The 223490-nt window shown below is 32.5% G+C and overlaps 4 protein-coding genes and 2 long non-coding RNA genes across 10 annotated transcripts; 2 read left to right on the top strand and 4 right to left on the bottom strand.

Moving 5' to 3' along the window:
- The first annotated feature begins 89224 nt into the window (after positions 1-89224).
- Positions 89225-175635, top strand: LOC129918085 (MDS1 and EVI1 complex locus protein EVI1-B). 2 transcript variants are annotated; one of them, XR_008772923.1, is made up of 3 exons: positions 89225-90539; positions 169511-171330; positions 175532-175635. XR_008772923.1 is itself a non-coding variant. In XM_055998438.1 (2 exons), exon 2 carries the CDS (start codon positions 169684-169686, stop codon positions 171139-171141), a length of 1458 nt encoding a protein of 485 aa, XP_055854413.1. In that variant the 5' UTR covers positions 89225-90539; positions 169511-169683; the 3' UTR covers positions 171142-172216. The 2 variants fall into 2 exon arrangements, 1 of the variants encoding a protein (XP_055854413.1); XM_055998438.1 differs by lacking the exon at positions 175532-175635 and having other exon boundaries at positions 169511-172216.
- Positions 128137-174029, bottom strand: LOC129918099 (uncharacterized). Its single transcript, XR_008772926.1, has 3 exons — positions 173696-174029; positions 173502-173632; positions 128137-128690 (listed from the first exon to the last, which is right to left on the bottom strand). It is a non-coding gene; the product is annotated as an uncharacterized LOC129918099 (long non-coding RNA).
- A 2421-nt stretch (positions 175636-178056) lies between the features above and the next one.
- On the bottom strand, positions 178057-186397 carry LOC129905642 (polypeptide N-acetylgalactosaminyltransferase 3). The gene is made up of 8 exons (XM_055981171.1): positions 186074-186397; positions 185910-186001; positions 185627-185807; positions 181111-181596; positions 180918-181050; positions 178986-179228; positions 178405-178926; positions 178057-178345 (listed from the first exon to the last, which is right to left on the bottom strand). The coding sequence occupies exons 1-8, from the start codon at positions 186205-186207 to the stop codon at positions 178196-178198; spliced, it is 1941 nt and encodes a 646-aa protein (XP_055837146.1). The 5' UTR covers positions 186208-186397; the 3' UTR covers positions 178057-178195.
- Positions 186398-187651: 1254 nt separating this feature from the next.
- On the bottom strand, positions 187652-189861 carry LOC129920299 (uncharacterized). The gene is made up of 3 exons (XR_008773224.1): positions 189747-189861; positions 189595-189674; positions 187652-188369 (listed from the first exon to the last, which is right to left on the bottom strand). It is a non-coding gene; the product is annotated as an uncharacterized LOC129920299 (long non-coding RNA).
- Positions 189862-189899: 38 nt separating this feature from the next.
- LOC129920283 (dual specificity protein phosphatase 13) lies at positions 189900-212748 on the top strand. 4 transcript variants are annotated; one of them, XM_056001636.1, is made up of 6 exons: positions 189903-190055; positions 205050-205073; positions 209353-209522; positions 209678-209806; positions 209899-209996; positions 211263-212748. In XM_056001636.1, exons 3-6 carry the CDS (start codon positions 209365-209367, stop codon positions 211466-211468), a joined length of 591 nt encoding a protein of 196 aa, XP_055857611.1. In that variant the 5' UTR covers positions 189903-190055; positions 205050-205073; positions 209353-209364; the 3' UTR covers positions 211469-212748. The 4 variants fall into 4 exon arrangements, with proteins under 4 accessions (XP_055857604.1, XP_055857611.1, XP_055857585.1 ...); XM_056001610.1 differs by lacking the exon at positions 189903-190055 and adding an exon at positions 193833-194406; XM_056001629.1 differs by lacking the exon at positions 205050-205073 and having other exon boundaries at positions 189900-190055.
- Positions 212749-214645: 1897 nt separating this feature from the next.
- Positions 214646-223008, bottom strand: LOC129921341 (uncharacterized). Its single transcript, XM_056003140.1, has 6 exons — positions 222378-223008; positions 220266-220422; positions 215859-217156; positions 215472-215799; positions 215117-215410; positions 214646-215052 (listed from the first exon to the last, which is right to left on the bottom strand). Exons 1-6 carry the CDS (start codon positions 222509-222511, stop codon positions 214804-214806), a joined length of 2460 nt encoding a protein of 819 aa, XP_055859115.1. The 5' UTR covers positions 222512-223008; the 3' UTR covers positions 214646-214803.
- Positions 223009-223490: the final 482 nt, after the last annotated feature.

The following is a 223490-nucleotide window of genomic DNA, read 5'->3' as shown; positions in this document are numbered from 1 at the left end:
GAGTTCCTTGGAAAATTCTACATCAATTTCATATAAGTTTTCTCTATAAATTATGAGACATAAAAAAGTTCTAGCGACATGAAAAAGTAGAAGCCAAATTCGCACCCGTGTGCCTATCACGTCACAAAAAAGAGGTATGCCTACAGAGGGTTTATTATTAAAATCTTTGCATTACCTTAAGAGATTCCAAGTTGACAAAATTATGTTTTCAAAATTTCTTTGAATCAATACACATTTCAGTTTTGTCTTACCTATATTTTTTATAGAATATTATTTCTATCTTTAAAAAAAGCTGATCAAAACCAATTCTTTTTCTTATTTGCAAAAATTAATATGCGTGATTCCTCGCAACATTAAACTCCATCCATGTTGCTGCCAGTAAAATATTTTGCTTCCTACTTTCGAACCGATATTTCGATGAAAACTCAATTAGTGGCGATAAATCATTACGCTACGTGAAAAGTGTGGCTTTGTACCGCATCCTGCCATGTTCACTATACGCGTACATGTTTGCCATGTTGTCCGCCTTCTTTTTCATTCTGCCAACCAACAAAACAAAAACCAAAAAACACATATACAAGTCCCAATTAAATAACCTCGCTCACTTTTTTTTGGTCTCCATCCAGAGAAGAAGTCTCCATTATACTTCAATTGTTAAGTAGTATCTTCACTGGCAAAAGATTAAGTGTGTGATAACGGAAGCGGCAGCGCAGTGGCAACAACAGTAACAGCGCAGGAGTATCTCCTTCGGACAGATGAGTGAATTCCATGATGGAGTTGCAATTCGTATCGGACCATGCGGACTTCATTTATAATTGAGTAATCTTATCTTAAAACTTGAGCTTGAACAATAAATAAGTCGTGTGTGTAGGTAAACAACTGACTGCTGGATATGGTGGAATTCGACCTAACCAAGTCATCCGCCTGCGAGTGTGACCCACATTTCCATCAGTTGCAACCCAAGATGGATAACCTGCTATCTGCCAACCAACAATCATTCAAGTGAGCAACCTGACAAAGTGTATTACTTTTTTTCAGTTCCTTAATCTTTGGACTTTCAAAATATCGTATTTTTTTTGGAACACAATCATCTGCATTCGACCGACAGCAGTCGCTTCCATTTGAGATATCTTTTTTGTTTTTGTTTTGGGGATTTGCCATTTCCTTGGGAAGACCCTGAGATAACTCATCGAATACAAATTAGTTGTTGGACTTTGCCTTTCATTTTTGTTGGTTGGTCCTTCACACATCGATTGAATGAATAAATGAATGAAGCAAAGAAACTGGAGATTGTAAATGGAAGCATCTTCATTTCGATTAAAGTGGTTCTTGTGGAAATCAATAAAAACGGTATTTGGACCTTTCCCCTTTTTGTCTTACAAAGAGAAGTTATTTCGTATTTTTATAAATAATATAAATTTTTGCACATTTTTGGAAGATTTTTGTTTCGTCTTTCAAGCTTAGAAGAATTGTTTCGATTTTATAACTTCATCATAAAAGACTTCACTGCTTCAGAAAGATAAAAGTTTTAAAGGCCTTACAATGTTGTAAGTCATAACAACATTTCTCTAGAAGTTAAAAACTCACCGAACCCTCTCTGAATGTGAAGATCCATATCATCAATGATCTTTTATGTCTTGGTAAAATTTATTTCATTCACAGTTTTTTGTAAGATTTCAGATAAGACCTACAAAGTGTGAAGAATGTTAACCCATTCCTTCAGAGGACTCACTCAAGGAATTGTGAACTATGTTTTCCTATACCTACACTCGTAGGTAAACAACACAAACAATGACATGATCTCGCCCTTACTCCAACAAAAAAATGACATAACTTTGCATGCCACAAGCACCAGTCTTTACCTTTTTTTTTGTTCAATCCTGATGGTGTCCCATAAAATATTGTCATGTAAACTGGAATATAGCCTCGCATATGGAAGATATGGCACACAGAAAATAATATTCTCCTATAGACTATGCATACTCCATAGGTGCTCCAAATATCCGGACACACGACCAACGTGTTCTTCACTTGCTCGCGCGCATACACACCGTCAACCATCGACCACCGACAATTGCGCGATCGAATTGGAGTACCAACACCAACACAAAGATACTCTCCGTCTGGATCAAGCAGTTATGGAACCAAAACTTCATTCCTCACCACAGTAAGTAAATTGAAAAAAAAAAAAAAAAGACTCAACAAAACCCCCTTTACCACCTTTAAACAACAGCAACAACTACAAGCAAACAACCACCCATAACACAACGTCACTCCCCTGTCATGGCAGAGGGTCTCCAGCTTTTCAAACGAAAGTAGTTTATTTGTTCTCGGAGCTTGGAGTTTACTTTTTTTTTTTGCTTAGCCTTAAGGTCTCCAAACGTTAGCTAACAACTCATGTAGCCGTCGTCGTCAATAGAATGGCTGAATGTTTTTTTTGCCCAGCTCTTCATCGCTGATATAGCCCATACGATACCGAGAGACAACCATATGGGCCACACCCATGCCCGAGGGTAAATTTAAACCTCATGAGGTCGGTTTTGCATCTCGCGAATACAAAAACAAACCACCACCCGACCCCAGTCAACCACCAGTAAGTCAGCCCAGCCAGCTAAGCGCTAGATAGATAGAGCAGCGCACATAACCTGGATTGAAAGCTTTTAGCTTTGTCTATGTTGGAGCATCGGACAGTAACGAAAATTCATGAGTGAATTTAGTCAGTCTGAGGGTTTCAGGAGGAAAAGTCCCTTTGATATGTAATGTTTTTTTTTTCTGTTTGTATGTAATGTTTTCGCAACTTGTTTTACATCTGGCATCGATATTTTTTGTTAAAACCTGTATAATCTTTACAATGGACATGTTCATAAACTTTAGGGATTAAATATTTTGTCAAGTTTTGCGTCTCCGATTGGTTAGCTGTCAAAAAAATCCTTCCAATTTAGGCAATATAATTGAAAATCTCCCTAACTCGATTTACTGGTTAACTTAAATTTCCGTTCAGATTTTGTCCCTAATGTTTTCTGAACGTGTCCATTTTCATTATGAACAGTTTAAACAAAAGAGCTGAGAAACAAACTTATTTTTTTTTTTACCGCAGAAAATATTCAAAAAAACAACTATTCATCGAACTATACATCGAACAAAAAAAAAAAATATTAAAAAGACCAAAATTATTATACAAGACATTTTGATTTTGTAAGGACCGAAATAGGTTTGCTTCATATAATAGACTTTTTCGGTCTAAGAATTTGGTGTTTCTCTTTCGCTCTCAAGCAGTTATTCTTCCTGCCTGCAACATTTTTCTTCAATTTCTGCACTCGTTAACCATCTAACCACCTATTAATTTTTGTTTGACCACCCGCAGTTTTCAAAAACATTGTTTTTGAAAAGTTGGAACACAAGAGAATATTACCTCCGAAAAATATATTTTTTTCAAATGTTATTAAGGTTCACACACAAACACTTTCCATGCATTTTTAATAAAGGGATTTCACATGATCTTCACATTGTGTTTTTAGATAATGATCAATTTAAAAAAAAAAAATAAAAAATAGATGTGGTCTTCAAAAAGGTCCTCTTTAAAAGTTGATCAATCAAATATAAAAATATTTGTAGGATTTGCTCAAAAAAATATAAAAGGTGATCAAAAGTTTTCATTTAAATTGTTTTCTTTAAGGTATCTACAATTTAACAAAGATTTGAAACTTTTCGGTGCCAAGTTAACGCCTTTCTTTCTTAATTTGAGTTAAAAATAATTGTTCGTAAGCGTTTTCTGAAATCATGGCTAAGTGGTATCAACCTTGCAGATATAGAGTTACTGTAGAACAGTTTTATTGGTAAGCATAAATACATGAATAACCCAGTAAAATGCCCTTATTTTATTTAGGGACAATCTGTATATTAATCAATCGATATAATGTTTCCACTTTTGGCTCCTCAACCATTTTTTACATCTATTATCCATATTTTGTTTTTTTTTTTATTGAAACATGAAAATATAGCATTTTCGAAAACTAATATTATAAACGAAAGAGCTGAGAAACAAACTTGTTTTTGTGACTGCTGTGAATATTCAATATACGACTATTCTTTCGAATAAAAGATAAATACCAACCATCGAGAAAAATTATATTAGGTGAAAGCTGAAAGGTTAAAATGTTTTTGGAGAAGTACCAACCCTTATTAATTTTCACAAAAAAGTTCAACATAATTGAAACCAGGATACAACCGTTGATTGTTAAATGAATTCTTTCCATAACAGTCCTTGGTCCTCCTTTGGCGGTTATATTATAAAGGAGATTAAGCCTTTTGATATATAGAGAATTTATATTATTATAGTCATAATTTACAACTTCACGAAGTCAAAATAAAATAATTAATCCAGCCCTGTTAAAAACAACATCATCATTGCTCTACCACACCGCGTTGCACGTAAAAAAGAAAAAAAAAAAAAAACTGTCTGATTGGCTTTGCAATAGAGGGAAAATAAATCGCAACTATACTCCGAAATGTATATAAAACAAGAGAGATACATTTATCTATGAATAGAAAAACGAGCTACTTTACGTGCGCTGTTAAATTGGGATTAGATGATTTGCGTTGCCGTGGAGGAATTCGCCTACAAAAATACTCGCCTGCACGGTGTAACCCGTTTTGGTAGTGTTGGTGGTAGATACTGACCGGACAGACGCGCCGGACGATTGTTGGACATTAAAGACAGATAGCCTCTTGCCCGTTTGTTGTACTCTCCACACAGTTAGTCGCCCAGCCGAACATTAATCTTTTTTTTTTTATTTTATTTTATAATTATTAGATATTCAGTTCACTTTCAGTTTCAATGTTTTGAAAATAAAATAAAAAAAATTAGATCTCGTTTGGATCTGCATACATACTTAACTAAGAGATAAATAGTCATTATTGTATCTATTCTATATGGAAAGATGCTGGGCAGCAACAAACGATAGCCTGATGAAACCGAAAGTTTGCGAAGGAGTTGCTGTTCTGCCTTTTTTGTGCGAATTGAATACCGCCTTCGCGATGAAAGGCTTATTTTTAAACTCTTTAATGCGGAAGCTCTTTTGAATTGTTGAAGATTCTATTAAGCTGTTGACAGCCCACAGATTGAATTTTGAAAAAAATAACCACAATGTTTGTATTTCAGTAAAAAAAGGATCAAATGGTTAAGTATTTCGTAATGATCCAACAAAATTGACATGAATTCAAATAAATAAACCAAAATAAGCAAACGAGCTCTTTATAATTTACAAATACGGTGACCATCTGATCAAGAAAATGAAGATAAGGTACATCTGCCTTGAAATATATTCATTTTGAACTTCTGGCTATCAAAAACTATCAAAAACTCAATACAAAAATAAACACACCTGGTCACCCTAATTTGCACATACAAATGATATAAAAGCAAACGTTGTTTTATGAATATTTATACTCCATTAAAGTCTTAGATATATTGGAACTCAGCAAAATGATAGAAGTGCGACAGGCTTATGTTTTTTTTTCTGCCTGCCAGTCTGTCTCAGCTTCACTTTTTAGATTTAACTAAAAACTATATGTAGATGTAGCTGTGCCAAACTAGCACCAATCTAGAGCAATTATGTAAGAGCGAAGACACGCGAGCGGCACGGGACAATATATCATTTTCATTTTCACTTTCGGTATATCGATATCGGCCAGCCGTATCGCCAAAGTCGTATCGTTATAAAGGATTTTATAGTGCATACACAACTTGAACTACATTCACTCTCGTGCCAGCTTTGTATAGGTTTATGGTATCGTTGATCGCACCGTAAAGCCATTTTTTTGATTTTATATCCTACTTGTCCACTTAGCCAGAGATATTCAAATTAACAGCATCAGGTTGATTCTTCTACATTTTTTTGTGGGGGCAAAAGAGGGGAAGATGAAATGTTGCATAGAGATGATATTTGGCATGGAATTTGGTTTGTTAAGCTTGAAGTCATTAGTCTTTTTTTATGTGCTACAGGTGAGATGTGGAATGGAAAATAGAGTTGATGAAATATATTTGGTTTTTTTGATTTTGTAAACTAAACAATTTTCCAATTCAATGTTTTCCTAACATTATTTCTTTTATTTATTTATTTATGTCACAGCAAAATTTATTCCCTTTACAAAATTGAACAAATGGTAATAAATAAATTCAATACAAAATATTTCCGCTTGATCTAGTTAAGGTTTCTTATCGAAGTTTCAAAATTCATTGATATTACATTTATTAATATTACTGCAGCTTTTCAAAAATAAATAAAAAATTTTAGCCAAAATTAAAAAAAAAGTTTTTTTTTTTATTTTTTAATAAGAAGGTCTTGAAATGGTAACGGAGTTACGAATAACAGAGTTACGCGCGACAGAGTTACGGCCGTCAAAGTTACGCGAAACCGAAGTTACGAAAAACTAGAGTTACGAATTCTAAAGTTATGTTAAGCTATGACATGTGATTTTTGGGTTGGCAACAATTGCAACAACAGTTCACCACACCAAAATAACGTCTGTAAAAAAAGGGGTGGTTTGGTTATTGTTTTAATATAAATAATAACAAAGTGGGTATTACAAAATACGCTATGAATAATTATATGTCCCCCAAACTTACATAAGTATACTCATGTTTTTTTTTTCTATTTCAACGTTTTTGCAATCTTCTCACAAAAACAAAACTTATCTATACCTATCCAATCAAAATTTTACAAGATTAAATAACACCCATTTTCGCTTTACTCATTCAGTTCTGACCAATGAGAAAAATGTTAATCTCTTGTTTGTATTTCCATAATTCCAAGTCGTTCCTCGCAATTGTTTCCAACCCAAAAATCACATGTCATAGCTTAACATAACTTTAGAATTCGTAACTTCGGTTTCGCGTAACTTTGAAGCTCGTAACTCTGTCGCCCGTAACTCTGGTATTCGTAACTTCGTCGGTTTCCCGAAGGTCTTTACTTCACTTTTGTAAACCTCTTATTAGGAATGAATTTAAATCCTTTATGGAACAAAGATGAGCAAAGTTAGTTATAGTTGTTTGTATATAAGACGCAGAGAATTCTAAGTTCTTTATACAAAAATAAGTTTAAGGACCACTTACGCTTATAAAAGGATAAAATCTGACTTAGGTGCTTTTTGACGTTAAAAATTATTTGCACCGGACATTTCTTGACGAAAAATCATGAAATTGTGCATTGAAGCATGGAGAATAAGGAAAGAGCTACAAACTGCCAATTATTTTGCTAAGTATTTTGATTGAAAATGGTGATGGACAGAACTGAAATAGAAATAGAATTAGCGTTTTTTTAACTTTATATATGCATGCTCTCAAGCTACAAATTTAGCTTAGTTGATGTTAAAAAGGTGTTCGATCTTAGATTTAGGTACACTGTTCATATTCAATAGAAAAAATTTAAGATTTAAAAAAAAAAAAACAACTGCAAAAATTGAAAAATTTTAAAAAACACACTTTTAGACCTATTACCCTAGTAAAAATGGAGTTTCACCCGAAAACACTGCTGCACCACGTCCGAATTATTTTAAAAATTTCTAAACCGCCGCTCCACCGCTGCACCACGTCCGCTACATTTAGTTTTGAATGAAAAATTCTGTGCACCGCTACCGCACCAAGTCTGTAACAGGATCAAAAATTCTATTCTCGTAATTATACAAAAAATGTTTAAGTCATTTTCAAAGATATTTTGACTTAAACAACAAATTGCCAGTTCGCACAAAAGTGACTTGGTGGTCGAGTAGTTAAGGCGTTGGACTTCTAATATTGAAAGTGCTCTGGATACTCAGGTTCGAATCTCCTTTTAGTCGTCGGTAGTTTTTTGTTTTATTTTTCATTAATCCAAAATTATGTACAGCGAATTTTTCATACAAAATGAAATTGTGTGGACGTGGTGCAGTCGTGGTGCGGCGCACAGTGGTTCCCTCATGGAAAAAACCCAAAAAAGTGAAACAATTTTCTCAATTTTTTTGATTTGGTTTTTCGATTAACAATATATTTAAATACAGAATGCAATCAATTTTAATTTTTTGCATAGCCCTGGTCCCGAGTATACTTAGCTCAAACTAGATTCTTTAAGATTTTCGAAATTACGTTCTTTTTTTCTGCAACTTTTGACGATTTTTTTTTAAAGAATAGAGCTTTTTTTTAAAAAAAAAAAAGTATGTAGTGTTGTTAATGGTATATTTGTCCTTAAGTCTACATTTACCGTTTGTTGAATTTGCTTTTGAATCTGAAAAACCAGAATATTATATAAAGACACCTCTAGAGCGAGTAGTTTTTACTCTTTGTCAGCCTATAAAAAAAAAACTCCACGATGCTCCACGTTCATTTTAGTATTAATTTAAAGCTTATGATATATACTATTTATGGTGTTAAAACAAATGACCCATTTTGACCCATTCTCCCGTAAGAGCTTCTTGAGTGTAGCAATGCGTGTCACTCAAACAGCACTTGAAATCGGTATTATCGTTTCTAATTTAACGGCTTTTTTGATAAAATTAATTTTTTTACATTATAAGAGGTCTATGTAGTCATCACTGATAAGCCAAAAAATAAAGAAAAATCAAACATTTTCCAAAAAAGGAAAAATATCCAAAAACGATATGAATTTTTTTTTTTTTCAAAATTTAACTTTTTTTTTAAATTGTAATTTTCTTTGGTTTATCTAAAATTTAAACGGTGTTTAATAATAAAATGTTCAAATAAACTCAAAAGAATTTGATTTTGCTCATAATCACCCATAGTTATAAAACAGCGGCACATTTTCTAAAAACCCATAAAAAGGCCTTTTTTGATAGCTTTTCTAAAATGATCTCAAATGCAAGAAAACATTTTTTTAACAAATTAAACTTAATTTATTTGTAGAGAATTAAATGAAATTTTCAAATGTATCCTTAAATTCTCTTTAAAAAGATCCGTTGTTGAGATATTGATAGTCAAAGTCAAAAGTATGGTTTTTGGTGTGATGACTGATATTGCAATCTAAATTGTAAATGGTAGAAGTTTGAAACAAAAAGAATCTTAAGGCCAAATAGTTCTAAAAATAAAAATCATTTTTTCGCTTTTTTTAGAGAAAAGTAAAAACAAAAAAAAAATTGGAAAATTTTGGTATTTGAATAATTCCAAAGATTTAGCTATTTTACCATTAGAAATAAAATATTTAGTTTAAAAATAGAGGAATGTAGCTTTCAATGCTTTTTGTTTTGTCATGATACGATCATTTTTATACTATCTATCGAAAATCACTACAAAAATCACAATTTTTTTTTTGTTCCCTTAATTTTTTGGGCTAGTTTAGTAAGTATAAATTTAAGGTGCTATAATACTTATGAAACTTTTTAATTTTTTGCTTTCTGAAAAACCTTCTCTTTCTTTCAATCAAATCAGTCTACCCGTTCGGTTTTTATAGATTTTTTCTACTTACTCCATAGAAGGGAACCACTGTGCGGCGGTGGTCCACCGAATTTTTCATTCCAAATGAAATGGTTCGATGGTGGTGCCCCGAAATTTTCCGCAAAACAGTGGCGCTGTTGCAGCTGTGCGGCGGTCAGGAATGTTGCAATTATGCGTGTTAAAGGAAATTCCTTGGTGTTTGAAGGCTCTTCCCGATTATGATTAAAAAGTTTCCAAAACATGTGACATCTGCAAAGTGCACTGGAACCTCATAATATTGATCAAACCAACAGTTTGTTGAATATCGATCACCCACTTCATCTGCTATTCATATAGATACATAATTCGAGAAGTTTTTTGACAGCAAGGGCGATGTCAGAAAATTTTTATTATATTATCCGTATATGAAATATTACCGTTAGAAAATGCAAAAAAAAAACAGCAATATTTCAAAAACGGAAACTAATAAAATTTTTCTAACATTCGAGTTCAGCACCCTTAAAAACTTCAGAAAAGTTTATTTTGGTTTTTAATTTTGTAGACCAGTGCTATTAGACTTGCTTTGCGAAGTAAGAGGTATACCAGAAAAGCCAAATGTGACGTCCTAAATGGATGAAAATTCTCCGATGAATTCAAAGTTGAAAGTGGAGTTAGACAAGGATTTATACTGTCTCTAATTTTTTCTTTAGTTAGTTTCTTCCAAAAAGCTCTTCAAACTTCAAAAGCCTAAAGGGAATAATCTAACATAGTTACAAAATCCATAGTCTGTTAGTTTTCTTTTAAGCTAAGGTCTTTGTTAGCAAAATAATTCAGTTCTAGAAAATGTTCCGGAAAAAAACTTAATGCCCTACATTTAATAATAAAAAAAAAACCGAAGAACCATTGCATTACAAACTTCTTGATTTCTGATAAAAAAAGTACTAAGCTTTGGAAAAAGAAGTCTAACCACTGCTGTGCAGATTGTAAATAACCAAATCCAAACTTATGAGTTATTTTCAAGTCCCACCCAACCCATTGGCCAAGAAGTAGCCTTACCGAACCATTAGTGTTATAACTTTGACTTGCAAAAGCTGCCAAACTACAGCGCTTTGTGCACAAAAATGCCAACGAGTATGAGTCACATACAAAACACAAAAATTAACCATCAGCAGCAATTGGCCATCGCCCAAACGCCACAGCCACATCCAGCACTGAAGAATGTTAGCCTTGCCGCGCAAAAAGCCATGTCGCGGTCGGTTTGGTTTCGGATCGCGTTATTTATCTGTTTTATTAATTACATCCCGTTTTGGCCGTTTCATACGTGTTGCGTCGTCTCTTGGTTGTTTTGGTTGTTGTTTTCATCCAGAGCCATGCAGGCGCTTAGTTCCGCACACACAGAGGCAGACAGGCCAATTCAACAATGACTTTGGTCCGTCGCTTCGCGTTCGCATTGCCCGTCTCCGTGTGTGCAGCTCGTTTGAAATGAAATTTCGCAAAAATCGCATCTAATGACCGTGTGCTCTCGGCTCGGATTCGGGGTTCGGGTATGGGCCGCAGACTGCAGTGCCGCATACCAAAGCGCAGCCCCGCATCCATCCGATTCGATCTAATCCAATATCCATTATAGAGACGATTGCAAAATCAATTTTCGATCAAAAGCAAAGAAAAAAAAGAACCCAAGCAACCATCTGTGTATTATATCAACGTCCGTCCTAGATGTTGGCAAAGTCATTGAACATAACCATTAGCGGGAGTCCTCGCAAAGCGACGTCCATTCAGTATCAACATATCCGTCGTGCGCCTCTGCAGCGACTCACTCACTTGGAATGAAAAATGCATATCAGATAGACGTGGCGATAGTGCGCAGCAGTTTGGCGGCAGAGTAGTGGCAGGGCAGAGCAGAAACCGCAACAGTTCTTCACTAAGCATATTGCGCGCTGTCGCTACTTCCATCTGCAGAGGTATGTAGGTACCTTAATTTCATGATGCAGTCAAACTGCCGCGCAGTTGAAGGCACCACCTAGAGGAACGAGCTATTGGTTTCCTTGCAGCAGATTGCTGCAGCCAATTCAGTAAGCTGCACCGGTACTCTCCGGTACTTTGAAACTACTGCTGCCACGGCCCGGCCCGGCCATTAGGCCAAAGCGATTTTCCTGCGCACAACGAACGGAGTAAGTGTCGCTGCGAGGCGGGCGGTGAGCGCAGGCTGCATCTGGTTGAAGGTATTCTACAATGCTGCCTCCGAAGTTACGAAATACTATATAGCTCGTTTCTAGTACTGACCACACCTTGTCTTCGACGAGAAGAAGCATACTCGTCGTCGTAGTCGAAGTTAAAGTCGTCGTTGTTGTACTCTGGTGCAACGCGCGCACTTGGTACGATTTTGATTTTTGTTCGCGGTTCCGAGGCTCCACATGGTTGCACTATTTATAGTGAAGCATTTTAGTTTATGGTCTGCAGCTACCGCAGCTGCCCGCCCAACCGAGCAGAGCAATATGTATCATTCCACTTTCGCAAGAGATACCCATTCACAAATTGGAGGCATAAATATTGCGTTTTTTGTACCTCTCTTTTTGTTTTTGTTGTTTTTTTTATATGTTTTTCTTATGAGTCCTAGATGATACCGTAGAGTAGCTGTAATGGCTGCCAATGGAGTTTGGTGAAATATTTGTGTGTGCTCTATAAATTTCCGGATGATTGCTGAGGCATGTTCACGCCATTTATTGGCAAATCATATACCAAAAGTAACTTACGACTCAAAGACTGAGTCTTTCTTGTCTATTGGAGTTGCAAAGAGCAAATAGTATTTTAATAAATACTTTAAAAGTATTTTAGGGGCAAACAGATCAACAAACAGTTATACTAAAAAGTAAAGACTTTATTTTCAGAAAATTGCTATAAATTTGCTGTTTATTGGTATTAACAAAATATAAGGAATAAATAAATCAATAAAGGCCACAATCTTACATAACTTATAATTTGTTTTTAAATTATTATTTGAAAAAAATCACAAGATTATTGAAAAAGTGTTCTTGGAAATCTGAGAAATATACTCTACTTTAAAAATGTATAAAAATAACAATTGCAATAACTATTCAAGATTTGAAATACCTACTATTGCATTTAATACTACTGCATAGTTTTTTTTTTTTTTTTAGTATGCCAGAAATGTTTGTTTGTTTTTGTTGATTCATACTATTTTGAGACATTTCTATTAATAGAAATATTTAAATTTTGGTGTCAAAATTATGTATGAGCCAAAATTTAGATTCGGAAATTCTGTATTTTAAAATTCTGTAAATACAAAATTCTAGATTTCAAAATATTGTACTTAAAAATTCTGTAAATGATAAAAGAAAAATTGTTGTGATTGTGAAAAAATGTAAAGGTTAAAAATTACACAATTCCAAACAGCAGAATAATGGTTTTGCAGAATTTTGAAAAACTGAATTTTGGATTTAAAGAATAAAGATCCTTTCCCTAATAGACTTTATTTTAAAAGTTTTTAAAATTTTTAAAACTTTAAACGATCATATTTTGACTCAAGATATATTCGAGATACTTTGGGTTCTTGATTTTGACCTTCACAGATTATTTTGGTTAAAATCATCGAAGTGGTTGTTAAAACATAAATTAGGAACAATGAAGCGTATGGAACGTTTTTGGAATCAATTTACGCTAAATCTAATTATGTTTATAAGTTTTAAAAGTTTTGTTCGCAATAAAATTTTAGTTGAGATTTTTTTTTTGAAGAGAAATCGCTATTTAACCCTATTCTACTGAACACTTTTTTGATTTTTTGGCAAATAACACATAGTGAAAAATTGGCCCCAATACTTTTTGATGCCTAATTATGTCAATGTGTTTTGAAAAAAAGTATTGAAAATTGTATTTTTATGTTAGGTGACTACTAGGCATTAACATGTGAACCAATTTACTGTTCAAACTGTTATAAATTAATGATATTTATTTTTTTATAGTAACACTCGACAAAAAGCTGAATTCTTATAATTTATATGAAATATGTTGAATTTGGGTATGGTTTGTTTCGTTTTTCTTATTTCGGTTTTTGATTGTTTCGTCTAAGTCGATTCGCTATTTTATTGTTTCGTATTTTTGTTGTTTAGTTTTTTATTTATTTCGTTTTTCCTTATTTCGACAAACGTATAGACCGTTTTCTTATGACTTCGTTTTGAGTTTATTTCATTATTGATTACTTCGTTTTTTCATTATTTCGTTTTGGAATTAAGTCGCCTTTGGTTTACTTGGACTTTTATTGTGCCCATGATTATGAAAGTGGACTAAGTCACTTTTTGCATTGTTTGAAGAAAAATAAAATAAAATAATTCTAAAACAACTGATTTACGAATTTATTCTTTATGATAACGCAGTGGAGCAGTAACGCAGTTGTTAATATCTAATTACCTATACCTACTAGCATAAAACTCGATAAAAGAATAACAATAATTAAAATTTTGTCTATATTTATCTCTCAAATGCAGCAATTAAGTGGCCACGCAGTAAACACTCGCACCTCTTTCAGTGACTTTAAAGTTTTTAATTTATCTAGCTTATTATTCCTGACAAATGTCTACAATTTATTTGGAGACTTACAACAAGTCAAACTAAACGAGGTACCAACATTATATTAAACTACATTAACTTATGGTTATTTTTACATGGTAACGCAGGAGACCTATTATTTTATGTGAAATAAGCGTTTACCAGAATTGGATTAAAGTTAAAAGCTCATTACTTTGGTAACAATGTTCAACACCATATACGAGATATTAATAAAATTTCATCTTTATTTCATCAGATTGATCGTCTGTGACAGCAATAATTTGTATGAAAAACAACTGCGTTACCAACCATAAATTTTGAGGGTTGGGGTCGAAATTCTGTATGTTGCAAAATTCTGTATTCAAAATACTGTATGCCAAAATACTGTATGTCAAAATTCTGTGTGTGCAAAATGCTGTAGGAACAAAATTCTGAAAGTCAAAATTCTGTATAGCAAAATTCTGGTTGGTCAAAATACTGTATTTCAAAATTCTGTACATCAAAATTGCCGTACAGAATTTTACAAAACAGAATTTTGCATGTCAGTATTTTGTTCATACAGTATTTTGACGTACAGAATTTTGTATTTACAGTATAATGACGTACAGAATTATGGTATTACAGTATTTTGACCCCACAGAATTTTGTCGTACAGAATTTTGACAAGCAGAATTATGACCCGCTCCCAAATTTTGAACAATACAAACAAAATTTGGTTCATAGGTATAGGTATTCTATTTTGTTATTTACGTAAATATTGTGTTTTATTTAAACTCGCTCTTCACTTTTTCCACTAATTTGTTCCTACTTTTAAAGTGTAATTCAAACAATGGGACAAATTTTTGGGTAAAAAATAGTATTTTGGTTCCCTCCTTGTGACATTCCGCGTCAGTCGTGAAAGAGGGGAAAATAATGTAGATATATCAAAAGCCATCGACAAAGTTTAATTTTTACATTCAACAGAGAAAATGAACTTGAATTGGTCATACATTGAAAAACTCATAAAAAAACCAGCGAAACACACCTTTGATTGGAATCCTTAAGTAAATCGTAGAAAATTTTAGTTACGGAATAAATACTATATTTTAAAAGCAATCCATGTTTGGGGTCTTGCCTCAAAAAATGCATTCACAAAATTAGAATAATCGCTAAGTAATTTGGGGTAAGAACTAACAATTGCAATTACTGCATTAAACTCCTATTAAGATATTTTCCACATCGAAATGACAAAAAAAAAAAACAATTTGTGTTTGCTAAAAATTCGAACATAATAACCGTGGGCAATTACATTGTAATTCAATTTTACATTTAAAGTTACATTTAAAAATGTTAAACTCGATGTAATTGTCAAGCCAAAAATTCATTAACAAAAAAAACACACATCCTGCCAAATAAAATCAGTTTCGAAGAAAAAACGCAACTATTGCAAAAGGTTACACATTTTTTTTTTTTTAGCTCACTGCCAAACAACAATGAAACCTTTAAGACCTCTCCAAGTGTAATATACCACAATTTGCCGTGTATGATTGTTAATTTAAATTCGCTTAAGACACCCAGGTGCACAATATAATTTCACCACCACCACATCTAAAACATAAAACAGAATATTTATCTGCTGTTGGGCGCCTTCCTCTACAATACCATCCATATTATACATATCTATCGCAGAGCTCCAGGTCGTTTTCCAGCTACAAACTTATACTACTCGCATATACAGATGTATAAAACGCGCGCAAAACACCATGTATGTTGCAACAGAGCGAGTGTCTCCCCCAACAAAAAAGTTTAGGTAACTATGCCATTGCTGCAGCCAGGGCGTTGTTAGCCTATTTCGCAGCTGCAACACCATCACTTCAATTCCAAACCAATCCTATCTATTTCATCGGAGTGTTTATTTTTATTATTATTATTTTTTTTTTTTTTTAATTTTATTACAGCGAGTATCGCTCTCTCGGTGTGCCAGCAAGCTGGCCGTTCTTATCTTATGGTAAGAGGTATCCACTTCGCAACGCGTGATTATTGGATTGGGTGTGGCAATGTGCCCGGCGCTAACTACTCTACGGCACTTTGAGACTCACTGTATAATGTATGCACGTTGTCCACTATCAAGGTCGATTAGAAGTTATGCAAAAAAAAAACAGAAAATAATAAAACTAACAAGAAGTTGCAATTCCGGACGTCAATCTACTCTTAAAAAGCGCGTCCTTCGGTGCCGTGAAATAACGCCGAGCGAAATAACGCCGAATTCCAAAATTCGGCGTTATTTCACTTTACAAAAGCGAAATAACGCCGAATTTCAACATTGGGCCTTATTTCACAATTATAAAGTGAAATTACGCCGATTCGGCGTTATTTCACTTTTTCAGTGAGGCAAATCCTGCTAAGTGGAGCTTAGGAAAAATTTCTATGTAACCACCTGCAGTCAGTTTTGTATTGAAATGCCATATTCTTGGCACAGGGACATAAGGCCCATGGAATAACAGCCACTATTTATTTGTGGGGCTTACGTCCCGCTTGAGTGAGACATAAGTTCCAAATTAAATGTGGGGCTTATGTCAAACTCAGGTTGGACAAAAGACCCACAAATAAAGGATGGGCGTTATGTCTCACTAACAAAGAATTTACAAATTATTGGGATTGCAGCAGAGCAGCATGCTCTCAGCCTCCAAACATATTTCACTGTTTATAAACCTAAGTATCCTGGGTTTTATTGTTTTATTTATGTGTATACCAAACAACAAAGATATGTTTGTGTTATAACTTGGCAAACGCGAAGCGAAAAAAAAATTTCTTACATGAGAATCTATTTAATTTTTGGAACCCAAACGCGAAGCGGAAAAAAAATTTTGCCCACGGGAGAATCAATTTTGAGGTGTGAAAATAAAAATTCGCGCGAATTTTTATTTTCACACCTCAAAATTGATTCTCCCGTGGGCAAAATTTTTTTTCCGCTTCGCGTTTGGGTTCCAAAAATTAAATAGATTCTCATGTAAGAAATTTTTTTTTCGCTTTACTTTCCACCAATTAAAACAGGTGGGATCTATTTGTTTCTTATCATTATCTTATTCAAAGTTTCTTTTGCATTTAAAGAATCTGGAACAAAACGCGAATAAAATATAACAAAAGTTATAATTGTTCATTATTGTTTTATATTTCGAAAAGCGTGGGGCTTACCTATGTCCCACTTAAATGAAAAATATATGGAGCTTATGTCCCACTCAAGCGGGATATAATTCTTAAATTAAATGTCAACCCACTCAAGTGGAACATAACTCCCATAAATAAAAAGTGGATGCTATATCCCTGGGCCTTTTGTCCCTGCGACATGTTTTTGTACCTTTTTGAGACTAATCTGTTAATGTATAAATAAGAGGCACATAAGATAAAAAACTTTTTTGGAACCTATACCTCGATTGGATGGACATAAGTCCCAAATTGGTATTGGGGCCATTCTGCCTTTATAAATTAGGACCTTATATGCCTTTGAAAATAAAAAAGGTTAGCATTTTAATATACGGGTCGACTTAGGTCCACTTCTATGCTCACTTTTCTAGCATTCGGCCTTATTTCTCACTTGGGACTCGGCGTTATTTCACTTTGACAAAGCGCAATAAGGCCGAATGTTGAAATTCGGCGTTATTTCGCTTTTGTTAAGTGAAATAACGCCGAATTTTGGAATTCGGCGTTATTTCGCTCGGCGTTATTTCACGGCACCGCGTCCTTCAATTAAAAGTTAAGGAATCATAATCTTATCGCTTTAATCTTAATGCACCCCCAAAGAAAAACAACTGCAATCCATTAGAATATTTTACGCCAAATATAAATTCAAATTTGTTTTGTTCTAAATTTTATAATAAAATCATCAGCAATTGTGGATAAAATGATCCAAAACTTATCCCCGTGCGCGATATTCCTCACCCGTATTATATGCACACAAGTTCATCTCTCTCACAAACTATATCGGAATGGAAGCAGAAACTCTGCGATGATCACGATTTTTGCAGCGCGAGGTGACTTCACGGAATTATAAGCATTTCTCATAATAACTTTATTACAAATCACTTAGGACCATAATGGGCCTCTGTTTAGAGGAGAGGAATGAATACAAAAAAAAAAAAAAGTGAACTCAACAGAGCACACAAAAAAAATAAAAAAAAAACAAAACCGCATCATCATCATCATAATCATCATCCCAGAAATCCAAGATCATGCACGTGACTGGGGATTCATTTTGTAATGGGATCACCCCCCAACAATGGAATGATTTATTGCGAAATTTTTCAAAGTCTTAACATTGGCGCTTGCTCTGAAAATGTATTTTTGTTCTGCTCTTGTTTTTTTTTTTTTTCTCTGATTTTTCTACCCGAAATCTGTTGATCGTGAGGATTGAGCTGTTTGTGAAATCAGCACATACGATTAACAAAGATACCCTTCAAGATTGTCTTTTGTGTAAATCAACCATAAACTTTGAATTACCATTGATTTGTCAAATAAAATCGATTCGAAAAGTGGTGTGGTTTCTGTTGATATATAGTGAAACAAAAGAGCTGAGCAGCGAACTTGATTTTTGTTAACATTGAGAAGGATTTTATATTGATTCTTTTTCTAGGGCTTTGTCATTGTATTGAGTAGTCATATTGATGAAGAAATAATAAAATACAGTTATGACACATGGGGACTTGTGGGGGTTTAAAGGAGACATTTGGGGGATTTTTGAAGAAAAATTGGATTTGTATCTAAATTTGACAAACAACTAGATTAAATATTCTAACTTTTTTGCAAATGCAATTAAATGAATCATAATAAAAGATTGATTTTCAGTACAAACAAAAGAGCTGAGCAGCAAACTTTTATTTGTTTGTTTGTTTCTTCTCTAGTTACGTGCTAAACGAATATATAATTGGATCACTCGCTTGACGCATAATTCAAAGCAGCACGTAATTTCAATCTGGAGAAATTAAGACATCAACACAGTTCAGTCAAATAACGCTGATTATTGACAATATATTTTATAAAAACTACCGTCTGCTCTGGTAATGCTCGCATTACGTTCGATTGCACATTGGACATCGTAAAATTGAATTTAATTTTCACATTATTTTCATTTTATGATATGAGAGTTCGCACCGCAACATTTTTTTTTTTTTTACTATATAATACTCGTGTTGCTTTAAAGCTATAGTCGAGCTTAACGTTGGCTGCTGGTGGTGGTAGTATTGGTTTGTAAGTCGATAGACTTTATAGACCAGCTTATCGCACTATCCGCATCAAGATTCCAGATAGATGTACGTACGTGTAGGTATAGAAAAATATAAAGTGCGCTCCGGTTAAACAACGGTAGAGTGTGTATACGCTTGGCTATAACTGGTCTAACAAAGTACATACACCGACAGGCAAATATTCTTTTTCGATGGTCAGTTTTTAGTCGACGACAGACAACTACTATTGAAATTGTCCAGTATTGGAGAGGACGAGGGCAAATATACACAGTGGACCAGTTTATTTAACTTTTGGACATTTTTTGTGAGGTCTTTACTGTTATACCCTTATAATTTTAATTAACGTCAATAACAGAATGGAAAACAAAAAAATATGAAATTTCTTCTTTCTTTTAAGTTATCAAAACTCTCTTACTAAATATATTTATCAAAAGATTTCTTATCGCCGACTTTTCACGTAAAATATGCCAACCATTTAAAATAGTTCCCTAGTGCATAAACTCTTTTTACCAACACATTGATAAGAACAACGAAGAAAAAAATAACAAAAATAATAAAAAATTATTAAAATTATTTTTATTTTAAGTGGAGTGATTGAATATAATTCAATATAAGTTCAAGTGACCTCAACTCCAAAAATTTATAAAGCGTTTCGCCCAGGTACGACAGTGGGCTCATCAGTTAGATCTGTCGTACCCTTACTAAGACGCCTTAGAAAGTGTGAACTATAAGCAAAATAAAAAAAAATTAAATTTCATTAAATTTAATTGTCTATTTTAGAGAAAAGCTTGTTCAACTTGTGTCCCACTGTTTGTGATCGAGTTGTTTCATATAAGCTGCTGGATATAGCTCCACCATAGCAGGGCCTTCCATCGGTTGGCAACGAGGAAGCTGCGGAGTAAAGCTATGTGCTCTGCTCTGCTCTACAACACCACGATGTGTCTCTAAATATGGATCTCGCATAGAGTGCACACTGCGTGGAGTGCTATAATTCTGTAAAATGATTATCCAATCTTCGCTTAATTATTATTGTAGTTAAGTTAATTAGTTTGCATTAGCTTCAATATAAATTACATTGGTTTTTTTTTTCTTTTCAAAATATGGGCAGTGCTTGTATATGTGTCTTGAAGCACTATTGCTGCCATCACTAAATTGAACGATTCAATAAAGCTTGTGAACTTTAAGCAGGTTAAAAATGTAACGCAAGTTCTATACAGCTATTGGGAGAGGTTCAATGAATATTATATTTGTAAGCTGCTCTTGGATGTGAGATATTTACTTGTGTATGCATGTGAAACTACCGTTAGATTGAAGTAAAGTATAGAAAGTGCTTTGATTTGATATTATTGATTAAGCCACTTATAATTCATATGAAAGAGTGCAGCAACAGTAGCAGCGGCGGCGGCGCGGCGTGATATCATCATCTTTTGTTTTAATTCTTGAAAGTCACCCAGGCAATTAAAGTGAAGCATGTAATTGGTGTCTATAATATACGTACACCGCCAAAGAGAGTGAAATGAAGAAAATTAATTATTATCAAGAGTGATGGAGATAGAGATGACCGACCGTATGATTGCTGCATGATTTTTTTTTTCACTTTTTTAGTTTTAAAGTTATTTGCTCGGAATTTGATTTTGATGGACGTTTTTTTTTTGCTTTACTTTCACTTTAATTGAACGTATTTTTTAGCTTGGGTCTGATTTACATGCTCTGGCATTTTTGATCGCTTTCAATGTGTTCATTTACCATTATATAGTCAAATATTTTTTTAGATTTGTCAAACTTAAATTTAAGTTATTTTTTTTTTATATTTGAAAATTAAAACAAAAATATTTGGGGACAATTACATTTAGACATTTCTTGTTTTTAGTTTTTTAAGGAAAACCTTCAAAAAAGGAGCATAATCCGAGTAAAAATGGAATTCCGCCGCTGCACCACCTCGGAGCACTTTTTGATCGTCGCACCTACGCCGCACCACGTTCGCACTATTATCAGAAATTTCTATTGTGCCGCATGATCACCGCACCAACGCTGCACCACGTCCGCACCATTTCATTTTGAAGAAAATAAGATTCTATTCGCGTACTCATACAAATGTTTAAGTCGTCTTCAAAGTTATTTTGACTTAAGTAATAAATTGCCAGTTCGTACAAACATGACATTGTTATCGAGTGGTTAAAGCGTTGGCTTTCTAATTGAAAGTGCTCTGGATACTCCTTCTCGTTGGTAGTTTTTTTTTTTTTTAATTTTCAATAATCCAAAATTATGTATCCTGGTGTGGCGAATTTTTCATACAAAATTAAACGGTGCGGACGTGGCGCAGTCGTGGTGTGGTAGTTAAAAAAATTTTTAAATTGTGCGGACGTGGTGCGGCGGTGTTGCGCCGAAAGTTTGCACCAAACGGCGGTGCGGTGCAGCTTTAATGCTGCTTTATTTATTATTTTCACTAAAAATTCAGTTTCTATTTTTACTCTCGAATGAATTTGAAAAAGGTTAAATAATAAATCCCAACTAAAATATAATATTTAACCTACCAGGTATTTATAAATTTAACAAACTTCTTTACTTGAGTCTTTCCCCATAAATACCCTTTACAGATAAATTCTAACTTAGCCTATTTAATCCTATTCCAACTCACAATTTTTTTTAAATTTTTTTAGCATTTTTAAACTGTTTCCTTGGCACAAAATAAATTCCACACGCACATTTTCTTCTTACACATCTTCGTCTGAATCTGATTCTGATGATTATGATGGCGGTAAACCCCGCCATATCCATCCGTGACGTGACAATAATTTATGGGCCTTGATTTGATGGTATTCCTCGGCGCATGTCACATTTATCATATCGAAAAGAAAAGAGTTAAGCTAGTAAACACCGAGCATTTGCGCACTCGCATAATCAAATCAAAAATACTTTTGTTGGCTAGATGAAGGTGAAACGAAGGCGCAATGGGAGAAGAGCTCTTTGGCGAGAATCAACAATTTGCACCGCAATCCGACTTAAATCTCCCTCAAAACGCCAAAATCAAAAAGAAGTTATCTTAACTTTATGGCAACAGGAAGACGCTGACAACACAACTGCCCTCCTGTTGTACATTTATACGAGAGAGTTGTTGTCTGGGAGAAGACGCGCGACAACATCTCCTCCAAGGACTAGAGCTCTGTGGTGTATAAGATGGAACAGTGCTGGTAATGCGACTACGGTGACAACAATCAACGGAATATAATCGTATTTCTTGGAGACCCGTAAAACCAATTCCTCTATTTTGCTCTCGTCCGCCTCCACCTCCAGTTTGCACCACACCGCACCGTACCGCCTGCCATCCGCATCATCATCGTGATCAAGTCAGCCATCCAGATCTCGCCACCTTTATATGAAGCTAAAAGCAGGCATCTCACATGCATGTTCTTCAGCAAAAGAGTCTCCCTAGGCTTAGGAAAATTTATGTTGATGCGTGGGCTTGAATTATGTCTCGAATGTCATCATGAGATTCAATGCGAGAGCGTTTTGCATAAATTTAGCAAGTACAACGCAAAGAAATTAGTTCCATCACAGTCTTCTCTGTGGTTCGTGCGCTGAGCTGCTCCACAGTCCTAGGATATACCTACAACATTTGTATTCAGAGTGTGCTAGATGCAATGTACGAGCATATAGTATTAATGTATGTAGGTATGTTTGTTTGTTGCGAATGCTTGAAAAAAAGGACAATGTTCAAAAATTGTTGTAAGTCTTGTATGTGGATGGGTAAATATATTGTACGACGATGATGACTGCAAAAGAGTTTATTTCTTTTTCTGCGAAATCAACTTTTTTTGTAATACCAAGTCGCACAGTTTTATAATTGAATATTTAGTGTTGGTTACCAGCAGTTTTTCCTCCTCCTCTAATTTGTTTGCTTAACAAATAAATTAAGAAATTATAAAAAAAAAATACATAGATTTTGTTTGCATATTTAATTTACAATTTACATTACATTACTTTGCATAATAATGTTGAGGAATTCACAAATTAATCAAATGCGAATACTTGCAACCGTTTGCAAAACTAAATGGCTCAGCTTCTGGTAAAATTGCGAACACTTGTAACCGTTTTCCGACAATGGTGATCATTTGCTACCACTTGCGATTAAAAAGAATCTGAGTGAGACCCCTTTGCAAGCACTGATGATAATTTATTGCAATTTATTGCCATTTATTGCGAAAGCTTGCATCTCCAAAATAATAGTTACAAGAACTTGACCTGCTTGCAAAATGCAAAAAGGTTAAGAATATTATTCACAATGAAATGCGATCAAGTGCGAACACATGCGAAAACTCTACAAATTCTGGTGATACACTTACGATTTTTCCCATGCTCACTTATAACTCCTGCGAAGGTTCGCAAATTATTAATATAACTTGTCTCTTTATATAGCTTGTCACTTTTAAGGGCTTTTAGCTGCTTGAAAAATCCTTTAATATTGCTTGCAAGACATTTTACGATGGAAATAGTTTGAAAGTTGCGAGTGCTTCGCAATACTCCTTGTTAATAATTTCTGGGCTTAAAATCTAAAACAAATATAGAATTAAAAGGTTTGAAAAAAGTAAATGGAATTCAATCAATCCAACATTCCGCAACACGTTATCGAATCCTTTTGGATCGCTTGCGAAATCTCATGCGAGGACTTCAAAGGTGAGTTGCGATTAATAAACAACCCACATTTTGGTATTCCCAATTACTATTTAATTTATTATTAAAGCCTGTTGATGAATGGTCTTAGCAAAAGAGTTCTTAAAGACTGACTCAAAAGATTTTTGAACATCCTTTGTATAATTTTTATTTCGTTCTAAAGTATTCCAATTCGATGTACAACACGTAACGTGTATCAATCCCGGCTTCGCTTCAGATGGCATTTCTAAAATTTCATCTTTTCTGTTACATTTGAGATTTGTTCAAAGAATTCTCTCCAAATGACATGATTGCCGCAAAGGTCTTCGATTGCAATGCAATTTAATTTAGAGCCTGCGAGCTGAATTTCGGTTATTTTTCTATTGCTGTTTGGCTAGATCGATATTCCCTTGTAATTGGTTCACAATTTCCTTTTCCCGACAACGACTTTAGACTGATGAAACTTTCGCCCGTTTAATTTAGGTAGAGCACAAGAGTATATCGGTACATCCTGATTGCACAAAAAAAAAAAAACGACCAACTACTCCCGGAGGATGCGCAAAGAAAAGCAGCCGCTGTCTCTATCAAATTTGTTGCATCTGCACATAAAGTTCGTCGTTCGCGTTGTTCGTGGGCCAAACTGATGCAAAGTCTATAATGGATATGCAAAAAGATCGAAGCTATTCTGGCATGTAACGAACTGACATCTGCGCGTTCACTTGTTCCATAGACTTTGTCTCTCTGCCGAACTTCGCGTTGCCCTCACTTCACCGCCACCACCTCGCGCCGCCCTCAAACTCTCTGGGGGTCTTTATGGATCAAAGAGGTACGCGTGATAACCAATGGGCATAAATAAATTCCGCCAAGAAATGTCTATAATAGCTCTATAGTTGGGTCAATCTGCTGCGCAGCCGTAGCAGCAGCCATCTATTACGAGGGCATACACAACAGAGGCGCATAGCATCGTTAAAATCGTATACTCGAGCTATTTTGTGGCTAAATAAAAAAACAAGACCTAGCGAGCACTATTATAGCCGTTATTTGAATTTGTTTTGTTTCCTCTTTTTTTTTTTCTTTTTTTGATTTATTTTCTTATGAGCTATGGTAACACAAAACGAAGTTTCATTTGTTAAACGTGAAGTCGTATTCCATGTGGAATATGATTTCCGACATGTCTATTAAATAATAAAGACTCAAATGATGTACGCGAGTTCAAGCCTATTTAACAAACAAACAAACTATTAAAGAGTCTTTAAATTTTCCTTTTTTACAATTTTAATGAGTTAGCGCTAAAACTTATTTGAAAACCGAAACTAAATGGTTAAAATCAATTAAAGCAGATAAATAACGATGGATATGTGTGTGCATACATCCAATGCAACAACTGTATTTTTTAGAATTCTTCCTAAGGTAGTTGAAATGCCCCTATTTTATTATATTATTTACAAAAAATTGTAAAATTTTAACTGCTAAGGCAAACAGAAGACATTTAACCAATTAAGATTATGTAAGTACTCAAAGTTGGGTACTTCGAAGGACTTCGATTTGGTTGTTGGTAAAAAAAAAAAGAGTGTGTGTACACATGTACACGCGACTGAAGTTATACTTCTCATTCAGTATATGTAAATGAATTTCATTTGATATTTTTAATTTCTATTATGAAGTAATTAATCCACACTTAGTTTTTTTTACATTTTTATCAAGTGAACAATAAATTAATTCTTTCATCCTCCTTGCGTCCATGTAATTTTCAATTTATTCTGTGAAATTTACTCATGTTGTGGGGATCAGACCGTACGGTATATGGTTAACGAAAGTAAATGAATTGCGCATAAAATGTGCAATATGGTAATTTTAATTGTGTGTGCTTCAGCACTAGTAGTAGCAATATGGAACTGGCAGGGTTGCTACAAAGCTCAAAAGTTAGCTGAGCTCAGTTCACAGCCCAGCTCAAATTTTGAGCTAGCTCACTTTTGAGCTATGTACCATAGCTCAGCTCATTTGAGCTGAGCTGATGCACTGTGGGCTAGAACGCTATTTTAGCTGGAATTAATTATAAAAATTCACGAAATCGTCTAAAATTGCAATTTAAGGCATTTAAATGGTGTCGAATGATATAATAATGATAATTTTATGGCACAACAGATTCTAATGGTAAGAACAACACCAAAAATAAGCGAGTTATTATGTTAAATGAGGTTTTCAAATTTACAACACATATAATTGGTCTAAAAACAAAAAAATGGGTTCTTTGAAGTTTGAACGCATCAAATTCGAAAATGGTATCATTGAAGCGAACAAAAGTTGTTTTTGCTTATTATGGAATATAAAATGTTAATGGAAATAACAAAATCGTTATTTGAAAACATTCAACTCGTTTTCTTTTCATCGTAAGTAGTTTTTCTGAATATTTTGCTCCCTATAATTTCGGAGTTACAGCGAAAAAAGTTTGCTCTTGTAGGACATAGTTTTATATAAAACATAAAGCCATATAGGCTAGCTACTTTTTAAAATTATTTCTAGAGTGTGCCTACGCGTGCCTTTTTTTTTAAAGCTTAGGAACATTCGTTTTATATGAAATCGGTGCTAGTAACATACTTTACTTTAAAATTTATACACAAAAGTTCAATATAATAACAATTTATTAGCAAATACTATATTAAGATACATCACTCATTAATAAACTAGCAAAATTTTCACAATCAATCCGTTAAAACAAACTCAGTAAACGAATATCTGGATAGAGGAAAAAGTGGCCTGTTTTGTTTTTTTTTCGAAAAATTGCTTTCGACCGTGTTTTTTAGGTAGCCAATAAATGTTTTGACCTCAACTTTTAATGAGAAATTATAACTAGTCCATTTATCTATCGAATGAGACCAAAATTATCAATTTTGGAAGAAGTTGACATTTTTAATTAATTCCAGCTAAAATAGCGTTCTAGCCCACAGTGTGATGGTTGAGCTGAGCTGTTGGGTAAGCTGAGCTGTCGTTGAGCTAAGGTAAAGTGAGCTGAGCTGAGATGTGATGGGTGAGAGGATACATTGATTTTTATTTGGAAAATATAATGAAATATGAAGATATTTTAAACTTTTATAAAACACCATAGCTTTAGATGTTTGGTTCTAGTTATTAATGGAATTATTTTAACACATGGATATTTTTATAAATAAAACAGATAATTTTTCGTGATCTTTTTTCTTGGGTTTTTAATAGTAAATGTATTTCTATTTTTTTAGTAAAATATTTCTTTTTTTATCATAAAAAAAAATTCCGGTACATAGCCCAGTCATTTTAGTCATTTTTAAGCCCAATCTGCGGAAAAATTCCTACTGGGCTGAATTTTGGTATACAGCTTAATGACGGCTTTGTTATGAAGATGTGAAAAATCGACATTGATATCGTGTCCGCGTTAAGAGTTATAGGGGTCAAAAGGTCACAAAAACTGGTTTTTCACGATTTTCAGCAAAACGGTAAGTCTTATCAAAAAATTTTCAATGCAAGAATTGTAGACCAGATTATTATATATAAAAAGTGTCATGACACTTTTTTTCCTAAGACCCACCGTTTCTTAGGTATAACGATTCAAAAAGTTGAAGTTTAGTTGTAATCGTCATAATCCTATTCCTGAAAAAAAACTCCTAACTGAAAAGTTCCTGAAATTTCATTATTTTTTTAGCTTGAATTTCGTTCCTCAACTGTTAAGAATATGGGGAAACCAAAAAAAATAGAAATTTTCGCCATTTTTCCGATTGGGGCCCTTTTCCCGAAACCATTTCCCTGGGAATTTTTGTTTAGAATATGTCTGAAAATATACAGGGTGTGCAATAGAGAATGGACAACCCTAAAACGGCTTATAGCTACACTTATGATTGTTCTAAAAACAGATTGAAAAAAGTTCTATCGCAACCAGTTATTAAAATATGGACTTTTTTTCGTTCAGTGTATTTTAAATTTTATCATCTTATGTTTTCGCTCACTACAACCACAAATGAATGAATTTTATTTATTTCTTTTTTTTTTATCATTTTCTACAGTAATTATATGAGTACAAAAAAGCTTTAAAAACTGCATAGCTATTGCACATTTTCGTAAAGAAAATTTTGAAATCTGTTTTTTGATGCAAAATGTAAAAAAAGTATTTTATGAAAAATTTTAAACATCTGTGGTATAAAATAAATCTATAGAAACCTAAGTGGCCAACTTTCTTAAAAATATTCTCCTTATACCAGAATATTTTTAAGAAAGTTGGCCACCTAGGTTTCTATAGATTTATTTTATACCACAGGTGTTTAAAATTTTTCATAAAATACTTTTTTTACATTTTGCATCAAAAAACAGATTTCAAAATTTTTTTTACAAAAATGTGCAATAGCTATGCAGTTTTTAAAGCTTTTTTGTACTCATATAATTACTGTAGAAAATGATAAAAAAAAAAGAAATAAATAAAATTCATTCATTTGTGGTTGTAGTGAGCGAAAACATAAGATGATAAAATTTAAAATACACTGAACGAAAAAAAGTCCATATTTTAATAACTGGTTGCGATAGAACTTTTTTCAATCTGTTTTTAGAACAATCATAAGTGTAGCTATAAGCCGTTTTAGGGTTGTCCATTCTCTATTGCACACCCTGTATATTTTCAGACATATTCTAAACAAAAATTCCCAGGGAAATGGTTTCGGGAAAAGGGCCCCAATCGGAAAAAATGGCGAAAATTTCTATTTTTTTTGGTTTCCCCATATTCTTAACAGTTGAGGAACGAAATTCAAGCTAAAAAAATAATGAAATTTCAGGAACTTTTCAGTTAGGAGTTTTTTTTCAGGAATAGGATTATGACGATTACAACTAAACTTCAACTTTTTGAATCGTTATACCTAAGAAACGGTGGGTCTTAGGAAAAAAAGTGTCATGACACTTTTTATATATAATAATCTGGTCTACAATTCATGCATTGAAAATTTTTTGATAAGACTTACCGTTTTGCTGAAAATCGTGAAAAACCAGTTTTTGTGACCTTTTGACCCCTATAACTCTTAACGCGGACACGATATCAATGTCGATTTTTCACATCTTCATAACAAAGCCGTCATTAAGCTGTATACCAAAATTCAGCCCAGTAGGAATTTTTCCGCAGATAAAACCTAAAATTACTGGACTAACAATCCGATTTTTCGACTTTTTTCAAAATTCCGTTTGAAAGTTGGGGTACATTTTTTTTTTTCGAAAAATCCCCGAATCTTTGAACGCTCCTGGAAGCTAAACCGCTTGAGAGCAATTTTTGGGAGTGATGCCAAATGATAGCTTGTGTCATTGTCCTACGCTTTGCACATTATCAGATTTTTAAAAAATCGCCTTCCATGTTAAACCACCACATCATGCCTTTTTTTTCAGAATCGTGCCTATTTTTTTTTACTTTTAAGTTCTCCCGGTTTGAGAACGCGTGCACCTACAGGGATGGGAGTTGTACCCAAATGTAGGTTAGAGTCCCCGCTACCTTTTGGCATCAAAACTTTTATTTTCATTTTCTTCAAAATTCCGCGATATAGGCGTTGGAAGTTGGGGGCACGAAAAAACTTCTGGGAGCTGAACGCTTATATTCTCAGCTATCCAATAGTAATATAATCCGGTTTTTCGATTTTTTTCAAAATTCTGAGAAAATCGTGTTTGAAAGTAAGGGTAAAATTTTTTTCGAAAAATCCCCGAATCTTTGAACGCTACTGGAAGCTAAACCGTTTGAGAGCAATTTTTGGGAGTGATGCCAAATGATAGCTTGTGTCATGGGCCTACGCTTTGCACATTATCAGATTTTAAAAAAATCGCCTTCCATGTTAAACCGCCACATCATGCCTATTTTTTCAGAATCGTGTCTATTTTTTTTTTACTTTTAAGCTCTCCCGGTTTGAGAACGCGTGGACCTACAGGGATGGGAGTTGTACCCAAATGTAGGTTAGAGTCCCCGCTACCTTTTGGCATCAAAAATTTTATTTTCATTTTCTTCAAAATTCCGCGATATAGGCGTTGGAAGTTGGGGGGCGCGAAAAAACTTCTGGGAGCTGAACGCTTTGATCTAGAGACAGGGAAATGGTGCCATATGAAAGCTTATATTCTCAGCTACCCAATAGTGGTATAATCTGGTTTTTCGATTTTTTTCAAAAACCCGAGAAAATCGCCTTTGAAAGTTGGGGTAAAATTTTTTTTCGAAAAATTCCCGAATCTTTGAACGCTCCTAGAAGCTAAACCGCTTGAGAGCAATTTTTGGGAGTGATGCCAAATGATAGCTTGTGTCATGGGCTTACGCTTTGCACATTGTCACATTTTTAAAAAATCGCCTTCCATGTTAAACCGCCACATCATGCCTATTTTTTCAGAATCGTGCCTATTTTTTTATTACTTTTAAGTTCTCCCGGTTTGAGAACGCGTGGACCTACAGGGATGGGAATTGCACCCAAATGTAGGTTAGAGTCCCCGCTACCTTTTGGCATCAACATTTTTTTTTTTTTCATTTTCTTCAAAATTCCGAGATATAGGCGTTGGAAGTTGGGGGCGCTCACTTTCAGCTCAGCTCAAATGAGCTGAGCTATGGTACCTAGCTCAAAAGTGAGCTAGCTCAAATTTGAGCTGAGCTGAAATGTGAGCTTTTTGCAACCCTGGCAACTTGCAACATGGAAATTACCACATGCAACTTGTCACATGCAACTTACCACACGCAACTTGCCACATGCAGATTGCCACATGCAACTTGCCACACGCAACTTGCCACATAAAACTTGCCACATGCAACTTGCCACATGCAACTTGCCACATACAACTTGCCACATGCAACTTGCCACATGAAACATGTAACTTGCAACGTGTTGTGTGTTTTATGTTTGCCGTACTGCGGCGTACTGCATTTTTAAATACTAAAGTACTGACTACTCTAAAGGTGAAACGACAGCCCTGCTACCCAGGGTGATCGCGTCATAATCCCTTTGACATTCTTGTCAAAAAGTAAATTTTCATACTCACCCTCCCATAAGAAGTATAACTTCAAAAATTGACGGAAATTTGGGAAGAACCAACAATTCAGAGATTTCATAAAATTATTGCGAATTAAGAATTTCAGTTTTTTTTTGTCGTGGAAACAAAACATAAAACATCCTTTGGGTTAAAGGCGGTTTTTTTGAGCGGAGGAAACATACTTTATACTCCATTGATTGAGAAATCGTACACAAATGAAATCTTGTTATAATGTTACATTAGGACAGATTGAATCGTTTATTTCAGAAACGACATAAGTCCATGAGCATAAACTTTTCAGGATCAGCAAAAAACTGTTTTTTACTTAAAATTCCACAACACTTCAAGTTGAGAGTATGCTGAGTTATAATCTAGCCTAAGATGCATTTAGAAACCTTTAAAATTTAAACTTTTTTAGGTCTGAGCGGGTTTTTAAGCCTTTAAAGTCGCTGGACTTATGTCGTTTCTGATCAAAATGAAATTTTTACTTGCTCTATAGGGCAAGTATTGGTTTCGTGTCGAAAAAAAAATTGAGAATTCCGAAAAAGTGGGTCTCGCAATTCCGTCCGTGCGTCTGTACGTCTGTGCGTCTGTGCGGTTGTGCGTCCATCTGTATACACATTTCCACAGCCTTAACATGTGGACGGATTTTCTTCAAATTTGGTACAGATGATTTTTATGGAATTCTGAAAGTTAGTTTTTTTTTGTTTTTTTATATCTCGTTTAGAACGTATACCACCCATACAAAAAAATACGATATTGCGAATTTATCGAAAACAGCTCTAACGATTTTGATTAAACTTTGTATACGTAATATTTAAAGCAGTGACAATAAAACTGCATTTTTATTTTTTCTCAAAAAAGTCAAATAACAAAAAAAAAAATTTTCATTTAACAAAATTTTGCCCTAAATGTCGGCTCTTCCCCAAATATCAATTTTGTTTTATTTTAGTGCCAGCTTTTAAAATCTACAAGTAGACTAACATAAAATTGCTTTGGTTTTTTGGTTAAACTTTTGTTTTTATTTAGCTATAGCTTTCGAACCCTGCTATCAATTTTAATAAATAAAATAGCAGTAGATAAAGTAAATCTTTCCCTTTTTGTAAATGTATAACTTAAAGGCTTGCGTGTCATGATGTTTGCCAAAATAATTTAAAACAGGTAAAATGTCATATAATTCAAGAGTTAAAAATGCTGCCACTTGGAAAAAGTGGACTTATGTTGTTTCTGAAACAAACGATTCAATTATTTTAGAGGGTATTTCTTTGGAAGAATGAAAATATAGAGATTTTGAAATAAATTTTATTTGCAGCTATTCTTGGTCTTTAATATAAAATCGAAATCAGAAATTAAGAAAACAGATCAATGATAGTTACTGTAAGTTGCTTACTGTTGAAGAAATACTTTTTTTTTTGTTTCAAATTTTCAAAATATATACACATTTTTTGTCAATATCGTAGGAGTCGCGCAAAGGCTCGAGATTTTTTTTTTTTTTCAAGGGTATACCTACTGACTCTTGTAAGAAATTGATAAAGCCTTTCTTTATTGCCATGAAAAAGTACATCTCGGCTTACCTGTCGGCAAATATTAGGTCCCTTTCATTCTTGCAAATAAATAACACGTACACAAAAATGATTAAGAATTGTTATTCATTGGGTTTGGTTCCTTCATGGGGTGTTGTAGGTAGGGGAGAGTGGGGCTAAATGTAACAGGGGTAAGAATTAACAGCTAAAAAAAGCGATGTTCCTTTCAATATTAAGAAACGCGTAAAGGAGAAAAATGCTCAATTTTTGCATATCTACCGGCACATTTTCTTCAAATGAAGATTAGACGACAGGGTTAGAAGTTACACTAGTGGTGCCCAAAAAATGCATGTTTGTAACTTTTTTTTTAAATTTTATTTTTGGTCTACCTCTTTACCCGAAAAAGATAGAGTGCTAAGTGTTTTTTTGTTATATGCAACTGTGTTTTGGCTCAAATTGCGTGTATATGTTATGTCTATATCAGTTTGGCTTTTTTTTTAAATTGATTTTATGTGCCAAATTTCATGCTGGGGCTAGTTGTAACATTTTTCCGGGGCAAGTTGTACCATGTAAAAACCTACCTATACTGAAAAATTGTTTACCTAATATAATTTACAACCCTGAATATGAATGCTTGTAATTGAATTTGTATTTATTTTGAAATTGGAAACACATTTTTGAACCACCACTTGAATTCATAAAGCTTATAAAACAATTTATGAATTTTAATAACTTTTATTTAAGACTACTGTCAAATTTTCTCTGGAAATCTTGGATTTGCTCCACTTTTTACAAATTTGCACCAAAATTTCATGACTGAGGTTTGTTTTTATTGTTATTAATTAAAAATAAATAAATATAAACAAATAAAGGTATTTTTCTCTTATTTTTAGTTCTTGGTACAACCTACCCCGGTATGTGTTACACTTTGCCCCGTATGTGGGGTAAGTTGAAACAACACGATTTTTTTTTTGGAAGCTTTATTTTTCAACATTACCGTTATGTTTTGCTAAATTTTTATGATGGATCTTGGAGCTAAAACATGGGTCTTTAATTTAAAAAAGGTCTGGTTGACCCACTTTCAAATTTGTAGGAGAACCATCGATTTTAGAAAAAAGTGTTACATTTGGCCCCACTCTCCCCTACTACAAATTTCTTTATTTTTTAAGAGCCGTTTTTGATTACTCAAGACGTTCTAGAGGAAAAATTATTTTTTACTGTAATTATTTGTGACAAATATAACCGTTTCTAAGATTAAGATTCGCTTATTTATCACGCATAAATTGTCTCTTTTAAACAAAAGAGCTGACCAGCGAACTCTTTTTTAAAATTTGTTTTTCTGAACTTAAAAAAAAGTTAAATTTTAAAGTTCAAGTGACCACAACTCCAAAGCGTTCCACCCAGGTACGACAGTGGGCTCATCAGTTAGATCTGTCGTACCCTTACTAAGACGCCTTATTTTGGAGTTGAGGTCACTTGAACTTTAAAATTGAACTACCTATATTCAATCGCTCCACTTAAAATAAAAATAATTTTTGTTGTTTTTATATAAAATTTAAAATTTAGAATAATACAAAAAAATAATTTTACTCTGATATTTACCAAGTCACAAAAAGTGAGTTTAGAGATATACTAAACTCATTTTTTGTGACTTGGTTCATATCAGCTATGAGTATATAAATAAATTGTCATGACAATTTTTAAGGCGTTCGAGGTTGTGTTTTCTTTTTATATACCTTTTTTTTATGAAAGCTTTAACTGAACTTAATCCCGTGTCACATAAATTTGTTTAATTCAACGATATTCCTTGTTGCTATACGACCAGTCCTGGAGACTTGCTTCAATGTGGTAATAATCCATATATTACCTTCTATTGCATATATTCCATTACTTAAAACCAAATACGTGATTTAAGCATTTAATCATCTTTGTGCGATATGATCCATTTAAACTTTTTATTGCTGAACCAACAACTTAATCTTCCGACAAGATGGAATTTATTTTCTTCAATAATCTTTTAATCTTCTCTTAAATATAAACAAAAAAACAGACATCATAAAATATATTATTTTACTGATGCACAGCTTCTCGAGATGTTCATTACTTTAAAAGCATTTAACCTCATAATAATAGCCTCAAGTGATCATGATCAACGGTGACCACAAAATAAAGTCAAGAAAAATTAACCCAAACTGTCATCCAGCTTGACTTTCTTTCAGGCATTTTAATCAATCTAAATCATATTGATCTTGCTAAAAGAAATACAAAAAATCCTTTTATTATTATTACTTTTAATCTTAATTCAAAATGTCTTCGGAAGCTTCATTTAATTAAAAACAAAAAAAATAAAATAAATGTCCAGCTACAGCATTACAGTAAACCATGCGACACTTTCCGCGCTACGAATTCCAATGATGAGGGAAAGCGTACATTTAGTTGAATAAACACGTTTTCCGCATAGTCTTTTACTCTGACACTGACAGCCTCTCGGTCTGCAATAACTTTTGCTTTCAATATTATTTGCAGCCAGGGTGTGATCCGAGAATCGAGAACTGCGAGAATTGCTGAAGTCGTTGTTGGGAGAAGAGAAATTTGTCTTCTCTTTAGAAACACTCTTAAGACCAAGAAGTATTCTCAATAACGGTGCTACAAACAGTTAAACAAAAAGCTCCATCATTAAATCCGTTATACTCTTGTTTTTGATTATTTTCGAGTTTTAACCTCAAGTCTTTTGTTTTCATGCTCTCCTATATTATATTTATTTTTAACGACGAGATCAGGCAAAGAAAGAGAGAGGGAGAGACACAGACGCAAAAGCAAAATCAAACTCAAAAAAGGCTGCATGGATAGATGATGAAGGCGGTAGTCAAAGTTGCTGTATCATGGACCACAAAACCCAACCGAAAGGAACGCGGTGGAATGGGGCAAAGGAGGAGCAGGCAGGCGATACTCCTGTGTGGACGGGGATGAAGTGAATGTCTCAAACTACTCTTCTATGGCACCACACCCATGTCATGATGTGGATTGTGATTACATTTTCATTTAATTTTTTTCACCTTGGTTGTTGGCTGGCGTGCGATTTTCTTCATTGTAAGTTCATACGTATATACGAGTGCAACAACAAAATATAGCAAATATAGCAACGATATACACACATAAAAGATACATTTTATTATTTTTTATTTATTTATTTTCTAAATCGACTATGAAAAATCTTGTTTTTGCTCTTATTTCCTTCAATTCTTGTTTGGCCCGTTTGCTTTTCTTTGTATACATTTGGTTTGGTTTTATTGCTGAGTGACTTCTTGTTTGTTTATTTTCCGATAAAATGTGTTTTTTTTTTCTTCAATTTCTGTTATTCATTCTTTTTATTTTATATTTGCTTACGTACTAACACTTTTACTTTTAATCAATTTATGTATTAGGGGCTACTGTTCACTTTTACTCTTGCGATAGTTATTTTTAAATTGAAAACTGGAGCTTATTATGGTATCGTTAGTGATTGATTTTATTTGATTGGTTGTGTGTGATAATTTTATTTTTGTTTTGTTGTTTCTTTTTTTGTTTAAGGACATGTGTGATGGAAGGTGTTTTTAGACACTTGCTGATTTGTTTTGACGATAATTAGTTGAGGTTTTTGCAATTTGTTGTTCTTTGTTGTAGTCATTAGCACAGCAACATTATTTTAAAAGGTGTTTTTATTATATAAGAAAGAAGAGAGTTTGGAAGAAATAAAAAAAAAAAAATAGATACATTCGACTTATTTAGGTTTTTTTTTGTTTGAGTGTTTTGGGAATTGCTCAAAGAATTTGAAAGGGGCATACATATATGTATCTAGAAATTGAAGCTGTGCAAATAAAAAAAAAAATATTATTTTCAAAAGAATCGCACAGTTAAGAAACACAACTTTTTTTCTTATTTTGAATTATGTAAACCAAAATTAAAAGAAAAAAAGATTAATAAAATTATATCTGCAGCATTTGATATTTTTAATTTAAGGCTCTTAAATGTTTATTTAAATGGTTTACATCATTTAACGTAAAATTTTAAATTGTAATAGCCATTGCCATTATGAGTAATTTGATAAGTTATTTACTACATATATTGAGAATATACTTAATCAAACTGAAATAGAAATTGTTTTTGAAAATAATGTTTATAAAATATTAAAAAATATATTAAATCTGATATAGATTTTCAAACAATACTGTGGTATTTAATAAAGTCAACATTAAAAATAAGTGTTTGCATTTATTAATCTAAACCCTATAAAATTCAGTTTTTTTTTTATTTTGAATCATTAGATCGGATCCGCAGGCTAGTGCCTGACATAAGGGAGTTTGGAAAAAGCAAAGAAATCACGCCAGTAAGTCAAAAAGAATCTCAATGAAAATCTTTTCTATCAAAAAAAGCCCAAAGTGATCACATATCAACAAAAGAGAATTTTCCGAACGTTGGCATCTTTTTCCATTTATAAACACATGAACGTTTCAAACATTTAAAATTTTTTTTCCAAAACTACAGTTGCAAAATCCATATTTTTGTTTTTTTTTTTTAAGAAAATTTTCAATTAAAAAAAATATTTCTTGCCAAAACAAAATTTCATTAAAAAAATATTTATTAAAACTGAAAAAAAATGCATTAATTAAAATATTTATTCCAACCCAAATAATTTGAATACAAAAAAAAAAAATCTTATTGCAGATACATAATTTTCTGCATTGCAAATAGAATATTCATTGTGCATTAATAGTTTTTTTTTTTTAATTAGTAGAATTTCTTTTGATTTTGATTACAAACAAAAAATGAAAAATATTTAAAGAAAAGGCTTCTAAATTTTCAACCAAGAAACTTTGAATGCTTATTAAACAATTAATTGTTTAAATGTAAATAATCTATTATCAATTATGTATATTCATTGAAGTGACATTAACTTTGTATTTTTATATTTACATAAATGTCACTAATTTTATTTTGCATTAATTAATGAAAATAATGTATAATTAAATTATGGATTCCTATATAATATTGTTTTCAAAATAAAATAATATATAATAAAAAAATAATATATGTATAATAAAAAAAAAAAAAAATAACAACAATATCGAACACAATGTAATAGTCAAAATTGTAAGAAATTCGAAGAATATAAAAAAAATATTTAATGCACTCATTTGGCATAGTTTTTTTTTTCAATGCAGAAAATTTTATATTTACATGTTTTTATTGCATTTTTTTTTATTTGCTACTTTTTTAATTGTAATGGAAAGAAAATGCAGAAATAAATAAATTTTAAAACCTTGGGAACAAACTCAAAAACATGTTTGTTTGCATTTTCTAGCATTTTTTTTGAAAACAGACCTATGATTTTTTTTTAATTATGTTTTTATGTGTGTCAAATCATAATTTCTTAAAAATACCAAATTTTTTGTTTGGAAAATGTTTGAAAGTTTTTATTTATAAATTATTTGTTTGAAAAATGGAAATTTTATATTATAAAAAAAATATTTTTTTAAATGGCTCTTACGATTATCAAAAAAAAAAAAAATATATATATAAACATATACAATTTTTTGCTATACAAGTAAATCCTTAAAAATTTCATTTTTTTTATATTAATAATTCTTTTATGAATTTTAACATACAAAACTTGAAGATTCGACATTTTTTTATATTTTAAAAAGATATATTTCAACAATAAAGTATTTTAAAAACAGCAAGCAAGACTAATTTGAAATGTGTCAAGATATGCACCTTTAAACAAGAAATAACTCCCCTATTTGAAGTCATGAATACGAATAAACCAAACCATAATATTCGAAAGTTTTTTTGAAATATTTTTAAAAAATCCAAAAATATACTTATTTTTATATAGTTTAGTCATTTAGAAAAAAATTGGAAATGAATAAAACGGTCTCATGACACGTACTCAATGACTCAAAAACTAAAAGAGTCGATGTGATTTCAATTTCTATGTTTCTATTTGCTTAATGTTTCTTGGATCAATAAATTGATCTATTTCCCAATTTTATATGCGTTTGCACTGTTTGCGATTGTTTACAATCTTGTGGTAACTCAAAAATATTAAATCTTAAAATATCACTAGTAAACAAGCTTAATATTTTCTTGTTTTAATGAAATAGATTTATAGACTTTAAATAGTTTATTGTTTACAATATTGAAAAATTTCTAATCGGTGAAGTCATTATATTACAAACCCATCTTTAAATACTCCTATTTTCTTGTTAGATTTGAATTTATTTCAAATATGTTCCAAATCGTACTTTCAATAGCATTAGCACATAATTTCAAACTGCTAATGATAGTCTAGTTCAATTCTAGTGTTTTTATTGATTTATCTGTCAAGATATCGCACAACTACACCAAAGGCGGACACATCTTACAAAAAAAAATAAATGACAAGACCTAACATAGCAAGAGGATCACAACGAAATAGTACATACAATGTTGGGAGGGGGCCATCAGGGTACCAGGGTGTGTTGATTGCACTCGTGCGCAAAGAGATCCCCCCGAACTAGATTGCGCCAAAGGTAACGCCATCTTAAGCTAAAAACCATGTGTAAAAGAAAAAGAGTTTTAAAATATTAAAAAAAAGCAAAAATAAAATCAAAAAGAAGTAAGTAGAAAAAGCATAGAAGAAGAAGAAGACAAAACAGAAAACGCGCTGCGCAAATTGGGCAGGGGCACGAATATATATTTTTCAGCTGCGCCAAAGGCGAATTCACCTCTGCGATGCACTTCGGCTGCTGTTGTTGCACTCTCTTTACTGTGTGTTGCATCTAAGCTACTACTATATTGCCGCACTGCTGCTGATGTTGCTGCACTTCTGGCGTACGTATACGTATAAACAACACAACACAACACAACAACGATGAACGAATAGAGCTCTCGATAGGAGACATAAAAGTAATGAAGTGCGCGGGTGTGGTCGCCATTATTGCGCCGCAAATAGCGGTACTCAAGGTTGTGCTATGGTACGTTTCATTTAATTGCATTGCAGCCGGCGCGCTGCGGCGATCTGCAATATTGCTGTGGGCTATGCTTTGCTCTTTCAGCTTCAGCCCAGCCACCAAACCGGGTTCTCCATCAGCATCCAGTTGAGTTGTGTGGTGTGTACGGGAATGATTACGATTAGGAGTCGCAGTTGTCGAAAGTACTTGGAAAGTATCATTTTTGGTACTTTTTTTCACTGTTGATAACAAAACAGAGATTTCAGAGAGGATTAGCAGGGCATAGTGACCTACGCTATTAGTTTTGTAGTTAAGTTAATTGAATTGGCAATTCCCGACTTAAAGTTAGGTCTCACAAAGTCTCTAAAAAATCCCCTCTCAAGAGAGAGAAATAAAAAAGTTTCCGTCAATACCAGGCTACTTATGGAAGGGGGAATTATTAAAAATGTGGGCCCTGCGACGTCTGGTAACCTCTGTTTTATTGTTGGAACTTGTGAAATAAGCTAAATGTTAAGATAATTCAGAAGTAGAAGACCGTACTTTGAAGAAGTATTATTTCCAGAATTCCTTTAGCGACAGCACTGGCACTACTTTAGCAAGCATATTAAGCATCTGTATCTGCATCCACAAGATATACCGAGATACTCTAGCTATAATAGCTGTAGGGTTTCCTAAGCGCTCTCCGTGCTAGCCTGGCCTGGCACACTGGTTCAAAATGATTATGAAATCGCACGAGCGGTCTTCACCAGGAATTTCTTTGTTGGTTGTAACGTTTCGTTGGTATAGTTCGTCGACGGCGGTAGATACCCGTACATATGATCTGCCACATATTCATAGCTGTGTGTGTATCTAATGCGCGAGGACCAGGTTAAGACCTGGGGATGATGGGAGAGGATGGTGGAGCAATGCTGCTGCTGGGCTAAAACATGGCATGTCGTTCTTAAGATCGGCGGGCAAGTCGTGTGGCGTGTATGTAAGCTATATGTAGAGCGATGTACCCCTGTAATGACCGCACAACTGTTAACTAGTTCAATTTAAATTATTTCAAAGCTGACGCGTAACAAAGTTTTTTAATTGAACAAATATTTGGCTGTTGGCTTTAAGTGCTCAATGCTGATGCTGTTCACATATTTCTTAACCAACAAAACCGAGTGGCGTTGCATACTAAATGATGAATATATTGATTGATTGATTGGGTCTGTATTGTTGCAGTTCTCGAGTGGGAGGAAATTTTGGAGCTTATCCATTTAGCAAACTATACTATGGGGTATTGCAGCATCCGTTATAGCTGTGGCTATTGTTGGGAAGAGTGCTGCCCCTCGGAGTTGGCTTAAATTCTATCTATTCAATTAATGATATCGGCGGTATAGTGTTGGGGCTTGGGACCACTACTCCCCGCGATGCGATTTCCATTCAAAATCTGTGCTGGGCTGCCGAAACCCAAACACCAGCAGAGAGCACTTTGGGTTGAATGAAAATTGCACGAAATCTGATCATCAGCCTGCGATTCGGTATGATTCAGTGTGGTTGAATGAGTATAGTTTTTGTTAGGTTACTAGTTACTGGGCTGATGGTGTTGCTGGATGAGTACCTTCATTCCCGTTTGAGAGACAGAAGAAGGAGTGGCAGCAGTAGCTTATTGTGGAAGACCTTTGAGGTCTAAGTTCTTTACAAATTGCTATAATAGATAGATTCCAATGTGCTGTGGATGTATGAATATTACCACTCTGCTGTTATGCCTTGGCTGGTGTATTGATTTTCTTTCGCATTCTCCCTGGATGCCAGTAGTAGTTGTTGTTGATGCAGCAGCTGTGCTAGTAGTTTGGTATACTGCTGATGATGCTTCTGCTTTTGCTTCTATTACTGCTGCTGTTTATAGCTACTCGTAGGTTGCAACTTTATGCTGGTTGCTGCTGCCGCCGCCGAATTTGAAAGATGTTTTACCGAATCAAAATACAACAAGACGATGAAAGCTATGTGATGTTTTTTTTTTCTTTTGGTGTTTTTGGTTCGTGTTTGAGAAGACGTTCGTGACAGGGAAAATTTGTTGAAAAATTGTAACACTTGGGTCATGTTTAATTATACCGCATGTAGAATTGATGTCGAATGTGTTTGGTGTGTTCTTATGGTGTTGCCATGGATGTCAGAAAAGGTGTCAGGCTGATAGTTGAAGTGCTTTAGAAGATGATGGAGCTAAGCAAGGTTTTTAAACATTTGAGTAATCAGCGTTTAAAATGTTGAATCAATTTAGAAAGTTAATGTATGATGATTTAAATTGAACAAATTAAATGTTTTATGGACCTATTATATTGAGAACATTTGTTTTCTTACAACAGCATACGTAAAACTATTGTAAGAGACATTCCCAAAAATTAGGTACCTACAAACTAAATTCGTAAGCAGCTAAGCTAATATTGTTCTTCTGATCTTACACATCTCATCACCAAATTAATCATCAATATAATAAGTCTCAGATTAAATAGATTTATTGAAACTTCATTTAATATTTTTCTATCAATTTACATAGTAAAAAAAAAAGTCGGATATACAACCAAAATAAGAAAACAAATTAATCAAACGAAAGAGCTGATCAGAAAACTTGCTAAAAAATCAAATAATTTGAATAAAGGTAGGCAATAAGAGCTATTAAAATTTTCCAGTTTTTTGGAAAGATTTCAAATGTTTCAAAATCATAAAAAATGAAGAAATCTTTAAAAAAAAATTGACTTGAAATTGTTGATTTAAAAGGCTTATATCTGTAGTTCTATAGCATAGATATTCAAAAACATTTAAAACGTAGGTAGAAAACCTATTTGCATTTGATCCGTTTGTGAAATGTTTGAAAGGAATAAAATTTCTGCATGTAAGTCTTGAATTAATCAATAAATAAACAAATTACACTGGTCTGCAAAGAAATCTTCCTTTGTATTTTAAGGGATTGTATGCTTATTCCGAATCCGAAGTCAGAATTGGCCCAGCACCTCACGTTTAGTAAATATTCCCGTTGGAAAATCTCAAAAACCCATTTTTTTGCTGTTTTCGAAGCAATACTTTGGCATAAGGTAATATTTTCAGCTAAATTTGTTACGGTTAATGAAATAACTTGTTTCTTTTCTTTCAAATTCAGTTTCAATCTTCTCAATATCTCTTTTCTTCTCCGAGATATTTAAACTTAAGTTAGTTTAGTAGGTTTAACTTATCTTACCATAAAGAGACTGATCTTTAAAAATTCTTTCTTCCAAGAACAAAAGTATACTTTTCTAATGGATTTTAGTGTGCTAATTTTTAATCCGAATTCAAAAACTTTCGGTCGGCTCTCGTTTTTGAGATATAGTAGTTTTTTTTTTCAGATTTTCTAAAAAAAAACTTGATTTTGTGATTCTTTAATCGGATTCAATATCAGCACAGCTTTGTTTCTAGGAGAAACAAATTGGAAGCTTTACAAGGCAGTTTATGGATTTGTTTATCACAAATAAGATATTAGAAAAATAGTAATTAAAATTACAAAACACACCTAAATCTGTTTTAATGTTCTTTAATATACTTTTCTTTACATATTTGACTTTTTAAATATAACGGGCGTTGATTTACATTTCTCTTAATTAAGGTGTTTTTGTTCATGTGGGATTTATTAAATACTGCAGGATTTCAATATTTTTGCTGTTGTTGCCAATTAGTATCTTAAAATCTGTGTAAACTTTAATTAATAAATCATGTTATGAGAAATAAGTCCTCCAAATTTGACTCATATTTTCAAAAATCATTTTGGTGCTACAATTTTTCTGATACCAGATATTCAAGAAAGTTAAATCTTCCATAATTTCAAAAAATTATTTGAAGGAGAAAGAAAAATTTGAAATTGTTGATTTAAAAGGCTTATATCTACTGGAGTTCTATTGCATTTGATCCGTTTGTGAAGTGCTTGAAAGGAATAAAATGTCTTCAAAATATATGTAAGTCTTAACTTAATCTATAAATAAACATATTTTTCTTGGGTACAACGTCCGTGTCCCATTTTACTTTACCGGTAGTAAAGGCAATGTATAAATTTTATATTGACATTTTTCGAATTTGACACGTTAGTGTCATAACCAAAAATGAACGGCAAATCAAATATAATTCTTTTAAAAAAGATCTTTTTTTTTATAAATTTACATGTAAAATCTTATTAAAGTTGATGTAGATATACTATTTTCTTAAACAAACGTTTAGAAAATCAAAGAAAATTAGGAATAAACTATTTCACATAGACAATGCAGACAAAAATACAGACGGCCCTGTGCACATCCATCATCAATTACCAAAAGGAATTCAAAATCACCCGAAAGTGTGGTTTAAGATTGCATAACATCCGCGTTTTTTGATTTTATTGTTATCTTTTTTTGGCTCGAGGTCCATCGTACGCCATCGCCATGAACATAGTCATCCCAACTATACAGATACAGATACCACACCCTGCGGCACTTCTCAATTAAGACATAATTATTTTCACAGTGGTTTGATTGAGTTAATTTAAAAAAAAATTCAAACTTCAAAAAATAAAATTGAATGAAAAAACAAAATGTACATATATCGATTAAGAAGGGCTTGGGATGCGGCAAAGCACAATGCAAATGGCAAATATTTGTGGTCAGTGCCATCGCATAGAAGAAGAAGAAGAAAACAAAACTAGGTTAAGTGCCTTTGGTATATAGATGAGTCGACACAAAAGAAATGATTCGAAATAGCTTCGGCATCAATTACTTTTGGTAAAAGTCTCGTTCGGGGAGAAATTTGGATAAAGTAGAGTTATCTTTGTATTTCAATACAACAACAACAAAAAAAAAAACGGCAGAGTCTAATGTGTTTTAAGACAGTTAACACCCCAGCATGGGACTTGAGAGACTCTCAAGGTATCACCACCCAAATCGTCGTGAGGCGGACAGCAAATCGACTTTCAAACTCATAGTCAGCCACACACGTATCGCTCAGCCTCGACTAAAAAAGAAAAACAGAAAAAACATGCAAATTCAGTAAAAATCACAGAGACGAGGTGCAGAAGTCAGTCAATCGAGTCTTGGAGTCTTCAAGTCGAAGCCCAGATCCTAGTACTAGCTAGTATACTGGTAACACGAAAGAAGACGGCAGAAATTAGAGGTGATCACTGTGCCGAGTGAAGTAAGGCTTAATCTCCACTTGATACGGACGCCTGAGCCTGACTTGAGCCTTAGTTTGAGCTTGAGCCTGGGCATACTGCACCACATTTAAATAAGTATCTCGGCCGAGATTTATTGCCAGACGTACGCCCTGTCACGAATTTCGCGCGTGCTGCACATTACGAGTGATTTTGCCTGTTTGTCGATTTTTTTGTCCGCCAGTTTGTTGTTGTTGTTGTTGTTTGTGTTTAGGTTGGCGGTGGTGGTAGTAGTCGGCACCAGCATCACCCATCGAGCCATCGCATCGGCCGAAGGTAAAAAGCCATTCCACTAAGCAGCTATCCCGTAATCCTTCGGATTCGACACAACCACCCAAAGCTGCTAACAGTTCGGTTTGAGTGTACTTCGTATATACTTCGATTTGGGCGTTTGGTTTTATTTCATTTGTATTTGGTAGTTTTTTTTTGTTGTTTTTTTTTTTTTTTGTAACATCACTGACGTTCTAGTACAGCGTCAACGATGTTTTGCCGATTTGTTTGGAAGAACTCAGCTCTGCGTTGCAAAAATGTTAGATTTGTTGTTCAGCAGGCTTTTAATGAATTTTCGTTTAGTTTTTTTTTTTTTTTTTTGTCTTTCGTTTCGTTTTGGAATTGGAAATGAAATGTAAAGCGAGGGAGTTCAGGTGATAGGTGACTTGACATTTGGTTTTTGTTTCGTTTTTTTTTTTTTTGTTTTTTTTTTTTTGTTTTTTTTTGTTTTGGTTTTTTGTGCGGAAGATTTATAACAAAAAAACCTGTGTAGTGGGAGTACAAGTATTCTTAACTTAAGTAGCAACTTGTACTACCAACTTGTAGTTAAAATAAATGCAAATAAACTGCTGTTCCTTTTTTTGGGAGGGAATAAAAACATTTGGTTGTGAAATAGTCCTTTTTTTAAAAACAACAAAAATTTTGTTATAGATGATGGACCTAAATTCATCATTCTACCTGTATTTTGGAATAAAGTCTAGTGTGATATTCAAAACAAATTATACCGAGTACATCCAAATTGTAGTTTTTTTCTGAGCCAACACTCTTATAGTACTCTACAATTTTCCAGCTAAAGGTAAATATACCTTCTCAATAACGTGAGAGAATTTCAGCGAAATAAAATTACATAATCTTACAAACATTTTCTGGTGTAGGAAAATGATTATGCTTCTGACATCCGATTTGGCTTTGAGAAGGACACTCTACATTGCATCCGCCACTTAAATTTCAATTTGGCGTCTTCTCAGCGCTCATTAGCAAGCTATACGTACTCGTATACTAAGGAAATAAAAGAGTTCTCGTAAGAACCAAATTTTATTTGTCATTACAGATGGACCAAAATGCGGACTGTTACGTTACATTCACACATATTTTATCACAAAATTATCCAAAATTATTTTAAGCTGAAAGTTTGATTCCTAATTAACATTTCTGATTAAAATAAAATGACATTGTGTAGCTTGTAGTGAATGTACAGTTATGTGTGATATATCAAATGAAAAGTTATATTATCTCAATGCTCAATAAATTTAAATAAAGTTTGTATTGTATCTAGATAAAAAGATATCACCTGTTGAAAAATAAAACTTTATTTTACCGTTATCTCGAAATTGTGACCACAAAATTGATTTTAATTTTGCATATATAGTCCTATTTATTATCTATTTTTACTATAAATTTCATTCATTTATCTGTTGAAGAAAAAAAGATAAAAATAAAAAACGGTCAAAAAACTTGGGATAAAAAAACTTGATTTTTCCGTTATTCGGTCAAAAATCATTTTGAAATACCAATTTTTTGCACATATATGCGCATAGTCATAGACTAGATGTTCTATAACGCTACAAAAAATTTAAAAAAATAAAGAATCACCCAAAAATATCCCAAAATAAGTAGGTGTTTTTCAAAACCCTTAACTTTTTTTTTTATTATCTTTTGAATGACGTTTTTCAAATTGTCAAAAAAAACTTCCCCTGCCTATAATCACTACTTCCTCAAAGGTCTACTTCATGTTTTAGTTTTAGAAAATGATTTATTACTTGGTTTTGAAATTTTTAGAATTTTTTTCAAATCCATTGTCAGTCTTATAACAAATTTATCTATCGATTAAAAAAAATTCAACTCTATGCATTGTCGCGATTAGAAAATAGCCAATTTTTTGCAGTTTTGTTTTACCCCTTTTAACCCTATTAAAAACTGGAAATTTTTAAAATCCTTCAAATTTATTCAACTTTAGATTATTATCTTTCAAATAAGCTATAGGAGATTTTTGTATCTCTAATAGTTTATTTTTAATTTTGAATTGAAATTTTTGCCGCACTGCGAAAGTGCGAGAGTGGAACGGGAGAAAATGGCGTCACTTTTTTGTGGTGGTTATCGATTATCGATTTATAAGACGTTATCACGTCAAAAAAAAATATCAAAAACCGTGATTTTGGAAAAAAAATCTAATGATTTTTCTTTAGGAGGTTATGCTTCCATGTTAATTTTACTATCTTATACAAAAATTAAATTTTTTTCCTTCCAAGTTTGTTTATAATCTCTTCGAAATTCTATTCATCTCTGTGATACATAGTACCTAATAACTTGAAATTCGTGAGTTTATTATAGAAAGACATTTTATATGAATAACTCGGTGTCCGAAAAATGCTTATACAACTATCAAAATGATAAATACGCTTTTAAAAAGCTAAAATTTATAATTTGATTGTTCAGATTCAAGATATTAGAAATTTTGAACACAAATTTTTTTTCCGCGATGAAAAACAACCTTAAAGGAACCTAAACTAATTACACGGTGTAACACTCAAAATATACGCGGGTGGAGACCTATCAGGTTTTGTAGAGCTAGTCGCACTGAATACGAAACGGTATTTGAAAATCCCCTAACACCCCCAAAATCTGGAGTTACGGGCAAAAAACGGTTTTTTGGACCTTCACCCATTGAAAAAATTCTAGCTTCGACAATTTTTTACCCATTTTCGATTTTTTTACAGTTTCTGATAGAAGATAAATATACCTTTTCAACAATGTATAAAACATGTAACTCGGTTAAACCACTTAGAATTTATAAGATGTCAAAGTTCAAAAATTCAATTTTTTTTGTCATTTGTCCAACTTCGGTATCAATTTAAAGTATATGTTTTCAAAACAACATGCAATTTAAAAAATATATTCTAAAACTATATCTATTTCCCAATTGATCGAGGTATTTTTTATGAAAATCACTTCAAAATTGGCTTAGAAAAAAAAATTTTTCGATTTCAACCCAGATACAGAAATTGGAACTTTTAGGTATAGAACAAAAATGTTGTTTCGGCACGTAGTAGGATAAGTTGGGCGCCAGGATTTGATGAAGGGTTTTTGTAGAGGAGCTCAATACAAACATTTTTTTTCTTTGGAAGGGGGGTCTATCTCCCCCCGTTTAGGTGGGAGGGGCATTTTTCTAAAAAAAAATTATCAAAATAAAAAAAATTATTAAAAAACAACGGCAGCACTTACAGTAATAAATGATACCATTTCCAAAAGGCAAAATTGTGCATTTGATTCTTATTTTTAAATCAATATAATATTCCCAATAGTTTTTGAAATAATCGATTTCAAAGTTAAAAATAGGGGAAACAAATTTTTTTAAAACTCATTTTATACTATTTTTGTCCAGACTGTGAATTTTAGTAAATAAATTACTTAAACAGAAAACTGCCTCAATTGATTCCTTATCGAACCGTGAAAACTATATGTTTCTATGTCTTCTAGTTTTTGGGAAAATTGAAAAATAAAAACAAATAAAAACAAAAAATATTTTGAAAAAAGAAAAATCTGATAAAATAATTTTTCAATTTTCCCAAAAACTAGAAGACATAGAAACATATAGTTTTCACGGTTCGATAAGGAATCAATTGAGGCAGTTTTCTGTTTAAGTAATTTATTTACTAAAATTCACAGTCTGGACAAAAATAGTATAAAATGAGTTTTAAAAAAATTTGTTTCCCCTATTTTTAACTTTGAAATCGATTATTTCAAAAACTATTGGGAATATTATATTGATTTAAAAATAAGAATCAAATGCACAATTTTGCCTTTTGGAAATGGTATCATTTATTACTGTAAGTGCTGCCGTTGTTTTTTAATAATTTTTTTTATTTTGATAATTTTTTTTTAGAAAAATGCCCCTCCCACCTAAACGGGGGGAGATAGACCCCCCTTCCAAAGAAAAAAAATGTTTGTATTGAGCTCCTCTACAAAAACCCTTCATCAAATCCTGGCGCCCAACTTATCCTACTACGTGCCGAAACAACATTTTTGTTCTATACCTAAAAGTTCCAATTTCTGTATCTGGGTTGAAATCGAAAAATTTTTTTTTCTAAGCCAATTTTGAAGTGATTTTCATAAAAAATACCTCGATCAATTGGGAAATAGATATAGTTTTAGAATATATTTTTTAAATTGCATGTTGTTTTGAAAACATATACTTTAAATTGATACCGAAGTTGGACAAATGACAAAAAAAATTGAATTTTTGAACTTTGACATCTTATAAATTCTAAGTGGTTTAACCGAGTTACATGTTTTATACATTGTTGAAAAGGTATATTTATCTTCTATCAGAAACTGTAAAAAAATCGAAAATGGGTAAAAAATTGTCGAAGCTAGAATTTTTTCAATGGGTGAAGGTCCAAAAAACCGTTTTTTGCCCGTAACTCCAGATTTTGGGGGTGTTAGGGGATTTTCAAATACCGTTTCGTATTCAGTGCGACTAGCTCTACAAAACCTGATAGGTCTCCGCCCGCGTATATTTTAAAACCTCATTTTTGTAACACCGTGTTATTTTTTGCATCACAGATGGTAAAAAAGACTGTTACGTTACAAAATGTTTTCTGCATTAACAAAGACATTTTTGAGCAATTAACTTGTTTCTTTTCATTTCATTTTGTTATTCTTGATATTCAGCTTAATTACTTCTACTCAAAATTATATTTTAACAAGTCGAATGGAACAAGAAAATACATTTCATAATGAAAATCCTCAAGTTTTGTTTGATTCTGTATTTCCATATTTTTTAGTTCATTTTTAAGTAACTTAGAAACACTATCTAGTTTTCGAAGTAGAAATCTTTTCACTGTCGTTTGTGTAATTTGATCATTTGGAATGTCTGTAACCTACAAATAATCAGAAACATGACAAATTTTAAATAAAATTTTTATCTTCGTTCTTTCGTTTTTCGCGTTTTGGTGCATATGTGTAATTTCATTGTAAGGGGTGTGACACAGCTACCTCATTTTTTGCTCGAATTTTGGATACAAATGCGCATCCACCATTAATACAATTTATTTTAGGCGTTTAAAAATAATGTCGGCCTTGGAAACTTTTATAATGTTAATTTTTCAAATTTTTTATAAAAAAAATTCTCATTTTTTTTATTTTCTGATTGGGGAATATTAAAAAAAAAGTAAGCCACTATGAAATTATTAAAATAAAATGCAAAAGTATAGTCCACTCAAAGCGTCATTTGACCTTGTAGGCCAGTCATTATATACATTTGGAAATGCAAAATGACCGAGAAAGCTAAATTTTGGATATGTTGTAGAGGATGCTTAAAATAGCTTAACTTGAAGTTTTCGACCAAGATTTCCTATGAGCTTTTTCCGCCATTTTGAAAAAAAGGATAAAATTGGGTTTTTTGACAATAACTCGGCTATCTGACGAGATGCGAAAATTACAAGAAGCTTTTTTGTAGCTTTTAATGAGTTCTACAATTCATGCATACACATTTTTTGTGTATCATGAACCGTTTTCGAGATATCGATTAAAAAAGTCAAAAATGAAATTTGTTTTTTGACATAATCTATTTTTGGGTGATGAATATCGAAAAAATTATTAAAATAAAATTTGTAGACCACATTCAGACCTACAATGTCATATTTTTATATTTTTTTTTGGACAAAAATTACGACTTCCAGGTGGCCGCAAAGTCGTTTAAACCGCGCCCACCGCCAAGCAAGCCGCCCGTTTGGTTGTAAAAAAAACAATCATTCATGTTTTTTTTTTAATGATTGTATTATATATATATATTATTATGTTAACCATAATATAAGCTTTTTTCGAAATAAAAACGAAAATGTGTTTTTTACAACTAGAATTTGACTTTAACTGGCTGCCATTTTGTATTTACTCATTTTAATACAATGAAATTACATACAATGATAGAAAATATTATAATGAAGAGAATGTATGTTTGTTTTTTGGTCTACGACAAACTTTAGCAAAGATATTAGCTTAGAAGTAAAATATCTCAAAAAATGCATTTTTGTGAATAACTCCGCTAAAAAGAATGATCAGGTGTTGAGAAATTGGGTTTAAGCCTTTTAAATATACCCCTATCGATCTATGAAATAAAAACTGACAGTGCCTCTGTGCGTAAGGTTAGGCCCTTTTTTCCGACGCTTTGACTGGAGTAGTATTGAAATCTTATCTTTAAATTTCTTATATTTTCATTTTCATTTTTTGCCTATAGGTGGTCAATTTGCGTGGAATTACCCATTTGTCATATTTGTCTTTAGTCTCCACTTTTATTTCATATTTTGTTGAAATTCTCGAGGGATCAAAAGCTCTGAAACTGAAAATTAACAACTTGGATCTATAGAATCTTCAAAAAACCATTGGCCGTACTTTAAACATTGTTTAGACCGACTTTTTTTCAGGAAGATTTCTATAACAATGATTTGAATCATCATCATGCAGTTTTTGTTGGTATCTGTTACAGGAGGATGTATTTACTCGTGCAGATGGATCTATGACTGAGGACACCCCAATATAAGGTATACTCACTCAAAATTACTGCGTGAGTTGGTACTCAACTCAACACACAAATCCGGATTCAAATTGCATACCACGCTCTCCATAACCAAACCATCTACCATCTATCCCAATCTACCATCCACCAGCTTCAGCCACAGCCTCAGTCTCTCCAGCCACCACCTTAGTCACAATCGCAACCAACAAGTCGCAAAGAAATATTGTGCAAGCCATTAGAGCATCGTTGTGTATGGCCCCATGTGTCTCGCGTTGCGCTGCGCTGTATGCTCTATAGCTGGCTCTATTGGACTATGTATACCTATAGAGTTGGCTGTCCGCCCGCCTTTGTGTAAGCACTTGGCTTCGATTTTTATTGGAGCAATCAGCATCACAGCATTGCTGGCAAAAAAGAAGAAACCAAAACCGAAAATAAACGACCAGTTCAGCTAAAAGCGAGTGGACCGTATCGGATGCTTTGGAAATATGAAAGTAGTTTTCTAGAATGAGACCACACCTAAGCCTCAGGGCAGTTTCTAGCGCAGCACCCTCTTCAGCCCGTCGCGCGTCACGTAGTCGTTTTCGTTTGTGTATTGCGCGCGCGAGTATGTTGTTGGGTTGCTGAAGCTGATCATGATGCTATTGCCGTTGTTAATGTTGTCGTCGTCGTTGTTGTTGTTGTTGTTGCTGGTATAAAGTTAGTCTGCCGCCACCGCGCACCAATTGTGGGCATTACCGCACCAATAACAATGTGGTGCAAAAAAATAAGGCGGCTGAAGACAGTAGTAATTGTGTACATTAAAAGTGCAAGGAATCGGAGTTGCAATCGCGATCTAAAGAGACCATATTGCCTGCTGCTGCTGCTGCAGCTCCACCCGTTCCGTTTCTATGCGAGCTCTTTAATGAAAATCATTAGGAGCAGCTTCAGCAGCAACAGGAGCAAAAAAAAAAGCTGAACTTTTGTTGGGCAGCGCAGTACATTGCCTCGCTTGCAGCTTTTGCTGGGTTGAGGTGCCGCTTATAATTTGCGTCCAGCTTAACATTTTTAAATTAGTATCGCAAAATATGGAAAAGTCGCTGACTGGCTTTGTGTGGCAGCAGCAGCGGCAGCAACGAGCGTCTCGGAGATGAAAACCCAAGGGTACGTGCGAGCATGCCTCGTTGTTGTTTTTGACAAACTGTCGTCGGGTGGACGGACATCTGAGGTTGGGACGCGGGAGTTGAGTTGACGGAAGGCGGGAGATAGTAAGGCATGGCGGCGCTTGCTTTGTGCGCTCGCAGATGGTCTGGTGGTGGTCTAGTGGCGGGTGTGTGTTGTTGTTGGACAACGGCGAATTGGAAAGACGGAAAAGACTGTTGTTGGGCCCATAATGATGGTGTGTAATGCTCTGAGCTCTTGATATCTCCTGCTGTGATAGCCAATTGCGTTGACATTGCTAATTAATGAAATTCTGTCAAGACATTGTGCTGATTAATTTCTTGGTGTTGGAGGCGATCATTTCTTGAAGGAATAGCTATATAACTGAGGGAGTATATAAAATGCCTACTTGTGAGTTTGTGCGAAATTGCGTGATTGGCTCACTTTGATATTGAATGGCTGATTTGGTGGGCCTCTCTTTACTATCCTACATAGCGCGTGTAAAAAGTGTCAATTGCTTGATTCTGTTTTTGGCAAATATATACTGGTTTTTGGTTATTTAATTGTTGCCAAAAGCATTCATTAATCCTGCAAGTCGATTACATGTGACTGTCAACACGCATTATTTTAAGAAGCAAATTGCTTTCCAAAAACGACACTAAACTAATTTATGTAATTTAAAAGTTTGAGAAAATCTCATTAATTATAAATCTAAAATTACAATTCAACAAAGTTTTCCCAAGTTGCATTCCACCAAATTTGAAATTAAGTTAATACTTGGACTAAATGAAAATTCCGTGAACACCAAACAAATTATTAACAGGAATAAAGGTTTTTGAATGAAAAACAACCAATTCTGTGTTCCAAACCAAGTTTTTAGGCTGGAATTATAAGTAGTTCAGGAGCGTTCATTGCTTCTAGCGTTCCCAAGGTTTCGACGCAAGCCGCCATACTTTTATCCGAAAGGTCTCTTAATTTTGGAAGGATATTTTATTAAATTTATTTTTAAATCCACGATCCTTTTATTCTATTATTATGAACATTCGTAGTTTACATTTTGTCTAATTTGCTGCTGTGGCCATCTCAACTTAAAAAAAACATAAAATACTAAGAGGCACAAGTTCCTAAAATGCATTTATTAATTATAATTAAAATGGCTTTTATCAACATAAATGTGACATGCACTTAAGAAATATTACAGAGGACTCTTATTTTCATTAGCGTTAAAATTACGATGCTCAAACATAAATGAATGCCACTTATTAAATACATTTTGACGTAAAACTTTTTTAGTGCATACTTATTAGATTTTGATGTTTATTGCAAATAAATTAGGTAGTGAAATTAAAAATATTTTAATTTAAAATATAGTTATTTTGTGGCATTTTTTAACATAAGTGAAAGTTGAGTCCTCTATTTAGATGTTCACATCATATTTTTTGTTGTACTTTTCTTTTAGTTTAAATCGCTGATGTATTTTCCTAAATATAAGTGGTGTCAAACTGGTACTGTAACTGAAAACTACTACTTTTTGTTTTCATATATGTAGGTATATTAATTACAGAGAAAAAAAAACCCACTGATTACCTTACATCTGGTAAATTTAGCCTTATTTCTGGTATATTCAACTTATTTCAGATAAATTTAACTATATTATCATTAAATATACCAGAAGTTAAGTTAACCCTGACGATATTTTTCTCCATGTAAAGTCTGTGGAGAGAGAATCTATTGATCAGCAAAGTTGTCATTATGCGATTTATCATGGAAATTTTTCATTATTGAAAGAAAACAGCCTTTCACAATTATGTTTAGGAATACAATTTAGTCGGTTTCTACTGTTACTATGGATCAACATGACAAATGATTCTCAAAACTAATTTTTTTTTTCAAAATTTGGATAGTTTGAAAAATATACGAAAGAGCTGAGCTAAAAACTTGTTTTCAGTAATTGGCCTAATCTGCACAACTAACGACAATTGTGTTTCAAAATAAATTTACTGGTACTAATTAATCATCAATCACCTACTTACATATATACATACCTTGGTACTTATATATATATTTCAGAGTGAGTTTCATGACATTAAATAATATCTTTAATTTTTTGTAAAGATTTTTAAGAAAAAATTAAAAAAAAAAAAATTAGATACCTACCATATGGATAGAAACATCTAACTAAGTAAAAATCTGAACCCATTTAAAATAGAAACGTTATACAACACGATTAAAATATTGTGTCATCATAATTTCATTCAAGACGTATATAAGTTTTCTTAATATATCAAAGCCCCTAAGGAAGTAAGGAGTCATACAAAATTGAATTAATATTTGATATTGAAATGGAGGAGGAATCATTTTTGGTTTAAGTAGACACATATCATTAAACATTCGACACCGTGTCTATTGTTTGTGCTCATCAGGCATCAAACACGCAGCACGCCATCACCATCACATAAATGAAGAGATGGATCACAATTGAAGTGTTCCAAGAAATATCAAAAACAAATTGAAAAACCAGATTAAAAGATATATATTTTTGATATAAGTCGTCAAAAAAAATATGAAATAAAAAAAACCCAACAAAAAGAGGAAAAGAAGTGAGAAGCATGACAAAACATCAAATAATGATTAAAAGATTTACACTGCCAGTGGGTTAAATTGTGTAGATCAATGGGTTTCATTTTACACTCTTTTGAATTCCCCTTCCATATAGCTGCCACTTTTGGAGACATCGAGTGCTCTCATCATTGAAGAGCTCAGGGCAATGTGATAATTCAATTTCGATAAATCGAAGAAACTCTGCGTTACTGCTGATGCGTAGGCGATATCTCTCTATATAAAGTCTTCATTTTGAATTGAAACTAAACGCAAACGAAGAATGACAGCGAGAAATTCCTCAAAACATCTTGTCAGCGGATCAATTTTTTTTTTTGTCTTGTATTCAAATTTGTGTGTGTTGGTTTTTGTTTTGTTTCTTTTGGATTATTTCAGAGGTGTTATGCAAGCAAGCAAAAAAAAGAAAAAAACCACAAAGCAACATCGATGACTTAACTAATCCTTTTGGTTTTATCACAAAGACATCAAACCACCAATATACTACGTTTCCTGTCCTGTTGTGCCTGTTAAGCTAACAATCTGTAGCATGCAATCAATTGGACTGGATTTAGTGAGTGCATGCATGAGATATAGGTTTGATGGCTTTAGAGTTAGTTCCCCTCTCTGCGAAAGTGGCCGTATTGCAGCACCATCACAACCATCACACACACTGGGCACTGATCTGATCTGCGACGAGAGCAAGAAAATCCAATAAAAGATTTCAAACACGGATACGAGTACGCATCTTGCCTTGTTAAGTGCAGCTCTAGGGCTTCGCCACCAACCTAGGAAAACAAACCAACCATCCCCCTCCCCATCTTCTACCGCCCATCATTGTTGTATCGTTAAAGAAGAAGACGAAACAGATACCGCGAATAGCACATCATGACGGCGAAATGGAGTTAAAGTCTGCGGTATAACGAAGCGCGGCTGATAAAGTCAACGTTTTTTTTGTTTGTTTTGTTTTGGTTTTTTAAGTACTGCGCATCGCGTCGTCGCTTTGGTTGTCGTTGCAGCACAGTTCCAAAAGTGTCTTCAAATATGTGCGCACTGCTACACATTCGTCCATCGACCGAGTTTTTACGAAGGTCCATGGTGAATTGAGGTGACCAAAAGCATGTTTTAAATGAAAAAGAAAATTGGAACAGAAAAATTAGGTTGCATCGAAAAGTTTTTATTTCATTTTGGTAGAACCGAATTTCAAAAACACTTTAAATTTCTTAAAAAAAATATGCAACAATTTTCTGAAGATTCTACTTTTACTGCTTGAGAATACAGGCAATTGATTTAGACTTCATTTAAAAATTGGACCTCTTTTCTGAAAATTGTACCCCAATTTTGGGATGCAAGCAAGGAGGTCTGAAACCGATTTAAGCTTCGGCCATAATTTGAACCTCTTTTCTGAAGATTCTACTCTAATTTCGAGACGCAGACAAGGAGGTCTAAGACCAATTTAGAATCACGCTAAAGTTTGGACCTCTTTTCTGAGAATTCTTCCCTCACTTCGGCAAACAGGTAAGGAGAAAATTGAAACAGAAAAATTTGTGGTTTGTAGTGAAACCTCAAAAATCATTTAAAAGAAATCGGAAAAATATAACTTTTTTTGTATTCCATCGCTTTTTTTATATGACAACCTACAATAAATTTTATACCATCTGAAAGCTTATTGTTTCAGCTTAAAATATTTATATCGACCATGTCTATACAACATCTACAAAAAGAGCTAGAATTTTTTTATAACGTGTTTAGAAAAAGAACATCTTTTCACCGTTACCTCAGAATTTTAAATATGAAATTAATTGAAATTTTGCACAATCATAATTTATTTAATTATCTATCTACTGTATAAATTGCATTCATCTATCTATTAAAACAAAAAAGTTATGATCAATTGATTTTTCGTGTCGCTTTTTCGTTTCATCTTGTTTCAAATCACTACGATACTAAAGAAGTTTTCACTTCAAAAAAATATGCAACAATTTTCTGAAGATTCAACTTATACTTGAGAATGTAGGCAATGAGGCCTAAAGCCGATTTAGACTTCAGTTAAAATTTGGACCTCTTTTCTTAAAATTTTGCCATGACTCGGGGATGCATTCAAGGAGTTCGAAACCCGATTTAGACTTTAGCAAATATTTCGACCTCTTTTCTGAAGATTCTATCCTAATTTATGATGCAAACAAGGGGGTCTAAAACCGATTTAGAATTTGGCCATAATTTTGACCTTTTTTCTGAAGATTCTACCCAAACTTCGGGATGCAGGTAAGGACCTTCCAAACTGGTTATGACTTCATCCGAAATTTTTACCTTGATTTTGAATTTCAAAAAATTATTAAAAAAATGAAAAACTTTTGTGAGGTCACCCCGGTTCTTCAAGATCTATGCCTAGTTTTTTTTTTGTTTTTTTTTTTGTTTTTTTTGTTTTTTTTTTTGTGATGTTTCGTCCGATTTGCAAGCCCATTCGGCTATGCAATATTTCCTATAAATGGTATCTTGAGTTATGCACCTAAAATAAAGTACTCCAGTTGCTGTTGTTGTTGTTGTTGCTCGTAGCAATATCGACAGTCGTTGATCTTGTTCGCTGAGCCGAGAGAAAGACCTCTGAATGTGCTATTAACTATAAACCTATAGAGTTTGAGTGTTGTGCCGGAGGATGAAAAAGGGGAGTTTGGCGTTGGATTTAACCAACAACAAGGCTGCACTGCGCGCTTCCGCCAATATAGTGAGTGTGCGGTCAGCAAATTTCCAAACTAACCGATGAAAAAGAAGAAGACGATGATGATAATAATGATGATGATGATGACGATGGTGCGGATGCTGCTGATGCAGCTGGAGGTCTTGGTGAGGTCAATAATGTGGGTACATAAAACTCTGCCTCCATCGCAATGTGTTCCAGTTTAACTCTCCATACTATACAATAGCGCGCGTATATGCACTTCTGGGTTATATTCGATGCGAGCTCCTCTTTTTTTACACAGCAGTCAGTATTAAAGAGGTACACACAAAGAGTGGCTGTGTGTTCTCAGCGCAAGTCCACTTGCAGTTCGGACACAGTTCACTGATCCGCTTCATTATTTCCTAGTTTAACTGAAACCGAAAAGAAGCAAAATAGCGATTTGTGGTTTTTCGGTCGAAGCAGCAATAAGACGATGCGTCCCAAAAGCATTTTCAGATTTAACACAATAAAATAGGACACCACCAGCACCCAGAGTACCATCACCATTATACCGTTCGAATTGGTATTCAAATGGTATTGTTGTCGATTTGAGTTTTATTTTTTTTTACTGCTGAAGAAACATCCATATATAACAGCAAAGGAAAAAAGAAGAATTGGCCTTCTCTATGCCTCTGACTTAACAATCGTCTATCAATACAATTACGATGGATGAATTCCACGTAAATTGGACCCACAAGCACTGTTTTTTTTACACTGGTAGAAAAAAACAAAGCACTTAAAAATGTGGTCTGAATTGATGGACGCTTATTAAAAGTCAATGTTCTTCGAGACACTTGTGAATACTTAACCTTTTAAGACATTAAAATTAATAGATTTAATAAATAAAAAAAATATAGGACCGATATTTCTTCCCTGTGGGACACCATTTCTTTCTCAATCATTTCAATTTCTCCACCAAAATACTGATTTTTTATTGAGAACTCTCACATTCAGCTACATAACATTTATTAGCTGATACACTTATCATGATCTAAAAACTATAAGAAACAAGAATAAACTTTAAAAGAATTGAAAAAATATGATTGAATTTGGATGAGAAAATTATAATTCATTAAAAAAAAATACAAAAAAAATTAAAGGACCAAGATGTCACCCCTATGGCACACCTTTTATTTCCCACATAATTCAATTTCTCCACCTACTGAAGTTTAAATGAGAATCCTAACATTTAACCATATTTTTTAACAGATGAGTATTATTAGTCTATAAAGAAAAAAAGCAAACACTACAAAAAAGATTGAATAAATAACACTGGTCAACAAAATTTAACTTTTTTTTTGCCACAAGAACCAAAATATACTTTTATAGTAGTTTTTGGGGTGCTGAATCCGAATCTGAAGTCAGAAAAATTTGATTGGCCTCCGTTTTTGAAATATTACCGTTATAAAATGCTAAAAAACGTCATTTTAGCTGTTTTCGAGGTTCTGTTATAATGTGGGGTAATTCATTACAAACAAATTTGTAAAGGTGATTATAAGAACAGATATTCTTCTTTCAAAAACTGTTTAAATCTTTCCGATATCTCTTTTATTGCTCGAGATATCTTAAGTTTCAGTTAATAAGCTAAAGAGAAACTAAATTTAATCTAAAGTTTAAGTCACGGGTCACAGAATTTTTGCCACAAGAACCAAAATATACTTTTCTAGTAGTTTTCGGGGTGCTCAACTCGAATCAGCAATCAGAAAAATTCTATTAGCCTTCGTTCTTGAAATATAACCGTTATAAAAAAAACTTTTTTTTTGCATTTTATAACGGTAATATTTCAAAAACGGAGGAAAATAACAATTTTCTGACTTCAGATTCGAGTTCAGCACATCAAAAACTACTAGAAAAGTATATTTTGGTTCTTGTGGCAAAAACCTTGTTGACCAGTGTAATTGAAGTCAGATGAGAATTTTCGATCAGTGTAACCGATTTAACATCAAACACAAATGAGGTTTATAGTTTTATATTTTATCCGTAACGCGGATATCCTTGAATAATTCACCATCAATGTGATTGCTAATCCGGAATATTTGTGTTCGCATTTGTTAAATGATTAATTTGTGACAACTGGCACAGAACATACTACAACACTCTATATTTACAACAGTGTAGAGGCTCGCGCTCATAGTTGACAAATAATATCACCGCTTAATTAGAATTTAATTACAATAATTGATTGGCAGCACAAGTTTATACCCACAGAGAGTTAAAGTGTCAGACAAAACGTCATATACGACAACACACATCACCACACAGACAGACTCACACAATATTTATTTCGACTTATTGCTGCTGTAGGTGCTGCTATAGATGCTATAGCAATTCCAAACAAAACGTCATGCTCACGAATCTAATTGTAAACCATAGTTGGAAGAAGATTGATGATAAAGAGATTCTAATAAAGATTTGTCAATCTTTAGCTATTCTTTGGGAATTTTTTTATCTGTAAGAAAAGGCTTTGGGGAAATCCGATATTTGTCAGTTTAAATTCTGATGCTTTAATCTGTGAAATTTCCCCAATGAACTAAATTAGAATTTCACGTGCTGTTGTAGTAGGAATCTTGTTTTGCAATGATTTATTGATAAAAATAAAAATGATATGAGTGTTACACATCCTGATTAGAAAATTTATAACATTATTGTGTGCGGATGCTCAAAAGACATACCAACAAATGATTATTATTGTGGGATTTTTCAGAAGTGCTAATGAGTGACTTGAACCGGAAATTCAGATTGAAACTTAAAGAATAGGTTGCAATTTTAGTACAGTTTTAAATTTGATTTATGAGTTTTTCTATCCGTTTATAGTTTAAGAAAAATGATTAACTAACCGTTTTTTTGAGTCACTCTTGACTTGAATATGTTTGAAATTGTTAATTATAGGTTAGGCAAATAATTCTTGGAATTTTTAAGTAATATTGGTTTATACTTGTGAATTTATTATTATTTTATTATAATGACAGACATCACCACGTTCTGCAGTTTTTGAGATATTTCAAGAATTTAACCAAATAATTTATCATATTCTTTAACCATTATGATTATTTTTGACAATATAACAAGTTGAGTAGGGTTTAAGTATTATTTGTGTACTATCATTCACATATTTTTTTTTTTTTTTTTTTTTTAATTTGCGTTTTTAAGTAGGGAGTACTGAAGCATATAATAAAACAAAAGAGTTGAGGCAAGAACCTAAATTAAGATTTGTCATTTCAGAAAGTTTTATTTTTCAGGGAATTAAATAATTGACATATTTTTTTTTTAATCTAACGTTCTGAATCTAGTTATCTAAAAAATATCAATGGTTTGATGGTTCTACATTGTACGTACACACTCTTGACTGTAAACTCTTTTACAAAGCAAATTTAAAAAAAAATAATTTAAACTAGTTTCTATGTTTCGTTTTTTTTTTCGCACATTTTAAGACTGACAACAGTGTCCTTTCTTTATGTACCATTACTCGTGTGCCATTGATTGTATGCCATTCAATTTAACGCATCATAAAATCCTCATGTCAATACAATTCAACAATTCACCAATCACTTTCATTTTCTGTTTCAAATCATTAAACACCGAATTCGGATCGATCGGATATCTGCGTGTGATAGTTATGTATGCAGTGTGGTGCTCTTGGTCTTGATGTTATTGCCGCAGCCATGTCAGACCGTAATCCTGACAGGCCCAATTAAGAGCGACACAGATTTTTCATTTTCATTTATGGATTTAGCGTCTGTTGCGCGTTATGCCATACAAAATATTTTTTTTCTGTTGTAATTTTTTTATATAGTGCACCACAATGCACTTGGTAAATTGATTTTTTTTTTTTGTGTATGTATAAACAATCTTTAAAAAGCACACACAAGTGAAGGGTTAAAGATGATGATGATGATGGTGTAAGCATTGAGAGCACCACTTACATCTTAGACACGCATCTATCAATTTTTGGGCCAAACTTAGATCGGACTTCAATTAGTTGCGGTTGAAGCCTTTTAAGGCCATGGAAATGTGCTGCCTGTCAAAGTTTTTTTTTTTTTTTTTGTTCTCTTTAAAGCAATGTTAACCATCACATGCTTTTTATGTATATGGATGAAATAAGCGTTACTTTTATTTGGTTTGGGATGCTTTAATGGATTTCGGCAGTGCATGACGTCGATGAGGAAATTTTGTCCGCTTTGGTGCTCTTTTCATGCTTTTTATTTGTACTTTGCATATCAGCTATTTAGTGGATCTGTCCATCAAAATACCGTTAAATCTAAATTTTATACTTTGAAATGAAAAAAATGAAAGTATAGTAACTTTTATTCGGTTGATTGATCAATTTGGAAGGATTGATGACTTTGCATTATATCTGGTGGTCGAAAAAAAACTTATGGGCTAAAAATTAGATTTTTGGAAACTGTTTTGTGAATACTTACAGTAGCAAATTTTATTTTGCAGCAGATGTTATTTATGCTTTTAATTGAAGATCATTTTATAACAAACGCTTAAAACAAAAATAATTCTCATTATATTTTCCCATTTTTAAACATTTTGTTCTTAAAAATATATAATATAATTGTGTGCTCCTTATAATATTTTTTGTAATTGAATTATCATTAAAAATTATAAATCGCAATCATGAAAACCATTTTTCTGTAAAATTGACTCCTCTCTTTTCGAAAAACTCCTTTTTCAAAAATATAATCCCATATTTTTAAGCACTCATAAGTTACGTTTTTGAATACATAAACATAATTAAAAGGGGCTTATATTTATATTAATGTTTTTGTATTAAGACAAAATCGTGAGTATGACTTTTTTCGAACAACCTTAAGAGTGTTTTTGGAGAAAATTAAATATTCCAAACATTTTAGTTTTTAATAAAGAAAATACACCAAGTTTGAATGTTCAACATGTGAAATGCATTAAGATAATGATCTTCAAAAGCAATATTAATTCTAAATTTCTTTACATTCATGCGCTTAAATACTAAAAATATTCGCTTAAAATATGCTCCTAAAAATAGAAAATATGCACTTTAAATATGCATTTTAAACCCCATAATTTTATAATATATCAATATTTTCTTAAAATTATAAAAACATTTGGCGTTGCCTTCCTGAAAATTTATATATGGCTAGAATGATCATTCCCGAAATGTAACTTTTTATAATCAGAATTTTCTGTTAAATAATCATTTGTTATTTGATAGTGTTAGCGTTCATTTTTTTTTATGAGTTTAGGCAAAGTTGTTTTGTCAGTTTTGCATAGTATTGGCTTACATTTGTGGTAAAAATTTACACTTACACTTTTGGTAAAAATTTCAAGCGTATATAATTTCGTTATTTTTTCCAAAATTTAGGAAAATATGCATTTATTTTAAAAATATGCCAAAATTTGCAAATAAATGCAAAATATGCATTTATAGTAAAATATGCAAAAATATGCACTAAGAATTGAATGCTATTTTAAAGGAAATCTCCTGATTCGTAAACAGAATTAGTTGCCATGCTTCCAAAGTGTTCCTCAAAAAATATGCATTTGTATTGAAATCCGATCCCTAGTCATAACATATGCAACATTACCTATAGAATTTTTTTTTTTAATTTTGCATAATTTTCACAATTGGCACTGAAAGTTTAATTTAACAGAAAAAGAATAAGAAATATTGATTTTAAGGTCAGTCCGCTATTTGGCTTCTTCATCCCATCCTTTTTTCAAAGATGGCTGGTGTTTTTGTTTTTTTGAAGTGAAAACTTCTTTAGTATCGTAGTGATTTGAAACAAGATGAAACGAAAACGCGACACGACTTCAACTTGTTATAACTTTTTTGTTTTAATAGATAGATGAATGAAATTTGTACTGCAGATAGGTAATTAAATAAATTATAATTGTACAAAATTTCAATTAATTTCATATTCAAAATTCGGAGATAACGGTAAAAAGATGTTCTTTTCCAACACACGTTATATCTTTTGATCTAGTGCACATACAAATTTGATTTAACTTTAATAAGCATGCTGATAACATAACCTTTTATTTGATATATCACACATAACGTTACGTGCTCTACAAGTTACACAATCTTAAATTGAAAAAAAATTAAAAATACCTCAAAACACCTGTGGAGATCTGTTGGCGATGACCAGCTACCAGTGTAGGAAGCACCGTAATCTCAGTCTGGAAATTCGAAATGGTTGACTTTAAAAAATTCTAACTTCTCTTGTAGACATCTTTGAAATAAGATTTTTACATCATTATACAAGGTGAAACAATAAGCTTTCACATGGTATAAACTTTTTTATAGATTGTCAAACAAAAAAATTGAATTAATAGCATGAGAGCGTAAAAATAAATGTTTTTTTGCTTTTTTTATGAAATTTCATCGAGTTTAAAAAATTCTAGCTCTTTTTGTAGATGTCTCATAGACTTGATCGATATAAATATTTTGAGCTAAGACAATAAGCTTTCAGATGGTGTAAATTGTTATAGGTTGTTAGGGGAAGAAAATGGATTTAATAGCGTGAGAAGATAAAAATACGTGTTTTTCGCTTTTCTTGATGGAAATTGATCGAGTTCAAAAAATTCTATCTTTTTTGTAGATGTCTCATAGACCTGATCGATAAATATATTTTGAGCTTAGACAATAAGCTTTCAGATGATATAAAATTTATATAGGTTGTCATATAAAAAACATGGATTTGAAGGTGATAGAATAAAAATAGGTAGATTTTATCTATTTTTTTTTTTTTCAAGAAAAATGATTTTTTAAGGTTTCACTTCTACCACGTGTGAATTGCACACATGAATTTTTTTTTTAATACTCTGTCTGAAATATGTTTGATTTGGCTGGCCTTTGGTATAACTAAAGCCAAGTATGAAATCAATATTTTTACCACTAAAAATAATTTCTTAGTTTTAATGGTTTTAATATGAAAATAATTTCTTTTTCTCATTAAAATGAAAACATAACATTACGTTTTAAACATTAACGTTGTGTTCAATAGCTTATTTTTATTTGAACATAACTTTTTTTTAAAATCGGCCCTCCCAACTGTGTTCAGTCTTTTTCTGAAGGATATACAAAATTAATTTGTCACCAGTCAAAATGCTTAGATAGCTATTTTGCACTGTAAGCCGACAATATTTACGTTACATTGAATAAACAACAACAATAAATAACACTTTGCTTTTCATGTTTAATAAATGTAAAAAAAAGCATTCTTTTAAAACAAAAGACCTGATCAGCAAACTTGAATATTTTTGATGTATTTTTGCAATTTGTACTGTAATGTACATATTATCAAAAGAAATCTATTATTAATATTTAAATAGTAAAGACTATAATCGTGAAGCAGTGTTTAATTTTTTTGAATTATTTTTTATATTAAAAAATTATATGAGAATTAACTGGAAGTCTATTTATTTGATGTTCCTGGTCCCAAGAAAGTTTTATTTTTGTATTTTATAGTTTTGTTTTATTTGCCATTTTTATTAAAGAGACAAATAGTTCGACACTTTATTACGAATGTATTTATATTTCAAATGAATGACATGTTTGTATAATAATAATTTTGCTATAATAACAATTATAATGCTACTACTTGTAAAGTTTAAATGATAATAATAAATACAGTCTAGCAATAACTTACAACTCTAAGGTAATTTTTTAAATAAAAAATGATTTTGATCTTTTATACACAAATTTGTTTGTCCTTCCGCATTAGTCTTCAATTTTGAAAGAAATTCTTGAGACACGAAGAGATAGGTTCATTTAAGAAGTTTATTTTACCCTTTTTAAAATTAGCACTGAAAAGCTTGCACTAAAAAAGGTTTGGCCTCTTAAGAAAATTCAGCAAAATGAAATTTCAATACTTAGTTTTGATCCCCAGAAACCTTTGAATTATCCGTTATTGTTAGAAAACGCTTGATGATGAATTTTTAAAATGAATCAACATCAATCTACGAATGAATAAATGAACTCGTGCTATGAAAATATTTTATTTAAATTATTACGAGAGTAACGCCTGCTCATCTCTAGCTTCTTTAGGTACAAAATACATAAAGACTCTTAAAAGCCCCCAACAGCCAATTAGAAGCGCACATAAGCAACATCTCGCTGAGCATATAATCGTCTGTCGGATCTCGGATGGAACGTATACGTAATTATGTTAATTTTTTTCCCTATGGATGGCACTGCTAGCTTGCGCTGTGGCAAATGCACGCACGAAGAAGACTGCAAGGTGCCTTCTTCGCCTCGCCACTTCACAAGTCACCATCATCACCAGTGGTGTCGTCTTCACATGGTGTAACATGTCCATAGCGTACCACCACCATTTTCGGCTTGTGTCTCTTCAACCTTATCTGCGAGTGTTGTATAGACGTGCAGTGGCGACGGCGAAGATGAAGTCTCATCGTGTCGACGGACAGTAGTCCCGCCCGCCTCTCCAAACAAAACAAAACACACAAATATGTGTGTGATTTACCTTTTATTTTCCGCCAACCATTCTTGGTTTAAAGATTCGCTTTTTTCGCTGTGCCGCGCCGCCGCCAGCGCAGCGCCACCGTTTGGGTGGGGAGCAGCAACAGCAGCAGCACCAGCACCAAGCAGCAGAAAAATAATCGATAAAGAGTTACATGTTCGCATCGAGTTCGAGAATGCTGAATGCCACTCTCGGTCTCGGCTCGACTCGACTCGGCTATATGGCCAAGTGGTGGCTGGTGGGTCTCCCTCTCCGACTGCAATTCCGACTCCGGGTGTCAGTATGTGCTGCTCGCTTTGGTGCTCAGTACAGTATGTATACATGGGAGGCTATTGAGATGGGGCTTGCTTGGAACTTGGAACTCGACTGGCTGAGGCGCTGTAAATAGAAAGCTTCCCTGCCATTGGGTGGGGAATAAATTATGTGAGCATGAGGCATTTCGAGGCGGACATTCGACATTATATTGTGTCTATGCTCGTTGTAAATAGTTGGTGTGGAGCATGATTAGACGATTAGCATGGTGTGGCGTGTCACAGCGCACATCTCACTTGTATACGCGGTCATGATTTCTGTGCGAGGCGCGCAGAGGGGTTATAACCATATGGCTGCGATGCAGTAGCTTCGAGCTACTGAACAACCAAACAACGACGATGACGACGATGGTGGTGTCAAGAAATAATCGATTTGTGGCGTCTTCCTGCTGCCTGCCACTACTGGCTGCCAGTTAGGTGATTTGCGTGGGCGACAATTGCTAACATCGCCGCCGCCGCCGCGTTGCTGGCATAGAGAAACCTCTCAGATGAATATCGATGAACACCTGACGGAGGCATGTCTCTATGTGAATCTGGAAATGTTCCTCACATCATGCAGCTCTAAAAGCGATTAGAGGATTGTGCTGCGCTAGTATAAAAATAATTATCTCAGGAAAGAGTCAGACACTAGACCGAAAACCCATCATGAATGGGATATTGCAATGATGGAGTGTTAAAATAGTTTACTGCAGCTATTTGCAGTGGAGGTTTTGTCTTCTATTATATTGGCCTGACGTGATGGCTGATATGTGTAGGTATGCTAAAGGAATCGGAATCGTGTGCGGTTATTTACATATTTGCACATTTTATGCAAATAAACTCTCATAAAGAAATATTAAACTCACATCCTAGGGCCATATCTCGTTAAAATTGAGACGCTGTTTATGCTTCATAAATGTACTTTGAGGTTTTAAACTGAAACCAAAATTTAGTAGGTGATTACTTGAGAGTTAATGAGTTTACATAGCATTTTTAAAAACCGTACTCACTTTGATGATATTTGTTTTTGTGAAATCATAAATATACCAATTTATTTTATTTTCATATCTGCAAATAAAATTTTTTAGAGATTGCATCAAGCCATTTGGACAAGGTTACCAATAGGCAAAAGAGTAAACTTAAAACAGAATTTGGGTACTCGGTCTATAAAAAATACAACCAATATTTAGTTTCGTTTTTAATGTTTTTTTTTTGTTAATATTTAGTACTATAAGGTACTACTACTCGTACTATTATTTCGAAATTCAATGATGGTTTGAATAGTCTTTTTGGAAATAAAATGTTTCTTTAGCAATGAATGGCTTTAATTTGAAAATCTATTCACAGATTACACACATTTTCCCCAAGGTTGTTTTTAACAGTATTATACATAAGATGAAAATAAAACAAGTTCATTAACTTTCCAATTATATTGCTGACAAAACATTGATAAAAATTGACTATTTCTACAATAAGAAGCAGGAATAAGCAGGAATACGCTTGAATTGGGTACATTTGGCCTCAAGTCCCCAGATCCTAGTAAATTTTTTGTTTTTTTATTAATTTGTTTGAATTGGGATTATACACAGTGAATAAAAATTATCTCTGAAATTACACAAAAGCCACTCAACGGAATTTTCTGCATTTTTTATTTATTTTTTTTTTTTTGAACAAGAAAGCATCATCAGTTCTTTTGGCAGCTCGTACATAATACTCATTTTTTACTTCATTCAAATTGATGACGGTTGCTAGGACTGCCAAGTCAAATACCTTAGTAAATATAATAAAGATTTGCTCTATACGCAATTTTATGGTGTGCCTATTTCAGGGGCGTATACAGGTTTACTTTTTGGGGGGGGGGGGGGGGGGTCATGCCACAATTTTTGGCACAACAATTTTGATAGGTGGAAAATGTGATAGTTGAATCGAACAAAAACGGAATGTGATTCGTTTGCATAATTTGCCTAAAAGCAACTATGTATATATTTTTTCCGCTAGCCTAAAGTAAATTAAATTGTAACTTTTAAAATTATTTTAAAAGTTACAATAAAAAATAAAATCTTTTTTTATGTAATAAACAGTGGTAACTTTTGAATTAAAAGTCTTCTTAACCTCAGGCAAACGAATCGCATTTGAAAATAATTTTGTTTTTTAATTTTGTTTTAAAATTGAATGAAAAAATTTAGTTTGGAGTTTGATACACCAAATCGAGCTAAGAAAAAACTTAAAAGAAAATAAAGTTTCTTCTTTGTTTTATATACTGATGAAAATGACACTCGGTTTCGTATCTACACGGTGCTATTACACCTTAAAGATAATTTTTGAATAAATTACCTCAGTACAGACAAAATTAAAAATTAATTGTCTAATTTTTGTTTTAAATAATTTTTTGTTGTATTGTTTTCGTATTAGAAGTGACACAAAAATGTAAAATTTTCGGGGTGGTCGTGAATTTTTTCTCGTTATAACTTAAACAGATTTGGGCTTGCAAAAAAAAAAAAAACATAATATAAATGTAAATTTAGATTTGTACAAAAATTATGATAAGATTTTTTCGGTTAGATGAACCTTAATCGAGAAAAAAATGTAATATTGACGACTATCTCCGAAAATTTTACCTACTTTTTTTCGTTGAAAACTTTTTATACGGAAACATTACAAAAAAAAAAAGTTTTTTAATTAAAAAAAATAGAGAATGAATTTTTCTACAAAACAAGACAAAACAATCTTTTCAAACAAACGGAAGCCGAGAAAATCACAAAAAGGCATTTTTCAAAATGGCGGCCAAAATTTTTTTTGTAAAAATGTACTTATTTATGAAATATCAAATTAGAATGCTTTCCGAATATTCTCAGATGATTCAATTATGTAGTTATAGTAAAAACTGAGATTTTTGCCAAAAATTCAACAAACCTCAAAAAACTTTAGTTCTGCAAGATTTCAGCCTGTCCCTATTTTTTCCATTTGCTTCATAGTAAAATGTCTCTATTCACTGGACTAAAATTATAGTTTGCCTTAAAGCCTGGTACGCTGCTCGCGCTAAATTTTAGCTGAGATAAAATTCCCATACAAGTTATCGATAACTTGTATGGGATCCATTTTATCTTGGCTAAAAATTTTCGATAATTTGTATGGGAGCTAAAATTTAGCGCGAGCAGCGTACCAGGCTTAAAACGCGATTGAAGATTGAGTAATGTATGAAAATCGATGAGTTCTTGAGGATTAATTCGTTTATTTTTATAGGGAAAGTTGCTCTAATGATAATTTTTTTTTTTAATTATTTTTTTTTTACGTATTTTTTTTTTTTTTTTAGAGCTCTAAATATGTATTCTTGTTCGGATTTTAAATCTACACAAAACTCTACAGCAGAACTCAACTTAGTGTCTATCAATTTGTAATATTATCGAACTAATGAAAATAATCCTAATCCAGCTAGCATTCGCTAAAAATATGATCGCATCCCCAAAAAATGGTAAAATAGGTTGTTTGAATACCAAAAATTTTTTTCACTTTTCATTTTCGTTCATGTTCTAAAACTTCAATATTTTGAAAACGGTCTTTCTTAAAGGAATTGAGTATAACATAACAATTTCTTGTTTAAGTTTTGAGTTCTTGGGGGAGGTCATGACCCCGTGACCCCCCCCTTGTATACGCCGTTTGTTTTTCGGTTCTCTCTCTTGATATCTTTTTGATTTTTTCAGCGGAAACACTGCAACTTTTTCAAGAATTTTTTTATTCTTAATTTTAAGGAAGTTGATTACACTTGTCCTTTTATAACTTCTTTTTATAGAATAAAGTTTCGATAACACTAGTTTACACAAAAATAATAATTTTTTGGACATTAAGTGCCTTTATACTTTTCATATAGATTTGACCCAAAAAAAAAACTCGAAAATCTAATCTAAAAAAATGTTAATGGATAGGTTTTTCAAAGTTTTTTGTCGTTGTTATTCCCAGCATTTTTAATATTCGGGCTATATTTTGAGGAATAAACGATCAATCCGAACAGAAGAAACGGCACCTAAAGCCAGAAACACTAGAATATCTTTTCTGGGTAACTCAAGAACAGTAGATTTTGAAAGTGAATATTATCCAATTTTAGCAGTATTAAATTTTTGTGACCATTATGTTGAAATTTCAAGTACCTATCTTCTTTTCTTTAAAGGATAAAAATAGAATATTTAGTGAATGTCGGTTTTTTCTGTTTTTTAAATAGTTTTTCTTAAATGTTTACATTATTTTTATTTTAATTTTTTTTTAAAGAATACTCATCGATAAAAAATTTAATTATCTACAAAAAATTACTAAATACAAATTTGCTTGCTTTTCAAGTTATTGATAAAACCTCAAAAATGTACAAAAAAGATTTCGATATATTTACAAACATTGTGATATCTTTGTAACTTCATATATTCATGTATCTTTAAAAAATCATATCTCGAAAACCTATCAGTCTTAATTTTTTGTTTGTGTTTTCGAGTCCCTGAAGTCCAAGTAATACAAAAATAGTGGTATTGAGTGTCCATTTTGGCTGTTTCAGAATTGGACAAAATGAAAGAAAACTCGACAACAATGTTCAAACCTTGAGAAACCATCGATTAACTGCCCAACACACAAAAACTTTCCAGACCGTTGTTTATCATTTCTAAATAAGTGAAGGGTGCTGTTCTTAAAACAATGTTAATTTTTTTCTATCAGCTGTAGTTTATAAATTATTCATAGCATACAAATTCATAATTTTTTTTTATTTAAAATTTTTTTTCGTATTTTTGTTTTACTTACTGAACCGAAATACATTCGAAATAAATTTTTCAATCTTAGCTTTAAAAAAACACTTGTGATAAGAAAAACTTAAAAAAATAGTATGATAATTTCATACAAAACGTGAAAAATGAAAATATCTAAAAAACTAGAGCTCTTAGAAATGAACTGGCTTGATTTTTAGGCTAAGTTTTTTTGTTTTTTGTTTACCAATAGTTTGATTAAACATATGCCAAATCAAGAACTGATTCAAATATAACATTCAAACATCAATGTAACTTAATAGTAAATATGATTTTGTATCTTTGTCATTCAGGGATGTTTCTGTTTTATGCTGGTTTTTCAATAGTTTTGCTTAGCAAATGTCAAACTAAGAAAAGTTTTCAGATACAAGAATCAAACATCAATGTAACTCAGTCGATTCTATGTTTTTTGTTTTATTCTGGTTTATTAACAGTTTGGTGAAACCAAACTGTCAAGGAACCATTTTTTTTTTTCATCTACAACATTTAGATAAACAGTCAGCGTCTAATTGAAAGTTTCACATTAATTGGTTTTCAAAGAAAAAAAAAACCTTCCTAGCTATTTCAATTATTATTGGTACGTATACGAATTTATTTTATCATATTTGTTCAAAACATAAAAAAAAAACATATTGCAGAGCAATTCCTCTCAAATCTAAGACTATTATAATAATAATTATTACCATGCGAAATCATTTAGCACGTTTTCATACAAATATTTAACCGGTTTAATGTTAAAAAAATCATTAAGTAGGAACACATGAATAAAACTTCCAAACTATTGAAATAAAATTAATGGACAAATCTAGACAAAAAAGAATTTTAAATGTAAACTGTTAACTTTTTACTGACACTGACTGTAGCTCAACTGTTTTGTTTTTCGTTCAAGAGTTTTTATTACACTTAAGTTTTTGAAAGTTTGGTTTAACAAATATAGAACTAGAATTACAACATTTTTTTATGTATTGAAGTTGAAACAACAACGAGTTCCAAATGATATTATAGTTATGTTTCTGGAGCTCCGAATTATAGTTTTTGTTAATTCCATTTTGACAGATGATGCTAGTTGTAGTACTTAGTTGTAAATCCATGGAAGCAAAACGAAATGTTATTATATGCCAGAGTTGCCTAAGACAATAAAACAAATTTACAGGCCAGAAAACAAAAATTGTAGATTTCTGGATGGAAAAACAAAAATATTTTAATATTATTACAAATACCAACATAATACAAAACTAAATTTTCACATAGGTATAAAAGTCATATCTAATTTTGATATTTTTTTAACAATTCGTTCCATATTTCAATAGATGCCTAGAAAGTCAGATGTTTTTTTAATTGAAAGTGATTGCAGCCATTTTGTTTTTTATTAATTTCATATTTATTGTGTTTTTAAAAAAGATGGCAATTAGCATTTGAAGGTTTAATGTGACTTAAAATAAAAACACACTTAAAGTGGAAAATAGGAAAAATGTAAACAAAAAATACCCATGGCAAGCCTGACAAAGTATAAACTATAAACTAGCATATTTCTCTGTTGCACCAAAATTGTTAAATGGTTGAAAGGGATTGTTTTACAACATTAAGTTTCTATTTTGTTCAAGTTATATGTTTAATAACATGAAAGTTTTAATTTGAAATTCTCTTGTTTTAGTTTGGTTTCTTGCAACAAGCGCCATTTTGACTTCCATCAAAATTCGAAATGATTTAACGTGATGAATTTTAAAATGATTTTTCATATTCTTGTTGCTGTTTCATATTAAATTTCAGTGGAAAGGGATGTTTATTCCATTTTCTAACATTACCCAGTGTTTTTCTAACTTTTATACCTAAATACAAAAAATTATTATTTGTTAATTTTCAATTTATTTCTCTAATTTCAATAATTTATGTGGCGCGTGAATTTTATAGAGGCAAAACATTAATCTTTATGATAAAAATAGTAATCGCATTACAATTTCCGTTCATAAACGACTAAAACTTTCATTTTCAATCATAATTATTATACGTATTATATTGATTTAGAACTTTAGACTTTTATCTTTTTTATAACATCATAAGACATAAACATTTTATGAGAATTAGAATAATAACTTTTGGGAAACTTTTTAGATGTTTTCGAAAACAAACGCCTCATTTAATTATAACAAATCCTAACAAAAATAATAAAAGTCACTACTTTCTTTAACATTTCTACAACATAAGTAAAGCTGATGTTCGACTTCATTCTTAGTTGCACACTTATTAGGTTAACTTTCATGAAACAGTTTTTAGTTCAGAAAACACAAATAAGACCAAGAAATAACAAAATTTAACCTTTATAAAACAGAATTGCCACAAATTTGTTGCAATTCAAGAGAGGAAATGCGGCTGTTCGGGTTACAATATTGTATAAGAATATGTTTCTGAAATTAATGGAAAACAATTAGATTGTTTAACTGGAGTTACATCTGCTAAATTAAAACCCATCTGTGCTATTCGGGGTGAACCCTAATGCTTAGGTTCGATATAAAATTTTCTGGAAAATTTTTACAAACAGTAAAATAAGCATAACTGTAAAATAATAAAATCTAGAAATTACGTTGAAATACCATCTTCTTCTTACGGACATCGTTACTTAATTTATGAAATGGAAAAAAAATAATAACTCAGTCAGTTTTTTTTTTGTCCTTTTTACTTCAAAAATTACCATACTAAAAGAAAAAAAAAAATACAATGTGCAACAAAATTTAAACTTTTTTGTCAGAAGAACCAGAATATACTTTTCTGTAGGTTTTATAAATTCTAAATTCGAATCCTAAATCAAAAAATTGTATTAGCCTCCATTTTTGCAATATAACCATTATAAATAAAAAAAAGTTTTTTTTGCAATTCAATTAGGTACTTCGGCTAGTTTTGAATGAGCAACTATAGAATTTTAGGGTTCATTTAATGCTTTATTCAGAATAGCTCACTTAATTACTTGAATATTTGTAAATAGGTATTCTTAAAGTTTTAATTTAAAAGTTCACTGTGGTGTATGTGTAACATTTTTTTTTTGTTTTGTTTATTGGAAATAAAGACATTTTCCTTCACTGATCTAATAATGAAATCAAATGACATTGTGGTTACAATTTAAGACTTTCCTTAAAGTTCCGAATATGGTCTCTCAAAATTCTAATTATGGTTTTGCTTTATAACGATTGTATACAAATAAACATTATCTTCAGTTTTACCTTAATAAATTTTAGCTTTTCTATTTTAATTTCTTTTGGTAAATTTTTTTAACTTGATATTTCGATTGACTGTAGATTAGCGATAATAATGTAAGATTGTTATAAAATCAAATAAATTACACAGAGTAGATCATTAAACTTAGATACCAGCAAAAACATCAAATAACTACTAAAACAACTAGTAAAAGTCCATCCAGTACACCTATTAATGATTGTAAAATCACCCCATTACGTGTCTGCGCATATTACATTAGAAATAGCAACCTACTAGCTGACAATCGCTGTGACATTTCTGATGATAAACTACATAAATAACATCGCCAAGAAGGGTCCAAGACTGATTTTCTATATATCAGTAGCGTATCATCTTATTGTCCGATGATCTAAATTGTGACTGTCATGTCGAAATGTCAACATCATTTTGATCGATTCGTATGCGCGTCGAAAGACAAACGGCTAACTTACTATATATAATACCGCTCTATGCTATTTATTGAAATAACGGACAGACGGACGACGACGGACCGATGGTAGCATCCATTTAGCCACAGTGCAGGCGATTCCTTAAAAACTATATACCTGCCTACTTTTTCCACGACATAGCCATCACTTTGATCTCTGATGACGCTGAAGAGCTGTCTCCACTCTGCAAATTCACTGAACTAAATGTTGGATTGGAACACTGGGATAACACCAAAAAAACAACAACAACAACTATACTAAGTTAAGTTAGTGCATGGAGCGCGGTATATTTTATTGAACTTCTACTGTGTTGTTTTATTCCAGACGGTGCGGTGCGCAGAGTAAACTACTTGGTGCACTTGTCTCGGGTAGAAATCTTTTCTTCTTTTTTTAAAAAAGTAGATATTCCATTCAAATTGAGGCAGCAGCATCTTTCTTTTCTGTTTAGGACGTTGAAAACTTACGATTGCTTACACTGATAGAAAAACTGATTCATTCAAACATATTTTAGGAAGAGTTTTTAAAGAAATTACCTGTTCACAAGAAAGATGCTTAAAAAAGCTTTTACTTTTGTATTTTGCATTTCAATCCACAGCACCGGTGTCTGCTAAAGGTTTTGAAGCTGAATATAAGTGATAATACAAAATTGTTTAACGCATTCATATTGAGTTCCACACTGGGTTATAAATCAAAAACCTTCAAAATAATAAATGAAATGGAGCATAACCACACGGAAACATATCTATATGAGAATTTTCATTCTCGATAAGGTGTGGAACGTATTCATTTTTCACTTCACGAAGGAATTAAGTTTAATGCCTTATTGAAAGACAACTCTAAGCCACCAAGAAATGAAGAATAAAGACGGTATTGAGTTTTTTTCTTGTGGTCATAAGTTACAATTTAAAATTAAAGAATTTGTGGAACCTATTTATTTCAAGTTCCACAAAATTTTAAAGTTCAAAACCATCCACTTTATTTCAGGGGGTGAGGAGTAACCATATAAAAATACCTATCCACAGATTAAACTCTTGTGATATGTGGTAAACAATGTGGAATGTATCTACTTTTCCCTTATTCTCTCGTAAACTAAGAAAATCATCAAGTTCCACAGTAGTTTTCGGAGAATATTTAGCAATCATAACCAAGTATTTTATCGTGAATTTAAAAATTAAAACGTTTCACAAGATAAGTAAAAAAACAATTGTACTAGTATTTTGCATTTTAAATATTTTTGAATCACACAAAAATCTGTGGAATCTATGTCTAAGAATTTCGGGCGGACCATTATTGCTTAAGAATATTTCATTTTTACACAAACTGAGTACTAAACCTTTTTTTTTCAGTGTAAAATAACCCAATGGAAAAGAAAAACGGATCAAACCGTTTAATCATCACGGATGCAATACAAACTAAGTTCAACTCAGTTTAATCGAATTCGACTGCATCTGAATTACTTTTGATTAATAATCCGGCATCAAACAAACAAATAGAAAAAAAAAAACCAAACGAACTTTTTAGTGAATTGTGAAATGCGAGTGACACAAGATGAAAAGGAGTGAGCTCTAGTAGAGAGGCTCGGTGAAGGTGATAGTGATAGAGCATCCAACTATATGGTACACAACTCCTATTCGAGATTGCGCTCTACGACTTTCTACTCTTCAAAGTGAATGTAAATGTCAGAGGCTGACAGAACTCGAGTGAAATATTAAATCTTCAAGACATGGCGGCTGGCTACCTTAAACAAGGCATTACCCGAACCCACCGTGGCTTGAACCTATCGTAAGAGTATACACATTCAAAATACATACTAGGGTACTGTTATCATTGTCAACTCGTAAATATCCAGACACCCACAAAGATAGCCAAAGTGAACATCTGAACATAGCACAAAATTTGACTTTCGCGCAAATAGAGCTTGTACGAAGCTGGACTTGACTCGCTATCTGCATACAGCATCGCAGTTTTGGTCCATTCCACAGGATCTCTCTCCGATGTCCTCTTGGCCATACTCTGGAATAGCATGGCCAAGAAAGTGTCAACATTTTAACGAAGCAACAAACATAAAGCAATCTCCCTCCACACACACTCGACTCGCGTAGATTCAGAAGTGCTAGCAATGGCAATGGCGACAGACAACGACAACAACTCTACAGCCAGCGGCGGCCGGCAACGAAAAGAGGAAGCATAACAAAGCCAGACTACAACAACAACGAAAAACAGCACCAGTTGAATCCTCCAGCTTTAGCCAAGAGCAAGAGCCAGCGCGCTACTGACCACTTGATATATTTCTACATTGCGAGCGATCCGAACAAGCAATATTACACGCTGGTGTGGGCGATTCTTTATAGCTATGGATTTGCAGTGAAAGATCTCGCGCATTGGGCTCGCAAGACATCGTAAATAAAAGGCCAGGAAAACTGATCACAAATTTTTTTTTCTTTTTCCTGAAGCAACAATCGTGTCGCATAAAATTCGAAAAGCACTTCGCGTCTCCGCCGAACATAACATAGAAGGAATAACATTGGTCTAGTATTCGATTCTGCTCCCCGCTCCGCTCGGCTGCCATATAATCGCTTGTGTCTATGCATTAGCCCCGGCCGGCGCGGCGCACCATCGGGACAAGAATCCAATTTTGGAAGCGCTACTTGTCAACTCGATGGCTTAGTATGACCGAAAGTGTTCAGGTGATGCTGTCAGGTCTTGGTGGCGGCAAGTTGTAGCAATTGCGGTATATCTATCTATACGGTGCGGAGTAGGGTGCGCTGAGTATATAGCGACAACCGGAACCGCACCCACTTGGTTTATGAATTTTTGATTCATCCCCAGAGTATACGCAATACAACTACTCCGCAATTAATCCAATAAAATTATAAAAGCAATCAAAAGATGGCCAAATGTGACCACAGTGAGTGGTGTCGGCGGCGGCGCGATGGTGGTGACTGTAAATTTACGCTGTCGAATGCAAATAATGCCAACACCCGTAGATCGACGTAAGAAGGTTGTCCATTTTGTAGAGCTCGATAACACACGCACCAGCCCCACACAAATTCAATAAGGTGTGACCATTTCGTTAACTTTTTTTTATAAACTTTCCGGCCATACGAGTCTTAAAAACACAAAAATAGGTTATTTAAATAATTGCTAATAGAGGCATAAACGTTGTATCCAAATAAAAGAAAGTAAGTACATCCTCAGAGCCTTCTCGACAATACGCAGGTCTTAAGACCTGTTAAGATTAAATAGATAGGGGAAGTGGGGGCAAGACCGCCTATGGGGCAAGACGGTTTTTGTACTATGTTGTATGAAAAAATATTAAATTGGCAGGACTTTTAATATAAAATAAATGGCTTCTGGTAAAATCGATTATGTCTGTAAGTATGAGCATTGAATAATTACAAATAGAAGTGACACCGCAGATTACTCATGCGACTATAAGAGTACCGGAAGATAGATGAACTACAGGTTTGCGCCTCAACTATCATGTATTTTCGAGTTGAGTCTCAACTAATAATTTTTTTAAACCTTCATAAAAAAATTAATAATTATTATTATACATTTCAAAGAGCTTATATTGAAATAAGTTTTCGTATTTTGAAAAGTCGTATTAGTCTAGAGAACAAGGCTGATGCCTTTTACTCCTACTGGCCTAGGTTCGAATACCGGTAAAATTTGAAACTTTTTTTTTTTTGCGGAGATTTTTTTTTGAGAAATTTTATTAATTTTTATTCTAGTAATGTAAAAAAAAAAAAACAATCTCAATCTCCCGTCAGATTCGAACCTGGGCAGGTAAACTTAACAGGCATGCACCTTATCCTCTAGGCTATCTCCACTTTTTGAAATAGGAAAACTTTTATCTATATGTATAAGCTGTTTAGGATTTGATTTTGGGTTGCTGGATTTGCTTTTGGATTGTTGGCTTTGCTTTTAGATTGTTGGATTTGCTTTTTTAATTCAACGCACGATACTAGCGACTACAATTTTACAGCGGAAGTTTCCCTGGGTGTCCACTTCTATTTGTAATTATTCAATGGTATGAGCAAGCTTGGTTGAAATCCCGAAAAGTTATAGTAAATTTTGTGATTTTTCATCAAATCGTCATGTTTTGTGTGAAAAGAAATTTGTACTTTTTTAAATGAAATATTTAATAGTCTTAACATTTTCTTTTTTTTGTAATAAAAGTTGGGAACCGATGAAAAAAAATATCAAAGTTAATGAATAAACACTTTATTTTAATTAAAAGATGTTTTTTATTGGTTTTTAAGACGGTTAAACACTAAAGGGGCGGTCTTGCCCCCACTTCCCCTATATTAAATAGAATTTATTTTAAGAGTTTAAATTTTAAAACACTTTTGGTAGGGATAATTTTTTTTTTTTGAAATGTCACAATTCAGTCAATAGTATTTATTTGAACAATTAGCATTATTAAAAAAATGACGCCATTTTCTCCCGTTCCACCTGAAATTTTTAGCAGTGTGTCAAAAATTTCAATTATAAATAAACTATTGGAAATTTTTCTATAGCTTATTCGAAAGATAATAACCTAAAGTTATATATTTATGAAGGATTTCGAAAAATTATATCATTTAATAGGGTAAATAGGGGTAAATTTTCTAAACCCAACGTTGTAGAAAGTTAAATTTTTTTAATTTAAGGCTAAAAACGGTACTCAAAAAATTAAAAAAAAAATTCAAAACCAAATTATAAATGGTACCTATTTTAAAACTAAAAAAGTAGTAATTATAGGTGGGGTAAATTTTTTTTGGAATTTTGAAAAATGCCATTCATAAGATAATAAAAAAAAGATAAGGGGTCTATTACGGATTTTTTTGTCTCTGAGTTTCGAAAAATGAATTTTTGAAAAACAACTACTTTTTCGGGTATTCCTAGGTGGTTCTTTATTTTTAGCAATTTTTTGTAGCTTTCAAAAAATAAAACTTATAGAACATATATGCTTGTGGGCATGCATGTGCAAAATATTGATATTCCTAAATGGTTTTCGACCGAATAACGGGAAAAACAAGTTTTTTTTGTCCCAAGTTTTTTGAACGTTTTTAACCGTTTTTTATTTTTATCTTTTTTTCTTCAACAATCAATTTCGTATTCACATTTTTGAGATAACGGTAAAATAAAGTTCTATTTTTCAACACGTTCTTTTCTTTTGATCTAGAGCAGATAAAAATTGTATTTAACTTTATAGAGCATTCTGATAATATTACCTTTTATTTGATATATCACACATAACGGTTCATTTGCTACAAGCTTAACAATATTAAATTAAAAAACTTCAGAAACACCTGTGGAGATTTGCACCATCACCAGTGTGTTAAGTACTGCATTCTGAATTTGAAATTTCGACATGGTTGGCTTTAAAAAATTCTTACTTTTTTTGTAGGCACCGTAGAAATATGATGGAAACGTTATATGAAAGGTGAAATAATAAGCTTTCACATGATATAAAGTTTATTATAGGTTGTCGAAGAAAAAAATATATTTAAAGGAGTGAGAATATAAAAATATATGATATTTTTTTTTTTTTTTTTTTTTTTGTGAAAATTAATTGAGTTCAAAAAATTCTAGGTTTTTGTAGATGTCGTATGGACATGATCGATATGAATATTTCTTATTTAAATATTTTCAGGCCTGTCAAAATTGAAAATTTGTTTAAAATATTGTTTTAATGTGAATTGTATATGCATTGGGGTAACGACTGGAATAAAAAATGAAAATTTATTGTAAGGGCTTTTTAAATGTTTTTTTTTTTTATTTCAACCATTGTAATACTTCTAGCCTCAATATCGAGTTATTTTATAAAATGAACTCATGTTCATCTTTTGCTCTTAAAACTGATTGAGGACACTCCCGATGTGAATTTAAAAGCTGGTCACACTGTTCTTCTAGTAAGTGACGACCGGTCAGATCAGACGTCAGGGTGGGTAAGGCTTTTCGAGAGCCCAGTTGACATTCTAAGCAAAAATCAACCGCTACACAGACACGCAGAGGCGACCCAGCATCAGCAGCAGCAACAACAAAAGCCTGGTCGGTGTATAATGCTTAGGGACAGTCGCGGGGTGCAGTATATTCCGAAGTGAACCGAACCGAACTTTCAGCAGTGCGCATAATTTAAAAAGCCATTGGAACTGGGCGCGCATGTAGGCGACATTTCTATGAATTTTATAGATACTGTCTGCTACCAAAGACAACGAGGAAGTCTATGTAATGCTCGCTGTGCGCCTGCGTTGTTGTTATTGTTGTTGTTCAGCTCGAGCTGAAGCTGGTGTTGCTGTGCTGTGCTTGCTGCGGCGGGATGGCGAGGCGATTACCATCCGAAGGTGATTCGGTTCTATTTTCGCTTACGTAAATTAGATCTTAACAAGCCACAATGGGCTATGTTATGGCTTTGGTATCTTCGATCTGCGCCAAGGAAATGGGCGGATGAAAAAATGAATAACATACGAGAGCGCGCGCATTCGCATTTGCAAACATCGCAACATTCAACTGGATCGTGTTTTTGCGTCGCTTTGCGTCGCATCGTCGCGTCAGTCGCGTTGTTGCTCTTCGTGTCGTCAAACGACGCGAACAAAAATCACCGCTAGAAATAAACGACCGCCATTAATAGAAGTGAAGGATGGATGATGTGGAAATTGGCTGGGCTCGGGTTTAGCCTAGTCGAAGTATTCTATAAATCCAGTTCTCCTTCCGGACTGGTTTTCGCCTCGCTCAGCCAGCGATATACAAAGATTGAGTAATATCGATCGACACTCTATCCAAAAGCTGGTCTGCCCAACATTGTTTCTTCTATATGCGCGGCTTGGCGGCGGCTAGAAAAGCGAAATTTTGTTGCGTGGCAGTAGGAGGAAGTCAAAGTATTGGAATTGGAATCCTTTCTATTTCGAAAAATTCTGGAATCTGAACCAATTATGTCACTCAGCTTCAGTTTCTAATTGCAGAGAAGTTCACAGTCGTTTTAGCTTCGCAGTTGTATACGAGTTATGCGCAAAAGCTGCCCACTATTTTTCTTATTTTTTTTTTAATCAACGAGAGGATAAATTTACACGGCCTATATGATGGCAGCAGTAAAATGCGGTTTTGATAGATAAAAACAAGAGCTTGTGTTGCTGGATCTATTGAGTTCGAGCTGGCTTATAGCATCTCCTTGGGTGCATATAGCAGTGGATCTAGCATGCACGACGACGACGACGTGTGTTGCAGTTTACGGACAACGACGACGGGCTATCAGATATGAAAAAAAAAGTGAAAACTGGAGCAATTCCAGCTACAGATGTGCTTATGCGGTAGGTAGTAGTAGGTAGGTACGCTGTACGCGATTGTGGACGTAGCGAGTCGTCTTATAGAAGTTGCAGCAATCTTTTGTCGTCTTTGTGGTCGTCGTTGTCGTATAGTCGACATCGTTATAGAGCTCTGGGTATGCGCCTAATGGGGATACACCTCTGCCTCACAGTTCACTCACCTATATAATCAAAAGTGGCCATTCGAAAACTGGATGCCAGGAGATCTTGCTGTGCCGAACTAGCTTCTCGCAACTATCCAAACCGAATGGTGTATATGGATGATGCTATGTGTTGTATGTTGTGGGTAAGGCAAACCGCAAATGTAGTAATTGCACTTCCAGATATCTTGGTCGTGTTGAATGTTCTAACGGCGAGTGCGGAGTTTAAACTGGGTCACAATTTCCACATCACAGAAATGAGTTTTTGAGTTAATTGACCACCATGGATGGACCGAATAACGAATAACGAACACCGAATACCAAAACACTCAACATCGAACATAGGAGACTGTGGAGCTATCCTTTCCTAAAACAGTTTACCTCACAATTAGCTCACCTCTTCGTAGGGTAATGGGGGTAACTTAAGTTTCCATAATGATTTATCGCTCTCCTTATGCAGTAAAGTTTCAATTTTGTGGTGTTCTTGGGATGGAAAACACGTTGCTCATGGCATTACATTATAACTAAGGTGCTGGAAATTGGAGAAACATGTAGGTACGAGTTGTACATCTAAGATGTAGTTAGAATGTTGTTTGAGTCATTAAAGTTCTTAGTACGTTTTCCAATTCCAATAATTACAAGAATATCTGCAGCATTTTATTCTTTAAGCCACAGGAAGAGCATTTAAAGGCAATTTCAGGACTACTGGCAGCCATAATTTACTTATTGAAAAACTGGATTGCTTGTAAATTTGGGAATATTTCAATGATATAAGCTGCTCAAATCTGGATAATTTGTATAAAAAAACTAAAATTAAATTAAAAAAAAGTATTATAAGAAAAAAAAGCCAGAATTCTATATAAAGGGTAATTTTATGAAAAATGATTTAGCAAACTCTTTACTCAGTGTTTTCACAAAATGATTATTTCACAGTTTTGATTTCAGCAATTTTCATATTTATTCATTATTTTACATACATTTGTTTTAAAAACCAATTTGTTCCTTTGCTAGAATTTACTATAGGTTCTTGTATGATAATTGAAACAAAATCTGCAAAATGAAATTTTTCACTACTTTGCACAGTATATATTAAAATAGTAAAAAATAATCTATTCCCAATGCCAAAAAAAAGGGGACAAAAAAAATTCGGGAAAATAATAATTAACGAAATAAAAATTTGCAAATCACAAAATTGCCAAACATATTTTTGAAAAATTGCACTAACCTGCTAACAGAACGAACCTGCTAACAGCTGTATTTGTTCAATTTTTTTTTTAAAACTGTATATGTATAATGAATGTACATATAAAAATTTGTTAAGAGTAAAATAAAATAGAAAAGTAAATAAAAAAGAACACAAAATTCGTTTTTCAAAGAACAAACAGCAAAAAATTTAGCTCCGCACACACTAATAGGAGACATGACAAAAATATTATTTTTTTGCACCATCGTAATGTTGGTTTTGATTTAAACTTCCACATTTTTTGCCAATTCTTGAGCAGTACAATAAATCTATCAAAATGAATTATTCTGATATAACATGTTATATTTTTCCGTAAGACCACAAGCCGGAAACGTTAATATTAAGAGCCTGACAAGATCCTGTCATTTATTATTTATAATAAAATCAAGCATTTCCTGATAGAGCGGGCGGCCACTGCAGAAACGCTCAACTCATCGAGCTAAAGAAAATTTCAAATGGGAAGTGAAAGAGGGCTATTAGTAGTTACGAAAACCACAGGTCTTCCCGTTCGCATCCTGGCACGATTGGCGTGGTAAAGTGCATTGTGCATCTCATAGAGTTAAAAGACAATATTGGTGTCAAATTCAAGGTGATATTGTCAGCTATCAAAATTCAGAGGTCTTCCGGGCGAAAGTCTGGCAGTTTTGTCATGCAGCCCGTTTTAAGGTTAGAAGCGATGAAAGTGAGTTTTTTCATAAAGTCTTGTTTTTTGGTATTTTGGTGGATGAGTTAAGGAGTTTTTTCACTATAAAATAAAAATATGAGTTATTAGCATTTAAATATAAAACGATGTTTTGGAAAATGCTTGATAGTTTATTAACAATGACCCAAAGTATATGCAAAACTACGAATAATTCACGAAAAAGTCTCAAATAATACGCTGCGCCCCTTACAACTTACCGAATTAAAAGTCGAATTTAATTTCAAATTAAAGCTAATAATGTCTTTTTTTGAAAACCAGAGGTCTTCCAAGCCAAAAATTGGAAGTTAGGTCACGCAGCTTGTTTTAAGGTTAATAGCGTTTTTTACTTAAAACGTTCACCCAAGCTGGGGGGTGAAATGTCAAGATGTGGCTTGGAAGACCTCTGGTTTTCAAAAAAAGACATTATTAGCTTTAACTTGAAATTAAATTCGCCTTTTAATTCGGTAAGTTGTAAGGGGCGCAGCGTATTATTTGAGACTTTTTCGTGAATTATTCGTAGTTTTACATATACTTTAGGTCATTGTTAATAATCTATCAAGCTTTTTCCAAAACATCGTTTTATATTTAAATGCTAATAACTCTTTATTTTATTTTATAGTGAAAAAACTCCTTAACTCATCCACCAAAATTCCAAAAAACAAGACTTTATGAAAAAACTCACTTTCATCGCTTCTAACCTTAAAACGGGCTGCATGACAAAACTGCCAGACTTTCGACCGGAAGACCTCTGAATTTTGATAGCTGACAATATCACCTTTAATTTGACACCAATATTGTCTTTTAACTCTATGAGATGCACAACGCACTTTACCACGCCAATCGTGCCAGGATGCGAACGGGAAGACCTCTGGTATTCGTAACTACAAATAGCCCTCTTTCACTTCCCATTTGAAATTTTCTTTAGCTCGATGAGTTGAGCGTTTCTGCAGTGGCCGCCCGGACTATGAAGGTTGTAAAGAATTCGAAATATATAAATTTCCAACTTTCATTCTGACTCTCTTGAAGGGCTGTCTAGTCTCAGCAGATGTTGTTGTGGACAAAATATACATATCTTTGTCCTTTTATTGGGTTTTATTTTATATGAAAGGATATTTGGCTCTGTCTAACAGTGCAGAATTATCTAGCCAAAATGTCGAGTATATTCCTATTCAAATTTTCTTGTTATAAATACTAGTACATTAAAATAATATTTAAATTAAAATCAGCAAAAAAGTACGTATACGCCATAGTGTATATTTTTGAATATGTACTTTCTAGATTAATATTTGTTTTATTTATATAAAGATTTAAAAAAAATATGTTAAAATACGAATTCAACTATTAACTTAATTGACCCTGCGATCAGAAATGAACAGTAACAATACTTACCTAAGCTTTTTAAAAATCAATGATAGATTATTTTTTTTTAAGAGAAAATTTAAAAAATAATATAAAAATTAGATTTAAATTTATTTTAAAGTTATGCACAACTCTCTTTAAATTATTTTGACTTTCAAACAAAAAAATTGTTTGAAAATCGTTGGAGTCTTTTTTTCTTTTATTTAAAAATTTTTCAAGCATTTTTCAAAAAATTTCATTTAAATATTAATCGAAATATTTATCGGCACATTAAAAAAATTTTTCAATAAAATTCATTTTTGGAAAAATTTAAAAACTTTATTAAAATAAATATGTATTAGAGTAAATTTTTTAATAAAGAAAGGTCACACAATAAGGAATGAGAGTTAATTTAATGATTTTTTTTTCACAAATTTTCATTGAAATGAGTACATAGTGTTTTTTTTATCAAGAAAACCATTCTATAGCATGTATCATTCACCTATAGTGGCCCAAGAAATATTTTATTTAATTCAAAAATAAGATCTTATTTGCGATAGTTAGGGTCGTTTTTAAAAAAAATTAATTTTTTCCATTTTAGTCATATGGAAAGTACCAACAAGCATTTATGTACCTTTGATTTTGGTAATAGTTTTTTTAAGTATGGCTCGAGTTCGATTTTTTCGAATTTGATTTATTTTATTTCGATGCATTTTAGGAATACACAAATTCAAAATCAATTAGGCGGTTTTAAAAAAAAATGTTTAAAATAAAGTGGCCATGAGATTTTGTAGAAATTTTATTAATCAACATCTTAAAGCAAAGTTTCCAAAAAAATTCATATCCTGTTTTCGAAAGTTTCAATAAAGTTGAATTATTATTTTAAAATAAAAATTCAATGAAATTAAATTAGGCGTTTGGGAGTAATTCTAAAATTTAAAAAACACCTTTGTATGGCACCCTATAGAACTACGTACGGGAAATGAAAAAAATAAGGAACCAAAAAAGTTTTTAGTTCTCGACTTCGTTTTTGTTTTAAAATATCAGTTTTTCAATAAATATAATCACGTATAAAAGTATTAGTTTTTCAGAAAAGTTCTCGCGGAACGATTGATCTTTCTTATAATGTTCTAGAACGAAATATTGTCATTACAACATTTAAATTCTTGTAGTAAAATACTTCTTCAGTTAAAGGTTGTCTAAAGCCCATACAAAACTTCAGACAAATACCAAATTGTTTGCATTCTTTCAAGATGAATCTTTTTGTTTATAGATTCAAAGTATATCTACTACCTACACCGAAAAAAAAAACAAATATCAATTTAACATTTTTTAAATATCAACCAAAAATGCTCTATAAAATGTGTTTTATGATATTTAAAATGTTAAAACAATATTTTTATTATCAGGATGATATTTAAATGTCACATTTTGGAATTTTTTTTTTTGATATTTTATTATCATTTTTTTCATTTTAATTTATCATGTTGGAAAATATTAAATAAAAAATTCTTAATGTGTACTAATAATAAGATTTTACTTCACATAGTTTGGGAGAAAATAACAAAACAATTACTACTTTTTTGTAAAGAATATTCACTTTCAGTAATGTTTTGAAAAAAAGAAAGAAAATACTTAAAATAATAAAATAATAAAAAAGAAAAAGAATGAAATAGGTTTCATTATAATAAACTAAAACGTAAAATCTAGTCAACATTGATATTTTAACTGTCAAAGTGAAATTTTCACTTTCCACCTAAAATTAAAAAATGTCAAAATGATATGATAAAATATCACAATTGATATTTTAATTGTTGGACGACTTTTGTCACTCAAAAATGTTAATTTGATAGCTGTTATTATCAATTTTTTTTTTTTTCGGTGTACTACCTGGCCAATTAGTGTGGTCCAAAAAATATTTTTTTTCGATTTTCGGTCGGGCCACCCCCTAAATTTGTTTCACTTATCTACAACATTAATGTTGTGAAATTTCAATTCGCTATCTTAACCGCAAGAGGGTGCTAGTAACAGTTCAATTTTTAGGTTTTGTAGGTAATCTTGATTTTTTTTTTTTTTTTGAATTTTTTTTGAAAAAAAAAATATTTTATTTAAGTTTCGATTGTCTTTATGAAACATATAAAATATTTTTTTTTTCTAAAAAAAAGTAAGAAATAATTAATAATAAAAAAAAATAAGCAAAATGTTCAAATAAAAAGTCTGTGCTGACGAAATTTACTTGAATATTTTTTCAGAATAAGCAATTTTTAACATAAAGTTAAAAAATATTATTTTTTTTTCATTTTTTCCACAAAAATACAATTTTTCAATAGCGATCTGCACCCCCTACTATATAAGATAGGAGGCTGAAAATTCAACAGTATAATACCAATAGGATGTGGAACCAAACTAGGGGCTGGCCCAACGTATTCTTATTATTCAAAGAAACGGATATAATAGAAAAAAAGAAAATCCCCAAACAGCAATTTTTCATCACCTTATTTTCAAGTTCTGTCAAACAAAAACTCAACTAACAAAAAGCTTCCAATCAACAAACAACTTAATTATTTTTTTTTTTTTGCTTCATAAATTTTGTTTTAAAAATTTCAATTTTGTTTACAAGGCCATATTTTATATTTATTTTTTCTTGGGTGTCTCCCCCTGATTTCGATTTCAAAACCATCACATTCACAAAAAAAAAAGTCATAAAATTAATTTAAATGACTTAAATTTATTGAATTAATTACCTTTGCGCAATTATCGCACTCACTTAGTTAATTCTGAGTATCCGTAACTGTAATAAATAATTTCCTTAATGCATATAGCAAACGTAATTGCCAGAGCAAAAACTATACAGAAACATGACTTTTTTTCCATGTAGCAATCCATACAACATACTCCAATATGGACCCCACCTTCTTAGCGCAAACACCTTTGAAGGCCATGCTCGCTTTAACCACAATGACGAGAACATCATTCGATGTGTTGCTTTATAAAGAAACAAAAATCTCTTTACCTGCCTTCAATACTTAGATAACTTCAAAGTTAAATAGTATTGAATTGAGGAGCTTTTTCTCTCCCATACATACCCAAAAATACTATTCTTCCTCATCGTCTGTTTCTCTATTTTTCTTCTCTCTGTCTACCTCCGGAATGAAACATGTGATCGGCGAAAATCGAAAAACAAACAGAGACTTCTAACGCTCTTCGGAGTGATCTAGTTTTAAAGCTTTGCTTCCTCCTCTCTGTTTACATGCGATCTTGCTCCAGTTCGTCGATTTCCTTTGCAGCTCTTTTTATGAGTCATTCCTCATTCGTTAAGAGAGCCCTTTTGAGAGACTCTTTTCCTAAGCCAAGATTGAACAAAACCACATGGCAAGAAGAAGTGGCAAGATCAACTCGGCTCTCTTTTTTCAAGCGATTCCAATCGACTCTCTGTCGTGCATTTCAAAGTTGGGTGTGTTTGTATGCGCGTGCCTTGCCACGAACTCGTGGGCTGTCTACGTCCATCCGCTGCCGCTCAGAAGCAGCAGCAGCTCTCGCACTTTTCAATGAACCAACAACGATGGAGCGATCTTCGATGATGAAGACGCGAGCGACGGTGCGCGGTGTGGTGGCGGGCGCAGCACAACGATGCTGTGTGCTTAGATGCTTGCTGGTGATCTGGTGCTACTCTTGTTGTGTTTTTGTTCTGCTTTTATTTTGTTGTTTTTCTTTGCCATGCACTTTATTGTAACAGTTTTATACAGTTTCTTATGCCTCCTCGCTTCTTTGTGCCGCGATCGACCAACCGATCGAGGCTGAGACCGAAGCCGAAGTCGTATAGAGTCGAGTCGAAGTCGCAGCCGAAGCTGAATCTGAAGTTGAAGCTGAGGCATGTCTTTTTGAACTGCCCGCAACTTTGGGTATGCTAAAAAGTTACGATCGTTTTCAGTTCAGTACCTTAACTCGAACTTGTAGCAGACGACACTGTGTACGGATAACGGTGCACATGATGCCTTAAAGTGTTTCATTCGAGCCTTTCGTCTTCCATCATTGAGCACATATTGAGCGCAGCGCTGCGCAGCGTCTCCATCTCCATCTATCGGAAGAGTCTGTTTGGCCGTGTTTTTTTTTTGTTTTTTGTTTTTTGTTCGTATTCAATTGCGATTTGATTATTGGAGCGGTTATCATCATCGCGCTTGTCAACGCGTGTGCAAGTGGCGCGCAGGATCAAAACAGAGCATCAGGTCAAACGTTTTTCGTTTCGTGTTTTTTTTTTTTTTTTTTTGTTTAATTGTGTTGTTGTTACTTTTCTTAACTGGGAACAGGAAACGTTACTTGTTTCCGGTGTGATAGTCTGATGGTGTGAACTAATAAGCAAAAAACGGGAAAAAGGATAATTATTTTTTCTCTCGCTCTATTTTTCTTTCTCTCTGTTTTGACGATTTGATGATTTGATGAAAATATCCTTGATGTGAAATCGAACGTGTTTGTTTATCGTAACATTTTTTTTTTTTCAAACTGCCATTTGGGAAATATTTTTTTTATTTTTTTTTTGTGATAATTGCTGGCAAATGAATCACAAAAATTGTCACTAAATATGTCGTTGTGTGGAATTTAATTGCTAAGACGTGATGAGAAAATAAATTAACAAGATTAAAAATGAAATTGAAATAAAAAAAAAATAATTATTAAAAAAAAATGCGAGGTACATCAAAATTATACGCGAATGAAAGTGAAAAATAAAAATAAAAAAAAGAGAAATTAATTTTGTAAATATAAATTGTTAAATGCTGATTAAATTGGACAGCTTAAACAAAAATTAATTAAGAAAATTATTAAGGATATCATTTGCTGGATCAGAAATACTGGCTTACAGCTGATCACAAAGAAATGTAAGTATCTAAATTTTTTTACTCAATCGAAGGCAACTTAATGAATTCCCGTCGGCAGATTTGATTTATAAGAAATAGATTCATATTGGCGATGGGTGTAACAAGTTTATTATAATAATGAAATTGCAATTAAATATTTACCATAATTTGTGTGTATTTTTGCAAAAGTGAATATTGAATTGACTTTTTGTGAAATAAGTGATCTATAAATTGGATATTCCAATCGATGGGTTAGTTGTATTTTGTTCTAAGATTCCGTTTAGTGTTTCAACTAAATGAAATGAGACAATTTTGCTTTGAGAATGAATAAATAAATTAAAAAAAAAAATATAGACATGCATTTACTTTGTTCAAAGACATTTTTTTTTTTTTTGTTTAAATAAAAAATAAAAATAGTCACCGATTGTACTTAATTATACAAATTCTTAAACATGTTCCCTGGAATAATTTCTTAACCCAGTTAGATGAAATGACGAATGAGTAAATTTCGTACCTGTTTATAAAACTACGAAAAAAGAAATGGTTGACAAAAAAGTGAATTTTCGGATCCAATATTTTGGTGTTTTTTTCAATATTTTTAATTGTTTGGGTCAAAATTTGTAAGTGCCAATATTAGGCAAAAAATTCTGTAAATCGATGGTTTATGAAAATGAAAAAAGTGCACATTTATTTTTAATACAATGTTTCTATTATTATATAAGAGTTTTTAAATATTAAAATTGTTTCTTAAAAACAAAAAAATTGTTGTGGTATATTTTTTGATAATTGATCAAATTTTGTCACAATATTGTGAATAAGTCTCGCATTTTTTTGTTAAAAAATTTAACTTTTTGTTTTCTATAAAAAATTTTTCAACTATAATTTAAAAAAAGGACTCTTTTCTGAAATTTTCGAAACTAATTGTGAAAATGGACACGTACTAGGTGAAGAGAATTCCACCTTTTCCAGGAGCAAAAGTGGTCTTTTCAATCTTCTCAAAAGTTGAATGAACGAAAAAGCGTTTGATGGACTAAATTTGTCTCATCAACATTAAACAAAAAAAAAAAAAACTTTATAAATGTGATTGCTTAAAATAATAATCATTTTACAAAGTTTCCACTTCCTTGAAAACTAATGAAAAATTTACTTTAAGTTTCGTTTTGAATCTCAAGAAAATATCTCGGTATAAAGCAACGAAAAAAAAATTAATTGTTTATAGTGATTTACATTTCATCTGGACTAACTCATTTTACTTTTTTGCAATGAAATACAAAAACGGCGACTCTAAGCGTGCATAAAAAAACATTAAGGACACTTTAAATATTTTACTTTTACTACATTTTAAATAATAATCATCTTTAAGCGATATCAACTTTGCAAAGCGTAACTGTAGAACATGTTTTTTTTCCTTGAATATATATTAAAATATCACGCATTATCTACTTGCAGGACACCCTTTATAATACCCTAATATGTGGCTTTTTGTTTGACTTCATTAAAAAAAAAAAAAAACAACTGCATATCATCGGTCTCATGAGAAAACCTCGTAACTCCACTTTTTTTCAAAAATGACTTTTGAATGCCATTCTTTAGAAAATATGTGGAGCAACCCAGAAAATTTGGGGTCATTCCGAAAACTCTAAATAGACTTAAATTCAAATTTTGCACAGCGCGTTTCTTCCCAACTACTCTGTTGTTTGTTTACTCTTTCGTCTTTCCTGTAAAATTTAGATTTTGGGAGTTACGAGGTTTTCTCATGAGACCGACGATATCCACCTCTTCAAAACAAATCTTAGTTTTTGAGAGGATAATGTTTTTTTTCGCTTTATTACGTTTGCGTTCATACAAAATGTGACTTTTTCCATGCTTTTCAATGGTGAAATAATCTCTACCCTTATTTAAGCATGTCTCATCTTAAAGCAAATGTTGAACACGTAAAGTTTTGTAAAATTTGTTTTTTTTTTTTTTAGTTTTCTATTTTCATTTTTTTTTTTTTTTTTCTAAGTTAATACCTTATATTTGTTAGTTTATTGCGAAAAATATTCTTTTTGGATGTTTTAAAAATACCTAGCCCTTGTTTTAATTTTCTTTTTTATATATTTTATATTATATAGATATATTATATAAAAAAAAAAACTAAAATTAAAATACATATTTAAGAAAATAATTTAATTGCAAACATATTGAATTTTTTACAATGAGTTTCCTTAGACATTATTAATTGTATAATACCGGGAAGAAGGTTTATTGTCGAATAAAATTATGTTAACATAATTTTACATAAAAATGTTGAAAAATAAAGATGGTGTGTATGTGTACCTGTACCTACACTGTACGTACATTTATTTTATATTTTGTTTATAGGCCAGTCATAATGACGAAAAAAAAAAACGTCACCAAAAAAAAGATGATGTCAAAAAACAAATCGCATATCGTAAATTTTTGAATTTTTTGATCGATATCTCGAAAACGGTTCACGATACGCAAAAAATGTTTATGCATGAATTGTAGAACATGGTAAAAGCTACAAAAAAGCTCCTTGTAAAATGTTCGTATCTCGAAGGATAGCCGAGTTATTGTCAAAAAAGTTATTGCGGAAAAAGCTTATTATAAATCTTGGTCGAAAACTTCACGTTAAGCTTTTTTAAGCATCCGCTACAACATATCTAAAATTTAGCTTTCTCGGTCATTTTGCATTTCCAAATATATAAAATGACTGGACTATTATGACGCGTCTTTCCACAAAACGGTTTCGTTCATTTTTATCTCTGTCAAACTTCAATTCTAATTTTAAAAAAAATTAATATACCTTCTCTGTAGTACTTTTCACTAAGCATCAATTGAGGTGCATTAGGTCTCCTATAGCCTCATAATGATGTTAACACTAAACAATTTTAAGAAATTATTTTCTTTTCGATATTCACAAAATTTGTTAAATAATTCTGTAGTAGGTATAAGTCTTTGTTTAATTTTGCCTTAAATGAGTAATAAGCTACTTTTAACACTCAATGGGGTTTCAAGTATTTTCGAAGGCCAAACCATCATCCCATATCTGATGATTTCCTTCAAAGTAATCGATAACAAATTAAAAGAATAAAAATGTTTGATCAAATAGTCCTCTATACGTGTCACTCAAAAACGCACTTGATCATATTGATTCAAACATTGCTTCAACAATAATTTTGATAACTTACATAGTGTGTAAATATAATGTCAACAATGTGTAAACAAAGTCAACAGAAGCTGTTCAAATAATCAATCTATGGATTAACATCTTGAAACTCATTACATTTTACAGTTCTGGCTTAAACAAAAAAAAAACATACAAATTTTTCAAGGCCTTAATTTTTTAAATAGTTTTTGTAATCTAAGCCAACTGAAATATTCTTTTTAGTTTTTAAGTTAGTCAAATTACCCTTTTATATGTTTAAAACCCTAAATTTGCTTGAGTATACACACAAACAAAAATGGAAAGGTTTTTACCATTTTGCCAATTACATTATAATAAGATTATATATTAATTGCATTCAAACAAAATCATCAAGTTTGTGAAGACTGATACAATAATTTAGTGGGTTTCTTTTGCCAAAAATTCCCAAAATCTTAATAACTTATACCATACCATAACGCATAAACACATTTTATGATCTGAATCGTGTTTACAGTTAAAATGATTTGTGCAATACCGTCAAAGATAACAAGCAATAAATAGATCATTTAAGCTTTGTTCTATTCCCATTTGACAATTCTTAGTTTCTGGACAAGCGCAGCCATAAATATAATATTTTGAAAATGCAAACAATAATAACACATTTATGGTCATTAAATGATTATTTTCTCCAAATAATAACTTGGATATTTTTTTTTTTCAATTTCATTTTTCTTATTTCAGTAAGGGCCAATTTATTGAGCCTCCATTAAATTTTGAAATTTATCGCTTTAGTTAACGGCCTCGTTAAACTATTGTCGCCTTTAAGTATAGATCATTAAAAATTCATTTAATTCACTCTTCTTTAGTTAAAGTCCTTACTTTTAATGGAAACTTTAAATTTAAAACTCTGTTAAAAATATCCTAGGGATTTTTTATTTTGCTTGAAAAATAATCTGTCAAAAGCTACAATTTTGTCAAATCAAATAGATTTGAATTGGAAGAAAAACCAAAAAACTATGACCCGTAAGTATTTTGCAGCTGAAAACGCCAGAAAATGCAAGATATTAACGATATACCAGTGGTAACCAAAGAATGATACAACCTACAATTGAAACCATGAGAAGAAGAAGGAGTTAAGTGAAATTTTTAATTTTTTCCATCGGTGTCAAATAACAACTTAAATTTAAGTGTTATCGGCATTCATCTCGTGTCATTGGTTTAGAAGTAAGCTTTATATCTATTCTTCTCATGGCTTCAATTGCAATGTTATGTATGTTATGTATGTTTTATGCAGCATCTCAAAAATGATTAGTTTTGAAGTGGAGAATATAATCTAGTAGATCTAGTATTATCTGTGCGAAGTAGACAAGAAATTCATTAATTTCTTTGAATTTTGTTCTTTTTTATGGTACAAATGCATGTGTGTATACCTACAAAAATTTCTAGTCTGGACTTTTTTCATAATTGTGATGTTTTTTTTTTAATAATTCTTTAGCTCATTTGACATTTTTCAAATAAAATAATAATTCAAATAAAAAAAATAAATGAAATGACATTTGACACTAATGGAGAGTGAATAAATAGAAATTCTGTTTAAAACCTCCATTTGCTCTAAAAATCCCTCTTAAAAGGTCGAATTTGGTGTTTTAACTAAAACTACTTTTAAATTTAATACTCAATTAGTTAATGATGCCAAACTTCAAAAAAATCCTTAAAAGAGACTGAATTAAACGAATTTGGTTTTTTATTTTAAAATTCCCTCTTTTAATGGCGATTTAAGTTTAATGGGGAGTCAATTAATTGGGCCTAAAAGTGCCAATAATAATATTTATCAAAATAGATATAATAAGACACAATTTTTTAACTCTGGGTGTGTTTTTTTTCTTTTTTCTGGCCTTTCTGTCGGACATTTTTATAAAGTCAATCTTACTCTTATGCTCGTAAAAATAGTTATAAAAATGTTACTGCGGTTTTGCATTATTGCAAGAAATAACAAAAGACGTTTGTTTTACTTTGATCAAACTGATAAAATTAATTGGAGCATCTTTGTTTAAGATGTTTTATTTTAGTATTATGAAAATAAAAGTTTAATTTTAACAAACAACTAACAAGTCAAAAGTACCTTCCTATCATGCAATTAAATCAAGATCATATAAAATTCAAATAAATTACTATACTCGTCTTCTGGTCATCTGACATAACTAAACTGGATTGTCAGGAAGTCGTAACGATAACTAAGTAAATAGTAGGTATCTTGGTTTCTTCAAATAAAAATCTTGTTTAATTTGTGTGATAAAAAAACACTTGTCATTTACAGTTTACTATGTCAAATTTCCTTTTTTTTTACAAATTTAAAGATGAAATCTTTTTCCACATTTTCAATTCATATTTAATTCATATGTTCAGGATGTTCAAGATTTTAAAAAAACCAAAATTATAAGATCAAACTTTGTAACTGAATTAATTTGTAAAAGCTTTTAAAGGTTCTTATTAAAATAACGGAATTTATCTCTTTTGTTTTTAATGATTTCTTTGTTTAACATAAAAAGTTCAAACTACCTTCACATTAATTACAACCATTTGAAATTATTTCTTCCATTTATGACCCTTTATTATTATTTCTTTCTTCCTTTTAAAATTGATGGATATTTTTTTATGCTTATAATTGGCTCATATATATAATTTGCAAAAATAGCAGCAAAAAAAAAATCAATTTTATTGGAGAAATTTTAAGTATACCGATAATGAATAGGCTAGGCCTATGGGCGTAACAAACGGTATAAATAAGTTTGTGTTACACAGGATTATTACAATATAAGTTTATGTAAGTTAGAAAATGGGCTAATAACTTGCAGATGATCTTATTTATTGATACTTAAAAAATATAAAGTAGCAACCGTAAAACAAAAATTACAGTAGGCAGGCTTTGTAAGTAAAGCCTCGGGGGTAATTGGTAAATTGTTACTTTTCTCCTATCAGCATTAGGCTAAAATAGATTTTGCAATAATTTTTTTTAATTAAACGCAAATGCTTTTATGAAAGTAGTTTTATGAAATACTTTTTAGGATAGGAAATAGTATTTTTGACCTATTACTGTACTAAGAAAAAATTATCTCACCAAAATAATAATTTGAGGTAACCAAGAAGCATAATGACAAATACAATGATTCTTTTGCACGAAAAAGTGAAATAGATTTAGGATTATATGTACTTATATTATAATCTTTGAACCTTTCGTTTTCTGTAGAAATTATAGTACTTTTAATGATCAATTACTTTTTGGACAAAAGTAAGAAAAAAAGCAAAAAAAAAAAACAGTTCAGTTTTCAGTTTTGTTGTGGTTTTGCAAAAAACAAATAAGCTTTGCTCTGAAAAAAGAAACTACAAACAACCGAAATAACTGATAACAGTTAAAAATTATATTAGTGCTCCAATTACATGAATGGCGTAGTTGCAGAAAATGGCTTTAAAATAAAAAAATTGAAACTGAAAAAATATGATAAACAAACTTGTTCTTCGAATTAAAAGCTTGTAGCGACCAAATTTTTTTTTTAAATTGTATTTTATTGATTTAGAAATTTAAATACATTTTTTAACACTTAGGGCCAATTTATTGAATCTCCATTAAATTTAAAATCGTCCTTAACCCTTTCGGACCCAGCGTTACTCTCATGTAACATTTTTTTAAAAATTCGTAAAAAATATTAAATTAAACAATTTTTTTAGGTTACGATGGCTTAATTGAAAGATAATAATGCCTAGTTACTGGATTATTACAAAAAGTTAGTCAAATATCATACCTTAAATTTTTTTTATCGAGAAAGGGACTGAAATTCACATTTTTTTTTTTTTTTGCAAAAATTTTTTTTATATTTATGGTCATAATTTTGATAAAAAAGATATAAAAAATGTTAATGCAGAAAGTGTTTTGTTTTTTTTTGCTTAGAAGAAGTAGCATACATTATAGTTTCATAAAAAATTATTTTCTCAGTTCTCCGACTTTTTTTGGTGGTCATAGGCAGTGCATGTTACTTACATGTAACATGAGAAAAACACATTAGTTTTGCTATTTATTATTTTGTAAAATAACTTTTTGCTATTCATATTTCTTAGTTGTGATGTTTTTGACCCGTTAATACCGAAAAACACATTTTTTAATATTGATTTTCATAGCTTGGGTTCAAAAGGGTTAAAAAAGGAATTTTAAAAATTAAAAACAAAATTCATTTATTCAGCCCTTTTTAACGATATTTTTGAAGTTTGACATCATTAACTAAAAGAGCATTAAATTCAAAAGCCCTTTTAGATAAAACGTCAGTTATTCAGTTTTTAATTATAAGAAATATAACAGAGGAAAGCCTTTTGCAAGTAGGTAATTAATATAGCAAATAATTGATTTCTTTCGTTTCGTTTGTTTTGTTTTTTAGTTTTGACATTAAAATAACTTATAATTTGTAGAATTCTCACCATTAATTTTGTCTACCTTTTTTGAAATTATTTCAATAAAGGTCGTTTTAAATGGCAGCAACTTACTATAAAAAATATAAATTAAGCTCTGAAAAAATAAAACAAAATAAAATGGAAAATTATCTAATTAAAAAAATTGGATTTCTTAAGAAAAACATTCTTATTTACGTTATATTTATGATATATGCCAAAAAGTTTACACCGTTTTAAAATGAAAATTGCACACTGTAACTTTTAAGTTAACTTGCCAAAATTGTGTAGTACAATTTTGTTTTAACTACTGTTTATTGAATTGAATAAATAACAACTGAATTTATTCTTAACTAGATCTAAATGTTTTCAATCATGAGTTCATTTTTTTTTCTTTTCCTTCCCTTTTTTTTCTTAACTCGACCAAAGCGGTTATTGAGACAGAATCATTTGGCAATTATAAAAAACTGTTTAATTTTTTTATTAGTTTTTTGTATATCATATTATTTTCTCTTGAATTTTCTGTAATGACCGTGAAAAACTCTAAACAAATATGTGCACTAAAAAAATTTATTTTTGAAAAAGAAAAACATTTTTTTTCATAATAATTTTTAAAATTACCTATTTTGTACAAAAAGTTTCGAAGAAAACGATCAACTTGATTACGAGAAAGTCGAGCACGGTTTTTTGACAGCTACCGTTAGCAACGCAACGGTTCCAAAAATATTTTGTTTATTTTCAAAGCAGGATTTTGATTGCCACAGCATACGTATTTTCTTTATACAAAATCGTTAGACCCTTTTTTAGAAAAACAACCTTTTCGATTTTGGTCGTATGACAAGTGCCGTTAATTTTAGTCTTAAATTTACCCTATTATAATAATCAAAAACCTTAACTATCAAGTTTGAAGCAAATACCTTCAGTTGTGTAGGCTGTAGCTAAAATTTTGGCCCTAAGACACTTCTTTGTGTAACATCGACTTCAATCAATTTCTTATTTTCGTTCAACGGTCATAGTATTTCAAATATCTTTTTGAATAGAACTTTTTGCAGTTTTTACTCATATTAAGAAACTTAAACATTTCAAAGGCTTGAACAACTTTTTCAACTACATCTGAAAACACTTTGCATCTAATTTTTTGAAAAAGGTAGAAATTCTTTTTAATCATATAATGTTTCCTTGAATTGTTGCCTTACAAAATTAATTCTTAGGTTTCAATTTTATCACTTAGCGTTTCTCTTTAATTAAGCTCTCAAGAATACTCTCTACCTATTTCGATAAAATATAATTTTGAGATAAATTCACACCTGACTAAATTCCAACTGTGTCCATTATACTTACCCATTGACTATAAGCCTTTAAAACTGATACAATAAAAAATAAAGAGATGAAATAATGCCCACAAAATAAAAAGTAATTCCGCAGGAGTCCATCCACACGCCGCTGGCGCTGCTGCAGCGCACTGATGCTTATTATTACCATAAAAACAGTTCTGTATGCATAAAATTTTAATGTCAATAATTTGCACTGAAAATTGCCAGCAAAAATTTACCACCACAACACATAGAAGAAAAAGAAGAAGATAAACAAGAAAAAAAAAGAAGAACGCGCTCGTCAGTTGCCCAGAGTTTACTGAAGCAGCAGCCGCCCACCCCCATATGCCTGAGCGCGCGCGCAGTATTTGCCGCGCTTTAGTGCCATGCAAATCGATTTGCGGAGGAAAAAACTAAAACGAAGCTCCTAAGCGTTATGTTGGTCTTTTGGTCTCGTTCGTTTTGTGATACTCCTTTCAGCCTCTTTTTTTTTTTTTTGCAGATTGTCCTCTTGGCCCGGCCAAGATCTTCCATGTTCGTAGAGTCATAGTCTACTTCAACTGAACGATATTAAAATGTCTTCGGTCCCATTTCAATACTTTGTGTATTTCTTTTTGTTGTCTTCTAGTTTTTTCCTTCTTGCTCATTTTGGTGTAACATTTCCTTGTTGATCCACCGATGATCATACCGCATACTCTGCAAGTAGTGAGTCCAAATTGTGGTCGCTAGAGTTGCGATGCCACAATAAAAAGCGGACATAGAGAGTACTTTTGAAAGTCGTTCACATTCTTCCCTATTGCAAAACGACGACCGACAATACGACAGACGACAAACGACAAACGACGAACGTCTCAACGATCACAATCGACGAATGTAACGTATCACTGAGTATCTGTGGCAAGAAGATTCAATTAACCAAAAATCTCGATCTGCATGTTGTAGTGACGTATTGTAGGAGATGCCACCAACCCAGAGCACCACCACAATGCATTGCATGCAAATTTTCCTTCTCATCACCTCTCGCGCGCCCGTATACTGTTGAAATGGTGCTCTCTGCTGAGGCGTACATTTTTATTTCAAACCAAACAACAAACGACAACCAACGACGACGACGACGTCCTACAACATGCCACATAGCAGAAGGAGCGAAAAGTTTCCGCTTTGTGCTCGTCAAGATCCACTTGGGGAGTTTTAATGCGACGACGCCATCGCCATCGCCATTCCTAACAAGCAATTGTACCCATGCCACAAATGACTTCTAAGCAGTGGTAGCGCACATCACTAGCACGTGCTAAGCTCAGCTTTGAATGTGCGGTGCGGTGTGGTGTCCCATCCCGTGTCTACTCTTGATCGTCCCTATATTCCGATGATTCCAAATACGATGTGATGCATATGCGCCTCGGCTACAACCTCGGTTTCGGTTTCGGCCAATGCAATCCGAGTGCATAATGTGCCGTACTTATACGCCGCCATTAGAGACACACCATTATTTGATAGAGCACGGTATGCACGCGCTCGCGTTCGCGTTCACTATCCGTATCATTATTATTATTGTGTGGCGTACTCTCTCGTTCGATGTGGACCAAATGAACAAAATAAATAAGCATCAACATCAACATAAAAAACAAAAAATAGTGCACAGTGGTTCATGAGGGGTAAAAATTCTTTAAAAATATTAAGAACAACTTTACCGAAAATTAAATCGATTAAATTAGCAGAAAGGGAAAGGCCGACTTTGGGCCCGGTCGTGAGAGATGAATTTGGTATCAAATGAAAGGTGGCTATGAACTTGTTATGTGTGTGAAATATTTTTAAAATCGTTCATGGGAGAGTCGAGATATTTGAGGGTGAAGTTGCCAATCTCAAAATCGAAATTTCAGCTATTTTTCAAATAATTGGTCTTAGAAAAATCATATTAGTACCAAATGAAAGATTATTTTACTGTCTATAAATCTGTGTTAACAATATTTTTTTATTTTTAAACAAACTTAGAGAAATTAAGTGTTTACTTCTGAAGAATTCATTTTTTTGACGCGTCAAAAAATCTAAATATTCTGTAAGGACATATAGTTTTTTTGTCATTATTAAATAGCTTACTATTTTACCTTAAATTCCATATATATAAGAGTTTTCTTTGTACCCGAAATAATTTAAGTGTTTTATTCTTTTAGTCTATATAGATTAGCTCCTGAATGCCACGCCTATTTTTAGGGGCGTTTTTCTTAAAAAAAATCGTGTTTGTACCAGAATTTCTTGAAATTCATTGATAAAAATTTGACTTCCAAGATTTTCTTGAATTTTTAAAAGATGTCATTTTTTGTCATCTTTCGAACCACTGTTGAGCGCGTTATACCAAATTGCATATTCGCAATTGTTTCGGGACGTTCGTTGAGAGTGACGACGATGTCGATGATATACTGATGGCAACGCCGCCGCCGAGGAGTGAGGTAAACAGGAATTGGCAAATCTAAGGTGAGCTAGAGAAGTTTTTATAGATTTTATGTCTCTTGGGCGGTTTGGTTTTCAATTGCCTTTTTATTTCCCGCACTGCTTCCAGCTTTAGCACTGAAAAAGTTTTTCGTCGTAGTCGGTCGTTGTTGTCGTTACGAACGCAATAACACAACAACAACAACAAAATTGTCTAGCTTGGGAGTTATATATAAAACGAGTGACCGAGCGTCTGTATAGTCTCTTGTTGTTCGGTCATATCGCTTATTAAATTATATTTGTGTATTTACATGAATGTGTGTGCCCATATGTCAGTTTTGACATTGCTAGAGGCGACCGGCATTTTAGATTATATTTTTAACGGAGAGTTTGCATAGTGCACCCAACACATTATACAGATAGACACACACACACACGCATTATACACTAATGACTGCTGATGGTTATTCTAAAAATCATTTTGCAATAAATCAAAATGTGTTCAACAGCGGTGTAGTGGAAAGGTGGTAGAAGAGTAGAAGCGGCTTTATAGACAGAAAACTTCAGGTTGGGCAGTAAGTGGACGCCTTGCACTGGATTTTTTTTATAATTAAACTCACATATCTGGCAATTTAAATAAAATCAAAAAAAAAAAACGAGTAATAATACTCAATGCTAACGCATGCGAGGTATTTCATCGTTAGTCGTTGTAGTCTCAAAATGTGCATGACTCGCTTGTCCTTCTTTTAAAGTGACACTAAGCAAAAGTTAAATGATATTTATTATTTTTTTAATTTTCAAAAAACAAGTTTGCATATCAGCTCTTTTATTTAGAAGAATGCAAATAACAAATAATCCAAACAGATAAGTTCTAAATATATTTAAATAGAAAAATGTCCTTAAAGTTTTATTACCTTCCAGAAAACGAGTTTTTATAAAAAATAAAGTTTTAACGTCAACTCTTTTGTTTTAGAGTGAAACTTCTTTTCCTTGCCACATTCAAGCCATTTTTTTTTTTTTATATTTTTTGATGATTTAATATCATGAAAAGAGACATTTGGTACCCATATCAGGTTTAGTTGTTGTAACACAATGCTTCAAATTGCAGGTTTACCACACATTGATGCCAGAAACTCAACTTTGGAATTTTGGATAGAAATTAAAATGTTTAAGGTCTTAGTCAAATTGTAATGAACTACATGTATATGGAATACAAAATTCATCTAGATAGATAACACCGTTATACTTTTCGTATAGATTTGAGTTCAGAAAACTCGAAAATCTTATCTAAAAAAATGTTTACGGAAAGCTTTCTGAGATATGATTTTTCAAAGTTTTTTGTCGTTATTTTTCCCTGCATTCGGGCTATATCTTGGGTAATAAACTGTAAATCTGAACAAAAAAAAACGGCACCTGAAAGCTGAATAAATGAACAAGAAACTCTAGAACAACTTTTCTGCGTCACTCAAGACTTTTAAGTGCAATGTATCGAAACATTTTAAAAAATCGATTTTTTAAATTAAATTTTTGCCAAAAAAAAATGTCTTACTGAAAGAAAAAATCAAAATCTTTTGAGTCCTCATAGTTTTGCATGTATAGTACGCTTCTTGACAAAGAGATCAAGATAGTTTTCTTCAAAATCTATGGATAAATTATAAAGATATAACCATTTTTGTAACGATCTATATTTTCGACTCTTTTTGTTAAGAGTTTTTTCCTATAACTTGAAAAGCAAGCCGAATTTGAAAATTTGTATTTAGTAATTTTTTGTAGATAATTAAGAAAGGAAGATACTTTATTTTTCAACATAATGGTCACAAAAATTAAATACGGCTTAAATTGGATAAAATATAGATTTTCAAAATCTACCGTTTTCGGTCTTTTTGAGCCATTTTTTTTTATCAGATCTCAATCGTAATTTATTTAAAGTGATTTCCGAGTCCCTGAGGTCAAAGTACCAACGTAAGAAAAAAAATAGTTGGATTGAGTGTCCATTTTGGCTGTAAACCAGTGTAATCAAAATCATTCAGTAGTCGTTGAAATCATTTGCAGTCAAAGCAAAGATGAGTGGTCCTAGGAGACTTCCTTGTGGAACTCCAGAATTTTCATGTGGCTAAGCTAAATAAATACAAGTGCATCTATTAAAATCTGCAAAAATTAACAAATGTAAAATGTTGGAATATCCTTAGATTTTGTGTCCAAAAATATTTCTTGCACAATTTTCTATAGGTAAGCAAATAACACTGACAGGAAGAAATTTTTTTTGTATTATTTTGACAATTTTTGACTTTTTTGCCATAAGCAGCAATTGTAGTAAAATTGATAATAATAACTTCTTTAAATGTGTTTTTTTAAATTGAAATTCCCCAGCAGTGTTTTTTTTTCTCAAGTTGATATAATTTCATTAAACTCTCCAATATCCTCATCATAATTGTTTGTTTTTGTTTTTATTTATGCAACTTTTTTTTAATGTTATGTGATGTTAAGATGAATGAAATTCCACTCAAGTCAATTACAATCAGCAATAAAAATAGAAATGTTTTACTCTGTGATATGACCAGGCCATCACAAATAATTGAGCGGAAGAGCATCACGTAATTCTATGTACCTTTTCCGTTTAGAAAAAAAAAATGTAATTGAGCCACAGGAAAACCGCAAAATGTACTCTTCAAGTAAGTTAACATGATCGTAAAGCAGATTTTTTTCAATCTGCCCAAGTAGTACTAAAGTTTTACTTTTTTTTTCATTTGTTATCTTGTTCATGTATACTTTCCTCTACATGCTCGCATACATAATATATAGAGCTCCATAAAAAGCCGATCGAACGCATTTAACCAGAGAGCAGTCTTTTACGTTAGCAGAGCGGTGCGCGGCGTAACGCTAAATCCAATGCGGCGGCATATGGAGCACTTTCACTTTATTTTGCGGTATTTCATCTCCTTCTCTAATTCCTTCCAGAGCATCTCTTCTATAAACACATGTGAGTGTGTGTGTGTGTGTGGATCTATAATCTTGTTTCAAACCAACATGTCTATGGCAATTTTACATTTGTATGCGTGTTGTGTGGCTGAAATAATAAATCCAAAATTAATTTATCAGCTCAATGAATCACTCGCTGTGTGTGCCTCTAAACCAAAACCTGATCCAAACGGATGTGCAAGGAGATGCGATGGTATTTGGCCAGGGAATACCGTGCCTGACATGATGGCGGTAATTAGTTTTGGGGAATTTTCAACTCATTATAGACACTTAAGACCAACAAAACGCATTAAAGGCGAAAATCTTTGATATATACCAAACTCCAGCAGCAGCGTTTGAAAAATGTTGTATACTTTAGCCATTTGGTCTAAAGTATGGGCTCTTACCGCAATAAATGTGTGTGGTTATCTCTGGATTGCTTATATGAAGGTGATTCTCTTTGCGTGACTGATTGATTGGCTAATGCACGCACACTTTAAATCTCGAACAAAAAAAAACAAAATCCCAAACAAGTGCGTAAGCGTAACTGACCCCGTTTCTGGTAGCCAGATCAGTCAGATTGGCATAAAAGACGAAACACTCCTCTAATAACAATTTGAACCAATTATTTGTTTTTTTTTTTTTTCGTTTTTCTTTGTATCTTTTAATTTCATTTGAAAAAAAGTGCGAAACACCCCAAAAATAAGAAAAAAAAAATACAAAAATTGGAGCAGAGTTTTGTTTAATGAAGAAAGTACCTATCAGAAGATTGTGTCCGCTTCCACATCCAATTGACAGGTAAATTCTTCTTCAAGATAAATTTGTACTTTCGAACCACACTGTAATACAATTTATGTATTTTTTGTTATTTTTGTCGGCTTCGTTTCGAATGCCCGTAATGGCTTCAATAGATGACCATTTTTGGCCTCCGGCAGTAGCTCATTGTAGTAACCAATATCGAAGAAGAAAAAATAAACTTGCGTAAGAGAAGATTTTCTTAGCTTAGTGGGCACTTTTGTTTTTTTTTTTGTATTTTTTTTGTTGATGCCACCATATTAAAAGTGGAAACAAATCATCAAGAAAAATATTAGCCCTCCAAATTGTCGAAATTATTTCTCTCGTGAGGAATCACATTTATTACAATTTAATTTTTTTTTTTTTGCTCATTTTGTCGATTACGGAGTTTTTGGATGTGTAATTGGAGCAATTTTTTGTATTGATGAGGACAGGTTTGTTAGGTTTTTTTTTGCTGAAAACAACTTGAAAAATTTCAAATAAATAGAAGATTAACAAATTGAAGAGCTTCTCCCTGAATCAACACATTTATATCGACAACAGAAAGTCAACATAATTGACATTGCGAGGGTATTTGACGTCAAAACATTGAAATTAATTAAATAAGTGGCAGTATGGCGGAGTGATTGTGATTTAATGACCTTGACAGAAAAAAACATCTTTGAAATTTTTAAATTTGAAGACACTTAAGTGGTACTTAAGGATGACAAAAGAATTTAGGTAATAGATTTATCTAATACTTATTGAACAATAAATGATCAAAGTTCATGTCAAATTGACGTTTTATCAAATATTTTGACTTGATCTATGAATAAAATAAATTGAAGACACTTTTATGGTAACGTGCCTATAATTGAAAATATTATCACCTTGGCCAAAATTTAATAATCCAAAAATAAAGCCCCAGTAATATTCATGCTATCTACACATTCTTTATCAATTTTTATTATAAAAATAGAACTATTAAAAAAAAAATTCTTATTCATTTAAATTTTATTTAAATTATTTGAGTCTTTTGATAAATTATTTCCAGAATCGCTGTGAATTGAATAAATTGGTTTATGGCTTTTGCCTATAGAGGGCGCTAAATTCAATTAATTGACACGTCATGTAGCCAATAACCAGTGGAAGACCAAAACGCTTTCAATGGTACCTAATTTGTTAAATTGTGATAGGTAGTTTAGAAACTATAATGGAACATACATTGTTTTTTTCATGTGTTCCATTATATCTTCTAAACTACATTTCCTAATTTTACAAATTAGGTGTTGTTGAAAGCATCTTACTCTTCCGCTGGATATAAGTTATATAGGATTTGGTATTTGACCAATATGACGTATGTATCTTTATTTGTTCATCTGTTCAATCATAACTTCTAAAATACTTATCATAATTTATCAAACAAGGTTTCGTTGAAAGCGTCTTGCTGGTCCGCTTGCTATAGTCTACTCTTTATCTCATTAAAATGAATATGGTGTCCTTAAGGAGCCCAAAAAACGATCACCAAACCAGAATTGGCTCGAAAAAAGTTATTCAAAAGCATGAAATACTGGGCTATTTTTTGGAATTACACTAATCCCAATATTGTGTACCTACTTTCCAGATAAACCTGTAACGAACTTAAAGATGTTAAATGAGGTGGGAGACTTCTATCTATAGGTTGACCTGAGAATATAACCTCAAAATTGAACAAAACTATGAATTTCACAATGCAGTGAAATCTAACCCTTACACCTAATAGAAATCTCCTACCAACCTTCCGCCGTGGAAACCCACCAGTAGGACATAATGCTTACAGGGCCATTTGGTCCATCCTGGTAGCACGAAGAAAGGGTGTCTGGACCACAACCGCCAGGCATGCTTGCTTTCGCACGGAATAGCTCGTCGGAGGGGGGTTCTTTGCTGTTGTAGGTCTAGACGGTCGTCACGCATTTTCATGCCTATAAAATTTAAAAAAAAAGCGAAGCCTTCAATTGTTCCAATAGTTCACGAGTTTTGAGTTCCGATTTTATGAGTGATGGAGAGCTTAGGTGTTGTTGCTCTAGGAGGAATACCCACCCACGTACTTCCACCTTAAGGCTTAGGCACATCCATGGCTATCACGTCCTCGAATTTAGTGATAACCCCTAATTCGAAAATATTATCGAAAGAACTAAACCATTATTCGTAATAACATACCTCTACAGCAAAATTAAACTTCAAATCCTCAAAAAATATCTTCAATATCTTTCATACTTACTTTTGGTATAAGCAATAAAATACCACAAAAGAAAAACAAAATTCCGTATACCATCGCTGTCTGTCATCTTAAATTTGCATCAACACATCCACCGAAAAATCTCTTAAACCCAAAAATTCATTTCAAAGACACTTGATATCAAAAGCGAAATTCATAAGCATGAATCAAAACAACCTTTAAACCAATATGAAATAAGAACTAGATGTTTTATCCTTAAATTTATACATATGTTTATCTTTATTAAATCTAAAAAAAAATACTCATTAACTAAAAATAATTCAAAAAAATATAAAAAAAAATTAACTATGAAATTCAACAAATAAAAAAAAATATCTTCATAAAAAAAAAATTAAGTTATTAAATGATTTAAAGTAAAAACAAAATTGGTCTGAATCGGAGTTAAAGAGCGCCAAAATATTACGTCATCAATCAATATTATATCTAACAAAATACATTTCTTTTAAAGCGAAAGAGATGACTGTATTATATGTTACACAGGTTTGAATTATTTCTGCGCGCTAGCTTTTATTCAAATTCACAATGGGATGAATATATAAAATTTTATGTCAAAATTCCAAATATTATTTCTTTCAAATTGTAAATAGATGTTTATTAATTGTAGATAATGTATTTTTGAATTTTATGCATATGTATGTAGTTAAATTGTAGATAGATATTTTAATATTGTAGATAGGTATTTTTCATTATATTTTTAATTTCTTAACATGATAATCAAAATTTATTTTAGCTTTAATTAGGATGAAAATGAAATGCATGAATATTTATACAATTCTTTTTTTTTTTATGTATCTCAAAATTTATTTTTCTTTTTTTTCTATCTTTTTTCTTTTATCTAAATTTTATTTTACCTGCATGTCCGTTCGTTATAGATAATAAATTTCGTTCAAAATATATTTTAGCTTATCAAACTTACCAAAATCGACTTAGAAAAATTACGTTGTTAGAAATCCAATATGATGTGCGCACAGCATTCTTGGCAGGTAATCCTTTTATTGTACCTGTATAAATAAATAAACCAAAAAAAAAACCGGCGATATCTTGAACGAACTTGTATTACTGTTTGATCGAACTAGGGGAAATTTTGATAGGGGCATTTCATTTCACTTTCTACTTTTGATATCATTTTTTGACTCAAATTTTTAAAACAAAAAAAAAGAACTTAACACTAAAACTATTACAAACTAAAATAACACTAAAAAATATATACTAAATTTAACATAAAAAAAGAAAATGCATCAGATGAATCACAAGATGGTAGGGTTATCGACAGATGATATTTTTTTTCTTTTGCAATGAAAGAGAGGATCCCATCATAGGCATCGATTACTATCTTTTGGAGGGGGGCTGATTTTAAGCACATGGTTTTTTTCTTGTTTTTTTTTTTTTTTTCTCTCTTTTATTAGAGCGATCTCAACCTTAAGTTTTTAACACCAGAGCCAGACAATTGGGTAAAATGACTTTTATTTTGGAGACGAATGAAAGGGAGATGTGACGTCACTATCGAAATTTATCGAGTAACACTTTGCTTTTGTTTGTACTATATTACTTTCAAATACATATAGTTTTTTTTAATACTCGATTTTAACAACTCGACATAGATAGGGTATTGGTAGAGCAATTTTTTAGGTTTTTATTTCTCTTTTTATAGAATTTTTGGTTTTCTAAGGTAAATAACAAATGTCACATCACTTAGCGAATTGATTTTTTTTTTTTTTTTATTTTTTTTGCGGTTTATTGCTATTTTTTTTTCGTTTTCTATTGAATGAGTTTTATGTTTTGCGTTATTTTAATAACGAGCTCGCGTTGAAACAAATACTTTTTATCTTGTGCACGTGGCGAATTTTTGCACGTTATTTTTTTGTTTTAAACGCAGCTTTTTAAATAGTTTTTGCTCAAACGATTATATAGTTTTTTAGATGGCTTAAACTGAACTTTATTTTTCTTAATTTATTTTTCTTTCTTTTAAAACTTTAAAGAAGCACGCGATTTAACTAGACTTTTTTTTTTTCTTTTTCGCCAGAGCGATCGCGGCTGGTTTTAGAGAGTGTTCAGTCGACTAGATGATTTTATTTCAAAGAGAGCGAGTCCGAATTCGGGCTCAGCTTTTATAGCAAAATTTTGTGGACTTAGGTTCCACAAGCTTCATGGAGGTGTTCTTCCGGGCACATCTAATATTTTGTAGGATCTTGACTAAAGAATTATATTTTTGGTATCAAAAATTAAGTTTCAATTTCTTGAAAATAAGTGTGAGAATTTTAGATTTTTTTTATCAAAATCCCACAAGATATAAGGTACCGGAAGTCTTCCATTACCCCATACATTGACATTCTATTGTGACGTGGAAGTTCGATTTGGTAGTGTACATGAACTCGTGATTCATTGACAGATGAGCACGGAAACTCTTAAATTTTAAAGAGATCTCTTTAAGAGAATTTTAAATGGGAAATTTCTCGATGATTATTCTTATAATCATTGCTCACAAAGCACTACCTTATCAACGCACAAAGGTCATGTATAAGGATCTTGATAATTTTTAAGGTATCGCAATTCGAGATTTCCTACAAAACATTTTCTTTTTATAAGACCTGACGCAGAAAACGAAAATGCAAAAGAGATGGACCAATCCTTTTTTATTTTGAAGACATTTAATCTTTAAACATCTAACCCACGCCCGAGAAACTGTCTCATGTTCACACTGGCTAGCTGGTTGCTAACAAAAAAAAATTATTTACTTCTTGATATCTTTTGAATGAAATACTCCTAATCTTTTACCTTTCTCATCTTCCAGCTCATAGAGATTGTTTCCCACAATTGAAATTACCTTAGCTTTTATGAACTTGGGGCACAGTTTTGAATTCAAATGCTTAGATGCCTGACTCAATATGAAGTTTCTCTTAAAAACTTGATCCCCGATTTGATATTTTACGGCTTTGCTACGAGTATTGTAGGTATTTTCGTAAGAAAGATGAGCTTTTTGTAAAGATTCTTTTAGATTAGAATGAAGAATGTTCATTCTTGATGGTTTTGGAATCAAACGGATATCTGAACTGTTAACACTATTTAATTTTCTGAGGAGATTGAAATCGGATCCGTGTTCGATCATACGGTGTCCAAATAATGCCTCGTAAGGTGACATTCCAATCACCGAATGGATCGAAGATCGTAGAGCACATCCGATTGATGGTAGGTGAAGGTCCCAATCCCTTTGATCTTGTTTGATGTAAGACCTTACTGCAGCCAATATTGAGCGGTTGACCCTCTCACTGGCGTTTGCCTGAGGAGCGTAGGAAGCTGTTTTGATGTGTTGAACGCCGTAAGTTGACAAAAACTTTTCGAAAACAGAGCTGGTAAATTGCTTACCATTATCTGTCATAAGAGTTTCTGGCACTCCAAACATACAGAAAACCTGTTCATGCAGAAATCTTATGGCCGTGTCCGATGTTGCCGTTCTGAGAGATTGAATAGATGTAAACTTGGTGAGTTGGTCGAGACAAATAATAATATATATGTTTCCTCTCTTGGAACGAGGGTAGGGCCCTAGAAAATCTACATAGACATGTTGATATGGACGTTCTACAACGAATGGTTTACCCATAGGATGACGCAAGGTTTGGTTAGAGGGTTTCGATGTTTTGCAAACTTCACAAGAACCTATGTAATTTTTGACTTGAGTAGCCATATTTGGCCAGAAGAAACGTTGACGAAGCCTGTAAAGGGTTTTGGCTATGCCACCATGCGAAGCTTTCGGTGGCCGGTGAGCCAGAATGATCAGTTGGTTGGTTAACTCTGAAGGAATCCAAAGTTTCCAGGTTAGGTCATCCTCAAGGGGATTCCCTGTGCTGTGGTTGACCTTTTTGTATACGAAACCTTCCGATACAATCAGGTCTGGCAGCTGGTCTTTATTATTTTCGATGTTGTCTTTGATCTTAGCATATTCCTCAGATTGAAAGCTGGGGTCTGCTAGATCTATTTGCAGCACATCGGAAAGACAATCATCTGATAAGGAATCCAGGCTTACAGCATCTGCCGCATACACTCTTGATAGAGTATCTGCCACAACATGTTGTGAACCTTTCCGGTGCTCTATATCAAAATCATATCCTTGTAGCTTCAAACTCCATCGAGCCAATCGTCCACTGAGATCTCTCTGACTCATCAGCCACTTCAAGCTCGCATGATCTGTTATAACCGTGAATTTGTAACCTTCAATGTATTCTCGAAACTTTTGAATGCCTAACACTGCAGCCAAGCATTCTCGTTCCGTCACACTGTAGTTGCATTGTGCGGAATTCAACTTCTGCGAAAAGTAATATATTGGACGTTCAACACCATCAACTTTTTGACATAGGACAGCACCGACTCCACTAGCTGAAGCATCGCATAAAATAATGAAGGGTTTGGTGAAGTCAGGATGTATGAGCACTGAATCTGTTGTCAACCTATCTTTAATTTTTTCAAAAGATTCTATAGCTTCACTACCAAACTCGAACTTTTTACCCTTTTTAAGAGTGTCTGTGATAGGAGCAGCAAGTGTGGAATAGTCACGAATGAAACGTCTGTACCATCCGGACATTCCGAGAAACCTTCTTACTTGACGTATTGTTTTGGGTATAGGGAAGTCACATATGGCGGCTACTTTTCTTGGATCTGTTTTAATACATCCATCGCTCACAACAAAACCTAGATAATTGAGTTCTTTATAACAAAATTTTGATTTTTCTACATTAATTGTTAATCCGGCATCTTTTAAACGATTTGCAATCAACTTTAACAATCTAACATGTTCTTCAAAAGTTCTCGAAATGATCAACAGATCATCCAGGTACACAAAAACATTTATTCTCAATTCATGGGGTACCACTTTGTCCATTAATTGGCACATGCGTTGAGGAGCATTGCACAGGCCAAAGGGCATGACCTTGAATTGGTAGAGAGGTCTGCCAGGAACCGTAAAGGCTGTCTTTTCCCTTGAAGATCTCTCCAGCGGGATTTGCCAAAAGGCATCCTTTAGATCCACACTCGAGATATAGTGTGTATCTGCAAGACGACTAAGGACTCCTTGTAACTGAGGGAGTGGATACGCACTTTTTTTTGTTACTGCGTTTACCTTCCTGTAGTCCAGGCAAAGCCGGTTTTTTCCTGGTTTTTGTACCAGAACCACAGGAGAACTCCACGGGCTGTTACTGATCTCTATCAAATCCATTGCAATCATGCGATCCAGTTCCTCATATACAAGTTTTTGGACCGCTGGAGATATCGGGTAGTGCCGTTGCTTAATCGGTTCCGCATTTCCCGTATCGATCACATGTTCCTCAAGCGATGTTCTTCCTAAACCAGAAGCGGCAAAGGACGGAAACGTGCTTATGGCTGATTTAAGTATACTCGACTGCTCTGATGTCAATTCGTGAGCTTTTAAACAATTATCTACTTTTGGCTCTATATCTAACGAAATACCTGAAATTAAGTGAGGGGCAATATTAAAAGCCTTCCAAAAATTAACACCCAAATATAATGGTTGTTTTAGGGAAGGGACAACAAACAACTCTATTTTCTTTGTCACTCCTTCGTATGTGACATCAACTTCTAATTTGCCTTTTATGGCTTGTTTTTGGCCATCAGCTGTTCTTACGCTTGAAACGAATCTTTCGAAAGGTATATTATTTTGCTCTAAAAACTCAACCCCTTCAAATCCTAAACAGCTTATACTTGCACCGCTGTCAAGCAGTCCTGACATGTTTTTTCCTAATAAGGTGACAGATGCATAAGGTCGCGGATCATCTTCGCAAATTAGAGTGGTTGCATCGATATGTCGATGATTAAGTTTCTTCTGTCGGATTCTGGAAATTTTCGGTGGAACTGGTGCTTTTGAGTAACCAAAGATTCTCTCCCTAGCCTTGTGATACGCAAGAAGACGTTCGTGTAATGTTTTAAAAGGAGCACCCACTTGGTTTTTGCTATCACAAGTCTTCGGCTGAGAATCTAAGGTTCTTTCATGATTTTTTAAAATAGTTATATTTTGATTGGGTTTTTGCCAAGAATTTGCATCTAAAATTGTTGTTGGGGTTTGGGCTCCGGTGTTTGATTGGGGGAGCAAACCATCCCGGAAGTCGGTGTGCTCCGCTGAAAGTTTTTTGAGCACCGCGGGCATTGCGTCGAAATTGTGTCTTTTTCACCACAATTAAAGCAAAAGAAATTAGTTTGTGGTAGAGAACATTCTTTACGCCTATGACCTGCTTTCCTACAATTCCAACAAACAATACTAATGGGTTCTCTCTTAACATGAACGGCTTCAACACTTGGTGTTGAGTACTGTGAATCTTCATGTTCAAGTTCATTTACGTATCTTCGAAACTGAGGTTGCACTGGAGCTTTGGCTTTTGGCGGTTCGTGGTCCATAATATACTTTTCAGCTTTACGACAAACATAAACTAACTCTTGTAAACTTGAAGTACGAAAAGTTACTAACAGTTCTCCTAGCCTGCTACGAACGTTTTCTTTAAGGAGGCCGATAAGCTCGAAATCTGGTTTTGGGATCAAAAGTCTGGTATTCATTTGCTGTATCGCCATGTAAAAGTCGTCGAAGGACTCGGTAGCCCCTTGGCGTCGATCAAACATTTTTCTGGATAGTTCAGTATCTGTCTCCAGACTACGAAACTGCTCCAGCAAAGCCAAACGAAGATTCAACCAATCAATCTTTGGACGAAATCTAATGTAGACCCAATACCAGGATTCGACTCGTCCAGTCACGAACTGTTGAAAGTGAAAAACTATATCTGGCCATGTAACTTGATACGAATCCTTAAAACGCTCTAAGCGAAAAATAAAATCATCTACAGTCATGTTCTGACCGTCATATTTTGCTCCCCAAAACTTGAAGAACGTCTGGTTTTTAAAACTAGGACGAGTATCAGAAGGTCTTAGGTGACTAGGGGTATCACCTATCGTTCTCGATTGAGGATCACCAAGATTCAAGTTGTGTAGCTGAGTTAGAAATTCATCTGCTGTACTTTGCGGTCTGGTAGCGTTAGATGCATTGCCAGTTGCAGAAGGTGGATTTGGAATTGCAGAAGATGAATGCTGAGTTGCAGGAGATATATTTTGAATTGCAGATGATGTATTAAGAGAAGCAGAAGCATTTACAGAATTTTGATCTGTACGTCTTCGAACATCGTAGTTTACTTCGGGAGTTGACTTTGACTGAGAGAGTGTTTCTCGAACTATATCCTCAACCATTTTTTTCAATCTGACCTCACTAAGTTCAAGTTCTTTCTGAATAACCTGTCGGTCTTCAGTTCTACTAATGCCTACAGTAGCTTTTACTATTTCCTGAATATGCTGTAGCATGTTACCAGTTCGAGCACATGAATCTGTAAGATTTTGAGGTGGATTGGTAGTGGAAGCATTACCTATGGCACCCTGTGCAGTGCTTGCTACACGTTGGCCTTCATTTGAACCAGAAGGTACATCTACTAAGTCTACTAAACGTAAAGCATTCTCGTCAATTGGATTATTCCTAAAAGGAAGTGATCTTTCCGGATTGGACAAGTTAAGGGGAGAGTTTGACACTCTCTCTACCTCTTCTTGGTCACTACTGTCATTAATTTCAACATTTTTTCTGCTACGGCCTCTCCTAGGAACAGTCGAACGACCAATTCCTCTTCTCATATTGTAAATTGGTAATGCACTATTTTTGTTGGAGCTCATAACAGTTTACTTCTCCCAATTGGAAAACCTATAAGTTCTATTCAGAATTGAAAAACCCAAACAAAAAAGAAAATTAACTGAATTTGCTCACAAAAATTTCTTTCAAATTTTTATAATTTTTTTCAAATTTTTATAACCTTATTTAAGATAGTATTCAAGAAAATATACTGAAATATATTTATGAAATAAACAATCTCAGAAGTTTATTAAAACTACAAGAACTAAAAAAAAATAACCTATATAAATATTTTTTTTCTCTATACATTACATGGTGGATGTGAGACTTAATCCTAACGATGACAGATAGATGGTAACTAAAATTAAATCTTATATCACACTCATAAAAATCGAGCTCAAACATAACTAAAGATGTAGTATAAGATACCTTGTATTTTACACGCCATATGAGTTTTTGTTGGGAAATTAAAAAAAAAAAAAAAAATGAAAAGAAAAGAAAAGAAAAAAAAATATAAATGCAATGAAAAATAAAAGAAAAATATATATATGCCTTATCGAAACATGCAAAAATCTTGGGGACAAAGATCGACCCATTGACTAGACATATATTTCATAAATAGGCAATCTGAAATAAAATTTAAGGCTGACACATCAGACTAAATGGAGACTAAGATCAACCCAGTTACTGGCTATCTATACCTCAAATCTCAATTATTGGAAAATAAAAACTAAACGAAATGTAATTAAAAGTAAATAAAATGTAACTAATAGTAACATAAGTAAGGCACAACAGACTAAATAAGGACAAAGTTCAACCTATTTTCTGGATACCTGACGCTTAGTCACTTAGCTCCAATTGAGAATAAACTTGAACTTGAAAAATTCGAAGAAATATTCATAAGCCAAACACAGCAGACAAAATGAGGATCAATATCACTCATGTACTAGATATCTGATCAGATGAATCATAAAACGAATCTTTAATTAATGTAAAAAAACGAATCAAAATGGAAACTAAAAAAAAATTAATAAACTAAACTATTGAAATTTGAAACCAACAATCTTAACAGGCATGCAAACAAAAGATAAAATATTTATCTGTATTTTTCATTAAATGAACTATACAATTGGAACAAAATCGGGCCCCACGTTGGGCGCCACCTGTAACGAACTTAAAGATGTTAAATGAGGTGGGAGACTTCTATCTATAGGTTGACCTGAGAATATAACCTCAAAATTGAACAAAACTATGAATTTCACAATGCAGTGAAATCTAACCCTTACACCTAATAGAAATCTCCTACCAACCTTCCGCCGTGGAAACCCACCAGTAGGACATAATGCTTACAGGGCCATTTGGTCCATCCTGGTAGCACGAAGAAAGGGTGTCTGGACCACAACCGCCAGGCATGCTTGCTTTCGCACGGAATAGCTCGTCGGAGGGGGGTTCTTTGCTGTTGTAGGTCTAGACGGTCGTCACGCATTTTCATGCCTATAAAATTTAAAAAAAAAGCGAAGCCTTCAATTGTTCCAATAGTTCACGAGTTTTGAGTTCCGATTTTATGAGTGATGGAGAGCTTAGGTGTTGTTGCTCTAGGAGGAATACCCACCCACGTACTTCCACCTTAAGGCTTAGGCACATCCATGGCTATCACGTCCTCGAATTTAGTGATAACCCCTAATTCGAAAATATTATCGAAAGAACTAAACCATTATTCGTAATAACATACCTCTACAGCAAAATTAAACTTCAAATCCTCAAAAAATATCTTCAATATCTTTCATACTTACTTTTGGTATAAGCAATAAAATACCACAAAAGAAAAACAAAATTCCGTATACCATCGCTGTCTGTCATCTTAAATTTGCATCAACACATCCACCGAAAAATCTCTTAAACCCAAAAATTCATTTCAAAGACACTTGATATCAAAAGCGAAATTCATAAGCATGAATCAAAACAACCTTTAAACCAATATGAAATAAGAACTAGATGTTTTATCCTTAAATTTATACATATGTTTATCTTTATTAAATCTAAAAAAAAATACTCATTAACTAAAAATAATTCAAAAAAATATAAAAAAAAATTAACTATGAAATTCAACAAATAAAAAAAAATATCTTCATAAAAAAAAAATTAAGTTATTAAATGATTTAAAGTAAAAACAAAATTGGTCTGAATCGGAGTTAAAGAGCGCCAAAATATTACGTCATCAATCAATATTATATCTAACAAAATACATTTCTTTTAAAGCGAAAGAGATGACTGTATTATATGTTACACAGGTTTGAATTATTTCTGCGCGCTAGCTTTTATTCAAATTCACAATGGGATGAATATATAAAATTTTATGTCAAAATTCCAAATATTATTTCTTTCAAATTGTAAATAGATGTTTATTAATTGTAGATAATGTATTTTTGAATTTTATGCATATGTATGTAGTTAAATTGTAGATAGATATTTTAATATTGTAGATAGGTATTTTTCATTATATTTTTAATTTCTTAACATGATAATCAAAATTTATTTTAGCTTTAATTAGGATGAAAATGAAATGCATGAATATTTATACAATTCTTTTTTTTTTTATGTATCTCAAAATTTATTTTTCTTTTTTTTCTATCTTTTTTCTTTTATCTAAATTTTATTTTACCTGCATGTCCGTTCGTTATAGATAATAAATTTCGTTCAAAATATATTTTAGCTTATCAAACTTACCAAAATCGACTTAGAAAAATTACGTTGTTAGAAATCCAATATGATGTGCGCACAGCATTCTTGGCAGGTAATCCTTTTATTGTACCTGTATAAATAAATAAACCAAAAAAAAAACCGGCGATATCTTGAACGAACTTGTATTACTGTTTGATCGAACTAGGGGAAATTTTGATAGGGGCATTTCATTTCACTTTCTACTTTTGATATCATTTTTTGACTCAAATTTTTAAAACAAAAAAAAAGAACTTAACACTAAAACTATTACAAACTAAAATAACACTAAAAAATATATACTAAATTTAACATAAAAAAAGAAAATGCATCAGATGAATCACAAGATGGTAGGGTTATCGACAGATGATATTTTTTTTCTTTTGCAATGAAAGAGAGGATCCCATCATAGGCATCGATTACTATCTTTTGGAGGGGGGCTGATTTTAAGCACATGGTTTTTTTCTTGTTTTTTTTTTTTTTTTCTCTCTTTTATTAGAGCGATCTCAACCTTAAGTTTTTAACACCAGAGCCAGACAATTGGGTAAAATGACTTTTATTTTGGAGACGAATGAAAGGGAGATGTGACGTCACTATCGAAATTTATCGAGTAACACTTTGCTTTTGTTTGTACTATATTACTTTCAAATACATATAGTTTTTTTTAATACTCGATTTTAACAACTCGACATAGATAGGGTATTGGTAGAGCAATTTTTTAGGTTTTTATTTCTCTTTTTATAGAATTTTTGGTTTTCTAAGGTAAATAACAAATGTCACATCACTTAGCGAATTGATTTTTTTTTTTTTTTATTTTTTTTGCGGTTTATTGCTATTTTTTTTTCGTTTTCTATTGAATGAGTTTTATGTTTTGCGTTATTTTAATAACGAGCTCGCGTTGAAACAAATACTTTTTATCTTGTGCACGTGGCGAATTTTTGCACGTTATTTTTTTGTTTTAAACGCAGCTTTTTAAATAGTTTTTGCTCAAACGATTATATAGTTTTTTAGATGGCTTAAACTGAACTTTATTTTTCTTAATTTATTTTTCTTTCTTTTAAAACTTTAAAGTAGCACGCGATTTAACTAGACTTTTTTTTTTCTTTTTCGCCAGAGCGATCGCGGCTGGTTTTAGAGAGTGTTCAGTCGACTAGATGATTTTATTTCAAAGAGAGCGAGTCCGAATTCGGGCTCAGCTTTTATAGCAAAATTTTGTGGACTTAGGTTCCACAAGCTTCATGGAGGTGTTCTTCCGGGCACATCTAATATTTTGTAGGATCTTGACTAAAGAATTATATTTTTGGTATCAAAAATTAAGTTTCAATTTCTTGAAAATAAGTGTGAGAATTTTAGATTTTTTTTATCAAAATCCCACAAGATATAAGGTACCGGAAGTCTTCCATTACCCCATACATTGACATTCTATTGTGACGTGGAAGTTCGATTTGGTAGTGTACATGAACTCGTGATTCATTGACAGATGAGCACGGAAACTCTTAAATTTTAAAGAGATCTCTTTAAGAGAATTTTAAATGGGAAATTTCTCGATGATTATTCTTATAATCATTGCTCACAAAGCACTACCTTATCAACGCACAAAGGTCATGTATAAGGATCTTGATAATTTTTAAGGTATCGCAATTCGAGATTTCCTACAAACCATCTGTTTATCCCTGTTAACATTTTCGTTATAAAATTTAAATCATTAACCTAGCTAAAAGCACCTACGCACTTCATCAAAAAAATATTGATTCCACTACTCGTAACTTCTCTGATGAATAAATTACAATTACCTCTACCAACAAAAAAATAAAAATAATAAAACTTGTCACCGAACCCATCATCTTGTATTACGATCATATTTTTATATGATCGACATGGACATATCAACCGGTCGGTCGATCGGTCGCTTGAATCAATTGTTTATAAAAAGTGAAATCTCCTAATGATGTCTTGAGAAAAAGAAAAGAAGACCAGCCAAGCTGGCTTGTATATGCTTGCTACGTGACAGTTTCTATCACCGCCACACATAATGAAAATTATCGAATTTGAAAGCGAGAGTACATTTCCTTAGAAATGCTATCCAGCTTAGAGAGTGTTACATCAGCGACGACTGACGACCAACGACGACAACGCAAAAGAAGCTCGACCATCTGTGGAGGATTTTGTTGGACTTATAAACTCGGTTGACCAGCAGAGGATCGAGAAAGACTCTTCGCCAAGTCAAGTCAATTGAACCAAACCGTCCAGATCCAGAGCCAGAGCAGAGTCATGTGTTTGGTGCCTCTGCAACATAGTGCCGCAGCAAAAAGACGATACCATGCCAAAGGCAGACGTCCATCGTTCGCTGTGGATAGATATAACTGCGCTGTGCTGGGAAAAGTGAAACAAAACCGCAACCGTAATTTGCGAATATCTCCATGACGGAAAGTGTAACAACCAGCTCATTCAAAAAGTGTCCAAGATAATTCCCATCACTTAAAAGTGCTGCTACATAAAGATACAATTTTTGTATACGAGTACGAGTATACCGCATCAACTTGGAGGCCCACATCAAATGCCGCTACACTCACTCATTCACTTCAACGATGCGCGCGATGGGAGATGTGACCGGGAGAGGAATATACTATACACCAGGCTACAGGTTTGTGTGCACACAGTTTGCAATCATCGCATCACATTCGCATCGCGTATCTCGGATAGATACTTTATCCATAAGATGCGAAATTCCAGATCTTCCTGTTTGGTTGTTTATTATAAGTTTTTTTTTTTGTTTGCTTCTTTTATATCTCATTTCCTTTGAGACAACGACAACGGTGACGACGTAGCACTAGAGCGAACGCTTAAAACAAGACATTTTCCAAAGCGGAGAGTTGTAGTAGTACTAGAGTCGAGTATATAGTCGTTGGGAAAACTATGATATCCATTCATGTGTGAAAGAAATTTTCATCGTTCATTCAATGATCGATCGGGTTTTCAATATTTATTTTTTTTTTTTTTCATTTCAACTGGAGCTTCATACACTCAGAAAAAATGTGTGTCATTTCCTATTTCAGGATTCACCAAAATTGACACTTTTAAACTGAATTTAACTTGAAATTGAAAACTTAACCTGACAATCATGTAAATTCAACTATATTTCTATTAAATTTAATAATTTTTGTGATTTGCTACCCTAATTCGGTGTTTCTCAACATCAAAAATGTGGATCTTTCAGCCTTGTTAACATCTTAGCACCGTAAAAGCTTGAAGTCTTAAGACTTATTTAAAAACAACTTTGAACTTCTAGCCCATATTTTTTCTCAGTGTTACACTGACTAACTAACTACTCTGGTTTTGTTTTGTCGCCAAAAGCAAAAGTGCAATTTAGATGATGCGCCTTTTGCCACAAATAGCTACTCTAACTAGAGCTGCTTGCTTGCATTATGATATGCTGACAGTTTCACTCTTCTGTGTCGTGGTGATGGTTTGGTAATATGGAATGATGCGAAGATCATCTTTGAAAGAGCAAAAAAAAAAAATTACAGAAAAACTTTCTCGGTTTCAATGAACCTATAAATGTAAACTGTCGTAATAGATGTTATTAGAATCGATTAAAAATGGAAACATAACAAAACCAGGCTTTGAGAAAATTAAAAAAAAAAAAATGGAAAATCAATTAGCAAAATAGCACCATGAGGAGGTACCTTTAGTTGTTAAGAAATTTCTTTTAAAATTTACATTTAAACTTGTTATGACTATAAAACCCATTATTTCATTATCACAGAATTACAATCATGTAAGAAAACTTTCTAAATGGAGGCTTTTTTTTTGAGAATAATGGTGTACTATATAATTATTTTTACACACTTTTTTCTTTTGGATTTAATGAAAAGCTTATAAGTAACTAAAATTGAGTGCGTTAAGATTTAACCCTTCAATTAACTTCAAAATGGATTGTATGATGGTGAAACCAAAATTACTTGACTTTACCTAATCCAAAAAATTGAAAAAGTTATTTTGACATATGCACGATCTTGAATCTATTAGGCTAATACAAATCTTTGTAGATTCTAATGAAAGGGAAGTCAGTTATTCTGAAAATTTAACTGAAAGACTGTTTTTGAAGTAGAAACAGTTTTCTTATCACATCCGATTAAAGGTATTAAGATGTGCAAAATTAGAAATGGTCAAAGACTTGTGTGTTGATTAAGTAAGCTCTCCAACGCAGCTTTTGCTTTCAAAATTCGACTGTCAATGTCAATAGGAAATTCTCTTTTTTCTCGAACAGTGAGCGGATTGTTAGTTTTTTATATGGAGGATGAGTGAGTTCCAAGCAGGGTTTGAATCTCAGTTATGCAATTTTGATCTCATAAGAGATTAAATAGAAGGCGTTTGCGTAAACCAGAATTTCTAAGCAATACATAGCTTTTCACAATCAAAAACAAAATTGGTGACAGTATGCAGCCCTGTCTGAATCCACTTTGAACTTCAAATTTGTCTGTTAAAAAGCTTTTGGAAGTCGACGAACAGCAGATGAAGTACCTATTGATCGATATTCAACTGATTGCTCAGTTAAAATCCTCAGGATGTTAATCTGATTAATACAGAAGGCTCCAGCGTGGAATCCTGCTTGTTCAGCATCAAGTATGGTACACAGGTGCTCTATATAATATGCGTTTCAGAAGAATATGTGCTATTATCTTGGCTGCAAGCAAAATAAGAATCCCATTGCAGTTTACGCACTTAGAGAGTTCTCTCTTTTTGAGACGATCATTCCTTTTTTACAATTTTTCTAGGAAGTGTTCTCTGGCAATGGTTGTCTCTATGAGCTCTGAACAAATGTGAGGTCATTCTTGTTGTTCTTGACTGTTCTGCTATCAATCCTGTTGTGGCATCTTAAACTTTTTTTCTTGATGTCGCTAAAACTCTTCTTCGGTTAACCTTTCACTCGTGAAACTTAAATTTATCTTAAAAGACTAGTCTTATTTTTAAGCAAACAGAAATATCTCACCTGGAAATCGTATTAATTGAGCCCATTCGTCAAAATGTTTTTAACTAATGCACGATTCAAACACATTTGGAAGAAGTTTAAACCCTCTATATAAAGCCTTTAAGTAATTTTAACTGACCGCGTTTTTCTTGCTTTGCTGCCCCAAAAATTCCCCAATGAACTCTTCATAATATATCCTGATGCGCTCATTCAACAGTATAAGTTGCAAAAAAACTTAAAGAAGAAAAATGTTCATTTAAAATATCAAATTTCCCTTCCACGTCTTGAAAGTAGAAAAAAAAACAAAACTGCAACTCATAAATAACAACTTTGGATGGTGAATCTTCGAGTTCTTCTTCTTCTTTTATTATTCAAGCCGGTATATACCGCATCCAGACACGTTCATCCGTTCATATGGCAACAATTCTTTTTCGGTTATTCGATATCTAAATGCTGATATGATGGCATTCGACAAAGGATCTTTCTTCGCGTTGGCCTTTTTCTTTGCTTCTTCAATTAAAAAAAAACTCACAAACTATAAAGATGCAACAAAAAAACAAACAAAAAAAAAATAATAATAATTTGCATGTGCATATCGCTTATCGACCGTGAACAATCCACAGCGACTACTTGCCTATATGGATGTATCACAGCCCTCTAACTACCACATTTACATGTTCGTTAGTCTAATATCTGACTTTGAATCATAAAACACAACCCAACCAAGCATTTCGTCAGAGCCAAGTTGAGTATGAAGCAAGAAAGATGTCATAACACTGGAAGCGCATTCATCTCCTTTTATTTGTTTCCATCATCTGCGATAGGGTTAACAGAGATAGAGGTGGCAGCCTATTACAATAACTCATTCATTCCGTCTTTTTACTGAGGGTTTCTTCGGGAAGGCCACAACTCCACTCCACCCAACTTATACCTTAGCCAACAATACTGGTACAACTGACGTCGCCGTCGAGTGGCAAAATGAATCCTCTTGATATTGTCTTCATCTCGCACAACGAGTCAAGTCGTCGTGGCTTTTCTATTGTTAACCGGCAGATCACCTTTGCAGATGCAAGACAAAAGCTGAAAAGGAAAGATCTCTTAGAACTTGGACACAGAGAGTATCCAGACACAGACTCAGACCAAGACCACCCACCAGCCGCTCGCTATAGTCTCTCTCTCGCTCGTCCCTCTAATTCACTTTTAATAAAGTCAACGGCGAAGCCCATTTCATATGCACGCGCATGAATCTGCCAGTTTGTCTGTCTCGAGCATCAACTCAGAGGCTTGAGTGTGCGCAGATGGTCAAACGGGGACCTCTCTGTTTGTCTATATTCTCCATATATTGCTGGTTCGATGCGGAAACTCTGTTATGCTCCTTTTGCAAAGCCTTTTGGTATACGATAAACCCTCCGGGGTCATCACGACAGAAAATTCCCCTTACGGTTCAATTCGGTCGATTGACTGACGACGCACAGTGGTTCAAATGTGTTATTTGGTGAGGCTTTAAATATGACTTAATGTCTTGATCAGTAGTTGCAAAGGTTTGGACTTAATTTTAATTTGAATGCGTCAAGTAATAAATTTAATTTTTTTTCCCACACTCGTTCCTACTGCGGATTTCAAAAACGAAGTAAAGTTATTATTGAAAAATTAAGTACGAATTTTAGTAAAATAAAGTTGACCATTGGACCACTGTTTGGACCAACAGCAACCAAATTAATTTAGTTCTGTTTGACTTTGGCTATGCGCGTGCTCAACTTCCGTTTGATTGACAAACTGCCCATAAAAAATATCAAATTGGAAGCAATTTTTATTACATCGAAGGTGATCCTGTGGCCAATATGTTTTAATATCCATCTATCTCGTGAGTGTGATCATCATCATCATCATCAAACAGAGAGTATGCTCAAGCTAAAGCTTATAAGCTATTGAGTCGTGTTTGCTCATTTTATTGCATCGTCTAAACTCAATTGCAATACTCCAGCCATTGCAATTGCGCGAACGCGATGGCTCTTATAATTATGACTCCTAAATTAGCAGTCGTAAATGTTTACGATGGCTCGAAATACCGTACCAAATAGAGCATAGCTCCGTTTTGGCCCCGGTTGCACATGAGCTATGTCGAATTAGGAGAAATCACTGCGCGGCTACCGTATGGCAGGCATAAATCGCACAACAAAATGCACATTCGCGCGTTCGGATCATTCTTCTGCTGGTGCTGCTGTTGCATTTGCTCCTGCACCGGCCGCCGCGTAATTTGTTATGTTTACTCGGCGTTTGCGTCCGATCTAGTAGTAAACTTGAACTTTCTCGAAATATGTCTCTTTTGGTTAAAAGAGGGGGGAGACAGACAGGAGGAACGAAATGAAACAAGTCATGGATCATGTTTTTGGCAAATACGAGGTGTTAGATTATACACTCCATGCACACAGGTGTTATGTTTTTATTTTTCAAGAAGACTTAAGGCATAAGTAATTTATTGACTACCGCATTCCTTTTATTTGTTTCTTGGCTTGATTGCAGAGGTTGGTATGTGTGCTGGCTATAGAGCTCCTCTATTGAGAGGTATTATCTAGAGATTGGCTTGTTGGTTGCTCCTCACGATCTTGTGTTTGGAGTGTGTGTAGGTTATATAGATAGACAAATCGTGTCCATGTTCAGCATCAGAGCATTGATGAATTATTTGGCCTCCATCAAAAATGAAGTGGGCCTTAATCCGTAGCTTCCGACAGCCTTGAATCAATTGATCTTGTTCCTCGAATGATGAAGCTGATTATAAAGTAGATTTTGTGTGGAGTTTTTATCTTCTTAGACTGATGTCAACCGAAAAAAGAGAAACAAAAACCAATATGACGCATCCTTCTTTGTATAGATGGCATTGAGAGCTTTAACAATTAAAATCGATCTTGATGGTAAAATCTTGCTTATGTTGAGGTGTTACAAAAGTAATAATGAAATTTAGGGCGTAGGTTGAGACTTTTGATTTGTTTGTTTATATTTTTTTGTAAAAATTTTGATCTATTCGAGATTTGTATACATTGAGGACATCAAGATTCTATGAGTTAAGTTGACAGTTTAGTTGTTATACACTCCTCCCAAAAAGTCAGTATATAATCGCATTTGACGAATTTATATTTGACGAAAAATCGACGTCAAAGAATTCTGTAATTTTTTTTAAATTACTAGATATAGTCGGTTTTAACATTAAAAAACGTATAAAAAAAACATTTTGGAGACATTTTGTCTTTAGTGCGTAATAGACCTGCCCCTTCATTGTCGTCAAGCAGTATTAAAAATTTGTTACCATCTTTATTTTAGTTAGAATTGATGGTGGAGTTGAAAACTTTAAATGCCAAAATTTTAATTGAATGTGCAGATTTGGAAAAATACAGGAAAGAATTAATAATTTTTTTATGTAATTAAGTCTTACATAAATATATAATTGAAAAGAATAATAATTTAGAAAAAAAAGTTGATGCACAAGATATTTACATTACTTAAAACTTAGCTTGAGTAAATTATTCAGTCAAGTCAATAGCCTTCCTATATTTCGTTCCACAAAATGCCTGTTTTTTACTAACTTTCCTGAACTTTGACTATAGTTTTCAGGTCAATAACTTTCGACTCATACATCGCATGACTTTCAAAAATATACCAAATTATTGGAAATTTGATGGTCTATAAGTTTTACTGTTTAAAAAATTATGTAACTAATACCGGGAATGATAAAATCTTAAAAAAAAAACGAAAATAAATAAATTCAAACAACATAACCTCAATACTATTGTCCGCTCAGAAAAATAATGTAAAGAAAAAGATAATTAAATTTCCCAGAACTTTGGTCTGCTAATCATTTCTATAGGACCTATAGTTTTGGAGCTGGAGCAATTTGCGTTTTCCGAAATGACGGATTTCGCCAGGGGGTCGCGTCCCGAAAACCAGGACTTAAGCTTTTCTCATACCCCCCTTTCAGATTTGAAAAATTCAGTCGTCCTATATTTCGTTCCACGAAAAAGTCTATCTTTCCTATACTAATGCATTCATTTTGGAAATTGATAATTCGTTGGCCAAAAGTATGTCGAAAAAATTGTAAGGAACTTATTTGGAAAAACTACTTTCCCCATATTTTGAAATGGAATTATTCAGAGACTGAAGATAGAACTAATAATTTGAAACACCGATTTTGCAATAAATACTACATCATGGATAGATGAACTCACAGAAGTGATATAACTTGGTTTCCGCAAACTAATTGAGCATAACATAGAGTTAAATAATTATATATAGGTATAATAATGAATTTATATAGGTAGGTAACTACTCGAAAATTTAAAGCACTTATTTTTTGGTTTTTCTAATGGGAAATTACAAAAATTCATTGATCAATGTGAAATGAGTTAAAATAATAAAGTGAGCATAAACCAATTCAAATGAGTATTATCATTCACTGGTTTCATTCTAGATGGGAGAAGATCAGTTTGTGAATGGTCTTACGAAAAATTCGACTGACATCGAAATTTTTATATCTATAAAAATATACTTAAGCTAGAAGAAAATAAGTTAAAATTAATATTAAATATTGGAATAAACAATAAACAATTTGTTTTTAAAAAATATGTTAATCAACAAAAATTAATCACTTATTCATATTATATTTTAAGTTTTAATTGAATTAAAGCCGTCATTTTCTCTTCAAACCCTTTTGTGATATTTGAAAAACAGAAAAAATAACGGTCAAAAAAAGATCACGAAAAGTCATAAACTTTTGCTTTTTATAACAAAACAATTATTTTTATTTTTTTTAATGAACGTTCCATTACGATAACAAAATTTACTTTGTTTACAATTTCTATTTAATTTTGATCATTATTTATAAATTAATTGATAAATTTGTATCAGAAGCAACTTTTTATTTACGAGATCTCTATACATTTTTTGTACACGTGCAAAATTGATGAGTTAATATATATTTTTTTTTTTTCTAATTTCTCCATCACGATAATAACAAAACTGAATTGCAAAATAGACAAAACCATTTAAAAAATGTGTAAACGTAATTACAAAAAAAAAACAACAACTGAAAATTTAAATATACAGTATTCCTTACAACTTAATTTATTATGATGGGTCGCGTATAGTCAGTCTGCTTCGATATCATCACCGCGCAACGCCATTAATTATATTGATGTATAAACAAATCAATAAATTATACACTTATTTCTTTTAATTAAGCATATATTCGACAGAGAGGTTACGTTTTCGATTGAATTGTTGAAGAAGCAAAAAAAAAAAAAAATAACTCTGGCTGTCAATTTCCACAGCTATTAAGTGTTTTTATATATTTTTTTGAAGTTCCGAATGACTTGCATTTATGTATGAAGTTCCTCTTCATAAAGTATATCTTTGAATAAAGCCGAGCCCTTGAATTTTTATAAATTGATTTTTTTTTTCATCTTCTTTTCAATTTCATCAAACACCCATCTGAAAACAGAAGACAAAAAACCATTACATCTTCATTGTAAGATCTCAATTTTTTTTTATTTCTCCTCCCTCTGCCTTCGGATAAATTCATCATCGTGATGCTAATAAAAACATCAAACCCAAAATGTGTACAATTGCTGCCACAATTATGAAAGAAGAAGTAAAAAAAAATCACTCAATATAGACTCAATCATACCGTTAATCACCCAATGCCGCACTCAGCCACAAGGCAACCAAAATACAAAAAAAAAATGGACTCCAATGTTTGTGGAAGAGACGCGTCGCCGCAATCAATACTAATTTGCCTTCGGCTTAATTTGCATACCTAAGCTCAATGCGTTAAACATACTCGCACTGACTCCCTAACTTGTTTTTCATTCAAGGCAATTAACAATTTCTAATTTGTATCTCTCTAAAGAGTTTAGCAATTTTTTTTTTGTTTCAAGATCGACATTTTTAGTGACAGATATTCCTCTCCAATATAAATATAGTATATCTAATGATTCTCCCCACCACCTACAAGTGAATTGAATGATGGTCGCGATGTGATTGGCCAACTCATCGCCTAATAGACCAATCTCGTCGATCCATCATCTCGTTAGCATTACACCTGTGCAAAAATTAAATAGAAAAAAAAAATGAAAATAACAATAATCTACCGAGTGTTGATATTCTATACACACAAACAAATTAAATAAAAGAAAAAAAAAACTATCCATAGCATGCCTCGAAATCGAAATAATCGAAGCAGAATCCCGACGACGACAACGAACGGCACGAAACTGCTTTACATGCCACACCATTACGCCCAATGAAAATATTTTTCAGTTAGTAAATGATAATTATTAATCGAACCGTGACTTGTTTTTTTTTTTTAGTTGAATGTACTAACCTGCCTGCCTGTAGCGCACACAATACACATGCACCCGCAGTCAGATAGCAAAAAAAAAAAAAAATAATAAAACTTGAGACAGTGCAAAAATACTATAGCAAAACAAAAGAGCTGAGCAACGAACTTGGTTTTAAGCGAAATGTGTAATAAACTCGCAGCATAAACGTTTTATTAACTCCACCGAGCATAACTTTACTGCAAATAAATACAAAAAATGATAAAAACATATCTATAGATGATGTGAGAGATGAAAAAGTGGTGTGCGTTGGTATGCGAGCGAGAGAGCGCAAGCAAAGCAAAAGTGCTGATTTAATTGGCGGATGCTAAATCAATTAACCAGTTCTCCTCCGAATAATGATTAATGAGATTATGGCAATAATATTTATCTACTCATATTGTAAATAGGGATATCAAGATAACTAACCGGATCTATATGAAAAAAATTTAAATAAAATTATTTATTATTATTTTTGGGTTATTAACTGCTGATGAATTTATGTAGTTCAAGAATTTGTAATTTTTTTTTTTCTTCTTTTTTCTTGTAGATATTGAAGAAACACACCTCCTTCTATATCGCAGGTAGACAAGTTAAAAACGGTAGTTTTATGAATCGATATAAAATGGTCTGTTTTAATGAACCTTTATCTCGACGAGCAACGAGAGGTTTATCTTTTATTCCTTGCGCAAAACACACCTATTTTCATTCAAGTGTACCTTGCGGCTTGAATTTTTAGCTTCTGATATTAATTCCCCTACAAATGAAAACTTTGTTTTGTTGATCTGGCTTGAGGCTATTTGATCCCTGTTATACAGACTGGATAACTTACTAAAATACAGTAGAGTATAATAATAATTGAGGAAAATTGTTTATTTCTTCTTTGAGATAAAGGATAGGTTAACTTTGCGGACAAAAAACTTACAACGGTTTTTTGTTTCAGCTTAAATCTTTATTTCTTAATTGATTTTTATTTTTTATATTTGAAAATGACTTAGGTACTACTGTTAAATGCACTTTTCATATCCTTTTTTATGACTTCAATTTCAAACCTTTAACAATTTCACAGAATGAATTTAAGTGAAAAATCTGACATGACATGCCACTATAGTATACGATGATAACGAATTCGAAAAAAAAATTGGGTAACGCAATTCTGTCTATTAATCTCTAATTTGCGCTGCATCCTGAACCAATCAATGTCAAAATTAAGAAAAAATTCCAAAAAATTACTTTTTGGATTGTAATCATTTTAATTCAAACGGATCAATGAATTTCTTGAGACATTTTTTTATACAGTATGTCGATGAATATTTCCTTTTTGTTGACATTCTAAATTTAATATTTAAGTTTTTAAATTTTAAAATTTCTTATATGTACAACAAAAAAAACACACATAAAAAAAAAATTGCTCAAACGATATCAAAAAATTCACAAAATTATTTGTTATACAAGAAATTTATACTTCTTTTTGTTGTTTTAAATAAAAATTTTTTATTAATTTTAATTATATTTTATTCTCCAGTATTTGATCAAGTATGTACAAATCAGTCGTGCATTAAATTTAATCGAAATTATCTATGATCCATTCTTTCTCCTTCTTATTGCATACTTGCTTGGATTTTTCTAGGTAAATTGCTGGATTTCTGCTACTTCGACCGCATCGTTCAAAAATGTTGGTGTAGCGTTTTTGATCATGATAGGTTCCAATTATTCTACTGTTGATCCCTTTGGTATCAGGTTCAATGTAGCAATTTCATTTTAACAAATAAGCACTTCTTATAAAGTCGTAAGAATGCAAGTTATAAATACAGTCTATTATTATCATCCAAGCATGTTTGAATCCTAATAAAAAGTATTAAACAAATAATGCCTCATTTCTATTTCCCCAATCGTATCGCCTGTACAATAAAAATTTTCAACAAAAAGATCACAGTCAATTTCTTCCAAACTGTCGCATCTGCCAACTAACTCTCAACTACAACATCCTTTAATTAATTTTTAAATAAATAACAAAATCTCACTTTCTATAAAACTCTATCCACACAATCAAGAGTTTCTCTGAGTTCATGATGGTATTTTTATTTCATGTTCATGAATGTGCAGTAGATTCTATACCAAATAACCAGTTAAAAATAAAATAACAAAAAACAAAATTGCACAAATAATAACAAAAGCATCATATAGCAGAGCACCATCACAGAGTCAACCCAACAACTGCGCAACTCAAGCATCATCAATGCGATGTATATTGCAATTGCGCCTGCCTGTTAAAATGGTGTGGCGGAAGAATTCACCGCGCCAATTTCACCACCAACAAAACGATACAAAACGCGCCATGCCAACCATAAGCAATCAGTTGCGGTTAAATCAATTGGAAGTCATTTGCAGCACCAAAGCATTTTTCACACTTGGCTGACTTTCAAATTACGACTAATCAACTGTTACTCTCACTCGCTCTCTAGCTTTATACAATATCAGATACCACCTCTTAGGCTCTTCAGCACGCCATTTACTACTATTAAGGTGCTTATAATATTTGCGCCAATTTGGTGGGACCAGACACCACCAAGAGACTTACAAACATTAAGCTCTCTGTACACATCACAATAAAACCTTGCCTAAGCAACTTTAAGTCTCAATTGATCCCACAGTTAAAACGCAGTGAATACCATCAGCATCTATAACAGCAGCAACAACGATTGCCTAATGAACCAATTTGCGTGCAGATTACGCTTGATGCGCTCTCTAGTGAGCTCCACAGCATAACTAAACACCCACACTGCGCCACGGCGCAGCCTGGATAACTCAACAACGTGAATTGCCAGCAATTTTTAATTGCCCACTGATTGCGTATTCCATAAAAAACATCCTCCATTTGTTGATGTCGAACTGTTTATTAACAAATTAGGTTCAAATGACATTCAGTTTGATTTGCATTAAAACAATGCAATGAGGTTGTCAACATTACGAACGAGTCCTCCTCTTTAGCGATTGCAGCGCCTCTCTTCTCTCTAACATATACACAGATCGCGCTCGTTCATCTTTCGTTTGCGATGCGAGGCAAAGTTATCGAATTCGGCTGTAAATCACTTGCCTTTCATCTGGCGCAGGATGTGATATGTTCCTAGATGATGTGATAGTATCCCACGCTGAACACAGAGAGACAGAAAGACACACAGCCTGAAAGACTGTCATTGTTGTGCTCAATGTTGTGCAGAGGTGTCAATATGCCATCGCAAGGAAGGTTTATATTGTTGTTTGTTGCTTGAGCTGTCACATCATGCCATGGTATAGTGGCGGATAGGATAGGGATTTGCGGGTCGTTTCTCTATCGTGTCTCTATCTTGCAAGTAGTTGTAGTTGTAGTGAGAGCGCGCATGCCACTTTTATATAGTTTTTTTTAGGGCGCGGATGTCTATAATGAAAATTAGTTGAATTTGGTATAAATTTTTAAAAGCGATGTACACGCGCGCAGCTATGGCAGAATGTCAGTGGTGCGCCTAATTTCATACATTTGTCGCGGGGATAATTGATTCGTCTATACTATATGAGTGGTTGATGTCCCATCATTATACATGATCTGCACGATTTCGTAAGGTAGCTGGAATGCTGTTATTTTGTTGTATTTTTTTAAAGTAGGAGTAAACGGTACCTGCCATATATCTTGTAGGAAGATTGCAATTTAAAATGGAGGAAATGCATTCCATCATGAAGTCTTGTATTACTTTATTTTCTTATGTTTATTTGATTTGAATTAGAATTGAATTGCATACAAATTAGGCAAATAAATCGAAAAATCTAAGATGGCGCCCAACGAAAGCTTTTCAAAGATATGCAATTGTCACTGATAGGTATATTTTCAGCTTAGCTTTACATCAAATTCCTTTATTTCCAAATCCATTGATCTTGAAATTGAAGGTTATTTGGGTATAATAAATCTTTTAAGTGGCCAAATGGCGCCCAACGTATGATCTTCAAGTAACCTAAATGCCAAAGACAAAACTATGATAGTAATTTTCGCTGCAGAACTCCTTCACACTTGCCTATAAATTGATAGCTTAGCATAAGAAAATTCAACAAATATTAATTTTAAGAGCTTTAACCTTCAAAATGGCGCCAAATACAATACATATTTGCAGATCACCTTGAAGTCAAAAATTCCATAGTAATGTCAAAAATTAGCAACATAAATATAACACGCATCAGACATGTTTAACTTTTTGTATAGTAAAACCTTTAAAATCCCATTGTAATATTTCTTTGTCATTTTGTTATTGATATTCAAGTTATATTGCCTTGCGAAACCAAAATTTGAAAATGGCATATTAGAAAATATAATTCCAGAATGATTTAGTTTTTAAATGATAAAATGGCGCCCAACGTGAGGTTTTAATATTTACATTTCTCAAGCAAATGGAATTTTTCTAGCTCCCACATAACTTTGCCATCTATGAAATTTTTCTTTAACACATTCGATTAAAATAGATTAGATAATTCTAAACTAAAAAAACACTGTGGCAATTAAAGTGGCACCCAACAAAGAACTCAATGAAACCTTGTGATTTGTGAATATCGGCTTCTTCATTTTGACATTTTGATCTCAAATCCATTGGCTATCAAATAAAAGATAAGTCATGAATGATTTAGTTTTTTGTTGAAATAATGAACGTTGAAAGTGGCGCCCAACGGAAGACCTTAATCGAAACTTAATAATCTCTTCTAAGGATCCTTCCCAGTGCTTTTATGAACAAAATTGAAGAAATAATTAACTACTTTAGTGACTCTTTTCTATGATTTCTGTAAATTAAGCTTATCCTTGTTAATGACTTTGCTGGAAGAATTGTTAAAGGTCTACAGTATTGGCTAATCAAAATTTAACCAAACCAGGATGTACCATTTTTAACTAACAAAACAAACTCATTTTGTGAATAAAAATCAAACAATTTTTTTTTCTTGTCATTATAGCTAACTGTTTAGTAGACATTATTTCACACTTTTATTTGCCAAGCTAGTTAATAAAAAAAAAAATAGAATTGGGGGTAAATCGTAATATTTGTCTTCATTTGCGTCATTGTCATAAATTTTGAATAAACTTTACCATGATATCAGTAATTTCATCTTAGCCTCTGAGACTAAGAGTCCAAGTCCGAGAGAGCTTGCACTAGTTTTTCTAACTGCTGCTGCTTCATCACCGTATACTCTTGCCAGTGTCTTTTTCTTTTTTTTTTTTCTATAAAGGCATAGGGTATGTTATAGTGGGAGACTAAAAGCTATCTGCATAAATGCGAATTAACAGGAATCCAAATAGCCTCAAATTGGTATCATTAAGACAAAATGGCAGGATAGCGCAATGGTCACATTTTACATTCAGCCTGTAACGACTTTTTATATATACGACGAGTATATCGGTCGGTTGGTCGGTCGGTGTAGTAGTAGTTTTGTGCCACAAGCATCATCAGGCAGTTAGTAAAGGAGACAACAACAAACAAAAAGGAAGACTGCAATAATAATAAATAATGTCGTCGTGAGGGACCAATGCAACCACCACCACCGGCGGAGGTGCAGATGCCGTCCAATAACTATATGGACGTCATCTAACACTATCGTCTCGCCAAGATCTGCCTGCTCTGAAGGGGACTTTTTTGTTGTTGTTGTAGCTGCTGCTCTCTGCAACATGTCGCGTCATTGAAGCCAAAGAGGAACTGCTTCACTTGGATTTCCTAATGTCTCTCGCTAAAACTCCCGATCATTCCAACTTGCGACTCTGACTGCGACTTCGACTCCCTATAGAAGAGCGAGCCTCGACTATGTACTCCATATCGGGCTTAGATGGGTGATAAGGTCATAAATGATATATCAACGCGCGCGCAAACAACTGTAGCAACCGTTTATTAATAATCTTCACGATAGTGTTCCAGAGCATCATATGCAAATGCCAGAGTTACGATACACCAGAGCATCCACAAGAGAGAGAGGGTGCCATAAGGGATGAACTTAGCCATACTAAAGATGATGATGGGGGACTCCTTGCTGCGCGATCGAGTGCAACAAGGTGTGTAGTAGAGGGTTTTTGTGTATTGTGCTCGAGTAGCACACCATCATCCATAAGACGACAGTCCTTTTGTTTTGTCGTCCCAAACACGGGTCGAGATGCTTATCAGTAGCTCGCCGTTGTACCTCTAAGTCAAGAGAGTAGAACTTTCGTCGTGGCCTCCCGTCTATCGTCTTCGGGAGCGTCGTTTAGTCGGTCGTCTATATAGCATTTTGGGATAAGAAAGGAAAAAAAATATAACCGATAGAAAAGACGCGATGGTTAGATGCGCCAAGCGACAACTTGTTAACGTGGCTTTTAACAGGACAAAGCAGTGTTTTACAGGCATTTACACACAGTTACTACTGCAGAAGGCACACAATATTATCAAAAGGCAAACAAAACGAACAAAAAAAAATGAAAGAAAAAACTGAATCATGGTTTCATTTAAATTGTTTGACTCGCAAAACGGTGTGGTTTTGTTATGAAACTATTGTTTGCTGAAATAAATTTGAAATTTCATTGCAACAGGTTCGATTCGAAGAAGGCGGGAACAAAAGACTGAATGGTAGGTAATGAATGAAAACTACCACAAATGATAGCTCTGTTTTTTTTTTTTTGTAACGGTTGGCATAGTGGCAATTTTACATTAGGAAATATTTAAAGTGGCGCCCAATGTGGGCTGAATAGTTAAATTAGCATAAGAAGGCTGGCGTAGTTCCTTTTTAAAGTTTTGTGCAATGGAAGAAATGAGCTTTTTATAATATATTAGTAAAAACGTTAAAATGGCGCCCAACGTGGGATACATAAATTTAAAATATCTTAGTATTGGAACAATGTTTTTTGAAAGGTTGAACAATTTCTCTTAAAAAAAAAATAAAATACAAAACTACAAAAAAACACGTTTATAATATTCATATCATGGTAGGTTTGAGTTCTTCCGCCGGGTGCCACATACAAGATTTTCATATTCAAAAAACTAAATGCTTTTTAAATTTATTATTTTTCACTAAGTAATCCATCGATTTGAACTGAAGTGGCTTACATTATTCAGCAAAATGAATTATAGATTCTACATTGGGCGCCACTTAAATGGTTTCTGCATTCAAAAGCTCAGCAATTCAGGAATTTATCTTTATTTTGGTAATGAAGTTATTTGTTCTGAAAAACTTTTTCTCCTCAAAGAAAATACTACCAAAGCTACAAATTTAGGCGACTTGAAGGCTGCTTAGGCATCATTTTAATATTTTTAACATAAAAGGCTAAACCATAGAAATATGCACATTTTTAATATGTTATTAATTGATTTTGTTCTTAGTGAAGGATATTATTAAGTATCAGTTAAAGCATCAACACTAAATGGAGTAAGTGATGTTACCATTACGCGTTGGGCGCCATTCAATGATTTAAATTATTCAATAAACTTATTATGTTAGATAGAGTAGCTCTAAGGAAACAAGTATATAAAAAAATACAATTGAAATTAAATTGAAAGTATTTTTTTACCTTTCAGCTTAAGGTGGCATTGGTTCTTACATAAAAAATTCGAACTTAAGTGACTTGAAGTCCTATCCCTTGCTACAGGGAATGTTTATGTAAAAGCTAGAACGTTCGCACAAAATCGGAATACATTGGGCGCTATTTGAAGGCTTCCAAATTCGAGAAAATTTGCATCGAAAAACTGCAGAACATAAAATATATTTTTTAATTTCAGATATTTTATTTTCCATTTGTTATATGACAACTTATTATAAATTATATATGGCTGGAAAGCTTACATCATAAGCTTTAATTTGATGCCTTAATTATATCTCTATGACGTCTAAAAAAAATAACAGGGATATAAAGAGTGAGAGTAGAAAACTAAATGTAAAATATTCTATTTCCCTAAACCTTAATAGGTTCCATATTCCTGTCAGATTTATGAATGATCACATAGCAAATCTTTCTGTGACAATAAAACAAAACAAAACTAAAAATTCCAAAAGCGATGGCCTTGGAAGCCACAAATCCGGATAAGAGGAAATGCAACACTTTCTTATTTTTTTCCTGTTTATATACTATTTCTGTGTTTTTTTTTTTTTTGTTTTTGATTAACAAAATTTTGACGAAAAGAAAGAAAGAAGAACAACAACTTTTAGCAAAAAAAAAAAAAAAACTCACTCTCATCTCAAGTCTTAACTCTCAACACCGCCGAAGCCGATGAAACTCCAATGATAAGACAAGCGCTTTAGTGCAGACAAACAGTTATTAACATAGCAAATAAATTAACAGCAGTTAGCTACCTGTTGTTTTTACGCTGATTTATGATCGCTCTTAAATGTGTGAGATGATGAGATATGGTTTTGAAATTTATTTCAAGTTTATGACTGAAGTATCTCTTTGCGTTTGTCGTTAGTACACTTTTTTTTTTTTTAATTGTGTCGCTTGTTTGTTGATTTTTTTTTTTTTTGTTATTTTGGAAAAACATTCGCCATACCTCTCAAAAAGTTGGCAATAAGAGTGCGTTTCAAGAAAAACATATCTACGCAATGGTAAGGCGATGTGATGTGAAATCTAAAAAAAGCAACAAAACCATCAGCTGTGGATTTAGTCTGTTGCGCGTGTGTATCTGCCAGTGTTATGGTATGTTATTACGTAATTAGTGCAATTGTAATTCTTAGGGATTACCAATCATTGTTTGCCTTGACTGCCTTGGGCTTATACTCTACAATCTGGTAGCAATCTATTGAGATCTCAATTCTTGAAGAGTGTATACTCTAAATTCCCATACTTGATGATTTGACCTAGTCTCTTTAATGGATCGCTGTTTTTTTGTTTCATAACCCTCCAAGACAATAAGAGTCTTGTCTTCTCCACAAGAGACTGACTGGTTCTAGTTGGACGGGATACGTATCTTATCTGATGATCACCATCGGAATGGGTACAAAACGATGCTAAATGGTTTCTGCCTCTGGCCAAGGGCGTGTGAGATTTCCATGCGCGCTGCTTGCACCTGTTGAAAGAGACTCTCTTGATATACTCATGTCAGGTAAATTATTGTCTTGTGTGTTTTTTTTTTTTTTTTAATTTTTTTTTAAATAGGTTCTGTTTTGAATTGAATTTTTTTACGTGAGATCTTTCAATCTTTGTTTGAAAGAATATTACATTAACAACCAGATTATATTGCATCTTTTCAAATGAAAGTGTAAAAAAAATACAATGCCACCATTGAGAACATTGTTTCACGCGATCAGAAGAATCTTTTGAATGAAAATGAAAACATAGATACGTTTGAATCGATTGTATTCATGTCTATTTTCTAGAACAATAGCTTAAGAAGACAATTTGATGTATTTAATTGACACTTTCATGATAGTTTTTTAGTAGTTAGGCAGTTAATTTAAAATCTGCTTATCTTGAAAATAAATTTAAGCCCATTAATCTGAATGAGTAGTTTTTTTTTTTATGCAGACGAAGGGTAGAAACTGGAAGCATACCAAATCCAAAAAAAAACCTGCTAGGTTGCCAGTTAAATCATAAAGTTTTGTAAGTCAAATCGATCTTAACTTTAATCTCGCTTAGAAAAAAATAACTATGTTTTAGTGTTGTCAATTATTATCAATTGTCAATTATAACTTAAACAATAGCGGTGCAGTTGAATGCACGAACGGCTAGGTATAACTCTCAAAACGGTTATCTCCCAAAACAATATTAAATATCTCTTGTGGCCTTTATTTCTTCTTTAAAGTAGCAACAACACCCACTTAAAAAAGGCATTTAGCCCCGCGTTTGTTTTTATCATTCTGAATGTGATTAAAGACACTGTCAGTACCAATAATGTATATATATATAAACTTTGAGGAACGTATGAAAGGGCATGCTGAATCCCTGCAACATTTCTGAACATTTATGGCACCTTTAATACAACATCAGCAGTGATGGGAACTATCGAATAAAAACTATCAAACTATCGATAGTTGTAAAATATTCATTCATTCGATATTTTAAATCATTCATTCATTTAGTAAATGTTTCACTGTGCAAGTTTTTTCAAAAAAATTTTTTGAGACAAGTGCGCTGTTGACTGTTCCCCTCTATTTCAGACCTGAGAAATCGATTGGCATCATTAGTTTTTTCGATTTATCGGTACGACTTCGAACAAATTTTTTTCGGAAGTTTTTTTCAATAATTTTAAGCATTTTGCCCGGTTTAAAGTCATTTTTCTTGTTTATATTAGGGCTTTAAAAGTAACGACAAAATGAGTACCCGCATGTATACGTTACTTTTGATACTAGTACCCGCATCAATAATATCGTTACTCGTTACTTTCGTATGTTTCGCATTTTTCGCATATTTCGTATGTTTCGGTGTTTCGCATGTTTCGTTACTTTCGTTACTTTCGCATGCTTCGTGTGTTTCGTACATTTCGTATATTTCATGTATTTGATACGTTTCGTATGTTTGGTATTTTAAGTATGTTTCGTACATTGGTATAAGGGTGTACAAATTTTTTTTTTTTTGAAAAAAACCAAAAACAATTTCTATAATCTAAGCTACATTTTAAGGTCATAAACATTAAAATTAGTTGCGGCATTCTCATGTAATAAGAGTTTAAAGGTAGCTATATTGATTTTTTTTTCTTTTTTTTTTGGAAACTTTTTTGATTTTTTTCCAAATTTGTAGACAAAACTTTGGTAATTTTTTGTTTATATTCTTTCAGTAATCTTATCACAATTCTTTAGAGACCTTTATTTCAAAAGTGCAAAACGCAGATCTCGAAATATTAACACTTCAATACAACCATGTCGAACAATTTTTCATTTATTTTTTCTTTGAGAGTGATTTTCAAACCTCGTTTTCTCTGCTTTTTTTTGTGTTGAAAATTTTGCACCGAAAATAAACTAATTTTTTGAAAAACCAAAAAACTTTTGTACATTCTTAAGCTAAATATTAATACCATTAACACCAAGACCGTAAACAGATTGGTTGCGTCGTGGATATACATATTTTGGCCAAATAGACAAAATACAAAAACGTCTCTTTTGATATTTCTGTATAAATTATCGACAACACAATGATTATTGAACCTTGGCACTACTGTTTTACAAAAGTAAACTCCAGATAATTATCTGCACTTAGCATTCTGACTATGGTTACGATACCGACACGAGATGCGAAATGCGACAAATTGAGTGTATCACTTCATTTCTTACATCGGATTTAGTGTTGAAACTGGAATCGCGTCGTTACTCGTATGTTTCGTATCTCGTACGTTTCGTATGTTTCGTTACTTCAGTACCCAGTAACCAGTAACGAAACATACGAGTAACGATACTGTTTAGAAAGTAACGTTTCGTTACTCGTTACTGAAGTGAATACCCGCATTTTAGTAACGAATACATACGATTTGCTACAGCTCTAGTTTATATTGCTATTTTTTCTGTTAAAAAGTTATTTTTTTTTATTCGAATAGCTTTTTCATTCGATAGTTTTTTCATTCGAATATTTTTTTTATACAATAGTTTTTATCCGATAGTTTATTCGATAGTTTGTTCGATAGTTTGTATTCGATAGTTTTTATTCGAATGAATGAACTATTCGATAGTTCAAATCATTCGATAGTTCCCATCACTAATCAGCATACAATACACATTTTGTGTGAAAAAGATATTGCGGTAGGTAGTTAATAAAAATAATGAACGGGAGTGGTCCAAGATGGCTACCTTCTGGAACACGGGAAAAGTTTAAGAAATGTTGTAATTCTTACAGGAAACCTAAATGGACAATTTTAAGTCAAACTATGTATACATAGGTTGCCAAAAATCTACTATTTTTAAGATGGAAGTTTAAGTGATCTTTGACTCTCTATAAAAAAAAAACCCAGCGAACGTAGGAAACCTCAGAAATTTAAGAAAATCAGCCTGTTGTAGTTATTTGTATCCCTTTTTTCCGTTTATTCTTACTGAGTCATATCGCTGGATGAGAATTATAGGGTTGTATGTCTGCAGGGGTTTCTATAAAACATACAACCTTATAATTCTCGGCCAGCGATATGTACCTAATACGTGTAGAACAGGAATAAAGAAATATTTGAAAAAACTCCATAGTAAAGTAAGAAATAACAATGTTAGGAATATACGAAAACCTTCCTAACAATAATACTTTAAAAAAAAACTAAACATTCATTTTATAATTTCGGAATTGTTTGCAAAAATACAATGCAATCTGAGGAACTTCCAATTCAGACAAATAGGTACAAAAAAATTCCCATTATTATATTCTTCACTATAAACAAATTATCGTTTGAATTTTGTTTTTATTTTTTTTATCTTTCTTCTGTCGTCAATTAAGTTTTTACGCTGTTACAAAAATGTTGAACTAGTTTCCGAATGTGGAAATTGTCATCGTAATTATTAGTATAATGAAGCGGAGCGCATGCGGATGTTTTGTAATTTAAAAGTTAAAGTTTTGTTTTTGCTTGTTGGTAATTGGGCGGAGAAATTGTAGGTTCGGTTGTGTTTTTGTTTTCATAGTTTCGTGTCTGGTCGACTTGTTGTATGTTTGTATATAATTTTTATTTTGAATGGCCAAGGCTATGTAACTGTTAAACATACACTCCAAATCAATTGATTATAGACACTTTTTATTTAAGTTTTATTTTGGTACATTTCTTCAAAACATCAGTTTAGAACTAGAATGGAGATCTATCTATTGATCTTTTAGACTTTTCGCCAGCCTTGGATTTTTTCATAAGGTTTGAAGTGGACATAAACTAATCAACGAGAATAAAGAAATTTGAATCCAAATGTTGATACAAATCTTCGAATAGAAATTTTATTTAAGTCGATGGCTTTCTTAAACTAGCTGATGTTAAAACACATAAAATTTAAGTATCAAAAATTCCTATCTATTATCAATCAATTTAGGGTGTAAGTGGACATCTTATGAACCATGATACTAAATTTATTTAGTTTGGTCTTTTATTTTATTAACGCCTTCGCCGATGGGAGGAAGATTTTCACTTTCTTTCCGCATTTTGTTTGATAACTTCTTCATTCAACATTGATCTTTAACCGTTTCGGATTAAACGATTAAACAATCCGTACGTGGCCTTCCATATTCTCGCATTCCGCTCACTCCGCTCAGCTCAGCTCAGATTGCCACTATTGCCATCGCTGACCGACGACGGACTTCGTCTTTGGCCAATTCCATTGACCGCAAGTTCATTTCGTTTTGCTTCGTCGTCGTCGTTGTCCGTCGCATAGTCGTCGTCATGATCGGTGATTACTTAAAATATCACGTGTGGCAAATTCATCTCAAAGCGCAACAAGCCGCACGGCCGAGCGAGGCCTGAATCATGGATTGCATTGCGAGCGAAGCTAGAGATGGGTTAACTTTGCGAATAAGAGTGCCACGGGAAATCAAATGCGCGCGCACAACAATAGGATGAATGATTTCTTTGTTGGCGGCACGGGACTATTATAGGTATCCGCGAAATATGCCAGAGCCACCAAAAGTGGGACCTCGGGTCGAGAGAAAGAATTAAACTCTGGAATGACTTAAATTTTCCCTAGACAAATTATTTGAATGGAGATTTATTAACTATCCACATCTTTGTATAAGGAGACGGACCTAAATGCAACATACTAACATATTTGTGTACTCCATACGAACAAATACACAAACAGATTTTTACGTATGGAAAAGGTATAGTGTATTAAAGCCAAATATATCAATATGTTGTCACAGAAAGGCAGACCGTAGATCGCCATGGAAAATCCTGTGGAGCTGTCATCTTGGGATTTATAGCTTTAAGAAGCTGAAGACGTATAAAACTTTTGTATAGGAAATGCAGATGAGGTTTAATTAATGTAATTAGATTGTTGGAAATTTATATCTCTCTGCGCACATATTTACTCGTATATACAATCTTAGAAAGAGAGAAAGCTGAAATCTACTTTGGGGAAAAAGTGAATAAGTTGTTACTTTTTGTTTGTTAAGTGAAGTTTTGGACCTTTGGATGACATTGCCAGTAGTATTGACGGTTAAAGAAGGATCTGTCAGATAAATATATATCTGAATTTTACCATGGTCAATGGATACAAACAACTTTAATCACCTACAATCCTAGAAAAACTTTCAAGTGGAATTTGTGGCATCACTTTTAACTGAATGTAATACCCTATAGAGGCCAAGCTCGTGAGCTTATTTGATTTAAATGAACAGCGGTAATACTTTATTATGGAATCGTTAAAATTTTAAGTACACAAATTTGTTCAGATACCAACTAAAACTCGACTATTTTTTATTTGGCTGGCTGATTTTTATAACGATAAATTTTTACTTGAGATAGGTATATTTTCGTTTAAAAATATGGAATTCGAGATGAAAAAGGCTCATTTACTACTTTGATATAACAATCACTCTTGTTTGGTCCTCAGAAGATCCAAATTTGCCTTCCATCGCCTTCATCCTCTGATTAAAAGAATAATATCTTCTCTTCTCATCGGTATGGTACACCATCTCCAAGATAGACATAAAGGAATTGCAAAATTTTGTGAGAAAGATCCTGATGATGAAAATTTTTGTTTATTGCAGCACCGGCGCGGCGAACAGTGGTGCCTTTGGTGATTTTTGGCGTCAAAATTAATTTGATTGGCCATTTCTTGACGAAATGTCATGAAAATCGGTACACTGAAGAGTATTTGTATGGAGAAAAAAATCTATGACATCACGTTTTTGAGATATAAGAAGTTCAAATAGAATTTTTATTTACGATACGTGACGTCGTAGATTTTTTTCGACTTCGGATTTGAGTTAAGAATATTAAAATCTATTAGAAAAGTATATTTTGGTTTACCGAAAAAATAAATTCTCAGTTTTATTGAACATTGAAATTTTTCAATATGTCAGGTTTTCTAATATTTACTTAAAACATAGTTGGCAACCATAAAACCCCAAATATTTAAATTTTTTATGAAACATAAATAGAAGAAATGACAAAATGGTGCTAATTTAAACAAATATCCATAAAATAGAGTGATAAAAGGTCTAAAAGTGTGTTTTACTAATTTGGAACTTTTTGGAATTTTTTTTTTCAACATTTTTGATTTTTTTTTTCATGGAATATGAATGTACAATTTCTATATTTAAGATCTAAAACCCTTTTGACCTGAATTTAACCAAATTTCTAGCTTATATACTATTTAAAAAAAAGAAAATTCTATTTAAAGGCTTAGGTATTCTGGTCGGCATTTTGAATAAAAAAAGCGACATGACATTTCGTCAGTACAAATAAATTTTGACGCCAAAAAGCACTAAATATTTATATTCCACCGCAACATCGCCAAAACACAGCCGCACCATCTTCAAAAATTTCTGTCTGTCGAAACACAGCAGCACGGAAGCCTTGACTATATTCTTGTACTAAAACAAATGTTTTAATTGTCTTCGAAGTTATTGTGACATTAACAACAAACTGCCAGTCCGCACAAACATGGCTTGGTGGTCGAGTGGTTAATGCGTTTAATTGCTAATTCAAAGTGCTCTGTGATTCGGCGGTAATGCGGCAAAATTTTCCGCCAAACGGCGGTGGTGCGGCTGTGTTGCGGCGATCAAGATATTGTTTTATTTTTATTTAAAAATTCAATTTCTATTTTTACTCGAGTGGACATAGTTAATAAATAATACTTTCTGTTCCCTTTTTATTACTTTTGCCATAAAAGTTGTTCAATCCAAAGTGGGTGAAGGCACCTATTTCTCCAAAAGTAACTCATCTGAAATGACAGCTAAAAGACATCCCAATGCAAAATCGATTACAAAAATGAATGATGATTAGTCGGAAGTAAAACCTAAAAACATCCAAACCAATGTGAACGCTCACGCTAGCAACCTTTGAACTTATATCCACCCCCATCATCCCTCGAAATCTCATAACAACTGTTAGTTAATCACCAAAACACAGGGCAAAACCATCGAACATAATCACTGCGACTGAAAAAAACAATGAAAGCGCGAACAATCCGCCTCCACATGCATATTGAAAGACAAATTAAATTCTATCGTTCCATAAGCGCCCAAATAGGCAATGCCACAGCTTGTCCAGTGCACCTCAACTCTCAAGAGAGGACCCCATCACTATATATTCACTCTAAATCCCAGCACTGGATATTTTTAAAACCAAACAATCAACCTTCTGCTGCGTCTTGTGCAATGAATGAGTTAGCAATTTATTATCCATTGCTGCAGCATAACAACAAATTATTACCATTAAAATGCAAATTTGTCGTCTATGCCAGACACATCAGTGTTTTAGAGACTTTAAAGTGCAACAACAGCGTAGAATCTTAAAAGTCAGTCGATTCTTCGGTTTGGTTTAAGATTGCGCGAGGTTTGTTTTTTGTCGCACTTTGGAGAGCAATTTGCTTGGACATATTTTGTAGTAGAGCCTACCTACGCTCTTTACGTATGGTTTTCCAGGTTTTTCCACCATCATATCCATCCATCTATTCATCCAATCGCTCTGATCTCTCTGACGTAACAAGTATAACGCTCGCTTTAGCCGAATTTGCATTTTGTACAGTTTGCTTGTTTCTTCTTGATCGCGATCTAGACGCCCGCTTTATGGAATTATGTATTTACAATTTTACAAAGAATATTTTAACATCCCAGCATCGTATTGCATTGAAATCGTCCAGGGACGGTTAGAGGGTGAAGCTGCTTACAAGGCGACTGGAATAAGTCTTCAAAAAAATGCCAACCAATGTGTTAGAAAATGAAAGTTCCACTTAAAAATTTCATTTACGCTAGAAGAAACGCTTTAAAGTTTAAAATAAAGCCACACAGCGTTACGTAGCATTACGTTACTTGACCCCGTCCTTACCTAACAAACCATTAAGATTACTTAATTTTGGTAATCGTAGTTAACTATTCCAACTGTGTAAACTAACTTTTTACTATCAATTTCTTTGAGGAAAGAATTAAGCAGAAAAATAGTTCCCCACCCGGGCGCCATTTAACTATCAAACCCAGTCCTGGTAACATCGTCGGATATTGGGGGTAATAACGCATCTTAAATTTGATTTATATCTCCAAGCCCTCAAAGCCAGTGCAAGTCGCGAGTGTGAGATGATTTGATAAACCCATTTATTCGCAACTTATAAAAAATGTGCATAAACAAATAGAAAAAAAAAGTGTGAACCAACAAGGTTGTTGAATGAAATTGAAAAAAAAAAACAGAAAAATTTAAATAAATATTTCTCGAATTGGGTTAGGTTGGTGCTTTTTGGAATTTATCGCAATTTTAATCAGTTTTTTAAGCGTGTTACGACTTCGATGTCGATCTCTAGCTTATAGATTGTATTTTATATAACCACTAATCGGGCCATACTGTATATTATAAGAAGAACCTCGTCAAATCTAGAACAGATATCGACATCTGAATTGCGTAGGCAGGCGCAAACATAGCAATAGATCTCTAGGTACGTGCCGAAGTTGTATATCGCTGTTGCTGTTGATTTGAGTGAGACCACTTATGCAAATATGAATTTCGGAATTTATTTGGCCAAAGCAAACAATTCAACAGGTATTCATCATCCGATCAGATCGAAATCGAATCCGATCCAATCCGATTCGATCTTATACAAACTTGAAATATGTAGATGTCATTGGAGTGTTTGAATTTTTATTATTTTGTTCTCGAGATGTAGAAACATCAGAGTAAACAAGGTTTTTTTTTTGAGAAAACAAAAAAAAAACAGCTGTCCTCATATCGAAGATAAAGGCTGAATGGTGACAAATACAAATTGCGCCTATGGAATATGCATTTACCGAACTTTGGCAAAACACGTGCTGTGATCTTGAGTTTTTTTTGTTTTCTAAGTATATTTGAGTTAAGTATGGGGAAATTTGTGTTTAAATATATGTAGAAACATTTTTAACAAAAAAAGTGAGAATAATTTTGGGGATATTGCGTCTTGATTATTTTGTGAAATTTGTGTAAGTACTTGTGTACTTGTGTACTTGATATTGATCACAGTCAAACTAGGTTTTTATATACCTAGCAAATATTATTTTTAAAAATTTGAACTTTTATTTTTTCATGAGATTTGGAGTAGCTGAAAAAGCTTGATAAAGAATTACAGTGCATACAAATCTTTAATTTTTCAAACCTTTTTTACCTATGCAAAAATAATGAAAGATTAATAATTTTAATTTACTTTTATAAGAAATGTAAAAACATATAAAATTTGTTTTTAAGTTTCAAAAACTCCTATCACCACGTCCGCACCACTTTTTGACCGCCGCAACACTGCTCCACCACGTCCGCACCATTATCAGAAGTTTCTATTGCGCCGCACCTCCGCTGCATCACGTCCGCACATTTTAAAAATTTCTAAACCACCGCTGCACCACGTCCGCACCATTTTATTTTGAACGAAAAATTCGGTGCATTTGTACTTATACAAATGTTTAAGTCGTTTTCAAAGTTATTTTGACTTAAACAACAAATTGGCAGTTCGTACAAACATAACTTGGTGGTCGAGTGGTTAAGGAGTTGGACTTCTAATTGAAAGTGCTCTGTATACTCGGGTTCGAATCTCCTTCTCGTCAGTAGTTTGTTTTTTTATTTTTCAAAAATCCAAAATTATGTAGGTATCATGGTGCAGCCAATTTTTCATACAAAATGAAATGGTGCGGCGCGGCGGTGGTGCGCCGAAATTTTCAGAAAAATTTGAAGAAAAATTTTAATCTTCATTTCAACAAGTAAGACAGAATCCAATTCATGCAGAAAATATTTCAACTATGTTTAACATAAATTTTAACACTGTCTTGACTTGCTACTATCATTCAAACTTCCCATTCTGACTCTCTTGCCCAATAAAAATAATTAAACTCAAGGTTTCTCGTTCAACTGAACTAAAAATCCCGCAGTATCTTCTATGGTTTAACGCCCTATAATTAGCGATTGAGTAACCGTGCTGGTTTACTGATACAAATAACCCAAACATTTAATAAAGATGAAGATCAAACTGTAACACTCTCTTGAGGCCCTAACTACAACGGCAACGAGCGATGGCGCAAGACAAATGCGGGTGAACATCTGTATAGTTACAGTGCCGCACAGAGACGCCACCGCTGCGCTGCCGTCACCACCAACGACGACACGACGACGACGTGATGGCGGCGGCCGGCAACGCGACGACGGTGTTCAACATTTGTTAAGTGTCAGATTCATCTTGAAATTAAGTTGTTCGCTTTTGTAATGTATCTTTGAACTGGTACACTCCATCTTCCAACAATAGCGCCCGCCGCCGCCGCCGCAATGCACAAAAAGAACTCTCGCTTGTTACCAAATTGCGTTACCTCAATGTGAATCATCTCCATCTCATTTCGGAGGTGGAGAAGATGATGGCGGTGGTATAGTGTCGTGTTGTCTGAAAAGCCGAGATCAGCTCAAAGGTAACAGCAGCAAATCTTATTAAAGCTGCTCTGGTGCTCCATTTCCCAGAGCAGTTTACTTATTATTATTACAATTCGGTTCGTCCTCAATTCTGCTCTTTTTTTTTCTTGTTCACATATTTGCAAAACGCATTGTCTTTGCCAGGCACACTTGAAATATTTATTACAATTCTCACCGTACGTGTGCCGCCCTCTATAGTTACGCAATTGCAACAAAACAATACGAACGCTGCTGGAGAGCCCTAATCCATTCAGATTTCAGAGTAGAATAGTTTCAATGGTTTCCCATCGTTATTTTAAAGGTTACAAAGAATTTGCATACAAATTGCCAAATTAGAATGACGCGACGACGGCATAGTGGTGACTATGCTGATGCTAAAGTCTATACAAAGATATATCTATGTCTGCGACGAGCTAGCGACGACTTTTTTGAGATTTGCGCTCTTTTTATGGCTTGTAGATGGGCTAACGATAGGTTGGGGGTAATTACGCGCTGAACTTGGTAGCCTGGCCTGGCTTAAATGGTGGCAGTGAAGTGCGCATAAAATTAATGAGTGATTTTGAAGTTTATGTTTATTATAACTTTCAATTTTCGGATTAGTATGTTTATTGGAATTTAATTGAGGAATTAACGTGATTTTTTTTTTTTTTGTAGTTTCTTTTCTTTTTTGCAAAAACCTTTGATGTGGTTTCTTTTTTTGGTTAATTAAAAGAATTTGTTAATTGGTGGTTCCTATTTACTCATGCTATTATAGCTTGAAATTTTATAGTTTACCTGGAATTTTCGCAAACTCCTGACTAATGTGAGTGTTGAAAGTTTTTCTGCAAAATTGCATTTAGATAACAAGATTTTTGTAAAATAGTTTTTTTTTCTTCTTTAATTCATTAATTAAGGGTGTTTAATTATATTCTGGCATGTTGAAGAAGACAGCGATATTTGTCTGGACACACATCTTTCATAGAGAAAATCGCAAACTGTTATTTAATTCGTAACTAACTGGGTTAAGATATTTTTCTTAAAGTGAACTGTTGAAAATTACCAACATTTGGACTTTTACGAAAACGGACCTCGTATGGTATATTACCATTTAATTTCTTCAAATTTCTCCGATTTCTTGGTATTCTTCTGTCCAAAAATTTTTTGAAAAACCAGAAAGCTTTGGGGGAAACATAAGGATTTAAGCTACAGCCCACAGCCACTGTCAAAGGGAGCATAGAGTTATTTTTGATAGAAAAGGTAACAATACACTCAGAGGCGTACAATGAGTTGCCGGGGCCCCGGGGCAAGAATAAATTTTGGTGCTTCTTTGATATTTGGGAGTCCCTTTGATATAGAAAAAAGAACAAATGAAAAAGTACCTACGTATACGCCTTACTTTTTTTTTGGATCACTGATGTATCATTTGTTTGTCGCTAAGATTATTCAATTAACAATTTTTGGCGCCCTAAGATAATATATAATTTTTCTTTCAAAAACCCGATTTATTTTTTTGGGGCCCCTAAGGTTATATTTTTGAGATGAAATGTTATGTGTTATGTTAGTAGCACTATTCATTACACTGAAGATTATTATTTGTTTCTCTAATGTCCGAAGAAATTCATGTTAAATATCTTATCTTTTGCTTTGTTACTTTTGAAAAAATTGAATGAATATAATTGAATGAAAAAAAAACGAGGCTTAAAATATTCGACCTTAAAATTTCTAAATTTGAATAATTGTAATTTAGAGAAAACAAAACACTATAATTTTGGTCGTTTTTTCAGTACGACCTATTTGTTTTGTGTTTGTTTCTTAAGCCTAAACTACATCAAAACACAAAGTCAAAAAAAGTACGAAAAAGTAAACAAAGCTCAAAATATAAAAATCACGTGTATACCTCACATCTATTGGAAAAAAATTAACTAAAAAAGCTATTTTGTTTTTGAAGTTTTGACATTTCAAATAACAAACAAATTGAAAAAATAAACAAATTACAGTCAACTCCATCTAAGTCGAATTGTCACAGGACACGAAAATATTTCGAGTTAGATGGAAATTCGACTAAGAGGAATCTATTTAATCTTTTTGCTGCAGACTGTTTCATTAAAAACGGTAAAAAATTTGAGTTAGAGGAAAATTTGACCTAAAGGAAGTACGACTTATAGGGAATCGACTGTATTTGAAATTTCAATTGTTTGTCAAAAGAGCTTTTTTTCGCAAAATGACAGGAACTATGTGATCGAAGAGCTACCTTACGGAAAGGATATAAAATATTGTTTGAGTGTATTTGTTTTTAAAACTTTGTGAAAATTGAAAGCTTGGTCTTGTTCAAGCTTTTTGAATCGAATACTTTTTTAAAATGAAAGAGAGATATACAAACAAGCTACTAGGGGGAAGAAGAAAAAACATCGTGTTTACTTTTTTGTACTTTTTTGACTTTGTGTTTTGATGTAGTTCAGGCTTTAGTCAGACTTAAAATTTTATTTTATTTTTTTTAAATTCAATTTTGGAATGAGATTGAATCAAAGAAAGAAGTAAAGCTATTTTGAAAAACCTAAACTTTATTTTTTTTTTTTTATAGAAAAAAATGAATCGCAACTTATGCTATTTTTCATGACCAAGCAATTTTTGAACTGGTGTAACTTTTGCAGTTTTCAATATAATTCATCGAAATAAAAATAATAATAGAATTTTAATAGCTACCTTGATTTTGAACAAAATGCTATGAAGAAGCTCAAATCAACAATATTTTCCATATATTTTCAACTTAAAGATGGTCCCAATGATCAACTAGAAAATTAAGTATTGTTCCAAAAAAAGGTATCTTTTGATGTTGATGAAGTTTTCAGTGTTTTATTCTGTTGTTTCAGTTGTATTGATTTTTTTTTTTGGCAAGTAATTACCTTTAGTGAAGTTTATAATCACACAACGATATTAACAGTTTCGAAAATTCTTCATTATTTCTGTTTTGTTAACTGTTTTCATTTAATTATTTACATATATATGTAGGTATTCAGCAATAATCACTAACCTTATTATAACATTTATAGATGTTCAAACTAAAATGTGTTTTCCTAACAAATTCGGCGCCTGATTGGATATATTATATCAGCCGTTGTATATCCATTCCTTAATATTTCAAAATATTGCGTAATCTAACATCAGTTTTAGAAATGAAATAATCTATTATAGCAAATATAGTATAATTTTCAGACCAGTAACCAGTTATCATTCATACACATAGTGATTAAATATTGATCTCCATCACGTGCTCTTATACAAATAATTTAGAAAAAAACAATACTGAAACAGTCAAAAAAGACTGTTGCTTCAATCAATATTTGATTTAAGAAAAAAAGATGTAGCCTATTTTTTGTACGCTTTAAATTTTATTAAAACAAATATAGCATTTGAAATTAAAGTCGTTTTTTTTTTTTTGTTTATACTAATATTTAAATTATTTATGTATCTGTTTTCAAAACTAAAATTCATTTTTTTAAAAGATAAAATTTCTATTTCAATTTTGTTTAAGAAGTACCTAGGAATACATGTACTTTGATATTTTTGCAGAAATTCGAACTTTAACTTTTGTATACACAAAAAATGTATCTGCAACTGAAAACTTTTTCCTCAACATTTTGTTGCCCGAAACCTATTGCATTCTATCAGTCAAGGGAACACACATTATTTTTGTCCTGAAAGATTTTTTGTCTGATGTCAATTACCTTTTAGAGAGATAATTTGAACTCTAAATAAGGGGAGCATGTTGCAAAGAGTAACAAAATGTTGCGACCGAAAAATTGCCAGGCCATAGAATTCCTCCTTGTGTTAGTTATTTGGGCATCTTTCGAAAATACAAATGTATCTGCAATATTTTAATTCTTTGTCTAAAACACTTGATAAAAAGGCTCGCACATTCTCGCACAATATGGGCAACTGTAAATATAAACTGACTTATGAATGAAGTAAAACTTGTTGCCTTTACATTTTGTTGCTGTGAATTTGTAAGCGAACTCATGATACATAACTTGTTCTTACAATCTGTTTTTTTTTTTTTTTTTTGTGGTTAGGTGACTTGTCTTCAGGCATCAACTTTTTTAACATGTTGCGAAAAGTTGTTCCAAACTACGTGCATCATATACAATAATTGTTGCGGAAAAAACACTTCACCATTGGTCATGTTGAAACTTAAAAATGTGTCTGCAACATTGAACCTCAAAAAAATTGTCTAATTAACAACATAATTAATGAAGTATAATGTTTCTTTTTTAAATTCACTAAAACATGAAAAAATGCAGGCAACCTGAAAACTTGTTGTCTCAACATATTGTTGCTAAGAAAACTTTTGTTTTCTGTTAGTTGCATGCACTCTATTTGCTCTAAGGATTTTACTTTATAAGCAAATAATTTCTTTAGCAGTTTAATGCCAATGATTTATTAAAGGAACATTTATCTAAAAGAGTTTCTGCAAATAGTTTGCAACTTTAGACAATAACATGTTGCAAGCAACAAATTGCCAAGCTCTCATTTCAATTCAACTAAATTTTTCCTACAGTTCTCTTCGTATCACCATCCAATCTTTTTCCCTGTTTTGACCTTTATTTTGCTAATCGTTCTTACTTTGTATCTTTAGGACGCATTATTTGCATCAAATTATGAAAGAATTTATAATTCACTTCACATTTTGTAAGAATTTGTTGAAGCCCTCCAAATATAATTTTTACTGCAGCAACATTGCTGTAACACATTATAAAGTATAGAACTTCTTGTGATCGATTCATACTACAACAACAACAACAACAAAACTGAAAAATATATATATTTTAGAAAACTGGGTATCGATCTAGTCAGAAGTAATTAGGGGTTTCCATATCGAACAAGCGATCTCGAAGCAACGGTGTGGTACAGTATTACATTAAAGCCTAACTCATACAGCCTTCAAACTGCCAAAGCAAACTAATATAACAGAACTTCTTCTGACTTCTCACTTTGAGTTTGAGAGAGCTTATAGTTATAGAGTATAGGAGTTATAAGGAAAAAAAAAAGCAGGTAAATAGGTGGAGGCCAAGATCGAATCCGTTTCCATCATCTCTCGCAAACGATATATATCGTTCGCGCGGCAGCTCGGCTGCGACGGACGATCAACCAAACGACTATGGTGGCGCACATTTTTATAAAGGCAGCGCATATTCCCAGTCCCAGCCCATAGCTTATAGTTTTTCGTCCATCAAATCCAACTTCCAACTGGCTGGGTTCAATTTCAAGAGTTATTAAGTGTGATTAGAGGTACAACTGTGCCAATTTTCTAGCTACCGATATCGATGATGCTGACGTCTCGCTCGTCGTCGTCGCCCCATTGTTGAATGAAGTCCACCATCGTCGTCATCATCGTCGTCGTTGTCTTAGTTAGGAGTCTTTATCTCAAGGAATACTCTCCCAGATCGATTTCGACACTTTCTGCGCTTTGATCTCTAGACCCATGTTTTACCATAATTCCATTATTGTTATGATTATGATTTCGCAAAGAGCCAATAAATTATAGAAAACAGAATGAAAAGGTTGGAACCTATACCCGCAATCGCGGGTATCGCGTTCGTCAGCTGCTGCTGTTGGTGTAGCAAAGGCAACAGCAGCTCCACAAGAGTCAATGCATGTGGCAGCAGACGTGCTACCATCCATCTGATCTGACAGATTGAGATTCATATTGAGTGCTCGCCGTGCTGCACACTCGACTTACTGACAGGAAGCACTTTTTTTTTTTGTCTTTTTTTGGTTTAATGTATTGGTTCTTCGACACAAAAGTCGACCCTCGGACAGACTCGTTCGTTGGGTGGCATTATTTCAGGTCAACCATTGGAATTTTTTCTTATACATATCAAGCTCAAGCTCAACCTAGAAATTGATGACCCTTTGCGTTGTGATGGCTGCGCGATGAAGATCGTGCTCTGCGTCCATCATACATGGGGACTGGGGAGGTTGGTAATGATGACGGCAAAAGACCCTGATGATGCACATGCACAGAGTGTGTCCATTAATGCTTCAAAAGATTTATAACGAGGATATAATTAATCTTTGATTTGACTTTATGAGATTTTCCACCGTTTTGATGGTCAGTCAGTAGTTTGGGAGAAAAGCGCGTACGCAGCGAGCAATGAATAGTTGCACGAATTCCAACGTCAAAGCGCACAGGCCAATTGTTCCGTTGTTGTTGATTTGAAATTGCTGCAGAATCGGACGGATAGAAATGCACAAGAAAAAAGGTGGGGCAGAGGTTGGGTTCATTTGATTGATCGATCGATAAATAAATCTCAACTCGGGCCAACGAGCTCTTCGATTGCTGCTGGACAGTCCAGTTCGATTTATATATATTACCATTCGACTCTGACTGTGCGTTGATTGGCTTAGAGGTGTTAAATTTTTCGTTGTTGGATGCTTGAATGCTGCTTCCACGATCACAACAACTGCTTACCGTTGCTGCTTCATTTCTCATTACTCTCGTTTATAACTTCTTTTCTTCGATGTTGTCCATCAGTTTGGGAAGCTACTTGTGTTTGGTTCGATGTATTGTCTGTTCGTGATGGTTGCACGCAGAGAGCATAAATCGAGATCAAAGATTAATCAAATGGCAATAAATTAGCAAAATCAATATTGATCCGATAACGAGAATGGAGTGAGTATAATATTGGATGCAAGTTAGTAGAAGATTTGTTGTATTTTAAGACGCTACTTGAGAGCTCCAATTTTACAAGACAAGATTTAACACTGTTTTCGGCTTAAATGAGATTATCGCAGTAAAAAAAAGTTATGGGAACTCGTAAAATGGGATTAAATCTATAAGACTCAAAGCTTGGAGTACAAATAATTGATGTTCAACGTAACATCTTTTTTTCAAAGCTTTTAGTATGGTTTTACCGCTTTTTTCTTCTAAGTAGACAACTCATCCCCCATTTTTAAAACTTAGAAAATCAACCTTGGTCTTAAAGAAAATTGAAACAACTTTTACGACATGACAAAGTTGACATTTTAACATCTTGTCTAATTCACCAGTACTCCAAATCTGTTAGTTTTATTTTAAAATTGATATGTTTGTCAATAGTTCGACTATAGACTCGAAAAGATCAAAAAATTGCCAAATCTCAACTTGATTCTACATAAAAATTTCGCTTTTAATTTAATATGACCCAATTAGCGATGATTACATGGGGGGACACCCAGTACTTAATAGAATCTCAATTAATTTCTCTTTCATTTTGCAACATTAAACTCAACACTACAGCGTATAGACGTCCGACACGACTATTTCGCATCGATGAACGATGGACATCCAAGCAGACGCGGACGAACGGAAGACACACCACGATCGGGCCAGGTTGATAGTAGTTCTATAATATAATGAACAAGATATATATACAAAACTATATCTATCGGTTATATGGTGTTAGAGTCTACAGACGCAGCAGAGAGTCGCACTATATACATTTTAATCACACGACAAAACCCGTTTGATTTCGCAATTTCCATAATTACTTTAAAAAGTGCTCCAGATACAGATATAGATAGATATAGATTTTACCAGAATATTAACCAACCGCTCTTAAACTGTCGTCATCCTCTCGTCGTTGGTTGGCAATGGCTAGCCCACATGAAGTGATCTCATGTTGTATAGGTACCTGCTATGTGTAGCTTGTTATCCAAAGGCACAATTTCGACGTGATGAAGTAAAAAAAAAATAATGAAATACCTATCCAAAAGAATGTTAAAGATAACTTTGAGATAGATGCTGTTTTAAAAGAAGTGTATTAGTCTGATAGATGTTTTGAAATTGAGGAACAATTTAAAATTTTTTTTTTTTAATTTAATCTCTTTGCAACAAACTTAAAAAACTTAACTATGAATATGCAAAAAGAGGCTTTGTGCAATTTCATGAATTTATTTCCTTGAAATAGGTAGGTATATCATGCAAGGTCCATTGTATAAGACTGAAATAAAAAATGCTTAGTTGATCTTATGTTGGGCGCCATTTTTAAGATTATTTTCACTATATTGTTGATTATTAGGTTATGAAGTTTCTCTTCAGCTTAAAGGTTACAGTGTCAGAAATGAATTTCGGCTCATTTTAACTTTTCAGGATTTTCGACTTTTCCTGCGACATGAGGAACAATTTAAGATTTTTTTCAAATTTAATGCCTTTGCAACAAACTTAACGATGAATATATGGAAAAAGAGGCTTTGAGCAATTTCACCAATTTATTTCCTTGAAATATTATCGTGGGCACAACGCCAAAACCACGAATCTGCAAAATTGTAGTTTTGAGAAAAATTGCTTCAAAGTTTTGGAAACTAATGCAATCTTATGGGAACTCGTACAACGAAAATTGATAATGTAAACTGCTAAGTTGATTTCTTGTTGGGCGCCATTTTTTAAATTATTTTCACTATGGTTGATTAGTAAGTTATGAAGGTTCTCTTCGGAGAGGCCCAAAGCTTACGGTGTCAGAAATGTATTTCAGCTCATTCCAGGATTTTCGACTTTTCCTGTGACATGGTAGGTACTTGGATAAGGCTCTGAAAATTTGGTTAATGTTGTCTTGTAATGTTATCGGTGTAGTTGTCTAGAGCTTAAATTAGTTAGAAGTTCCAAACATGAACTTCTCTCTGCTCTTCAATACCTCCGTTCTTGTTCTAAGGATATAGGCAGTCTGGACTGCGATAAAGATATTAAATAGCAAGGGCCTTTATTTGGAACCTTGTGGTACATCAGGGTTAGCTTTTTTTCTGTGTGGTTTGTTTGCAAACTCTGAGAACTCTTTAGTTATTAAGTCTTGCTTGTTTAAGCGGTTGCAAAAAATTTGATTGCGCTAGCAAAAATTTTAGTCGGTGGAAGTTCAAAAGATTAATTGAAGTTACCGATCGCAATCGCTAGGTCGGTCGCTTCTTCAAACCCAGCTCGGGTTTTCAAATTTGAATAGGTTCTGATTTTTTGAAATTATAAGGCTTTTAGATATGTGTCTTAGCTGCCATCGGCCTAAGCTGCTAATGTACTTCAATATTACCGAAGAACCCTTCACCAGTTTGGAGTCAATTCCACAATTCCCCGAAACTCCCAAACGATTGAAAGTATATTTGTTTCTTCCTTCAAAATCCAATCAACAATCCATATAAATAGATAGTTATACCTGTACTCCGTGATGGAATGAAAACTTCGTAAATTCGTTATAGGTATCTATCTTTCTTTCCGATTGGAACACATATGTTTGTATGAAGGTTTATGTTAAAAGATTGACATGGCATTCGCCGTACGTGGTACCATCAACTAAACATTATCAGCAAACGACCAAATGTATATAAATGGTGTGCTGTGTGCTGTGCTGGTGGTGCTGCTGCTGCTTCAACAGATAAACCTGAAAAAATTTAAATTTGTTGTCCTACCCACATGAGTGGTGGTCGTATTTATGCATGCGGTAGCAGAACACACATCACACAAGAGCTAGATCCTTGGGGTCCATACTGTTGTGATCCCCTTACTGATAAGGTGGTGCATTTGCCAAATGGTAAATTGGATGGCACACGACACTCTCCTATGACGTAGTTGCTTGTGTGGAGTTTAGTTTGTTTAGTTTGTTTTGTGTTTTTACGTGATGCTGCATAGTACAGAATCTATGTACATATCCGGACAAACGTATTCGAAGAGGACAACAACAAAGACAACAACAAAAACATACCAAAACAACGATGGACGGTGTTGTTTTTGATCTAAAACAAGCTGTAAGCGGAAGGAAAGGAGCTCTCATTCTCCGCGATAGTGGATTTGACTTTGGTGCAAGAATTCGCGAAGTTAGACACAGTGGACTAAAATTTCTTTTTTTGAGTTACGAAAATGTGAATATTGATTTATTTAACATAATAAACCAGTTTGAATATTTAACAATCCGTGAAACGGGCATTTGTTTCTAACTGGTATAAAATAAACCCCATTCGGAATACACTTAACTGATATCCAAGTTTTCTAACCGCAGGAATATCCAGAAAAAAATGTCAAACAAATCCTCAAATTTCAAAAATTTAATTGGTATAAACTGGTCTAACGATAAAAATCCCTTAGAATGAGAGTTAAATATTATCGAAGAAAAAAATAACAAAAATAATAAAAATTATTTAAATTATTTCTATTTTAAGTGGAGCGATTGAATATAATTCAATTTTAAATTATATTCAATCTTGAACTTTAAAATTGAGTTAAATATTATCTAAATTCGTATGCTAAATAGGAAAGAGTATAGATGAATGATTTATTAAAATTTTGTGATGACTTACATTTAATAGGTACCAATAAGAAATATGATGATTTTTTAAAACTCCTGACAGAGTAACGATATTACTCTGAAATGTGTTAATTTTACTGTGCAATCAGAGCAGTTATACATGCATCCAACTGTCAGCAATAAAAATGAAACTGATTTTCAATTTTGATGTCTTAAAAATTGTACCAATCACAAATGTGTAGTTTTAAAGCTTAAATATTATCTTTTGAAGAACAGTGTCTTTAATAGGGTTTCATATATTCGTTATTAATCATAGTGGCTTTTTAAATCTGCTATGGATAGCAGGTTTGAAAAGCTACTACATTTTTTCGACTAGATTATACCATTCACAGTATAGTTACATCTGTATATTTGTTTTGTTTGTCATGTACTAGTTTTGTCAAAAATTATTCATCAACACATTTTTCATGTTTTCGTATGACTGGTATAATCACAATAATCAATAACTACCAGTCTATTTTCCAAAAAAAAGTTTTGAAAATTTCTTGCACATATTTTTTTGGTTAGTTATTCAACGAAAGTTAGACTCAAAAGTATCAAATATTCCAATAAATTCAGTTTACAACTTATTGGTATAAACTAATCTTATATAGACTATTTTAATATGAACATTTAGTTTTTGTATACTATTTTAAATAAACAGAGCTAAAAGTGAATTTAGGGTGGTTTTGTGAATTTTGTGTTGGTTTAAAAATTAGTTTGTAATTTTATATGTCTGCTGTCAAACCGTTTCATCCTGAATTGCGTTTATTTTACATGAATTTGAAATGTCAAAGAGATAGGATCAACAATTTCAAATATTTCTAATTGGTATAAACTGACGAAAAATACATTAAATTAAACACATCCGCTGAATATAAAGTGTTTTTTTTTGCAATTTTGTAATAACTCAAAAATTATACCAATAAAAATAATTAAGCTAAACAATCGTACAAATATGTGTTTAACTGTTTTTGGCCATGATTTTCGCCATGCATATCCATAGTCATGCGCGTCGGCTTAGTGCACAATGGCAAGAGGATCAACTAGCGGCAATATTAGAAGGAAGAAGCATGACAAAGGGGTAGGTACATCATATAGGAGAGATGCGACGCGACTCGACCACATCCAACAAATAAACCGAACACCAAACTGGAGCAAATAATAGTAATTTAAGAAAGAAAATTATTTTTGTCGAAGAAATAACATGCGGCCGCTGCGCTGCGCTGTTGCGCTGTTATATCGCTCAGTTGCATCCGAATCCACAAATCCACATCTTCTATACAAATCCGAAGGTGCATATGAAGAGCTGCGCTCACTCGCTTAGTAGAAAGTAGAAAGTGCCTGATGCCTCTTTGCAGGCTGCTACATATTTGTTTTAATGATATAGCATGCGGTGGCTCCGTCAACAGCAGCATCATCATCTCCACAACCATCACCCATCGACTTAACGTTAGAGAGGATGAGGAAGATGAAGGCTCGCTATATAGCGATCGACCGACACACGGGATGCGATGCGACAGCCTCTGGTCAGGCTAGGCCAGGCTCTACAAACTATATACAACTCTACAACTTTGCTCTGCTTTCTGCTTCTGCTGTGATTGAAAACAGATCGTTGTTGATCACCTGGTGAGCTGAGAGCCTGGAACTTAGCGAGTCAAGGCTCTCTCTATCTGTATAGATGAGCTATAATAAGTCGCACGTCATTTAACGGTTTTTGCATAGGTACATAAAAATTTCTTGCATATATGCACTTTCATGATGATGAGTGCTCTGACTGCATCAGGACAGGAAAGTGAAATAATGAAAATGGCAGCATCCGATGATGCCAGGAAAAGCCATCAACTCTAAGCACTTTGCATTCATTTTCTTCTGCTGGCTCCTGATGCTGCCATCTCTATCTATAATGAAGTGTTTTGGCCCGCTAGTTATTGTTTATAACAAAATAAACTTATTATGAGTTCAATGTTGATGTCGGCTTGTCTTGGGGCTGTCTTAAGTCTCACACAGCCAGCCGCAGTGAAGGGCACCCAACTTTATAATCCGACAGCACATCCACGATCCTCGATTTTGTATGCTCTTAGACGACCACAAAACTATTCGATTTGTTTCGATGAGAGCACATCCGTTAGATGGATAGATGGGGGATAAATAATCCGTTTGATCTTGTGATGGCATATATTTTTTTACTGAAAAAAATATCCAAATGCATTCCCGCGAAGCACTTCATTGTGTAAACAAGCCAAAAGTGTCAAGTGTCACTCAAAAGACATGGTTTTCTTCTATTCGATGTACATCGGTGAGGCTAAAAGTTGCTTATAGACGATTACGAAGGAATTCAGGTGTTATCTTTGGTTTGGGTCTTCTCTGGCTACCTGAACGCCCACAACACTTCGATTTGATTATATCGAAGTCAAAAACAGAAAAGAGGAAAAAAAAAGTGATGGTTTGAGGTTTATTTTATTTTTTTTTTTTTTTGTTGTAAAGGGTTTGGCTGGATTAGATGTGTAATTATTTCCACTTTGTAACTTTTTACGTGCACTTAGGCATTTGAATACTTGTTTCTGTTTTTTCGTTTGGATCAATAGAATTGAATATTGACACAGTGTAGGCTCATTTATTTGGTGATCCATTGTTGGGACGAGAAGCGGCCTTCGTTCTGTCATATTTAAACCACAGTAGTGGTTTGACACATGACTTCTTTTTTTTTTTTTTGGTTGGGGTATTGATTGATCATCGCATGAGTTAACCGAACAAGATAAGTGAACACGCCTTGGAATGTATGTACGGTGTATACTTTAATAGCAGATTATCTATTTGAAAACCGGGAGTTCTTCCGCATCATGACATGTGGTAGTTGTTCTGCATTCCATAAAGAGTTGATATGAGTTTAAAAGTAGGTTTTTTTTTGGATGTGAAGGGGCTATATGAGTGGATTTGATGGCAGCACAGGCTAATAGTTATAATATTCTATTTCATATTTGTCAAATGTTTGGTTTGATATTAAAATAGAAATTTTAATCTTCAATAATTAAAAAAATGTTCACTGTAAGGTGCTGTACACTGTTCAAGTAATGATCTTCAAAACGGCGCCCAATTTGAAGTTTTGGGAAATTGGAAAAAAAATCTGACCTAGAATTTTTGTAGAAATCTTGCAACGATTTAATAGAAATTAGCCATAACCATAACATAAACAATTTTCAAATGCCGAACTGGAAGGGACCAAGTGGAAGCTACTTTCACTTTAATTTTATCACCAATTTTGAAGGTTGATGGAATGGTATAATAAGAATTAGCATTCTGCTGAGTTTAACTTCTATAAATAAATCTACCTCTTTTGTCTATCCTCACAAGTGGATTCCGGAATGTAACAATCACCACAGATTTTGATCTTGTGAGCAGTGTTGCCAGGACCGGCTATTTATAGCCAAGCCGGCTCCTTCAAGTTTTCTCCGGCTTCTTTAAATTTATCAAAATTTGGCCCCTTAAGTTTTCAATTTGGCGATTTTTGGCTCCTTCAAAATTAAAAACGTTTATAATAAAAGAACTTGTTTATTATGATCATGCCTTAAAAGTCTTCGAAGTAGAACCAAACTTTTTCGAAGTAGAATCTGACGTCTTGCTGAAAAGCGCAATTGTGAATTGTGAAAAGCTACCTAACCTACTTCCATTTTCATTCATATAGGTATGAGGCGTTCAGAATTATAATGGGTCAAGTCCACTTCTCTTTAGGTTGGATGTTTTAAGGTGTTAAAAATTAAGGGTTTCGTTTTATGTCAAATAAAATAAAAGAAAGACATTTTGGAGCTATCTATCTGTGAAACATTTATTTCAAAAGTGCCTTTAGTTTCTGAGAAAAAGCTTCTCAAAGTTCAGAATAATGCACAAATTTCAAATTGACCTGACCCATTATTATTCTGAACGCCTCATATTTTGTTTCCACTTTTCCACAATGGGCACGTTCAGGAAATATTAGGGACTAGATATTTAGGCAACGTCATTTTCTGAACGTAAATTTGAGTAAATTCGCTAAATTAGTTTGGATGTGATGTTATTAGCTGCGGTCCTTTTGAAATATTTATCTACTTTTTAGTACTTAAAACTACTTTGAAATACTCTTGCTATATTGAAAAAGTAGTTCAAAGCAGCTTTAAGTACTAAAAAGTAGATAAATATTTCCAAAGGAACGCAGCTATTGTCAAATTTCGAAATCTACTTAACAATTTATAGATCGCATGTGCAGACTCCAAATTTCACTTCATTTTAATAAATAAATAACATTAATTATAACCGATAATGCACATTTTACTCGTTTTTCACACAAATAAATTTAATTCTGTTAACGAAGTTCTATAATTAAAAACAATCAGCTGTCATGTTGACAAAAAAAACTTTCCCAAATGTTTAGGGAAAAATTGCTTGCCTGACTTTCCAGTTAGCTTTCCAATAAAATTACCTAAATTGGAAGGATTTTTTTTTTACAGTTGACTAATCAGAGACCGCGAAATTACCTAAATATTTAGTCCCTAACGTTTCTGAACCTGCCCAAATGATGAAAAAAATAAAAAAAATGGTACAAAATGCATTATTATGAGTTTTTATGAACAATTTTTGAAATTGGCGATTATTGGCTCTAAGACTTCTAAAATTCGGCTCCTTGCCTCTAAAATTCTCTGGCAACACTGCTTGTGAGATGTCAATTCCCGCCCTTCACATCACTTTGGAACTGAAATCACGCTGATGACTTTCAATACACTTTCTCGGTAAATTTTTGATTATCTCTTTTGACGGTCCTCATCCTTACTAATTATTCTTACTCTAGCCCAATTTTCCAATATTTTCCCATTCTTATTTCTATAAAGTTCTGAAAATTCATTTATATATCATGCCCCATTATTAATGCAGGGAACTCTTAGTTCAAATAAATTATTTTATCTAAAGTTTCAAATACATGTTCGTTCTTGTTGATTCTCATGAATTCGTATGACCAAAATTAATAAACCGATCATTTGTTTTTGTATGAGAAGAATTATAGGTTATATCTAAAACTATTAATCTTAAGCCTAAAATATGTTTAAAACATAGTTTGTACCATTTGTTCTAAAGACACCATAACTCTATTTTAAAGTTTTGAAAAATTAATATTTTGTTTTCCTCATTCAATAGCAAAAAGACATGAGATGAATATAAGCATTATTGAAAGGCTCTTTAAAAAAAACTTAAATAAAAAGGTTTTGACTAAGTTAGGGATACTGAAACGAAGCTTCTTTTTTTTACACTCTATAGCTTAAATAACTACTTTAAGCTATATTTGGTTGTAGTCAAGAAATTTGTTCTAAACTAATTTTCACTTCGAGGCATTTTCACTTCACAAGCACCTACAGAAATATTGACCTTCACTTAAACAATCTACAAAAATGTTTGCATTTGCTAGAAAGCAGAAACCAAGCTAAAATGTAATTGGAAAGGATCTTAAAAGTTTCACTTTTTATTTTTATATGAAAATATTTTTCTGACTTCTGACAAGACAACACTGAACTTATTCATATTGCTGGACATAAAAATAATTAAACTATGATCTCGTTTTTTGTTACTTTGACGCCAACACAATAATTCCTATTCATATTTTTCTATGTGTCCAGTTCAAATCGCCCCCAATAATCCAAACAAAAACATCATTGTACAGAGACACAGAGTTAGGTACCTGTTACTATATCACCTCTTAACGCCGGCTTCATATATTTATACTCCCTCTCACTATGCCCCAATACAATGACAAAAAAATAAATTATTTTTGCTCCTTTTATTTATTTATTTTCAAAAAACCGGACAACATTTCTGTTGTAAAAGTAAAAATTTTCTTATTTTTATCGAGCCACTTAGATATTGAACGCCATTAAATATTTACAAACAACAACAACAACTTCAACGGTCTAAACTGGATATAATGTATTTGCCAGGTCTGATGGAATGAAGTGTACCTGTACAAGTGTACAACAGTGTACCATACGACCATACAGACACTCTAGACTCTGTTAGAGTGCAAGAAAGACATAGATGGACCTACAGCATTGTGAATTGGCGAATTCCAAAGTTGCTATATCATTTTCGTATCGAAACACAATAAATCCTCCGGTCGTCCACACTCTCGTCGTGGAATCTAATAAACAAAAACAAAAAATACAAAAATTGAAGCCACCAGAAGAAGAAGAAGAAGAAAAAAAATGTATTAGGCTGTTAGATGGTTTATTAACCAGCAAGTAGTAGCACCAGAGGCTTCACTAGACATCCATTTTGATGTGCATTGTTAACCTTTTATGGATCACACACAAGTCTCTTTTTAACATTCGGCGGCCGGTCGATGATGATTGCTGTTGCGGCGGCGGCAACGATGGTAGTAGCACGAAGTTGTTTTTGTTGTTGTTGGATAGATCTTTATCTAGATTAACGTAAAAGGCTGACTGGGCCTTTTGGTTAAGTTGCATGCACAGTGTGTGCCAGACTCTCTGTATAGATCTCTACCTATCCTACCCATAGTCTTATAAAATTAATGAAAATATTTGGCCATTTCGGGTCTTCCTCTAATTAGACCCGTGCAGAGTACTCAGTTCAATAGAGCTCTAGCGCGGGAGCTGCTAGAGGAGGTGCTGTTGCGTAAAATGTGGGGCAAAGTTCCTTTTTTCGGAGATAAACGACGAATCTATTTTGTATTGGACGTCGTTGTTTTACCTTCTTGCATATTATATATACGAAACGTTAACGAGTTGCACCAAAGTTAACATGACGGAAGAGTCCCTTACTTGGTTATTTGATATTTTGTATGCAGTATTTCGTAGACTAACTGAAGACAGTATCTGCCATTGATATAGGTCTACATTCTCTTTTTTACACTAATCCACAATCCAAATGTGAATTAATATGAAAAATAGGATTTCTCTACACTTTGTAGACTTTGTAGAATATCACACTATTTACGAACGAAGAACGATCAAGAAGACATCGTCCAGTTTGATAAATCTAAAAGGGGAAATTTATATTTCAAGAATTCTCTACACTTTGAAGAGAATTTCTTAAAGTGTAAACTTACCGATAACTTTATTTTACATTTAATTTTTTCGTTGAGGCGGGAGAAAATAAAAAGCTTTTGCCGTAGAAAAAAAAATATCTCATCATCCAAGAAATAATGCATTCTCAAAGTATTCTCTACACTATTCTCATACAAAAGTATTTTTTTTTTTTTTTTTTTTTTTGGAATTGAATTTTAAGTTGTTGTTATGTTTTGTATTTCTGAATCCTTACAACAAATTTAGTATTGCTCATTTAGCCTAGTATGTAACTAAGTGTTGAACAATATACAGTGATTTTGGACATTTTCTACAATTTGTAGACTTTGCAAAATGTTGCTTTCTACAATTTGGCTGTTCTTTATTTGTTGTATTTATGAACAAGAAATGTTTCAGGATTCAGGTCTTCATTCTAGTTAAAAACCGAAAAAAGCCCATTTTCAAAAGATTCTCTACACTTTTGTAGAGTATAGTTTTCAATGTGAATTTGTAAATTCTTTCAATTTATTTTTTCTTTGAGATATTTTTATACTGATTGCATATTATATGGAATCCTCTTTGCGTCTTTGACGCATGATAAATTATAGTCGATAACAGTGCTGCCAAAATCATTCTAAATCAAATTGCAATGAAAACTTCATAGCAAAAGTGTTTCTATTTTTATGGAATTGACTGTATGTGGTGTAACGGTAGTTCAAAGTTTAGCAACGTAATATTGCTATTGAACACGATGCAAGAAAAATACCCGCCCGTAATCATATTTGGCACGCGCGTCACAAAAGATCTGCTGTTGCATGCTGCTGCTGCTGATGCCCAACATCATTAACAGAAGCTCTTTGCCCTGCAAAGTGTGCAGATTTGCCAGTAATTTGCTCACTTCTTTTGGCATTGATTGATTTATACCTTGCGCTTGTCGTTCTTCTGCACAATAATTGATACGGTATGCATCATCATCATCATCATGGCTAGTTCGTGTCGTCTATATGTATGTACGTGGTACACAGGCAACATAAGCGCATTTTCAATGGAGCACAATTCTAACATTTGTTCGTTAGTCACAAAACCAAGTTGCGGAAGCAACTTTACCACACAAAATAGGCATTAACTATCCAATAGAACCTACAGTTGTTGCATGAAATCTTGGAGGCTTCTTTCTCTGGATGTCGCTCCCGATTGCATTGCTTGAATTAGGGATTCCGCAATTTGAATAGACATTCCTTTGTGGAACAAGAGGCGAGCGTTCCACAATGTGTGTATGGAATGAAATTAACCGGCCAAGCTACAACCTAAGGAGCTCCAGAGTGCTCAATCAGCAAAAATGCGCATAAGAATGTTTTCAAGGCTTTGCGTTGATAGGGAACGGAGAGGGGATTACCAATGCACCATCAGTGCCCTCATGCTTCCATGTGTAACTCTTTTCTATGATCTCATTTCCTATCGGCTGATGGCGCAAGCGCACACGGTCAACGCCTGCACTACCGCCAGCAGTTTACCTGAAGCCAAAAGCGTGCATCGCATCTATTCGTTGTAACTAACTGCAAGCCATGTCTCTCTAGCAATTGTACCAGAACAAGAGCACATCCTCCCACTCGTCGTTATGTTTGTATCCAGCAAAAGTACCTACCAGCAGCTTGCTACCTGGAGCAGGAACATCATTAGTTCGACGAACATCAGGAGTTGTCTTTTTTTGTTCGTCATAGTCATCTCTCTGTTCGTTTGTGTGCCCCGTCAATGTTGTCATTAGTGGCAGATGCTCATCCTACACTCTGCTGTGTACCACAGAGAGCATTTCCATATAGGTACCTTAAGTCTCTGGACATGATTTGCGGACATTGCCTTTGGCAGACTTTGGACGCCATTTGTCAGAAAGGGTATCGCTCATCTGGAAATGGGTGATGGCATCACAGAGTTGTTGGCATTCGCACAATCTTTGTAAAGCAGAAGAAGAAAAAAATGAATCCAAATCAAGCCAAGCTGTCGCAAGCTATCGTCATTGATTAATTCGTAATTCGAAAACGTTCACAACCTGATTTAGTTGCGCGATATAGTGTATCTACTCTTAAACTCTTGGCCAACGTCCATCTGACTGACAATCTTATGGTAACCATCAGACCAAGATGATGCTGTGTTCGAAAAGATTCATATAAGATAATGTGCAATTTTTGATCTCACTGCGCCAGACTCTGCCAGCCATTGACTGACAAGGGAAAGTAATTATAAAAGTTTTCTGCTGCTGCTGCAATTGTGTATGATTGTTTGTTGCATACTGCATAAGGCAAAATGATGATGGTTGGGTATAAGTTTGGCCGCCAAGATCCGCTTGTTTGACTTTCGGTAATTAAAATAACACTTTTATGCTTCTTTCGGCGAGTTTATGTCTTTTTTTTTGTATTTTTATTGTCTGCCTGTAAAGCCACTGGGCATGAAAGTTACAAAGGTACACGCGCCAGTAATAACAGGCAACAATTACTCTGCCCTTTCCATATGCATTGGATTGGAAATTGAAATGCCAAACTTATTATTTGTCGACAGACGTAATGACGTAATGACGCAATTGACAAATGATTTACATTTAAGGTTTTTGATGTTTACACGAAGCCTTTCCTTATGTCATTTCATTTCATGTTGCTTACAGGCCAGCATGTTAAAAAGATCGGTCTAACAAGGGCAAAGGGACACGGAGAAAAAATAACGCCAGGGATAACTATATTTCTAGTAAATTTAATCATAATATATAGTTAAATATACCAAAAATTAGTTATAAATATACCAGGAATAAAGTTCAATCTACCGGCAGAAACAATGTTATCCCTGCGTTATTTTCTCTCTGTGTAGGTCCATAAAACGATCATTTAACGAATATTTACAGGTTGTTTTAATGGCAAGAATTTTAGTCTTCTTCAGCTGGAACTTTATGTACGCCTGTTTTTCTAAACAATAGAATCTTCCTCCAGTTTCTCCTAACATTTTCAAATAATGCCTTGATATTGGAATCACTATTAATCCTGATCCACACTTAAGCAGCACCCTTAGTTAAATTTATTGATCTTTGTTCATATAATTCACACTTTCTTTGCATCTTCTTAATCTATCTCTTTTTTATTATTACAGAAATTGCTGAATGTTGTTGGCAGAAGTGGTGACCGCAGTTAAAAAACTATGGAAATACCCAATTCCTATTGAGTGGAATTTGAATAATTGTGTCACCGATTTAACGGGACAACGACGAAGCAAACTGAGGTTGGTTAAAATTAACCTCAATCAAATTTCACTGGGCGCCAATAATGCGAGAAAAGGATCATTCACCAAGAAAAATGCTTCCTAGTCCAAAGCAAGGGTCCGTGTACCCGATGTTAGGCCACACACCCGTCTCTTATGCATCTCATGTACCTTATGATCTATCACCAGCAACACGAACGTCATCATCATCGTCCGGTCATTTCCATCCTAGCAACGTTGATCAACCGCTCGATTTGCGGCTAGATCATAAAAAGAATTCCCCATCTGGCAATGGCGGCGGCGGCAGTGATGAGCTGCTCGAAGATGAAAATAGCAATTTGATCCTACAAAACGATCGAACGTCAACTTCCGATCGAAGTTCAAGTCCTGTTAGTCATAAGAACTTTGAGAATAATAACAACAACAACAATAATAATAGCCACAACAACAATAACAATCTCCTGATAAGCCTTAACGACTGTAAGAAAAAATTTCGCCAAAATGCGCTCAATCACTCGCTAATGAAGGAAGAACTCCGGATATCAGCTGGCAGTGAATCTAGCCTTCATCAGCAGCACCAACAACGATCTAACCTGCCTTTTCATGCGCCCGCCTTGCACCCACTGATGCTGGAAGCAATGGCTAAAGCGATACCCCTGCAATATAGAAATCCATTTGTGCCACCTAGACCACCAGCGAATGCCTTCGAACTCCTACGACCGCAACAAAAGGACCTGATACGTTCCCTCCCGCAGCTGGCATCATCAATGACCAACTCCCGACTAAGCTCCAACACTACTAGCACTAATAACAATACTAACAACAACAACAATAATAATAATAATGAGGCTATAGCTAATGCAAATCAAACGACAACGCCATCTAGCGTCAAAAACAAAGATCGCTACTCGTGTAAATTCTGCGGCAAAGTGTTCCCGCGATCGGCGAACCTGACGCGGCACCTGCGAACGCACACCGGCGAACAGCCATACAAATGTAAATACTGCGAACGTTCCTTTAGCATATCCAGCAACTTGCAACGCCATGTGCGCAACATTCACAACAAGGAGCGTCCATTCAAGTGTGCGCTATGTGAGCGTTGCTTCGGCCAACAGACAAACCTTGATAGGCACTTGAAGAAGCACGAAGCCGATGCGGCATCATTGGGCCTCGGCATCGATGACCGATTGCGAGGCTTGCGACGCAATAATCGAGGCGGCAGCGGTCTGCAAGAGGAATCATACTTTGAGGAGATCCGATCGTTTATGGGCAAAGTGACGCAAATTCCTATTCCACTTCAAACACAATTGTCATCGTCGACGGAGCTCAATTCGCCCAGCAGAAGTTCCTCATCGTCTGAACCACCGTCGTCACCTCAAAGTAACCATTGTCTGCAGGTAATCAAGCAGGAGGAAGGGAGCGGCCACATAACGAACTGTTTTAGCGAAAACTCTCTGATGAATGCACCCGCAGGCGAGAGCTTGAGCACGAATATGAACGAAGAGCACATTAAAGTGACCTGACCTCACCATCTCTATAATACGTAATTCCTAAACAATATAATACAAAAATATAACTAAAAAGCACAACATGAAACAAAAAAACTAACCTAACTTGCCCTAAAAATATATTTCATAATAGAAAACGGATATTATGCAACAACAACAAGAAAATATATAGATCACTTTTGGTGGAAATCCTCAGGCGCTTGTGTAGGTATTTTTTGTGTATAAGAATAGCAGTGTGCGTCTGGTTTAGTGAAGCTATAAATCATGATAGGTTAACGGTATGTAGGTGAATTTTGTATTTAAAGTTCCCGCCAAAAATGCAAGTGCAGTGGGCGGTATGCCATTTTTAATAAATAATTGGTTTATTGGCTTGCTAGGGATATAGATTTCTGGTTAGTTTTTGGGCTTTGAAGGCTTTGAGGATCTTTAAAAAATTTTGGTGTTTCCATTTTGAATAATTGCCATATGATCTCACCACTTTATGTAAAAAAAACTAGAATCATATTTTATATTTTTCAAATCTTGTTGGTTTGACTGAGACTGAAAAGGTTGGGTTCGAAATTCCATAAGGCAAAAGTTAATGAAGTAGAGCAATTATATTGACAATCGTCTATAAATAAAGATTACCTATATTTTTCAATTCCATTTTGCTTACTTTATTATGAGAACAAAAATAAGGAACGTCACGTACAGACAGCGAAATTCAACCATTACATTGTTGAATAGATAGATTTTTAAGCTAAATTTTTGGTAAATTTTCTGTCAATTTCATAAAATTTATATAAGCAGATTTTTCGCGTATAAGGGACCCTTTTTAACCATCAGTGGGAAAAACTATCACTCTAACTCTAGAAATATGTGCGTATGCTATCTCTAACAAAATTGTTAAATTCTTTAAAACAACAAATATGAAAAAATACTTTTCTTTATCGTGGTAATATCGTTTAAAATAATTGGCCCAAAGTTACATATTATGAAAAGTGATTTTCAAATTCTGAAAATATTTTTCCAATTCAGTTTTTTAAATTTTGTATTTGGATTTGTTGTTCCTTATTTTAACAAAACATGTGTTTACCATTCTTTAATCCCGAAAATATTGATTTGGTTGTTTAAAAGCACAAATAAATAAGCATTCAAAAAACTGCTGGATAACGCCTTCATTCATCTTTCGCACCAATCAGAAATAACAAAAGCAAAACTTATAGTATATCACCAGTTTCATTGGTTACTACTTATTAAAATTTAATAAATTGTTTTGCCAAAAAAAACACAAACCTTAATATTTGCTTAATAGTATATTTTTAGTAGATAGATCGCAAGCTTACCGTTCTATTGCGTCAGCTTTAAAATGCATATGTTTTGTAAAATAAGTTATCATGATTCATGAAAGTACCTACCTAATGAAAGACAAGAGCGAGAAAATAAAATCAGTCGCAAATATTTAGCTTACCCCGAACAAAGATATTTTTTAGCTTACTTACAGAAATTTAAGAGTCTAAAAGCTTCCTTTATAGTTTTTTTTATTAATTGCTATTTAAATTTAGAATAGACTGAAAAGACAAAAAAAATTCACCTACCATTGAATCTTTTCCTAAAAATATTGAATGTTAAGTTTTTGTATTTTGTCACACCAGAACGCATATTTGAACAAATTTATAATTGGGTCCTTTTAAATGTCACAAAGTTTTTTCTCAATGTTTGATTTAAGGTAAAAAAAAAAAAAAAAACAATTTTAAACTTACTCAATACTCATCGAGTGAAAGGATTATCTCTGGCACAAATTTATCTGATAAAACATAAAATGTTTTCGGCAATGCAGAAGACAGTTTCTTGGAAGCGAAATGCTTAATCGAGACCAGTTCCTTGAAGTGTTAAAGGGAAAAAACTACAGTCAACTTAAACCTTATTATAAATGAATTTTCATAAAAGTAAATCTATCGCTAAGTTTTTAATGAATTTATTACAGAAAACTCTTTAACCTGACAGGCAACTTAAAAAGTTATTGTCATTTAATTTAATTTTAAACATAATGAAAACAAAGCTATTTTGAAAATTATTTAAAAAATAAAATTTTGTCTTATCAATTTATCATAAAGTTATAGCTGCCCCATTTCCAGACTAGTTTTGTATAGATTTAAAATTGCCACACAATTTCGAAATCTTTTCTTTAGTTTCAGTAATTTTCACCTCAATTTTTTTAGGGTTAAAACTTAAACCTATCCCTCACATTTGCATTTACTGCCAAAAATTTAAAATAACCAAGAACATAAATCAATATGATCTTGAACTCTGAAAAACCTCCTTTCTATTTTCTTGTTAGTTACTGCAACTAACCTTAAACAAAATATTTCTAGCAATGAACTCCTTATCCTTACCTTTTATTTTCCTAACTCTCCAATTTCTTCTTTCAACTGTCATTGATTTCGCTATTATCTCTTCACCAAGTAATGCAAGGTGGCTTACGAACTAACATCATTTGGTATTGGGTTAAACTTGAATTTATTTCCTAAAATACGAACGAATTTTGTATGATTCTGAACTTGGGAGAATATAAAAGATTTTAAATTACCACAACAGTCGAAAAAATGTGCTGATTTAATAAAAAAGGAACCAGTTGCTTTGTCTCCTCAAAACTCGGTACGCCTCTATCAATATTTTTTTTTTTTGTTTATCGTATTAAAATAAAAAAAAGTCAGGCCCACCACATTGACATATAAAAACTATAACACGGCAAAAACCTCTTCTGATCGAAGAATTATAGATTGAAAAAGTGTCCACAAGGTGGATGCCGCGTTTTCTATATGTAATATCTTTAGATTTATTCGGAACATTTTTACAACCGACAAAACATGGATTGAGGATTTTATTCCTCAAACAAAATAATAATTGAAATAATGGAAACACCTCCACCGAAGAAATGCCAGTTCTGGGATTACAAGAAAATTATTTCTATTGATAACCTTTCCAAGGAGAGACGATTTGAGATCGCCACATTTTTTCAATTTTAATATCTGTCCAAAATATAACAAACTGAAATAGTCATCAAAGTTTATTGTCATAATTTCTAACCAGACACCACGTACCAAAACCTTTGACGTAAACGTTTTACCAATTGTTGTCTATTTTTAAAATAGTGAACAGAGAGAGCCAGACATCAATCGCTTAAAAGTTCGTTTGCATTCGATCGTTTCCCTATGCGACTATTAGAACGTTGATCTTACTACACCGCCCTCTCGTTTTCACAAATTTTGATCTATATAATTTTTGATATATCCTCGCCCTTGTTTGTTAATGATTTATTCATAGAAAACAAAACACAAATAGTAAAATCCTTGATAAATATTTTTTTTGAAACTAACCACCAATGTTTGTACAGTGTGTAAGAAAAAATAATAAATAAATAAATTCCTGTACTCTACCTATGTATTTAAAAATCTAAATCTTAAATCTACAACTATACCATAACTCAAAATGTATACTGTCTTTTTTTATATATATAAATTAATAATTTTGTAATTACAAATAGTTTTTAATTTTGTGTATAAGTTTAAGATATAGATAAAATTTAAGCCACAAACTGTGTAAAATATTAATTATTAAGAAAAAAACAACAACCGTGTTCTTTGCCAATTAGCCCTTAAGTCAGGTGGTAATTTAATTAAAGAAAATTAATATTTTTTTTCTTTTGTTTCATAGAATAAATAAATTACGAAGCGAAACGGAATTTTGCCAAAGTATTTTTTCAAACATATACCTACACATGCGTGCCTCTATACTTCTATGTGCATATCTATTTCCTATCCTTTTTTCAAAAATAAAGTAATTACAAAAAAAAAATTCTGTCTTCGTTTATGTTTTAAGAAAAATTCGCTATTAAAAATCAGCGAAATAAAAGAAAAAACAAACGCAATACTCTTCTACTTGCTAGTTACCTACTTTGTAATTTAATTTTTTTTGTTTAATAATTTTTTTTGTTTGTTTTGTAAATTATAAGAATCAATTAGTATTATAATACTAGAATCTCTTTTGAAAGTCCTATACATTTCAATGTTTTTTTTTTTAACTGTAAAATTATGTACTTAAAATATTTACAAAAAAATATAGAAAAAACAACTGTGTAAATCTTGTAAAGTTTATATAAATGCAAACCCCGTGTTGAAAATGAAGAAGTTCTAAACTAGGTGCTATTTTTTGATATTTGGTGTATAGACCGTTTTTTTTTTTAGCCTAAAGAAAGCAAATATACCATGTAAATGTAAAAAAAAAAATGTTTTGTAGAGAAATATTGTTGAATTTTATTGATTTTATTGTTCAGAAGTGAATGTTTGTTTATTTGAATAAATTTTTTTTATTTTATATGTGATGGAGTTGTGAAGTTTTTTTTTTTACATATATTTTATTTCAGGTACGAGTATAATTTTGGATTAAACAGAACATCTCAGTGTGCACTATCAAGATATTTATCAGTCAATAGAAAAATAATAAAAAGGTAATCGCTTTATAATTTCACATTTTGAACAGTTTTTTAAATTACATGGTCACTGTGGTGTATGAGTAACATTATTATTTTCTTAAATAATATTTATTTAATAAATAATAAACATTATATCAAATTTTCAATGAATAAAAATCCTGGATTTGTTTATTTAAATAAATGTTACTCATACACCAGAGTGGCCGTTTAGCTTGAAACTGAATAGAAATACTGATAATCTAGAGATGGTTTTAAAACATTAAAAGATATCTATACAACAAAACTAGTTTTATTCAATAACCCTCATAGTTTAAAATGCTTCGAATCGTCAAATTGTTTTTTTTTAGAATTTCCACAATCTGAAGAGTCCTTTTGTTTTTCCATGTCTGTCGCAATTTTTTAAGCTGCAGAATAATTCAAAGTCAGTTCAAAAAACTTCTTTTAAAATTATTTTTTCTTGATACATGCAAGTTAATTGAAAGGCGAACCTGAGACTCCCTCTCCTTTACGCAAAATAGTCGCATTAGCATATGGGTAAATAAATCTAGTCCTAAGCAATGAGCTTTTCTTCTAGATCAGAAAAATCAAAGCTTCAAATTCTGTTCACTAGCAGTTTCCTATTTTTTGATAAAAGACTTTCGAGAAAAAAACAATTAACATCGAGCAATCAGTTAAGAGTTGTTGCAATAGTTCAATTCCGTGAAAACGTCAAAAAATAAAAAATACACACACACATAACAGTAAACTAACCTAATGAAATGACCAAGACCGTTTTAATTATTTTTTTCGTTTTCGAAACTATTTTTTCTGAGACTTTAATTTGCTTCAAAACTACCTTCACTTAAATTAAAATCTTGCAACTCGGAGATGTTATTATTTGAAATACGTTTTTTTTTCCATTTTCGTCACAGACATCCAAAATAATAATTCGTTTACCAAAACAACTTTAAACTTTCCCAAACATTTTATATGCTGATTTTAAACATCTCTGAAGGGTCGAGTTTTCTAAATCAGTGAAGTCAATGTACCTATATTCAAAAATTCATATTTTTCATCTTTTGAATATTTCGAAAATACCTTTCTGATAGAGAATCAAAAAACCACTATGAAAAAAAAATAAGATAGTTTGAAAAAAAGTTAGTTAAAATAAATATGGGATGATTGCAATTATAATTGGCTGATTTCAATAGGTTTTGGACAACAAAATGTTATTCAAACTTAAAGGTGAAATAATTTTGAATAATTATTCCATAGCCATCGACATATTTCATATAAGGGGTGGAAGTTTGGACCAAACTCTTACATTTTGGCCCTTTCTATTGTTCTGCTATATATCTGTTTTTTTTTTTTATAATTTTGGTAATATCATTACAAAATTGCATACTTTTGGGATGCATTCATATTTTTCCATATTCTTTGTTGAAATGAAACAACTTTGTTTAAAGGTTCATTCTTATTTGCAAGAAGAGTGAATTCTGTAGACTGGAATTTTTTTATTAGGCTGTAATTTTCTTAGGCTTTACCAAAACATTGCTATTTTAACTCACCCTATTAAACACAGAATATCCGTTTCATCTACTGCTTAATTTATTATTCTCGTGTTTCTTTTTTAATTCATAAAACATTGACTTATCCGCATCATATTTCCTAGTACATACAAACTTGCATACAAAACGGACAATTTCCGGTTGCATATCTACATAATAGTAGGTGGGAACATACAGCAAACAAAAAAAAAATATCCGGATAGAAAAAATGCTCGATTTAAAAATGGCTAATTGAGTTTACTTTTTTTTTAACTTTATGAGCGCCTCGCCACCATTTTACACCACACACCATCACATCGGGTGGCATTTGAAAACTATCCGCGCCTCAGGCTGCTAAATTAGCCTGACCCACACCCATTTCTGCAATCTAATTTTTTTGTTGTTTCTATTTTCTTCTCTCCTGCGTCCACATAATGCAAATGAAGCCGCTCTTAGTGTTTGACTCCATATTGATACAAATGTCAAAGTCTGTCACTTTGTGATATGATTTAATGGCATTGTTCTGATTTAATTAGCGTTCAGCGGCTGCGCTGCGGCGGCATAGAGATGTAAACTTTTGCAACAAACATACAAAGCCAAGCAAACCAAACCACCCACCCACCCATCCATCGGTTATGATAAATTGAACTGTACTTGGCGCCACAAACCTAAAGTGATACCTTTTAGCTTTGTTGGTGCGCCAAACGGAATACACACCGCAACATAATGCAAAAGAGAAGTGAGTGCTTTTGAGGGCGTTGATTGGTGTTGGTGTCTAATGATCGTGTTTTATGAATAAATTTGATGGTTTTTTCTTCTGCCCGATTTAACGGATGTTTTTGATTTTATTTATACATAGGAGGAAGACTATAAGACTTGACTACGTCACTGTAAAGTTTAAAAAGGCCAAAGGCAATGAATACAACTAAATTTCGAGAAACTTTATATTTTGTGAATATAAATTTGTACAAAAATAAAAAAACAACCTGTAACTGCATTAGTTTAATCTCTCTTCAGTCATGAATTTTTTAGATTTTTACCAAGATAACATATCACTATGAACACAGCACTAAAGTTCCCTCCAGGGCATCGAGAACAGACCCCACATCTGTCTCCTATCATTCGCAACACATGGTTCTGCAACAATATGATTCATGTTGACTTTGGGGTCCTCCAATGTGAGGCATTTCTGGGAAGCGCGATGAATAATTTGTTGAGTCTAATGGAAAAAAATACATTCAATAATAAAACCAAAAATTCTCTACAAATCCAACTCACATCTAAACGATAATCCCACAATTGGCGGTCAGTCCATTCCACGCATGTGTGAATCCGAACATTGGATACTTTTGGAATTTTAGTGCTACTGGGTTCGAAATACTCAAAACACCTATTCTCATTTCGCATGATTTGTCCCTTCGGTGTCATCACAAACATGCTCATAAGTTTCGGATCAAAAAGGCAATGTGAAACATATAGACTCATTATACCCTTTTCGTCCTCATTGATTCTCAAACAGTTTTCTTCGCCCGGAGCAAAATAGCGGGCTAAATCCATGGTTTTTGAAGTGTCAATTTCGTTGAAAATGTCGGTGAGATTAGTTGGATTGACCGAAGCAGCAATGTGCTTGAGTCTCCTTTCATAAGGAATACTCAGTTGGGTTGCATTGGTTAACCACAAGATTTTACCAAAGAATCTATCGTCTGCTGGGAAACAATGTGAAGGCCAGATGTTTTCCAGATACCATTGAAATGATTTGCATTTGAGTCTATTTCTCAAGGCCACACGATCAGAAATGTCCTGAAATTTAATATATTTTTTAGTTTTTTCTTTAAATTAATTTTGTGTGTGAAACTAACCTGGCCGGCAAGATAAGTTTCGTTCACTTCGGTGTATCTAAAAACAAAGTTTTGCCATTTATCCATCCAAACCATAGCCGTTCGAGCCACGTTGTTTGTTAAGGTTTGAGTAACGCCGTTAGGAAATGTGTATGGTGTGGTTTTGCGGAAGACATGGCCAACATGCGAGCACGGACTGATTTCAACCCTACCACCACATTGCCATATTCGCAAGGACATTTCAATGTTTTCTCCACCCCAGATCTGTAAAAGATGAATTTTTAAATTTCAGGCATACTTTTAGAAGTAGTAAAAAATAAAGGAAAGCAAAACGCTAAATGATCTAGAGACAGATGTTCCCCTCCTATAGTTTTTTTTTTAAACACAAATCAAGAGCAAATTGTCAGGTATTAAAGAATGCCTTACGAATCTTTTATAAAATGAGAGAAGGAAAAAGACTAGTCTTGTGCACCAGTTTCAGATATTAAACAAAATTTTTAAGTTGACCAAGAGATTTGATGAAAATGAAACGCATTCAAAGTTCAAAGGAAACTAATTTATGGAAAAATTTCACTTTACTCCAGAAATTCTCATGAGAAATATAATTTACAATCATGTTTTAGACAAGTTCCTAGCTTTCTATAATCATTTGGAGAATACACGATATTTCTAACTATAAAACAAAACCTTCGGCGTTAGTCTCATAGTGAGGATTTCAGGTACGAGTATATTTTTGGATTTAACTGAACATCTGAGTGTGCATTGCCAAGATATTTATCGTTCGATAGAAAAACAATAGAAATGTTATCGTTTTACAACAGTATATGTAGTTTTTACTTAAATGGTCACTGTGGTGTATGAGTAACATTTATTTGTTTAGATATTTATTTTAATAAAAATTAAAAATGTTATTTTAAAACCTTAAACACTTATAATAAATATTGAAAAAATACTAGATTTATTTATTTATTTAAATAAATGTTACTCATACACCAGAGTGACCGTCTACCTTCAAACTAAATAGAAATACATATGTACTGATAAAACTCTTTAGTCGAAAGAGTTCGAGACGGCAAGGAAAATCGCCACTTCAAACCCCAAACGAAAGCGAATGAACGACTGAGAGCCGCCGTGTCTCGTTTTGACAAGAAAATAATTGGTTGGACCGGGGGAATGGCGCGTGCCAATGGGAGTCACATTGGTGAAAAGATTATGGACGATATAATGATAATAAAAAATTCTGCGAATTACGTTTAAGACTAAGAGGATTGCAATGACGGATTCCGCAGAAAAGGATGATGAATGACCAGAACCAGCAGCATCAAGGGCTAAATTACGGCATACGATTAAGATCTTAAACATCCGCATCTGCAGATGTTAACTTTCAAAAATCCACATTCGCATCCGCGGATGTCAAAAAATCTACATCTGCAACATCCCTAGTTAAATCTACAGGCTGTAAGCTCGGCAAACAACATCATAGCTGAAATTTGGCATAGGGTAATTCTTGCTAAGCGATTTTCTTTAGGGTATACCCATAACCTTCCAACATTCATCAACTTAATGCTCTTGTGAAATGCTGAAATATGAAGACCACAGGTACAATTGATCCTACTGTTTTTATCAACAGGCAAAGCAAAATTTAATCAGCAAACAGGGAAGGATAGGAGAATCAACATTGATTTTGACATACCACTTTCAGCCTGTAATCTTCATACTCAGTAAATGGCTGAATATGATTTGCAAGAATCTGAGTTGAGTAATTTAAGTCAGACGAATGAGGATTGAGCTGAATAGAAGAATTAATGAGTGACCTCAAGCTCACAAAGCGCTGTAGTGCCAGCCGAAGTAGTTAAATAAGTAAAACACCTAATCCAGAATGATGACTAAGCAGAAAGTTACCCTAATAATCTTTCTACCTTTTTAAAGAATTCTACTAAATAATTGATTTACCTTCATAAGAGGATCATAAGCACCGACATGATAAAAATACTCTCTATCAATAGAAAATAATCCACCAGCCATACTCGGCGTGGCTATTGGAGTTGCTGGAGTTGATCCTTCTTTAGGACGAGAAGCATACCATCTGCAAAGAAACAAACATTTAACTGAATTCCATTACTTTGGCCATCCAAAAAATTCATACTTAAAATTGAGAACCCAATTAAAAGCTCCCCAATTGTTCTCCAAGGTCTTTGTATATCCAAAATTATCTTCAGAGATGATATCAATCACAGGACAAATAGCAGTTTGTCTGTTTTCTTTGATTCGAGCTAAAAGTGGCTCTAGCCAACCTTGTGAGCACTCACAATGTGCATCTAAAAATGTGAGAACGTCTCCTTTAGCATTTGCTGCCCCAAGAAGTCTCGCCGGGACAATTCCCTGACGAATTGTTTGGCGGAATATTTTAGTTGTCACTGGAAGTTGGGCAATATAGTCTTCCAGAGGTTTCATTAAGAAAGCTCTGTCACTGGCATCGTCGACGAGAATGATTTCCTTGAGATTTTCGGGTGGTGATCGGTTTATGACGCTCCAAATGGTTCGCAACAACACTGACCAAGCTTCGTTGTGAAACACGATTATCACCGAGGTATTTGGCAGTTCTTTTGGATTATATTCGACTTCTAGGCAACTGAATAAACAAATGTAATAATATTAAATTCTAGGCAAATCAAATCTCACATCTTCGTCGACGTTTCGAATGTGTCTACTATCTTTTTCCCGACTATAATTGTTGGAGAAATTTTTTTAGATCGTCAAAAAAAACATAGAAATAATTATGAACACACTACTTTCAAATTCTTTCCCTATCAATATAATACGAACATTATTGAATCAATACTTCAATTCATCGGTTCAGACCAGTCTATATTGTCTATAAAATAAAATGTTTAGGAGAGGGAACAAACAATTGGTGTTTAATTTATGTAGGAACTTTAATACAAAAGCTAAAGTGTGTCCTTAATTATGAAAGTGATAAAAAAACGATTAAAACTAGCATAAAACCTGTTATAATTTAAGGTTTAAACTTCATATAAAAGCGAAATCGCAGTAAATAGACTTATTGCTACATATTGTTCCTTTAATTGTTTCAAAAAGAAATACTATTTTAATGTTTAGATAAAATAATAAATTAAATTTTTTTTGAAGCAATGCAAAAAGTGACTTAGTCCACTTTCATAATTATAGGCACAAGTATCGTATACCTCATAGATCAAATATAAATAATGGATATTCACAGAAAACGGCTTTAGACTTCAATAACGTAGATATTTTACATACTGAAAAACTCTACAATAAGAGAATGTTACTAGAAATGCTACATATTTTAGATACCAAGAATAGTGTTAATAGAAGGTCAGAAGGGCTTAGCATTTTTGAAACCATTAACAACTTAAGACATATTAAAGACATATTTGAGACAAAATTCTAAAACGCATTAATTCATTGATCTTATTTTGTATTAAAACCAAATTAAATCAAAATTCATGCATTGTTATTTAATTTTTAAAAATTACTTTAATTTTTTAATTTTTTAATTTTAAGAAAGGAGACTGGGCACTTTTGTATGGGACGTGGCCCATCGGTGTAACACATTGTGACATACATCAAATGAAAGGTCTCGATGAGTGTATTATTTTTTTGTATGGGCACAAGTCTGTATCTCGTGCAGGGAAAGTGCATTGGTGCATTTTATTTTCAAAAATGTATGTAATAAAATTCATAAAAGTATACATTTTGACTAGACGTTCGATAAAATTGTTTCAAAAAGATTACAAAACTGTGTTGGAAGTTCAATTGGGCTATTCCATCACCAGTTTTCACCCATGACGCAATGCATTTTTCGGTTTCTAGAGCACTTTTGTATGGGTGTAACACATTGAGACAAACATCAGGTGATAGATCTCAATGAGCGCATTTGTTTTTTGTATGGACAAAAGTCTATACTTCGTGCAGAAAAAGTGCATTGGTGCATTTTATGTTCAAAGATAAATGTAACACATTGAAAATTACATACATCAAATGAAAGTTACTGATAAGCGCATTATTTCTTTGAATATACAAAAAACTCTATCTCGTGGAAGGTGCAGTGGTGCATTTTATGTTCAAAAATGTATTCAAGTTTATTTTAAATGTTTGTGTTTTTAGAACAAAAAAAGGTGGAGAAACGACTAAATCCATGTCGTATGGTTTGTGGTTTAAATTCATAATACCTACCAACATTTTATGAGTAATATATGTAACTTGTAGTTTGAGTTGCATTTTTGAAAAAGTAGTCACAACCTTCGTATATTTAAATTATTTTAAAACCAACAAGTTAGTTTCGCACACGACTTCAAAGTACAGAAGATCATATACTTACTCAAACATTTTTTGTTATTGCATTTCAATCTATAAAAACGATAAATGCATTTTTTTTTAAATTAAAGCAGTTGATGGTTTAGTCCAACAGAATACCGTTATTATTATGTTTTTGAATCTAGTCAATCGAGCATCTAAACAAATGAGCCACGTCCCATACAAAAGTGTTCTAAAAAACGAAAAATGCATTGCGTCATGGGTGAAAACTGATGATGAAATAGCCCATTTGAACTTCCAACACAGTTTTGTAATGTTTTTGAAACAATTTTATCGAACGTCTAGTCAAAATGTATACTTTTATGAATTTTATTACATACATTTTTGAAAATAAAATGCACCAATGCACTTTCCCTGCACAAGATACAGACTTGTGCCCAAACAAAAAAATAATACACTCATCGAGACCTTTCATTTGATGTATGTCTCAATGTGTTACACCGATGGGCCAAAATGCCCACTCTCCTTTGTATAAATTGATTTTTGTGTAAAAACTAACTAAATATCAAAATCGACATTAGGAGATAATTTGATTTAAACACCACTTTTGGTCTCAAAATTTCAGTTGTGAATGTACTGAATTGATTTTTATATTTCATGTAATGGTGTCTTTTTAATTTTTAGTATAACCCATTTAATTAAATAGATTTTAAGAGAAATCTCTTCTTAAAAGATTTGATACATCTGGTATTTAATGAAAAACACTGTTTGATATTTTGCAAGACAATGTTAACTTTCATAATTCATAAGTGGCAAACTTTCAGTTTCGTCAGATAAATTAGAAACAATATCAAGGCACATTTGGCTTTTGGTCGAAGGTACAAGCATTGGGCTATGACCTAGAACGAAAGAATTTAATCCAAGCACACTCTCTCAATTTCAGGGACGTGTTTCAGATCTTACTACATTAACTACATTTACTACATTAGCAACCTCAAAAATCACTTGTCGAGTCCGATTAAACGTCGCCGAAATATTTGTAATGGTCTAAATAGTGCAAATATTCCAAAAATTGCTTCGATCAGTACAACAAGCCGCCACAATTAATGTTTAAAGTCATTAGTCGTGTTTTATTGGTAACTCAGTACTTAGCTCAGTAAAATATTACACGGTAAACAACAACAAATGATTGCTAAGGATAAACAAAAGTTTTTTATTTGTTGATTTACAGAGAAATTTTTTTCTTAAATTATAGATTTCGAGAGTTAAAAGCAAAATCCTCTTACAGATTTCTTAGTATGATACTAAAAAGATAAAATGAGGATTGGCTGCTTTTAAAGTTAGAGGATGGTTTTAAGAAAAAATGTGTCTGTAATTTAAACAAAGCATGCTTTAGGCTAGTATCATACTTAATCGGGCTTAGTTTTAAATTAAATCGTCAATAAATTTGCGCCACTCTCTTTAGATTTAAAAGTGTAAGTTGACATAAAAAAACAAAATTTAGAAAAAGTTGAATTAAAAAGTCGAACTTGCACGCCAATTTGTAGGTATAGTCTTCTTGATAGCTATTATTTTTACCATTTTCTGGTAAACGTACAATTTCTTTCAATACATAGACTAAGCACTAAAATATATGTACGTCCTTCAAGTAAATGGCCGGTTTGATTGCAGTTAATCTTAACATAAATAATTATTATTTTTAACAAAGAAAAAAAAAACGACCTTTTTCTCATAGTCAGAACTGGGCCAAAATAAAGTAGGAAGCGCCAGCCTTTAGTAAAAATAGAAATATGAAAATCGGTCTGAAGCAATAAAAAAAAAATACAGTCGAATTGAGGACTTCCCCTCTTATGAAGTCAGTTAAATATCTTTGTGAAGATAAAAACCGTTCAATCAATTGGAAATTAGAATAGAGGAAAGAAGGTTCATTCTCAAAAGAAACCGTTGCTATAATAGGTCTTAACACCCAAATATAACACCTCTTAAGAGAAATCAATTCTTTGCACTTGTGATTTTTCAATGTTTCTAATTCCTGTTAGAGCGATATTTTCGATCTTTAGATTTTTTCAGTGGTAGAATGAGAGGATATATGACCATTTTCATGAAAAAACTCAATTTTACTTTTGTTATTTAGTGAGTCTTTCTTTTGAACCGACGATTTATTAGATCTTTTTTAAAAAAAATTAAATAAAAACTATTATAGTACTGAAAAAGATCGTTCGATTTCGACAAAGATTTGAGATTTAATAAAAACCTGAAGCCCACTTAAAATTTAATATTTTAAGAAAAAGGTCACGAAAATAGAAATTATTATTATTTAAAATGTTAAGACTCATTCAACAGATTCTGTGACAACGACTCACCTCGCAATTCTATAGTCTCTAAGCGTTCGATTGAGAGGAATTCGATCGCTAGCCATGAGATTGTATGAGTGGATTCTATAAGCACGTTGCATTTTGATTGAATCTTTGGCTGGAATAATGACTGGAGCGCCCATTGCTCCTTCCGTTTCCACCGGATTGAAGGCATTTTCATCAAGTTCCTCTGCAAAATGAATCACAAATAAAGAAAATTTCAAAACAATGCAGTTAGTAGCCTTGTCGAAAAGTTAAACGAAGCATAACAAAAATAACAATTAAGACAAACCTCGAGTTAGATTATCGTGAGTGCTTCCAAATCCAACATAGTGACCGACAACTGTTGCTGTGGTTCTTCCTCGCCTCAAAGCACCCGATTGGCTAAAAATTGTATTCTTTTTTGTGAAATTTAATTCTGTTGCAATATTTTTTTGGAATGGAAACTTGAATTACCTTTTACGGAGATCTGATGATTGTAAACTTTGGACATAAATATTTATACTCAAGGCAAACATAAAGAATGCAAAAAACAAAAGAAATAAATATAAAAGCCACAATTTACGAATTTGTCGAAATGGTAGACCCATTTTTGTTGTGATTTTAACAAAAGAAAATAGAAATTAATTCACTATTTTAAACATGAGGGCGGAATATTGCAAGACACGTCCACGTTTGGTAAAGAAATGGAATTTTTTATTTGAAAAATAACATTTTTTTGGGATAAACAAATAAAAAAATGACGAAATGCAAATGATTACTCAGCTGCTCCAGAGCTGTCAGTGAAACGTCACAAAAATACCACTTTCGATTTCATTTTAGCTGGGAGCTATAAGCCGCCGCAGATGAGAATTCTACTAGAAAATGAATGCGTTCAGCAAAATGTTAAATGTAATTATAGCAGTTATTTAAAATTTTAAAATTTGAGAGGGCAGTCTAGATTTTAGAAGATTTAAAATACAATATTTAGAGCCAATTTTTCAATCTTCTAATAAACAGTCAGTTAACTGTTCGAAGAATAGAGTTATTAGGCTCATAAACAATCAGATAAAAACATTGAATTTTTCAATCAAGAATAACTTATTCTACAGAATAACAAAAAAAAAATTGTCAAATTCAAAAATATTTAAAATTAAACGTCATTTTTATTCATGATTGTTTTTGTTTTCTTGTATTCCACTGTATTTTTTTCAAAATTCTTTCTAAACAGCTTTGACAACTGACACAATATTTTTGTTGAGATTATTCCTTAGAATAATTTTTATTCGTCTCTGAAAGAAGCAGATAGTTTTATTCTTAGGAATAAGCTATATCTGCCTGTTGAAAAATTGATTTTTTCTCTATCCTTTGGAATAAGTACTAACTGACTGTTTAACTGACTATTGAAAAATTGGCCCTTAGAAAAACTTTTACACAAAAATAAAGCCTATTACGCAGCTGAAGCGAAACGAAATTTTCCAAACAAAAATGGGATAACGAAATCTTGAATGAAAAATTTCGTCTAGCTTTTCGTTTTTCAGTACGCAGCTCTAGGGAAAAATTGGAGAGTTTTCACTCATTTGTCACTACTTTTGTTGTAATTCATTTATTTCTTGTGTTAAAAATTAATTTCTGTTTCTTTTTCTTGATTTTAAATTGATTTGGAATTTTATTATGTTGACTTTGACAGATTAATCGAAGATATTTTTTCCTTAGCAGTTATCGACTTTAGAGACATGAAAAATTTTTTTTTTTCGCTTCAGCTGGGTACTAAAGCTGGGTAGTACGCAGATCGGGAAAAATTTTATTTCTCATAGGTACCTACAACATTAATCTCGGGACAGATTTTGTTTTGAATATTTTTCCAATCAGTACCTACGCAGTTTAAATATTTGGAGCAGCTGTAAAATAAAAGTCTTCACTTAATTTTGCGCGAACATATAATTTTCTGCCGGCAAAATTGTGACAAGGAAAAAAATAAAATTAAATAAAAAAAAAAAAAAACAAAAATAAGGTGAACTTAATAAAATACCTACTTGGAAAGTGAAGGCGAAATAAATAAAACTCAGAATCAAGTCAAAAACAAAAAAAAATTTCAATCTAATTTCAAAGAAGAAAAATCTATTGATTTATGTAGTTTTAGTTAGATGTTATTTGTTTTGATAGTATTTTAATCTTTAAGGTATGGTTTTGCAGTCTGCCTGGTCGACAACTACTTCATATAATTAAGTTTAATAATAACATTTCTAAGTTTCAATTTGGTCTAAAAATTTTCATTTAAGATTCTGTTGCGACAAGCCTGTTTCACTAGATAATTAACCAAATTATCTCATTTCGAATGTAAAAAAATTTAATTTGAAATCTGAACTGACCTCATTTGCGAAATTATCTCATTTGGGCTCTAGTGAAAACAGGTTATAAGTCAAAGAAAATTTTGAAACAAATACTATCTACAGAAAATTCAACTGTTACAGAGGTCCAATGAAAATTACCCTTGAAAATGTTGAAAAATAATAATTATAAAATTTTTCATGATTAGTTTAGAGGCAACTCCAAAATACAATGATAGTTGAGGCGAAACCCTGCAGTTTATCTAAATTCCGGTGATCCTATAGTCGCATAAGTAATCTGCCGTGCCACTTTTATTTGTAATTATTCAATGGTTTCTGCTTTCAATATCCCCTTTGAGAAAAGATACTTCCAATATGATTTTTTATAATTATTGCAATTTCTTCAATAATGACTCCGACGATTTTGATTTAATTTTGCAAACCTAAAATAAAAAAAAAATTAAAAAAAGTTGAATGTATTAAAAATTTCTGTGTGACAAAAATGTTCAATATTTTATAATTATCACACCAATTTTCAGCCTTTTTAAATTACATTTTAAAGTACAAAATTTTTAATATCTATCGAATTTTTACTACAGAATTTTAGCATGCAGTTTTTTAATAATCATTTTTATCAAAAAAATAAAACCGACTTTCTTTGGACCGAAACTTGGTTTTATTATGGATACTATAGCCAGAAATTGATGAAATTGAAATGAGACCAGCTTTCGAATACAAAAAAAAATGAATTATAAAAATTGTTTCACCCAGTTCAAAGTTATAAAGTAACAAACATAAAAAAAAAATAGAGACGAATAATTGATAACCTCCCCCTTTTAGGAAGTCGGTTAAAAATAGTATTATGGACCATAAAGTGTTTTGACATTAACCCACTTTATATAAACTACAAGAGCAAGTACGTACGTTCTATCGTATAATATGGTATTTTTTCAATTTCAATTTCAATAGAAAGGTTTAACCAAATTTTTAAATATACTATTTTTCACAGAGTGATATGATGCTTTGTTTTAACTCAGTTCAAGTTTATTGTAAAGAAATAACATTTTTTAATTACATATTGACGATTCTTCTGAGAGTTTTAAAGCTTCCCCTTTTCGTTATGCCACTATTAAAAATTCAAATAAACTACATTAAACTTCAAATGATTTTTTTACATTATATTATTAACGGTCACTTAAATAAAATTAAAGAACAAACAGAATAAAAAAAAATAATATATAGAAAAGAGACTGCCTCGAACCATTTGCTCACAAAGCAACAAAAAAAAGTACGCATACGCCACAGTGTCCGTTTATGTTTAAATTGCGCAAACTCCCTTAGGAACTTATATTTCTGAACAAATATTGTTTTGAATCTGTTATATTGTTTAACATACTCTTATCTTACTTTTTTCAATGCTCAAATTTTATGCATTAGCTATTAAAACTGAAGGTTGGGTTTGAAATGTTTGGTCTTTGAAAAATTGAATGCGACATTTTAATTTTAACAACTCTGCAATCTTTTTCTAAAGAATTTAAAAATTATTATAATTACTATACTATGCAAAAAAATTCCTTGAATAAGCCTGTTTTTTTGCCCACAGTAGGTTCCTATGCACAGTTACAAAATTGTTTGTTTAAAAAAAAAGTGATTCAACGGGGCACTTACATCAGCCAATACAACCCTGTATTGATTCCAAAACATCCAGCAATATCATCGCGCGATAAAAAGTTCCATTCCCACAATAACTAAAAAAAAAAAACGTAAAATAAAATGTGAATCGAAAAATACCATAAAAGATACAAAAAAGTAGTTCATACACAAAAACTGAGACAAAAGCTTTGAAAGTTAACACACGAAAGTTGCGTTTTTAACTCCGTTGTTAGTAACAATCTATCTGGAGACGAGTAAAGATACAATATACTCACATCGAAATTGTCTTTCCATTCAATTCCATCCCAAAGTCATTTCTGTTGCATCTTCATAAGAAAAAAAAAATAATAGTAGAATAAAAAACATCAATTAAATTTCAAAAAGTGCCGCTAAGTGAATCATAACTTGAGTAATTTGTTTTGATGCACTTATGTCAACACAAGACTAGCTGAGAGACCTCGAAACTACCAAACAAGGTGAGATTAATTAGAAGAAAAAAAAAATAATTCAAAGATGTTTTAGAACTCAACTGACTGACGCCAAGTTTAGTGATTTTCAATTCGATGAATCATAGTGTGAAAAATTAAGAACCAGCATCTTTGAGCTAATCTTTCTTCCTTGAACCCTCTCAAGTGCTGTGACGTACTTCAGAAGTTTATTTTTTTTTTAGTTTACTTTGATAAATGTGAAGCAAGAAACACCCCCTCGTTCACCCTTCTGTGAATTGAGCATCACAACCGCATATAAAAACTACCCCCACTTCCACTATAAAACCTAACCTATCCATCCACCCTCACCTTCACCCACACCCAACGCTCAGATACAAAGATGGGTCAGTTTGACCTTGAGATGCATACACAAACACAACTTACATCAACACACTAACATAACGAGTGACGTATACCCGTACATTGCGATGACTGATAAAAATAGCTACATCTACCTCACAAATTGGTGGTAATCTGTGTTTTCATTCATCTCACCGAAGAATACGAATAAAAGGTACAATAGTGTTGTGGTTCATGCTTGGATGGTTAAAATTAAGCTTACACACCACAACAGAGCAAAAGCTTTACCTCTTTAATAGGTTCCACATCAGTGATGAAAATCAACTTTGCTGATTTTTCATCGAATTGTAGTGAAAGATGCTCTCGTACAGTGGTAGTACTTCTTGGTGTAGGCAAACCTACTTGAGAGTGGTAACAAACAATATGAAAAATCTACTCACCTGTTCCGTCATATTTTGTTATTTGTTTAATGATGTACTATTTTTGGCCATTTACATAATTAAAAAGACACAAATAATATAAACCGTGATTACTTGTTGGAGATGTTTTTTAGGAGTTTTCAAAAACTTCACCTTGGTTGTAGTGACTATCAATAGAAAATAGGAAAAACCGATTTTTGCTGTTGATTTTTTGCATGGTGAAAAAATTGTTTTGCTTTTTGATCTTCTTAAAAACATTTAATCTTTGACAAACCCTGTTGAAATTATTGATTTGCTATTGAATAAAATTGAATTTGATCATGTTATAAAATACTATTCAAAATAACTAGTTTTGTCGTTCTTTTACTGAAGTATCTCGAAAAAAAACCTCATATTTGCTATGAATGAACTTGAAATGAGACACTCGGGCGTATGCGCAACCATACGCTTACCATGATTTCGGGAATATTTTTTGATCAAAGAAAGCCTTATTAGATGAACTATTTTTCGGTTCAATTTATTCCAAAAAAAGTTAAGAAGAATGACTGAATTTAAATGAAAACGGAATGGATAATGTAGTTGGCTTATTTCAATAAATAATTGTTTTTAGTGACATTTAGGAAACCTTACTTTCGTCAATATTTCCCCTTTTGCTCCGGAACTTATGGTTCTGCATTTTACATAACAGCCCAGTAAAGTTAAGGAGAGGTTTCTCTTTTCTATATTTCATAAATATTTAATAAAATTATATTTAATAAAATTATAATAAAAAAATAATAATTGAAAAACCGAAAGTAAAATCACTACAAAAAAAAATAATTCAAAGTAAAATAAAGCCAAATTTTTTTTTTATCTTGGATATAATTTAACTTTCAATTTTTTGAGTCAAACAAAATTAACTGAATGTTTGTAAAAGACTAGTAATACTGTTTCTATCTTCTAGACTTAATAAAACAAAAACCAAGCAAAGTGTAATATAAAGGAGAATGGGCAAGTTTGTATGAAACGTGGACGTTACGCGGCCAGGAATGAATTTGTTATTTTTTGATGTAATTAAGGTTTACATATATTGTGCAGAAGTTTTATCCCTGTGACGTATTTCAATAACGGATAAAATGCATTTTTGCATTTAACACTTTATATATGTCTCAATGTTATAACTCAATTGTGTATTTTAAGTGCAAAATATTATTTTCTGTCATTTTGCCTGAGTCTGAAGACCTTTATCTTGAATATCCAACCACTAGAACCCAAACTATAAGCATTTTAAAACAACAAATTCAAGCCTATTTTTAGAGTTTTGTTGTTCAATTTTTTGTTACTTTGAATTGTTTGAAAACTTTCGAACCTGAAATGGTTGTCTTAAAAATCTTATATTATGAGTTCTATTGGTCGGATTTTCAAGATTAATGTCTTCATGCTCAGGGAAAATGACAGAGCATCATATTTTATATTCCATATAAAAATATAAATCAGTTTTTCCTTCATACATTGAACAATGCATTAACAATACTAATACTGCATTATCTTGCATTCTAAACGCAATACAGCGAAACGTCCATAGTAAAAGTTTTTCCTGGGCTATAATTTTTTCATTTGATACCAATTTTATTGATGGCCGCTCAACGTCCAAAATGCCCATTCTCCTTTGTTTACAATTTTTTTATTTGAATACACAGAATCATTTAAAATAATAAGAAACGTCGATCTGTAACGTTTGAATAAAATAGGCCTCAAACGAGAAATGCCAATTGTCATAAGAAACGGCAACGCCATAATTACACTTTCCTCATGTTTTGAGAAGAACCTAAAGTTGCAGTTTATTTAAAGTAGCTTAGCCCATTGCGTATATCGTTTTCGACAAAAATGTTATAATTCGAAAAAAAAATTTAAAAGATACAAAGGAATAACAAGAAAAATATGTCGTTTTTGATAAAAGTGGCAGCGATATTTGATTATTTTGAGAAAACTAAAAACGCAATTTTCTTAGAATCACTTTAACATCACGTGAACCAAATTGAATCAAAATCGTTTTCGAGTTACTCGTAATACATCGAAACTGTTACATCTGTTTTATTGGAGATAGATTTATGTTTTAAATGATTTTAAAAAATTCTGTAAGGTGTAAATTAAGTATCACCGAAAAAAAAATTAGATAATAACAGCTATCAAATTAACATTTTTCAGTGACAAAAGTCATAAATAACCGAGATAAAATTTATTTTCTTAAAAAATCCGACTTTTTTATTAGGTATTTTTTTCCATATTATTTTAGTTTTGTACCCTTTCAGAACCATTCAGAGTACAAAAACTTAAATAATATGGAAAAACAGTAATATTTTCTTTAAAACTGATGCAGCTGAGTAAAATTTTTTGAATGCATTTGGTAGCAGAGTAAATCATACATTTTACTTCGAAAAAACACAAAGCGCCTTTAAATTAGTACAAATTAAGAGTTTTTTTTTTTTTTAAATATTTTTCAATAATTTGGAACGAGAAATTAATATGAAAAATTGAAAATATTAGCTGTGTTTTATTTTCCTCGTGATCCAGATCATGAATTTATTTGCGAAACAATAACAAAACAAAATCCTACTTTTGTTGTAAAGCTAAAAAAATCCAGATAATTAAAATTTTGTTTTGATATTTTAACTATCATAAAACACATTTTATGAGCATTTTTTGCTGATATTTAAGAAATGTTAATTTGATTTTTTTAAAAATTTTAAATTGATATTGGTTGGCAAAAGCATGTAAATTCCTATTTAAATCTTGCTCATCTTAGAATGGCATACAAATTTAACTAAACAAAAAAGTATATGGAGTGACATCTAAATTTGACAGCTGCCAAAAAGAAAGAATTTGCTGTCCGAAAACCATAATGGATAGGTACACCCACTAAGTGTTCTTGAATACTTTAATGAAATGTCGTACTTTAATAGTACTCACCTTTTCATCCCTGATTCACCTACAGACACTACAATTGGGGCTTTTTTTGTTAGAATATAGTTTTAGATTGGCCACCTACGTATCTATAGGTAACGTACGGCGTCGTCGTCGTCATCGTCTTCTTCGTTGTTGTCAGTTGTTGTCCGATAGACCGATACACAAACACAAAACGAAGCCCAAAAAAATCGAAATATAGTCGAAAGCTCTCTTCATATAATATTTAATCGGTTCTCCACGGAATTTATCGACAGCCCCTACTTTAGTTGAATTAAGAACGTTGCGGGGTTGAAAACGGTCTTCATCGCCGTTTTTGTCGTTTGTATTGTTGTTGTCGTTGTCGCATCCGATTGGTTGTTTCGCAGTTATTTTTCGATTTTCTATATTTGCGTCTTTTTAATTTATTTTAGTACAGAAACTTAATATTTTTTTTGTTATTTTTTTTGCCAAAGTGCTGTACTATTATTTTAAGGATACAGGACATCATAGTGCAAATTTATATTTTGAAAAAAAAAAGTCCTGTGCATATCGCAAGGACGACCGACGACGTTATAACAAATTTTAGTTCGTTACAGTGTTTTGCGGTGAAGTAAAACACTTTTTTTTAACTACCCCCACCATCACACAGAGACAGGACAAAAATACCCAATTCTAAAATGTCATGGAGATACGCGGTATGTTATGATGGGTTTGAAAAAAATTTTTAAAAAAGGACATTTTTTTTTTTCTTTGTTTGGATGAATTTGTTGTCGTGCCAGTCTTGAAGTTGTCAAGTTTATTTCAGAAATTCATTGTCATTTTTTGTCTTTCGCGCCATTATGTGGGATAAATTGATACCTAACCCTTTTAGAAAAAAGAGGGAATCACAAAAGTGCAACAGCAATAGATTAGAAGAGGGTTTTCTTCGTATTCAAAGTTGTGCTGCTCCACCTTGAACAAGTGCCCCCATAACCTAGTTTTTGGCAGCACAATCAATTTTGCCAGGAAGCCAAAACTATCAAAACATATAGAATACAGTTTTTTTTTTGTACAAGAGCAACATGAAAAAGTGTAGATGGAAAAAGGGGGATTTGTGAGGGTAGGGCAAGAGGGGTGGTAGAATGTAATTATTTATTTATTTCATACTTCATGCTGCTGTGCTCCTCTCATCCTTTTTGGAGGCCAACTAATTTCCATTTGGAATATTTTCAAGATCGCATGCACTTTGTTGTGTGTAACGAGGCATTGCCAAGGTCTTGAGGATGTCTACTTGGAATTCTTTTCTATTGTTCGTATCTATAATCTTTCACATAGTCCCCAAAGCCCCTCTCGCTTCCTCGTTCCATCATATTTCCATTGTTCCATGCTATATAGTTTTAGTTATATAACAACCACTCTGTTTCGTTTCGTTTTTTTTTCTGTTCTTGATTTATATTTTTTTCAGCTTGAGAAAGCCTGCCAAATGAGTGTAACCAGTGGTGGTGGTAATGGTGGCAATGGCGGTGCGGTGGGTGGTTTGGGCTTGGGTTGATGGTTAATAGGGTAGGTAATCAACTATATTGTTTGAGGGTTACACGACAAACATCCGGCTATAAGGAGAATGCTTTTATTCGCAAAGAATGTCTCACGCATGTTGTGAAGAAATCTATCGAACCACCAGGATATTTCTGCGGCAGTTAGGGTAGGTGTGTAGATAATCGTCTTTGTGTCGTCAGATAGTTAATATGGTTGTTTTAGCAATAAAATCAAGGACCTTCCCCTAAGAAGAGACAATCGTGAGGGTTTCCTCTTCATTTCTTTATTTAAATTGACTTTTCTTTATTCTTGAACACGTACTTAGTAGAATCAGAATGTTGTTGAAGAAGAAAAAAACAACACTCTTCAAATATCAAAAGCGATATAGATCTCTTTCTGGGAGTTGTGTGTGACTAATGCGAAAGGCTTTTTAAATGTATAACCCTACCCTACACACAATATGTTAAATTGGATGAGAATTTCTAAGAATAGCGAAAAATAATAGCACACGCTACTTTCATCGTTGCTGAACTATTTGTTTACTACATGATGCAGCTGGTGTGGTAAGGCACTATACAAACAACCGATGAGTTATTTCTGAGGTGACCGTATTACTACCTAATTTACACTGACAGGTGGGAAAATCTGGTGCTATTCAAGGGAAACCAAAATTCTAATTTTAGAACAAAATTGCATCCAAATAAAAGAAGTAGCACTCCATAGTCAGTAGGGACTCAAGATAATTCCTTGTTTTGCTTAGCGTGTCTAATCAGTTTTTTTTTTATTTTATTTTGTTACGGAACCTTTTAAGCGGACAATTCTAAAGGCACAACTTCATTTTCTTTTAAAAAGTGCCGTCTAAATTTCTCTCCAAATAAATGTCCAAGAGAGTCCACAAGGTTGGTTTTCATATTTACTCCCAGGCTGCTCTTTATAACTTTCACTTTAAGGATCTCTTGGTTAGAGGGTTTCCTAGTGAATTCGAGGTAGATTTCTATCAAAAATAGCTTCACATCTGAATATTGGCGTTCCAGTTTGAAGTTTTGTTCATAAAAAAACGCTGTCGTTTGTCATTGGCGTAGGACAACTTTAATGCTATAGAGACATTACAGCATCTTATTCGGCGTTATTATGAATTCCATTCGTATCAGAAATTTGCTAAGATTCCCGAAAAAATAATCACGGAATCCGTCCGTAGTCGAAAATTTCAAACAAATCGTCAACACAACCGGATTTCGTGATTATTTTATTCGGGAATCGTTGAAATTATCCGATATGATGGAATACGTGATAAGGCCGATTTTGTCGGTTAAAGATTTCTTTTTCATCGAGGAATATCTTTGCCTTGGAATTTGCTGAATGGGTGCCGTAGCTTAAGTCACTAGATTGTAACTCAGAGGACTGCTACCTTGGTCGATGGTTAACATTCGTTTAAACATGCCATTGCTAGCAATAATTGGACCAATAACTTTAATCAATCTCAAAGGTCTTAATATCAAGCAATAAATACACAAATGAATGATATTCACAGAAAACCTTTCGAGTAAGAGACTTGTACATCGGGTTTTCCGCTGAACGAATGTACTTCAGTTACTGGGAATCTGAATTGGAACTGAAGCTCAATCCTGTTTACGTAGACACCTGCTGGCTTTGATGATGGATACAATTTAGTGTCTATCTCAGAAATAAGGATAGGGTCAAGAAAATAAAAAGTGAGCGACATTCACAAGTACCTTTTCAAGCAAAAGGTAGACCCCTGAAAGATGAACTTGGGACCTGGGTTGCTGAATAGGAATTGGAACTAATTACAGAGGAAGTCAGTGTAACTGAGTTACGCGGACGACTACTGGACAAGGAAAAATATTCAGTATCAGCCATTAAACACAATATCTCACAAATAACCTCCTGCATGTTCCTGACCAAAACAGAATGAGTAAAACTATCAGTAGTCTCAGTTTTTATCTTCCTTGGCCATAAACACACTAAGCCATGGGATACGAATATTTAAGTAATAATTGTTCATTCTGATGAGGAAATGAAGAGCGGAACGCTTGATTGTTTGCAAACCCTTTTTGTTTAGTTGATTTTAAACCTCTTTTTTGGCAATAAAATTCGATCTAAGCTCTGTCAAATTGCAGACGTAATTTTTGAGTTGAGTTGAGACCCTAATGCTATCTGCTTGCTTTCCTTAAACTCAGAGATAGAATTATAACACAATTCAATGACGTCATATCAATTTAGGTCAATATTACGCAAAAGTTGCTAATTCTTTTAATACTTTTAATACAGGAAATCGGTAAAATTTTACAGAAAGTCTTTCTTGGTAACACCTGAAACAGAATATGAATGACATATACAGATTTCTTAGTTTAGAAAAATTCTCAAAAATACAAAACAAATGGTCACCACAATAATTATTTTACTATATTTTTCTATTATACACAATTTATTAATTACTCGTAAATAGTTTATGTAGCATGCAAGCAAGCTTTCAAAGAAAATAATGTATTCTTTCGTGTTTTAGGAAAGCTACTTAATTCATTTTTATAAATATTTCATTAAATTAATATTGTTTAAATTTATTCCATTAAACTTAATTATACGAACACTTTTTTCAAATAGCATGTTCAACTTCAGAATGTTTATTTAAGGAAACAATAATTTGTATTTATTGTAAAAGCGCATCAATATTTGATTTATTGAGGTAGTAAAGGAGGAGCCCTATATCTTTGTAAAGCAATCGTAAAAAGGAGAGGCTTCAATATTATATTTCTTCATGAGGCAATCGTAAAAGAACCTTTTTTAACGACATTTTCATAGTATCAAATATATGCGATAAAATTAAATTAAAAAAAAGAAAGTAATTTTTCATTGCTACCAGTTTATTTTTAGACCGACTTATAGTCTTTAACCTCCCATATTGAAGTATTTTTGGTTTGAAAGATTTAATATCAAACATTATTTGATGACATTAAGGTAGACTTTTTGTGGTGAAATAAATTTCCCTAGAGTGTTTTGCCTTTTTTTTAAGGCAAGGAATTGTATAGCAAATTTTGTTTTGCGGAGTGAAAGTTAATTTTATTGCTCAATATAATGCTTGTAAAGTCTTGTTTTGTGGTGTTGAAGTATTCCAATATATTTGATGAAGGGTTTTGTTTATAGAAGAAAAAATTACCAGGTAAATTTAAAAAGAAAATAAGGAAGATAATGCAAGACACAAGAAATAATTTGCTGTCATACTTGGCTTTCCGTCAATAAGTTCAATCCTTAAGTCTGTCATCTTTTAGTGGCCCAACTGATTTTTTAACTTTTTATTTACCGCTAAATTTTCCAGTGAGTGCTTCGGTTAGATTTTTTTAAAACGCCATAAGCTGTAACACAAAGGTTCAAATCTGGACTTGCAGAGTACCTATCTTATGCTGGTTTATGACCTGGAAAACTGAGATGTACCGTAGATGTTCATTTACTTTTGGCTTTTTGTGCAGAAGAAAAGTCTTTTTAAATAATTCATCTTTTTTAACTCTATTTGGTACTTGTTAAATGTTTAACATTACTGACAATAATTTGGACAATTTATTTTTAGTAACAATGATATAATAGTAATTATTTTTTACAACACACTCCATGAAGGAGCAAGGTATAGTGATTTACAAATTCCATTCTTGCGTACTTGTTCTAATTTGTTGGAATGGAAAGGTCCGTGCACATTTTTAAGACAATGATACTCGAGGAGGCTTTGTCAATTCCTTCCAAGAGGCAGTATCCCTGAAAAAAAAAATGTTTTTATAAGATGGGAAAGGCTGAGATACGAGCATACACCATTGCACCAGGAGGAACTCCTTTTTCAATAAAAAATTACCTTATTTAGCAGTTTATAATAAATTAACCAAACAATTAATAACGATATTTGACTTATTAAATTTTAATATAATTTTAACAAAAACACGACTTCAATGAAATTGGACCACACAGGAAACACCAGCTTTCAAATAAAATAAGAATCATCAAAACCGGTTCACCCTGTCGAAAACAAAAACGGAATGGAGAACCTCCTGGCTCTTTGAAATCGGTTAAAAATAGAATACACCCAATAAACTGGAACCAACGACCGAAGGATGCTGCCAGTTAAATAATGACAGTTTTATTTTCATTTTAACTGCAGAAATAGAAGATATTTCATTCTTATTTCTTAAAAACAAATAAATACCAAATAGCCATATTTAGCACAACCATGTTAACAAACAAATCACTTTCCACTTACAAAACTCATTATTAGAACAGTCGGCATAATTTGCCTTCACTTTCCTCAAGCTTAAAAACTAAGATTTTCTTATTAGCATCCAGTTGTTATTTCTGCACTTTTGTTATGTGCTTCTATAGAAACATTGTTCCTCAAGATTGCAATTTCATATTCAAGTAGCATTTCATGCAATAGGTAGAGAGGTACCCATTTTGTCCAATGCTGACACGAAACTTCAATATTATTCGATAAATACTTCGATGTCAAGTATCATGACCTGAAAACAAAGAAATAAACAACAATACCTATAAACTCCATTAAGAATGCAGTTGCATTTTGCATGAAATCAAATCAATTTCAAATCGATTGACTGACTTCAGAGTTGTTAAGCACTAGCACCCAAACAGTTTCAAAAAAAATTGTTATTAATGCACATATTACAAACGGAGACGATGACAAAGAACGTCCCTATACTCGTCCTGTAGTCATCATCATCAAAGACTGTTAGTATACAAATCATTCATAAACATGCAATAAACAAACTCACTCTAGTACATTACCCATATCCTTTGGGTGTTTGTTTGTATGTTTATTTTTGTGTAATATGTCAACGTTATAATGAAGGAAAACTATAGAAGATTTCCATCATCATGTCATTATTTATCAGCTATCGTGATTCGCCTAAGCTTGCAGTTTTCAATTATTTCTGCCACTTAACCCCATAATAGTCTTGATTGCCAATAGTGTTTATAATGATGTCACATATGCATTTTACATGCAGCATTCATCACAATTCATTCATACACACGATTAATCTTAAACAACAAACAAATATGTTAAGTATTTCAATAATAATAATTTTTAAGATACAATCTCGATGGGAATTGCTGTGGGGCAATCGGCCAAGAGCACCGACCGGACGCCATTCTACTTTTAGCCAAAAAAAAAAACTGACTCATTCGGTCAGGGTCAGAATCAAATTTTTGTTTTCAAATTTTTTCCTCAAAAATAATAATTTTTTTCAATTATTTCATATTTTTGTCGGAAAGAAATATGCGTGTGAGCACTTCAACAACAAAAATAAAGGAAAAAACAAAATTCTACTCCACATGTGTTTATTTGTGAACCAATCTTCTGTCAGAAATGAGTAAGATTTCCACATTCCACAGAGAAGAAGCAATTTTATCGTGTTAACGCGCTGATATCATGTATTTTTGGCAACCGACCAGACAGTTTCTTTTTTCGAAGCAAAAAATCTATTTTTATTCGTGGAAATTAGGCGACACAGACGAAAACACGCTTTTAGGATTTCGATTATTTTTGTTATCGATCGCTAAAAGGTGAGTAACATGTACTAATTCGTATGTGGGAATGGATGTTGTGTCACCTGTTGATGTTGAATCACTGATATAGAGTTGCCATTTTGAAGGTTTTTCATATAGGTACCCCGAGGGAGTTTTGAATAGAAGAATTATTTCGGAGGAATATTGGACTAGACGAGTGCAATCGAATCAAATATTATCTTTTATCGTTCTTTTATCAATAAACACTTAACTTCTAGAAGCTCTTTAGTACATTCTTTTAAACAATACAGGTCTCTAGAACCACTTTTGAGAGTTAACAAATCTCAAACAGCCAGTACTTAAATATTTTTCGATATCAAGCTTATATCGAAATATCGGAACTTTTAATACAATTTTCTGTTCGAAGAGTTTTCTACGTATTTGGCAACACTGTCCTTTTTGAAAAAATGTCCTTGAATTAATGGGTAAATAGTTCAATAATAGAGATATAAAGGAATTTCATTTCACTTTTAACAATTTTTGAAATTGAATTGAAACGACATAAAAGAGTATTATTTGGTTGAGTTTATTCAGTTGGCACCAAAAGTAATCGATCAGAGTAATTTGCAAAACGAGAACGCCAATCAATCGAATCAAACTCATTCAAGTACAGTTCCTGACAGCAATTAATCAATCTATTCTAAGAATATTGCAAATACCTGCGCCTGCAATAGCTGATGCAGTATAGTTGGTATAATAGCAATTGCATTTTGCCATGTTTTTTTGTCGATGAAGTCGTCGTTGTTGTCGTCTCCGATATAGAAAAGGTATACGATGCCAATGCTAGATTTTTGTAATGATTGAATGCATTACCGGCATAGTTACAACCATCAAGCAGAGCTATATATCTGATGGGAGCCTGAGTAAATCTCAATTAAATTGCATGATTAATACGCAAATAAATGATGTAAATTGTCACATCAAAAGAATTAGTTTCCGATTTCATTTTTTTTTATTTATTTTTTTTTTTTCTATTAGAAAACATTCCTATATTTATGCATTGCACATAGAGAATATCTAATTTCCGCATTTCTTATATAAAAAAAAAAAAACAATCAGATGTAGTATAGTTATTTATTGAATTGAGGAAGGAATGTTGAACTGGGAATGCTTTTGAATACATTTTAATACCTGTGGTTGAGAGATCAAATAAAAACACGACACGTGTGTAAAAGTATGTACATCTTTTTTAAAAATTTTAAAATGCTTCATTTGTATTTTGTTTGCTTTAATGAAATGACAATTTAGGAGAAAACTTAGATTTGTTTTATTAGAAAGCACAATACGGAATTAGAATTAATACAGGTTTTCAGATTTAGTTTACCCTTTTGTAAATGAAATAAATCCTTATGAAACTTAAATTACTCGTTTAGAAAAACACCTAATAATGTGAATTAAATTAAGTGACATCAAATTAAAAAAAAAAAAAACATTTATTTAACTACAAAAGGTTTGATTTGCAAAGGACTTCCATTTTCAAATATATGAAAATACTGAATGCAATTTCCAAAGAGCATTAATTTTGCTGGAGGTTACACTTTATATGAAAAACCTTAAAGTTTAATATGTTCAGCTGTGGTTCTTTATTTTTAATCCAGCTTAAATTATATAAAGGGTTTAGTGTGACAATATTCATGTCCGAAAATACAAAAATTCGTTCAACAAAATTTAGACTGGATAAACTTTTGACAAAATGCTGCCTTCCGCAGTCGAAACTGCTCATCACTTTTTTCGAAACCACACTTTTCACTTGTGTCTTAAATCATTACAGTATTTTTAAACTTATCCCTCAATGATTGCTGTTTACTCGATTAATATTAGTTCAGTCATTTGGTCAAAATTTAAAAAGTAGTGAGTTAGCTAAGTTTGAATGCAGCATTGAAGATTGTCTTGTGGAGCGTCCGCCATTTTGAAAAATGCGTAAGCCTCAATATCTCGAGAACGACTTGTCGCTAGGATCTTTCTGATTGAAAATATACCTATCTTTATTTTTTGTATTACATAATTTCCCTATAATAGGCTATTGATTATGTAGTTTAGAAAGGAACCAAGACGTTCACGGGTTTTTATTGCAGGAATCGTTCAATGGGTTATAAAAGAAGATAAAACCGCGGAGTGCTATTAAATGAGAGGTTGGAAACTGAAGATAGGGGTGCAAAAGCCCCCTTTTTGGTTTTTTCAATATACCTCGTAAACCAAGCAAAATTTTGATATATTGTAAATACAACTTTTTGTAGAGAATTGAATTTCAAAGTCAAAACTTGTAAAAAGAATGTTTAAAAAGCACATTGAGTACAATTTTCACAAAGACTGTGGACTTCAATACGACAAAGTAAACTGCCTTAATTGATTTCTTATCAAATCATGAAAATCATAACGTTCCTATGCCTTCTACTTTTTGAGAAAATTGAAAAATAGACAAAATACTTTCTTTATCGGAATCACTCGTTTATTTCAAAAAGAATTGATTAAAATAACTTCATTTTAAAATTAATATTAAGTTTGTAATTCTAGCTTTTGAAAAAAGTATCAATCAAAGCTGTAAGTGTTGCCGTTGTTTTTTAATAATTTTTTTTAATTTTATTTTTTTTTTTTAGAAAATTACCCCTCCCATAGTAAACAATGATTGTATTTAACCCCTCTACAAAATCTCATTATCAGTTCTTGGTGCTTAAGTAATGATACTTTGCCCTCAAATGTTTCTGTTTTACTGAGTAAAACTAAAAATGCGAAAAAAAATATAGATTAAAATGGCCATACTTCGGTCAATTTTCAATGAAAAAATTTAGTGAGTACAGCATTTTGAAGGAAATTTAATCTTCTGTTTTTCTTTGGAGCAATGTTTATGTCTATCTCAACCCAAAAAAAATGTACAACTAAAAAAGCAAAAAAACTCAAAAAATCGATTTTTTTGATATTTTTTTTATGATTGTTTCGACTATTTTGGTATGGAAATTTTTTTTTTCAATTTTTAAAAATCATAATTCCAATTGGAAATTTAATTCTCTACAAAAAGTTGTATATACAATATATCAAAATTTTGCTTGGTTTACTAGGTATATTGAAAAAACCAAAAAGGGGGCTTTTGCACCCCTATCTTCAGTTTACACTCTCTCATTTAATAGCACTCCGCGGTTTTATCTTCTTTTATAACCCATTCAACGATTCCTGCAATAAAAACCCGTGAACGTCTTAGTTCCTTATTACCCTGTTTTTTTCGACATAATCAATAGCCTATAAGAGTTTCAGAGTTAGAGCATCGCACAGAATCTCATTTTTAGTTATTTAAATCAAACCCTTATTAAAAGTAACGAAGAAAAAATAATAAAAACAATAACTGATGAAACCATTGCCGTACCTGGGCGAAACGCTTTGGAGTTAAGGTCACTTGAAATTTAAAATTGTGTTATTAAAAGTATTAAAAATCTCAATATTTGCAGTGCTGTAACTTTGAAAATATTACTCCTGCAAGAGAAGTAGTTACGCTCAAATTATAACATATTTTATCTTCTTTGCCTGGAAACTTTTTCCATCAGCTAAAAACTGAAAAAAGTCGAAAAATGTTATGACTGTGTAGCATGGAAATAGCACAGGTTTTTCGACTTGCAATCAGCTCTGTGCAATTTGAGCAACCTAAGGTGTCTTAAAAAAAATGGCTTATTTATAAATTCCTTTTTTATCATTTACATGAAACCCATGAAACATGAAATCTTTTTCATATATGTATGTGTTTCAGTTCTTTTTTTCCCAATCAATCATATTTCTATGCAATATTTTCTTCTTGTTGCAATACGAATAAATAGATTAATGAGAGTAATAATGTTGTCTTTATTCAATGCCTATTTTATCTGTCAGTAGTCAACAGAGACTGAATTTAATTAATTTTTATAAACTATTGACAACACGTGTAAATAAAAATGAACTTGAATGTTGAATGCATAGTGAATACTTGATAAATTCATTTATTCATGATGAATACCAGTAGTAGCTTGAATACACTTGAATAAATATTGAAACACTTTGATTCATAGTAAATGGAAGCAGAATATATTTACTTTTCTTTGAAAATATTTCATCTTTTTGCACTTTTACAAGTAACAAAAACATCAATTTACATATATACATTTTTATTTAAGAACTCGTTTAGTATTATGTAGTTCTGTGGTTTTTTTTAATTTAATTTAATTACTATTGAGTAAAAGTTTTAATTTTATTTTTTAATTTTATTATTATTTTTCAGCTTCTCTTCGATTATCTTATACAGGTTGGTTAAGCATCAAAATTAAAGACATGTAGAATGCATGATTTTCTTTTTCTGTTTTTCATTTCAAAACTCATTTTTTCAATTAGTTGATTTATAGTCTTTTTGAAATTCCAAATTCTGTACCTACATTACGAGATTGTATGCTTGAGACTTTTTTTCAAAATTATTTCTGGATTTTTTTTATTTATAAATGCACACACACAGGCAATCAAATTAAGATGAATTGATGCGAAAAATGTTCATAATAGGTTTGTTTATATTTTCATGTTTTAAAGTACAGCAATAATTCCAGCATCTTTGTATTCATGTTTTATTTGCAATTAAAGTATAAACATATCTCTCAGCAATGTGTAATAATTCCAATTGGAAGTTAACTGAGCATGTGAAATTGTTTTTTACATTAACTGAATTGTTTAAATTTTCATGGGGCACGTAAAATGGCATGAATGATATAAAAATTAATACCAAAATTAATCATAAAACCAAAAGACAGAGGCGTGTTTGTAACATATTGAATCAAGACTTAATGTAAAACTATTACGATTCTAGATTTAATCTTCAAAATATTGTGTTTCCACTTGAATTCTTCCATAATAGGACTCTTAGTCACAAGCCTCATATTGAATTATGATCCATATTCAGAATTCATGTTTTATTCGCGATACATATTCAGTTTGATGTGTTTGAAAAAAAAAATGAGAGGGTGGCGTATACGTACTATTTTTTTTTGTAAAAAAAAATTGTAAAATTTACTCAATTTCTTAAATTCAAAAATTTCATCATTTAAATAAAAATACATAAAATACTTCCACAAAAGTTGGGTGGTTTCAATACAGCCTTGAAAGTTTAAACCCTAAACACAAAACCCCACTTTCCCAGTGCGAAGAAGAACTACTATAGAAGATGAAAAACCAAAATGCACACCTACTTACATTTTCAAATGAAAAATCATTACACACTCCGAACAAGAGCAAGTTTATTCGAAGACAAAAAAAAAGTTCGTTGAACATATGAGAGATACAGTTTTTTGCATCTATCTATCCCTTACAGCTAAAATGCATTGTGCATCGAATCACCATCAAACCATGTTCTATCCCCGGAAACCCTTGACACACATTCAATTGAACAGATTTTCCCTTGACCTAGTTTTATCTCTGGGCAAATTATGGCGGTCAAGGTTTCATAGATTTATGCAAGCACTTCCCTGGGTCATCGTCTTTCAATGCACATGAAAAAGTGCTATTTTAATGTGTATAGGTTAGGTATGCATCGCGCATATAAAAGTACAGGCAGACAACATGGAGCAACATACATTTATAATGATTTTTTACCTGGGTATTATATTAATAAACTATAAGTATCTCAACTTTAACGAACTACGACGACGACTTTAACTTGAAAGGTTTCCGACATTTACAAGGGTTGAAAAATAATGACAGTGTCAGGAATACTCTTTTTGTCATAATACCAAACTTAAACTATATATGTATTTATTTCCGCTTTTAGTACATAGCAACTTTTAGTACTTTAGACATTATAGACATTGGCAATGTAAATTTAGGTTTGTAAAATTAAGTGTTAAAGAGAATTTATGTAGGTTCGCATACGAGCATTTATAACTTGCACATTAAGCAAATAAAATGACCTGGTTTCTTTCGCTGGTTTATTTATGATTCGAGGAAACAACACTTCTACAATCGATATCCCTCTAACCAATGGATTGACACCGATTTCCATAACAAATGAAGGTCTTTAACTTGGAGCTCTAAAGAGCTTATTTATATTTGCATAAAGGTAGGCACTTACAGGTAGAAAAAACATCTTTGAGCTTTACGAAATTTTGAGAGTAAGACATTTTAGTTTTTGGAATATCCTTTTTAAACAGGAAATTAGGTTCGAAAAAATCAAAGTATGCTTTCAATGTGCTTCAAAATATCAAATTTTAAAACTAAATTATTTGGTGATTGCCAAGAAGTCTTGTGAATCAAATTTTTATATTAGAAATAAGAATTCTTTAAATTCGTGAAAAAAAATCATAACGAAGCCAAATTTCTTTCAATGCCGTTCTAAATATAAATTTCAATTCAAGTATAATATCAAATAGAATTGTACAGGTGTTTATGGGAAAATATTCAAAACTATGAATAAGAAAAAATATTTGTGGCAATGCCAAGGAAATAAACACCTTTCACAATTTTATTTTTCTTTGTCTATCACTCTCGATTTCTTTCACACAAGAGTTTTTTTTTTCTTTATAGAAAAAGTTTTTTTTTCTTATTTATTTATTTTTTTTTTTTTGAAAATATGAGAAAAAAAGTTATTTCAAAAAGATGAAAGTCATCAAATATGTATGTTTTTTTTTTATTTAATTTAAATAAAACTATTTTTCTGGTATGAAAAAATGTCACTGTAATAACGATCTAATAAAAGCCGGTGTATGAGAGAAACTTTAAAACAAGAAACTAAGTTTTTCATTTTCTGCTACCTACATGCAAATTACATACATATACAAAAGCTAGTCCAATGAGCAATATTATAATAAATTTGCTCGAACATCTGTCTATCAAAAAGTTGAATTTCTTTTGACAAATGACTCAATGAATTATTTTTGGTATTTCAATTTGTTACTTTCGAAATAAAAATGCGGGAATTTATATTTAAGTTTAAGGTCAACACAGATGTCTTCAGGATTTCGCGGAACCATATTTTAAAAACCACATTGTATTGTAGGTAGGCTGTTTGACGTAGAAGCGTGGTTGTTTGAAATATCTTAAAAGGTTTCAATTTAGTTGATTTTGCGTTTACTATTTAAACCCAACATACACATAACGTCATTCGAGTATCGTTTTGTCAAAAACGCCAAAATGAACTTTTTTAAACTGGTTATATGTAATAATAGAGTTAAGAATGTGCTCTTTTCAAATCTGTTATCAGATTTTTCTTATCGTGTACCGTTACTGAGAAAATTAGTATCCATTTTGTCGTATATTAACAAAATAAGCTTCACATTAGTATTGATTTGTTGTAAAAAAAATGATTTTTGGTAAAAACCTTGATAATTTGGAAATCTAAACAAATAAACGGAAAAGTTCTTCTAAAAAACGGCCCCAACGATTTTGTTAGGCAGGGATGAACAAATTTAAAATTACTATTAACGTCATTTGCCATAGAACCGTTTTTTTCTTAAATCCTCCGAAACAACTCATTTAAATTCAACGAAATTTTTTAAATGAAAGAATTTCTAATAGTTCTAACATTAATTATATAATTTTTAAATTTTATATTTTACTTACATATTTAATTTTTTTTTTTAAATCAATTTTTTGAAAACAGCATATTGAATTTTTTTAAATTTTAGTTGAAGGTGTTGTTGTAAGTAATTTCTACAAAATGGCAAAAGTACTCGTACATTTAATTTTTTTCAAAAATGTATTTATTAAAAATATTTAAAAAAAAAACCACTCTAACGATTTTAATTTTTTTTTTTCTAAAAATGTATTTTACTAAAAGAAATCAAATCGCAAACTTGTTTTCGAGCTCAATTTCATTTATAAATTACAAAATTTTGTTATATTCTACAGTTTCTTCGAAATCGACCTACGCATAATACAAACATTGTGCTTTTGCATCTTGTTAACTAATCTTATCTCTGTTTTGTTGGTTTTCCATTAAATTGTTTACGTATTTCTTGACATTCGTTCCTTTAAGTCGCATTATTAGAAAAGAATGACGAGAATTGATATATTCAGGAAGTAAAGTGTAATATGTTATTGTAATTTGAAAACTTGACAAGTACATTAATCAAAATATCTGCAATTATTTAGGATGATACCACAGTTTTTTAGGAAGACATTTATATTCCCAAATAATTGCATTGTCTTGGAATGATATTCATAACAACTAGACAGCATGGCGTATAATTTATAGAATACAACTTTTTTTGGTGGATGATTATGTGCATGGAGCACTTGTGAAATTGTGTCCAAATGAAAATATATTAAAGACATGCCTTGATTCAAAACATACTCAATATAAATCAAGGTCTAAATGATGCTGATATTTTCAAACTAATAAAATAGAAAAATTAAGTGCAGACAAATTGCCTGACATTTTAAAAATTGCAGGACACATTCTTTGGCATCAAAATTTGTTTAAACTATTCTCTAATAAATGCTTTTTAATTATATGTTTATATAAATTGAAAATGAATTTCTATATGCATGTAGACATACTATATATTATTGCATCGTTTTAAAAAAAAAAATTCTTCTTCTTATAGCAACCAAGTAGAATGGAACTATCAGACCAAACTACAGGACGCCAATTGCAAAGGGTGCTACACTATTCAGTTACCCCATGCAGGCCATTGCCAGGACTTCGGAGATCAGAATGTGCCATTCATGATGTCGACTGTGATGAAGTGTATCCTGGTATTTATGTGGGTGACGCGTGAGTTTGAAATGCCATTCCTCTCTCGTGTAAACTATGAACTTTAAAATTGAAATACTTTTGCATATCTAATTTGACGTTGTTTGGTGTTGATGATGCTCATGATGATGCTGTTGATGATGATGATGACCAAAACAAAAACAATAAAACAACAGAGCTGCTGCCAAGAACAAAGTGTACCTCCGACTTATGGGCATCACACATGTTTTGAACACAGCAGAAGGATGCAGATACGGACAGGTCGATACTGGGCATATTTACTACAGAGACATGCCAACTATTAGGTATGTCTTTTCTTCTTTACTTTGGATAATCAAAATAAAATTTACATTCTTCTTCATTTTTTTTTTTTTGTTATATTGTTTTATTGAAACAGATATATGGGATTTCCAATGATGGATCAACCAACAACAGACATCTCCAGATATTTTTATGTGGCATCAAAATTCATTGACAATGCAATAACAAGTGGAGGTAAATTTTAAAATCTTAAATTATAAACAAAATTACAAAAAGCACAGCAATATTAAAACAAACTATTTAGATGTAATGTAATGTAATAGTGAAAGTTGAGGATTATAGAAAATTATAAGTACTATTCAAAACTTGGACGAATTTTGTTTAGGTTAGAAAAATTAAGTAAGAACAAATCAAATATGCTTTCCTTTACATGGTAAGTGGTGTGGCGGATTTGAAAGGTATTTCTAAGGTATTTGCTTTAAAACGAAAGGAAAAATCATCCACAACTGTTAAGCTAGGGGAAAGTATTATAAAATTAATACTCCATGTATTTAAAATCACTATGTTTGGCCGTGTTGATGCAGCCACGCAATGACCTGCTCGACTTTGCTCAGGGTTCAATTTTTTTGTTTTATTTTTTTTTTGTCGCTCAGCCGCTTATTGCCTGGCCGAGGATTATGGAAGCCCAAAATGAACACTTAAGGCAAGACCTCATCGGGAGCTCTGTTCATTTTTTAAATAAAAATAGAAATCAAAATAGAACATTAATTATTGTAATATAAATAATGTGTAATATTGTAAAAAATGTTAATGTCGGTCACTGTGGCGAATGTGTAATATTTGTTTTGAATATAAGAACTTAAACCATAGTTGGCATATATAATTCTTGCTCGTGGACCAATTACCAAATAATTTTTAATTGGTTATAAAGCAAGTGTTGGTTCGTGTCAAGAAAAGTTTCAAATTTTTAATCCAAACCAACATTGCTATGATGAAGAAGTCCAAAAAAGTAGTTTTCATAAATAATACCGTCGCTTTGATGTCGAAGGTTCGTTTTTCTTTTGTTTTTTTTTTTTTTTTTAATTTCTAACTTAGAACTTATACCTTCAATACAATTTTCTCGAAAACGGTTAGGTTTTGATTAAATTTAATGTTATAGATTAAAATCTATAGACTTAGATTGAATGTGACAATTTTAATTAAAAAAAAAAAGAAATACCAACTTTTTTTAAAATACAAATTGTCACATTCTAGCAAAGTCTATAGATTTTAAACTCTCCATTCGAACAAACAATTCGAAAACTAATTTTTATAGAGAATGAATAAAAGCATCGGTTTCTTGGTCCATACTTCTTCATGCTAAAGTTTTTTAAAAGTCTTTATCAAAAGACGACATTTCAACTTTATTTTGTCAGTTTTTTTATCTTTGAAGATATTTTTTGTATTTAGATATATTTAACACTACCTACTTAGTTCTAATCTCTTTTTATATGTTTTTAGGAAAAATCCTGGTGCATTGTTTGGTTGGTATGTCGCGCTCAGCTACCTGTGTACTGGCATATCTCATGATTTGCCGAAAGATGACAGCTGTCGAAGCGATACGAACAGTCCGCATGCGACGAGACATTCGTCCTAACGATGGTTTCCTACAACAGATCGCAGACTTAGACAACGAACTGAAACGCAAACGTCTATACCCCTACTAATAAGGGCGTCTAGCATATATAATATTTATTTAATTTTTTGTATAAAAAAAGACTCTCAGTCTAACTAACAAAAGAAGAACAGCAAAAATAATAACAACAACAAAGTTTATGTGCAACCACCAAAGTATAAATCTAATAACCTTTTAATGAAACGAAAACAAACAAAAAATATTAAAACTATATACATTAAAACAAAACATTATATTAAAAAAAAACAAAAATTATTATGATTTTATTTTTAATTTTGCGATTGAAAAATAAAAAATAAAAAACTGACATACAGTGTTAAGAAAAGATTTTATGCTTTTTTTTTATATATTTATAACAACAAAAATGAAGAAAATGAATTTGAACTGAAGTCAAAAAAATACAAAATAGAAAAAAAAAACACTGAAGAATACTAAATAATTTTTTTTTAAGTAGTATCTGCTATAATTTTTTTTTAAGTTTTTATAATTTGCATGCAAAAACAATAGTTTCTTATTACAAATGCTGTATTTTCACAAATCAAAAACAAAATCTAAAAACCAAAAAAAAAAAAAAACATTAAAGTAATTTCTAAGTGAAATAATATTATATTTACATGTTAAATGAAAATAAAACACAAAATTAATAAGAAAACAAAACAATAGAAAAGTGCAATTGCAATACAAAAGTGTACCTTTAACGTGATTTTTTATTTTATTTTGTGCATTAAATTAGATCAATAAGTAAACTTGTAACAATTATTTTTTTATGGCACAGTTTGGATTATGTTTTATTCTTTTTTTGCATAATATTGTGTAGGATCAATAAAAAATAAAATAAAAAGTAGAAACACTTGTATACACCAGAAGCCACAAATCCAATTTGGATGTGCAAAATCGATGAGCTTGTTAATCCACCCCAGACTTTGACCTAGAATTTTTTAATACCTAACTGTCTACTTTTATTTTTCTCTTTTTATTGCATTAAATACATAAAAAAATACTGTGGAACTAATTGATTTTTATAAAAAAAAATAAACGAAATAAACTTTTTTTTATTCTAAATTGTTTTTAGCGTCTCCATAATGTGCCACTTTTAGGGAACACTTTCGATAGTAGCAATTTTAGTTTTTTTTTGTATTTATTTTTTTGTTTACAAAATATATGAATAAATGCTTAAATTTTCACTTTAAAATTGAAGAAAAACAAATACATTGATTAGAATTACAACTTAGAAAATAAGTTATAGAAAACCTTAAATATTTAAGAGGGTTGTAACTTGCAATGAAAAAAAAAAAAAAAAAAAAAACAAAATACCTAATATTGAAAAAATATAAAAATTATTAACTTTTATAATCACATTACAAATTATTTTGGTATGTTTTTTTTAAAGAAATCACTTTGGACTAAAAGCTTTTTTCTCTCCATATTACTTAAAAAACAAGTATTATCAAACTCAAACAGAAAGTCTCAACGAGACATTTAAATAGAACTTAACATAGCAGTTACTCTGATTTCTCCTAAGGAGCAGTGATATTTACCAAATGAATAGGGTAGAGGTGACTAATATCGGCCATCTCCAATTTCCGACCACCTTTCGGAAAATCGTTATGCACACATAAAGTAACCTATAAAAACAGCTCAGCAAAAGTCAGAAAATGTTTCGCAAAGTTCTATACACTTGCTTCTAATAATAACAATTGTTATGGGAAAGGAAAATGCCGTTTAAAAAAAAAAAACACAGAAAAATCACACATGAAATCGACGATATAAATTAAGGTTTTAATTGGTTTGTATCAAAAAAAAGATAAAAAATATTCGGGTGTCCCAGACTGAAAAAAGAAGAAATTTGAAAAATTTAGATCGAAGCTATAAGAGAAAAAAACAAGAAAAGTCACTAAATGTATTTATATACGCTTTAAAAAAAAAACGGTAAAATGCGAGAGAAAACATTTCAACCACAGACTGCCCTGGAAATTCATAAGGTCAAGCAATAGCTATGAAGCAGCGAGAAAGCACAGGTCTACAAGGTTTTTGGTGCCGAGACTGAGATATACTTTTCTATAGGTTTTCGCTGAGCTGAGTTCGAATATGAAGTCAGAAATATCCTATCAGCTGCCGTTTTTGAAATATTACCGTTAGAAGATGTAAAAAAAACTACTTTTTAGGTTATGCTTTTATGTGAAGACATTTTTTTTAGTATAAATTGTAATAGTTTCTATAAGAACTATTTTCCTTCTTTCAAGATCTTTTTAAATCTTTTCGATATCTTTTTTACTGTTCCAGATATCGTCAGTTTTTTGGCTTATTGTAATGTATCAAACAGATATCATGTTCTCATCTCCTTTTTGATAAAAAAAAAACACTTACTTCATTTTAAGATATCTCGGGCAGTAAAAAAGATAGTGCAAAGATTTTAACAGGTCTTGTAAGAAGTTCTTATAGAAACCGATTTTTATTTAAAACAATTTCTTCAAAAAGGCATAACATCAAAAGTGAAAAAAAAAACTTTTTTTTTGCATTTTCTAACGATAATATTTCAAAAACGGGAGCTGACAGGATATTTCTGACTTCAGATTCGAGTTCAACACATCAAAAACCTATAGAAAAGAAAAGCACCAACATTTTGTAGACCAGTGAAATAGAAAACTGCTTTTAAGACTCCTAAAAGGGTTAAAACACTTGAGTTTGGGGGTAACTTTTTTTGGATTTTTTGTATTTATCGACCGATTTTGAGTCAAACCAAAGCTAATCGTATGCATATGTATTATGGTTAGAATTGTGCATTTATAATAACAATATTATTGTCTTAAAAAAATAAGCACACATAGGCGTTAGATACAAGATACTAATTAGAGTTTAAAAAAATTTAGTCTGGGATAGTATAAGATAGTATTTTAGGTTGAAATTTATAACTCTCCGTTTACTAACGACACTGTTATATATTTGCAGTAGACAAAACCATTGAAGAGTTTAACATTGAATTGCACAAAAAGCTCTAATTAATGCAAATGGCAAATATGTTCAAAAACATGACGAATTAAAATCAATATATTTTACTTTACGTATAAGAAAATTATTATATTACGTGTTTGGTTAATACTACTCGAGCTCTTTTTGTAAATGAAGTTTAACCTAGACTTTTTATTTATGTCGGTCATTCCTAGATTACCTTTTTTGTATACATATTACATATATATAAAAACCAGAATATTTTTAACATTTAAAATTTTATTAAACGTTAAACATTAAAACGAAAAACTAACACACAACAAAAACACAATTGATTTGATTTGAATACACAATACAAAAAAAAAGAGAATTTCTAAGGATAACTTATGCAACTATAGAATTTCTTCCTTTTTTAAACTACACTTTGCCACTGTCAAAATTACTCGTCGCCGATGAAATCTCTAATGTCATTTGTGTTTGGACGCCATCTTCACGACGATTGCGATAAGTCAGTGAGTTCGCACGAGCTTTACGTCCCATGAAGTGCCGTTCAACCCATTTCAACATAGTATAAACCGAATCTGTTGATGGCAATCTATGGTCCGCAGCAGTTTTAACAATATCAGATTTAGAGATCCTGAATGTCCTTGCCATACCTTTAAGAGCCTGTAAGAAATGATTTTAAAAAATCTACTTGATTGCTTCTAATATTTGAGTGATTTGTACTTACCACAATGGCATCTTCATCAGTCCAATCATCACCAACGTAGATAATTTTAATACGTTCACTCCAATCCACTCCAAATGATGTCCTCAAAATGTAAATTGAAGCACGACCTTTGTTCCATTGTACTGGGGGACGAGCTTCAAGAGCACACTGGGATTCGGTAGCATTGAAACCGAATTTTTCGATGAGCATTCGTGCTTTTTCCACCATTGGAGGTCGAAGGTGAGCTGGTGTTTCACGGTAATGGAAAGTCAACAAGGCACCCTTGTTCTCAACCCAAGCACCATCACGGCAAACCTATTTCAAAAATGTTATGTCAAATTTTATAAAACAAAATAAGACGAAAAGTAGGACTTACCGAATCTTGAAGAGACTTGAGAAGAAGACTGACTTTCTCTTCAAATTCAATTGGCATTGGATGCACGAATTTACTGCCATCTGGATGCAAAATTTCCAAACCATGGTTTCCGGCATATGTGATCCCTTCAATGCCAACCATTTTCTTGACATTGTCCACACTTCTTCCAGAAATAATAGCAACATAAACCTCAGAATGGTTAGAAAGCTTATACAGGACATTTTTCAATTCAGGGGAGAGTGTAGCCAAATCAGGATGTGGAGCAATTGGAGCCAAGGTACCATCGTAATCAAGAAGCAATGCCAATTTGTGGTTATAACCGATGTACCTATACAAAAGATTTAATTTAGTCGAGATCGTTAATTTAAAGGGGACATTCAATCTTACTTAAGAAGATAGTCATCGAAATCATCAACCGACACAGGTTGCATTGTAGTTTCACCAACATCATCAACATCAAACGATCCCATGGCCTTCAAGAAGCATCTCATCCAATGACTAACATCTGTTTCGGCTTCACGACTCCTAAGTCTGCTCATTCGAAGAATTCTTTCATCTTCTGGCATTGAAAGTGCTCTGTGGATCACCTCAGCTGCCTCATTCACCTCATACGGGTTACAAAGCAAAGCTTCGTGCATCATTTCTCCTGCACCAGCAAACGGTGATATCACAAGCACTCCAGGTAATTGATTGATTTGACAAGCGACGAATTCCTTGGCCACAAGGTTCATTCCGTCTCTCAAAGGTGTTACCAGACAAACAGCAGCATCTCTGTAGAGAGCCGCAAGTTCATCTTGAGCAACATAGTCATAGATGTAACGAATTGGCGCCCAATTCGCTGTGGTGAATCTTCCATTGATACGTCCAACTAACTGATCTACCTCCTCCTTTAACTCTCTGTATTCCTTCACATCGGTTCTTGATGGAACAGAAATCTGCAGCAGACTAACCTTCTCTTTGTGTTGTGGGTACTTTTCTAACAGAGCTTCGAAAGCTTTTAACCTATGAACAAGTCCCTTGGTGTAGTCCAATCGATCGACTCCCAAAATGACTTGTTGCTTAGAAGTCTTCAAGACTTTGGGAGCATTTTTCGCAAGCGATGCAAATCGCTCGAATGGAATTCCAATTGGCAGTGGACGGACACGCACAGTACGACCACCATGTTCGACCAGAAGATTGTTGCGATCAACACGGCAACCCAAGTTCCGCTGGCAGCAGTCAACAAAGTTCAAACAATAATCCTGAATATGGAATCCAACCATATCACAACCTAACATTCCTTGGAGAATTTCATCGGACCACGGTAAGAGACGGAAGATATCCCATGGTGGGAAGGGAATGTGCAAGAAGAATGCCAATCGGAAGGGTAACTTCTTCTCTTCGGCTTGCTCACGTATCCAATTGGCTGCCAACATTAGATGATAATCATGGACCCATACGATTGGGGGACTTCCATTTCCGTTTCCGTTACTATTGCCATTAGCTGTCTTCAATTTTAAACACTTTTCCAAAGCTTCAATGGTCTTGGCGGCAAAGTATTTGTTAACCTGGACATAATTTCTCCAATGATCTGCTCCAAATGTTGCACGGCCCGGCATTGAGTGGAAGAGTGGCCAGAATGTATTGTTACAGCAGCCATTGTAGTAACTATTGAAGACCACCGGATCGATATTAACAGAAACAACCTGAAGAAGAATAAGAATAGCTTATTTAGCAAAAATGTCGTTAAAACTGGAAGAAATGTTGGTACTGGTTGAAATCGGGTAACTCTACTAAATTTCTTTTAATCAATAAACCTAGTTTAAAAAAGATTATGTTCATTGTATTGATAAAAGACACAATATCATTGACGTAGACAACAACATTTGTTGGGCATTGTTAATGAAACATAGACATCTAGGGTTCAAAGTAATAAAAACCCAAACAAACAAACTGATAGGAAACCATAGACATAAAGTTTTTAAAATTTTGAGAAAACAACCAAATGATGCATGCAAAAAAAAAATTAGACACATTAATTATTGAAATTGATAAGATTCTTTTTTGTCATTATTTAATTTTTTGTAAGACTAGTAATCTGTGGTATCAGTTGACTTTTAACCTAAGTGACACTCTTGAGTCGTTGTCGTTAAAGTTTTTTTTTTTTTTAATTGATTTTTTTTTTTGTGAAGGTCTTTTGGTTTTTTTTTTTATTCAGTTCGTTCATAATCTAACAAACTTTGTATAAGCATTTGTACACGTGTTTTTAAACTATTGAGGACTTCAAAACCTTGAGCCAAAAACTATTATGAATTTACGATTAATTGAATTAATTTATAGAACTTTTAACTGCGTTGATTTAAAATGCTGATACATTGACTTTGTTGATCACATTTTTTTTTAACTTTTAGTATCCAGAATAAATTCCCTTGCAATACAGGTTTATCATATTAAATTTAACCATTTTCTTAGTTAAATCAATAGTTTTTCTGATTGAATTCAAAATTTTGCAAATTAAATTCTACCTTTGTAGGGTAAAAGCGGGTGAAATGGCGCGGCGGGTGAGTTGGCGCACTTTAAATATCTTTTACATTTATTGCTCTAAAAATGTACGAAAAATAGTTTTAGCTTTCTTTAAATATTTTAAATCGAAGTAGCCAGTAATCGTTTCTTTATCTGTGATACAAAAAATAAAAAAAAAATTCAAACCAAATCATGTGATGATTTTTTTTGAATTTTTTTTTTCGCCCTTTTTTTTGTTCCGATATATTGTGAGTCGTTGGGATCTTAGATGCCCTTGATACACCAATACATACAAGAGAGTATAAGTTATGCATTGCGTGTGAGATCTGAGCTGTAGTTCTATCTGCTTTTTATGGGTGCTTAAGAATATGAGTTATGCGCAAAAAGGTGAGATGGCGCAGTTTTTTGCGGGTGAAATGGCGCATTCCCTACTAGAATTTTTTAATTGAGTATAGTTTTAGCATGTGCCATATCACCCTCAACATATTTTTTTTAATTAATTCAGCCAAGTTCAAATTTTATAAAAAGACGACTAGTTGCAATCTATTATACAGCATGCATTGGTGCTTGACTTTTTCACATCGTTCAACCATTTGTGCAATGAATTTGGCAATAGAAACCTTAAACAAACTCATGCGCCATCTCACCCACCCTATAGGGGGAGATGGTTTTTTTTTAACTTTTTTTCTATATTAATTTAAAAATATAAATTTAAAATATAAAATTCTGTAAAACAAACAATACGTTGGATATTGAATATAGAACATTTTTGCATTGTTAGAAATATGAAATGTGGTTTATTTTGAAAAATATGACAAAAACAAAAAAGGTATGCCATCTCACCCGCTTTTACCCTAAATCATGTATAGATCTAACCAAAAAAATAGAAGGTACAAAGGGTGAATTTGATTTGTCAAATGGTGATTAATTTAACTTAGAAAAGGATGAAACATTGATTTTAAATTTTCAACGTTAATTCGTTCTAAATAATAGTAAATCAATGAGTTTTTCATTGAATTAACGTTCACTTGATTTCGCTTTTCCTTCAATGTATAATTGATAAATCAATTAAATAATAATAAATAATAGACAAAAAAATACCGTATTCCGTATTTAATAAAAAAAATTCAACTAAATGACTGTTTAGGGAAATAAAGATTTGTTACATAATGTTTTCAGATTTCTTATCAACGTTTACATCACGTATAGCTTCTTATATATTTCGAGGTCACTAATTGTCATATAACGTGTGTTAAAAAAACAAGATTGTTTGCCACTAAATAACGTCAATTGAGAGATAAAGTCATATTCAAAGGCATTATGCGATTCTGATTAGCACGTCAGGATCTGTCTAATCGATTTACTTCTTAAAGAATATTTTTGAAACCTTTCAAAAGTAAAAAATATGTCCAGGATTTCAATATAAATATATTAAGGAAATCGTATGTATGTACACTGTACAGTACATATACATACATTATAGTATGATAGAGTGGAAAAAGAACCTGAAAATTAGCTAGGATTAAACAAAAAACTGAACACTCTTCTCATTGGATTTAATGCATTTAATGATTCAATTTGAACTTTTGTCACTCAAATACAATTGCTCTTTTTATAAAACATGTGTTATTGGTTATTCTCATAAGGACTTTTTAAAATTTGAAAAAAAAAAATTAAAATCACAATCATTCAGTTTTCATTCAGAAAAACAACTTAAAGAAGAGTTTGTTTTCATTAATTGTTATCATTGAAGCATGGTCAATTAAGTTTATTACTCTTTATACACAATCATATCCAGACCTATTAAAGGCTACTGTGGCTAAAAATTTTGTATTTTATTTTTACATGATTGTATATTAATAGTAAATCAGTATCAGATTGAACCGGATGTTTATTAAAATAACAATAATTACTAAAATAAATATTTTCATCTGAATTTATTTATTATTGTAGCATCGCAAGCTTTATTTATTTATTTATTTTCTTTTTGTCAAACGCGCACTGAACAGATAACCCTTACATGTTGATGATTTACTTGTTTTTATTTTTGAAAAATTGTATATTACCTAGACAATATTAGGGTGATCCTACTTTATAGAAAAAAATGTTTTTCAACTAAAAAGAATAATACAACAAAAATCTATGGAGAGTCCGTTCAAATCACCTTAAGAATATCTTATTAAATAACTTATAACAGATAAGATTTGAAATAAAATACAGTGCACAACGTTCAACCGTACTTTTTTTAGTTTAATAGAATTTTCATTTTCAATAAATAGCAAAACTACTCACTTGTTCTGATTTAAGTCCAGCAGTAGGTGTGTGATCATCAGGGTTTGATTCAGGAATAGGTTCATTAGGATCCTCCAAGTGCAAACCAGACCATCCAACCCATAATCCTTTGCCTTTAATAACAACTGGGCATACTGCAGTTACCAGACCACCCGCACTAGAAAATAAAAATTATAATTATAATTTATTTTTAAAAACGTTTCGTAAAAAAATTAACCAAAAATTGTATTTAATTTTTTTTCGCAACAATAATAATAAATAAGAGTTTATTATGTACAAACATATAAGTATGTACATGTACATGTATGAACATACATACAAAATTCATATTAAGAGTTGAGCCACCATCACTAAGAGGAGTTTTATAATGACATAATGACTATATTGTGAAACACAAGGTACACTCGGGCGTATACGTATTTTTTTTTCTTCTTGGTAATAGGTATTTTTTGGGATTTTGCTTAACTTTTCTGCTGCACATGTATACAAATGCAATAGTTGAAATGCTCAATAGGAGTATACTTAATCAATAAGAGTTCTTGAAATAATTTGATTGTGGGATAGAAAATAATGACAACTAGTATATTTTTTTTAGATTCGTTCATTTAGCCTTCGAATTTAAGTTTGTTCATCCGTGGGCTTATACACAAAATATAACGCAGTATAAGTATCAATTAAGTGTAAATTAAGTGGATTTAATAAACAGTAAACACCCTTTATAGCAATAGTCATGGAATTCGTTCCTATTGATGTCATTATAGCATAATTTATTTATTTTCATTAATAGATATGGAAAACAGTCTTGCTTCAAGGAATGCAAGAAAAGAATTGTTAGTCAATATTATTAAATCCCACAGTACCATGGCGTCACACATATCAATCGTTCACAGGAGGTGCATTCAAAACAAACAGTTTGCGATTGTATGTTATGTAAACTGTTTTTTATATCAGTAGGTAATAAAACAATTTATTTTAATAATAAATAGAAGAACACAACAAAGTTGATGCATATCAAAAATGTAGTTCTGTGAACTAATTTTTCAACAAATCTTTGATATGGTAGACTTGAAATCAATATTTACATTTGAATATAAAGTAATAATAATAAAAACGATTTAAATGCAATTATCATTATCAGTAAGTATTCTATCACAAAAGAGGGAGGGAGGGATAAAAGAAAAAAAAAAGACACGGCTGATACACTAAACAAAAAACTCAAATAACATCATCGTCAATATTAAAATAATAAATTAATTAATTTATTGAAATAATTTAATTGAAATAATTTAAAATTCATACAAAACATGTAAACTTTTTGGGCCACCCGTTTTCGAAAAACAAATGATTTTTCAAAAATAAATTTTCTTAATCCTTAAATTTGTCCTCTTTTTTTTTAGAAAATTTTATTTTGTGCTTAAATTAAAGCTTATAAGCTTTTGTAATACAAATTCGTTCAAGTTGAACTGGTTATGAGAAAGAAAGCCAGAAACTAAAAAAAATTGTGTTCAAGTTCCAAAAACTTATTTTGAAAAAGTACAAAAGAGAAATTTTTCAAACTTATTTTGTGGGTGTTCTTACGAATGAAAAACTTAAACAAAAATGCAGAAAAGTTAGACTTTGTTTTGAAAACTATTTAATATCCATTTTTCTACAAATAAACTGCACTAGTAATAGAAAAAATATTTTAACTTTTGTAGTTTTTTGAATATATTTACTATTTTATTACTTTACATAATTTTTTCCAGTGTAAATTGATCGCTAAGCAGTTTCTATTAAACAAATTGCAGCAAATACTAGTGCAGGCCATGACTGTAGTTCGTGATAATCCTTGCCCTTCTATATCTACAAAGTTAGAAGAATAAACTTGGCTATCTTATCAAAAGTCACAATTCCGGGTGATCCCATAGTGTCATAAGTTATTTTGTAAATATTTGTTTAAAAGTCTTGATTAGCTAATTACTTTTAAATAAAGATATAACTATTTCTTTTTTTAAAGATTAGCTTTTAGGCATTTGTTCCTGGCTAGTAAAAAAAACTTTTTTGTTACCTACAGTAGATTCTGTACATAATAAACTTTTAAATTTTTTTTTAGAAAAAATAAAAAATCCTTACCTGGCTTTCCTTTCAAGATCTTTGGTTTTCGGATTTCTTATAAGGACAAACGGAAGCCTATTGGAGACGACAATGAGACTTGCCTTTGAAGGGGCTTCGCCTGATGGGGTTATCACAATCTCTGGTTCAGACATTTTATTTGAATGTGTGGTGTTGTTCTTATTTGGTGGTTCTTTTGTTGAAAAGGATAAAATTTGTTTTTTTTTTTTATTGAATTTTATTTTTATTCAAACTTAAGCATAATGCATTAAGATTCACAAAAAAAAAGTATTTTTTTTAACAGTTTTTTTTTAAATTTAAGTTTAAGAGTCACAATACTTTTTTTTATTATTTAACACTTTATTTTATTCACTATAAAGTTTTTTTTTAAACTAATTTTTTTTTAGTTTTTGAAATCCGTTTAGCTAAAAGACTTGATCCATCAGTCAGTACAGATGATTTGAAACTAATTTAATAATCAACAGGACCTAGACAAAAGACCTAATCACAACTATTTGCAAATACACCCAATGTCAATCTGGAAATAAAGTCTCAAAACGACGACACGACCGGTAATCTTTGTTTGAGAGATAGCTGGACTGATTGACGGACGACAGTGTGTTACTCTATAGTCTTCCTATCAAATTCGTTTTATTCAGAGGCGGCTTAATATTTATACCTCAAAATAGCAATCGCAGAGTATAAGTTGGCAATCGCACACAATGACAAAAAAAGTATAGCTCCTCGTTTGTTATCATTCTATCAGTCCCTAAATAATAATTCTATAAGCGTTTCTTAGTGTTGTATAGAAACATATGTATATAGCTGGACTGCGGGAATTTTATTTTTTTATTAAGCTATTGGTGGGACTGTGCTTTATTATTTTTTTTCTGTCTATTTTACAATAAATATTGAGCATGTGCAAAGTCTGAATTGTTACAAAACACAATAATTTATTATACAAGAATGTTTAATATTTTTTGATAATAAAAGTTGAAGAAGTTCTAATCGCAAGCTTTTTGTTCTATGCGACATGACCTTCCCATAAGTTCTTAAATCAGCTCTTCATTAAATGAAACGAAATTAAAAGGAGTTGAAAAAAAAATTGTCATCATCTGCATTGATAAGATACAT

The sequence above is a fragment of the Episyrphus balteatus genome, chromosome 1, assembly GCF_945859705.1.
Source record: "Episyrphus balteatus chromosome 1, idEpiBalt1.1, whole genome shotgun sequence".
In the NCBI taxonomy this organism is placed as follows: Eukaryota; Metazoa; Arthropoda; class Insecta; order Diptera; family Syrphidae; genus Episyrphus; species Episyrphus balteatus.
Note: the sequence above shows the minus strand (reverse complement) of the source record. Positions and strands in the feature narration are given on the sequence as shown.

What these genes read in the sequence shown, in the direction of transcription:
- LOC129905642 (XM_055981171.1), bottom strand. Translation starts at nt 186,207, where the DNA reads ATGGGTCTACCATTTCGACAAATTCGTAAATTGTGGCTTTTATATTTA. An exon ending in AGAGACTATAGAATTGCGAG is followed by an intron (nt 181,597 to 185,626) that starts GTGAGTCGTTGT and finishes TTGTTTATTCAG; the next exon opens with TTGCCTAGAAGTCGAATATA. An exon ending in AAACTTATCTTGCCGGCCAG is followed by an intron (nt 178,927 to 178,985) that starts GTTAGTTTCACA and finishes ATTAAATTTCAG; the next exon opens with GACATTTCTGATCGTGTGGC.
- LOC129918085 (XM_055998438.1), top strand. Translation starts at nt 169,684, where the DNA reads ATGCGAGAAAAGGATCATTCACCAAGAAAAATGCTTCCTAGTCCAAAG.
- LOC129920283 (XM_056001610.1), top strand. An exon ending in TCTTCGATTATCTTATACAG is followed by an intron (nt 205,074 to 209,352) that starts GTTGGTTAAGCA and finishes TTCTTCTTATAG; the next exon opens with CAACCAAGTAGAATGGAACT. An exon ending in CAATGCAATAACAAGTGGAG is followed by an intron (nt 209,997 to 211,262) that starts GTAAATTTTAAA and finishes ATATGTTTTTAG; the next exon opens with GAAAAATCCTGGTGCATTGT.
- LOC129921341 (XM_056003140.1), bottom strand. Translation starts at nt 222,511, where the DNA reads ATGTCTGAACCAGAGATTGTGATAACCCCATCAGGCGAAGCCCCTTCA. An exon ending in CTGGACTTAAATCAGAACAA is followed by an intron (nt 217,157 to 220,265) that starts GTGAGTAGTTTT and finishes ATTCTTCTTCAG; the next exon opens with GTTGTTTCTGTTAATATCGA. An exon ending in TCAAGTCTCTTCAAGATTCG is followed by an intron (nt 215,411 to 215,471) that starts GTAAGTCCTACT and finishes TTTTTGAAATAG; the next exon opens with GTTTGCCGTGATGGTGCTTG.